The sequence below is a fragment of the Misgurnus anguillicaudatus genome, chromosome 21 (genome assembly GCF_027580225.2).
Source record: "Misgurnus anguillicaudatus chromosome 21, ASM2758022v2, whole genome shotgun sequence".
NCBI classification, from domain to species: domain Eukaryota; kingdom Metazoa; phylum Chordata; class Actinopteri; order Cypriniformes; family Cobitidae; genus Misgurnus; species Misgurnus anguillicaudatus.
In genome coordinates, this window is record NC_073357.2 from 36,092,540 (window position 1) to 36,380,897 (window position 288,358).

The window sequence follows — 288,358 nt, forward strand, 5'->3', positions numbered from 1 at the left end:
AAGGCATTGGGAGATGTTGCGATTGGCTTTATCAAAAGCACACTTCTTACAGAATCAGATAAAGCTGTGATAATGAGCAGGGAGAACAAACAGGACCTGCTTTACCCTTGAGATTGATCGGTGCATATGAAACAGTAATGGCATCCTAATATCCATCCTCTTAATTTTTCAGTGGACTTGATGAAGTGAATTTTTTGACTGATGTTTCCCGAAAGTGGCAACACATGTCCCCTATTTACACCCGCAGCACCCTGTGCCGCTCTGACTCGGGCAGATGTGTCGCTTGATGTTCCTGTCAAATGGCATCGAAGCACTTAATAAAATATCACTCCCCCTGCACAAGCCTGCTTTAATTGAGTCCCTTGTCAGTTTTATCAAACTGTGCGTTATCGTCATTTCAGATGGTTGGCTTTTTTCTCTTCCTCCGTTTCTTCTTCCTCTTTATCGTCTCTCTCTTACGGAATAGACTAGCAGACGGATCCTTAGTAACTTTGTTTAACGGAGCACGCGGAGTGATCCTCAAAGGCAGGCTTGTCATTGGATCCATAATTCAGACCCGTGATTTTCATTTCCCTCTGTTCTTTCAAAGCAAAGTTGGGTTTTGGAGGCAGGCTGATCATTAGCAAGCGAACAGCATGGCGGATTAGCAGAGGTGTAGCGCTAGGACGTTAAGCTACACAAGTAACGTGGAGATGTGCCAGAATGAAAGTGACAACATCAGCATGAGGAAAGGCGGCTCGCGCTCTCAAACGGGAGGCGAGGAAACAGATGCGCGTGTGCTTCTGAATGTTGTTTACAAATGGAGAAAGCAGAAATGCGTTTTCACGAGCTGCAAAACAGACTTGCAATGTGATGCTACATAATAGCTTGCAAAAAAAAATACTTTTTCTGTTCACTTGCTCTCTCCTGCGTGCCATAGCGCACAACTCGCATCCATGCACGTTCTTTATGAATAACTTATGTGTCATCGGAAGACAGAAGCATAAAACAGCGCGGTCAGATCAGATCCTTCTCCTTAAATCTCCGAGCTGGGGCTGATATTTCCCCACCCAACTTCGTCGATCTCAGTGTTAGTCATTTTGGTAGTAGTGCACCAGTATGACTAAAATTGTAAGGCAGCTTCAAACTCATACTGTCACCGTGGGTCCCCCGGTGAGGCCTTACTCTGATTGGCTGTGCAGATGAGAGTTCCTCAGCCTGTGTCACCGTCCCCATAGAGAAACTCAAGTCCCGCCTCTTCCTTTGAAGTCACAGGAAACTCCACTCACAGCAGTGGGATGTTTTGATGTTAGTCGTATTTCTTCTTTTCTTCTCTTGTTTTCTTTTTTCCCTCTCGCGCTCTGTAAAGCTGAGGGTCTAGCGGTTACAGGATTCTGCCGCACCACTGTACATTTCAACATTGCATTTGATCTTTAATTTATCACAAATCCAGCAGTTTGTTTGACAGGTGCAAGGGCTTTCATCTTGAAGCTACGCGGCTAGTGCATACTCTCTCTTTCTGTTTGTCTCTTTGCGACCTCTATGGGATCTATTGATTTATTTTTTTATAAACCGAAATGTACATTCAATAATATGTGGTTACATACTGAATGTTTGGTCTCAGAATGTTATTTTATTGAATATGATAGTTTAATAGATGAAGATTGGCATGACTGTTGTGGAATTCTGAATTGTTGTTGTCGTCTAGGTTTTATCAATACCTTGTGTCTGCTTCATCTTTTTTAAACCAGTCAGAATGTATCAATGCAGAGGAATCCATTATTTAAACTTATACCACTAATCCTTATGATACATCAATATATAATGATTTGATATGTGGTACTATGCCATCATTAGATTTGTTGTTTTCGTAATTTCATCACCATTTATAATTATTTCTCTGTATTTAGATTACAACCATTAAATACAGAACATTTTTAAGCGATTAAAAAAAACGAAATAAAATTATAAGCTAAAGTGTTATGTATTTAGTTTGAGCTGCCCTTACAGTTTAGCAATAGCAAGAACCTGCGGGCACACTTAAACCTATATCAGTAGTTCTCAAACTGGGGGCTGTGGCCCACTGGGGGACCCTGAGATGGTGCCAAGGGGACCCCGGTTTTATGTCATTTTATAAAATTAATACATTTTTCATAAATTCTGTGTAATTAAATCTCAGAAAAAGGCAGCTAACCAACAGCACTACATTGTATAAGTAAATATGTTTCGTTTCAATCAAATATTAAGTTTTGAAATGTTTTATGTCATATTTTCTTTGGGGGGGCACGTAGGGATGCACTGTGTACAAGGGGGGCTGCACGCCGAAAAAGCTTGAGATCCACTGACCTAAATGATACAAAACACTTATTTCTAAATGACTTTAGTCCCCTCAAAAAGATGGGAGGTCACACTAAATACTGACTTTTGCCTGAAGAAGCTTATTCTGATATTGTGTTTTTTATATTTTGTGCTAATATTGCCTATATTTTGCTAGAAAGCGTTAGCCTAACGTTGTCATACTCAATTCTAGTCAGAATTTGAGTCTGATACCGCTCCATTGGGCTATGATTATGAGGCGTATCTCAACCGAAAAATGCCCCTGCACTCAATTGGATAGACCTATGACCAATCAGAGCAACGGAGTGTGTGACGTATGTTGAAATGAAGTCTTTTGCAGCCTGACCGAACTGCTGGTTATTTCACTACATTGACACTAACATTGTGATTATACTAAGTCTGAGTTAGCGAACGTACATCAACACCTACAATGTATGTTTACAACATTTCATTTATATAACAACATTAAGTATTTACTAAGTCATACAGTCTATCTCTTATCATTTGTACATTAGTTGAACTTCATCCAGGACGATACCCATTACGTTTGCTTGAAAAATATCGGAGCCTAGCATGTCCCTCCACTTATTCAGCAGCCACAATTCCGGGGTTCCGAAAAGAAGCTGGCAATGACCGCTAATTATATCCATTTCATCGTGCACACCGAGTTGCATTGCCGTGATACCCATTTCAGTTACTTCTTTAACTTTGTCCTCCATAAGTGCAACCAACTTTCGCCGAATCCTGTAGAAAGGACGGCAAAAACATCTTTCCGATCAACAAATGCCTTGATCGCCTGTTTCTCTTTTAAAATCAATGCTCTGTCCATATCTTTTAGAACAGACTCAATATCAGAATCCACACATCTGAATTCTGCAGCGGCAGCCATTTCGTTGTGATTCAACACACACGCTCTTTGGTTTGATTACGTTACTGTTGATCATCTGTCCATCATCGTATAAAGCCCGCCCTGACAATTTGATTGGTCGACCAGCTTTGGGTCTTGCATAGTAGCTCCTCAACGGAGAAACCCCAGACCGATCTTCCCGTCTTTTAAAATGTTGTGGGTGGGGCTAATATCGGCTGGCACCCAGGCTAAGAAAGCGTGAAAAATTAATATGGGTGTTTATTCAAAACTTTGCTCAAAAAACAAAGCTGCTGGTGGCCTAAGACACACACTATTGTTTATAAAAAATTAACTGGACATTAGGCCCCAGCCTCTTCTGTTTCCTAAAATGTTTTCAGGAAAAAGAAAAACTAAGAGTAAACCACACGTACATAAAGTACTGTATTTACTGTATGTAATGAAATGCCACAAGTTTACACTTACTTAGCCTGTTCCACATTAGGCTGTGAACTAATACCAGTAATAGCACTCCATGAAACCTTTGTACTTTAAATTTAGTGGTCAACATAATTAATTTTGTATACAAAACTTTTCGTGTAAGAAGGCCCTCGTGTGCAGGTTTCAGTAAAGCTAAAAATTTCCTCTCTCTCCCTATACTTCTCTTTCTCTCTCAGGGATCAATGCTCACCAAGGTACCTCCTAAAACAGGAACTTCCAGGACTATTTTGGCATCAAAGCTTGGCACGAGGGGCTAACCCTCTGAAGCAAACTTGTGAGGAAAGAAGTCGGAGGAGGAGAGAAGACCTGCGTATGTGCTTTAGGTCTATAGGGGAGCATTTGAGAGTGAGCGAGGACTGGTCGGAGGGGAAAGAGCTTCTCTCTTGGCTCTTGGAATCAAATTCTCCCCTGATGCTACAGCCAGGATGGAAATATGCAGCATCAGATGCTTCGCTCCAGTTAGTAAAAAGATACAGTGCTACGTTTTCTTAAGCTTGAACTCTGAACAGAAGCTGATGCAAAGTGGATGTGTTTATCTATACTTGTTTATACTGCAGATTTGATTTAAAGGCTTAGTGGAGTGTTTCTCATGTTGGAACATCTGAACTTAATAATACATCTGTATACAAGGACAGGGAGCTTTAAGCCCGAGCTGGAGTGACTCATGAAAAGGGAGAGTAGGCAGGGCAGTGCACAAACATTTTGAGGGGCAGTGGCCCAAACCAAATGCACTAAGGGGGGTGGTACTATTAATATGGTTTTAATAAAATATGATTATTATAGATTACTAGTAGCAACTAAGAAAGTGATTACAAAAGTAATCAAGTAATTAGGAAAGTACTTTTGTACTTTTGTACTTTTACTCAAGAAAAGTAAAAGTACACAATTTTATGTAATTAGGTATCAAATCAATTTTAATATGCAATATAAAAGGAATACACAGTATGATTCTATGCTTTAGAATGTAGTGAACATTTTTTAGTAAAGTAAAGTAATTTTTTGTCCCAAGACAAACACTGATAAAGCACAGATGCTTGAAAATTTACTTAAAATACTCAAGTAGTGTCCGCCTCTGGTCCAAAGAAACACAACAGAACAAGATAGATTTTTGTGTTACACTTGTTTTTTGTAACTATAACTATAACTATGACTATGACCTTTTGATATGGAACTGCAAAATTTTGGTCGTTTATCTTTGCAAAAAAATAATGAAATTACATTTTAATTTAAAATTTCACTTTCATCAAATGTTTCAAAAGCAACCCTGGACAGTACAAACTTGAATTGTTGGTAATAAAACAGTATACAAAATGCAACAGTATTAGCAGCGGGACAGAAACTTCTGACATATAAACGCGATTTACTTTTAAAACCTAAAAGAAGGCAAACTTCAGGATGTGTTACAGCACTAAATAACCTATAAACTGGTCAGTACGGTAACACATAAAACTAGAAACACAACGCGTTATAAGAAAAAAATTACCGCTTTCGGAATTTACTTATCATGGTCGAAAACAGCTTTCTGGACCTACACGTGCAAAACGGTGACGAACTAGCGCGATATTTGTCAGCTCTGTCAAGGGTTGCATGCTAAAGATGCTGTCATAGTTTGGAATGTAAATGTAATCAGGGCTCAGAGAACATCGCTTTGTTACTTTCATCCCGCGTTACTTTTGCCCTGGTTCTCCCCTCACTAAGATTCTCTTCTTGCAAAAAACTATCTATGCTTTTATCAGTATGCTTTTTCCCTGGGAATCAAACCCAAATATAATGCTTTAAATACTACACTATTGAAATGGAAACCGCTGTGAGGCAGTGGGACTCACATCCCCAAAGACAATGGAACCATAACCCAGCTCCTTAAACCGCTCAGCCACTCAAATAGCTTTGAGTAGCTGTGAGACATCCCAGTCACAATGATTTACCTAATTATCCACAACTGTAAAAAAACAACAACAGCAACACAACCAATAGTCTATGAAAACAGTATTTTGAGTTGGCCTATACAACACTTATATCATCTATTTGTGTGTGTGTGTGTGTGTGTGTGTGTGTGTGTGTGTGTGTGTGTAGTCATAACAATACTAATTTCTCAACATGACTGATGTTGATTAAAGGTTGACATTTTAACACTTGGCAACCATGATGAAACAACCTTAGATCAAACATGTTCTATGATAATTGCCCATTGGCTTCTGTCTGCAAACACCCAAAAAGCACAGGAGCGTTTAACTGAGCAGGAGAGTGATATAGCCCACCACAAAATGTCGTCAACACAAAATGCAGCTGTTCATTTTATCTGCTGCCAACTCCTTTAAGTTATTCATCTGGAAAAATATGCATTCATCATTATATTTTTAATCACAGAGACAAGATAGAGAAAAAGAATGCCTTGGGGATTGGGGGGGTGCTATTCCCTGATTCGGTATTTTTACCCTGCATCACCAAACATTCCCCAAATTGACTTTGAATGAATTTATTTTTAATGCCATGCTGATGGTGCTGCTGTAAAAAGTGCATGGAGTGAGTGCATGGAGTGTATGTGTATAGGGAGAAATTGAATGAGACAGACCTAAATATAAAAAAATAATGTTCATAGTTTACAGTAGTTTGGTCTTTGTGTAAATATATGCACACGATACAGAGAAAATGTACACATAGTGTTTGTAAAATACTGTGCATGAAGTGTCCTCATATTCTTGCTTACCTCTGCATGTGTGTAAACAGTATTTTCCTGGACTTTGAAGTATGTTTGTCAAAGTGTGACTACAACCTCTCCTCTCCTATGTGATTTTGAAGAAGCCATCTTCTCTCTTTCTCGTTTCAACAGTTTCTTTGTTCTTCTCCTCTCTGTCATAGTCAATCTGCCCCATACAAAGCAGCTCTCTCATCACAACATCCTGCTCCAATTGTAATTATTAATAAATTAATTATCAGCCCTTCTCTTTTCCAGACTAATTGAGTCCCATTGCAGATCTTAAGTAGGACACACTCCTATCAGACAAATGGAATATCCAGGGCCAGTTCCTTGGGGTACAAGTCTTGGCTTCATCCTGGAGAACACACAAACTGCTTTGTTTTAGCAATGCAACTGCCATGGCGAGTATAGAAGAGTGATGCATAAACAGAACTAGTTAGTGAAATCATTCCAAACCAGACCTTACCAAAAGTGTGTGATATTCTTTCAGCTTTTCTAAACTTCTTTAGTGTGAAGGTATTGTCCTATGTAGTTATCCATTGAATATGGCCTTAAAAGCTGTGGCATTGCTGTAAAGAATCCTTTAAGCACCTTTATTTAAACTAAGAGTTTATGTCTTTGCCTGTAGGCAGACTATTGTGCACTTTGAGGTTGTTACATGTCTATTGAGCGTTACTTAATAAATGAAATGTTGTACTTATTGTAGGGGTCCACACCTCCATGGGGCCCACAGCAACTTCTAGGAAAATTGACAAAATGATTGTGACATTGTTGTGTAAACTACGGACTCCCCAACCAAAACCAGCTTTTACGTACCTTCTAAAGCAAATGCATCTAAATATCAAGTTGTACCAGAAAGTACTGGCAGCCCTAAACTGAATTTGGCAGCTGCTTTATGAAGTTCAAATCTACATACAAGAAACGTACCTCCATGAAGCTCCAGGGAAGAGGTAGATGATTTTGTTGGAGGAGGCCTGTTGGCACATGTCAAAACTCTGAAAGAACTTCTGGATGATCACAACCTGAAGAAGAACAGGTTTTTCTGTGAAAGAGAAAAAGATCTGATGTAACTTTTGTGGTTTATTATTTTCCAACATGCATTTTCCACTAAAGTGAGAAAACTGATACATACTCAAAATCTGTCTCTGACACTACCCTAGAGGAGGTTTATTGTTCACATTAAAAGGATAGTTCACCCCATTCACTTCCATAGTGTTCTTTTCCTACTATAGAAGTGAATGGGATGCATGATGACTGGTTTGGGTACAAATATTCCTCAAAATATCTTCCTTCGTGTCTATCAGAACAAAGAAATGTATACAGGTTTGGAACAAAAAAAATCCGTAGAAATGACAGTGTTACTTGCAGCTGGTTGCCAGTAACTTACTGTAGATTTAATGTTATTTACTGGCAACATTTTGTTCAAAGTTAAATGAACATTAAACATTAACAAGTTTTTGTCTTTACAGAGTAAAACTAAAATAACAGCATCAAGCAAAGCATTCTGTGAAACAAAATGTGAAGCAAAAAACGGAAAAAGGTTGATGATGTTTTCTGGTTCCCAGAATGCTTTGCATGAGGCTGTTATTGTATAGTTTTATTCTGTAAAGACAAGGGCTTGTTAATATTTAATATTTATTTAACTTTGAACAAACTCTTGCCAGTTAATAACATAAATTTAAATCTACAGTAAGTTACTGGCAACCAGGTACAAGTAACACTGTAATTTCTACTGATTTTTTTTTTTAGAGTGAACACGAGAGTGAAAAAACTATGACAGAATTATTTTTTGGGTGAACTATCCCTTTAATGAATGGTGCTGAAGAAATACATTTTCTGGCCTGGATCTTGGAATGTAATGAAATTGAGTCGGTATAAAATATAGTTATGAAAAAGAAAGTGAGTGGAGCTGGATTAAATTAAATGGAAAATAAAATGGGCCAGCTGATATGTCTTTTTATGTTAAGCAGCTATGGTTGATCAGCGAGAGGTGGAGGAGTGAAAGCTATAGCCTAATGCAAACAAATTAAATTGTAAAAAAATGTTTTACAATATCATAGAAAGTAGCACAATTCTAGCATTATGGATGTGACATTTTCCGTCAAATAATTAAACATAATTTCTTAGAGAATGTAGTTATATTGAATCATTATATTTTCCTAAATCCCTGATGACAGAGTCCAGACATCAAAAATATCGATAGCGAGTACGTCTGGTCCGAACTTCCGGTTTCAGTTTTTTAATGGTCTGACTAGTTGCTAAACTGAACTCTTGATCAAATACCTCGTTGAAAATAACAAATGTGATGGTTTCCTATGTAATCTACGTGTTGTTCACTTTGCTTGTTATATAAATAAACTATGTTTAATGTACTTAGGGGCGGTTTCCCGGACCAGGATTAGCTTAATCCAGGACTAGGCCTTAGTTTAATTAGGAAATATAACTAGCTTTAACAAACATGCCTTACTAAAAACATTACCTGTGTGCATTTTGAGGTAAAACAAAGGGCAATGATGTATTTTAAGATATGTAAGTGCAAGTTGTTTTCAGTTTGGACAGCTCTTAAAAGTGTTTAAGTCTAGGACTAGTCTAATCCCTGTCTGGGAAACCGCTCCTTAATGTTGTTATTTATTCTTACCGGAGTTTACCGGAAGTTACATGTTGACCACAAAAGCCGCTTGTTTATGTTGTTACTGCTGAGACCGTCTATACTCATGTTTTCTATTATAGATAAAGAAAATATACACTGTAAAAAATTTGTAATTATGCAGCTGGTTGCCAGTAACTTACTGTAGAAGATAAAGATTGAAAATGTTTCATGTTCATTTAACTTTGAACAAACTGTTGCAAGTAAATAACATAAATGTAAAATCTACAGTAAGTTACTGGCAGCTAGTTGCCAGTAATACCCAGCAATACTGTAATTTCTACAGAATTTTTTTACAGTGTACATGTGTAATAGATGTAACAAAAACACATAAAAATCCACACACCTGAAGCAGTAATACCCAACAAATGGAGACGGGATAACTCTTAAAAGAACAAATTATATTTATTTTAATTTATGTGTGTACATTTATGAGGAAGAAACAAAGTTATGGATGTGAGTCTTTTGTTATGGATGTGACTTGTTGCAATGAAATTGCGGGAACTTGCAAAAATTGCGGGAACTTGCAAAAACTGTGGAAACTTGCAAAAACTGTCAGCTTTTCAATGATGTTCACATTGCATAATTACGTCACTTCATAACGCTCCCATGGCAACAGGGGACATGGCTGCGCTTGTGTGAAGTTAATGCAACATTTTTCAACTTTCTGCTAAGATATTTATGAGTTTTTGCTACGAAAATGCAGAGATGATGAAATCATGCAAGCCCTGCATGTTTTGCGCATGGAAATCTGCAAATTATGCGGCGAAAGTGCTGCCTATTTGAAAAAATGCGGCCTAAATATGCGGACTTTGGCTGATTATGCATTAAATCGTGCGATCGCATAATCACGTTTTTCTGGAGGGACTGATCAATATATGGTTTAAAACATTTGGCAAAATTTTTTATAGTGAGGTTGACATTTGCATGAAATCATTCTCTTATTTGAGCATATCTGTGTGTGTGACTAATACTTGTGTCTAAACTTGGCAAAAATATACAAAAGGGAAAATGGGTTTCTTTGGAGTCTTTTATCCATTAAATTCAACCAGATGTGGATTCAACCAGTGTCATGATTAAAAACCTTAGAAGGCTTAGATGATATGACAGTCCTCTTTGGCATAAGTATGTGATATATGTAATAAACGTGTAAGGCCATGATAACCTTTCTTGAACCTTCTGCTTTGGAGGGAGTTTAATTCTGTGGCCATTTTCGGACAACATTTGATTCTTGCTTGTGGCAAAGTGTTAATAAAACGAGAAAGCTCCTACACTTATGAGCTTTTCAATTAATACTCTTCTTTCTTCCATAGCCTACAAGTGAGAGTATGTGCTGAGCAGGTTCCTTCAATTTTACCGTGGGCAAGACTCAGGCACTGAGTGCAAAGGTGACAACTTCCATATTTAGTTAGCGAAGAGGCCATCCATTATTGAGCAAACAGAGAGCTGTCTGTCTCACTGCTTTTGGCCAGCAATTAAATATATCAGGCACTGTGTGCTACTGGGGTGTGGATGGGTGGGGGGAGGCTCAGGAGAACAGGGCAGATGCAATATTGATGTCTTTAATTGAGGTTTTAAGTTGTGCATGGTCAATATTTCCGAGTGTGTCTTTAGGAGAGGAGAAGCTTTGTGTAAGATGGCTTGAAAGGGATGTTTAAATTGCATGTTTTACATTAGTAAATGTGTGTAATGACTTGTTTTGGATGGATTTACTAAGAGGCATAGCCTGGCACAAAAAAGATCAGTCAGTGATACAGAAGAATATATTGAATACATTATTGAAAACCCTAGGCCTGGATACAGTTCAGGTCTCTCCACTGTTCATAGCCTAGTAGAGAATTTTAAGATTTGGGTTTTAAAATTACAGTACTGCCTGGTGCTCTTCTGTGCTATATACTTCCTGTCTCCTTCCCTTGCATTCTGCAAATTTAACAACATTTGATTAATATAACGTATCTGTCATTATGAATGAACTGTGACACATTTATAATCTTCATAGGATAATCATAGATGTAGGCCTAAATATTATAAGGAAAGACCATATGGATAAACAGTATGTGTTACCCTCTTAAAAACATTTATACTGAATACCGTATTGAAGATATATGTTGTGTTTTGGTGTGGTAGGTGAGCACCATGCTTTTTACGTAGCTTACTGTAAATAAGACTTCTTGGTCAACCACAAAGACTATGCGCTTGTCGACCAGCCACACTAGATAAGTCTCTGGCAACATCTTGGCTACACTGTTTTCCCAGCTAGGCCAGAAGCAAGCCAGCATTATGGAAATTCATGCTCATCTTAGCTGGAATTTTAAGCTGAATAGTCTTAACACAAACAAAAATGGTTTATGAATGTATCATGATTGGCTTAACTGGTATTTATGATAATTGAATTGAAAATCATAAAAAGAAAAGATGGTTCTGCTTGTCGTCTTTAGTTTTATTCATAGCCGTTTAAGTACATTTGTTTAAACTCTCACTCTAAACCTCTGAATCTTTTTCTATTATAGACCTATTACAACTTTTTTATATTTTCATCCATAATTTTCATGGCTTTGCTTTCTGTTTTTTCATTGAGGAACAAGGTAACCACAGGTTGTGTGTATACATATCCCACAAATCTCTTGCTGCACCAGCTCTGATCTGTGGATTACGCTCGGAATACTCCTCACTGAGCGGATGGCACATGTAGAGTTGACACATACACAGTCTCTCTCTCTCTTTCTCTCTCTCTCTCTCTCTCTCTCTCTCTCTCTCTCTGTCAAATACAGAAGCACTTAAACACAGAGCTAGCATGTCCTCCCATCCCTGTTGCTTTAAGAAGACAAGTGTCTAATGCAGACATTACTAAACCCCTGCCATCGTACCCAGAGAATGACACCACAGGACGCTGAACGCTAACTCCTACAAAGCGCTTAAATATCTTAACATATTTAATGCATAATGGAGGAACTTTCTGCACTTTGAGTCAAGTATTCCCAAGCAGTTTGTAGGCACTAGCTATCTTGTGTGCAACTTCACTCTTGTGCACTTTATAAAACAATGCAATATTAGAGTCAAGGGTTCTGAGAGACAGATCTTTTTGATGTGCTCAAGATCTTTAATGTAATCTCTCTCTCTCTCTCTCTCTTTCTCTCTCTCTCTCTCTCTCTCTCTCTCTCTCTCTCTCTCTCTCTCTCTCTCTCTCTCTCTCAAGCTCACACACACACACACACACACACACATTCTGGTTTCCATGTTTTTTGATGACATTCCATAGACGTAATGCATTTTATACTGTACAAACTGTATCCTATTCCCTTCCCTTAACCCAAACCCAAACCCCAACCATCACAGAAAACTTTCTGTTACTTCAGATTTTCAAGAAACATCATTCTGTTTGATTAATAAGCTTGTTTCCTCATGGGGACCTCAAAATGTGCCATTACCAGGTACACACACACACACACAGATTAGTATCCATATATGTAATGGTTTTCATACTGTACAAATTGTATATCCTATACAACATGATCTCACGGAAATGTAGTGTTTTCTAATTTTTTTTTAATTTTTAAATCATTGTCGCTTGAGGTTGGGGTTAGATTTGGGTTTGGGGTTAGATTTGGGGTTTGGGTTAAGATGTCTAAAAATGTAACAGAAAGTGATTCTAACCCCAACCCCAAGCGACAATGGTAAGAAAATAAGAGAAAACAAAGAGAAAACAATACATAAAATGAGTGACACGACAAAGACATTTGTGCTCAAGACATGAAAAATTTCGTGCCATGAATTTCAAATATATTTATCAAATTTTTTATGACTATAACACAACTTTCCGTGAGATTCTGATTTTATTCTCTAACCCAAACCCTCACAAAAAAAGTTCTCCTACATCAGATTTTTTTAAGAAACATCATTCTGTTTGATTTATACAACCCAGTCTCGCCCCATGGCGTCATTTTCGCGTCGGTTTAGGGTTAGATTTACATAATGACATCCCTACCCAAACCTAACTCTAACCCCAACGCCAGGTGACAACTGTTTAATTTCGCGCCAGGTGACAACTGTTTAATTTCGCGTACACTGTTTAATTTTGCGTAATCTAACCCTAAACCGATGCGAAAATGGTAAGAAAATAGGAAAGAGAATGCAACGGACGTAATAGTATTGAAGTCCCCAGTTCGTCAAAAAATGACGCGAAAGGTATACCCTCCGCGTCAACATATTGACGCATGGTCAAGTGTCGTCAAATATTGACGCCATGGGGTGAGACTGTGTAGATTTATAAGCTTGTTTTCTCATAGGGACCTCAAAATGTCCCCACAAGGTCAAAATTTTACTGTTTTTCCTAATCTTTGTGGGGACATTTAGTCCTCACAACGTGATGATTACTAGGTACACACACACACAATATTAAATGAAATGTTCATAACAAATGAACTTCTGTAGTAGGCCTATGTAGTCGTTCATAAAATAGTATATATGAAATTGCATCCCTAGAGGCTTGGTGTGCAATTTTATCGAATAATTCAATGGCCCATTGTCAATTATTCCTTTCATATATATGTGTGTGTGTGTGTGTGTGTGTGTGTGTGAGGGTTGGTATATGTGGTTTATGGGGACATGAATAGTATATAATAATAACATGTTTATTATGCTATAAACATGGTTCAAACAGAATGGCTTAAAAATATACTACATTGTACTTTTTCATTGATTAAAGACTCCCAACAGGTTTTTGTGACGGTTGGGTTAGGGACTGGGGTAAGTTAGGAGAATAGAATCTACAGTTTGTTCAGTATAAAATGCATTGTGTCTATGGAATTGTCCCTGTAAACCACATATGCCAACATGTGTGTGTGCGTTTGAAAGGAAAGCACAGTAATACAGGGTTCATGATAAATGTAGCTAAAGCACCGACCTTTGCTCAGTTGTGAATGTTGATCCTTTGCTTTACTCCGAAACTCCACATCTAGCAGCTCAGAGTCTCTCCCAACCTCGCGATCCATCACATGTAATCCAGCAGATTGAGATATTTAAGTCTCTTTGGAGTTGTATTGGCTGTTATCCTCTGTGTTACAGGTCTGGACTGAGACAGTGGAGAGGATCAGGAGATGAGCGCCCAACAGGGACGAGAAGTTGCATTATCAACACACTTGTCAGTTTCACAGATCTTTTCATATATTGGAAAAAACTGAGGGGGAAGCATGAGATAATTCTGGGAAATATCGTGCAGGCAAACTTTTTGCTTTATTGCATCATTATTCAATCTTGCCACCTTTAATCAGTAGAATAGAGCTTAGAAATATAACTTAACAACACTTTGATGGCATCATCACATGGCATCATCTGCTTATTGTGTGCATGTTTACCTCTTGGAAATTCAGAATAAAATATTTTGCATGTGTTTGTAGTACCTGTGTTTATTTCCTCTGTTGTTCCATTCCTCACAGAAAGTGATTTTTCTTCAGTGGTATTAAAGTCAATGATAAGGCCGTGACGCCTGCTTATCGGTCCCCCTTTAATTTCTCCCGATGTTTAAATGTTTTTTAAAGGGGCCGCTGAGGGTGGTGATGAGCTGCCCCTAAATTGATTACCTGTTTCAGTAAATGTGTCATTGCCTGCAGATTCTATCTGCTCTGCTGTCAGGACCCTCGCTATTTCAATTTGATTGGATTTAACGAGGGGGATGGGAGGTGTGTCTACGTGTATTTACGCTTAAGTGTGTGTGTGTGCGCTAGTCGTCGCCTCGATACAATCGCATTTGTCAGCATGATCCTTTTTAAGTGCATTTCAATTAGAGAGCGATTCACTTGATTCTATTACTTGCTACTCTCGTCGCCCTAATGCGCACCGCTGCTGGAGCAAGCCACGTCTAATGTAAACTATTTAATTTCCTTAATTGAGCTAACGTGCTTTTCATATCCTAATTCCTCAAATAATCTTTGATTTTTGCACCGCACATGCTGAGATGTAATGAAAGGGGGCAGCAAAAAACATCTGTTAGAACTGTGATTGAATCAGCACAGTAACATCTGCAGTTATGAGGCTGTTAGCAGTCAGCCAGGCCCTTTTATCTATTTACGCCAATTATCCTTAACACCGGCTGAGACAACAGATATTATTAGATGTATTGAAGGATCCAGTTTTTAAGCTGCTGTTAAGCCTGGTATAACAAGTTGGATGTTCTTTACAAATGTTTTGATTAAGTTATTTATAAGACAGAGATGGCGACTGTAAATCCTTAACACGTATTAGTTATTTGATCACATAAACATACCCACACACTTATGTAAAATACTCTAATGCTGTTTCCTAGGTTGTATTCTTAAGGCCTGGAACAAATTGTTGTGGGTGCCATACCTTTCTCTAATGGCGTTTTTCCGGTTTGGTTTGGGTCAGGTCAGTTCAGCTCACCTCACTTTGGCTTGGTTAGCTTTTCCATTGAGTTTAGTAACACTTCGCAATGGGAAGGATTATAGGCGTGTCGTTATATTTGCGCTGCCTGCTGCTATATCATACAAGTGAAAGCGTTGTTGGAATGCTAAACATCCCCATACATTCATTTATTTCTCAGTCCATCACAAAATCAAAATTGACCACCACAAAGATGTTTGCACATCGTGTTTATCACTACCTCTGTACCACATGACAGTTTATGTACAAACACCGGTGGCGCCGTCAGTCGACGTGCTCTGCTTGAGCCTCATTTAAGTTGCATACACATATAATGCGCACGTGCGTTGCAAATGAGCCACTACAAACTGCAATCTGGAAAAAAGTGGTATGGTGTTCCTGGTTCTCAACCTGTGGATGTTTTTCATCGCTAAAAGGGAGTTTGGGAACTTAGCAGAGCACAGAAGACAACATGTTTGCTGGAGACAGCGCAAGCTAGCACTAAGGGTAAAGCTAATCTTGTACATTATAGCGATATGGCTGGTAGTGACGATTCTCTCAGACCAATCAGTGATCTACGGTGTTTTCACATCACGTTTGGTATCAGCTCGGATCCCCAACCGAGGTAGTACGAAAAAGGATTGGGTACTACATACTGCACTCAATGGAAAAGCTCCCGAAAGTAAGCTGACCCGACCCAAACTAAACCAAACCAAACCGTGGGGTACTATGCAATGGAAAAGCACCATAAAGGAGGTCATGCAGGTGTCTGGCCTATGTCCAGGACCAGAACAACAACCCATGAAAACCCTTTGTTGATGACCAAGGTTACCCACAAACAAACAAATAGCTATAATTCCATCAGCATACTTTTGTGTTTTTTAAACTGACTTGAGTTTTACATAGGAGGTCAAATACCTCTCATTATATGCTTATTTGGTGCTTTAGGGAAACATTTTTTTCTGTCACTTTTTAAGTTCAGCAACATCTTTTGTTTAGCATATGACCCATGACCTCTCTGTTACTGTAGGTTCTCCTCGAATATCATCCACTGGCATCACCCGCTGTCATCACTCATCATCTCCTATTCCCCAGATTAAGTAGCACAGTTTGGATGCTCTCAGTCATGAACCTGTGTCTGCTCTATCTGCTGTATGCATTGCTTCTGTTTACTCTACCGCCTCTATACTATACAATTTAAAGACTAAATACGATACAAATAAAAATCCCTTTAAACATCAGTATAACGACCCTAATCTGTTGGCAAAGCACTTTTGAACTCTAAGAAAAGTCACATCCAAAGAAAAAGTCTTTCCTCTCTTGTGGCATAGCTGTTCTGTTTGCATCCAAGTTCACAAGTTCACTTTGGAAATAGAAACGTAGAAACCGAGTACTCACAACCACTGTTTATTTTATTGTAACTCACAAATGTCATTCATTATCCTGGTGTGGCAAGCAGTCCGGGAGCTCCTCTACATGCACCCCAGCTTTGGCTAATCACTTCTCTGTTCCCATCATCTGTAAATGCACACTTGTGGGTGCGCTGCTAAGCAGCCGGAGAATAAAACTCAGATGCGTCTACATTGGCAGGGTGCTTCATGTGGCAAATGTAAGATTTGTCTCTCTTTAAGAGACATAATTGTGTTTTTGTCTTCGCTTCTTACGATTTCAGAGTGCTGAAGGGCTCGGATTTGGTTAGACAGAGCAAATTGTGCTGGTTTGTGACTAGGGTAAAATATTTGCAAGACACGCTAGTGAAGTATATGATTAAAATGTTCTGCTACCCAATTCCCTCTTAAAGCAAATTTATACTTGTTTGTTGGAAAAGTTTTACCTAAAAATGACATTTTTGGCTAATGGCTAATTTTATTATAAGTTTATTTTCTCTGATTTTGTCAGAGGACTGAGTTTGAAAAAGACAGGACTGCATATCATTAAACAGATATTTTCTGGTTGTTTTATTTTTTATCTAACATGATAAAACAAAAAGCAAAAAGAATTTTTTTTACTGTAAATAATTCAATTTTAGACAGATATTATCTTAATCTAATAATGCTGGGAAAATCCAAATATTTTCAAATACCCCCAAGACCTTATTAAATCCTCTTTGGGGTTCACATACCCTTGCTAGTGAATCACTGCTCGATTTAGTACAGACAAAATGCACAGTCTCTGTGTTACGTTTGCAGAGTCAGTTATTTTAACAGCAGTAGTGGAGGACTTGTATTATGGGCAGGAGGGCTGCAATGACAGCAGATGGTGATATTCGAGCAAGAACCTGAAGTCATGGCTCTTAATAGAGATGTTACTGATTGACTAAAGCATGTAGGAAATCATCATCATCATCATCAAACTATTATTTCTGGACTGGCTAAAGTGCAACACATATAAATAAGTTGAATTTAGCTCCCCCTTCTGTTTCATCCCCAACCAAACGTTTTTAACCACTCAGAAAGGGAATTCTTTTTTCTACATCTCTGTGTACATTCCTTCCAGAGAAAAGGAGAGATTTAATTCATTTACAGAGTCTCTAGAGAGGGCTTGTGAGAGCTGGTGTCTAGACAGCCCTTTACTTTAATGTGTAAAATGGTCTTTCTCTCTTTCTTTGTGACACCTGTGTAAAGTTCCCACCCCAACGCCCCCATTCTTAATTCTTGTCTTCCTCTTTCTTTCTTTTTCGTCTTGATACAGCTCTTTTTTCATTCAGTAAAGGGAGTGTAGGATAAATCCTTGACCCTTCATTGAGCTGTCCTTTTGGGCAATCTGGGCAGTGCTCTCCCTTGCCTGACATGTCCGAGTCCTTTCTGTTGTGCTATTATCAGCTGAGTGTTATTACCCCTCTTTGCACAGGAAAATCTGCCCTGATTTTCATTGACCCGTCCCGAATCAATGCTTTTAAAAATCTTAGACACCTTTTACTTAAGAGCAAAAGCATGCATTTTATGTTTTGACATGGTAGTATTGATCTGGCAAGGCAGCAGAGGAAAGAGGGTGGGGGCTGGGTTAGGATGACAGCGGTCTCCTGTCCTGTGCCTCACTGTCTCTTGGCTTCTTTTCAGCCCTCTCTGTTTGTATTTCCTGCACTTTTTTGCCGCCCCCCCTTCACACGCACACACATATACACACACAGTGTCTCGTAACACTGCCATCCTTAATGGCTTTCTCATGCTGGCTCTTCTGGTGTCCCCAGTGTTCCTCTAGACTTCTTAACTCTGATCAATACTTCCTTTCGCACCCCCCCCCCCACATATCTAATAAATTATGGATGCACCTCTCACATCACATATAAAATTTCTATTGTGTTTGTCAATGGCTAATCGATATTCCACCTCCACTCATCCTCAAAGTCCCCTTTCCCCCCTCTCTCCATCTTTCATCTGTGTTGCCAGCTAGGTTTGTTAGTGTGTGTATGTTTGTTTATGATTTCTGTCTTTTTTCTAAATCTAAGGCCTCCTGGGCTAAAGGCTGAGCTGCGATGTGTAGCAAACAACAGACACTGTAACGTTCAAATGAGAATATCCACCTTTTCACTCCCTTTGCGAATTCCTTCACCCTCCCTTCTTTCTTCCAGCCTTTCTTCTCTCTGAAACGTCGTTAACATGTGTAGACATCAGTTTCAGACAAAATACCTAGGTTTGAGAGGTGCGCAGCTTTTCTCTAGGTGTGTGGATGAGGGGTCCCATCTGACATGATCCACAGCTCTCTCTCATCCCTGCAGGCAACGCTCCGGCTCAGCCTACCACCAGGAGAGACTCCTGCCCCAAATAAACAGCTACAGGAGAGATGAAATAAAAGAGCGTATTACAGCGAGGGGAAAACAGGTATACTTGCTCAGAGCTGTCGTTTGTGGGTGATGCCACAGTTTGAGTCTCTTAGGTCTAACATCTTGTTGGTAAAGAGAACAGGAACCTAATTTTTTAATAAGCACATTTTTTATAAGTAATTTATAGTTAGTCTGTAATTTTTATTAGATTTATTTGCTAATAAACAGATGTTATATGTGGAGCCCCCATCTAGAAGTGGGTTGCTAACTGTGAGGGGTCAGTCCTGTTGAATGTGCTTAGCACCGTATCTCAGTTTTTCATTAGCACTTAACCTCTGACACATTTCAGAGAGGGGGATCAACCCTTTACACTCATTCTGATTCAGATTTATTCTTTATTGACCTCAGAAGAGGAATTTTTTTCCACAGACTACCCAGGCTGTAATACACAGAATAACCAATGCAGGTGATACAAGACCAATCAATTTAAATTTACATACAAAATCAATCAATTTACATAATGCACACTTCCTGGTACACTCCCTGATTTCTGTAAATTTAAGACACAGTCAACCTTTGCTCTATATTTTATACCTCAGATGCCCACAACATTTCTCCTAATACAGCGGGGAAAATAAGTATTTGACACTTCAACATTTTTATCAGTAAGGGGATTTCTAAGTGGGCTATTGGCACAAAATTTTCACCAGATGTAGCCATCAAGCCAAATATTGAATTCATACAAAGAAAGCAGAACATTTAAGTATACAAGTTGAGTCATAATAAATAGAGTGAAATGACACACGGAATAAGTATTGAACACATGAAGAGAACAAGGTGCAAAATGGCATAGAAAGCCAGGAGATCACCTGAAAACTGTCAGTATTGAGAGAGAAACCCTGCCCCCTATCAGTACTAATTGATATCAGCTGCTTCGGATGGCCTATAAAGGCTTCTCATTACCCAGGAGGCACACAGGAAAGACTTCATGATGGGTAAAAGCAAAAAACTCTCTCAAGATCTTCGTAATCTTGTCATTGAATGGGGAATGGTTATTGGCGCATTTCCAGAATGCTAAATGTTCCTGTGAGCACCGTGGGGGCCATTAACCAGAAATGGAAAGAGCATCACTTCACCATAAACCAGCCACGATCAGGTGCTCCACATAAGATTCCTGTCCGAGGAGTCCAAAGAATAATCAGGAGAGTTCTCCAAGAGCCAAGAACCACTCGGGCAGAACTTCAGGAAGACCTTGCATCAGCAGGTACTGTTGTTTCAAAAAAACTACAAGTAATGCACTGAACCGGCATGCACGCTCACCACGCAAGACTCCATTGCTGAACAAAAAGCATGTTGAGGCCCGGTTAAAGTTTGCGAAAGAGCATTTGGAGAAGCCTGTGGATTATTGGGAGACTATCGTATGGTCAGATGAAAGCAAAATTGAACTTTTTGGCAGTCATTCTACAAACCATGTTTGGAGAAGAAATGGCACTGCCCACCACCCCAAGAACACCATACCAACAGTTAAGTTTGGGGGTGGAAGCATCATGGTTTGGGGCTGCTTTTCAGCAAGGGGTACTGGCAGACTTCATATTATTGAATGGAGGAGGATGAATTGAGAAATGAACCGGGACATTCTGGATGAAAATCTGCCGCCATCTACCAGAAAGTTGAAAATGAAAAGAGGGTGGACATTTCAGCAAGACAATGATCCCTAACACAAGGTCAAGGAAACAATGAAGTGGTCAGTCAATCACCTGACCTAAATCCCATAGGAAACCTATGGAGAGAACTGAAGATTAAAGTTCATAAAAGAGGCCCAAGGAACCTTCAAGATTTAAAGACCATTTGTGTGGAGGAATAGGCCAGACTCACTCCTGAGCAATGCAGACGACTGGTCTCTCTATACCAGAGGTGTCTAGAAGCTGTAATCACCAACAAAGGCTTTTCTACAAAGTATTAAATAAAGTGTGTCCAATACTTATTCCCTGTGTCATTTCACTTTATTTATTATGACTCAACTTGTATACTTAAATGTTCTGCTTTCTTTGTATGAATTCAATATTTGGCTTGATGGCTACATCTGGTGGAAATTTTGTGTCGATAGCCCACTTAGAAATCCCGTTTCTGATAAAAATGCTGATGTGTCAAATACTTAATGACCCTGGTGTATGTATACATTGACATACATTCTCAGAAAAAAGGTTTAAGAAGGTACAGAAGTTGTCATTGGGATGGTAAAATTAAGATAAAATTACACTTTTGTACCTGAATGTTGCATATTGGTGGTACCTCAAAGGTACACATTAGTACCTTTCACACATACAGTCTTTACTGGTAATTTACTGGTAAATTGCAGTTAACAGGTCATGTGTGAACAGAACCTTTCCGGTAAATCAGTGCTGCCAATTTACCAGAAAGAGAGGTTGTAAGATTACCAGTAATTTACCGGCAAGCACTATCTGTGAACACAAAAATATAGAATACCGGCATTTAGAATGGACGACGTCAGACTGCGCTGACAGCTTCAGGCCAATCATAACGTTTTAATACAGATGATGCGTTTAGCCCCACACTGTTTACAGACGTGTCCACACACACGCTGCTTGAAAGTCGAGCACACCTGAAGTTTACATCCACATTTCTTCACCAAAGTTGTTTAAAACAGCTTACCATCTACTTGCTGAATTTCCGACGTCCTCAGCACGCCCTCTGTGAAGCCTAATATGCAAACAGTACTGTTGTTTAAGACGCATTTTTCGGTTTGACGTCGCCTAATGCAATGTTGTTTGGTCATGAGCAACTTCGCGACTGTCAGAGTTTACCACAGACGTGAAGACAACAAAATACGGGCCGTGGTTATGAACGACGTGGATTGTTTACAAATGGAACACTGAGCTCGCTGCGCACCACAGGTAACTTCCGCTTTCTCACAGATTTTACTGGTATTTTGATACTGATGTGTGAATGATGTCTTACTGGTAAAAAGATGGAACGTCACTGCGTGTGTGAACAACACATTTTTGTATTTACTGGTAAATTCATTCTGGTAAATTTATGGTAATTTACTGGAATTACTGTGTGAAAGAGGCTATTGATACAGTCCCAGTGACAACTCTTGTACCTTTTTTTCTGATAGTGCCTCTTAAACACTTTTGCTCATATTATGAGGGGCATACCATCTCATTGCTTAAAACAATATATATATATATATATATATATATATATATTGATTTTGAGAAAAACTGCAAACTATTGTGCAGTAAAACAAAATTATTGTGGTATGTTAAAATATCTTTTAAAATAGAAGTGGACATTTTAAGGTATTCTTTCTTATAAGGTTACAGATCTATTTCATACTCCCTGTCAACTCTATGAGATTAATTAAAACAATTATTATACCATTAAAGGGGACATATCATGAAAATCAGACTTTTTCCATGTTTAAGTGCTATAATTGGGTCCCCAGTGCTTCTTTCAACCTAGAGAATGTAAAAAGGTCAACCCAGTAACTTAGTTTCGGTAAACCATTCTCTGCAAACATGTGAAAAAATAGCTAATTGAAATGTTGAACCCTTATCTGCACTATCCAACCACGTCACTGCCATTTAAGGCAGACATCAGCTCATTTACATTTTAAAGGACACACCCAAAATGGCAGATATTTGCTCACACCAACATGTACAAAGTTAACCTGGCTAACACCAGGCCAGTCTCATAGAGAATGAGACGTGGTCTGGGAACCATAAGCTAATTTTCTCGTATTTGAGGCGTGGTTTACGAAAGCCCAGAGCCGTTTATTGAGCGCTACGAATGTCTATAAAATTTGTCTGTACGTAGCTCATAGCAAATCGTTTCAATTATACCAGATGACGTATGTAGAGCGACATCAATTCAAAGTAAACAACTTTTAATGGTTCGTGTGCACACAGCTGAAAGCTATGCAACTAAACCGGTAGCTGTATATTGATAATGAAAAGCAACACAACTTAGTGGCACTGTGACAACCACAGTACAGGCATATTGACAATATGATATTAATAAATACCACTTACCATTTATAAGTTAATTGTACTTCGTCGACGACGATGCCTAGCAGGTTGGTCCTATAAAACTTTGTGGTTATCACGTCTTGCCATATACAAACATCGTTCTTGGATATGAAAGTGTTTAATGCCAAAAGTTGCTCTTTTTTAAATAAACTTGCGTTCAAAACTACTTAGAACACTGTCCCTAACGAAAATTAACGATGGTTTTACTACAGTTAAAACCAAAAAACCATGGTTACTGTAGTAAAATCATAGTAACTACAAAATAACCATGGTTTTGACAATCATGGTTTTCAAAAACCATAGTTAAACCATAGTTAGTGTAGTAAAACCATGGTTTTGCTGATAGTAATCAATACACCAAAAAAACACGGTTACTACACTTTTACCACAATAAAACCATGGTTAATTTTCGTAGTGGGTAGGCTGCATTGAAAAGTTACATCATGTCTGTTGCCGTGCTATAACAAATAACAAAAGTGCTTCGGTGTGTTGCATAGACGTTGTCATCGTCTTTCGTCATGGAGCAAAAAAGGGACATAGTTTCCATGCTAGACTTGCAGCGTGAATAAGTGTGCATGCAAGGCAGCATGGGGAAACCTGTTGCAATTTTAACATTTTATAATAAATTATCTATGGAGTATTTGGTTTTTTGGTAACATTTATTCAGAATGATTTATAAACTGTTTTTCCTATAGACCCCTTCACGGTTCACGTCACAAGCTATTCCCACTGCGCATGTCGGGGTCAGAAAAGTCATTACAGCAGATTGAGTTGCGTATTATTCGGTATCGTCAAAAATGCCTAATTACATCGTGGGCTGTGAAAATCGCACCAGGTCTTTCGTTAAGTTTTCGCGATTCAAGCAGAATCTCAAAAAAACAAAACAACAACATCTGCGTCTGCAAGCAATTAACGTGCAGACTGGGACAATGCAAATATCAAAGAGGCTTGTGTTTGTAGTGCTCACTTCATTTGAGGTAAGTCATCGTTTTTTAGCCCTGTTAGATTAAATTATAAAGCCTAAATGGTATTAACAGTTCGACCCCGTGCTGCGCGCGCACCCGATAGTCATTCAATGTTTACAAACCTTGAAGGGGTCTATAGCCTCTAGTTTTGTCAGATGCATGAGAATCAACTTTTCTAAAGAGTTGCTGATGGTAGGACTTTATGATGGATGGGTGTGTGATTCATTTATCTATGTTGTAACTGTTTGTCTTTTTATATAGACGTGATCAGCTTCTTACTGGAAGAAGGTTGTAAATCTTTTCAGGTTTGAGGCAGAAGTCTTCGGATGTGTGCCGTGATGCTGGTTCAGAGTGTTCTGTACAGAGAGTTGTGATGAGCTAAAGTGACTGGCTGATACTCAGAGAGGATTTTCACTGTGCTCACCGAGTGCTGGAGAGGTTAAAGGTCACACTGACACTGATATGAACTACAGTGGAGAAGACAAACAAAGAGCAAACACGCACAAACTCAACACCTATTCCTTCACTGTTCTCTTTTATGATTCCATGGCAGTCCTTTGTAACGACATTTTTACAGAGGTTTTGTTATCAGTTAAAGTTTTATTGAATAATGAAAATTCAATGGAATCCACTGTGAGCGTTTGTGTGTCGTTCTCAGCATGTGTCTGTGACATGTTGTGTATGCGAGGGCCTAATTTCAGAGGGAAACATAAATGCAGTTAAATCCTTAGCGCTGCTCTGCCGTCCTGCCTCGTAGCCATGATGAATAATTCAGAGAGAGATCCTCTCCAGTGGAGGAGAGGGACAGTTACACACATTCCTGCTGGCAGAAAATCCATACGCTCTGACATCTTGCTTCAAACCGCAATTAATACAGGCTGAAGCCGGATCTGTTTGAGCCGGTAATTGTTTTTAAGGTGAAGTGTTAAATGTGTAATTGTGGTTGAAGGTTAATTTCTGGCAAAGTACTAAGAAAAATGGAATGCTGGGAAATGGATGAATGTGGGGTGATATAAAAAATCAAGGTGAGTCTTTTTTGGGACAAAGATCGAGGTTTGTGATGTTTTAGCTACCAAGCACACACCAGCTCAGATTTTTAGTAAGGTAGTAGCTGATAATGGACTGCTTTCACACATACTGCTTTGATATTTTGGATGTTGGTAAACTGCAGTGCATGTGAAAAATGCAATGGTCATTAAAGGCAAAAATAGAAATAAATGCTAAAAAATGTGTAAAAAAAGTCTCATATAGTCTCACATGAGAAATTTTTTAGGAAAAGGAAGCATTGTCTCTATGTTGATGCCCTGTGCCCTTCAGAAATCATATGTGCTGCACTATACTGTCATGCCAGCACATTAGCAAGCTGATCACCAAACTCTCACACAAACAAACACACACTGCTACCTCTACACACTAAAACCCAACACTGTCCCACTCTCTCACCTTTTAACCTCTGATAAATAAGAAGTGTCATAATAAAAATCATAATATTTAACCATGCAAGCTGTATCTCTTTTAGCCATTAATACAGCAGGCCAATGAGAATCTGTACAATTACAACACACTTATTTTTTGGAAACATCACGAATGATCCCTGTTAGGATTTGACCAGGGGATAGGAGGCAAAAGTGACACAGAAGCCGCTTGGATTCAGGAGAAGGATGATTTTATTAATGACACACGTGGTAACAATCCCCAACACACGGTGTAAACGTAGAAAATTAATCAAAAAGAAAATAAACTATACAAAATATACACTATATACAAAGCATTTACACACTAGTTCAGCTGAATCAACTGATGTGAACTGCATCAATCGTCAATAAACTTTGTACACAGCAAAAAACACAACTCCTACAACAACCCACACTAACTGACTGTGTGGGAGCCATTTTATATTCTTAACTCCGCCCCTGGACCAAACCATTTTGAAATTGGTGGGGGTTTCTCCTCTAACTATAAAAACATATATAGGCAACAAAATATACATTAATGAAAATACATAAGTACAAACACAAAATTCCACACACATATCAAACATTCATTAAGCCTTTAAACAGAAAAACAGAACACTTTTATACAGGCATGAACTGGTGACCCATATGATGTCACAACCAAAATGGCTGCTCAGCATGGGAAGTGTATAAAAGTCCCAGGTTGTATATTGCACAGGTTTGGTTCTGGAAATGGAAACTGGTGAGTGTTTGTAATCGTTGTATGCATGTTTATTGCCCAATAAATGATCGTAGATAGGCATGTGGTTATTTCAATGTTTTATGGCAGATGAAATGTAGTTTTGTTTGGAAAGTAACAAAAACAGTGATAAACAACATAAAACATTAACATTAAACAAAGATGCACAATGCTACACCACTACCAAGATCCGTGTATACATTAAATGCCGGCATTCGAATCGTGCTTTGTGTTAATGGTGGCTGTGAAATAATAATAGCTGTGTATGAGGCTAGTCACAGCCCTGCTGAAAAAACCAGCATCAAACCAGCATGGGTATTATGCTGGTTTAGCTGGTGGTCACCAGCATACATCACCAAAACACAACATATGCTGGTCTTGCTGGTATGACCAGCATGGGATGCTGGTGCTAATGCTGGTTTGGTGCTGGTTTAGCTGGTGCTAATGCTGGTTTGGTGCTGGTTTAGCTGGTGCTAATACTGGTGCTGATGCTGGTTTAGCTGGTGTTCACTAGCAAACCAGCACCAAAACACAACATATGCTGGTCTTGCTGGTGTGCTGTTTTTTCAGCAGGGAGTGCCTCAACCTCATACTACACAGTGACAATCCCACCACAATCTTATTTAGGTATACTGTGCCTGATAGCATGAAAATAGCAGTGATGACTTTGTTAGAATAAAAAGTTAGATTCATTTGTTTTGTGAAAGGCTATTTTGCATAATAGCTAATGTACATTCATACAGAAGTAATATTTTCTTTTTGTAAAATCAAATTCAAAATGACACAGAAAAACTACATAGATGATACCCTGTTTTTTCTTTGTTTTGCGATGGATATAAACTGTAAGTGCACTGACTTTTGATTAAACTTTATTAATACAATTATATGATTTTGCAAGGAAAAATAAAACATTTCAAATCATTAAAAAGTATCTGTAGTCTTACATATACAGTGTTGGGGGTAACACATTACAAGTAACGTGCATATAATAATATTACTTTTCTGAAGTAACAAGTAAAGTAAAGCATTTCTTTTTAAATGTACCCATTAATATTTAAGTTACTTTTAAAAAAAGTAATGCAATTCACTTTTTTAGTTCAATTAATTTGATTAAAAAAATTATGTACTGAATTAAACTAAACGTAGTCACATTATGCACTCAAATAGTTTGAGTCAGAAACTGAGATGGCAGGCCAGAGCTCAACATTTTTGTGATGAAATATGCAGTTTCTGAATGCTAAACTTTTCAGTCATAAAAAACACTTGCAATGCCTGAAAGAGATCAAGCCTCAGGCAAGAAAAAGTAACGCAAAAGTAACTAAAAAGTAAGGTAAGCATTACTTTCCATGAAAAGTAAGGCAATTGGGAGTAACTTAATATTGTAATGCATTACTTTTAAAAGTAACATTCATATACACTCACCTAAAGGATTATTAGGAACACCTTTTTAATTTCTCATTAATGCAATGGTGTAATGGTGTGGGGGATGTTTTCTTTGCACACTTCAGGCCCCTTGGTGCCAATTGAGCATTGTTTAAATGCCACAGCCTACCTGAGCATTGTTTTTGACCATGTCCATCCCTTTATGACCACCATGTACCCTTCCTCTGATGGCTACTTCCAGCAGGATAATGACCATGTCACAAAGCTCAAATCATTTTAAATTGGTTTTTTGAACATGACAATGAGTTCACTGTACTAAAATGGCCCATACAGTCACCTGATCTCAACCTAATAAAGCATCTTTGGGATGTGGTGGAACGGGAGCTTTGTGCCCTGGATGTGCATCCCACAAATCTCCATCAACTGCAAGATGCTATCCTATCAATATGGGCCAACATTTCTAAAGAATCCTTCCAGCATTTTGTTGAATAAATGCCACGTAGAATTAAGGCAGTTCTGAAGGCGAAAGGGGGTCAAACACAGTATGGTGTTCCTAATAATCCTTTAGGTGAGTGTAGAGACTTTTGCTTAGCCACATACCTCTTGTAAAGTTTCAGAAAATACCTTTCTAACTGTTGTCCAATGATTTGGGGTGACAAAAATAGTGCTGTCAGTTTCATGTGAAGGATGAGAGGGTCAAGTAAGCCCTGCTAAGCTGTGGGGCTCTAGGTTTGTTTGAGTCTGGATGGACTTGGGCTTAATGAGGTGTTTGGAAGTCCTGGGTCATACATGCACACACAGAGATATTTACAGGCATGTATTCACAAATACACCATAAAACTCAGCCACACTTACGTATGAACAGACATACTCAATATACTTTGACCCACACCTATACACACTGACACTGAAACTCCTGTCCTAAACACATATTCCCAAATAAAGTTAGTCCATGTCCTTAATTTTCAGACCCTCTCTGAGTGCCTAGTTGTCTCCTGTTGGCTTCTAAATGAGTGACAGAATTAGCAGTAAGATTTAGTTTTCTCTTTCACATTCCTCCCTTAACACACTATGGCTAATGATATGTCACCATTCTGAGTCGAACACATACACTTTCACATGCACGTACACAGAGAAACACACATGCAGATATGTGCATGTTCAATGTGTGTGAGGTTGCCCTCATTTCCTCTCTGCTATGGGAAGATCAGTTTACTTTCTGAATGGTTTATGTCAGCTTGAGCACTTGATGTATAATGAATTTTCACTTGTGTGTGTTTTCTTTTAAAAATATTTTATGGCTGTTTAATATTGAGCATTCAGAGTTCGTCTTTATGACAGAATGAAAGCGGTACAGCAATGATCAAACACTCGCTCTTGTTCCAGGTCAGAGTAGAGATTAGTCTGTGGTGGAGCGACTCCTGAGAGAGAACGAAAGAAAGAAATAGAGAGACAGAGATAAAGAGAGAGATCAGAACTACTGTCAGGCTGAGGGACTTGCATAAACAGTCTTGCCTTTTTTGTTTTTGTCACTAATTGTTCACAAAAACTTTATGCTTTCTAAATGTGGAATGACTCGCCTTTGAAGTCTGAAAGTGTCTCTAAAACAGTAAGACTAAATGTTCTTACTGTCATTAACTTCTTGATCATTTCACGAAAACGTTACACAATAGCAATATATATTCTTTCAAAAACTAGCTTTACATATGTAACTACATTGGTCCTACATTTGGTAGAGTATATAAGGTCGGGTGTTCAAATCTTAGAGAGCATATATAATGCATGCACTGTATAGTTTGAATGTACTATAAGGATAAAAGTGTCATGCATACATGTAAATATGAATCCTGTTGGCAAGCAAATTTTGCATTCAGTGTGGTTTTACCTTATTCAAGACGTCATGCAGAGGGTTTGTCTGAGAATTTGATAAACCGCACTACTCGGTGTCCTCTCTGAAAAGTGTCAAAACAGGAGAAACTTTTCTACTTTTCGGCTTTGTGTGACCAACCCAATTTTCTTGGCCGGGAAGTGCTGCTCACTTTTCCTGTTGGATTTCCATGGAGCTTTGATCTGCATGTGAGCTTCTGTTCTGATGTTCCAGTTCTGGGTGTGATATATAGACCTGTCGATCTACCGCTCAGGCTAAGACAAGCCCACTCCAGGGTTCCTATTTCAGTGTGCTTCCCTGAGCTGTACGACTTGATTCTTTTCCTCATACCCCCGGTGAGAAGCTCAGAGTGCAGGGCTATAAAAGTGACAACATCGGTACAACAGCTGTCTGCTTCACACCTGTAATAGGTGAGATAAAGAGTAGCGTAATAGTGTCAACGCAGTCGCCCACAGGATTCTCACACACACACACACACACACACACACACACACACACTCACTGAATTTTTACCCTTTACTGGACTTTCTGAGAAGCTTGTGGGTGAGATACGTCAGAGGTATGAATGTGATTGTCATCATGTGTTGAGTTAATCTCTGAAACTTCTTGTGTGGGTGTTTCACATTAACATTGTGACAGTCTCGGCTCGGGCTGACAGACACACTAAAATTACTTTACATGCACAGAGAAAAAAATCAACATGATAAACTACAAAATATGTGCAGAACAAGATTTTATTGATGTGCAAATATTCTACTTTAATGCTGAATTAAATTTTAAATGATATTTTGTTATCTATAAGCTTGAAATAAAATTTACTTTTACTTTGTAAATTGGCCATTATGGTGAATTAATTTAATAGTGTTGTATTGATATATTTATAATAAAAGGAAGATGTTTTAGAAGTGGAAAGGTTACAATTGAAAAATGGAAAAATTCTTAAGATGTGGGATTAATTTATGCTATGTTGTCTTTGAATAAATATAAAGATGTTGATGCTAATTCACAGGTAATTGCCCCTTATAGGCCTGATGCTTGGATCCTGAAAGTGTTGGAGGAGCCTAAGCCCAAGATCATGGCAAGTGCTAATCTTCTTATACTTAAGGTATCAGGTTCCCCTTTGATGTTTCAAAACATGTTGACTCCTATCTCGCCCAAAAAGGCAATCCAGGCACAGCCTCGAGGCAGATGGTTTCTTTCTTGCTTTACAAAAAAGTGTTTTTGCTTTACCTTTGCTAATGTAGCACAAAATACAAAAAAAAAAAACACCTGTTATTATCACAAATGTCATGTGCTGGGTCAGTTATTGTGTCATAGGAAAACTGAATTGAATTACATTTGGTATTGATGTTAAAACATTTCTCTTGACAGTTGATCTTCGTTTGGCTTTTACATGACTGAACATCATTGTAATAGTGACACCATGTGTTCTCAGGGATGGGCAAAAATCTTAACTAGCTCAACTGCAATTCATGAGATGGAATTTGAATTTGTTACACTTGAAAACAATTGCACTTGCCAGGAAGTGAAAGTTAATGAATTGGAGTTAGATCAATATTTGGGTATTAAACACCATATCTGGCCCCAACCATAAGTCAATACTGAAGTGATGTCAATTTATACAATAATATGAGAGAAACTATAATTACTCTCAATGATATACAATAATATGAGGAAAATACATAATTTTAAATTGAACAACAAACAAGCTTTTGGATGCTAGATTAAAAAAAGTTTATCTTACAAATACTACATCTAATGCAACTCGTATGCAATAAAAGAAAATCAAACATTGCGCAAATGTTACTACAGCAAGCAGGGGCGTCATGCACCAATATTTTGGATGACGTATTTTTGTAGGCCAACTCGAAGTAAGTTATAGAACACTGGTTCCCTCACAACAAAGGCCATTAATTTTTCCCATAGAGTTTTGGATTATCGCAAAAATAAGCTCTGTGTTGAAAAAAAGTTTATTACACACTTTTTGTCCAACAAGATAATCTTCACAGATTCACAGACATCAACATCATCACCACCGAGCTTCAGAAACCTCCTTCAATAAACGCATTTAAAAACAAGTTTCCTGATAAGTGGATGAATCTTGGGAATTGTTTCCATGTTGCATTGTTTTAAGATATTCATGCATTTAAAGTCGATGACAACGTCTCATGTTGCAACTTGTTAGCAATCACCCTTTTAAAGACACGTTAAAGCTTAATCACGAGTGGGGGGGTATTACTGGTATGTTGTATGTAGTAGAATAAAACATGAAAATATCTTGGGCTGATGCTAACCCAATATCTTATTTAAAGAGTTTAACCAAAACCCTATTGACTTTGGGAAGATGGAACTGGAAGTGCTAATGCTAACTTTCTTTCAGGCTTCCCTGCACTATGTTTCCATTCTGTTTAATGCTGCTCAATTGTGCCATGCATTTGCACAACTGCATTATGTTATAAAATTTATGTTATTTTAAAGCAATAACATAAACTACGAAAATGACCAAAACAGCAGTCATCGCAAAAACAATAATGCTGTAATCTACACATTTAATTTACTATTTAGATTTAATTTTAAAAACATGTAACATAATAAAAAAAACAATCAAAACCCCTAGCAAATTTCTCTGAAAAGTGACGAAGAGGCAGAACAGAATTTATAATATTATTAATTTATACAGATTAAAAGACAATAATTACATTAAAAATCTATTTTTTTTTTTAATTTATTTGTAGGTTGCATGACGCCTCTGAAACAGCACCAAGCCCGTTTCTTAATCCGAAGGCTGCAGCCTCCGAAGGTCGCAATTCTAGGCTGCATACATCATCAAGACGATCTTATTTTCAGAACGGAAAGTTGAATATTTTTCTTGGTTAATCCTAAATTGTTGTAATATGTTTATGACTTGCGAATGTGATGCTCAAACCCAGGCTTGATGTATGCACCCGGCATATGTGACCTCTGCAGGCTGCAGCCTTTAGATTGAGTAACACACAATTAACAGTCCTGCAAATATCGCAGGCAAATATCGCAGGCTCTGTGCAAACAGCTCTGCGTATGACGTCATTGTACCGCGAGGCAAAAACCGAAGCAGCGAGTCGGTGATGCCATGCGGGGATCCGTCAGGTCTCTCTCCTTCTCACCTCAGAAGAACTGCATGAACCAGCGCAGATCTTACCCGCTGTTTGATGCGTAATACTACCGATTAAAATAATTGAAGGATTCGGCAGTTTTTAATCATTATTTGTAGTGACAAAATGGTCTAAGGGCGTGGATTTGCTTTACCCTGGACCTCGCAGGTACGAGTACGACCACGCGACAAATGTTTCTGTTGTCATATAGTACCGTGCCAGCCTTTTTATAATATAAAGTCGGTTAATATCATTAAATTAAAACTGTCATAGGGAAAAAACGAAAAACACAAGTTCTTGAATATAGTTTAAGCAATTAAGTCTGCAAGCCAATAGTGCAGTCACAAAAGCTGACTTGGAGAAAACAACGCAGTGGTTTTGGTTTCCCGGACAGAGATTTTTTTTTGGACAGAGATTAGCTTAAGCCAGGACTAGGCCTTAGTTTAAAAAGGAAATATAACTAGTTTTATCAAACATGCCTTACTAAAAACATTACTTGTGTGTGCATATTGAGGCAAAACAAAGGGCACTGATGTATTTTAAGAAGTCAGTGCAAGTTGTTTTCAGTTTGGACAGCTCTTACATTTATTTTATTCTAAAACTAGTCTAATCCCTGTCCGGGAAACCGCCCATAAGAGTGTAATTGCAATTTAATTTAGTAATTAACCCAACACATTTGAATTTTGTGATTATGTAGTATATTGTAAGTTCTTTTATGGCCTGTAAAATACACACATATTATTAAATGTAATTTCATGTTTTGAATGCAAATTTCTATAGATATCATTTGAAACATGACTAAAAAAAAACCTTAAAAACTAAACGCATGTTATACTTATTTCAGTGTAATTAAATTTTATTTATAGGCCTATCTCTTGTCATTCAAAATTCTATGCACATAAGTTTGTACAGTATGTATAACTTCTGCATCCTGTTTTCTACCTTAATTAAAGAGAATTTTATTTTTAGTTCTGAATACTGCACAACCCTGGCTGTGACCTGAGAGAAGAGTAATGGTCAGCAGATGCTCCAGAGGCTATCGCCCACGGGTAAACGGGTAAGATTACCAATCAATCAATTTAAAAATTATAGTGTCATAGCTTTCTCCACAAGCTATCAAAAAAGGTCCAAGTGTCAGGTGTGAGTGGTAAGGGTGGGGAGGAATCTTGGGTGTTCAGTTAAGAGGCTGGGGAACCAGTTCTGATAAGTGACAAGCTCATGTTCTTTAAATCCCTCTTGAATATAAACACGCTCAGCACAGAATGCGAGTCTGCTTCCTGTATGTTTACTAGGTGGCTGACAAGTACACCTAAGTCCTCGCTCTTTCTTTCTCTTACTTTAACACGCTAGTCATATGTTCCACAGAACACAAAGACAAATGTGTACTGGTTGGCCCGGAGGGATTCCTTTAAAAAGCATCTTTTGAAAACATGCTTTATGTGTGAGGTTATGTCTTAATTGTTTGGATCTGTAAAAGGCTACAGACAGGTGTGGACTTAGTAAGGACATGTTTTATCAGTTTGTCTCGCTCTGCATTAAAGGCATTGTGTGGAAAAATATTCAAAGATTTAAGAAACCTAGAAAGAATTTGAACCGTTTTCGTCTTGCCTAGGGACATAAATGTTTCTCTGCTGTCTAAACAGCATGTTGTCAACACAAAGCACATAGCAAGTATATTACGTGAATATGTTTTGAAGTAATGTTGCATGTCTAGATTGACTTGGCGATGTAATTCTTAAGATTTGTGTAAAAATGTTTATGGTGTCAGCATTCAGTGTCAAAGGTCATGTCTTCCCAATCACATGCGCAGGTGTCCACTCTACATTTTAACCCATAAATAGTGATTTGTATTAGCAATAAAACTGATCAATACAGCATCAGTGTTAGTCCTGAGCCATAGTAATATTGCATTAATGGAAATTAATACAAACTAACAAAGGAACAACCCTGAAGTGAGTCCTTTCAAATCTTAATGTTTTTTTCCATTAGTATAGTACCATCTAGAGTTTTCATTTTTTTATTGCTATTAAAAAATGTTGGCAAATATTTATTTATATTCTTTAAATTAATGAGTCACTTAATCTTGTTATTTTACACTTTGTTGGCAGTTTCTCTCTGAGGGTTTAGAATAATCCAAGACTAGACCTTAGGCTACGTTCACACAGCAGGCGAAAGTGGCCCAAATCTGACTTTTTTGCCCAAATGTGACCCATATCTGATTTTCTCATGACAATCTGAGTTGATTTTTTCAATTCAGACCCATGACACTTTTTATATGTGGTCCTAAATTGGATACATATCTGATGTATTGCAATGCGAGTTCAGTCTGAATGGCCATGTTGCATCCGACTTTTACGAACAGCATCCATGTTTATTTCTGCCAAAACAGTACGCTGCTTTTGACTTCATGTCATCTTCTGCACATGCCAGCTACTTTAGGGCTGCACATGAGACTGATGGCAGTCACATTCAAATAATATTGTGAGGAACAGCGCAAAAAAATCAGATTTGTGCAAAAAAAAATCTGAACTGAACATTAAGACCTGCAGTGTAAACTAAGCCCTAGTTATATTGCGAAATTTAAGTAGTTTTACAAGCAAACTTTACAAAAAACATTGCAGGTATGCATCTTGAGACAAAACACCAGCAATGATATATGTTAAGATATGTAAATTCAAGGTGTTTTTAAATTAAGGCAACTCAAACATGTTTTTTAGTCTGGGACTATTAAGCCCTGTCCCTTTAATGCTGCATTTACACCAACTGCGTTTCAGGCATCAAAATCGTGTCTACCGTATTGAATGCATTCGTGCATCTAGAGCGAAGTAGACGTATGGAAAAAGCAAGCATGTAGGAGTGGCAAGTGCTATGCGGTTGTCTGTTTGCAGGATGGCTGATGTTGATTGTGCATTTATCGAGAGAGTTACCGGTTTGTATTCAGTCACCTTACTCAGGACTACTTTTTTTCACTAGGAGCACAGTGGCCCCCAACAGAAAATTTTAGGGGCGCAACCAGAAAACTTAGGGGCACATTCTGTAAATCAACATGCTATCCAAATATTCACATTTCTACTTATTTCCACTGTATTACTAATAAATACTTTAATGATAGATGCAGAAAGTACAATGTGCTGTTTTCCAATTCAGTGTCAAATCACAAAAAAAGGTAAAATTTACTGGTCGCACATGTGCAACTGGATGTAAAATTCAGTGGCACAATCTCAAATTTTGGTGGCAAAATGCCCCCCTTTGGTGGCAGTCTGGAGCCCTGTTACTATAGGGGGAAAATAAACGGCGTGGGTCGATAAACGTCACGTGACTCAAAAGTGAAATGTATTTACAACCACGTTGCCCAATGTCCTCACTGACACTCTTCCAAGCGAGGTCCTTTTTATTCCTGTCTCTATAGAAATAAGAACTTGTGTCGTATAGCTCTGGGTGACTGCTCACGGACAATATCAAGCCTTCATGCTGAATGAGGGATGAAAATCCGCCAAAGTTAAAATTTTTCAACTCTGGCATCAGCTGCAAATTCGCGTCAAACGCAAAATGCACAAGAAGCACCATCCGCGCGTACCGTGCCATGCGCTCAATTCGCCCCATTGCGGAATTGCGTCTACCGCGCTGCACCAAATGCCTCATCCGCGCCGCGAGACCTCCAGACGCGCGTTAACGCGTCTTCACATTGACTTATCATTGAAATCACTCGTGCTTGACACCTTTACCATGGCTGGTGTAAACGCAGCATAAGTCTTAAATATAGCATTTCACTTTGGAATGTTAGTAGTACTACAGTAGTGTTGTGTTCACACCCAGAAAATTTCCTTGCAATAGCAGTTTCGACTGCTGTTGTCTTGTTAGGGGCCTACTGGACAGACATTTAACATAGACAGGAAGAACAGTCTAAAGTGACAAACTACTATTTTGGTTCAGTTTTATATGCGTTATGCATGAGGCGGTCAGTAAACGGACTGTGTCGTTGAATTGTCTGAGTCTGAGATTAGGGGCCTACCATCTCTGCGTTGTTTTCCCCTAGGTCACGGCACGACTGGCAGAGTACGTCTTAAAAACCAGAAGCTTTGAGCACATTAACATAGCATTAGCTTGGTAATGACAGAATTACCAAGCTGAGTCACCATGTAGCTACATGATGCTGCTTCGGTGCAGAGAGCTAAAGCACTAGATTATCTTCAGAGAAAACAAATAGCTCTGAAGAGCAGCTGCCATTATGGAGAGAAAGAAAAAGTAGGGTAGAAGAACAGGATAGGAGAGTAATGCCCTGCAGAACAAACTTAAATGCTATAATGTAAACCATCAGAAAAGCCCAGTAATGGTTTGAGACAAGACTGAGTGCTTCAGGTTTGATGCTATCTTTAACTTTGTGAATAGCAGTGGGGGAAATTCGTGATGTATAAAAGAAAGCTCTGTGTGTGAGGTTTTACAGTCTAACTGCGGTCTGTGCGATATTGCGTTATGTTTCTCTATTTATATTGCTATCTTGCTTCTATGTGCACTGTGCTTTTTAGTGTGTTTTTGCATGCGTGTCTGTGCCTCTGTGTGTTTTGAGTGATCTTGCTGAGAGCCCTGTGCTGTTGTGGTGTGTGTGTAAACTCTGTGGTCTGGTCTGTTTTCTTACTCCGGTTTCAGAGCGCAGCCTGAAAATGTTCATATTTTTAATGGCAGCTAAGAGAGAACCATAAATTCACAGCGTGCGTTGGTATTTTTATCCACTTTACATAATGAAAGTTCCAGAGTATGTGTGTGTGAGGGAGAACTAGATGGAGAGAATGAGCTTTTGGATAGTGTGAAAGGGTGAATGTCACAAGGAAAACAAAACGAACTCTCGTAGCTTTTTAAAGGCTGTTACAGTATGAATGTGGCACTTAAATGAAACCTAATCAAGGCTTCGGCCTGAATTCCCTCCACCAAAAAAAAGAGACTTCAACTTCCAACCGCACATTACATGCCTTCTGACAACTCTTATTGTGTAGTGCTCTCTTGAAAACGATTGAGGTAAACCATATCTGCACCTTCACAAATCACTGGAGCCAGTCTGTCCAGACACTTCACTAGTGCCACCTGTTGTCACACTGTAACACACACCTGTTGTGCAGATAACACACCTGAAGCAGATACCTGAGAGTCTGGAGAGTCAGGGCAGCAGACCTGTATGACCACATGGTGGTGAGCAAGTTCAAGGATTCTTTCACACATGAGTTATATACAGTACACTAGCTATTGCGGATACACACTCTAAAAAACGTGCAGCATTTTTGTCAATAAACATATATTTTTTATGTTACTTTAACTTAAAAAAATGAGTTAAACATTTTTAACTTGATTTTAGAATTTATGTCAACTTTTTTTAAGCCAACATTTAAAATATTAGGTTGAATTGACTTGCAAAACCAAGTTGTTTTAATTTCATGCTGCAAATTTACACTGCAGTAGAGGAGAGCTTTAAGGGGATCCCGCTTGCCTCTGCAAAACTAAGCTTTGAGTACTTTAGTAACTGATACTAAAAAATTCACCTTTTATCTCCATACTTTAGTGCAAAATAAAAAGTAACCACGACATTATGTGTCTCAGCTAATGTGACTATCGATTCATACATCCATCCAATCTATATCTATACCGTTTTTCAATATTTTACTATGTTCTTACGTTAACTTAGACGAATTAATACATACCTATCTTTTTTCAATGCGTGCACTTTTAATCTTTGTACAGCACCTTGTGAATGTGTTAGCATTTAGCCTAGCCCCATTCATTCCTATGGCTCCAAACAGGGATAAATTTAGAAGCCACCAAACACATCCATGTTTTCACCAATTTAAAAACTGTTACATGAGTAGTTACACGAGTAAGTATGGTGACACAAAATAAAACTTTTGTTTGGAGCTATAGGAATGAATGGGGCTAGGCTAAATGCCAACAGATTCAAGAAGCGCTGTACAAAGATTAAAAAGTGCACGCATTGAAAAAAGATAGGTATGTATTACTATTAATTAATCTAGTTGAGGTCAGAACATAGTAAAATATTGAAAAAACAGTTGTGTTTTACTTTAATGTTTATGGTCGTAGACAATGGAAAAATTAGGGCTGGACAATAATATTTTTTTTCAATAATGGTGATATGGTTTTTAAACACATTTCTGATATTTTGATATACATTATGGTGTCTTGTCTTAAGACGCATGTTAAATGTGGGTCAAGGCACTTCTACCTTCCAAAGTGGGCTCCTGTGGCGTCTTTCGTAGCTAAGCAGCCATGAGTCGCGCTCTCTGGGACTGTGAGGAAAACAGAATGCCTGACCGAATTTGAATCGCTCATCTGTACCTTGCGTCAAATCATATCATTGTCACCATGCAATCAATTAATCTGGTTTGGACTTTGGAGTGTTTGCCCAGAGAAGAGCTGTCACTCAGAAGTAAGAGAAGGAGGTACTGGGTTAGTTCACATCAAGTCACAGGTTCCAATGGTAACACCATATAGGGAGGGAGAACAGGATATAATGCAACACAAACTGAATTACGGATGAGAAAAATCAGGTTAAAAATCAGGGGAAAGATGAGAAATATGCAAAAGTTAAAAGTATATGCAGCTATGACACTCATCTTGATATGAGTATTTTATATTTCTACCAGAAAGACTCGAAGATAGGTTAAGAATTGATATGAGTTTATTTAACAGTAGTTAGCAACCAAGGCTGGAATATAACAGTATAGTTCTTTGGCGTAGGCCCCGACCATAGTTCAAATCCGAGGGTCACGGATTCTTGCGGTTCCTGTCTGAAGATGAAGACAGGCCAGAATCTAATCCCCCTCGAGTATGGACGGAACCGACCTGGTGATGGTGGTAGGGAGGGTGGGTTGTAAATGCTGGCATCAGTATCTGCGAACGCAAAGACAAGTGAGTACGAGGCTTATATACAATAAGAATCAGGAGTGATTGATTGCGCCTTGTGAAATGAATGACGTAACATTCAAGTTTCCTGGTAGAACTTACGCTACGCTACGCTAAGCTAACATTTCTACCAGAAAGACTCGAAGATAGGTTAAGAATTGATATGAGTTTATTTAACAGTAGTTAGCAACCAAGGCTGGAATATAACACAGTATAGTTCTTTGGCGTAGGCCCCGACCATAGTTCAAATCCGGGGGTCACGGATTCTTGCGGTTCCTGTCTGAAGATGAAGACAGGCCAGAATCTAATCCCCAAAAATTGATCACGATGATCGGTACCCACCAGTGTTTCTTAGAGGTTCCTGAAACAGAGATAAGACAAATTGTTATCTACTGACATTGACGGATGCCGTAAGAGGCCAAGGGATTGCTGCTTAGGCCGTAGAAGGCAGCAATATGCCAGAGAGAGATAGGCTGGAGAGATAGGCTGAGAGATAGCCCGCGTAGGCTTTAGAAGGCAACAATATGCCTAGTGGGAAGAGCCGCGTAGGCTTTAGAAGGCAACAATATGCCAGACAGAGATAGGCCGCGTAGGCCATAGAAAGCAACGATATGCCTAGTGAGAAAAGGCCGCGTAGGCCTTTGGAAGGCAACGATATGCCAGAGAAATAGCCGCGTAGGCCATAGAAGGCAACGATATGCCATATATATAATATGCTAGTATCAATATATCATTACGTAGCTTGCTATGCAATAACAAATAAAGCTTTAATATCCATTTCTCTGTCCAACTATCTTATGTAACATTATAGCCTACTGCTAATCAAAAGTTTTAGGGTCCCTTAGGCTATTTATGAATATTTTTATACATATTACTATAAAAGCAAATTGATCAAAACTATGGATCTATGAAAGTTAATACTGTGACTGAAGAAATTACTTTGAGACCCCTGCATTACAGCATTTATCACTAACTGACTTTCAGGTTCACCTTATTAATATTAAAGGAATAGTCAATTTTCTTAAAAGAAAAATCCAGATGATTTACTCACCACCATGTCATCCAGAATGTTGATGTCTTTCTTTGTTCAGTCCAGAAGAAATTATGTTTTTTGAGGAAAACATTGCAGGATTTTTCTCATTTTAATGGACTTTAATGGACACCAACACTTAACACTAAACTCAACACTTAACAGTTTTTTTCAACAGAGTTTCAAAGGACTATAAACAATCCCAAACGAGGCATAAGGGTCTTATCCAGCGAAACGATTGTAATTTTTGACAATAAAAATAACAAATATACACTGTTAAACCACAACTTTTCGTCTAGGTCCGGTCCAGCGCGACCTAACGTAAATGCGTAGTGACGCAGGGAGGTCACGTGTTACATATATAAAACGCACATTTGCGGACCATTGTAAACAATAAACTGACACAAAGACATTAATTGGTATCATTCCACATACAACAACGTAGGAACGGTTCTCTTTTAACACACTTGTAAACACTGGGGCGGAGTTTCTTGTTCGTCCTCTGTGACCTCTTGACGTCATGACGTATTGCGTGAGGTCACGCTGACGCTTTCAGGACGGGATCTAGACAAGAAGTTGTGGTTTAAAAGTGTATATTTGTTATTTTTCTTGTCAAAAATGACAATCGTTTCGCTAAATAAGACCCTTATGCCTCGTTTGGGATCGTTTAGAGTCCTTTGAAACTCCGTTGAAAAAAACTGTTAAGTGTTGAGTTAAATGTTAAGTGGTGGTGTCCATTAAGTCCATTACAATGAGAAAAATCCTGCAATGTTTTCCTCAAAAAACATAATTTCTTCTGGACTGAACAAAGAAAGACATCAACATTTTGGATGACATGGTGGTGAGTAAATTATCTGGATTTTTCTTTTAAGAAAATGGAATATTCCTTTAAAGGTGTGCCTTAAAGGCTTATGTTAATTTGACAGTGAGTTTACATTTAATTTTGTATGAAGGCTGAATACAAATGAAGGATGAATATCAATTTATTTGTTTATATTATATTGTTTTGTAGTTGGAGGCTTAAATTAATTTGTCCAGAAGTTTGTAGGTACAGACATTTGTTGTGGGCATTCTTTGCAGTTTATCCAAAGGCTTTTTTAACAATCATACCGTTATCGGATTTACACCATATTGACCGAAAATTAGAAGTATACCAGCAATAGGAATTTTGGCCATATCGTCCAGCCATATGTAAAATATAAACATATTTCAAGTAGTAGTTTTGAAGTAACACATAATGTGAAGTGTTGGAATGAGGAAAACCCCCCATTATCTCACTGTAGATGGTTTCATTGGATGCATGCACGTTGCCACATTTACGTACCTGGCCTGAAGTTAACTAAGTGGCTAAACTGGAACAATTCCTTGTTGGAAATGAAACTGTTTTCCTAAAGACCAGAGACGACGAGCATGGATGTGCAAGGTGAAGTCTACCAGAAGTTACGTTTTGGACACAAAAGCCATCTGCTTATGTTGTTGCTGCTGAAATCGTCAATACCTTTTATAACTTTGTGAATTATAATTTTTTAAACCAATTTAATAGTGGTAGCAAAATGTTTCAAACAATTGCAAAAATGTTTTAAAAAAGAGCATCAACCACCAGAAATGCTAAACATCTATTCTTGCTTTGCCAAACTCTGGGTATTGGTTGAGCTAATGTTGTATGTCACTAAAACAAATAGGTTGAACTAGGAGTTGCTAGTTGTGCAGAATTACGAATTTAAATAAAAATTTAAATCTATTTGCATTGTCCGTTTCTTTAAGAAACATGTTCATGTTGTACGTGTCCTCAGCCAAGCTCTGAGAGAGAGAGAGAGAGGCAGAGAGGCTCCTCTATAGAATGACTTCCATGGTAGAGGAAAGTGGAACCAAGCCTCTTAAAACATGAAAACATTCCCCCTCAAACCACCATGACTTAAGCGATTAGGCTGCATCCATAGCAAAACACTCCTATTTCCTGAAGATATTTGGGGCGTTTAATTCCTAAACAATATTGCTTGGTGTGCGGTGTCTCTCTTTTTTTGGCAAGTGCTTTTTATTGCTGTTCTCAAAGTCATTTGAGTAAAGCAAATGAGTGGTGTAGTAAGGTCCCCGGCTGAATACATTTACAATAGTCTCTATTTAATTATTTCCACAGCTATTTCTTTTGAGTCAACACACATTAAAGGCAGTGTAGAGGGAAAGGGAGGAGGAAAGTGGATGTTACTCCGTGCAAGTGTGGCACACATGTGCAACGGTGGCAGACGGTGACATAGGATTGTATGCATATTTCATACGCTGCATGCATTTTTTACTGGGTGGATTCTATGAATGCTGTGGCTTTGTACTCTGTCTGTCACCGTAGCTTTGGGTGTGAACGAACCACTGTCGTGTACTATTTCACTGCAATGTATGTTTCTCTTTATAGAGCCTGGCCTTGGGAATCAGTAATAATGAGGTTGGAAATTCATCCTTTGTTTTCTTTTCAGTTTGCAACGAAAATGGAAAGCCACCACTTGACAAAGAGTAAATATTTTGTAAATAGATATTTTTGTGGGCTTCTGTTAGGTCAATGGATGAGAAATGGTACTTCATAAATACTAATATTGTTGATGGATTGGTACCACACAAATAGTAATACACACCCAATACCTTTGAAAGATTGTATTGATGTGTAATTCAACTGGTGTTAGGCCTCTTCAGGTTACATCCACATGGTTTAGACTCTTCTTTTCATTCCTAGGGTAGTGGCAATGTCCTGTGATAGTGTTTCTCATGCTGTTAGATGTCTGATTTGACAGTTCTTTTGTAATATTTACATACACCAATGACATCAGAACCAACACCAGTCAAACAGTGCAAATGTTAAAGAGGACTTTTTTAAGATGTCAAATAAATCTTCAATGTCCCCAGAGTACGTATGTGAAGTTTTAGCTCAAAATATCATATAGATATATTATTACAGCATGTTAAAATTGCCACTTTGTAGGTGTGCCATTTTTGGGTGTGTCCTTTAAAATGCAAATGAGTTGATCTCTGCAGTAAATGGCAGTGCTGTGGCTGGATAGTGCAGATTAAGAGGCTGTATTATCCCCTTCTGACATCACAAGGGGAGCCAAATTTTAATGACCTATTTTCTTGCAGAGAATGGTTTACCATCACTAAGTTACTGGATTGTTCTTTCACATTTTATAGACCCTTTTACTGTTTGTACACAATGATGACGTGGCAGCTTATGCGTGCGCATCTTGGCAACGGAAGTATGGCAAGAATCAGCAGGGAAGCAACACAGACAAAGTTATTTTAAAAAGTTGCCTTTATCAACTTTTTCAACACAGCTACCAAATCCGTGTATTATAGTGGAGTGGATAGCAGATGCCCAAATATAAAGTGGCCAGATACATATATACGTATATAAGTATATTATATTAGTGCAACCAAACGCAACATCCGGACATTTTGATACTGGGAAACCGTTTTGATAAACTTGAGTTGCTAACACGATAGAACCATGGGGAATAACACCACTTCCGTTGCCAAAATGCGCGCGCAGGCTATTTGATCACGTGCGTTGTAAAAGGGTCTATAGGATGATAGAACGACTGGGGACCCAATTATAGCACATAAACAAAAATATGAAAAAAGTCATATTTTCATGATATGTCCCCTTTAAGCAGTGTTTGGGTTAATGAGAGACAGAGAGAGGGAGAGATGCAGGGCACAAACCTAGAGAGAACCATACGTGCTATAATGATTGGCAGATCCCTTAAGTTGGAATCTGGGGGGAGCAGTGGGCACCAGCAGGGTATCCAGTGTTGCATCTTACAATTGCCCAGACTTAAAAGGTTACACTCACGCATTCTCTCTCTCCCTCTTTTCTCAATGGCAGACCTTCTTACCACAGACAGAGTCTGCGAGGCAGACCAAACTGTATCAGTCATCTATAATTGCCTGGTTTGTGTTGGAGCTGGTAAAGGCAGAGCGTTTCTGTGGTGTGAGGTGTCTCTGCCTTGTTTTCAGTCTTTGAAAAGTTTACACATAAACACCGCGACAGTGGAATTCACTCAAACTTTGACCCGCCCTGCAGACAGAAATCAGTCTGCCTAATGTTAGGGCTGGGTGGAACCTGAGACTGTTGACAAGTTGAAACACAGGTGATAGTGTGTGTTAGAGAGAGAGAGAGACAGAATTGCCTGTTAAAATGGTAAAGTCTGAGATTTTTGTAAAAAGTAATGATGCACTTGACAGATTTCAGCATGGTGATATGATGTAGCATTTTTGTTGAGATCATCAGCAAGACCAAAATCAAGGCTTTGAGTTAAATACATGCCTAGAGGTAAAGATTGTTCAGAAATAACAGAAATGTTTTTGGTTGTTAGCAAAAAAATAAACACATTAAGCTTCAATTGTACAAACGGTCTTAGCCGTACAGCACACAATAATGGAAAACGTTGTGAGTTGGATTTTAGTGACAGTGCTGACTTTTTTTTTACATGAAAGTGAAGCAAAACATGATCCAAGCAACAAAAGAGTTATTGGAATAACCAGCAGGTCATGACCTGAATGTGAGTTTACTAATTAAGCCAGTAAGCTGAAACTAATCTCTCTTTCTCTCTCTCTCTTTCTCTCTCTCTCTCTCTCTCTCTCTTTCTTTCTGATGTGTTCTTTATTGACCACACTGCATTGCCTACTAATAGGTCCCCCAGCAGCCATGTCTGACATAGGTACTTTGAGAGAGAGAGAGAGAGAAAGATGTCTTGCACCTCTGATAAAGTGTTAAATTAACCTTTTCATTCTTATTTTCATATGCTCACATGAATATGATAACATATTATAGTATGTTCTTTATTCCCCTGTAACTATTTCTAACGTAATAAGTTACCACTAACAAAAACTAACATAAAGTGTCATATAAGATTTAAAGACAGCTCACATGTCACAACTCTGTATTTCCAAAACACTTGGAGTAGTTTGCACCACATTCCCTCTGAGACATCTTTCTTATCTTATTCTTCATCTATAATACGCAATAGTCATATTGGGAGGGAACGTGGAGAAGTCATTTGTATTGTGTCTTCTTAAAAACTCACTGAATCAAACATGCAACAATATGTGTGTGTGTGTGTGTGTGTGTGTGTGTGTGTGTGTGTGTGTGTGTGTGTGTGTGTGTGTGTGTGTGTGTGAAGGAATTTTCTAGAGGGCTTCCCTGTTCAGGCTTATCTCCTTCAAAGCCACATCATCATAGTTGTAGACATACATACTGACTTCAATTAATAATTCTGACAGCCAAGCTTATTAATCATGCTCCAAGCAGCATAGCTTTATTTTTAAGCCACACATAATGTGCTTCATATCTTATATCTTATAATAAAGATTTAGGACATATACTGTATATACTGCATGTCATTGTATACATGATCATTTTTCAAAAGAAACTTATATGCAGTGTTAAAGATTGTGAATGTTCATCTCTGCACATGTTGTATCTTGAAGGATGCCTTTGGGGAGTCTGACAGAATTGAACATTGATGGCATAAAAACAAGCTGTCAGACATTATATGAGACATACTTGGATCAAGACATTCCCACTGTGTGGCTTTTGTAAACACTGGCCATGTATTAAAAAGTTTATTTGGAATATCAGTATTTATTTATTTTTAATTAGACAGTGTTTTTTTTAAATGTTTTACTTTTCAATGTTCTACATGTACAGACAGAATACAGAGACCTCATAAAGTGTTTGTAGACTTAACTTTCAATATTTTGGGTTTGTTTTTTATTTCAAAGAAGTAGAGTAGTACAAGCACAATGTTGAATTTCATAACACTTCAGGGTTTCCCGCAGAAAATTTGTTATTTAAGGTGGTAGGGTTGGGCGGGGGTGCGGGTCCGGGGGCCGTGGCAATCAAAGGGGCGTTATGATGAAAATTAAAATATTTTTATTTAAAACACCCAAAAAAACTTAATTTTGAAGAAACTATGACAGAAATGAACACTAGATTATTAATGAATTAAATGTTTTTATCTCTAACGTGAATAGCTGCGTGATGAAGTGAAACTAAAGGGTTAATAAACACAAACTAAAGCAGATGTTGTAGAACGTCTGGTGAACGATGATAGATAGTGCAAAAATTGTAAAAAACTGATTAGTTCCCACTATTAATTACATTAGTCGGTAGGGTTTCCCAGCTTAGGCGGGCCGCCCGAACTGAAAAGTGCTGCAGGAAACCTTGCAGTTAATGGCAAAATAAGGCATATTCAAGGTGGCGTAATTAAAATCCAAGTCTGTGAATACTTATACTTATTTTTTTTTAAATTGTTGGTCAAATGTTTTAAACGAAATGCTAATATCCTAGGTTTTAGTGGAGAACTGGCTTTCTGTCTCTTGCTCTATGTCCTTCTCTAATGTAGGTGACAGTACAAAAGCTCCTTCAGTGAAGGTCAACGACTTCTGTATCCGATCGATGACCAACGACATACAAATCATATGTATTGATCATCGTAATCATTGTTGAGAATATAAGGCAGACACTAAAATCACATGCACTTAGTCTTAATAGCCCACATCAGAGCAATTATGCACCCAAACTAAGACCGACTCACCGTATGCATATTACACAGCTTAATACATCTGTTCAGTGATTTACCCCTGGAATCCAGCTCATAAATCAGCTAAAACCTGTGTGGTATTGAGCTATGCAAGTGGATAGGGTTTGTGCATATGCATTAAAATCTTCACGGGCACCGGGCCCTCTGAGTGTATGACATCAAGCGCCTGTGGGTTTTATATGTGTGTGTGTCAATACTTGTGATATATAAACTAGTATCAGGGAGAAAGAGGTGAAACGCTAATGAATATGCTGCTTGGGAAGAGTGAGTCAACAGGTCAAGGACAGAGAGATGTCATCATTTCTAAAAGTAATGGATTGTGTGTATGCATTTGCAACAGAGCAGATATCGCTAACCATTGCTTTATTTACATCTACACCTTTTTCTATGGTAGCATATATGATTGCACACATAATTGTTTTTAAAATACCACTGGGATCATGTAGATGATACAATTTAGAGTAAGGGACTAATAACATTTACTGTAGTCTATTGAAGCTGACGTATCAGCGCAGCCGGCATCTTGGATGGGTCGCCAATGCGCCCCCTGCATTTATTTCTACTGAGGAAGGTGTATCCACAACTATCATAACTCACCGAATTTTTACCCGATTTTTACACGGTTTGGTTACGCGTAAGTAACATTAATTACGATGACATAATATAAATTGTAAAATAACCAAAAGTATTGTTCAGTCTTACTTGTGAAAGGTAATCCCATGCGATCTGGTATCAGTACTGTGTCAGTTATTGCAACCGTAAGCTACACAAAATACGGGCATAGTTGCTGGCTCTCCGTTCACTCCGATTCACTCTGGTGCTAGCGTAGAGTGAGGACACCCAACCAATATGGCTGCGATGCTAGATTACGTTCCAGCACGTCATGAGTCGTCTACATATATAATGTCTATGTCTCATACATCCTAAAAGGTGAAGCTGCTGGCTCTTTGATCGCCCCCTGGTGGCTGGATGCAGTAAAAGTCATAAACCCTGCGCTCTCTATGCAAACAAAGAGTATAGAAGCACAAGAGGGGAAACTCGCATTCGTTTTTGGCAACAGTCACTATGTGGCGCTTCAGTAGCGCGGCCGCCATTTTGGAATGAAAATTCTCACAGCCAATTCATTCTCAATTCATTCTCAGCGAATCTCACAGCCAAATCAGAAGCGCAAAGTTTCTTAAATTAAAATTTTGTTCACTTGCTACACCTACACGAAATGCTGTATTGTCTTGTATGTATGTGTTGTGTTGTTGTTGTTATCAGTTGTGGAATCCAATCATTAAATAGATACACATTTGAGGTAGTTTTTTCTTGCTTTATTAAGTTATTCTATTTTATGCTACTTTACTTTACAAGTGGCGACAAGCTGATGCAGTAATGTTTCCTTCATTAAATTGTTTGGTGGTTTAACACACAAACGTGACCAGTAGTGATTTGAAAATGAATGATTCTTTTAAACCGATTCATTGTAATGAACGGTTGAAACAATTCAGTCGCCAACGAATCAATCAGAGCTGACACGGTGAATGAACCGCATAACGGAGGACGTGAAAGAGCTTTTCTCAGCATTTAATATGATTTAATAAGTGCAAATAATGCAAATTATTAAAAAATTGTTGACAAGTTAATAGTTAGTTCGTTTTGACTGGCATGGGGCATGATGCATTCATGTAAAATCAAGATCAGGAGCCAGAGCAGCTAGTTTAACTCAATTTGTAGCAGTGCTGTGCAATTAATAGTTTTTGATTTTCAATAAAAAATTTTATTCAAACAATTACAAAAACAAGACAATCAAGGTAAAACAATTATTGTACAATTAAAATATACATTGTGTGCTGCTGGACCGATGTGTTTGTAAGGCCCCACTGCTTTGACACATGTAATCTATTGCAACACTTAATAAAAGTGTTAAATAAATGCATGTTTTTAAAGCCACTGAGTATTTGTGGTAAATAACTGTGATCATGTTTTCGGCTATAATCGAGCTGTCCTAATTTGTAGACTAAAATGTAAGAGATTCAAATACTTGTGTTATAATTAATAAATAATATTTAATAATTATTATTAGATCAAGCAAAGGATAAGGATCTTACCAGAATTTCGGTTTATTATATTAAGCATTGAAGGCAGTAGGCAGTTTTTTTGGTCGAGAGTGAAGGAAAGTATGACAAAGGGGAAATGATGTCTGTGAACTTGTACAAATCAACTATCAACAAGGACTGCAAAACATTGCAAAAGACCACAATGAAAAAAATTGTATGTTAAATTTCATTTGATTTTAAACAACTTTGCTGTTTGTTAACTCTAAATGAATAAATTAGCTGCTATGTTGTATTTAATTAATTTAATGTTTTATAAAATAAAATGTTAACAATTGTAATTCTTAACAATTAAGTTAATAACACTAAAAATACATTTCTCAGTTTGAATCTGACTAAGACAGAAATCTTAATTACTGGTCCACCATCTCTAACAAAAAACATAACCAAGACTCCCACTCTTGACCTTGAAGCTACATCCATTTTTCCAGCTGCTACTATTAAAAAACTTGGGTATCACCCTTGACTCTTCACTGACTTTCGACCCCTACATTAGTCAACTCTGTAAAGCTGCATTTTTTCAACTCCGCCGCATTGCCAAGATCCGTCCTTATGTTAGCCCAAATGACGCTGAATCTTTGGTACATGCGTTTATAACATCTTGTCTCGACTACTGTAATGCTCTTTTTTCCGGACTACCAGCACACTCTTTCACGTCTGACTCTGCAATATATTCAAAACTCTGCCGCTAGATTGCTAACTCACACTAAGCGATCCGCTCATCACTCCAATTCTCTTCGACCTCCACTGGCTACCTTTGTCCTCTCGTATTTCCTACAAAATTCTCCTGCTTACCTTTAAGTCACTAAATGGTCTTGCTCCTTCCTAGCTCTCCGACTTACTTTCCCCTTATATTCCCCCTCGAACCCTCCGATCTTCTGGCTGTGAACTCCTCTGTGAGTCGAGATTTCGCCTTTCATCTATGGGTGTTAGGTCTTTCTCGGTTATAGCCCCTAAGCTATGGAACTCTCTTCCCCTGTCTCTGAGGACAACAACAACACTGCATGAATTTAAGTCTAAACTCAAAACCCATTTGTTTAATAAATACTATCTGTCATGACAGGTTTTTCATAATCAGGTTCCTTACACTCAATTATTCTGTTGCTCAGATTTTTGACTTACCAACCGATTTCCATGTTGTCCTGATCTGATCCTGCTCGTTTTTGCTTCTGTTTTATGTTATTTTTGGTTTTTCTTTATTTCACTTGCAATGCGAAACGCAACTGCGATCGCTTGGACTGGGCAATTGTCCATTGTCTGCTGCTGTATGTATTTACTGTTTACTCCTAACTGTTATTGTGAAGCGTCCTTGAGCTATGGAAAGGCGCTATATAAATTAAACGTATTATTATTGTTATTATTATTATTATTATTATTATTATTATTATTATTATTATTATTATTATATCTTATAATGAGTTGTTGAGCCATGGGACACATGTATGTGTGCATCAGGATACCACCTCAACCTCATTAAGAGTCAGGAAAAACCCGTGTTTAGTAGTTGGTGAAGTCTTGCAGAAATATATATATTTTTTCTGTGTACAATTAGCAGACGTGCTCACAGTGGTTTGCTTATTTTCTCCCTTTTTGAAAAATTGAAATTCAATCTCTAATCATTTTTGCCAAAATGGTCTTTAACAATTCATTTTAAAAAATCTTTATTCTCACCTGATTACGTTTCTGTTCGTACGAAAACAAAAAAGAATGAAAGCAAAATCAGTTTTTGTTTAAGAAATCTAACCAGATTTCAAGAGACTTTTTCCTAACTTTGTCCTGCTCTGTCTCTTACTCTTATTTCTGACAAAGCATTTTATATCATCTATCACTTTGAATGAGGTTATCATTATCATAATCCTCTGCCTGTCTCACGCAAGAATAAAAAAACAAAATGTGGAGCAATTTATTGTAAAATGTACAATAAATGCAGCACTATGACTCAGTGTGGTTGTGTTTTAAAGAATAGTTTTTTTATTAATTCAGAACTGAGACCCTTTCAATCATTGTTGAGTAAAACCAACACATTCCTTGGATGTCACCGATTTTGCAAAGCATAGCACATGGCATAACCTATGCTTGACTTATTTCGGAGTACTCTCGTTAAACGTTTTGATACACATGCTATGCTACAGAATTTAGTGAAAAACAGGCTGTGAGGGATATGTCTTTTCAATGTGTTTTATTGTCTTGAGCTCCTGTGTCACATCTAGTTTATTGACAAAGAATGTTGTTGGAAAAACGTGTGTTCAGTGTTGCCCAGCTGAACGAACAAAAACAGGTACAGGATCTAAAAACTGAACGTTTATGCCTCACAGCCATTTGGTTTGACTAAGTTCCATAGTATCTTTTGATTTATCATTTATCTGTGTTTGTTGAATGCAGGAACAGAAAGAAAGGAGCACAATACAATGAAAGAAAAGACTGTGAAATGCGTATATATACAGTATGAGATGTGCAACAGTGCATTCTTCAGTTACACTGAAAAAAATGATTCATTGAATTTAATAAATTTTTTTAAGGTAAGTGGTTGCAATCAATTTATTTAAGCTACATTTAAACAAAAAATATTGGTAACGTAAAATAAAATATGAAACTTTTGTTTAAATGTAGCTTAAATAAATTGATTGCAACCACTTACCTTAAAAAAATTGATTAAATTCAATGAATCATTTTTTTCAGTGTACCATCAACGACGCTAAAGTACATACAGATAAAGGTGCACTTTAAATATTTATGTCACGGTCCTGTCGGACATCCGTGCTAGATAGGTCTTAGTGCATCTGACAGGACCGTGGCAGTATCATGTTCGGTGTGGGAACATGTGGGATCACATTCTGTGTGTGGCTTCCACATGTTCTCTGTGTCTTGTTGCTGTCGTGATCTTGCCAGACCTTAGTATAGGTTCAGGTCTGTGTTCTTTGGGCAAGGTCAGGGCAGCAGTGTGTGTACGTGGGAACACGTGTGTTCACATCATATCTGTGTGACACGTGTTCCCAGTGTTTTGTGGCTGTCATGGTCTTGCCTGACTTTGGTTATTATCCAGCGGGCAGGACCAGGGCAGCATTGTTTTATGTGGGAATACGTGTGTTTTCACATCATGTATGTGTAACACGTATTCCCAGTGTCTTGTCACTTTTACCCTACTCCCTTATGTAATCATGTCTTAAGTGATTAATTATGTTCACCTGTTCCCCATTGATGTGCTGTCTATATAATGCCCTTGTGTTCTCTGTGTGGTGTGCGTGCGTTGTTTGATGTTTGATGTTACTGTGTTCATGTCACCAGTTTTCATCCGAGTGTTTCCCGTGTTCTGTTTTATTTTGTGTTCCAACACAGTGTTTTTGTTCCTTTCTGCTTTTACCCCCTCGTGGGTGTTTTCAGTTTCAGTTAATAAATAGTTATATTTTTGTACATCTTGCATTTGGGTTCGTCTTCTATTATTTTCCACTATCCGGTTATACCAACCGTGACAATTTAAACATTTAAAGACATTCACAGTATTGATTAATATGATTGAAATAATGCTTTAATATTAAAAAATAACTATTCCTTTGACCCATAACAAATGGTTTTATTTTACATTGAGCATGTCACCCCTTCATAGATCATGTGATTAGCATGGACTTGCAATCAGGTAACAGATCTACTATTAGTAATAATAAAAAAATGCAGTTGATGTTATTGGTAATATTATCAACAGTAATCGTATTAAAATAAGTTACTAAATACAGTTTTTAGTCTTAAGCAAGTATGCAATCCACCAGTGCAAAAAGAATAAGCGGGAGTGGAAATAAATGTTTAGGCAGGACTTTAGGCGATGAGCATGAGCGCATATCTGCCACTCCGCAAAAAAAATTGGTGCTAAATAAAAAACTAAAACCTCGTAATCGTAGGGGAACCATTTTTAGTGCTATATAGCAGTGGTTTTCAAACTGGGGGCCGCGAGATGGTGCCAGGGGGGCCCCAGTTTTATGACATTTTATGAAATACATTAATTTATCATGAATTCTGTGTAATTAAACCTAAAAAAATAAGGCTATTAACCAAAAGCACTACTTTTTTGTATCATTTTAGAGTTTTAGAACAGTTTTTGTCACAAGTTTTCTTTGGGGGGCCTCGAAGGAATGCATCGTTTACAAGAGGGGCCGCACGCTGAAAAAGTTTGGGAACCACTGCTATATAGCACCTGTAAAGCACCTATGAAGAACCATCCGGGGGTGATATAGCACCACAATAGCACCAGATATGGTTCTATGTAGCACGGTATGGTTCTACATATGGCACTTAAAATGGTTCCCTTATGATTACAAGCCAGGGAACCACTTTTGGTGCTATTTAGCACCGTTTGTTTTTAGAGTGTAGCTGGCAGTTGTGGGGATGGTATAGTTTAAGTCTAAGAACACTGGAACAAAAAGGCTAACTAAATAAAAGAGGAAGTTTAGGAAAACTTAGGAAAATTTACTAAGTAAAAAAAATAAATTAGCCAAAAAAGAACAGAAAAATGAAGAAATAGGAACACATAATCATCATCCAATAAATGTAAACCAGTATATAGCAGGCTCTGATTTGTGAGGGAGGCAATAGAGGGTGAAAGGATGAACGGAGGGATTATTTAGCATATATACAGAACTGCTTTTGACCCCTTGGTGAACGCTTACAATACAACCCCCCATAGGTCATTAATCATTGTTGTGATTTAGAATGGCAACTCGATGAATGGCCTAATGGAATATTTCAGCCCCTCTCATTTCACAACATAATGTTTGTCTCTTCAATGTTCATGCTGATTTCTAATCAATGCAATTATGTTTTTGTGTAATTAGAACTCCAATTTTTTAGGGAGATAGTTGGCATAAAAAAGACAGAGAGAGAGAGAGAGAAGATACAAGAGAGGGAGAAGAAAGCGAGAGGTAGATATCTGATTACTTCTGTCTTTTCTCACGCACTGATCAGAGACTGAAAGTTGAGAGCAAGCATCCCTCAAAGCAATTCACTCCTCTTTCCAGTTTAACCTCCTATTAAACTGTCCTTTGTCTTGCTTCTCCACTGGCGCAGGCTCGGTTCCACGCACGCTGACCTGGGGTCAGGTGGGTTACGGGGGTAAAATGTCATCCCGTTGCCCATCTGAGATGACGACAGATCCATGTAACTTGTCACCAGAGAAGAAGTATATACTATACCACTATTTGATGTTCAGTGAAGCAATAAATTCATTTATCATGATTTTATGCCTCATCAAACAAGTTGCCATCTCCTCTTTGGGAGTAGGAGAAATTAGCTTGTGAAAAAAGTGTTCATTTTAGTTGGGGATAGGTAAGTGCTTTTTGATTGCCTTCTTCAACAATGCTTCCCTTGACAAGCTAATAAATCAGATCCATACAAAATCTGAAGTGTCGCTCTGAGGGTGAAGAGCAGCAGGAACTTAAGCTTGCCACCGCACAAAACACAAAGTCCCCCTGAGGTTGTAGGGACTTTTATTCAAATAACAACCGCTTGCGATCATATTACACTCTTTTTGTTTTTCGATTTTTTTTGTTCGATTCAAAAGTCAATTTCTCCGCATTATATATAATTTCCCCTTGTTAACAGGGACAGTGAATAAACGGTTAATGTGCTTTTAAGAGGACTGGTTTTATCTGTGACTGCCATTGCCAAGTATCACCTGAATGGTAATCAGACTGAAATTAGCTTGTGTTGAAATCTCTCCTGTGTTCTGTAGCACAATGTTTCACTGTGGGCTCTTTGCTCTGTGTTTGGCAGGCAGGTGAAAGTATGGCATGCTACAGCCATCTTGCCCAGATGGCTCTGGTATTCTCAGCCAGAGATTTACTTCTCAGACTGGAAGTGGCGCCTTTATTGAAAATGAGGTCAATCGATTATTTGAGCCTGGACTGAGGCTTGCTCCTGCGCTGCAGTGAAACAGGTATTAATGTGTTTGGCAGGTGCTGTCTGGGGGTTTGAAGAAAGGAGTCCCAGCCCGGTGGGTTGAAGAGGGCCACAGTTGGCATTTTATCAGTTGAAATTGCCTCAATTGATGAGATTACCAACAGTATTCTGCTTAGCTGTAAAGCACACTGCTAATCAAAGAGCTCTCTCAGCTAGCATGTAGCATGTAAAGTAAAAATTTGAAAGGTGCTTAAAATGAAAGAGGAAAGATACTCATTAGTTATTGGTAAGACAGAAAGCTGCTGATAGAAGATCTAATATGTAAGATCATGAGTTCATCAGACCTTTTTACTCATTCCTTATGAATGTTAACATAAATTTCAGGCTGACTTTAAAACTGTGTTGGCTTGCCTGAGCAATTTTATCCATTTCTTATTTTGTGGCATTTGTTAATTGCTGGTTGTACATCATCAGAAAGTGCCTTCTTTTAATTGGCGTATGTGGGAGTTCAACACCTGTGAAGTGACTGAAAAGAAAACAGTCACAGGGCACTTTTTCCTTATTTAGTGTGTGGCTTTGTAGGTCCAGGCACACAGTGTTGTGACTGAGTAAAGTGCGCCTCATTACAGTTTCCTAAACACACACACAAACACATGCATGCACACATACAGCTGAGAAACACTGCTGTCCTCACACAGCTTAAAATAACCCCAGTAAAGCAGCAGCCATTTATCTGTATCCGGGGAAATGATCCAATTACACAGCTCACATTTGCATCCATCAGCCGGAAAGAAATAAAATCCTTGAGAACAACTGGTCAGCTTTTTTTTCAAAAAATAATAATAATAATAAAATAGATGATTCCTACCCCCCAATCTCCTGCATAACTTCCATCATCAAGCTTGACTTTTTCCCCAGGTGGGTGGCAGATAATGGCCGCTTCTGCTATCTCACAAGGCAGCGCATCAGAGCGGCCATTAGGCTAAATATCAGTGTCATAATGTGGAACAGATGTCTAGAAGAAAGGCATCATTTAAAAAGGCCAAACGTAAATAAACATGCAGCTTGTAGACCTCCCTTCATCCCCTCTTTCCTCCGTCCCCCTCTCCTTGCCCCCCTATTTGGTAGACCTTGTGAAGTGCCCAAAAGAAAACAGTTCATCAATCTTAATCTGAACCATTAAGAATGTAATAATACTAGACGCTTATCTAGGCAAAGTGGTGCTGTGGGACTCTTAGGACTGGAGCCTAATGTGTTGAAAACTCTCTCTGTTTCTTTCCTTCCAATGAAGAAGCATTTATACATCTGCAGTGAAATGTTTCCATCCGTGTACAGCTTCCCCTTTAAAAAGGGCCGAGGTATCATACGCTTACAATTAATTGAAGTGACAGTAGTAAATACAGAAATGGCAATAAAATAATATGTATATTTGCAAAGTAGATATGTTATATGTACAAAGTTAAAGCAAAAAATGTTTTCATTTAATCTGAACTTTAAATACCATCTCACTGAAAATCAAATAAATGGATTTTCAAGACATTTTCTGAGTAGGTTAAAAATATATACTGTACAATAAGAATCTTATAGTTTAAGAAGCTCTTAATCTCTGCGTACCCTTGCAAGAGAGGGTTGGAAACGGCTACAAGTTGCTTACCTATTGAAGTTTGGGTTGTTTTATTAAAGACTAGTGTAATATAATAATAATAATAATAATAATAATAATAATAATAATAATAATAGTAATAGTAATAATAGTTTACATATAAATATTTTTAGCAGGACATGCTTATGTGAAATAGAAGGAAAGCAAAACAAACTTTGTAGGACAAAGCTAAATTAGAAAATTTCAAACAAATTACAAAAAAAAAAACATACTAAATCTATAATCATTTAGCCTAATTTAATATTGCAGGTTATAAATGCAGTTGTAAGATAACAGAAATGTTCGATTTATTCGATTTATATCAGTGTCTTACTGACTCTAAAATAAACATCTACTAAATTTGTTTTTAATCTTTTCATTATGTGTACAGGACAATATAGCTTAGTCAAAATGCCGTATCCTCAAAATTGCTCCCAGGTCATTACTTTACTTTAACGTTTTCCTCCTTTAGTAAAAATATTTTTATGTATGGAGGTTTCAGTTCAACCATCAGAAAGCTGAAAATGACACGTGTAATCCCTCCCCAGAGAGTCGCACGCCGGCAATAGGAAAACAGTGGGTGAAGTCCAGGCTAAAGTGGGAGTAAATAACAGTAAATCACAGCTTGTCACTTCATCTGGGTCGACTTACGACGTGCGTCTGCCTATCTAAAATGTTCCTTTAACGCGAACGATTTATACGCGTCGAATGGGCCGTGACTTTGCCGAAAGCGGCTACTCTTTATCTTGGATCCCCCCTCGTCAACGAGTATTCAGAGCCCGTGAAATGATGCACGTCACTGAAGCCCTGACAGCAGCTCGATTTTTGTGGGAGAAAATGGGCTAATTTGTGAAAATTACGCCCCATGGCCGCGTCACACTCCTCGCCCCGGCAGCACTGCGGAGTGAAGGGAGAGAAAGAGAGAAACAGCTGGTGTGAATTTTTAGCACCCATTATTAATTAAGAGCTTCCTCGGTGGGATTGGATGATTAAATAAAAGGGAGGAGGTATTCCCAGCATGCTCTGGTGAAGAGGCCACTCTTCTTCAGTTTCTTTATGGAGAGTTTGAGGGTAAAGATGATGTTTGTGGAACAATTACTCACTTACAAACAAATTTTACGATTTCTCTTCTCTTTCTTTTAAACCGCTTTCGCAACAGAGCGTTCTCATTTGTAGACAGACTCTCTTTTAAGCAACGCTCTCTTTTTTCTTAAACTAACCAGCAGGACAAATCAACCGTCTTTTGTTCGCTTCTAGAAAGAGAAACACACACACACACACACACACACTATTCTGAATTTGGCCACACTTGTTCAGCTGCATGTCCCAGGGCCAGCACATATTATAAGCAGGTCAAATAAAAGGGTGTCCTTTTACACATTCGTGCTGAATTTAATTCGGCTCAGCTGGAGTCGTGTCCGTGTGGAAGGATCAAGTAGTCTTTGGCTGTTATCAGGTGGACAGTTGGTATTACATAGATATCCGTTTGTGAACACTTGGTTCACTGCATTTTAACGGTGATTTAGCGCTTCTTTTTATCAGTAGGTTCTGATTACGCCATAGATGTTACCTGTGTTTCTTGAGAGACCCGTTGCTCCTGGATTACTTGGCAGGTGTAATTTTAATTTGTGAAAGATTGAGATCAGTAAAATTATCTAAATCGATAGATAAATCTGTTTTTAACTCGTATGTAACACGGCTCACAAAAAAAGGAAATGTGGTGCACGAATATTCTATTATTTGTTACCAGAATAAATGTATTTATATATTATTTTTTATTGATTAAATATTTTTTATTTTTTGCTATTTAGAAACTATTTTTGGCAACACTTTTGTTCCTTGAAAACGTCTGCTAAATGTAAAATGTACAATATCAACTTCCCCCTTTCCTGCTGCGTAAAAGCCGTGTTTCTAACAGAAACATAGTTTTCCAGGCGCTCTTAATTTAGTAATTTCGATAGGTTTCGTTAATACGCACACTTTATCTTAACATGACTAACGAAAAGTATAAATATTTTATTTCATTTAGGTAAATTCATTTAAATTGATAAGTTTTATTTCTATTGTACTTGCTTTTCATGCCTATCTATTAAATTTTTTTTTTCACACGTGGGAACTTGACACACACACACACACACACACACACACACACACACACACACACACACACACACACACACACACACACACACACACGCGCGCGCGCACGCACAGCACAGAGTTGAGTGTGGATCTTCTCCAACAGTGAGCCTAAAATCCAACGCGGGCAACAAAGTTAAATAAAGTCGCCCGACCTGATTTCGACAGCTTTCTGAATTAATAGATCGTTTCACTAGTGTCTGTGTCACACTGAAAATATTGACTATGTGTATTTTAGACAAACGCACAAATTATTTTCAGTCAAATATATAATCCTGCTTATACCAATTGAGCGAATATTGGTAAACTCTTAGAACGGATGTGTTAAAAACAACGCAATCAGTGTTAGTTTAGGGGCAACAAATTTTGTTACTTTTAACACAACTTGTGTTTTACTTTAAGATAGAATCAACAAATAATTCTTAAAATTTGTTAAATAGCATAACACAAAAATTGTAAAAAATTAACACCATAAAGGTGTCCTTCGTTTTTATTAAATAATACACTTAAAACCGATAAATATATAAGTAAACACGTATTTAAGGAATGCATGTGTGTAGAAAGATGTCTTTGAAAATATTTCTTGGCGTTAAACATGTATTGGTTTTTGCATTTATATGCCACTCAAAAGCAAAAATTAACTGAGATGGTTTTTACACCACTTTTAACAGAATAGGCTAGGCATATTCAGAAAACTCACTCTGTTGTGCCTATGGGCGTTGGAATAAGCTTGAACACATTCACCGTCTATCCGTTTACATGTCCAATTGATTTCTACCATGCGTAAAATGAGATTGTAAATTATTATCGATATTTTAATATTAAGGCCTAGCATGTCAGGATAAGAGAGAATATTTTTAATAATGTGACAATTTAATGTGAACAAATGTTTATTATAGCAATTCAATAGAAAAGAAACGAAATCATGGGCCTTCAATAATAAAAATTCCTGCATTTAAAAATTTCTAAAAGGGCTTATGGGGCACTGCATCGAATGCTTCAATTCCTAGAGGGATCAGCAAAGAAAAACATAATTATGCTATTTAGCCGGCTGATGTGGTGCAGCGGCAGCTCCATCCCACTCCGAGAGATTAAATATAGCCGCCCCCATCACCATCTCCACTGCAAGGGAAGGACATTAGAGCCGGGGGAATTAAATGAAACCCAGGGGACTTTTCAACTGGAGTGCGCAAAGTAAACTATAGAGATTAATGACACGACCCCAGACTGAATCAACTTGCTTGTCCTTCTCCTTTCTGCTCATTATTATTATTATTATTATTATTATTATTATTATTATTATTATTATTATTATTTCACGTATTATTAATTATTATTGTTATTAATAATGTAATTAAATAATATACAATGTTCACTTTTAGTAATTAAGTATAATTAAGAATGTTAGCTACAAAAATAAATAAACAAATCTGTATACTAATTTAAATAATCGAATTAAAAAAAAAAGAGTGTGCAGCAAATAGCTTAAATTGTGGTTACTCCTGAACAACAGTAAATAAAATATCAGGACCAAGATAAATAAACAATTTTTATTTTAAAATTAATGTGTGGAAAAAACAGATAAATAAATAGTTTAAATGTTGTAGCCGTAAATATATTGTTTTTCTTCTATTGAAATCAATCTTTTGAAGATTAAAATTGCGTATTTGTTCACAACATTGTGCAGTTATTTATTTTACAAAAACAATAACTAAAATATTTTTTTCCATGGTATCTGAGGTTTTTTTTATTTATTTTCTGTTTGAAACACTGTTTTATCCCAATGTTCGCCACTTGAGGAAGTTGCACTCCATGTCAGGCTTTGAAATTAAGAGCAAGTGTGACACCTACCTGCGGGTGAGGGTAAAGGTGCAGGACAGTACTACGGGCCAGGCCAGGGGACATTTACAGTCACGGCACCTTGGATACACTTTTGAAAACCATCAGCCTCTATAATCCAAACGCTATTAAGCCTATCCTACCATTTAATGATATAACAGAACAGTATGCTCCCAGGACCACTCCGCATCGCCGCGCGCCTCTAACCACTTTGCCACGCCTAGGAAATAGTAATGAGGTCTAAATTTGGCATAAAATCGAACTCATTACTAGAGTTCGCCACCTGATTGCTTTGCATATAACATGACGCGGTTGGAATGTAATTGGGTTAAATGACTGCTCGACACTTTTCCCGCTGTTGTCATATCAATATCCACCAGTTGAACCATCTCTTAGTTTGCAAATGACAGATGAGTGTTGTTCATATCCAATGCTGTCCTGAGAATCTTTCTAAAAAAAAAAAAAAAAAAAATCCTAAGTAGCTTCGAACCGACCGCGGAGCGTTTGCATATAAACGCTCCTCTTCATATGGCTTTTCCCCAGACCGCCTGAGTTTCAGGTTTGTTGCCTCTGCTTTTTTTTTTTTTTGAGGTGGAAAAACATTGACACACTGTCTGCCATGCACATTCTCGAATCAGTCGCTGCACACGTTTTCTTTACCATAATTTACTTCAAAGATAGTGTATTGTCCATTTTAAATACAAAATGCTACATTAAATATACATATTAGTCTTTAATACAAATAGACTCAGGCGGCTGCAGCGTTTAAGACAATTCTTAGAAGTTACATCCTCTTGATTACCATTCAGAAACTAAGATTTGAGGATAAGCATTTACTCAGAAAATAATTGTCCTCGATTTTTTAAAATCACAATGATCTTTTGAGTCTTCTTTTGCTTCTTCTTTTAAGCAACCACAAATAATAAATAAATGTCCGTGTGACTGGCGATGGATCCGCAATTAAATGTTTGACATACCTTTCTTTAGCTCATAAGGTGAGTCTTTACAAAGATCTACGTGCGTTTGGCTTCTTACTTTGCTCTCTCTGACAAGAGCCTCGGCTCTGTTTAAAACAGTCTGGCTTAATCCATTGAAATGTGCCGTAGAGCTAGTGTTGGTGCCGTGGCTGCTGTGGATATGTCCGAAAGTGCTATAGTTCGTGTAGCCTGGGTAAAAAGGGGATGTGTAGTAAATAGGCCTAGAGAGGACCGTGCTGTTGGGGAGAGGGCACTGAGGAGAAGACCGGGTCGGCGAGGGAGCGCTGGCTATTACTGTGCTTTGACCCAAGTCTGCGGCCTGCGGAGCCTCGCTGCTCCCCTTGCACCTGTCTGAAGACGTGGCGATCTCGGCCAGAGACCAAAGTTTGGGTTTGGGCGCCGAAGGGGGAGAGTGAATAACAGATGTTACATTGCTGTTCCCCGTGCTTGTGGCGTGGCCCGGTTCTGATGGCTTCTCTTGCGTAATGAGATCGTTCCCTCTTTGCAGAATGGGGGGCGAAGAAGTGGTGGGTTTTGCATGCTCGGCGAGCAAATCCGTCCGGTCCTCTGAGTCTTTTAATTCCGATTCTGTCAAAAGTGGATCAGGATCTTTAGAATGTGTCTCATCTTTAAACCTGTCGCTTGGTATCTCCCCTGGGTTGATGAGTTTATGATCTGCAGGAATAAATAATTTTATTAAACAAAACTGTTCAATTTAGGTAAGCCATGTTTTATTTAAATGTTTTAATTTGAAAAACAAATACTGTAAATGTTTTTATTTTATTTTATTTAGTTAGCCTACTTATTTAATTAATTGTATATTTTCTGTAAAAGTTATAAATGTTAAACAATAATAATAATACGAATAATAATCTGGTTATTTGAAACTGTAAATGAGATTCCGTGCGCCAGCTGTGTCCTTATTATGCAGCCCGAAATAAATCAAGTGCAAAACACTATACGTCACCAGCAATTCTCAGTCCATAAGAAGTCAAATTAGAAGAGTTCAAGGTGATTATTATTTAAAGCAATTCTCCCATTATAAATAATATACCACCATTAACCAGCAATCAATTTTGCGCCCGGAGTGGAAACGACGGCAATGAAAAATTGATGATTTTTCCACAGACCTGCCTCTGTGTCGGTGGAGTCTCCCTTGTCTGTGGGCTTGTTTGGCTCGTCGTCGTCGTTTTTTTCTAGATCAATATTTTCGTCCTCCTCCTCGTCCTCGCTCCGGTTCCGTGGGGTCCAGGTCATCTTGTTTTCCTTCTTTAGCCTTCTCCTAGCGTTGGCAAACCAGGTGGACACTTGAGTAAGAGTCATTTTAGTGATGATGGCCAGCATGATCTTCTCGCCTTTGGTTGGGTACGGGTTTTTCCGGTGCTCGTTTAGCCATGCTTTCAGTGTGGCAGTGGCGTCCCGGGTAGCATTCTTTCGATAAGCTGGGTCACCATACGGGTATGAACCCAAGGGAGCAGCATAAGGATGATACCCTATAGATCCGGCCATTCCTGTCGTGTGGTCGTACGGCGAGCTCTGCAAGGACCAATTGTTTTATTAGACAAATTTCACTAGTTTAACACGCACAGTATGTGATCAGCAACATATAACTTACGCAAACACACCATAAACAAACACACTCTTACACACACACACACATGCAAACACAAACACGTATATGCCACATGTACACATTTAAATCTAATTAACCAAACGAGTGCGAGGCCGCTGGGGCACGTACGCAGACTACATAATCGTCTCTATTTTGTTAGATGTCTATCACTAACAATTCTAAACTGCCATAACTTTAAAATCCCGTCTCTGTGCACGATCATCTCCAGCCAGGTGCGATACTAATTTGGACAATGTTTATTTTTATATGATCAGGCTAATTAGAAGTTGCAGCTTTATAGCCTACTGGGTCATCTGACAGTGTGTACACGAATTGGCCAACGGTGGCCTGCTCACATAATTCACATTTAAATAGCCGGCAGAACATGTTTTTTTTAAGTAGCTTGTTTGACTGAATACACGACTAAAGACAAACTAGGCAAGACCCATAATTTATTTGCTTTCATAGGCTATTACAAATTATCACATTAAAATTGCCCTTACCTCTCAAAAACTAGGGAAATCGAGTAGCCACAAACGAAAGCAAAAAAAATTGCTAGCCTTAAATAGGCTAGTTCTAATCGAATTAATATTAGCAATTATGTGTGGTTTGATTTGTTTTTCTTTTGTCTTTCTGGCATTTGTTTAAAAGGCATAGCTGGGAAATTTTGATGTATAAAGTCTGTTTGCACAATTTTTGTTTGTTTTGTAATTTTGTAATGTAGGCTAGGCTCCATTATTCAACGTAATATTAAACCCGATTAAATCCCCCGACTGTTGGCTTGTATAAACCGCGCTGCAGTAACAGATGCTTTATGTGTGCGTCATAGCTGCAACACATAATATTGTGATAGATTATCTGCTAAACTTTTCCAAAGTAACAAAAATAAAGCGCACTTACCACATACGAAGTAAAAGTGGCAGCGGCGGCTGCGTCAGCACTGTACGGAAGATGGGAATTGTAGCCTGGCGAGGCGCTGGTGAAAGCTGTAGATCCGGCATAGGGAGCGAAAGCAGAGCCAGAGGATGATCTCCCTAGTTCCTCAGTCCGGGGTCCAGATATCACACTTGTATTGTAGGCAGGACACGAATAGAGTGCTAAAGAGGCGGATGGCTGATACAAGTAGCCCTGAGGGTACGCCATGGTGAAGATCCAAGTATAAACTTATCACTTGTGTTCTTTGCCCTCAAACTCTCATGCGCTTTCCGCGCTCGCTCATGGAGTTCCGAATAAACAGACCTCCGTCCCGTCCTCCGTTCGGTGACAGCAGTGATGAGAATTAAACAGATCGACGAATGCATAGACTTCACAGTCGTTATTAAGTCGTTATCAGGGTGCAGTCGGGATGGTATTACTCATACGCGGATTTTCGAACCACTCTCTCTCCCTCTAAGCGCGCTGGGTCTCTCATGCCGAGCGCGCGGAACAAGTTTTTGCTCTCTGATAGGGCTTTGCATCGGAGAGTGTCCTGCCAGGATGCTAAGTTGGAAATTGAGGATTCTGACGCCTACTATGAGCCTCTCGCTCCTCCTCTCGGGGTGTAGACATCGAAGGAAAGGCAAACTGGAGCTGGGTTACGACTCTCTCTCTCTCTCTCTCTCTCTCTCTCTCTCTCTCTCTCACATACACATTCGTACCATGGCATTTACTAACAATCTCCCCCGCTGTCCCCCTATTTTTGTCTCTAACAAGCCTCATTGCCATTGTAGACTGAGCAGCTACAGCCCCTGGATGGCGGTTTCATGCGAACCGGTGCATCAACTTCAACTTTTCTCATTTTTTGAATACATGAAGCCTTCATTTTTAAACATGGTTAAATAACAAACGGACTGTTAGCTTCCCGGGACGTCTTGCCAAGTACGAGAGGAGACGCTACAAGTACAGTTTGCAGTTCTTTGTCCTCACTGGTTTTTGAGATCATTTTGAGCATTTAGAAATACTTTTGCGACAGTCGCTAAACCGTATCTTAAGACTGCCGAATATGGCGACTTGTTTTGTCCTTACTTAGACACGCGTTTGGAAATGATCGTGGAAAATTAAAATGTTTAGACCATGCTGTTTTGCGTCGTTTATTAAATTGATCGTTTGAAAATATTATTTTTTCACTCTAGCTTACAGCCATAAACAATTTATAGAACAAATTTAACATACGAGACTGGGAGAATGTATATGTGTTTTGTTCAATTTTTTTGCGGTAAGAAGGTAAAGAAGTAACTTGACAGGTGCTAACTGATTTGTCCACTAGACAGTTTTCGCTTTAGATCCTGTAACAAACCAGATCTTCTTCTCTTTTACACCAATGCCCCAAGCGCAGACAGATTAAGACCATATGAACCACAGCAAATCCGCCACGACCAGGGGTTTTAAGCCCCTTTAATTCAAACAGATACATTTTTTTTCGGCGACGGGTATTTGATATTGTTTTCTTGCAAACTACATTGTGTCTCATCATGGCAACTATTATAACAAAGATAATGTTTTTAATATTTAAAATATAGTTATGTATAATACATGTATAAAAATACAGCTTTTAAACATAATATTAAAATGTTTAAAAAAAACTATTACAGATCCAACTGGTAAAACAAAATATTTGTGTGAAACTGTGCCGTGCGGAAATAAATTCAAAAAAAATTAGTTAAGACGCAAATTAACTGCACATATTCCATCTAATAACTTACTATTTTTATTCCAGTACAACAAATGTTATTTAAATAAATATTCTGCATTATTGGTTTAACCAAAAATGAAACAAACAAAAATAAAAAAATGGTGTCGACATAACTTCATGCATGATTCAGAGAACCGACTTGTTAAAGTCTCTCTGAGCCGAAAGGGATCGCTGTAGGCGCTGCTACAGAATTGTAGTGCACGAGGTCACGTGTTACTGCACTCTGAAAGCCTCTCAAGAGTGAAGAATGATGACGCTTAAACTCAGCGGACCAAAGCTGAGTTCAAAGCACAACAAACGGTAGACATAAGAAGAAATTACTACGATGTCGACTGTGATAATAAAGACATTTTTGTTACCTATGCGCTTTACATCTGCACCACCACCTGGCTGTGTGTAAGTGAATTAAACTCATTTGGGACAATGACTAGCCCAGTGCTGATGTCATGCAAGCTGATGTAGCCTATATGAAAATAAAACATGCATTTGGATGTTGTCTATTCGTATGTTTAATTAATTGTTTACATACAACAGTGCCTAATTCATATTCATTAATTCACGAATAATTAGCGCCACCGAGTCCAGTGTTTTTTATGTTTACTGTTTTTGGCTAAAGCAAAGTAAAATCGGATAATGGGCAGTCACCTTTTAATATTATTTCTGTTTTTAAGTTTACCCGGTGTAACATTTGAATGACGTCAGTATTCATTAATAGACTATTATCGGCAGTATTGAGTTCCTCTTCACCAATGGGATTCGATAAGCAGCCTGTTTAGCGATGGTGGAGGGGTGACTGAAAGAAAGCATGGACAGAAAAATGCAGCAGGGAGTAGTCACATACACACGCTTGCAAAAGGTAGGAAACTGCTTGTTTAACTTAAATTTTATTTTCTATAAATAATATCCTTGCCAAAGCAGTCGGGTAAGTGGACGAATAATCTTAGAACAGCACTTTTAAGTATGCGATTTCGCAAAGTGTGACGTATTTTCCTTTTGATTTTATTTTCAAACGCTAGTTGACGTGAACTCCAAGACTGGACGGCAAGGGGAGGTGTAGGCTTAGGATATGCGCTCCTAGTCATTATACAAAGTTATTCACACAGACTGTCTACTCTCTAAAATGTGTTACAATCCTAGAAATTATACAGATTTATTTAATAATTGACTGTTATGTTCACAGCCATGCGCGTTTTAATGTAACTTGCTGTCCAGACAGACAAGTGTATGTATAGGCTAATGTAACATGTCAAACGATGTACAGCTGGGCCGACAAAAAAGGAGAAAGGGAAAGAAGTAGGGGGTGTTGTTTCAAGTGGTGCTTTTCCACCAATATGCCTCGGGGAAACGACGTAATTTAATTTGGATTTAGAAACTATTATTAGAAAGCATTATCTATTGTAGCAGACTAATTGCTTCTCGCGTTTGCGCGCAGATTGGTCTGGTTAAACAAAGTTAGTTAACGTGAAGCGCGTGACAGGTTTTTCTCAAGGCATAAGGTTAGGAGTGTCTCTCACGACAGCAGTGGGCAGCCGGTAACGTGCACCTCTCTCACTGTCCCCTCAAACGGATTTTAGCCTCTTCAAATCTGCCCTAAACCGATTAGTTGACGCCAAATATTCTTTGATGTATTAGCTAAGGGGTTTTGCCACTTGGAAGCCAATTGAAATTCTAAACAGTCCCCCGCTAATGCTTTGGGGAGATCCGTAGCGAATAATGGATGTGATTTATTTTTGACCTTGCCATTTTTATGAAATGATTAAACACATCTGCACAAGAAGGCTCCTATCCCTTAGGCAATGAAGTAACATTAATAATAATAATAATAATAATAATCATAACCATTTCAAATTATTACATTTAATGTTTAAAAAAATGTATATTATTATTTTAAATAACACAACAAGCAATGTGAGTGCTTTACATTAAAATTGTGCAAATTTTAAATAAAAGGTAAACTTTTTTATTTGTCTTGTGTTCCTCTGTTACATTTAAAAAATCTCTTCGTAAAAGTGCCTAGCAAATTAAAGTGTCACAATACTGGGAGGTTTTACAGATGTCTTCTAATGGATTTAGAGCAGTTACAAATCACCTTGTTCTTACATTTTGTCCAAGAGTTGTTTGTAATACTGTAAATATATAATTGAAGTGGACCACAGTCGATTTCTTGTCATCCTTTTGATGTTTATACTTTTTCTAATAACATTTTTAGTGCTATACTAAATTAATTCCATAAATATTCTTATAAAATATTACTATTCAACATAAGTCTTTTGTTATACGAGTATAAGCAGTTGTGTAGAATTATATGTTAATTGCATGCACATGGATGTTTTTAGTCATAACAATGCTGCTTGTAATAGAGCCATAGCTATGATCCAGATATCTTTGTACCACAAGATCAAAAGGGGCAATGTTTATCCTTTAAAAGGGGCAGTCTATATCTGTCAGTGCTCTAGTTTGTAGAGGTCCTCTTATTGAAACTACCAAGGCTGTTGATGGCGGAGTTCATTTATTTTAAACACGATTACTTGGTATTTTTTCTGACCCCCTGGAACAGGTGCAAAAACAGCATGAGGGAGTTCCAGCAGATTTAATCGACTTACTGATTTTTGTCATGATAGCCTTTTCCACCTCAGTCAATTTTAAAGTGTTTATATACTAGTCAGAGATAGACTGAGTCTCCGAGACCCCCAGATGAGGCTCCATATTCCCGGTAGTGTTCTTCAGAGGCCCCTGGTGACTGTTAGCCAGGCTAAATGATGTGATGATGAGCTTTTTATGAGAATGGATTTAGAATTGAGAGATTTCAGACAAAGATTGTGTGCATTTTTCTTTCTATTTTTTTCTCTCTCTGTCTTTCCTTCTGTCTTTCTCCCTTGCCAGTCGGCTAGATTATGATTGATTTGGTTGAAATGGATTGTAGGAAGCAGACATTGATTTTTCAATGCCTTTTACCAAAACATATACAGTATATATATTTAAAGTTGCATCCACTAGGATACATTTATTTATTTATTTATTTATTTATTTATTTATTTATTTATTTATTTATTTATTTATTTATTTATTTATTTATTTATTTAAAGTTGCATCCACTAGGTGGACATTCCAGCACCTGACATTTTCTTTCTCCTGCACCCTGCCTCTTTCTCTGCTCTGAGAGGCAGAAAGTACCATAATGCAGTCTAGTCAACGATGAGACAAATGACCTGTAATGTTATTTTGAAATGAGTCAGTAGGCCGAGGGACTAAAGGAGTATTGATTGAACCTAATGAGGATTGAGTGTTGGGAAAACAAGCCTTTTCAGTGTTTTGCTGAAGCATCTCTTATCAGCACAACAACCTAGTGCTCTCCCAACCACAGCATTGCTGCTGCTGATAACCGTCTTGTATGGCTCATTTGCAGTCTGTTTATATTGTGTGCGCAGATCAGTAACCGAGTTATGATGAAATGGCTTCAGGTCACATTTGTTAAGAAAACAGTGAATCTGACAGTGAATATTTCTAGCGCACACATAGTATTTTCGAGCATGCATCACTGTGATAGAGATGCATAGCTAATTTTCACATTATTATGTAGACAAAGAATTTCGGAGCAGCTGGTTTATGGAGTAATACAGCCCAGGCTTCATTATGTAGGACCATAATTATTATGAAGCTTTATTATGATTGGAACCATCTCAATGTACATTCTATCAGCAGTTGTAGAGTTTGTGAATTGATTTTATTTCTTTTTCTTTAAATAAGATTTTTTTTTTTTTGAATTCGTAAAGAATGAGTTAAGGCAGATTTACCAAACTTGTTTGGTTATTAAAAGTAATGCTCCTAAACATCCATGGTCAGTAGTTTGGTTGTCATCAGCTGATCTGGGGTCTGAATAATGATTTCAAGATTACCCATAATCCACAACATCATTGCAGTGGTGTCATTCTGCCGACTTGCTTCTGCTGACTGAAGGAACATTGTAGTTGTTAGCAATTTCTACATCATCATACTGTATGTACAGTACAGTATAAAGGGAAGCAGCCTCAATGGAAAGTCGGTTGTTTTAATGAACCACTGTCTACAAAAGCAACATATAAAGTAGTTTTGCTTGGAATAAATTCTCGTGTCACCAAAAATTGCATCTCCTGTAAGTACTGTAAGTAATTTAATTTTTACTTTGTTCAGGGCTGTTTAAAACAATAATGTATGTAGATAAAGCCTTCCTTAAATGTAAAAAAGGGTCATTTGTTTTTGTTTTTTTCATATGCATAATTCTAAAACAAAATATACATAAAATACCAGGCTTTTGCATGCATACAAACACTATCTCTCCAGCAAGTGCCTCAGTGAAACCCTTAGCAGTCCCTGATCTGTCAAAATGCCTTTAATTGGTGTGAGAAAACAAGCACCCACAGTTGTTTTATTTCTGACTGCAGTTGTCAGTGCACACAAGACATGCTAAAACGACCTCCTGAGAATTAGGCTAAATGCAATAAAAAAATATTTCTTTCTAACCCTCTTTGGCTTAAGTAATGATGATGTTGTAAACCACGTGACTTTAGTTTTATGTGGTTTCAATACCCAACCAAATAGACCACATCGTTTAAAAGTCACAGCTGTTGAAAGTTTGTAAGTTGAGGATAAAGAACGTTTACCTATTTATATATTGTCCCTAAGTGCTTCATTATGTATATACTATGTCACTGCAATAGTATCCTTGCTATTTTGCCATCATCACACCATTTGGTATATTCTTTCAGCAATGGATCTTTTTAAGTGAACCCTCCTGCCCTCCCGTTGGTCGGAACTGTGCCACGCCCACTCTAGATACAGTTCATTCCCAGGACTGAAGTTCGAGCAACTCATTTGGGACGCCTGTTACAGGTAATCAACTGAAGCTGCGGCATAATTCTTAGGAGGAGCTGTGTTCGCCTCTCCTCTTCCGTGAGCAGGAGCGTGTTGTTGTTTTGTTTTCTCTGAGCAGGTCTTTGATGCCGTATCCTCTTACATTCGCTCAATCCCAGCAGCCATGTTTCATAAACATCCAACGGAAAACATCCTCTGCATTTGAAATGTAGATGGCTTTTTCTGCCTCGCTCTCTGCATACCGTGCTTGCCCTCTCACATTCTCCTGCCATCGCTCTCTCGCAGAAGAGGTGTAGGGTTTCTCTCCACTGCCTTTGATACGTTCGAACAGCTACCCGATCAAGCCTCAACGTTTTGGGTGTCAGGTGTAATCTGTGGCAACAACAACGGGAGTGAGGCCTCATTCCCCATTTGCTCCTCATTAGGATGATATCACTGAGGTGCCGGATCCAAATTACTGTAGCTGTTTTGTTATGCTGCGATAGCACATGATACAGCTTCTCATAATACATCAGGGATACATGTGAGAACATCACTGTAAAATGCAGACCAATTGGAATACTATAAATAACTATGCTCTTATGTTTAGTTGTGGGTTGTTTAATGGTTAATGTTTTATTGTGAGTGCTATAATGACAATACTGCAAGCATGAGATAAAAGTATATGCCATGTAAATATAAAATTATTAAAGATGTTTTGAAATGTATTTTCATACCATTGACCACACCATTTTTCCAATTTTTTACTAAGTAAAATAGCATAAGACATTGTTAAGCTGGTCTGAATGTTTCAGCTGAGTCTTCTTCCAGCTGTTCCCCCACACCTGGCCAGGCTTTAAAGGGCATAATGCTTTAGGTATCTGTCAAGCCCTCTGTTCTTCAATGCCTCTAAGGTACTTCACTTGTTTGTGTGTGAGAAATATGTCCCAATCTCAGCCTTTAAGCATTTGACTTTTGTTGCTTGGGGCCCAGGCATTATTTACTGATGATATGTTTGCATAACCCTCTTCCTCGCCTCTGTTCTCCCTCAGGGAGGATGCATTTTAGTGTGACACACTGGTATCTGCAGGTGTGTTAGCTTTTCATGTCTCACAAGCATCTGTAACCCAGATACATTTGGTTCCACCTAGGGCTGCATGGGTATAACAAAACATTATCATTATCGTGATGACGGTGTATACGATATCAATACATTAATTTTACGTGTCTAACATTTGTGTGTTGCATGCTTAGATTGTCCAAATTAGACCAATCAGAAGAGGCCTTACTACAGTAAATACCTGACAAGTAGGTCTTATACTGTTATACTATTGGCAAGACCTAGGTGCAAAGGTGAACCTAGCGGCTCAATGCAGAGAGTGGAAAATAAATATGGCAGGAGTAGAGACGAGCGAGGAAAACGACAACGATGGACTTGTGCCTAAAAAGAATGGTATGTCTAAAATAGTTTTTTTTTTGCCTGAATTAGATTGAATTACATCAGAAGAATATGTATTACCTTAATTCAGTATGATTATTACATATATAAATGCTAAAAAATAGCTAATAAGAATAGCAGTTCTCTAGGGAAATGATATATCGCAAGAAAAATTGTTATCGCAATGCCACACAGTAGAAGTGTATATCGCATATTTTCTTAAAGGGGCCATGGCACAAGACTTTAAGATGTCAAATAATTCTTTGGTGTCCCCAGAGCACATATGTGAAGTTTTAGCTCAAAATATCATATAAATAATTTATTATAGTATGTTAAGATTGCCACTTTGTAGGTGTGTGCAAAAATTTGCCGTTTTGGGTGTGTCCTTTTAAATGCAAATGAGCGGTTGGTTGCAATTGTAACTCAATTGTGCTGTGAATTTTTTCTCTCTCTTATCTGTTTTTCTCTGCACTAAATGGCATTGCTGTGATTGGATAGTGGAGATTAAGGGGCGGTATTATTATAATAAGAGCTCCTTATGACATCATAAGGAAAGCCAAATTTCAACAACCTATTTTTTCATGTGCGTGTAGAGAATTTACCAAAACTAAGTTACTGGGTTGATCTTTTTCACATTTTCTAGGTTGATAGAAGCACTGGGGACCCAATCATAGCACTTAAGCATGGAAAAAGTTAGATTTTCATGCCATGGCCCCTTTAATATTGTGCAGTCGTAGTTCCACCATTACAATAATAAATGAACTAAGATCAAAGAGCATCTTGGCTCACCTGTGCATGCTGAGGCAAGAGTCACTTTTGGATCCAATCATAACATAACAATTATACACTGTTGTTATACTGTAATTAAATTATTAAAGTAAATGTTTTTTAATGTGTTTGAAGCAGTAATATTCATAATACCCTAAATATAACATTTTCACATTATGAAGTAAGTTTAGTTTAAAGAGCACCTATTGTCCGATTCACGTTTTTACATTTCTTTTGGTGCGTAGGTGTGTATTAGTATGTTAATGATATGCAAAAGGTACAAACCTCAAAGTAAACGATGATGCGAGTTATCGTCGCCAACGTAAATCTCTTTTTTTGGACTACAACAAACACACGGATTGTAGGCAACAGTTTGGATTGGTGATTATTATAATTCCTCCCGCTTGGACTTATAGCCTGTTAAGTTAACTCCTGTTAGCAATCGAATCTTTCAAACATGTTAAGGAGCGTCATGTTTCCGTCTGACGTCAGAGATATTCATGCCAACCACAACTACAGATTAGCTGGCCAATCAGAGACACGGAGCTCTGTGTGTAACAGGAAGAGAGTGAAATCTGGAGCTACAAAAATGTACGTTATGCGGAAAATAATGTGCTTTTTTAACCGAAACCACACAAACACATTGTATTATACCAAATACACAAAATAATGTTTTGGTTCATGCAATGAAATGGGCGTATTTTAGTTAAATTATGCTGACATATTTGTTTTTCTGCAGATGAGTGGCTCTTTAGACAACATCAGGAGTGTGTGAGCCACCCATTAATGTGTAACATAGCTGAAGTCTTGGTTCTTATAGCCTAACATTGCATCCTCAATCACGTACCTCCATGTGCCGTCGCTGGGAGGATCTACGAGGGTTCAGAAGCAGAGCCGGAGTCTGAATATTTTGAGTTGGGGGGAAGGAGGGAAAGTTAAGAGGGCCGTCCATGCGGGAGACAGTAGAGGTGTGCAGAGGTGAAGCCTGCGCTTCCGTCCTTGAGGGAGTCCATTTAAACAATGCTTTGAAAGTGAAGCTAGACAGCACCCGGAGTCATCTCTCTGACGAGAAAGAGAGAGATTGAGGTGGTTGGCAGGGATGCCTTTCCACATGAAACGTCTTGTGTTTTCATAGACTGAATTTCCTGTTGTAAATATTCACTGAATGCTCATTTTCCTTACCTTTCTTTCTCTGTGTTTCTTTTGTGTCTGTTTTCTTTATCTCACACAGGTCCTGATGGAGAGGGAGGAAGGGAAAAAAGATCTAGAGAAAGGACGAAGGAAAGCCCATAATGCTGTAATGCCCATTAGCGAGATTTCACGCACTCTCTCTGATCTGACTCACTGACAGCAGCCTCTAAGAGACTATAATGAGAATGTTTGGCAGGGTTCTGTGTGTGTGTGTCTTATGTCAGTGTCTAGGTAAGTGTAGTTTCTTTGTGCACCACTCATCAACTGTGACAGAAAATATTTGAAATGATGTATTCACGCCCACACTTATTCCCCACGCACATTATTATTCTTTTACAATGAGAGCTGCTCTATAAACAGGTCCTGTTATAGCAGAACTTTAGATTCGTGTACAGTATCTCAACATTTTTCATGTGTCTCATTTTAGTGAAACACATAACGGGTTGATTTACACTAATGTGCTCCTCAGACTAACTAAAGGGATCAAATTGCCTGTGGTAAGACCTAGACCAATCTAACATACTACTTAAAACTTTTAACATTCTGAAATGCTTTTTCCGAAAGTGGTGTGTCTGTCCTCATTACGAAATTTGAAGTCTCCTCATTTAATTCTTTAACGGTAGCAAAAATTGACTCAAAACACCCATCCGCTGCTTTCTTTTTCTCGCTCTTTCTCATGCTCTCGCATTTTATTTTACACAAATTAGCTTTGGTCCTGGAGGGCAAAATGACAAGAGGTTACTGGGAGACTATGTGTTTAATTAATTGAAAAATGCTCAGATTGCTTTTACAGTTGTTATTGGAGGTGAAAAAATGGAATCCGTGTTGCCAGTACTCAGGCGTAATTAGCTCCTGGGGGACTTGGATATTTAGCATTAGCAATGTTGCTGCACTTAGGACACAAATTTCTATTTTGATAATGAAGGGCCTGGGCTGTCGTTGGGGACAGCTGTAGTTGGGGGGGTTGAGGGTTTGGAGGTCCTGCGTGGAGGAGAGAGACACCCTGTCTGCTCTGTGTGTGTGTGTGTCTGTAAAGGATATGGCAGCCAGGGCTCCCAGGGGCCATGCATTACCCAAAGTATTTAAGTTTCCAATTAAACTGAGAACTTGCGCCCACTGTAGCAAGTCTGGAAACAACCAATGAGATTCTACACACAGCTTAAGGAACCCACGGGCCGTAGAAGACGAATAAAGAGGGCAGGGAAATGGACTAAGGAAAAAAACAAGAGAAAAGCCTTTGTTTATTCAAACGTTAACTTTATTTGGTCTTTATCTAATTTTTTCTGTACCGAAGTGCTTGGGAGCAATAGAAGGCAGTGTGAGAAAGAAAGAGAGAGGAAAGGGAAAATACAAGACTTTAATGATCTGCTGTGGAGAATCAGTGTGGAATCCTTGGAGACTGCTGGGCTTGTTTGAAGCAGCATGGTCTCATTTGGTTTGGACTGAGTGTGGCAGTCCAACCGAGCTCTTACACCATGCTGTCTAAATGCCTGCCTGCTACTTTACTGTGTGTGTGTGTGTGTGTGTGGACATATGCCATGTGGAGTGGATACAGGGCATGTGTGAAAGAGTAAATCTGGTCAACTGTGATTTCCACATTAGTCATGTCATTTAATTTTTATTCACCATTTGCTTTTGAATTTTTATCTCTATTTATTCCTTTGGTAATAGAGAAAGTGCTCACACTAGCTTTGTTAAATTCTTGAAAAGATTTTGAAAATGTTATAACTGAACAGGTAAAATATATTTTTGCTACAGCACATACATTTTTGCAAAGATGTGGTAATGTGGACCCCTATCTATTTAAGTCCCGGCTATTTTCTGTTTTTTTACGTGTACTCCTATGTACACGCACAGTCGAACACACAGCCTTGCAAAGTATAGTTTATTTGACTCCTACGTGTACACAGACGTTCGGCGCGTGTGCATTGCAACAAAATGCAATGCATTTCCAGGGCTACATACTACATTCTCATGTAGGCCCCTACACGACCTACGCTTACAATGTGTGCAGGGTTTAAAAAATCTGCCGATACACGCACTGTATGCAGTGCGGACTATACTTCTGCCTTTAATTTACGTGTATGATAAGAGTATACTTACTATCAAGAATCAAGGTCTGTCAGTAATGGGAATGTGTTTGACCCCTGCTCCCCCCCAAAAAAACTAGTGTCAATACTATAAAAGCTCCAGTCGTATCTGATAAACCGGGATGTTGAGGCATGATGGAGTCCAAGGAAGAGAACCATAACTCAAGATTCATGGCGACTTTAGCTAAGCCACATATATGTTGTCAGAAGCTGCAGTGCTCCCCAGACAGTTTTTTTCTACAGAGGAACAATGCAACATAAAGTGCAGTCTGATTACTTAAGATGATTTTGAACTTGGAGGACTTGACAGTGAGCATCTTACACCTAGCAGCTATCTGACAGTGCGAGTCCAGGAGTGTTCTTGCAAACATCTGCACTCGTATCACCTACGGTTCTAGATCTAGAACAAGTACAGGTCTCCTCAACACAGCCTAGATTCCAGACAGATCCCAAGATTCCTCCCATGCAGGAAGAGAAGGTTGTTTGTCTTAAGTCCAATTTATAGTCGTGCGTAAGGTCTACGCCATAGCTACTCCATAGCCTCTGCGTAGCCTGACATGCACCTCGTCAAATTTTTAACAGCGCGTCAGTTTTACGCGGACAGCAAGCGATGTGATTGGTCCACGAGAATCCCTCCCATCAGGTAAAAAACTGTTTCGGTTTGCTATGGGCCAAGTTGAGGAGTGATTTAACTCAAACTGCAACATAAGTCGCTGTTTATTTACTTCCATCTCTGCTGGTCTTATCAAAACATAAATTTGCTGTTTCGTCTTCGTTTGTGGGTTAAACTTGCCAAGCTGCTTCTTCATTGACGGTCGCGCTGCTACTGTGGTTACACGCGTGGATACTACCTACCAGCTGTCTGCATGTGTGTTTGCACATCGACAATGACGCAGAAGTATATATGAAAAACGACGCACTACCTACGCCATCGCGGCTACACCGTAGTACGTACACACATCTATAATGAGCCCTTTAAGGTACAGACAGGGTCTTTGAAAATGTGTCAGATCATCATTACTTTAACTTGAACATGGAGTCAGTTTACCAATATATAAAAAAATCACCCTCATGCCATTCCAGATGTATATGACTTTCTTTCTTTAGTTGAACACAAAAGCTGTGTCCCAATTCAAGGGCTGCGACCTTCTAAGGTTGCGACCTTCCCCTCAGAAGGAGAGCACTCGGTTTTTGAAGGTGGCAGCCTCCGAAGTCCATGAAGCGAACTGAAATGAGACGTCTAACCATAAGGATCCATAATTTGCATCACATACCGTATGCGCCCACCTCGCCTGTCAGCAGGACACAGCAGAGAAGTTTCTGACTTATATAAATTATGTATTTATAATAAATATGAAACCAGGAAATTATTCATTTATTTTAGAAAATATGACACATTGATGTATATTAAACTAACCAAAAGTATTTCTAATTAATCAACTTTAGAAAAATGCAACATACACAGTACTATAAATACAAAACGTAACTTATAATACTAAAACAGTGACAAGAAACCTTTTAAATAAAGGTTTTAAATGTTTATTTGAAAATATTCAGCCATTATATTCTGCCGTTACAGGCCTGCAATGAATCTTGGGATAGCGTAGGCTGTGAAGAATCCAATCCTTAGCAGCGTGGAGAAATAAGGACACATTTTGAGACCTAATTTTAAGCATCCTTTGAATTTGGATTACCTTACTTGCCTTAAGTGGTGCTGCTGTGATGCAATCACTCTCACAATACGTCCTTAAAAGGTCTCAGCCTTTGAATTGGGACACAGCTAAACAAGTCTGTTTACATTAAAATGCCCTCATGAAATCTTATACTGCGTGCAAAAAGGTGAAGCTCCAAAAAGCACATATATCCATCATTAAAGTAATCCAAACGACTGCAGTGGGTTAATAAGTGTGGTGACAACCACACAATCAATACGTTTTTGAAAGAAAGTGATTATTATGTTGAGCTTATTTAATAATTAAAACATTGTGCATTAAAGGTGCAGTGTGTAAATTTTAGCGGCATCTAGTGGTGAGGTTGTGAATTGCAACCAACGGCTCAGTCCACTGCTCATCCCTCGCTATTGAAACGCATAAAGAAGCTACAGTAGCCGCCACCGGACAATCATTTCATTGTTGGAGACAACTTAGTAAAAAAGTTTCTCTGTTAAGAGCTTCTGTAGAAACATGGCGGCACAAAATGGCGACTTCCATGTAAGGGGACCCCCAGTGTATGTAGATAAAACGTCTTATTCTAAGGTAATAAACACATAACGGTTCATTATGAAAGGTTTTTGTACACCCCTGATAATATAGTTTTGTATATTATTTTGCATTTCTGTCAAGAGATTCTACTAAAAATTACACACTACAACTTTAATGTAAACACACAGACAAGTGCTGCAAATTCAAATATGGGGTCACACAGATAACTGTGCATGTGACTAGTTGTCATATGCATTTCACCATGAGACAATCTACTGTGCTGATGTTTACATTAAAACACGACTCGGATATGATAGTAAGTTATGAGAGATTTTTTTCAATATTTACTACTTAACTACTACTTCAAATAATGAGCTAAAACATGTGACAACGGCAAACCTTTGGGCTTCAATGATTGTGGTTGTTTTGTGGTTTGGTGTTTAAAGGCTTACATGTAATTATTATTAGGTTTGTGATTAAACTTTAAGTACAAACATATGAACAAAAGTAATTTATACAGCTTTTGTAATATAGATACAACAGAATCGCCTACTTGTAAAGAGAGTTAACAGAGAAACTACAGTTAAATGACTGTCCTTTTATATCCCAGACACCATCACCCATTGTACAAAAAATATGCTAATTGTGGCACGGGAGAAACTGAGACATGGGGTTATTTAATTTCCCAGGGTGCATTGGGCCTAGCAAAGATGACAGGGAGGCTGAGGCAGTGTGTAACGGGAGCTTCGCCGCAGCAGCCCTGCTCTGGGCTTCCAACCGACAGAGGAGCACCGTGAGAAAGAGAGGCAGAGAGACAGAGAAAGAGAAGGAAAGTAGACCTCTGAGTTGTGACTCTTGTTCTGTAAAGCACACATCATTAAATGATATAATGTTACTGTTAGTTTGTCAAGGAATAGTGTTAAAAAACTTTACCATAAATTAAGAAAGAGATTGAGAGAGAGACAAACGGGACCTCGCCAACACAGAGCCTCTCATCGTCTCACTTCCTCTCTTCACAGACTTGCTCTTTTTGTGTGTTACCCAGAATTCCTCCTGACAGTTGTTGTGTGAAGATTACTCACTGGCCCGTAGCCTAGCGTAGCACAACAGCTATGGTTTTAAAGACACAGAGTTGGCACTATCCCAGCCCCGACGCCTCACCCACAAACGGTGCCCCCTGTCAACCCCCGTGGGCACCTTTTGTGGCAAATCAGTGACCGTACCATTCCTTATTTCTGCTGTTCACCAACAAACGATAAAAAGACGAAGAAAAGGGGAAGAAGAAAAGAGGATCCAGAGCATGTTGCCTTTTGACTGAAGTCATTGAGGACAATGCAAGTGCTAGACCATCATTTTCAACTGTGCCGAGCAGCGCGTAGACCGGAGTACTGACAGGATTTATCAAGCAAGTGTTTGATTGTATTGTATTGTATTGTATATCTGACAACACAAATTTAAAGTTTTGAAAGAAGAGTTTAAAAGCAACATGAGTGGTTTACAAAATGTACAGCCCCAATACATATTTTGTTTTGTTTTGGGGGCATTTTTGCTACTTTTAGGACAGTGGAGTGGAGACAGCAAAAGGCGAACAGGTTCTGCAAAGGATTCAAGGGGGTCACACACCGGACGCGCAGCTCAGTGCCGCGCCGTTCTAAAAAACTCAAACACATTGTTTTCTATGAGTATACGCACACAGGCGGCGCCTGGCGGGTCTGTCCGCTGTGACTCAGGACACTGCTCAAATTCCTGTCGTGCCACAAAGCGCCACTCACATGGTTTAACATTAAATAACATCGTATTTGTCCCAAATCTTTAGCGATTAAAGGTGCAATTTGCAAGATATTTGCAGTAAAATGTCCAAAAACCACTAGGCCAGTGTTATATATTTTGTCCAGCTGATTACTATCAATATCTGTAATGTTTTCAAGTAGAAATATGTGATTAGTTATCACAAAGGCGCTCTCTGTTTATATTTCAAACACGCTGCCTTTAATGTGCGTCCGAAAGCCTTTCTCTGAGCTGCCTTCATGCCTCCGAAGTCATTTCCTCATGAGGCAGCGAGGCAACAAGTCACTGCCTTGAGTTTTCGGACACAGCCAGTGTCGTGGACAAATGCGGAACTATGTGTAAGCGCCTGTCGGGCTACGCGCTTGCTTATGGACTTATGGATTACTCTTTACCGTCTGCCGCTGGTTGTGTCAGCAAAGAAAGCTCCCGTAAGCGTACGGGCCAACCAAACGACCCAAGAAGAGTTTGGAACAAAACGAGAGAAAGAATGAGGATTAAATTTGGTGTTGCATTATCTGGATGAAGAGAGCTTCGCGACAACATTTAACTAGACAGAGATTCTGATCCTGCTTGTGTTTTACGCGATGGGTAAGTTGTTTTGATTCGTAATCGTAACCCTTCAAAAAACGTATGCTATTATATTAATGACAACATTAGTGTGTAGATTGTAATCAGCGCGTCTTCCCGCGGACGATATGCACATCAAGAGGTATTGTACAGCAATATAAATGGTCATTTTAAGACACTTCACAATAAGATTTGGACTGTCAATACATTATGTGAAAAATCATTGTAGATTGTCAGTTGAAAACTTAATTCTGTGCTGTGTTAACCATCGAATTTGGACTAATACTGTTACATCTATGACTAACAATTTTGTTTTGAACATCACATATAAACGTACATAATGAAATAAACTATGTCATCAAACGCAACATTTATAAGACTTGATTACCTTATCCGTCAACATGATTTCTCGTTCGCGTCTGATTGATGGCCATCAGCGGTTGAGTTAAAGACTACAAATCCCATAATTCCATGCTGCTTCAGTGCGTCATTAAACAACGTCATTGTTACTGATTTGATCTGGCGCCATCTAGCGGCGCAGATAATACAAATTGCATCTTTAACATTGACCTCTAACACATATTTTGCATTTTAAGGTACATGCTATCTGACTAAGCTTGCACTGTTTAATGTGGGCTTCTGGTGTAAGTTACCTCCAAGTTGTCTTAGACGCAACACTACGCTGGGCTTCTCGTTCGGTGTGCGGCCCCCTTTAGAGTTGGACCGCATGCTGTCAAAACACTGCTCAAGACTATTGCTCTAACAAATAATGTATTTTATTAATTTAAATGTGTTCATTATTTAGCAGTTCTTTATTTGTGACCCTGCCTGTAAAAACTTTTAAATCAATCAAAATAATCATCTAATAATGTTAAGATCATTCTGTGAAAAATAATCCTGATTTATTTAATACTTACTTAATAAGATCATGTCAAAGATTGCAATCATAGTGAAATTAATGTCTGAAATCAATCTTTGATGCTTATCATCATTTGATTTTGAGACTTTAACCTGGTTTTCACAGTCAAGTTCACATTTAGTCCGAATAGAGAGAGCAGCAGTAAACAGAGTTTACTTTTCCTCATGTTTTCTAAATCTGGTCTAAACCTGTGGTTGGCTTGGGTGGTCTTGGTCGTTTACAGTAAAGTGAGGTTAGTTTGCGTATGCGTTTGCTGAATAAATGACCTGCCACAGCTGTTTTAGCACTTAGCTAATTTCGTTCAGGGCTAAGCGGTGCATGCGGTTGTGTTTGTTAACCCTGGACCTGCTCACGCTGATCGAACAGTTGGATGGAAATGTTGACTCTGTCACAGGCACACAGATTAGAGCCGAAGTCAGGCCCTCAATGAAAAGGTCATTAACCGTGAACAGATATGCACAGAAAACAAAGAAAATCCATTGATGGATAAAAAATGAGAGGTACCAAAGGCTGTCATAAGCATTATCTTGCACCAAATAAGGAAATTGAAGTCTTTGTAGTGTGAACACTTATCAACCTTTGGCAAGGGCACGGCCTGGCAGCCAGCGACTGTGTGTTTGAACGGCAGAGATTGTTTATGTGTGTGTCTGCATGAGACAGAGTAAAGGAATAAACTAAAAAGAAGTATATTTGTGTTGGGTAGTTACTTTGGGTTAAAGTAAAGCACTTCATGATAAAAAATTGTGATCTCACACACACGCGCACACACATACAGGGTAAGTGACAGACAATAGCTGTTGTAAAATTCTCTTACATCTCAGCTGCTCTGTATTCACGGCTCTCATCTGTTTTGTGACCCTCTTTCCTTTCTCTCTTTTCACATTCTCTTAACACATTCAGTCTCTTTCAACCTTTTCATCGCCTGACTTTCTTCTTTGAATATTTGCTGTATTTTTCCCTATGTCTCTGATCAGGTAGGTTAGATAGAGGCTCACTTGACAACACCCTCCTTTCTGCTCTTTATCCAGTCTAACGCTTATTTCTCAAATGTCATTCACCCTGTCAAAGTGCTCAGTCTTAGTCTATAACTAAGTCTTAGTCTATATAATTCTAATATGATGATTTTTGCAAGATAAAAATATGCTTTTTGTATAATCTTATTGTGTAGAATCAAGCATATCAGCACTCTTATCATAGCTTAATAAAGGAAAGGAAGTGCTGATACGTAACTTGTTTCAGTATGTAAATCGATATGTGCGATGTGTAAAAGCCTCATGCAGGTGTTGTTTGTCAGTGTTGGTTTGGTTCTGGCAGATTTTGGCTCTTATCTTTCAGAATCTGTGTCATCTAATTTCTCTGGGAATTGTTTTGACAAAACAGGTTAGCATAAGGTAGGGGATGTCAGACATAACAAAGACTCGTTCAATTTGTGTGTGCGTGTCTGTCTCCATGGGAAACACGTGTCAGTCATCAGCAAGGTTTCGCACTGGATATGACATCATGGCCCTCTAGGGCTTGTGCTGGGAAGACGAGTTGTTTGATTTTGTGTAAAAGAACAGAGTCTGGAGCTAACTGTGAAGATCTGCTTCTATCTCAGCTGTTGTAAATGTCTTGCTAACACAAATACAGCTCATAGGTGCATGTCAAAACAAATGTTCAACCTTTTTGTTCCTGTTTATACACTGCTGAGGTCATGAATAAAGGCTCAATGATGGCTATAAAAATTTGATCCGACTGTATGATTATGTGAATGTATACGTATTAAAGAAAATAACTCATAAATAGCACATTTACAATTTGCTGAATTGCCACGTTTTTCAGAAAGGTGCAATAATTTTTTTTATTAACACTGTCGATTCAACCAATAGGAGATCTGAAGTGATTCCTTTTACCTCCTGACTCTCTACTGATTGGGTAACTTCAACTGTTCTTGTTGGAATATGTGATGTGATTGGCTGGGTGGTGTCCTGTGGTCATGCAGTGTAGACAGGCAGATTGATATGGGTTGGGTAAAGGCTAAGGGAACGAGAATGCAGGCCTTTGAAGTCGTACAGGAGGGGAGTAAATTGATATATCAATTTAAGCTGCCTTGCCTATTAGAGGAGCTCCAGTCAGGTTAATGTGATAGCCCTAGCATTACCCCTCCAGCCCCTTTCAGCCCTGTCCCAGTGCCCTACTCACAACACGCACGCACACACACCATCAGTACCTGCCAACCTGTGGCCGTAACAGGGTGTAAATAAAATAGGGTAACAGTTGACCATCTTTCTTTCTGTCTGTCTCACTATGGGTGATTTAAATTCCCTCTTGCCCTTATAATAGCCAAGTTGAATCAAAGTTCTTTGAAAAAGTTAAAGAGTGTGTCAGAAGTTTAGAGGACCTTTAGCCTTGAGATTCGCCCCTGTACATTCCTTACACATGAACTTCTGAGACCCTCATATAAAATTGTGGCTGATTGAACACGCTAAGCCATAGTGCCCACACTCTTAACCCAGACATTGAAGTAAACATCACTTAATATTTTATGCTTAAAAAGTTTAGTTTATTCAACTTTAAAGAGTACAAAATTCATTAAACTAAACTAAAGTAAAATGAGCTTAAAGTTATTAGTACATGTTGTGAGGAATACCCATAATCGTTTGCACATGATTCGCGTCGGGTCCTGATCACACTGTCGGGGCTTACTTCCCAATAACTACCGGCTGCCTCTACATTATCCCGCTTATTACACGGCTACTTGCTACATAAGAAAAAAAACTGGACATGAATATGAATTTTAAACATTTTATTGGCATATTTGTTTTAAATTAACATTTTTATCCTTCCGCGAAACTTTGCACAGATGCATAAAATGATCGTAATACCTTATTAAGATCCGCTGCTTCATACTTGTCTGTCTCCATTTCTTCTCTTTTAGCCAGTCTTTGAGAAGTTTTAATCCCCATTCTGTATTTTTGTGTGTGTTGGCTTCGTAGCTGTCATGATCTATTTTGTCAGGTTCAGTCTCAAGCTGTCTGTGTCTTGTCGTGGTTGTCCAGTGTTTGTCACAAGATGGCGCCAAACAGACAGTAATGTTTATTGATCTTTATTGGCGCGGAGCGATTTCACTCGTGCAAGTAGTCCGGCTATGCGTTATTAATTTGGAGCAGTTATTATTTGAAAAGAACGAACCTGCAAATGTCTCAACTGACCAATCAGAATCAAGCATTCCAGAGAGCCGTGTAATAAAATAAAATAAGAACTTTAACTACTTAAATATTTGTTAATAAAATGTCATAAAGGTTTAAGCATATATTATTGATGTTGTTTTGTTGTAAATTATAATATTGGAAGTCACCGTTCAGGTGATAAATGTTTCCTTACATAAACCCCGTTCAGTACATTTTATTGTATCTCTCTTCACAGTACTGACAATGCATGTAAAAAATTCAGTTTTTGTATGCGTTTCTGTGAAGAATAAAGTTTATTCAACGATTAACTTATAGTAACTCAGGGATTTTGTGTTATAATACCAAAGTAAGTAATATAAATTAATTAAAAATACAAAGTCTTTGAATGTAATTAAAGGGACATTTCATCGGAAAGTGGGTCATATTTGTAGTCGAAATTTAACATAAATTTTGGAATTTTGTGCCAATTTGACCGAGAAAAGACAGAACGTGACTTTAGGGCACATTTGTATGGAAAACTACAACTCCCACAATGCACAGCTCTGCAAGCCACTCCCATTAATCGGAACACTGCTCAGATATGCTATTGTGTATATAAATTCCACGTAAGTGTAACAAAGGAAATAGAAACACTCACTTTATAGTCAGATGTCCGTTTATCCCTGCATGCTTTGGCTGTCGCTTCCAGTTTAGGGTTCTAAAATATGTATCCAGGACGCAGCTGTCCATATACGGTACGAAGCTTGTATAGGAGCAAGCTTCGTTCAAGTTTTTGATATATTTTTGAGTAGGGCTGGACAATATGGCCAAAATTTTTATCATGATATACTTATTAATTTCGGTCGATATGGTATAAATCCGATAACGGTAAGCATTTTAAAAAAGCCTCAGGAAATACTGCCGAGAATGCCTGCAATGGATGTCTGAACCAAAAACAAACCTCTGAAAAAATGTATTTGCCAATGAAACCTATAAAACTATATCATATTTAAAATGAAAAGGGATAAATATATTAATGTTCACCTTTAATACATGTTAAGTCTTCACATAAAAAAAAAGTGATATCACTTTCCCATAAACCAGACTTTCAGGCTCAGCACCCTGAATGTCAATGCTGTAATGCAGGGGTCTCAAACTTAAATAGGCTTGGGGCCATTTCTGAGATCGACATCTCATAGAAGGGACAAAGAAGAGCTATTTTAACATTAAAAACCACAACTATTTATTTTACATTTATAAACTATTATGCATTTTTTGCCACCAGGTTGTGTTTTGATATATTATGGATTTCTTCAGTCACACTTTCATAGTTCCATCTGTGTTAGTCTATAGTTTTGATAAATAAGTCAATGTGACCTTAAAACTTTTCAATGGTAGTATTTAATGTTACAAACTGTTAGAAAAATAAAAAATACTGATGTACTTGTTATTGCTTAGCAAGCTAGATAGTGATATATTTGATAGTAGACATTATATTATACATATTACTCATAACCAGGTGACACAGCAGCATACATAGCCTACTTATCTTTTCTCCTCATCTTTACCCTTTTCTAACCATGGCACTTTATGACTTAAGCCTATTTTTTTCTCACCAGTAATTAAGTTTGTGTGCATCACCTCTTGTTCTCTCTCTCCCTATATGGTGTCGTCATTGGAAGCTGTGACTTGACACAAACTTACCCCGCACCTCCTTCTCGTACTTCTGAGTGACAGCTCTTCTCTGAGCAAACACTCCAAAGTCCCGAATAGATTAATTGATCGCATGGTGTGACGATGATATGATTTGGTGCGAGGTACAGATGAGCGATTTAGTTTCGCATTCCGTTTTCTCGTTGTCCGGTAGATTGCGGCTCATGGTTGCTTAACTACAAAAGACGCCACGCGTTTTATAGGGAAGTAGTGCCTTGACCCACGTTTTTACGCGTGACATGTGAACGGCCACAGGACACCGTAATGTCTATCGAAATATCGGAAATGCGTTTAGAAACCATATCACCGTTACCGAAAAATATTATACCGCGAGATATATTGATATTGAATTATTGTCCAGCCCTACTTTTGAGAGTGCTTGGCCAAACATGTATATTCCCAAAGAAGAAAATGCCGCATCCAGCACACAAATGCGTCGACTGCACAATATGTATACTACACAGAAGTGCTGGCTAAGCGCTTGTGCTTGTAAACCGAAACAAGTTTGTGAAATAAACACGCGCAAAGTACCTCTCTTGCCCGGGAACATTCACCAAACAAGTGTTCATATCCTGATCTGATGCGGAAATGTAATACAGAAAGCACACAGCGAGAGTATAGCCACTACTAGTTTGTCCAAGCTCGAGCCAGTTCGGGCTTCTCTACGCAGCAGAGGCTGAGGGTTGCAGTGTCTTCCCCGGGCTCCTCTATGCAGCCGAAGCCCAGGCTCCGGCCTACTCCTCAGGCTTCTGTTCCTCCATCTGCCTCAGCTCTTTGCTGTATTGTGGCTCATAAAGGTGCCATGAACAGTGGATTAGAGCATCATGCTTGTGAAATCGACATCTTCCATATCATATCGATTACCTTCCACTATTATTGTAACATGAAGTCTGGCTCGGTCCACAATGTCTGTTAGCTTAGCTTAGCATAAAGATGGCGGCTGATCGTCTGTGTTCGTATATTTTCGTAAGTCCCACACACTGATCTGTAATAGGTCTGTAGCGTGAGTGGGTCCCACCCATAGCACCCACTTTGGAAAAATGAGGAATGAGTGTCTGTAGTCTTTCACCCTCGAAAAAGATACAGCAGTTCCTTCTTTCAATGACGCAAAATGACGATTTTTACATCATTGAAAGAAGGAAGTGCAACACTGAAATCTGTATTTCTCCCGTCTTACGGGAAACTGAGGGAATGATGCACGACCATTCAAAAACATGACTGGGGTTCTAACGATACAAAGCTTAATGCAAATCGGTGTCCCTTTAACTAAGTGGAGATGATGGACAGAGCGATTGTTATAAATTAAATAAACTTAAAATTAAGTTTACTGAACTAGAAATGTTAAGGTAAAGGGATAGTTCAACCACAACTGAAACTGTTACAGACCCATATGATTTCTTTGTTCTGGTGAACACAAAAGAAGGTATTTTGAGAAATGTTTGTAACCAAATCGTTTGTGAATCCCATGCATTTACTTCCATAGTAGGAAAAGAGAATACTATGGAAGTAAATGGGCTCCACGAACGGTTTGGTTACAAACATTTCTCATAATATCTTCCTTTGTGTTCACCAGAAAAAAGCAATTCATACAGGTTTGTAACATAATGAGAGTTCGTAAATGATGACAGAATTTTCATTTTTGGGTGAACTATCACTTTAAATGTTTTATTTTTTGTTCAACTTAATAGTTATTTTATAAAACATATCCTCAAAAAAAATCATAATGTGAACTAATGCTTTTTAGTAAAGAGTACTGATGCCAACTTAATTTGTCTACTTCACCAGCTAAAGTTTTTTTGTTAATATGACTTGTTAAGTTTCATCCTTTGCAAAAACTAAAATAATTTTGTGCAACGGGTCTCCACGAAAATTTCTAGTAAAGTCAACTAATTCGGGTTGAGAGTGCACACACGCGCAAACACAGACTATCACTCATTCCTCACAAATTCACCCTGAGGTGAGACGGAGATCATTCATATTTAACAGCACGCAGACGCACATTTACATTAAAAATGCAGAGTGGTGTCTTTTTAATCCAGACACGGCTATATTTATTATTAAACCTTTGTCTTTAGGGTCAGATCACAAGATTTTGGTTGTCCGTCAACATTACTGCTCACTCAATCAGACTGACACAACATCACACTGCTTTAGATTTACCTTCATTCACCGCTGCCCTTCAAAGTCATATAAATACATAGCTGAAGATTGGACTTCTCTGATATTCTTCGATTACTAGGTACTGTTTATGTAAATATTCGGCAAATGCTTGCTATATTTAGTGAGTGTATGTAAAAAAACTGGGGTTTATGTAAATCTGGCATTAAATTGTACGTCAACAGCAGCGAGTCAGCCATTTAAAAACTCTTGACCTGCCCCTCGACGCCATCTAGAAATCAAATTTGTGTATTTACGGGGTGAGTGGCGCATATCATCTGCTTCCTTTTATCATGCGTGTACAGACCTGGAATAGAGGGCTGTGTGAGGACATGGGTTTGATTTAAAAACTCCATGTGCAGACTCTTTTTGTCCCTGCCTCTGGTCAAAACATAGACTTCCTGTCCTTTTGTTTCTGTTTTTTAAATAATCTTTTCATTATAATCTATTTATTATTTTTTTGAGTCAAGCGCCAGTTGTATGTTGAAATGAATTACTGTTCTCAGGAAAGAGATCTGTTTGCATTGCTGTCGCATTTTGTAATGCACAACAGATATTTTGGGAATTGCAGCCCTCACATCCTTAAACTTTCAGTTTGATTTGTTTATCTTCAAAGAAAGTCTCAATGCACACCTCTTTAAGACTCATGTACTCTGAGACGTACACACACCTAACATGAATTATGTATTCATTTTGTAGCGGCCAAGCTAAAGCAGTCATGAATTCGGTTACTGTGACTTTCTTGTACTGTTTCCTTGTTTTTCCTTAAGGTTTCACTTAGACAGCATCATTTAAAATATAAGTAAATGTTATTGGTAACACTTTACAATGCAGTTGCATTTGTTAACATTAGTAAATGCATTAGCTTACATGATCTAACAATGAAAAATGTATTATTTATTGATGTTGTTAATGCTAGTTAATGCCAATGTAATTGTTAATGTTAATTTGCTGTGCATCAACTAATGTTAACAGTTTTTGATTTAAAAAATGTGTCAGTAAATGCTAAAATTATCTGGAACTATTATTAATAAATGCTGTAAAAGTATTGTGCAATGTTGGTTCATGTTAGCTAATACATTAACTAATGCTAACAAATCCAATCTTATTGTAAAGCGTTACTGTGTTATCTGTGCGCTTAATAACAGATTGCATAAATGTATTTCACCTGAGTACATTTACCATATGGATTTAAGAATTTTGCAGACACAAAGGTGCTTTTGAATCGGCTTTTTGGAGTGTTAGTGGTGGTAAGGGGCTCTTTGATCAGTCTGCCTCAGTGTTCACTGGAGCCTTTCGCATATATATGGAATTTTTGAATATCTAAACCATTATTTAGCATCTAAATCAGTTCTGCCTGTCTGACTGATGGACAATTTGAGCGTGACCCACGTCTCTCTGCATGTGACCTATACTGTCCACATTCTTGCGTATGGTTTTGGATGTTTGGTCTCTTTTTCCCGACACACTCACGATTTCAACATGTTTTTATTTTATTTTTGCATTCATGAAATATACATGCGTCAACAATGGCTTTTTACATGCCTCTGTGTACAATTACTGGAGTGGCCCTGCAATGCCTAGCTTTGTCATGAAGGCACTTAGTTCATTCAGGATTTGCATAATTAGTTTGTTTGTAAATAACAAATTAACAATTCGGCTTAATTTACTAACAATGCCATTTTAATGCATTAACAGTACTATATATATACTATATATATATTCACTAATGCACTGTTATACGCTGGACATTGAATATGAATGTAGAGACTACATGGAATATTCAACATTGTAAAACACATGTTTGGCTTTTTGTTAATTTTGCTAATTCTTTTTTTTAAATCTAGATGATTGACCCTTTTATACAGTTGCCCCTACTAAAATCTTTATATTATTAAACAAAAGAAAAAAATCCAGCTACCTATTAATTCTCAGCTGTCTGCTCACAACCACAGCAACAGTGTGTGATTGTCATTAATATGCACCTAAGGGTCAGTTGGCCAGCAGGATTCGATAGGCAGTCGCTTCTCTTTCCTCTGGAGCTCTGCATGTAAACACACAATGATTTTTTATTAGATGTATGAATTTTTATTACTGTGTAAATGGATTCATTTTCTCTCTCTTTCCATCACTTCCTTGCCTGTGGAGAACACACTGAGTCCCAGAGCTGTTTAAGACAGAGAGTCAGGATTTAAGCTTGTGGCAGTCCACTTGGGAGCCCTAGATGAGTATTTAATTCTCAGACTGTGTGTGTGAGAGCCTGGAGGAGAGTGAGTTTGATAGACTCCATTACCCAGTAACAGTCTGCATGTTTGTGTGTGTGCATGCATGAAGCTGTGTGTGTGTGTGTGTGTGTGTGTTTGTGTGTGTGTGTGTTTGTGTGTAAGACTCTATTACTGAGTGAATCTGCATGTTTACTCAACTGTACAGCACTTTCCTTCAGTTTCCATTACCTGCACCACCTGCTCAATAGTTCTGTGCAAACACACACACACACACACGCACACACACACACACGCACGCACACACACACACACACACACACACACACACACACACACACACACACACACACACACACACACACACACACACACTCATGCTTGCATATGTGAAATATCTGCAGCACACTGATTGATTGCACAGATGGAATGAGATATGATGTAACGCATGCACATAAGTACACAAAGGTGTGAACGACATATATGTAATATGTGACTTTGTCTGTGAAGTTAAAGGATTAGTCAATTTTCTTTAAAAAAGTCCAGGTGGTTTACTCACTACCATGTCGTCCGGGGTGTTGGTGTCTTTCTTTGTTCGGTCGAGAGGAGATTGTGTTTTTTGAGGAAAACATTCCAGGATTTTTCTCATTTTAATGGACTTTAATGGACCCCAATACTTAACCGTTTTAATGCAGTTAAAAATTGCAGTTTTAAAGGACTCTAAACAATCCCAAACAAGGCATAAGGGGTCTTGTCAAGTGAAACGATTGTCATTTTTGGCAAGAAAGATGAAGAGGATGCACTTTTGGGCCACGGCTTCTCGTCTTCCTCCGTTCGTGTGGCGCGGCAGAGCGGCCTCACGTAACACGTCAAGAGGTCACGGATGATGTATCGAAGTGTGGAGAAAGAGGACCGTTCTGACGTTGTTGTATGTGGAATGATACTAATTAATGTCTTTGTGTCAGTTTATTTTTTAAAATAGTCAGCAAATGTGCGTCTCATATATGTAACATGTGACCTTTCAACGTCATTGCGCAATTACGTGAGGTCACGCTGGTGCGTCACAGGACCGGAGAAAGAAGAGAAGTTGTGGTTTAAAAGTGCAAATTTTAAATTTTTCAAAAAATGACAATGGTTTCGCTAGATAAGACCCTTATGCCTCGTTTGGGATCGTTTAGAGTCCTTTGAAACTGCAATTTTAAACTGCATTACAACGGTTAAGTGTTGGGGTCCATTAAAGTCCATTAAAATGAGAAAAGTCCTGGAATGTTTTCCTCAAAAAACATAATTTCTTCTCGACTGAACAAAGAAAACATCAACATTTTGGATGACATGGTGGTGAGTAAAATATCTGGAATTTTTTTTATGAAAATGGACTAATCCTTTAAGGCTAAAGTCTAAATCAGGTCATAATCTAGTTATGAGATTAAATCAAAATTATGCATCAAAATCTAAGTTTTAGCAGTATTGTGGAGATTCATGTGCATAAAATAACCCACTTAAAAATATTTGACACGTTTCATGAAAGAGATGCATACTTCATACTGTTGCAGTCTCTTTAGGCAGTGTCAAGGGTCAGCGTTTGTGTTTTGTGTCCATAACCTCTGCTTGACTGCTGATACTCATAAATATCACCTGACGTCTGCGAGCAGTTTTTCTTGTCAAAATGAAAAAATAACAAGTTGGGCTCTGTTTCATACTCTGTGACTCATTACCCCAGTTAGAGAGGCTGGGTGTCAGTATATCACCCTGAGAGCTCCATCACCTGACCTCAAACTAGAACCCCCACATACCTCTCTATGTGAGAGTGTGTATGTGAGAGGGAGAAGGTGGTTTATGACCTCTGAGAGGGATCTAAAGACCTCTGAGGGTGTATGTGAGTTATGGTTGGACCCAGTGGTTACTTGTGGTGTGTGTGTGCGCGCGGGCGCACGTAAGAGTGCAGATGAGTTATGGCAGAGTCCAGTGGCCGCTCTGATGAAGGGGCATCCGAATTTATGGCCGTGCCAAGTTCACTACTTTGACTTGGATACAGAGCAGACCCTTAACTTGAGAGCGAGATGGGCACACCCCTCTATTAACACTCTTACGGAGTTGCGTGTGTTTTGTGTCATCTATGTCCTGGTATGACAGAATTGTGAGAAAATGAGATGCAAGAAAACTATTATTTATTTATTTGTTTGTTTACACATCAAGACTGCTTATTGTAATACAATGTATAATTTTACTAAAGTCAAATATTTATTAAAAATGTAATATAACAGTCTTTGGGAAATTGTTAATACCCAATAGAAATATTTATATTGTTGTTAGTTTTAATGGGATTGTCATGTTGCTCTCGTGTTTCAGCATTGCTGCCGAAGCCTGTAATAATGTTTTCTATTTCTGTTTCAGAGCCAATCTCACATAGACATGGACCACTAATGGGCATATCTATATTGGGAGATTTTGTATTGGACAACCAGAGTATGTATAGATGTGTGTGTGCTGTTTGTTTGGGCACTCTTGAGAATAGAGAGTGAGGGAATCAGTGAATAAATAGCACACACCGCTAGCTTCCCTCCTGTGTCTCATTGCTCAGATCTGATTGCAACATAAACATGGCGTCTCAATCCAGACTGCCCTTTCTAAACGATTTTTCACACAGCCAAACAAAGGGCCAGTGAAAGCATAATGACCTACACATCAAAACACTCGCATGCACAAACACCCAAGCTTAGCTGTCACAAAGCAGACCTCCGCGGACGAGCACTGACACGTTTTTACACTTGTGTTAAGATGCACACTAATGCACAAATTTTGATTTGTATTTGTGTCACTTTGGTCCCCTTCATACATGAATTTAAGTGAAGAATTTGATAATGGACCACTGATGAGAGGAAAATGTGTGTTTTTTTTGTATGCATGTGTCTAATTGATGATTGAAGTGATGCATCTGTGTGTGTTGTTTGTAAGTGGGTGTAGTGAACTCACTTACCCTAATCTCACCTGTCAGCTAGAGATTTTTGTCTCTGATCGCCCGTTGATACTCGGACTTCTTCAGCGCACATCCTTTATCGCTATGGAGACATCTGGCAACTCGATGGTTTTTAGACAGAGCACTGGCTGCTCTACATTAGAAGCTAATAATACACCCAGTCTTCTGAAGTTGTGCCACAGGAAGACAGTAAACCCTTTCATTCTTTCCACCCCCTTTATTTTAAACAGTCGACGAATCCGTCATATCTGGAGAACAGGTGGCACTTCCTCTGTGTCCCACAGTGCTGAAACTCAACTTAACATTTCTTAACATCACAGAGATGCTGCTAATGCTCCGTGTGCCCCGTGCTGTATTTTTAGTAAGGAGAGCTGTGCTTTTCTTGGAAAACCGACATACTGACATATCCATGCACTAGAACAAAAAGAGACAGGATGAAGAGATTAACCGTTTAAACAGTGATGATAATAATACAGAGCTTTTAATAGTGAAAAGCTGAGTGAGTTATTACATCTTTCATTTCTGATTATTTTCCTATTTGCTTTCTGTTCTAATTACAGGGTTCCCACAGGTCCTTGAAATCCTTAAAAGTTTGTGAATCTGGGGGAAAAAAATTCAAGGCCCTGGAAAGTTTTTGAACATATACATACATAGCTACAGATCATTGAAAGTGCTTGAATCTATTTCATGCAAGAAGTTTTCTGGAAAAAAATCCATATTATTCCCTGTGTAAAGTAGGATAATATCATTCAAATTCTAGACTTTTTAAGCACACGTGCTAAACTGTTCACTTTAAATGCTTATATTTTCTGTATGTGAATGTTGATTCATACCAAAATGCTTTTTTGCATAGTTGTATTTGACACATGAAAACGTCTCCGGTTATATATGTAACTGTTGTTCCCTAAGAAGGGAACAAGACGCTGCGTCTCCCTTGCCATACTTCCTGTAACAGTGTCCCCGTAACGCTGTCTTTGGCAATATTTCAGATAGCGACATACTTCCTGGCTCCCGCGTCACCCTGTCTTTGTCGTTAAGCCTCACCATTGGTTGAATTTGATATACACATTCAGACGCACTTACCCCTGGAGGCGCCCCCAAAGTGTCACCACAGTGACGCAGTGCGAGTTCCCCTTAGAAAGAGAACTGTAACAATGTATCTTTAAAGGTAACTCGATGAAACCTTGCTCTCACTTGAAATGTGTACACATTTAGTCCTTGAATTTGAGGTTATTGGACCTGGAAAGTCATTAAAAGGTCCTTGAATTTGAAGTTGACCAAGGTGTGGGAACCCTGTAATTGGTGTTTTCTCTTCTTTTGTAGTAAATATTTTCAATTTGAAAAAATGACTTGTCAATTAGTGCATTAATGTTTTAGTGAAAGGCTGGAACTTCTTAATTTTTCGAACTACTGTAGTATTCAGGAGGGAATAAATGTAAAGGGTAAGCTTCAATGACCTTTAGCCGTTTTAGTAATATGTTGGGGGAAGGTGTGTAAGCATGGTGTCCCTCTCTCTTGCGATTGCAGTAAAAATACCAATTAACCCAAACCAATTAGGAGTAGCTCTTTAGTACAGAATGTTACCCCCTCCCGCACTTCCAATCTGTCCAATCTTCTTTCTGTTTGCATGCGGATCTGTGCTTGGTTGCATGCAGTGATTTGGTCTATGTGTTTGTTTACAGTGTGTAAGATTGTAAGCTTAATTACCAGGCCGGGATAAAGCCGCAGGAGCCGTCTGAAACGCAGCCTACTGCGCATGTGGGTGCGCACACACATACGCCTGCCCTCTTCAGCCATTAGTTTCATGTATGTTTGGTTTTCTTCCCCCCCGGTGGTTAATGCATGGATGCCGTCGAGCGGCACTGTCTCATGTTTAAAGGTGTGATCAGGCCTGATCTCAGATCAGAGGTTTGTGGGAGGAAATGTCCTGCTGCTGTAGGGACCGGGTTGTATTGTCCTTGGCTGTGCTTTATCCTCCCTCCGGCCCAAACCATCACTTCTCTATACCAACCCATCTGAAGTACAGCGCTGCCACTCTCTAATGATGTTACTCGTAAAAAATATTGCTGTCAGTAAATTCTGGGTTACTAGTTGAGGATGGACTGTTGAAGTGGATTGTTATAGTTGATGAACATAACATATTATTAAATGAATTTGCAAATATTTAAAATATCTGGATTTCATAGATCTCACATTTATATATTTTTATTAAGGCAACTGTACATCTTTGGCCACCATTTCTTTTCCGTTTTTTACCATATTTAAAAGTTAATATTGACATCACACAGAATATGTTTTCGTCTGTCACATTACAAGCAGGATCAATGCTACCCTGATAATAAACACTAATATCTTGTTATTTTGATAGGTCTGTTTCTTATTTCATGTTTGCTCTGTTTTAGTTGCTTTTGCGCTCTGATAAAAGCCAATACACCTGCTTTTATATTGTTTAACTGTTTTATAATTCGATATGCTGTTATCATGTAAGCTTTATTCATTCCCAAATGACATTACTATTGTTCTTCCTAAGCCTCTCTTATAAGTAAAAAAAAAAGGCTTGACGTAGACCTATATTATGCAGGGCATAGTTGACGCAATATTTTAACATTAGCTTTACCTTTCTAGTATATATAATTTATTTTGTAATTGATGGGTGAACACACATTTCACCTGTTATGTAAATTAATGATGAATTTACATTCATTGTTTACATTTACAATTTACATTTACATTCAGAATTTGAATTCAGACAAGGCATTTGATATAAATTTGAATAGTCGAGTCATCTGTTGAGAACAGACAATGAGACCAGAGAAAAGGAAATGAGAGAAGAAAAGCACCATTGTGTTTCCATTCAACATGTAAAGAGTGCATTGTTGTAATAAAAAGCCTCAAAATGAAAAAGTCTATTCACTCAGTATATCAAAAACACTATACGGTTATTACAGGTTTATAAGAGGTTATTTTTCTTGCTGTTTGGTTCCAGCTACCTTCATTAGTTCTCTTGTAATCACCTCTCAAATATGGGTAGGTTTCTTCAAAAACGCAAAAAGCTGAGATAATTCCATTTTTATGAAGGACTTTTGATAGAGATCAGATTCAGCACTATTTTCAAAACATACACAGAGTTGTTACTCTTTCACGTGAGGCGTTTCTTCCGGGTTGCATAAGTTGTGGAAGAGCGTCATCTGGTGGATAATAGTGGTATTGCTGAAATCCGGAAATACTCGTCATTGGCATGGAAGCGTTTTCTCATAATTGACGAGTTAATAATTGACGTGCCCGGACATGGTTTAGTTAATCGCACCCTGGCCGGCTTGCATAGGTGGGCTCAAGTGCGGTTCACTTGGGCTCAGGTGCGGAACGCACTGTGTGATTGCAAATCGCGCCAGGGCGCGGTTCAAAAGGAGAGACGTCCGTCGGAGCCAATGGTGTAGTGGACAGTGCTCCGACATATGGTGCAAACGCACTTCCGGCGACCAGAGTCCGATTTTGAATCCCGGCTCGAGGTCCTTTGCCGATTCCATCTCCACCCTTTACTTTCCTGTTGTCTCTCAGTTACGTACTGTCTATCGATAAAGGCAAAATGGCCCAAAAAATAACTTTAAAAAAAAGGAAAGACGTCAATTGCGCCTCCACTAACCTTCATCTGCCTTCGTAAAAAAATCTTTTGATGCGTGCAGTAGTGTTACATGAATGTTTTGGCTGCACACGTAACAGATTATCTAAGCAATATGATGCCTGTAGGAGGGGCTGTGTGTCATCGCGCACCAAACAACTCAGAATAAAAAAAAAACACAGACTTAACGTTACGATGAACTCCAGTGTTAAGAGAGTGCTTTACTTCGTTTTCTTAAAAAAAATCGCATCCTAATGATGAAAGCATGCCCGGGCACGCATCGCTCAAGTACAGTGTTCACGCTAAAAACAAATGGTGCTAAATAGCACTAAAAGTGTTTCTTGGCTCGTAATAATTTTAAGTGCCATATAGCACCGATGAAGTGCCTGTGTAGCACCGGTGTAGAACCATATTGTGCTATGTAGAACCATATGTGGTGCTATATTGGTGCTATGCTTCATAGGTGCTATATAGCACTTAAAATGGTTCCTCTATGATTACGAGCCAAGAACCACTTTTAGTGCGATTTAGCACCGTTTGTTTTTAAAGTGTATATAAGTGGGGGAGTAGGGAGGGGGACAATCGTGTTGGGGCTAGGTTTGGTTGGGTTAGCCCTAATGTGAGTGCTCCCTAAAGGGGCTTATTTGACGATAACAACCGGCTGCCTGTACATTATCCCACTTATTACACAGGCTAATTACCTAAGTAAGGTACGGAACATTAAATATTGATTTGAAATCATTTATTTGCTCATTTTTAATGAATGCAGACCTTCCGCTAGGAAAACTCGTTTACTTTGGTTTCAACATAAGGCAAGACGTTCAAATGTCACAAACACACTATTTAGTTTAATAATTATATATGTTATAAAAAGACATGTTTATATTTGTGTAATATTAAACTGTACCTGTCAAAATGATTTGCAGCATCCAGTGTTATTCGTTTCAGGCAGTTGTTATCCTAAAATAACATACCATAACATAGTGAAGAAGACCATAAGAAATTCAAAAAATGTTTTTTTTTTTTTTTTTTAAGAAAAATGGTTCTTCAAAGAACTCTTTCATAACCTTTGTTTGTAATAGTTAACTGTATTAGTTTTTCCTTCACCTCCATCAACTATTCAGTATGTACACTGTTGTTTCTCTCTGTGTCGTGTCATAAATGTTGAAAAAGTCCAACACACCGGGAGAAAAGATAAAGAAAGAGAAAAAGTAACATGCTTTAATTGTTTGTGATTGATGCCTTGACTGTCTCACTCACTTTCTATCTCTATGACAAAATCAAAACATTTTGCGTTTGGAGCTCAGTATCAGGCAATATCAAGGAGCGATGTAAATTAGCATCTTTGCTTTTGAATGTTTGTTGGGTAAGTTCGCCTCACAGCCACGAGGCTTCAAAACAAAGTACAATTTCAGGGATGCTTGCTTGTTTGGCAGAGTGACACACAAGTAAATCGTAATGATTGCCTTGTTTTAGCATTTCTCTCTGTCTGTTTTTCACTCACTCGCTCTTTCGCTGACTGAGAGGCAGCTTAAACCAGCACTGCGCTTTCAGAACTTAAGGAGTTTTGAAAGTTGAAAGAGCTCTTTTTCTCAGGAGCCAGTGTGATGTTTCCTTTACGGCTTTGGTGTCGAGACTCCCAGACGTTGCTATTATGCCAGCGATGATAGTCTGCATCTGACAGCATTCTGTACTAGAACTGGCAGCTTGTGTGTGCGAGAAAAAGAAAGAGCGAGAGCGTCATGCTTCTCTTAAGAAATACACTTTTCTCTCGCACGGTCTTTAAAGAACCTTGTTAAACACCGAGCGCAGCAGCGAAAAGTAAAAAGGAAACTTTCAGAAAACGGTTGTAATCGTGCTTGGCAGGTTGGAGGATGTCAGGGTGAATTTAGAGATGTGTTTGCAAAGGTGTCGTTTAAATGTTTAAAGTCTGACCTTGAGACGTTTTTCAGTCGGAATTGTGTTAGCGCTTCTGCCTTCTGTCTCACAATGTGCTGTGGAATCACAACATTGTTTATTCACTTTGATTTGTGGAAGGTGCATGCAGGAGTATTGACAAAAGATATCCAACCCCCAAACCCAGATGTGCTCTTCCGAGGCATCGCCAATGATGCCTGTGTGTTTCGTATCTTAGCGCCTTATCAAAGAGCCTCGTGATGTTTTTGTGCTGCCCTGCTTCTGCTCGGTAAAACATTGATTAACTGTATGTTTGAGGGCAGCTGACATGTTTTTGAAACATAAACCGCTTTTTATTCATGTCACAGTGTTTTTATCTTTTCTTACCAAGTTAGTTTTTGTTCTTGGAGGATAAAACTCGTTCATATATATATATATTTTTAACTGATCATAAGAAATATCCATGTATGCACATGTGCACATCAAACACACATTGCACACTTCTTGAAGTTTATGGATGTAATGTGAAACAGATCACATCCACATGCATGGACACTTATTCTAAGACAAATAAGATGCATTGCTTAGCATATTTACATAAATACGGACACACATGTGTAGATAGTAGATACTTGTGTGTGGATGTCTATAATGCATAAACATCACAACACATTCGGCTAGCACTTAGCAATAACGTTTCAATAATTAAAATTAATAAAGAGAAAAATGAAAATTCTCTTGTTGAACCTTTATAAATTTCTTTGTTCTGATAAACACAAAGGAAGATATTTTCAGGAATGTTTGTTTACAAACATTCCTCCAAATATCTTCCTTCGTGTTTATCTGAACAAAGAAATGTATACCAGGGTTTCCCGCAGCACTTTGCAGTTCGGGCGGCCCGCCTAAGCTGGGAAACCTTACCGCCTTAACTAAGTCATCAAAAAAAAAAAAATGTTGCTGCACAAAATGCCATCAAGTGCATCTCGGAGAATAGCGTGGACGCGGTTCACAACGCAAGCGAGCACGCGCACCACACGGCCGAAATGAGAGTAAGTTAGCTGGTGATTTTGTTGTTTGAGCAACCTTCTACATAGGTTGCACATGCCTGTTGATTTGATATAATTGTTGAGCGCTCTTGCTCATGTTATTTATGTGCATTATTTACATGCTACAGTAGTTACACTCCTTTAGGATAATGTAATTAATAGTGGGAAATAATCAGTTTTTACAATCTTTGTGCTATCTATTCTGTTCGCCAGACGTTCTACAACATCTGCATCAGTTTGTGTTTATTAACCCTTTAGTTTCACTTCATCACACAGCTTTTCCAGTTAGATGTATTTGTTTAAAACATTTGAATCATTAATAATCTAGTATGTTTTGATTTTCTGTCATAGTTTCTTCAAAATTAAGTTATATTTGAGTGTTTTTAATAAAAATATTTTCATTTTCATCTTGACGTATACGCTAGGGCTGCACGATAATAAGAAAATATGCGATATGCGATAGTTCTGTTTGTGGGTGCGATGGCGATATGCCTTGCGATATGTCTTATTTAGAGAAATTATTTTTTATTTGCTTTAATTTTAGCATTTAGATATGCAATGAAATAAAGAGGTAATGCATATTCTAAAGATGTAATTAAACTATGCTATACATGTGACAAAAAACTAGTAATGTGTGACCATAACGCAGTACTTTGATTTATTGAAAATTTATATTAATTTCATAAATCCAACTACTCCAAACTCTATTTCCTTTCTCTTTGACATGAACAAAGCTGAATGAACTTGTGAATATGACCCCCTTTAAAGGGATCTTTTAACATTGTGAGAGGTGTAGAAAGACTAACTTTATACAATAAAATGTATAATATATTAATGATAGACAATGCAGTTCTATGGATTATAAATAGGTCTAAAGATTATAAAGTTGATAGGTTTGTGTAGAAGCAGTAAAATTGCCTCCCTTTCTATTCCTCTGTTGCAGATTAAAAGAGCTTAATCCGTCATTACTTTAGATTCAAAAGTATACTCTATATAAAGTATGTAGATTCAGCTTACATAATGACTGTTTGACAGTTTTACCTGCTCGTTCAGTACAATGGGCTTGGCATTAACATTGGTTATTTGCTACCATCTTTGTAGCAAACATATAAAAAGACGGTTCATTGATAATAATACTATAAACATGGGAGAAAGAAAGTGCAGCGCGTGGCCGTGACTTTATATAAACAAGAGTCAGTTTTCATTGCCATAGAAACCGGAGGCACGCTTGAGACTGCACATGCGCTATAGCACGTTAGCGCTGACTGACTATTCACGGCCGTCTCTGAACGACTTTGGTTTAAACAGACCCGGTACCTGAAGTAATTAAAATGGGACCGACTCGGACCCGACTGACCTTTCAAAATTTTGACTCGTGTCCTTCCGTGAAGACCTCTAATGGATACAACTGTGATCAAGTTCAGGAACATGGAAGGAAACAATGTGACACTGAGCTTTGCGTCGCACCTAATCCATCGAGAAACAGAAAGCACGCGAACGCACAGCGAACTCATCAGAAAAGACACGACCTGCTCGCACGCATAATGTCATTATCACGGACAGAAAAAAACAAAATTTGATGCTAAATATACGTGTACAGTTGTTAATATACTTGAGAGAGCCGCCCAAGTAAAGTAAGTGTGTGGGAACCACCTTCTGAGCGGTGTCATTTGGACGATCTAAGCATGCAACACTCAAATGATAGACACGTAAAATAAATGCAAGTTATCGCAGCTCCCTGCGATATGCATATCGCATACGCAGTTATCGCGATGGCGATACATTTTCAAAATATCGTGCAGCCCTAGTATACGCCCCGCCCCTTTGATTACCACGCCCCCGGCCCGCCCACCTTAACTAACACATTTTCTGTGGGAAACCCTGTATACAGGTTTGTAACAACATGAGAGTGAGTAAATGATGACAGATTATTTTTCATTTTTGAGTGAAATCCCTTTAATGCATTAGCTGATATAAACTCAAATTATGCAATATATTTTTACAGCATAATTGTTTTTTATCTTTTGTTCATTGTACATTAAGTAATGTTAACAGATACACAGTTTGATAATAAAAATCTAGTAGTAAATGTAATAAGTATGTACTAAGATGAATAAATGCTGTATTAAGTCATGCTAATTCATGTTAACAAATGGAATCCTTATTGTTATTTTCTTTTTCTGTTTATGTGACATGAACGTGTGCACGAATGTGAACGTGCATTAGGCTCCATATGTTAAGGTGCAGGGCTAGCACTCGATATAAAAGGTAACTGTGACATTTCTAATTTTCTGTGCAGCAGCCCAGTTCATTTTCTTCCCTGCTGCCTCTTCCATGCAACAGTAAGCCTCTAGGATTGACAATAATTACGCCAGCACGCAAAATGAAGAGCGTAATGTGAACACAGCTTTGCCATAATTGCCTTTTCATTATTTGCTAACAGTGAGCTATTCAGTCAGAAGAAAGAGATTGCACAGTAATTGGCTAACAATAGGAAACAGGGACACTGTTCAGCAGCACTGGTAATTTTTGTGTTGCTGCGATGCCGTTTTAAAAATCTAAGGCATTAAACTGTAATTTAAAACTACAATTTCCAGCCTCAATGAAACTGCTGGTATTACCATGAGCTCCTATTTAGAGTGGAACATCCTATTAGCTGTATTAGCAGCGAAGTTGGTCCGCTTCCATGTACGCTGCCTCCAAACCAAATGGGATTTAGGCGGCTTTGTTTTTGCCTCTGCCTCATTGAAACGCTCACAGACGGGAATGCCACAGAAACACAGAACGTGAAACCACGCTCTGGAGTATTACATTCTCTATGCCAGCATTTAATGAAATACATGTCTGTATTACATTTTTAAAATACTAAATGGCAGGAGGCAATATTAAGAGTGATATAAAGGGTGTGTGATGATTCTGTACAGGCTTTGCTTCAGACTACTAAGACAATAAATAAAAAAGTTAGGCTAAGTAGATCGTACACATTTTGTTCATTTATACCTTATGGACAAGTCATGTGTAAAATGTTCTGGACTAACAAATTTCTCTCTGTTATAGGTCAACAAGACTTTTTGTCATGCATAACATAAATGTAAATATACATTACATACTGTAAATGTCAATCAGTTGCAGCCAGCCAATCAGTTAGATTAAAGGGATAGTTCACCCAAAAATAATGTCATTAATGACTCACCCTTATGTCGTTCCAAACTCGCAAGACCTCCGTTTATTTTTGGAGTCACAGTTGTGATTTTTAGATATATTCCGAAAGCTTTCTTAGCCTCCATTGAAAGTCTATGTACGGTATACTGTCCATGTCCAGAAAGGTAATAAAAATATCATCAATGTAGTCCATGTGAAATCGGTGGGTCAGTTAGAATTTGTTGAAGCATCGAAAATACATTTTGGTCCAAAAAAAAAAAAATGAAGACTTTATTCAGCATTGTCTTCTCTTGCGCGTCTGTTGTGAATCGCATGCACGGGACTGCAGTGACGCTGCTGACGTATGACGCTGCTGACGTACACGCACATTCACAACAGACGCTGGAAAGAAGACGATGCCACATTATTTTTGGACCAAAATGTATTTTCGATACCTCAACAAATTCTAACTGACCCACTGATTTTACATGGACTACTTTGATGATGTTTTTATTACCTTTCTGGACATGGACAGTATACCGTACATAGATTTTCAATGGCGGGTCAGAAAGCTCTTGGACTTAATATAAAACATCTTAAACTGTGTTTCCAAAGATGAATGGAATGAGATGAGGGTGAGTTATTAATGATATTATTTTTATTTTTTGGGTGAACTATCCCTTTAAGTAAAATGTTCATTTTTTTATCAGTTATGGAATATAGGAGTGGTTTCCCGGACAGGTCTTATTCTAGTCCCAGACAAATGCATATTTGATCTGGCTTAATTTGAAAACGCCTTGCACTGACATATCTTAACATATATCAGTGCCATTGTTTTGTCCCAAGATGCACACCAGTATTGTTTGTTTTTGTAAGGTTATGTTTGTAAAAGCTACTTAAATGCTATATAACTTAGGCCTAGTCCTGGATTAATCTAAAGCCTGTCAGGGAAACTGCCCCTTAGAGATGAAGGCAGAGCTGCTGTTAAATATAGGAGAATATTATTTTGCCCCTCATGGTCTGAAAGTAATATAAATAACCTGTTATTTCTGGCCAAAACAAAACCCAGTATGCAGATATATTAACCCGTTATCCCTTTGTTGTGTCACAAAATAGCCATGCACATTTTAAAAAGGTGATTAATGAAGATAAAGGTAATAATTCCTGATGGAAAGCTGTAAATATTCATTGATAAATATTATTCAAAGGTCTCTGACTGCATCATAATATCCTGACTGCAACCCGCTAGATCTCGCTCTCGCTCTCGCTCTCGCTCTCGCTCTTGCTCTCTCTCTCTCTCTCTCTCTCTCTCTCTCTCTCTCTTTCTGTCTCTCTCTCTCTCTCTCGCTCTCTCTCTCTCTCTCTCTCTGTTTGAGGTGTGTGTCCATGTCATAATTATCTAATATGGTTGCTCTGCTGCTCTCTTATTTAGTAATTAGCTACATCAAACTGATTGGTTTGGCTTCCTGAATTCATCCCTTTCCATGTTTAAAGACTGACTTTGTGCTTGAAGGATTTGTTTGTATATATCCTGCGTGTGATGAGAGCTTTTCAAGTAATTGGCTCCTAGGGGACGGCACTTTCTAATAGTTAAAGCATAATTACAGCCTGTATGAAATGTTAAACTGCCCTCGCTGTCTCTCACGCCGGCTTAATTGCGCGCAACAAGTACGGCAGGCTTTTCATTTTGTACCATCATAAGGATAGACTGAACTCTCGTAGAAACACACTGAAATTTTGTCAGGGAGTAAATATCCTCTCATATGGTAATTTTTTGGGACACCCAAGCAAAAAGTCTTTGAACTTAAACCAGTACTCATCTCTGCCCCTCCCTGTGCGTGTCTTTGTGTCTGTGAGCTTTATGCAGTAATAGATGTTAGCTATTATAGACTCTGCTAAACTGAATTTAAAGGGAAAAGATGGTGTTGACCAAAGACGGACTGCTGTCTGTGGCTCAAGGGCTTGCAGGTTGGCAGTTGATGTAATATTATGCCTTTGTCTAACTGCCTAAATGGAGGTGTTGTTTAGATCTTGAATCTTGAGTCATTGTTATTAATTCATTGTGATTAGACGTCCGTGCAGAGCTCAAAGCGTTTAGGGTCTGTTTCTTTGAACTGACAATACTTTGTTCTCTATCCTGATTGGAGATTTAAATATTATATGCAAGAACAATTGAGAAATTTAATGTAATCCTTAAAAAAATATGTTGAATTAATAGGCCGAATTATAATTCTCTTGGCTATTCCATTAGACATTCATTATTCAAAAGAGAAAAAAGGCAAATGAACCTAATAGGAAAAATATCATTTCCTTCTTATTTATTCATAACGAAAGGAGAGTGAAATTCAAAGGGCTGTTTCTGCACGTATCTTTATATTTTTTAATTGTTAATATGCAATATCATTTATTTTTGGTCCTTTTCCTTAAAGATTTTTAAAGTAGCTTTTATCCATTTAAAATTCTGTTTAAGAGAAACATTAAAGAAACACAATTCTAAAGCCATTGTCTGTGTACAGGTTTAAAGGGGGAGTCCACGATGTTTGAAAAACGCGTTGGAAAAGGAGACGGGCCGACTACCAAAACACACTTATAGCCAATGAAATCAAATCACATGCCGGGTTGCGTATGTGTGGGGCGGGTCTATCAACAGAAGGTCCAGATTCTATTGAGGTAGGGGCGTGTTTGTTTGGGTGATTTCAAATATCAACATTGGCTTTCAAACATCATGGACTTCGCCTTTAAAGTTGAAGGCCAGATTTTTACAAACAATGGAAGCTGGTAAGATGTTTTCTCTACGCTATAGTGATCTGCGTGTTTTTTAATAATAAACTAAATGTTTAAGTACTTTTGTAATGATAAAATCACATATTTTAGGGTTTCCTGCAGAAAATGTGTTAGTAAAGGTGGTAGGGTTGGGCGAGTGGGCGTGGCCGGGGGCCTGGCAATCAAAGGGACGGGGGCGTATGTACTGATGCGTAATCAGTAATGATGTAAATGAAAATATTTTTATTTAAAACACTCAAATAAAACTTTATTTTGAACAATCTATGACAGATAAAGAACACATACTAGATTATTAATTAATTAAATGTTTTTAACGGATACCTCTAACGAAAATAGCTGCGTGATGAAGTGAAACTAAAGGGTTAAGATTGTAAAAACGGATTATTTCCCACTATTAATTATATTATCCTAAAGGAGTGTAACTAATGTAGCATGTAAATAATGCACATAAATAACGTGAGCAAGAGCGCTGAACAATTATATAGAATCAACAGGCACGTGCAACCTAGTTGCTCAAACAACAAAAATCACCAGCTAACTTACTTTAAATCTGCAAGAACTATAGACTAATACAATAACAGGCTTAAATAAACCCAAAACATAAGTACACTTACAGTTCCCACGGACACGCGTTTTATCAACTGACTATCCTTCAGACAGTTGACGGACCACGGCTCTCATTTCGGCCGTGTGAGAGCATGCATGTTAGTTAAGGCGGTAGTGTTTCCCAGCTTAGGTGGGCCGCCTGAACTGCAAAGTGCTGTGGGAAACCCTGCATTTTCTAAAAAACATTACATTACAAAGGCTACTTTAGTGGCTTTAATGTAGTAAAATCATGAATCTTGTGTCACTTATTGTTGCTTGTCAGATGATCAAGGAAACCAAATATAAAAAATCTGTGCTTTTTGGCAACATTTTGTAGTAGCTTTCAAAATGAAAATTAAGTAACTAATGAATTGTATGATGTTTAACAGATCATAAGTTATTATTTATCTAAATGTAAATGCCTTATAGATAACTTGTTAAAATCATGCCAGTTGGAAGAAACCCTTACATTCAGAAAACCCTTCGTGAGAATACAATACATAGTATTACTACTCGGACGATTTAATAAACTTAAAGGAATAATTCACCCAAAAATGAAATTAATGTCATTAATGACTCACCCTCATGTCGTAAGACCTCTGTTCATCTTCAGAACACAGTTTAAGATGTTTTAGATGTAGTCCGGCTGTGACGATTAATCGTGCAAATGCGCGTTTTCTCAATTAATACATTTGAATGAATAACGGTGAAATGCCGCCACATCCAAAAGCCAAAGGACGCTCTCATGTAGAAACGCCATTTGTGCCACAGAAGTAGCAGCATTACAAACACTATTCCAGGAAATGTCTAAAGGGATATTTATATCACTATTCTTTAGATTGTTTCAGGTATTTTTATGATAATAAAAATATTTTGAATGATTTTGTTTGACGAGTGATGCTTTTTTAAATTCACATTATAAACGACTCAAACTCATAGTGATTTTAGATTGATAAGGACTTCCTACTGATTACAGAGTTGTAGTACACGCACAAGCTGTGCATGAAACACAGAACCAGAGCCTTGCGATTCAGAATCGATTTCAGGCAGGTGTTTTTAATGGGGAACGCGATGTATTGTCACAGCCCTAGTCCAAGAGTTTGCTGACCCTTCATTGAAAATCTGTGTACTGTATACTGTCCATGTCCAGAAAGGTAATAAAAAACATAATCAAAGAAGTCCATGTGACAACACTGGGTAAGTTAGAATGTGTTGAAGCATCAAAAATACATTTTGGTCCAAAAATAACAAAAAATATGACTTTATTCAGCATTGTCTTCTCTTTCGGTTCCAAAGTTACTGAAGTAACGTGACTGCAGTGACGCGGCTGCAGTCAATCTGTCCTTTTTGTAACTAACTACTTCTTCCTAACCAGATCTGAACTGCTTAGTGCAGGTTCAGTGATGCTGTACCTTTCCCAGCTTAACCTCAGATATTTATCAGGGATAGAGAGAGACAGAAAAAAGAATGCAAAGAAGACTAGACCTTTGTTTAGCTGCTCAATTCAGCCGCTGTGATATATGATCTTGTATAAAACACACATTAAGTCTGAGTGGCTGGGAATTATATACATACAACATTTTGGGGTGATTTCCCAGACAGGGACTAAGCCTGGACTACAGTAGGCCTTAGTTTAATTAGAAAACATAACTAGTTTTAAACAAACATGCCTTATTAAAAACATCACTTCAAAACAAAGGGCACTGATGTATTTTAAGATTATGTCAATGCAAGATGTTTTCAGTTTGGACAGCTCTTACATTTATTTTAGTCTAGGACTAGTCTAATCCCTGTCTGGGAAAACGCCACTATATTTTTACATTACACATTAACATTATATTAACATATTAATGTGTGTGTTTGTGTGTATGTGTGTGTATACATTTGAAGTGGAACAAAACCTTTTCAAAATTTGATTTAAAACCAGTAGCCACATTTTGTCTTAGGGCAACTTTGATTAGCTTTTTTGATCCACTTCAAATATTGACTAGTGTATATATACTATATAATTCATACATATATAAATACATACACATAATAAGATTATGACATGTATACATTGCTAGAAGAAGTATCTTTTAGTCTATTGATAGACATATATGAACAATTCCATAGACTCACTCAATGCATTTTATCCTGTACAAACTGTATATTCTATTCCCCTAACCTACCCCAGTCCCTAACCCCAATCATCACAAAAACTTGTTGGATCTGTGAAAAAGTACAATTTAGTATATTTTTTAAGCTGTTTAGTTTACGGAGACACTTCCTGTTTCCCCCTAAACCATGTTTATAGCATAATAAATATGCCCCATTAACTACATATACCAACACACACACACACACTTATGCGCAAGCACACACACATTCCATAGACGTAATGGTTATTATACTGTATAAACTGTATATTCTATTCCCTTCCCCTAACCCCAACCATCACAGAAAACTTTCTTGTACCTTAAAATTTCAATAAATATCATTCTGTTTTATTTATAAGCTTATTTCCTCAGGGGGACCTCAAAATGTCCCCACAATGTCACAAAACTGGGGCCTCATTTATCAAGCGTGCGTACGCACAAAAGTGTGCGTAGGAACAGTTTTATGCAAAGTGTGGAATTTATCAAATTGCACTTATACGTAGAAATGTGTGTAAATATACGCACACCTCTGAGTATGCGTACGCAGAGCATCTAGTGGTAGAATAGCGATACTACACAGGATCATCCCCAGTGTGTAAAGAAGTGTGTATTTATTATCCACAATCAGGTGTTAATAATGATTTCTGTATAGTAACAGCAAACCAGTGTTGAAGTTAACGATTTATTTGTGATTGTCGTCAAATTGGTGTCTACCACTATAAATGAAGCTCTGACAATGCAGTGCAATGGCTTATCTTGCGTTATTAGAAGAACCACGTGCGCAAGTTTGATAAATCCGATTTTTTTGTACTTACCCACATACTAAATTTCATTCGTAGGTAAAAATATAGAACATTTTCTACGCAATGTTGATAAATGAGGCCCCTGGAATTCCTATCTTTGTGGGGACAATTGGTCCCAACAACGTGAAAATTACCAGGTACACACGCACACACATATCGACACTGGTTATTACGTCATAAGGTAAACATTTGTCTATTCAGTCTATTCAGTTTCTCAAAGTAAATATAATAAAATCAAGTGCAATTTTCATGAACTTCATGAATATCCACCCCGACAAACAGTAGGCGATTTCTGGAACATCTAACAATGTTATTATAACTAATTAATATTTATTAATATTACAGTCAATATTATTAATTGTTCTTATGCACCAAACCACATGCAGTAATGCATTATAGGATATATGTATGCTCAACAGATAAATATGGATATAATATTGCTCATTTATACAGTAAACCTGTCCAATTTCATTTAGATTAACAGACCAAAAATAAGTATAAATTAATGGACTAACTACAAATTGTACCCAACAGATATCAATGTCCCATGAAACCTTCACTTTGACTTTTACGGTAATAAGAATATGGCATTTATACATTGAACAAGTTCATCCTTCTAGTCTATTGATAGACATATATTTACATACATTACATTACGTTTTCCAAATTTGCTAAATGCAAACCTCACATCCACATAAATAGATAATTAATTGTACAGCTAAAAGCATTTGTTTTGCACTCTGATTCCTCTTAAAACTTTGGAAAAATTGCTTTCTTCTAAAGGTAAGGCTAGCAAAATTTGATTGAGAATGAAAGCCCATGTTAGATAAGACAGTTTGATTTTGATTTCTTTACATGAATGCATTCCGACTGCAATTATTTCCTTCGCCCTGTGCCCAGGGCATTATGGAAAAGCTGAATGTGATTTAAATGGGTGCTGCAGGAATCTTTCATTATATCAGGTGATAACCAGCTGCCACTGATGTATTCACTGTCTTGTGTTTATCTCTTTGTGTATTTTGGCTGGAGTGAGTGTTATAGTAACAGTGGTTTAGAGCATTGGTGGGTTTGCCAAAGCAGTTTGGGTAACTCTGCCGCCGCATGCCTAAAAGACTTACTCCTGAGGTCTGCCAGTGTCTGCATCCCCCAAACAAGAGCTGACACACACACTGAAATCCCATCTGCTTTGAATGATTGGAGAGGGCAGTTTTTTTAAAGGTGCTTTATTGCCCCCCAGTAGTCTGCCCCTAAAGGTGACACCTCAACACCTTTGTCTCCTAATCATCCATGGCCCTGTGACCTCAACACAGGCAGTGAAGGAGTAAGCGAAGGTGAAACATTCCTCTGAGTCCAAGCCTGGCCCTTGGGAGAAATGTTTGAAATTTTTATGAAATACAATGAAAGAAAATGTGGAATTTTGATATTTGTAAATCAGCATGCAAATCAGAATCATAATTGGCTTTATTGGCAGGTGTGCTCGCATGGAAGTTGTTTCCAAATGTTGGCTGTAAAATTGGTAAAAATGTGACCCTGCCAGTAAATACCCAGCTAATCATTTTTTGATTTACTGTTTTCAACATAAAAGGAACATATTCCTGTAATGTTAAGAAAATTCTGTAAATCTATAAAACCTTGATATCTTTAATATTGGGCAAGTAAGGCCATGGCACTAAGATTAAAGGGATAGTTCACCTTAAAATGAAAATTGTGTCATCATTTACTCATCCTCATGAAGAAGATATTTTGAGAAATGATGGTAAACATACAGCATATAGTGTCCATTGACTTTCATAGTAGGAAAAAATATTTTGGAAGTATTGTGATAAATGATGAAGAAAATATTTTGATAAATGATGGTAAGCACACAGTTGATGGTACCCATTAAATTCCATCATATTTTTTTATTCCTACTATGGAAGTCAATGGTCACTGTCTGCTGTGTGTTTACCATCATTTCTCAAAATATCTTCTTTTGTGTTCATCAGAAAAAAGAAATTTATACAAGTTTAGAACAACATGAGGATGAGTAAATGATGACACAATTTGCATTTTAAGGTTAACTATAATGTGTAATGCATGATTAAAATCAAACTTTGATGCTTTTAATTTCATAATAAAATTGAGATTTAAACCGTGATTTCACAAGACAAATGGGATTTTATTCTTTTATTAAAAGGACCAGCACAGAGACCAGATTTGATGTTAATATGTCTGTAGTTTAATAATGCCAACATCTTGTAATATTATGTCTATGGAAAGTTTTTTATAAAATGAATGTATTGTATTTATTGTTGTATTTTAATTATGCTAATTATGTAACTAGATTATTATAAGCACAAATTCAATTGTTATGAGGAGCTCATATGCAAAAGTCGCTATACAGTATATACCATTAAAAACGAGATGATGATATTAACCCAATGCTCTCGGCACGTATTATACATTCATCAAATACCCATCGCTTAAAATCTGCTTAATCCCAGCCTCAGGCCATTCAGAAATACCGGTTTGTTAGCAGAATCCATTAAGAGTCTGATAAAATAAAGGCTAATTTACAAGATAACTTGTCAGAAGCACTTAAAGGGTTTTGCATCTGAGTTCTTCATACGCATGTCAACGGCTACATAAGTATGTTACTGTACAGACATAAACCATCTCTTGGTCTGGAAACACATCTGTGCATTTAGGCCGATAAACTGTACATGGGGGAGGCTCAGCGCAAGAAGCTGTTAGAAAAAGACTGACTGCTATTAGACCCTGATGATGAAGTCCTGTTAGACCAGGTGCTATCACATTTCAGAACATGAGAAAAATAACATTTTAGCAAGGGGGTCAGGTGGAGAAATGGCACCTCTAAATGAGGGTTAAGGCCCCATCATTGTCTGTTATAACGCAGCCTCTCCTTCCTCAAATAATAGCAGTGACCTTCGACGGGCTCTGGGCCTGTTAGGGCTCCTGGCAGTGGAGAGAATCCATTCACAGGGGCCGATCGGTGCTGCTCCGCTCCAAATGGCTTTTTCTTCCTGCACACAATCAGCTGAACCAGCCGCTGAATGAAAACACTGATTACATAAGAAAGGTCTTCTACTGGAGATAAGACATCCACCTGAAGACAGAGGACATCATCCTTTATGTCCTCATCTCTGGTTTTTGTCCTCTCTCTCTCCTCTTTTATCTTCCCATTCAAAACCTTTTTTTAACTGCACGACTGAGAACTTGATTTTAAATATATGTCAAGTCTGAGACTAGATTAATATGTAAATGTCTGTACATTTTTTAATTATGTAAGATTAACAGAAATTCGAAATAATCCTGTGGGAACCAGCTTAGCGTTTCATGTGAAACACTTATTAGAGTTATTCAGTCTTATTACTTTTTTTCTAGTAACACATGCATAATGCTTTTCTTCCTTATTCTCCTTTTCTTATGCTTGAAATTCAGGAAAATATCCCTCCAACACACATGTTTGGACAAAGTACTAAATAAAAAATGACACCCATAATACATTTGAGAATGAAAAATAGAGCCTTATTTCCCTTGTGTGTGTGGAGCACATATGACAGTAAAGAACCGTTCTATTGATTCCGAGTTTCATTAGGTGAAAGCAGCTCCCAGTGAAACTGAAAGAACAACCAAACCTCTATCAGCATTACAGAGGGGAGACATTTGAAAAATATATATGCCATTTAAGTAATTATTTAAACACGCCACGCATAATGCAAATGAATTGGCTGCTGCAGATCACATCCTATTGCTTGATTGAGTTGCACATATTGCCTGTATTTCTGAAACATAAACGCACCCCAATAGACATACAGATCATGCACTAATAGTATTGACAGGGACAGAGTCTGTGCAATATTATAAGAGAGCACACAGCACAGTGCCACTTTGTGGTGTGGAGGAAAAATGCTGTATACATCTAAGCCTAAAATCCTGTTGTGATTTACTAAAGGCACTCAAAGACTGCAGTGTATTTAGGAACCTCTTTGTAATGCATTTTTTATTGTAGTGAATTCATTTATTTTACTCTACACACTGTAAAAAGTACTTTGCTGCTGCGGCCTTAAAATTTTTTGTTAAATCAATTTACAAGTCATGTCAACAGAGATGAGTTGTCACAACTTATAAAATATAGTTGAGAAAAGTCAACTTAATTTTATAAGTTATAACAACTCACCTGTAGTTATAACAACTCATCTCTAGTCAAGATAAATAATAGTAAGTTGAAATGCCTTGAAAAACATTTAAGGCAGCAAAGTATTTTTTACAGTGCAGAATTTAAACTGATTTATTATTATTTTCATATTAGCAGCATTTGATATCATGCACTGTCAATAAATAAAGGTAAAAAGCTTTCACTGGGGCAGTACCCTTTAAAAAAGGTCCCTAATATGTACTATTTAATATTGTATGTATCTTTGAACTGCCAATATGTACATTTGAAGTACTAATATGCACTTTTTGGGTACAAAGGTGTACATTTTTGAAAGGGTACTGTCCCAGTGACAATTATTGCTTATTTATTTCTGAGAGTGTGTAGAAATTTAGTTTAAATATTAGAATTTATTTTGTAAAATTCAGTTTGGATGTCAATATCATACAAACAACATAACATATTTAAAAATACATTTATACAGAGTAAACTCTCAGAAATAAAGATTCAAAAGTTGTCACTGGGACAGTACCCTTTCAAAAACCTTTGTACCCAAAAAGTGCATATTAGTACCTCAAAGGTACATGTTGGCAGTTCAAAGATACATATTTGTACCTAAAAGGACCTTTTTTAAAGGGTATTGCCCCAGTGACAGCTTTATCTTTGACAGAGTATTATATAATAATTCTTGGCCTATTTATGAATCCTGTATGATGCACGCTAAAGGAGTTTTCCTATTTAGGCACTTTGAGAGAGGGACAACCTCCTCCTGATATATAGTTTTCTGCAATAATTTTGCTTATGCGCATAAAGATTATTACTGGCAAAACGGGAAGTTGTTGAAGTTTTGGCAAACTGTGATTAAGCGGATGTATTACCGTCACAATCTTGCAAGACTTATTCAAGCAGCCTGTTCCTGCCACGAAGTGTCTCGCAGATAAGAGCAGGATTCCAGGTCTCATCAATGGAAGCACTTATCTGAAGAGGAAGAGGGAGTGAGATTGAGCTTCAATCCACACTACGATTGTGTATTATCTTAAATGCTTTGAGGTATTTTCTATAACAGCAACTCAACTGCTTAGGAATGCTTTTTATGTTTTGCCTGGGAGCTCCTTGGAGTTTGGGGGCGAAAACAAACGTGCGCAGATTAAAAAATTAAGTGATTTTACCGGTGACCTGATTTTCTAATCTACAAACAATGCTCCCTGCAGTTTTGTTTTTCCTTTTTTTGAAAATCATGTGACACGAGTATCTGATTTGTTACTAAATACAATAGCTAAAGTGAGCCATCTTATTGAGAAGTATATGATTATTCCAACAATAGTCTCTTTTCACACAAGCTTAACTTTTGCCCTCTTTTCTCTTGTTGTAAAATGATCTTGAGGTGTAATCTTAAGCAGTCCTACAGATTACGAAGCGAACCAGTTAGTGAAACTCTCTCGGAACTTATTCAGTCTGATTTGTTTATCTCGGAAGTGAAACAAAATTTTCCTGATAAATTTTCTCTGTCGGAATCCTGCTTAATTCATTGTAAATGCACAAAGGGATGAGGAGAGTTTTTTAATGCCAGGACAAACCGACTGCGGGCTGCGTATCACACACTACCTGAGCCGTAGAGATTACACTTTTGTGCAGTGGGAATGTTATCACACCCATTGCAAGCACATACTCCCCCGTGTAAAGGCAGCAGGCGAACAGGACTCGTTAAAACTCTTAACAAAAGTTTGGATGTTGGACTTTAATCTATGTCCTCTTAGACAGATATCAAAAGGTGATAATCATCAGCAATATTTGGATGTACCATGAGTGACGATCTCTTGTATCTGGTTATGCTTTGCACTGCACTGACCCACAACAGAGCAGTATCATATCATTCAACACATTGTACAAGATGAAAAGTGAGATGAATCAAAATTGTAAAGCCAATATCTGATCCATGTTGTAAAGTCACATGATCTATTGATTCCAAGCCAATGTGGCCAGAATTAAATCAACGCCAAGCAGTCCTCGCTTAAAGGTACACTTCATTTTTTTTGAAAATATGCTAATTTTCCAGCTCCCCTAGAGTTAACCATTTGATTTTTAAAGTTTTGGAATCCATTCAGCGATCTCCGGGTCTGGAGGTACCACTTTTAGCATAGCTTAGCATAATCCATTGAATCTGATTAGACCATTAGCATCACGCTAAAAAAACAAAAAAAACAAAAAACAACTCCCAAAGAGTTTCGATATTTTTCCTATTTAAAACTTGACTCTTCGTGTACTAAGATCGATGAAAAATTAAAAGTTGGGATTTTCTAGGCCGATATGGCTAGAAACTATACTCTCATTCTGGTGTAATAATCAAGGACTTTGCTGCTGTAACATGGTTGCAGGAGGTGCAATGATATTACGCAGCATCTGAAAATAGTTCCCTTGGTAACTTTCAATAGCAGGGGACTATTTTCAGGCACTGTGTAATATCATTGCGCCTCCTGCAGCCATGGTTTGGCAGCAAAGTTCTTGATTTTTATGCCGGAATGAGAGTATAGAGATCGGCTGAATGTATTCCAAAACGGTACAAATCAAATGTTTAACTCCAGGGGAGCTGGAAAATGAGCATATTTATAAAAAAAAGTGGAGTGTCCCTTTAAGCATCACATAAACTTTAGTAATCCTCTAAACCAAAGAACACAGGGTGTGGGAAACCACTATTGCATGCTAGGGATTTAGTTTGGGTTTAGCGGCATGAATGCTGGGAAGATGTCACTCTACTAATATTAGATCCCAAGAAGTTTATAGTTGGACTTACTGATAGATTTGGCGATACAATCTTCAGGTAAGTTTGCTAGAGCAGCAATTCATATTTTATTACATCTGTAAATGATATTTGTGTATATTGTAGTGTTTAAAACATCATTATCATTGTTGACATTTTAGTCTAAGGAACGGAGCGGAATGCTGTTTCCTGGCTAAGCTGCTGTGTCTGCACTCTGACTGCGTCCCTGCTATTACATAATTAAATTTGGACTTGGATGGTGCTTTTTAAGAGATTATGGCAGCATATGTTGCTTGAAAGGGTGCCAGCCTCTCAAATAGAGAAAGCTCTTTCATGAATCTTTCTGCCTCTATTTGCCATTGAGGGTTTATTGAAAATCGGAATACACTTTTGTGCCAATAGTTAATGAATTGGTGTTATGATCTTGGGCCAAAGGATGCTGGTGCACTATAAATTAGAATAAACGCCGGGTGGGAAAAAATAAATACATTTATCAAAGTGTCAGGGCCTTATGTTGTATATTCAATGGATTTATGTACCCTTGCCACAGGCAAATTCTGTGCCCACTTTATCTAAACAGTAAGTGAAAGTGCGTACCGCTGTTATTGTGTAAGAATGTATATTTATCGTTCAAGCTTTATCCCTTGCATGTTTCTCTGCTCCTTCTTTGTGCAGACATGCATTGATACATTGCCCCACGTCATTCCACAGGCCAAATATATCATTTCGCTCAAAGCCATGCGGGTCCGTTAAGGTTTAAACGGTTATTCCAGTCATTATTGGCTATTAAATCCAGCGTGGGTCATAAAGGCCCTGCCGGTTCGCTGTCTGCCGTAGAGGTCAGGTGCCCCGCGCTTCTTTACGAGCTCTTTTGTGCATCAGAGAGTCTCTGTGAAGTTGCGCACCTCACTGTCGTCCTAACAGATAGATGGGCTACAGCCTGCCATCCATTACCCCGCCCGTCAGTGGCTTCGTTCATCAGCTGTTATAGCTATCCAGCTCTCCTGCTCTCCACCCGACACTGATGACGCCCGGCCTGATTTAAACCTCACTACTGTGAGTCGGGTCCGTGTCGCTCTCCTCACACAGAATCTTGTCATGACGATGCAGATGGTTAGTGTCTCTTTCTTTCTCTCCGTCACGTTTACAGCTGCTTTTTACAATCCCATCATGCCCTGTGAGAAAGCGAATCGCTCGCTCTTATGATTTCAGAGGCCTCTGTTGTGCCCTTTGCTGACGCAGGGGGAAAATAATTGAGTTTATCTTCGGGTTTTAAGGGAGACTGACACACTGGGTTTTATTTGACTTTTTTAAAGAGATCTGTTCTTATGGGAGGTATTAAAGTCTCTGATTCTTGCCGTTAGACTCCGCCACAAGGGTGATTACTTAAAGCTGATAGGATCCAGATTATTACTTCACTTACACACTGATATACAGGCGTACATATAGGACAAATTCACATTTTATGAAGCTATAGCAAAAAAGTGTCTCCGGTGGAAATTGCTTTTGTCAAAGTATAAAAGAATGAAAGGATGAGATGGTCTGTGCGCAGTAATCCCCTTTCTTTGGATCTTTCCTACTTACAATCTGTTTTATTTCTTTCTCTCCTCTAAAACGAATAATTCATTTTCCACTTATTGAGATCTTATTTTATTCTTTATCCATGGACCTTGATAAGAAAATGATTAGATTGGGAGATTTCTCTTTTAGGAAATGGCAAATATTTCGGTGAATATTTAAAGGGATGCGTCAATAGTATTTCATGCATTCTGACTTATTAACACAGTTATAGAGTTGTTTCCTCATGCTTAACGTAGGCAAAGTGTCCAAAAAGCAGTTGGGCGTGTTACCGAGTATTTCTGTGCCGAATGCACTTCGCCAGGGTTCGTACAAGTTTCGGAAAGTTTTCTTCAATTACGGGTCCAGCTGACATTTCAGGGGTTTCTATACGTATCACTTCTTTTAATGGGCACTTCCCCCGGAAAACCCCGCCCACCCGTCAATCAGCGGGAGACGCTAGAACTTACAAACATCACATCATGCGACAGCTTTGTTTAATTTCAAAACTCAACAATGAAGAAATGTGTTTTTGGATGTAAGGAGAAGAAAGCCTGCCTTTTGGAAACAATGGGTATAGTTTATTGTCCGGGGTAGCAGCGGAGTTTTTTATGTTTGAAATAGGCGCGTGCATATTATATAAATGACATGAACATGTAGTGAATCATACTGTTGTAAAAAGTGTTGCATGACTCATACTCGCTCCTCCCGCGGTAGTAACTCCTCCTTCTTCATTTTATCGTAAGTTATCGGAAAGAATCGGTAAAGCTAATCTTTCTTTTATAAATCTGATTAAACTAAAGACTCTTTGGAGATATAAAGGATGTACTGTAATAGTACTCTATAGGTACTCCAGATTAACATCAGAAATGCAGAAACGGCGTGTGTTATGTGAGCTTTAATGTTATATTACATCTCTGATTTATTTTTTACATTATATTTTTTTAACCAAACGAAAAGGTGAATCATACATTTCACATTCGTCATACATTTTCACATGGTCTGAACTCTATAAACGAAAATCTTTGTTTATAAATGATGTTCCAGTAAGTAAAGTTAATACATAGTTAATTTCTTAGACACATACTGTTGAAGTAGCAGTACAGTTTAAGCCCAATAGCATAATATTAAAGCAAAGTATGTGTAAGTGATGTGTGTTTGTGCATGTGTGTGTGTGCTTACATATGACAGGAAACTGTCCTTGTATGCTTTAGCGTTGCCCTCTTCCCTTAATTTGCCTGCTGAGGAGCATCACGACTGCAGCGCAGTGATGACATCATGCTGCTGGCTGCGTTTGATGTGTCAGTCCTGAAGGAACCACTTATAGCAATTAGGATATCCTTGAACAAGCGTTTGTGAAACATTGGCTGGTTTTTGGCATTTGCCTCCTGTTTCTGCCTGCTAACTAGTGGGGTTTGATCTGTGATAATTACCCTCCCACCAGCCTCTTCACTCTGACAGTCCTCTTCCCCCGAGAGCCCCGCACGCCCAGGCTACTCACTGATTGCATCAAAGTGACAGAAATTGCAACATCAAAAACAATAACTGATATTTCTCTGGCTTTGCCAGGCTTTGAATATTTCCTTTTAAATGCTTTCTAATTTGTGTCTAACACACTGCAAGCATGCGTGTGCGTAGTGGTGAAAGCTTAAAGCAAATAAAAGCAGGCATAGGGCATTCATTATTGAACTGCTTTTTACATATGGCAAACTATTCTGTCTGAACTCACATGAAATTTTCTGAGCCATTTCTTCCTCTCAACTTCACTTCAACTTTGAGTTGTGCACTCTCTTTATCTCTCTCTCTCTCTGTCTGTCTTTGTAAAGTCTGTTTCCCTCCCTGTGTCGTGCATAGTTTCTAAGTGGAGACCTATGACTGGTAGCATTTGTGATACTGTATGATTGAAATATCCAACAGGGTTCCCACGGGTCCTTGTAGTCCTTGAAAGTTTGTGAATCTGGGGGAAAAAATTCAAGGCCCTGGGAAGTTTTTGAAAATATACCTACAGAGGTATACCTAATTGAAAGTGCTTGAATCTATTTAATGCAAGAAGTTTTCTGAAAAAAATCCATATTATTCCCTGTGTAGTGTAGGATAATATTATACAAATTCTAGACTTTTTAAGCACACATGCTAAACTGTTTACTTTAAATGCTTATATCTTCTGTCTGCTAATGTTGATTCATACCAAAATGCTTTTTTGCATAGTTGTGTTTGACACATGAAAACGTCTTGGGTTACGTATGTAACTGTTGTTCTCTGAGAAGGGAACGAGACGCTGCGTCTCCCTTGCCATACTTCCTGCATCCCTGTAACGGCGTATTTGCCAATATTTTAGATAGTGATATACTTCCTGGCTCCAGCGTCACCCTGTCTTTGTAGTTAAGCCTCTCGGACGCACTTACCAATGGAGGCGTCCCCAAAATGTGTCTACGCAGTGATGCAGCGCGAATTTCCTCGAAAGTGAACGGTAAAAATTTATCTTAAAAGGTAACACGATGTAATCTTGCTCTCACTTGAAATGTATCCCCACATTTAGTCCTTAAATTTGAGGGTTTTGGACCTGGATAGGTCCTTGAGTTTGAAGATAACTAAGGTGTGGGAACTAGGGCTGAAACGATTCATCGAGTTACTCGATTGAATTTTTTTTACAAAAATTCTGCCTCGAAGCCTCGTTAAATTCCTATGACGCGCACTACACGTGCCGAGATCTGATTCACACGGACTGTTGTTCATTCAATGTTCAGGAAGCACATCATAGCGCATGGTACATTTTGAACTTTGTTGGCACGATGGCAGAGCGACTATGTCCATAAATGGCAGAGAGAGAATGTCTAAAGTTTGAGATCATTACATTATCATTACATTCAGCATCTGAACCGAAAACACCCACTGCTGTTTCACCAAGCGTCGATGAAACAAGGTAACGTAGCTTCCGCTGATTTAAATCCCATACTGTATTTGTAGCGATGTCGTTATGCGGTTTCACTAGATATGATGTTTAGCTTTGATGTTTTTAAGTAGTAAACGTATTCATGTTCAATTGCAGGAGAGTATACACTGTAAAAAAATTCCTGTAATTTTGCAGCTGGTTGCCAGTAACTTACTGTAGAAGATAAAGACTGAAAATGTTTCAGGTTTATTTAACTTTAAACAAACTGTTGCCAGTAAATAACATAGATGTAAAATCTACAGTAAGTTACTGGCAGCTAGTTGCCAGTAATACCCAATAATACTGTAATTTCTACAGATTTTTTTTACAGTGTAGCTTAAAAAAGAACCCCTTCACACACACGCATGCACTTTACAGGTGTGTGTACCAAAAAACGGCACCACAGTGCAATCATATATGGGCAATTTGTAATCTGACATGATATTTTGTTCAATAATAATAATCTCTCCAAACGAGATGAAATTCATATGAGAAACATCAATTGATGAACTAAAGAAAACGAGACCGAATATATGAAGTATAACCTGCAGTACACATAGTAGCGCGTAATATCATCCAAAGGTGACCAAAAGATTGAAGCCATTAGCATTCACCTGGTATAACGTACACACATTCTCATCTTCCAACATCTTGTCCTGTGTTGACCTTGCGTGAGGACACATTAATAACATTTATAATATATAATATCTGTCTTGTTCACACCGTGTTCTCACTGGCAGGGAGTCGGTAAAGCTCTCGGCTGTAATTACCGGCCTTAGGAAGTATAATTTGCAATGTCTCACATGCATGGCTGTCTCAACACAGATCATTTGCATTAGACAGTGCACAACTGCAGGTAGGGTTCTGTGCGAACGGTCCGACTCTACAGTAGATTAAAAAGGACAAGCGTGTGTTCAGACAGCCAATTGAGAGAAAGTGTAAAATCATCAGCGGTGCCATGGGCGGCCGACGAGCCTCTTTGGTTAAATGAATTAAGAGTGTGTGTAAAACTAGAGTTGGTTTCAGCACTGACAAATGCTGATTTCCCTTGAGGTGCATGAAAAGATCTGACCTAGTCAGTATTTAAAACCATACAAAGAAGATGATAAATGTGGTACTAATGAGACTTCACAAATTCTCGTTCCGCTTGGCATTTTCTCATTTTGTTTTCTTTCCTCATTTTCATTTTCTCTTTCTTCTCACCGATCTTGTCTTTCTCTTGACTGTACACAGATTTGTGATAGGCTCTGAGAGAGAGAGAGCGAGAGAGAGAGAGAGAGAGAGAGAGAGAGAGAGAGAGCAAGCATCTCAGTTTCATGCTGAGTAGATTATAGGGAAATTAAAATCAAACACAAACTCATTGTTCTGCAAATTCTGCTTCTCTAAAATCCCTTTAATCTAAAATCCTGCATCCAAAATCCATCCTGTCAGCATTTATAGATATTATAGTGATCCTGATATCCTTCTTTTTTATTGCTTGTGTCTTTTGTGGCCTTACTTACAGTATAAGCATTTTCGATTCGCACAAATAAAGTGGAGAGTTTGGTAAGCTGTTTAACACTGATTGGATCCTTTCGGTCAATGGAATGAGAATACCTCCGCAGGTAAAGATGTTGAGCATCTCTGATACAGACTCCACCTCCTTCGTGGTAACAGGCTCTCCCCAGATCAATCAAGGTTGACAGAAAGGCCTTTGTATGATACTCAAAGGAACAGATGTCTGCCTGAGAGAGAAGTTCACCTGGAGCCTCGCTGGATTACCCGTGCCCTCGCTTTGATGGATTAGCATGGAAGTAAGAAAATTGCCTGATTATTGATAAGAAAATATTCGCAAACGAGGGAAAAGTCGTGATGTGGGGAGGGGTTGAGAAGGGCACGCTGCTAAGAGAGAGCTTATCGCCCTTTCTTCCAACATTGTTCCTCGTTTCCTGTAGAAAAGATGGGAAAAAAGAGGGGTAAAAAAGACAGATGAGGCCATGGGAAGGAGAAAAAGAGCTGGTGTGTGTCAGCGTAGCCTTATTCAGCTGCCCTTCATGAAATATTGTTCACCATTATATTAACAGAGCTGAGTGGAGAGAGATAAGAGCGCTTCGGAAATAGTAAGCAGAATGTCCCGAGGAGATATTTCAATCTTTATTCTCCGTCTCTCTCACCCCATCTTTTTCTTTCATTTAGAGCCACGAGTGAATGTGAAATGTGGCAAGACCTTTATAAATGAAGACAGGGCCAGAGAAATGATGACATCATCAGGTCCCACATAATTGCTTGATTTGTCAGTGTGTAAAAGGAGAGGATCGAGCTGTCTGTGCTTTGGGCAGGATGCATGTGGAGGGTTGGGGGGGTTACGCTGTATGTGTGTGGGGTTTCACACCAGCTACACAACCTCTCGTCGCTCCCATTTATCATATCTTATTCATAATTATACAGTGTGCGTCTAGGCGTAAGAAATTATATAACTGAAATGACACATTTGGGAGTGAGATCAACCAGAGAAGTGCTTTTTATCATTTGAGTCTGTTTGACCTTTTAGAGGAGAGAGAGAAAATAAATAAAAAGAATTTAAAGGGACACTCCACTTAAAAAAAAAATGCTCATTTTCCAGCTCCCCTATTTTTTTTATTCGTTATATTTATATTTTTACATAAATGTACACATTATACCCCTAAAGGTAAACATTTGATTTTTACCGTTTTGGAATCCATTCAGCTGATCTCCGGGTCTGGCGCTACCACTTTTAGCATAGCTTAGCACAATCTATTGAATCGGATTAGACCATTAGCATTACGCTCAAAAATAACCAAAAGGTTTTAATATTTTTCCTTTTTAAAACTTGACTCTTCTTTAGTTACATCGTTTACTAAGACCGACAGAAAATACAAAATTGCAATTTTTTAGGCAGATATTGCGCAATGATATTACGCAGCAGCTGAAAATAGTCCCATTTGCAACATTTAATAACAGGGGACTATTTTCGGGCACTGTGTAATATCATTGATATCGTAGCTATGCTAAAGTGGTAGCGCCAGACCTGGAGAACGGCTGAATGGATTCCAAAACGGTAAAAATCAAATGTTTAACTCTAGGGGAGCTGGAAAATGAGTATATTTTCAAAAAAAGTGGAGTACCCTTTAAAGCTCAAAAGAAGAGTATTTGTAGTTAAAACAACAAGTTAACTCTACCTACTATTTTAGGTTTTGACTTTTAATAAGTTGACATAACTTATAAAATCAGGTTGAAATTGTTTAACTGCTAAGGAATGTAAAACTGTATTTATCTAGGCATAGATAATAAGAGCTTTGTACATGGTAATGACATATCGTGAGCCTCAAACGCGATTGTTTTCTCCTTCTTATGTAAACCTCATGCATGCAAAAGACAGCTGGAAAACAGGCAAATGTCAACATAACACTGACTGTGACGTTACAGTCGCGATGTACGCCCCCAACATTGCAATACACATTAAATGAAGTACAATATTGTTACAATGCTAAAAACAAAGTTGTGACTGTTGAGTTAGCGCTATATGCTAATTAATGCTATATACTAGCGTTTAGATTGAAGTTCTACTATTGATAGTTGTGTTTTGCAGGTCCATACTGAAAAAACCCCCCACAAACTTAACACTAAGAAATGTCCATTAACAATCTCCAAACAATTGATTATTTCTCAAATTCTGTATCTTCATCTGAAACAGGCTCAAATATAAGATCTGTTTAAACACACAGAGCTACTGAAACAAGCTGCTCTGTGAAACAGCCAATCAGGGCAGAGCTCAACATCATTATTCATGACTCTTTCAAATAAGATAATAATAGACCATTTAATTCCAAAGGCAAATCCTATGCTTGTAAATGGAGCCATATAAAACCATATCTGGATAATTTTTAGTTAATAAAGCCACATACCTACTATGTATATATCACAGAACAATTTAAAGGGGCCATGGCATGAAAATCTGACTTTTTACATGTTGAAGTGCTATAATTGGGTCCCCAGTGCTTCTATCAACCTAGAAAATGTGAAAAAGATCAACCCAGTAACTTAATTTTGGTAAACCATTCCCTACAAGCACATGAAAAAATAGGTCGTTTAAATTTGGCTCTCCCTATGATGTCATATGGAGCTCTTTTTATAATAATACCACCCCTTAATCTGCACTATCCAACCAGAGCACTGCCATTTAGTGCAGAGAAAAACACAATTGAGTTTTAATTGCAACAAACCACCATCATTGTGATCAGTGTTTGCACTTCATCCCCTCATTTGCATTTTAAAGGACACACCCAAAACGGCACATTTTTGCACACACCTACAAAGTGGCAATTTTAACATTAAATTATCTATATGGTATTTTGAGCTAAAACTTCACATATGTGCTCTGGGGACAGCAAAGATTTATTTGACATCTTAAAAAAGTATTGTGCCATGGCCCCTTTAACATATTATTTTAATGCATTCTTTGGCACCTTTGAAGTAACATAAAAATATATGTTGATTTGACAAAAAGACTGTGTATTTACAATTTTTTTTTTACAAATAACGGCATAACTAATATGCTAATTCTAATTAAACAAATTAATCTAATACAATAAATACAATAAAACAAAAATAATAATCATAGTAGTTATGCTGTTTTTTTGTTAGCAGAGCAACTGAATTATTTCTAAAATTACTTCATATGGTTACTAAAAAAGTTAAAAATGACTACCTTGTGATGTCTGCACATCTAGACCTCTAGTTCTTCTGGAAGTGTACAGTAATATATAGCGCTGTCGTTTGTCAACCAACCAGATGCTGATTTCCAGATGAGTGACTGGACCTCTCTCCAGACTGGACCCTTACATACACACACAGACACATATCAGAGCCGTCCACAGGTTAATGAAAACAATCTGTGTGCAGCGTGAACTCCAGCGGCAGGGTGACAAACACTGGTAACGCAAAAAGCGTGTGTTTTACAATTTCCCCTCCCTCGTAAAGGTCTGCTCGTAAAACTGAGAATTTACGCCCTTCATTAGAGCTAATACAATGCACATAACTCTAATGCACAACAATTGGGATAGCTATAAAGTAACTGCTTTCTGCCTCCTCAAAACTCTGACTCCTCGGTGACCCTCGACTGGCCGCAGTCAGGGCAGATAGATTTACAGTGAGCCGCTATTCTGCCTGATAGACCACTGCCTTTTTAGGGAATTAGAAGTGCCAAAATGTAAAGTGATTTAGATATTTATTTTGTGTACTCTCGACAAAAATATAAGTCTCCTAAGCACTATTTACAATTTGCAACTCAAGACGTTTTGCTGCGCACATGAGTATGATTTACGGCTAAGCTCAGTTTTATAACCAGACATGAGGCTAAAAAGAAAGGCGGTTTTTATTTCGCCTGTAACTAGTCTGAAACTCCACTCGGGTTGAAATATTGAGTGCGAGTTACTTTAAGGTTCAAGTCACAAGTCAGATACTTCATCAGTTACTTCCCTTGCACCTTTCTCTCCTAATAATTATGGGTAACTTTAGTCCTAGACAGAGCTTAGACTTTTAAAACATTTCCTGGTGTCACTTCACCTCAGTCTAATTGATAAACCATATGAACTATCATAGATTCATGTTTTAGCCTTCTGTGTTCAAACCCTAACCCTGACGTTTGGCCTCTTCTGGTTTTTTCATGGTATGTCATTGTCCTGTTGAACATGTATACTTCTACACTTCTACCACTCATGACGAAACAACCTGAGTTGGTTGAGATGGTGAGAATAACTGTTTCCAGGTCTTTAAAGACTAGTTCAATTTTGATAATAAGAACTGCAAATGAGTTTGGTGAATTAAAGCAGGGAGCTACACTGCGACCAAAATGGTCGCATATGCGACCTTTTGAACTGCCGTTGCGACCCAAATTTTTAATGGGTCGCAAATGTGCTACCTTTTGTTTTAGACAATATGTTTTAGACAATATGCTATGATTTACTATGAGCATTTATTAAAACAGAAATGTGGATTTTAAGAATACGTTTTATAACGTGCTCTGAGCCATCAACACGTTGGCATTTTGCGTGAAAGCACGTTGTGTCTCTCCCTATCAGTGTGCGTTTGCGTGCTCTGCTGTTTCTCAATGAATTGGGTGCGACGCGACGCAAGCGCAGTGTCTTCCATGTTTCTGAACTTGAGCAGAGGTCTTTCTTCACTGAGGACGCGGGACCCGTATGGTTCCGGGTTTATATTTTAAATGGTCTGTCGGGTCCGGTTAGGTCCTAGTTTAATTACTTTGGGTCCCAACTCTGATTAATGTTGTGTTTATAACCCGAGTCGATCGGAAAACGGCCATGAAAAAGCTAAAGCTCGAGTGCAGTTTCAGCGTGCCTTCGGTTTCTATGGCGATGGTTCTTGTTACGACCACGCGCTGCATTTGCTTTCTCACATTTTTTTAATAATCTTATTATTAATAAACCATATCTTTTCTAAAACCATATCCATATTAAGTTTGGACAGAGATTGTAGCAAAGAGCAATGCTAATGTCAAGCCAATTGCACTGAACGAGCAAAGCAATGTAAAGTCTTGTCACCGGGAAAGCAAGTAGACTTTTAAATCTGAAAAAATGAGTGGATTAAGCTTTTTAAATCGGCAAGAGAGAAATAGAAAGATAGGCACTTTTACTGCTTCTGCTCTATCTAATAGTAATTATTACCATTTATAACATCAGTCATAACATCAGTCACATTTATAATCTATAGACCTGCACTGTCTATTAATATACTATACATCGTATTGTATTATATTGAGTTTGATAAAAGGGGTCTAATTGCTTCATATATCAGTGAAAAAACAGTAAGTGTTTTCGTGGTGCTTTGACAAACAGTGTCAGCTTTGTTAATGGCAAAGAACGTTTGGGGTGGTTAGATTAATGAAATATAATGTGAAATTAATATTAATTTTCAATAAATCAAAGTATTGTGTGTCACACATTATTAGTTCTTCGTCACATGTACAGTAGACCATTATTTGTCAGTGGGTAATAATTGCCCTTTTCACCACCAAGTAAATTTCAGATCTGTGGGAAACACGACTGCAACGTTTAAGAAAACAAGAAGGCATGTGGTTTAAAAGATGGCAAGTAAAATAAAAAGCATATCTGTATGCAATACAGTTTCATTATTGTTCATTATTATCCAGAGCACCTTAATATAACTTGAAAAAAATATGTGCGACCAAATCATATTTTGCGCCAGTAACTGAAAAAGTTGGTAGCGCAAGTGCCACCAGTGGAAAAGGTTAGTGTAGTTCCCTGAATTAAAGCCTTTGATAATGTTGATTGATGATCATGTGAGTCCACACAGCCTGATCTCACGAGAATTCATACATATTTTACGAGTTGGTTAATTTGTATTATTCCATACAAAGTTAATCGTGCAAAAATGTACGATTCTCATGAAAAAAACAACAACGAAACCTAACCCCGGCCGCACCTAACCCCAACATCACAGGGGTCTAAGGCAAATCGTATAAAAACTTACAAATGTGGTCGTATGAATTAATACGAATTAGCCAACTCGTAAAATATGAACGAATTCTCGTGAGATAGCGCTGGTCCACAAGGTGTGGATATACTTTGAGTTTAAGAGGAGAACAGAGCGAGAGAAAGAGAGCCGGAGGGCACGAAAGAGTAAGCTATCAATGTCAGGTTCAATGTGAAATTCAATGTAAGAGGAACTTTAGCCAGGAAAATTATTTGTTACAATGGCCGGGTGGAGAGGAAGACACAAAACTCTCACTTTGTATTTGTAGCTCGGTTTGACATCATCGTCACATTTATAGCGTCAGGATATAGGTGTGTGCTCTCGATCTCGGTCATCATCTTATGTTTCCCGTGATCTTTCACGCTGTACCAAAGTACATTTCACAGAGGGCACTGGAACATGTCACAGGTTTGCGTAGAAAAGTTATTCTCGATTTTAACATTTTTCCCTTTTGAAGTTTTCCAACCGTTTCCACGGATAAAAGGCCGCTTCATAGAGAGAATCTAACTTTAGCATTGTTTTTAAAAGGATACGTTCAATAAAGACACCTTTCCTTCAGCTTCTATCTTTATTCATGCTTGTTTCCATTTAAAACCGCGAGTATGTGTTCATCACAACATAAATGAATGATCCACCTGACTGAATAAGGGGAGTGTAGCTGGAGAGTCGGTCAGCCCGTTCCTCTTGAGCTCCAGATCTCCCACAGCTCCTCACAGAGGTAAAGAGTATTTGTGTTGTAAACGATAGCTTGTTTAAGCTAAGAATTAGTCTTTTTTTCTGTGAGCGAGTGTCTTGTAAATATGAGAAAGGTGAGAAAGTGACTGAGAGAGAGAGAGAGAGCGAGAATAATGAAAGACTGAAACATAATAAGGAGAGAAAAGGTCACAAAGCTCTAATTTAAACACATTTACGTTCACCCTTGTTGAATCAAACATTTCCGTAATATTCTATTAGCAGTTCATCAAAAACAGACACGCTAAGACTGTGTCAATTATAGGAAAGTGTATGGGTTTGAATATTTCTAACCCCGAAGTGAGCTAAAATGTATCATTTGAGGTCATGTTTTGTTATTTTTAAAGCGAAAATGTGCACTAAAAAAAATGATTTATTGAATTTAATCAATTTTTTTAAAGTAAGTGGTTGCAATCAATTTATTTAAGCTACATTTAAACAAAATTTTTTTGTTTTATTTTAAGTTACTAATCTTTTTTGTTTAAATGTAGCTTAAATAAATTGATTGCAACCACTTACCTTAAAAAAATTAATTAAATTCAATGAATCTTTTTTTTCAGTGTGTCTATAAAAGCAACAGCCCTGCTGAAATAAAAACAATAAAACCTTTACAGAAAATTCTAATGGTTTCCATTAAAATACCAATAGGAACCATTAGCTTTTACCATTTAAACCACTACACTGTAGTGTGTTTTGGGCCATATTCTATTAGAACCAATACATAGAACCAATACATACCATTAGAGACCAACAAAGACCCATACATTGTAGTGTGTTTTGGCCCATATTCCATTAGAACCAATAAAATTCCCAATAAAACCAATAGAATTTCTGTGATGGTGTCTATTGTTTATTTTTAGCAGGGAGAGGACTGTGGTATGCCCCCATTAAGATATTTGTATATTGGTGGGTGGTCATTCCTCATCATATGTGTGTATTTTTCATCATGTGCACACATATGTGTGTGTGTGGTTCACGGCTGGTTAAGCAGATACAGAAACAGAAGCATGTTTCCTAATTAAAGTGAAGTGATAAAGGCTGTAGCCCAGTACAGCATGCCAGGCAGTGCCAGTCTGCTGTGAGCCCACTGATAGCGCTTTAGAGATAAAAGCTCTGTTAAAGACTATTTAATGTCCCTCTCAAAGACCTGCTTTAGAGAATCCCCTTAGATCACACCACAGAGAACTTTTAATGGGTTCAGGATATTCAGTTCAGGGTCCCAGGAGAAGCAGAGGGAGTCTAAACTACCAGGCTTCATTAGTTTAGTAAAGGAGGACCTGATTTGCATAATGTGCTGTGTCTTTATGAAAAAAAAATCATATTTTTTAAATTCTGTCAGACTGGTGTCATGGATTCCTGTAGTTTTTGATTTTACATCTGCAATCATCGTTTACTCTCTATTGATGATTTATCAGCCCGATCTCACAAATTTCCGTGAAATAGTCACGCTTTATTTTGCTCAGTTTTTCGTGGCATTGCCACGTATTTCCACCATTTTACGTGCCGATGCAACGCATTTCTTTTCAGTGTCAGTTTCACGTATTGGTTCCTCAACTGTTTTTCCTATTTTCTTACAATTGTTGCTTCGGTTTGGGGTAAGAACAACTTTCTGTTACATAAAATGACATCCTTACCCAAATCCAACTCTAACCCTAACGTCAGGCGACAATGGTTTAAAAAGCATACAAAAATAGTGTAAACCAATACTTAAAGTGACATCCTAACGCAAAAAGCAAATCTAACCCCAAACCGAAGCGACAATTGTTTAAAAATAGAAAAAACAGTTGAGTAACCAACACGTGAACCTGACACGGAAAAGAAATACGTGACAATGCCACGAAAAACTGAGCAAAATAATGCGGTACTATTTCACGGAAATTTGTGAGATCAAGTTGTGATTTATGGAGACATCTTAGCTTATATGTGTCTAATTTTTATCTACCGTATGTTTAATATTGCAATACTGTACACTGTAAAAAAAATTCCGTAGAAATTGCAATGTTATTGCAGCTGGGTTGCCGGTAATTTACCGTAGATTTACATTTATGTTATGTACTGGCAAGAATTTGTTCAAAGTTAAATACATTTTAAATATTATCAAGTATTTATCAAGTATTTATCTTTACAGAATCTATACAATAACAGCCTCATGCAAAGCATTCTGGGAACCAGAAATCATCATCAACCTTTTTCTGTTTTTTGCATTAGATTTTGTTTCCCAGAATGTTTTGCTTGATGCTGTTTTTTTAGCTTTACTCTATAAAGACAAAGACTTGTAAATGTTTAATGTTCATTTAACTATTAACAAAATATTGTCAGTTAAAAACATACATTTAAATCTACGGTAAATTACCGGCAACCCAGCTGCAATTTCTACAGATTTTTTTTACAGTGTAAGCAATTAATCTAAAGTTATTATTGTAGAGTTATTCCGTTTTTTATTATTGTTTGTTTGTGTGTGTACATGCAGCGTTGGATCTCTTCAATAGCAATAACAAAATAAACCCCTTAAGGCCACACAGCCAGACCACAGCACCTGACATCACCACATGAGTATCAGAGCCATCTACTGCTCACGCAGCGCTCGTTTGAGGTCATGAAATGAGTTTTTAATATTACTGTCCTGCCAGAAAGGCTAATACGTGCCAGTAAAAAAAAAAAAATAATGACCCAACTAAACCAGTACTAAGTCATTATAAAAGTGACAGTAACAGCAGTGAAGTCAATAATAGTGTGGTGCAATACAGCCCGATTTCACACTCAGTGTGAGAGTGATTAATTCATGCTTTAAGGATGTCTTTACAGAACGGGAGTAATTCTTTACACTGTTCCTTCAATGAATCACGCGTGAGCTCCAGCCACAACTGAAATAATGATGGCATAATAGCAGCTAACGCAGAACGCCAGATTACCTCATATTTATAAATGTCTACCACGGTGCCGTAATCTGCTGTGACAGAGAAACACGCGAGGAGCGCAGCAGCGACTCCTTCCATGTAATGCAACAAATGCAAGATTCCCCTGTTGTGCGTGCACTGTGAATAACTGCGATAATCGCAAGACAATGGCTTCATTTATCAAGCTAACCCAGCAGCCTTGGATAGCGTGATTAAAGTTCTTTGCATTTTCAAGGCTTATTTTAAATTTCAGGACAGACGAGATGGATATTGAAAGATGGTCAACCAGAACATAATTAGAAGATAAGAATTTGATTTGATAGAATAGTCTTTACATTTCTTTGTTTTATTTTTAAAATGTAACACAATAACAAACTCTATCACGGGTACTGTAACTAATACTGTGAAATGCAAATTTACCGTATGATTTTTTTTTAAGAGAACTGTTGCCAGATGCTTGCTAAATCTGTATATTAATGTGTATTACTGTATTCTATCATCTGCCAACCTCCTGATAAACGACTTCCTCCCATTGTCATAGCGACAGAGTTACGCCATTCAGCTGAAGGATGATAGACTCATTCACCTTTCCAAACAATAGCCAGAGTCAATGTTAAATTTAGATGTGATGGCTAAAAATGATTTTTCCAATGGAAAACAGAAATGTGCATCTGACTTAAAAGTTGCCGTATTTGTGTGAGTGCATGTGTTTCTGCCATGTGATAATTAGCTGTTAATGTTGTAAATGAGGGGCAAGTAACGGATGGAAAGGGAGAAACGTAAAAATGAGATAGCTACAGCTTCCTGTCTGAGGGATGCATGGATGAAGGGATGGAAAGAAGGAGCGTCCCAGTCGGACTATAAGGGGTCTCTCTCTTTCTGATGTGGTTGAGGCATTTGTGAGTTGAGGAGTTGAGAGAGAGAGAGAGAGAGAGAGAGCGATTTCAGTAGTGAAGTGTTGATAATGGCTCGGATGAATGTGTGAGCCAGAGCTAATCACCCTTATCCCAAACTCCCGCTGTAGCAGATAGAGCTGTTCAACTGCCCTGACTGTGGCCTGCAAGATGGATGGCACACACGCTGCTGTCTGTGCAGACCAAACACAGAACTGTCATGACAGCCTGATGAAAAGAGATGTGCGTGAGAGAAAGTTACAGACATCTCTTTTAAATACACAACAGTACAGAACACTTTAACCAGACAAAACAAACACATACATTGAGACAATAGCCGAGATAATTCTTGCGTTCTCATTCGAATAAGATTTCTCTCTCTGTCTCTCTTCGCAGTCATCCTCTGTATTTGCTAATCTCTCTCATTCTCTGTCTGTCTGTTTCTTTGTTCTCTAAATTCTTGATGGTCTAGATTTTGACATGCGTGCAAATCAGAAAATTACAGGGTGGCAGATGAACAGTACAAGCAAAGAAAAGGAGAATAGAGACAGACAGAGAGAGAGAGAAAGAGAGACTTTAAAAATCAAACGAATGTTCACACATGATATTAGTAACGCATATGTAAACTGAACCCTTGCACACATTTTATTACGTATTCATATGCCAACCTATCAGACCCTGTTTACTGTCACTCTGTTTTTTTTATACTCACTCGCTCATTTGATTTGGAGATTTTGCATGACATCATACGGCAGAGGAGGTACAGTCTGGGTGTCCTGTGCTCTGAAGAATATCTGGAGTAGTTGGAGATTATTATAAGTGGACATGCACAGGAAGAGGGAAATGCATATAAGCAAACGCACACACGCACAGGCACCACAGACTGTAAAATGAGATTTCATAGGACTTTAAAACTGTTGATATGGCACAGGTGTCTCTATATGTTGTATGACTGACTTATCTTCATGAGAAGGAGAGAATATAATTCTTACTGGTTGTACAAGTATGAAAAATGGCTATGTCATGCTTAATGTGTGTTATACATGCCCAGCTTGTGAAACTAGTCCCCTGGTGTATAACAGAACCCTGTATCGGTCCACAGGCAGGCCCTGTATTTGAGTCTTAAGTAAAGTTACAGTGTATTTAAACCTTTTCCTGGTTTTGATCATTTTAAATTATTGACATTTAAAGGCATTAATAAAAATAATAATAATAAATAAATAAATACTATCAATAATAATATTATTATTAATAATAAAAATAATATTAATAATAATAATAAAACTTATTCACAATGAATTCACAAAATCCTGTGATTTTTTTCTTGGCCTAATTTTTCCTTGTCTTTTGATTTTTATAGACCGTTTCAGCAGTAACAACATATATACGGCTGCACGTAGCTTCCAGTAAACTCCGCTAAGAATAAATAACAACAAAGTTCTTTAAACGTAGTTTATTTATATAACAAGCAAAAAACAACACATAGATTACCTAGGAATGACCCAAAAATGTGTTATTTTCGACGAGGCATTTGTTCAAGAGATCAGTTTAGCAACTAATTAGACCATTAAAAAACGAAACCAGAAGTAAGGTTTGGATCCAGACGTGTATCACGTGCTTCCAATGAAACCGTCTATTAACTGAACATGTTGCAAATATTCTGAAATATACCGCCAATCTTTTCCCTATAGGGTAGTGGTGTGATAATTGCTTCTCTCTGTTTCATATGCTTGCATGCCTCATGTTTTAATTGGCCGGTATTAGCACTGTGACTTGTGCTGTTTAGCCGCTCTGTCCCAAGAGTTCAGCAGGCTGGGTTTTAATTAATGGAAGGTCAAGACCTCGGCACACACAGACACATTCATATGTACACACACACATATGAATACCTGTGAGACACTGAGGGAACAGATCACTGATTATTTAACAGACTCGCAAACAGGTTTTCCTACCAGTATTATTTTATTTTCTATTCCCAACCGCTAAACCTAACCCTTGCAAAAACTTGGTGACATAAATTGAAGTTTTTAACACATTCCACACATCTCTAAGGATATTTTAAGAACATTTTAACTAGGGGTGCACCGATAAATGTCGATATACAATAGATATACATGGCCGATAACTATTCTGAATCGCACAGCCGATATTATTCACAGCTATTTCATGTACTACTGCTTTTGATTAGGAAGTCCTTATCGATCTGAAATCACTGTTAGTTTGAGTCGTTTAAAACATTTATTTAAAAAAGCAGCATTTGTCAAACATAATCATTATACATATTCTTTATTATCATGAAAATACCTGAAAAGATTTGAAGAACAGCAATATAAATATATCCTTAAAGGTGCAGTGTGTAAATTTTAGCAGCATCTAGTGGTGAGGTTGCGAATTGCAAACAACAGCTCAGTCCACTGCTCACCCCTCGCTTTTGAAATGCATAGAGAAGCTATGGTTGCAGCCACCGGAAAAACATGTCATAGTCAGAGACAACTTATGTTTGTCCGTTAAGGGCTTCTATAGAAACATGGCGTCAAAAAATGGCAACTTCCAAGTAAAGGGGCCCTCTGTGTATGTAGATAAAAATGTCTCATTCTAAGGTAATAAAAACATAACGATTTATTATAAAAAGGTCTTTAAACACCCCTGATAATATAGTTTTGTATATTGCATTTCTGTCCAGAGATCCTTCTAAAAATTACACACTGCACCTTTAAACCATTTCCTGGAGCTGCGTGTCAGTAGCTGCATGTGATTTGTTCTTCGTCTACAGCGCATACTGAGTTTCTGCACGAGAGCGCCCTCTAGCTTTTGGATGTAGCAGCTTTTCACTGTAATTCATTAAGAAACATAGCAAGCATCATCGGCCGATATATAGGTGCACCCCTAATTTTAACTATTATTATTCTGAATCACAATGTCTTTATAATGAGCTCACCTTTGACATTTATCTCTAATCTACTGTTGGTAACACAAATGAACCACCCATTAACCACAGAAACAGAGTATACTCCATTTAACTTCTCACTGCACAAAAGGCTTATTCTCACTCTTTTACACTGTCCTAGACCCTTGTGGTCCATTTAGGTCTTTCTTTTACTCTGTTCTTTACACTTTTGGTTGTTTTGTTGTTTGGAAGTAACTGCTAAAAATGGCCACCACAGTTCCCTTTGTAGTGGAGAGCCAGCTGCCCGCTCTGGCAATGCCTGCCACCAACCGACCCACCTTCACCCCCCTTATAGTCTAGTGTCCCCTCTTTCCTGCTCTTTCATCAGCTCACAGGAAGAATTCCAGCTATGATGGTGACTTCACAAATGTCCCCGACTCTTCTTCTATCACTTCCACTAAAAATAGTCGGGGATCAAGAATTCCACACATACCTTTACTTGGCTTTTGAAGACTGATGGAACAAATCCTTTGTGTCATTCATCTCTTAGTGAACAAACCTGGCAAGGAATTTTACATCTGAGTTTTATGCCACCTGCGTTTCGCTCAGGTCAGACAGAAGCTTGTCAACTGAACTGTTAACACACCGTTCCTCGTGTCCAACACATAATTGGGCCCTAAAACACACACACACGCGCACCTTTGCATCTGACACCGCTCCAACCATGCCCCCCTTACTATTCTCCAAATAGAAACTGTTATGACTCTCATCTCACCGGACACTTTTTTGCACATTTGCACCATTTGATGTGGTTTTAAACATAGAGCATAGTAGGGCTGTATAAAAGTTTAACATTGAAGCTGGGTCTCCACTCTTTGGGCTTGCGTTGGGCTTTTTACAGTTCTCCCATTAGTCAGCTCAGCAAGGGAAAATTTCACTGCAGCTTTTCATTGATTTATGTCAATGACCATTAGGCGACTGGTGCAGGTTTTGGGTTTTAATAGGAACTTGCACCCGGCTGGTGTGGTGGTAAATGACCTGAGGTTATTAATTTGATGATTAATTAGGAAAGTTTGTTTCTTGTAAAGTGGCAGCGCTTCTTTAAGCTGCCCTGTAAAGTTTTATTGGCGCATGCAGGTGACCTCCGATTGGAAATTTGTGTTTGAGGCAGACTCCGTCTCAGCTCCTGACTGCTGTTAATTTTATATCTTTCTAATAAAAAGCAGCAGGGGTTGGGCAAGTATGTGTGTGTAAAAACTCACACACAGACACACACAATCACGTTTACCTAGCTATTTAAATGGAGACATACTATAGACTTCTGTGGTTTTTATTTACATCTAAGTGTACTAAAGTTTATACTTAAGTACTAAAGTTTATTAATTGGTAACACTTTACAATAAGGATTATTAGTAAACATTAGTGAATGCATTATCTTACATGAACTAACTATGAACAATATAGTTTTTCAGCATGTATTAAGTAAGGAATAATTGACGACGGGCCATTGAATTATAAGAAAATAATGCACACCAAGGTGGTAATGCGGCACGACGCGAAGCGGAGTGCCGTTACACCGCAGGTGTGCATTATTTTCAAATAATTCAAAGGACCGAAGTCAATTATTCTGCTTATACCACGGTTACCACAAACATTGCTCTGGTGCCTATTTTTAAGACATTTGAAAAGATAGGTGTGCGGTTTACAGAAAAATAATCAACACCCATAGAACATTTCTCAGCCAATCAGAATGCAGCATTCAACAGACCCGTGGTATAATTAATGGTAAGTTAGTTAAAGGAACAGTATGTAGGATTGTGGCCAAAACTGGTACTGCAATCTCACACTGGTGGCCAATATACAACATGACAACATAAAGATCAGTTGAGGGCTGCCAGTCCAATAAATGACAATATCCTGGCCGGACCACTGTTATCAAGTATTTGAAATGACATATCAGGGCCATTTTATGATTAATTGATATAAATTTCTTACAAACTGTTCCTTTTTAATGTCAACACAGTAACTTATTGTACATTAATTAATGTTAACAATTACAAGGCTTGGTTTTATAATTGTATTAGTAAATGCCAAAATTAACATAAGATTAATAAATGGTATAGAAGTTTTGTTCATTGTAAAATTTATCTATGATGTTATTGTTAGCTAATGCATTAATTAATTGTTAACAAATACAACCTTATTCTAAAGTGTCACCATTAAATCGAACCTACAATTTAACGGAAAACTTTTTAGCAAATATATTAAATGAAAAGAAATAATAAATAAAATAAATATCATATTTAGCTTACTTTTGCACTGCAAAATAATCTTAGTATTTTTGTCCATTTTGTCTCCAGTATCATTCATTCATTAATACATATACATACGTGTTTTTCTGTCTTCCTGGCAGTGTGTGTGTGTGTGTTTTTAAAGAAAAGGTAAACTGGACTTTAACACAAAAAGGCAGAAAAGGAAGGACTTTGTGCGTTGTCTTGATTACCCCCCCTTGGGAAGCCTCACTATGGAACCACTTGAAGATAAATACCCAAATGATGTTTTTAAACTGTGGTCGCCTCGGCGCGGAGTTGAAACAATATCAGTGAGGTAAGGGAAATGAGAGTTGAATGGCATTGTTTACAGTCGTTAGCTGTTCACACATAACCAGCAAATTCCAACATAAACATCCAGTCAGGGCATGTAAAAGCAGAAACTATTAATAAGCCCTTTTATCCTTTCTACGGGGCCCCTGAGAAAACCATCGACCGACTCGTGTTTTTTATTTAATTCTTATTCCTCATCTCTCCTCGTTCACGATTAATAGCTCTCATCGTTTTTCTCCTTTTTATCAGTAGACCAACAATCCATGACCTCAAAATGCCCTTAATGTGCGAGGGGATGATGTATTTGTGTGCACTGGCATCCATTGGATCTATACAATATGCACTATGGTGCATTATAGTTCACGGTACCTTTATACCATACTTTAAAAACATGCACGTGACAGGAAAATTAGCAAGTTCAAGAGCAGGTTGAGCCAGGCATGGTTTCTCTCTTACTGTTCCCGAGACTGTGTATTTGTATATGCACTTCAAGACAGGAGAAACCGCTTTCATGTCAAAGCCAAGAGCAGAGATTATTCAACTTCAGAATAGCCACCAATAATCATTCTCTTTAAGGATTGAAGTACTCAGCATGTGAGAGTGTGCATGTTGTTAGCTTTATATTATTTCTCCATGAAATAACATCTGAGGACATCCTTTACCCACTGATGTACAATAATATGACAGCATATGGCTATTGTTTACACAACCTAAGCAATAACTCAACCTTTGAACTTTAAATCAATGCTCTGTTTTCTCTTGTCCTCTTCACCCAGAGCTGATGTGAACTGACACAAGTCGTTTACCCCACACTTAGAATGATTTAGGGGGCGAGAAATAGAGAAATAGAAATCTCTCTATTTTTTGTCTTTTGTTCATACACGTCAATATTTTTGTTCATGTCTCATGGCTTTATTCTTCTGTATCTTTATTACCAACACCCTGTCCTCTTCAAAATCCAGGTCTAGATGCTTCTTCAGTCCTGTGGCATGTGGCAGATGGTTGCCCAGTTTGTGGTCTCCTCCTGACACTCCAGTTTCCCTATCAAAACATAGCACCCCATCACATGACCTCAACCAGTATCACGTGATCTGGAGTAGTATACCCCTGTCTCATTAAGAAAGATTTACTGACTTGGGTCTTTCTAGACAGTGTCCAGCGGTTTAACAACCAACTTACTTCCTGTACTCGCTTACTTTCTCATATTTTATTTACAAATCCCGTTTTCATCATAACTTTGTGTTTTCTGTTCTCCATTTTTGATATTATGATTATGTGATGTTTACATAAATTAATAGATACATAAAAATATAATGAATTCATGCAGTATGATTCTGCCATAGATTGATCATTAATCAAATTCCTCAGGATGTGAGCGAGTTTGCTTTTTGTTTAACAAATCCATATTTCGCGGTAAAAAATGTACCCATCCCATATATGGGATTACGTTTGATCAGAAACAGACCGGGACAAGCATACAAAAGTGGAGCAGACAGCAGGGCAGAGCGAAAGATCATATCCCCGCTAGAAGTCTGGGAGTGATGGAGAGAGAGAAATAGAGGGATCAGTAATATCCCTTTCACAGGGTGGAAGTCAGGATGGGAGGGAAATGGCAGCTCCCAGGGAAAGCCAACAACTGGCCATCATTCTGACCGCTTGTCCTCATCAATCACTCGCATTTGTTGACAAAGCAACATGATGTCACTATTCATTTCATGCATTCCTCTAATGTGGACCCAGGGGGGAGTCCACCATTCTCTGTGGGTATTTCCTGTCCCGTTGCATTCTGGGATACATCTGTTTCCTTCGAGAAGATCATTTAGCTTTAGAAAATTTGTGCTTTCTCTCCCTGTATGATTTGCGTTGTAGTCTCTTTTGTTTTCTTTTTTCTTAAATTGCAGGATTTACATCGAGCTGCTACTCGCTCTCTTGTCTTATAGTTGTAGGCTGTTTACAGCTCGGTTGAACGAGGGTTTCTGATGGTTGCTGCTTATTTGCGGAAGGATGCGAAATGGTCTTTTGATCAAATCTGGCTGTTCCTGAGCAGACAGAGCTGCTGTAGGCTGTGATCACTGCTCCTGTGTCTCATTTGAAAGAATGGTGTCAGTGTGTTGACAGGCTGCTGATAAGTCAGTAGCTTCTGAAGGAAAATGTTTAAAGGCAGATAAATGCCCCAGGACTAAAACTGTCTGTCTTTGCATACCGATTGTAGTTTATTTTTAGTGATTATGAAAACGTGGTTTAAAAAGGCTTAGGGGATGTTGATTTAGTAGTTGTACATAAAAGGGGCCCTTGTGCGTGATAACTGCACTCGAACAGTGCATGTTATCTCCCTTGACTTTTGTGAAGCCCTGTTTACTGTCCACATTCATTTGTATCACTTCCTGTGACTTTGATTATCTCAAGGTAACTGGGGGAGGAAGCACGGTGTTGTTCTCACTCGGCCACTTTTCAACTCCCTCCGGCATTAAGAAGCTTAAGGGGAGCTTAGCGCCCAGGTCAAGCTGCCTTTTGCCTTCTGCAGCTCTGTCCTTTGAAGCGGTGCCAGGTTGAACCCGAACACGTCCCTCTACTCTCAGGTGAGCTGCCTGTGCTTTTACCACCAGTCCAGGGTCAGCGCCAGGCAGGGCTGCTCACCCCCATCCTTACCTAACCTTCATCCCTACGTTATTATTTTATAGTTCGGTTCTGCATTCCTGCCGCTCAGCCTGTGGTAGACACAGACCCTTCGGTCTTATTGCTTACACATGTCTACTCCTCTTTGCCTCAGCGGGAACAGACAAAACAGAAAGGGGGCGAGGGAGGAGGCAGCCACCCGACCAAACTCCCCCCACCTTGAACTAATCGAGAAGAGGCCGGAGAGCCGCAGCCAGGCAGGCCTGTGCCAGTGGGGTTTCAATTTGTAGAGGCATAAACAGATACTAAAGACAAAGTAATGGAGGGGTGATTTATCAAGCCAGTTCACATCAAATTATCACAGCGCCCCCCTGCTGCCTGGCCCCGTAATGGCCCCGGTGAGAGGGGAAGGGCTGGCCTCACCAGAGAAAAAGAGGGAAATAAAGAGGGAGAGAGAGGGAGATGCAGCATGGTCACAGTTAGTTACAAAGTGCACAAACATGTGTCCTACTGTCTGCTTCTAATCCAACCATGACTCTCACTACTTACCCATCTACAGGAAAGAGAAAGTGTGTGTGTGTGTGTGCAAAAGGAAGAAAAAAGCAAGGAATATTTTTTCCTATAGAAAATAAACCTAATTGTTTGCTCTTTAGTCATTTACCTGGGAGAAGCGCTGCTGTATTTCCAAATGTGTTTGGATCAGACATGTAAGGCAATACATCTTCAAATAAACGTATTATTTGTCTGCCGAGAAGTCATGTTTCAATTTTCCCATTTCGCCAGAACACAGTTATGCCTTTGATCTTTTCCAGAATCAGCCAACACATGGATAACACATCACTTAAAAGATAAAGGTAAGAAATATGTGCTGTGATGATGTCATCCTGTTGCCATGGCTGTAGGCCCGGGAAAACTTTTCTCCTGTTCTGCATTAGCCGATGTGAAGATCAGTTGGCACGAGTTACAATGTAGACGCATGTCGGTGTGCACCCCGTGATTCTACTGATCTTTAAGTGAAATCAATTACACATTGTCCAAAGTTAGATCCTCTCTGTGGGAACTTAATCGCATCAGCTCCTGCTGTAGAATCATCTCAAATGAAGTTTAAGATTCGTTCCTTGTTCCTGGCATGTGCACCTCTTTCACAATGTCTCTCGCTCGATCTTGCGTTTTGATACATTTGTGCACTCCTTACAATTCAGCAGAGAGCCATTCATCATCATTTGACTATGTATCTGTCCTGTTTTGCTTGCTTTGATCAGGCGATGCTTGACATTGCACATCTGCTCCGTGTTTAAAGGCCAGCGATGTTGTAGCTCAAACGCTATTAGCTAGAATAACCCAAGAACAGCTTTACTGGACAGTTTGTTCCTCCTGTAATTCTTTGACCCGTTTGTTATGGCCTGACAAAGTTTTTTTTACTTTCTTCGCAGTGTGTCAATTTCACAAGTGGTTGTTTGTACAATATGTGTTCCCTTGTGATGTGGATAATGTTGTGCATCAGAATGTATTATTCAGTTTGTTTTTAGAGAATAAGAACAGAGTGCAATTCTTTATATTCCCATTCTCAAATGACATATAATGACATGTAGTTTTATTTTATAATGACAATGTATGTGACAGTAGTAGATGGTATATGCACCTTGACCGTGGGGCAATCTTCTGATCTATCTGATGAAGCCAATGCTGAAGTGACTTAGACTGCAATTCACCGACTGGCCACTAGAGGCTGGTTCCAAAATGGAGTCAATTCCCATAGACCCACATGTTAAAATGGCCAACTTTACAGCAGTTAATAATATGTTTGGTACAAAAATTGTTTTGGTCTGTATTGATCAATATCAGTCATGTGACCTTTTACGTCATTTCAGTTGCCTGCCGCCATCTTGAGTACCTACCGAGTACCAGTAGGTAACTGACAAGCATTGGCTAGCTTGCTACGATTTACGCTATTCTTACCTTTAACTGTCTATGATTCGTACGGATAAAGGAAATGGCTACGAAAGAGAACATTTCGCACCTCGACTGTCATGAAAAGAAACGCTACTTTAAAAAAATATCTTTGTCAGGGTGTGATGCCTACTCGATCGCCGCTGTCCGCTGCTAACGAACTATCAAAATTTTTTACAACACTAAGAAGGCGCGACACAACATGAAACTTTGCTCGAAGTATCACCTGGATCTCTACATATGAACACGAGAATTGAGAACATTGTTTGTGTACACAGAGTTTACTAAAAAGAAAGGTTTGAACAACTGACTTTGGCTGTTTTGTCTTGCCATCTTTGCCAGACATAAAGAATCTAATGCGAATGAACGAATCTCATATGAGGCTCCTTTTTCAACTAGAAGGTCAATATTGTTTTTCACTTGCGACAAAACAACAAATTATTTGTGCATTTATATGGAACTATACTTTAGGAGCTATCCATCTTTACTCTCCTCCCTCCTTACGTCCCATTCGGAGTTCGATACATATTGACTGGCAAGATGGCGGCGAGCGGACACCAAAACAACCAAAGTAAGTTGTTCAAAACCTTCTTTTTAGTAAACTCTGTGTACACAAACAATGTTCTCAATGCTCCAGTTCACATGTAGAGACACAGGTGATACTTCGAGCAAAGTATCATGTTGTGTCAAGCTTTCTTAGTGTTGTAAAAAAAGCGATTTTGATGCTCACAACATATTGAAGGCATAGCTTCTAGTTCTTTTGCGACCACTTCAGGTACTCAAAATGGCGGAAGAAAAGTTTGAGATATGACGTCAGCTGATTTTTTTTTTTTACTTAAAACAACCCTACATTTTTAGGGTGTATAAGTTAATTTTGGATGTATCTTTATATATACAAGATATTTCTATGTAATTTGATTTTACCTGTTATTCAGTATTCAAATACATAGAATAGAGAATGTGATCTAAAAAAATTTTTATTGCAGATGTCATGTACATTGTAGTTTGCACAACTGTGCAAATGTTGAAAAAATCAAGAGCCTTTCATGGATAAATTCAAAGTGAAATTTATATTAAAAAAGACACTTCACACACCTACCTCACACACATTACTGTGTGTTTGTGTGTGTATCTCCTCTATGTGTATGTGTGCTCTCTAACCCTGCTCAGCTCAGGGCTTTTCCTCCGCCCCTTCTCCTTCTAATCAGCCATAATCAAAAGTGAAATGCGTTTTTCTAAGGAAGTAGCTGGAAAATTTCACAATCTGCATTTTCTCAGACCAAACTGATTAGAGAAACATTATCCTGCTCGCGCAGTCACTTCCAATCTACCTTTCATCTGTCTCCACAATCGCCTAATTATTTAAGCAGTGACCTCACGATGCAGTTTTACTAAAGGATGAAACACAAGCCATGACATTTCTGCCTAGATTTCTGCATGATCACTTTGCTAATGCGCTGCACTCCTTTTCAGGGAAAAAGGTGGGGGGGTTTCTATCAGCTTTGTACATTTTTTGAACGATATAATCTGTCAGTACTGAAAAAAACCCGGTGTCTCTGTAAATGTGTAGTATCTATAAATCTCTTCGGTTTGTGTGAGCATTTGCGCACGTGTGTCTGTATGTGTGAAAGGTAATCGGTTACATTATATAACCTTTAGCGGTTTGTATCCCAGGGGAATATCTGAGAGGTTGAGTCTTGTTATTGAGGGGTCATGATTGCAGTAGGGCTTCAGTGGCTCTGTTTGACCTACACTATATACTTATACACCAGAGTCTGCTTCCTGCTTTAGGGCACCGAGCGGTATATTGAGTATTGACTATGTGTCAGGAATGTGCTCACTCTTGCCAAATATTCTCCCAATAAAGACGTGTGTGGTAAAGAGTTTGGACATGAGCTAAGAATGCCTTCAAAATCAATAACGTTCCACCTTGCGCTCAGGTGATTTTGACAAGTACAATTTTGACAGTAAATGTTTTGGCGGTTAATTAAATGTACAATATTATTATACTTGATTCTATTGTTTACAGTCTTCTTCACAGTGTGGTGCGCTACAAAGTCCAGAGGTGAAAGACGGTTCTGTGGTTAAAACCCCATCAACTCAAACATCAAAAGAAAACAAGCAATCAGCACTCTTTAGAAATGTGTCCATTTCTCAAAGGGTCCACTTGGGGCCAGGTTAAGAGATATCATTTTCACTCTAATAGTCGTCTGGATTGAGTGAGTTTTGACTGAATTATCGGCCCACTAGCAGCCTAAAGAAAGGAAGAAAGCGAGGTAGAGAGAAAGGGGGCAAGGGAGAGGTTTGCGGGAGGCTTTGAACCTGCCGCGGGGTCTGGACCTCTCAGCCACTCAGACGATAAGAATCCTTATAGCTTGACTGAGGGAGTGGTATTTCTTTCATCTCGCCCCCCCCCTCTCTCTCTCTCTCTCTCTCTTTCTCTCTCTCTATGCCCGGGGTGATTGTGTCGCTCGTTCTGTTATCGTAGGTGACTGTGTTGAATCATCATGCTTATTTGTACCTGACACCCGATCCGCAAATAAAGGAGCTTTGGAAATGGGCTTTAAAGCGAGAGGGACATTCCTGAGTATGGCCAGAGGGCAGTATCCCAAACCCAAAGGCTCAGTTGAGCCTAGCAAGCAATAAGGGTCACGACCTGTGTGTGTGAAAGAACACTTCCACTTTTGAAAATGTTTTTTTAAGGGGTGGGGTGGTGTATTACGTTGATACAGTATACCCACCCTTCCTAAAGATTTCTTCTTGCAAACATACAGTTTTTATATAATGCATGACTTGCATAAATTGATTGGTCTTATTTATTAATAATAATTAAATTAATTGTATGTAAGTTCTTTGAGATAAAACATGATATACATTACTTTACCTTCATTAGTTGTGATGTTTAATGCATGAAGCACATGAAGAGCTCAGATGCAAAAGCCGCTAAATGCCACCTCCGCCAAAAATGGGATAATTGATGGCAAATATATTATACGTTCATCAAATACTTTAGCTTCAAATCCAGCCTCAGATCATTTAGAAATACCGGTTTGTTGGCAAAATCCATTAAGAGCCTGATTCAAAACAAGAAAACATATCACTAAACTGTTTTCAGTCAATATATGAGCCACTGTTTTTTTGTTTTGTTTTTTGATTATCTGGAAGAGTTCTTCATATATTGCTTTTATCCAAAGCGACTACAGTGCATTTAAGGTATTAATTTTATCATTTTAAATTTTTATTCCCTGGGATCGAACCCTTAACTTTTGCCCTGCTAACTCAATCAATCATAATCATAACCATACTGATTTTACACAGCCATTACATTACATAAAGGACAAACACACAAATACATCACATAGTCATACATTTATTTTCTAGAACCGTACTCCAAAGCAGGTGTGGGGATAAACAGCAGGGGTTTAACTGCTTAAAGTAGTTAAAGTGAAATGCTGCAGAGGAGTATGTGATTAAAGTAATAATTACCAGTTAGCCACTGCTGGCCACTTAACATTTAAGCATGCAATAAATCTCTCTGTAGCGTTTCTCTATTGCTCTGTCTGTGTGGCGCTCTTTCTCTCCCACCTACACTGTAAAAAATAATTTGTTGACTTAACTCAATATATTTTGTTCATTTTTTGCACGGGCTTTTTTGAGTTTATTTTACTCATTTTAAACAGTGTAGCTGACAAATGATTAAGTAATATGAACCAATTTAATTTAGTCAAGTAAACTTCTGATTTAAGCTCAGCAAACTAAAGTGAAGTTGTTTAGTGAACTAAAGTCAAGTTTTCAAAACTATGTCCATTGAGTTCAGCAAACTAAAGCGAAGTCTGCAAAACTTTGTCCGTTACATTCAGCGAACTAAAGTGAAGTCTTCAAAAATGCTTCCATTGAGTTCAGTGAACAAAAGTGAAGTTTTCAAAACTATGTCTGCTACATTCAGCAAACTAAAGCGAAGTCCTTAAAACTGAGTCCGTTACATTTAGTGAACTAAAGAGAAGTCTTTAAAACTGCGTCCGTTACGTTCGGCGAACTAAAGCGAAGTCTTTAAAACTTTATCCGTTACATTCAGGGAACTAAACCGAACTCTTCAAAACTTTATCCGTTACATTCAGGGAACTAAAGCAAAGTCCTCAAAACTATATCCATAACATTCAGGGAACTAAAGTGAAGTCCTCGAAACTATATCCGTTACATTCAGGGAACTAAAGCAAAGTCCTTGAAACTACGTCCATCACATTCAGGGAACTAAAGCGAAGTCCTCAAAACTATATCAGTTACATTCAGGGAACTAAAGCAAAGTCCTTGAAACTACGTCCATCACATTCAGGGAACTAAAGCGAAGTCCTCAAAACTATATCAGTTACATTCAGGGAACTAAAGTGAAGTCCTCGAAACTATATCCGTTACATTCAGGGAACTAAAGCAAAGTCCTTGAAACTACGTCCGTCACATTCAGGGAACTAAAGCAAAGTCCTCAAAACTATATCCATAACATTCAGGGAACTAAAGCAAAGTCCTCGAAACTACGTCCGTCACATTCAGGAAACTAAAGCGAAGTCCTCGAAACTACGTCCGTCACATTCAGGAAACTAAAGCGAAGTCCTCGAAACTACATCCGTCACATTCAGGGAACTAAAGCAAAGTCCTCGAAACTATATCCGTTACATTCAGGGAACTAAAGCGAAGTCCTCAAAACTATATCCGTTACATTCAGGGAACTAAAGCGAAGTCCTTGAAACTATATCCGTTACATTCAGGGAACTAAAGCGAAGTCCTCAAAATGATATCCGTTACATTCAGGGAACTAAAGCGAAGTCCTCAAAACTATATCTGTTACATTCAGGGAACTAAAGCGAAGTCCTTGAAACTATATCCGTTACATTCAGGGAACTAAAGCGAAGTCCTTGAAACTATATCCGTTACATTCAGGGAACTAAAGCGAAGTCCTCAAAATGATATCCGTTACATTCAGGGAACTAAAGCAAAGTCCTCAAAACTATATCCGTTACATTCAGGGAACTAAAGCAAAATCCTCAAAACTATATCTGTTACATTCAGGGAACTAAAGCGAAGTCCTCGAAACTATATCCGTTACATTCAGGGAACTAAAGCGAAGTCCTCGAAACTATATCCGTTACATTCAGGAAACTGAAGCGAAGTCCTCAAAACGATATCCGTTACATTCAGGGAACTAAAGCTAAGTCCTCAAAACGATATCCGTTACATTCAGGGAACTAAAGCAAAGTCCTCAAAACTATATCCGTTACATTCAGGGAACTAAAGCAAAATCCTCAAAACTATATCCATAACATTCAGGGAACTAAAGCAAAGTCCTTGAAACTATATCCGTTACATTCAGGAAACTACAGCGAAGTCCTCGAAACTATATCCATTACATTCAGGGAACTAAAGTGAAGTCCTCAAAACCACGACCATTACATTCAGGAAACTAAAGCGAAGTCATCAAACTGTGTCCGTTGAGTTCAGCAAACTAGTGAAGTCTTTAAAACTGCATCTGTTACATTCAGCGAACTAAAGCAAAGTCCTCAAAACTATATCGTTACATTCAGCGAACTAAAGTGATTTTTTTGGAAAATGTAAATACTTCAAAACCTGCAGCAATACTGAATGTATAAACAATTTCTAAAATCACTTCTGATCTAAACAACAATGACATGAAATTAATTGTATGTCCACCTTTCGCATACATTTAATGGCAAAAATAAAAAACACCTAAAAACATCCAAAGAAAGGTGTTTCAAGTCACAATGTATACCTCTAGTACAAGCAACAAGAAAGTAATAACCTTCTAGTAATAACAAAGTTATTACAACATTACTCAACATTAAAAAAATCATATTCTGAACAAAGGATATATCCAAACAAAATCACTTTAATTAAAGCATTCAATTTAGAGAACCTGCTCTACATTAGAAGATCTAAACTGGTTTCATGCTATTTTTAATCTCACCTAAAACAAGTCTTAAACTTTTCTAAGCTCTCAAGCTTTACATTTTTTTTTCAATTACATTTGCAAACTTAAATTCATTAAAAATTCATCAAACTGATTGCATGTTTTGGCGATCTGGTCAATGCAGCGAGGTTGCAATGGTACATGCAATGCGAACAATATTGTCCTACAATTTACAAAATACGGGCTTCAAAGCATTTTAGAGGGATAGTTCACCCAAAATGAAAATTATGTCATCATTTACTCGCTGTCATGGTGTTACAAACCTGTATACATTATTTGTTCTGATGAACACAAAGATTTTTGATTTTTTTTGTAAACAAACCGTTCGTGGACCCACTGTCATAGTAGAAAAAAATAACATTTAAATGAATGGGGTCCACAAACGGTTTGGTTACAAACATTTCTTAAAAAAAAATCTTCCTTTGTGTTCATCAGAACAATGAAATGAATACAGGTTTGTAACAACATGAGAGTGAGTTATGATGACAATTTTCATTTTTGGGTGAACCATCTCTTTAATCTCAGCTAAAACAAGTTTTACTTACACGTTTCTAAGCTCTCAAGCTTCAGCAAATTGATCAAAAATACATATAACTGATTGCATGTACCAGTGCTACATCGCTGCATTGACCAGATCCCCAAAGCATGTAACTTGTAGGACAATGTTACTCGCATCACTTATGATCTCAGCTAAAACTTTTTTTACAACACTTTTCTAAGCTCGCTAGCTTTAACAAGTTTATCAATTACAGTCTCAACATTAACATTAACTCAATAAACAACATTGTTAAACATTACAGCTTGGCTTCATGACATTTCAATGTCATCTAACAATTCAGTTGCATTACCCATTGTTACCTCACTGCATCAATTTATTTTTTAGAGCATGAACCTTTGCTGAGCAGCTTTCTCCGTCTATCTTCATAAAAATGCGCTGGATCACCTCAAAGGTGTATCGTAACTCTTTGGGATAATCTATATTCAAAGTGTAAAGGAGTCCAAACAGTATTGCAAAAGCATTTGGAACATCCTGAAGATTCAAAACCACTAGCTCCTCCTCCAGTATCACAGCCACATCCACAACGTCATCTGGGAAGACACTATCTTTTTGGGTGTCCTCACTCACTGTCAGGATGGCCACCTTCACTTTGTGAACAACAAGTTTTTCATCATCAGTTGGCTGAAAAGAATGATAAACAGAAAAAGACAGAGTCAGTGATGGACTATAACTTTCATTACTGGATTAACTAAAAGAAACACAAAGTAATTGGATAAAAACCTAAACTTCAATTATATTTTTTACTTATAGCTGAATATAACTCAATCAAGGTATTCATGTGTAAAAGTGTACTTTAAAGGGGTCCTATTTTCCAAATTCAGTTTTCATAATGTACTAGACACCAATGTGTGTCCGCAGTGGGTGTAAAACAACCACCCTGTAATTGTAAATTTTTTTAAATGAATTCCATAATTCAAAACCCCTGTTGTGAAATAGATCAAGATTCTGCGGACAGGCAGCTAGCAGAAAGTGAGAACACACGTGAATTCGCTTAGAGTGCCTTTAAATGCCTGAATGGTTGACTGAAATATTTTGCGCTCTGTGGTGTAAACAGTAACACACCAGCAGCGCACATGATGCTAGTTTATACTAGGGATGGGCGATATGGCCTAAAAATGTTATCACTGTAATTTCAGTTGTTTGTTGCGGTGACGATAAATATGACGATTAATTATTCTCTTCCGTAAAATATCAGATTACGTTATGTTTAAGTTGTGTTCCACTGTGACTGTGGTGAAAAACATCACACAACAACAATTACACAATAATAATTCAAATCAATTACAAGTTTAAAATGTAAACACAGATTCTGTATTATTTATACTCTCATGGTGCAAAAATAGTGCAAACAGGAAAAGTAACAATGTATTTAGATGTGTTTCAACATTACAACAGAGTACAACTGCAAATAAACCCTGATAAAGTAACAAACATGTAAAAGTAACCTGATAAAGCAAAGAAGTTTAGTATGGAACAGTCAATAGTCCCTTTCAGTAATCCCAATTTACCAGTAAGCCAGGTTGTAAGATTACCAGTAATTTACCAGTAAGTGCTATTTGTGAACGAAAAATATAGGATTACCTGCATTCAGAACAGACGACGTCAGACCCTGCTGACAGCTTCGGGCCAATCAGAACGGGTTTTTTTTGTAGATGACGCGTTTACCCCCGCACTGTTTACATGTGCTACAATCGAGCACACCTGAAGTCAACAGTCACATTTCTTCAGCAAAGTGGTTTTAAACAGCTTGCCATATTGCCGACGTCCTTAGCACACCCTCTGTGATTTGCAGACGGCCCCTAAAGCAGCCTAGGGGCAATGTTTTTGGTCACAAGCAACTTTGCGACCGTCAGCGTTTGCCACAGATGTGTCAACAACAAAATACGGACCGTGGATATTAAGTCATAACCCGCCATTGTTTACAAATACGACACTGAGCTCACCGGCTGCTCGACACAGGTAAACGTCCGCTTTTTCTCCGAGTTTACTGGTATTTTGATATGTGTGACTGATGTCTTACTGGTAAAAAGACGGAACGTCAATGCATGTGTGAACAGCACGTTATTGTATTTACTGGTAAATGCATTCTGGTAAATTTATGGTAATAACAACAAGCACCTCCTCAGCCTCACGTCTGCCTTCCGCAGTGTTTGTTTTAACTCCGCACGTGAACAGTGAATTGGGCGCGCACAAACCTCATCAACTAGATTTATCATTGTTATCGTGAGGCGATATATTTTATATCTCGCTTTCCTGCCGCAGGGATAGTTTCTAGGGGAGCGCCTTTGCAAACATGTTCTATAGATCTGAGAATGCTACTGGTTGCGTTGTTACCTTTTCATTATCTGTAATGAGTTGACGCCCACAGGCGGTACCTGCTATTCATTTGGAAATGAATGGCGACCACTTGAAATCTCATAAACACCACCAGACAAAGTTTTATCAGATTTAAAGACTTTAGTGTGTGTTTGGATGATAAACATGCACACATGTGAGGAAGATCTTCAGTTATTTCTGGACTATGAGAAAGAGTAAAGAAGTGTTCATCTTTAACTCTTTGAGGGTGCCTCAAACTCTTTATTTTTCAATCTCTCAAACAAGAGAGTTAGATTACTCTAACGTTTTAAAAGTGTAAATCATATCTGTATGCCAAAAATCAGTAAAGTGTCTAGTTTTTTTTGTGTCCACTCCCAATAAAAACAAAATGTTGTGCTTTTCGCAAAACCAAGAAAATAAACATGGTGCGCGTTCAGTTCCTTTTAGAAACACGTCAAAAAAATTAACTAACTTAACAAATACTTGTCAGACAAATGAAGGACAAATGCCTACATAATGCTTGGAATGTCTAATTTAAATGATGTAAGTGTAATCGAAAACAAATATTGTCATTCGTTGTTAACCCCCAGGGGTCCAAAAACGTGGCACCGCGTTTTCTCCTTATCATTGGAGAATTAATAATCATACACTTGCGTGTTTGACATTTGAAACTGTGAAGGGTCTTGTTTAATTTGTGTACATTCACAATAACAACAGATCTTTGTGTTTTTGTCAAATAAAGAAAATAAACAGGGTGCGCATTCAGACATTTCTGTCCCCGCCAGCTGTCTCTCAAAACGCGTTACAAAAATCAATTGAAACTCTGCGAATACTCGTTACACAAACATGATATACGCATGTCCAAAGAAAGCCTGAAATGACTACTTTTAAACAAGCAAATTATAATCGAAAACAAATATTGGCTGTTTATACAATCTGGATTAGAGTAAAGACAATACTGTTTTTCCTGGCTGACTTCATCATCTTTAATGCGGTCACGCACACAGGCGGTACCCGCTGTTGACATGGTAATGAACAGATGAGCAGTTCAAACAATAACAAAGCATAAAGTTTTATCAGATTTAAAGACTTTACCACGTGTTTGAATGATAAACTTTATACACACACGTGAGGAAGATCTTCATTTATGTCTGGACATTGAGGAAGAGAAGCATTTATCTTAATGTTACCTAATAAGAACAACAATGGAAGACGCACTGGAGGAGGATATATTCCTGAAGAAAGTCTCGGCAGACTGCACACTTCGGATTGAAAAACTTTTGAATGTTTACAAAGGAGGACGCATGATCCACGTAATGGCGGATAACTGTTACATGCTGTACAGTGTTAGACACAGTAATTCATTTGCGGATCGTTCATGGCAACTTTCAGTAAGGCTGTACTGCAAGGTCTTTTAAGTGTGTGCTGTAATATTATTCCATATATTGTTTACATGCAACGCATTTTGATACATTGCGCTTTACAGGCAGCACAGTTTTTATGAGTGTCGCGTTGGACATATGCTATATGGTAACATGAGCCACATGTTTACAGCTCTGTTGTGTATCAGAGTCTTTTGTTGCTCAGCTGTCAATCAATCCTTCTCGCATACAGCCCTAAACAAAAAGTGTCTTACAATTTCGAAATTAATATATTGTTTTATGTGAATGAGTAGGCTGAATGATTTGCACATCATTTTAAAGAAAAATCTCTAGACTACTAGATCCTGTTTAGAAAAGTCTTGTTAAAACATGTTTCGCATGGGTTTTATGGACTTATATCTGTAAAATGACTTTAAAATGTTGCTTTTTTTAAACCATGCATAAACATTCTCTCAAAAATACAAACATGTACATACATGTTAAAGGTGTCACGATTTCAATTTTAAATCAAAATAGATCGAAATGAGGTCACAACCTTGAACTTCGAATTAAAAAATGGGATCCTCGATGCCCCCATGTCACGTTTGGTCGGCTTGCTACAACTCCTTGAAATGGATATAATAAACAGGATTACTACCTAGTGATCTGACTTCGGACAGAGCGCAGCTCTCTGCACGTGCACGAGAGTGAGAGAGGTGCCAAGATGCAACAGGTTATATTTAAAACAAAAGGGATAGTTTGCTTCAGCTCGCATGAAACTCAAAACTAAACAAGTACATAAGGATTACTACTTTAGTTTATGTTTAGACTTCAGACAGATGCAATAGCGTGTGCACGTGAGACAGAGAAAAGCGCAGCTGCTTATGACACGCTGGATTTATTTTAGATGCTAGGAGTTCAAGACTCCATGTGGGTGCAAGAAGGAATCTTCTCTCTACAAGCTCTCGCGCATAGTGAAGCCTACAAACCCCCATGCAAGGAAAAGTTAATGTGAAACTATTAAATAATAAATAATAATGGCATAGCATTTTTTTGTCTTAAAATTTGTTAAAATCGAGAATCGAATTGAATCGGATCGACCTTAGGATCGAAAATGTAATCGAATCGAGGATTTGAAGAATCGCAACACCCTTAATACATGTTGCTCATATAATATTAAAGCCCAGTTTGTGCTGAACGCAGTGTTACGAGAAACTTGCCATTAATATGTTTAAAGCAACTGAAAAAAGACCAAATGTAAGAGCATGTCAAAACCTCTGACAGTGTCCCAAAATGGACTCCAAAGGGTTAACTGTATTAGAAGAGGGAGACGTACTATAATGAGCCACGCCCCGCTCCATTGAAGAGCAGAGATCATCCATATTCATTAGTCAACCCCACAGTCAATGAAGACTCCATCTCTTCGTCGACAATGTAACGCAATCAACGTCCAAACGCACACACAAACACACAATGCCTAATTTTTGATGCGCTTTGTGGTATTCTTATAAAAGATGTGATTGCAAACATCACATCTACTTGTTTACTCGCGCCTGTAACTAAAGTTATCTCCAGACGCGAGTGTGTGTGCTTCGTCAAACAGTGTGACGCGATCGACGGCCAAACAAACACACAAACACACAATGACTCATATTTGAGGCGCGTTTCTTTTTGCCCTGCTAGTGCTACTTTGGTACACAAAGTGTGAAAATGTGAAAAGATGAACCGCAAGTATGAAGAGAATGTATGCCGACTAAACCCAATGTTACTACTGTTATTGATAACAACAATCTGATTCAAATGCAACTCCACCACTGGAAAAAAAAGGCTTAATGTTAAACCTTTCATGACCATTTAGCCAACTTAAACCCTCTGGGGTCTAAGGGGGTTTTAGGGCCCTGGGGAAGTTTTGACATGCACTGACATTTGTGCTTTTTTCAGTTGCTTAAAAACATATAAAATGGCAAAATTCTCATAACACTGCGTTCAGCACAAACTGGGCTACAATATTATATGATCAACATGTATGTACAAAGCTACATTTTTAAGTCACTGATACAAGTCCACAAAACTCATTCTAAACATGTTTTCCCAAGACTTTTTTAAAATATTATCTAGTAGTCTAGAGTTTTTTCTTCAAAATGATGTGAAAATCATCCGGCCTGCTCATTCACATAAAACAATACATTGATTTACAATTTATATATATATATATATATAGAAATATTTTCTATTAATTTCACAAGTATACCTTTAGAAACCATAGTAATCATAGTAAAGGTACTGTTTTGCCCATTGTAAAAATGAACACAGGGTAGTGTTTTGTTGGCCAGCGAGAGTTTTACTTTTGTGCAGTAAACAGCTCAAAATAAAAACTGCCTATCGTTGTCTGGATTCTTATTTGCGTTTTTGTAATCATTATAGTAAAAACACATCAATGTTTGTTTACATCCGCCGCCATTACCTCACGTGTTAATCATGAAAGCAGTATGTGTGCACATGCAAGTGATCCTGTGTTTAATAAACTTGCTGTGCGGAGATATGCGCTTAAACGCAACTAAATAAGGATTGTATTGTTTGCAATCGCGTATTATATAAGAATACAAAAAAGTGCGTTGAGTTTCCTGACTCGTGTGTTTGTGATGTGTGTTCCCATCGCGTGAAATGTTTGACGGAAGAACAAAGAAAACACTCGCTTCTGGAGATACTGACACACATACACAAGTAAATAAGGATTTAGATTGCTTGGTGCATTTGGATAAAACAACAAGGAATGGAGAGACTGGATTGTGAATTGCGTATCCATTGACTGCAGGAGGTACGAGTTATGCATGGATGTTTCTGCTCATTCACTTCAATGGCGCGGGGGTGTGGCGATCTCATCTCATTACAGATAATCAGGTAACAGGAGAGAGACGGTACTTCTCCTTTTCATACAGTTTACACCGAAAGACAATATATGTTTTCGATCTCACTTACATCATTTAAAAGCTGACATTCCAAGAATTATGTAGACATTTATCTTTTGTTTCTATGACAAGTATTCGTTAAGTTACAGTTTATTTTTCTGACGCGTTTGAGAAAGAACTTCACTGAGGGAGAGAGAACAAAACGTGCATCATGTTTATTATAAATAAATAAAGAGCTTGCGGCGCCCGCGCCGCAGTCGACCCCAGAGTGTTAACCATGGTAGAACGCCAATATTTTTTTTTAGAAAACTGTGTTGAACAATCAAGTTGCTTCATTGTGAAAAGGTCCTGATGCAAGTTAGCACCGTGTGGAGGACAGAAAAAACTTTACCTACATAATGCAGATGTGTGCAGCATAAATGAGGGATTATGGACACAGTAATACACTGCTGAGGAATGCTTTGTATCATTCAATTTTACACATTTACATGATTATCATATCACATTTAATGAATTACTGCATTTTTCAGCAATATTGTTTATCCCTACTTAAAGTTAACATTTAAACACAAAAAAAAATTACCTCACAAACTTTGAAGAAGTTCTTCGGATTTTCCCTCATGAAGTAAGGAAGCCCAAGTAGAACTGCAGCTCTCTTCTGCTGATTAGAACTCTGGGGAAAGATAAGTTATTTAGGGCTAGTTAAAACATTTTTTTAATTTGCCATCATATTCCTCATTCAGTTGAATAGTAAATAAGATTTTTTATCTAAAACCATGACCCTGTGTATGTTGTCATATAATGGGCGTCAACGGCTACAAAAAATATCCAACTTCAAAATCTTCTCCAAACAAAGATAATTAAGTAACTTGAACAAAGATTTTTTTGTTTTTTGTTGAAGGGGTCAATTTATTATTGTGTGTTTATTGAATGAAACAATCATCCTGCTAACAATATTATTTTGTTGACTAAACTTAGTTTGGCAAGTGGGTAAAAGATTTGGACAAACACTATATCTGAGTAATCGGAACAAACACTAAAAAAAACATTGTCTGAATGGTTCCCAGAATTAGAGAACGACCGATACAGATCTTTTAAAACCGATACCAATACCAAATATTTGGATTCTTATGTGCCCGATATAAACGATAAATGCCGAACTGATTTTTATTTACTATTATTCTACTGTTTTTGACACAAGTATTACAACACTGAACTGAACAAACCTTCATAACTATTACTCCCTCTTTTCATTCAATGTAGGGTCTGAAAGTGTGAAGAATAGTATTAATTTAATATAATTTTATTTATATTTTGCAATTGTTAATAGTTTCAAAGCAGCTTTACATTAATAGATGTAGGGAAAAACACAGAAAAATCAATAGACAACATGAAAAGCAGAATACAGCGGCTAAGAATAAACCAAACAAGCGAGCCTAGTAATAATGTAACGTATACGGGAAAGTGCTATAAAAATGAAACAAAAAAAAAAATGGAGAAAAAAACTTGTGTCAGGAAGGAAAAGTCCTAAGAGTGGAAAAACCCTCAAAATAGAGAGAGAGAGAGTGAGTGGCTGTTTACACTTGGCATTAACATGTGTTTTCGTTGATCGGATCACAAGTGGTTTTGAGCTCGTCCACTTTCGACCACTTTCAACCACATCCAGCGGTGGTCGAAACCACTTTCGATCGGATCGCTTGTCGAAAGTGGACAAGAGAGACGGATTTAAATACCAGGTGTAAACGTAATGTGTCTCTCTCGTCCACTTGTGATCCGATCGATGAAAACACATCTTAATACCAAGTGTAAACAGCCCCTGAGAGAGACAGACAGAGACATACACACACATATACACATTAGTGTTGTCACGATACCAAATTTATTGTTTTGATGCAGATACAAAGTCAAGAAATTCGATTCCGATACTTTTTCAATACTTTTCCTGAAAAGGGAGAAACAGTCTCAAATCTCATTGCTGTGCTTTATTTTAAAACCGGAAAAACATTCTAATCATATAACACACTAATAAATGAACATATGAACAGTAGATATATTAAACATTTGAACAAAATGTAAAATATCTAAAAATATAAAAAATAAATTAGAGCAATTGCATTCAAGGTGAAAAAGAATTTTAGCAGCATTATCTCCGTTTTTCTCCAGTGAGCAATAGCAAAAGAACAGTACAAAAAGATAAACAAGTAGTTAAACAAATGTATTCCTTTTTTTTGTTAATGTTAGTTAATACATTAACATTTATATGATAAACAGATTATAGTGCAAATGTGAAAATGAACCTTACTGAACGACGTGAGGCTTAATAAATTACTTGTTTCTGTAAACTTGCAGCACAACATTATCTGGGTTAATTTACTTTTCACCACAGAGTATTTTCTTGTGAGCTAAAATGCTGTCTGAATTTCCATTAGAAAGTCTGATAACTGTTAGGCGATAGGGCTGTCGTGGTGAAGGAATTTCCCTTGCAGTGATTTTGCGTGGCTCACCAGCGCGGTATGCGGTTTTACTGCTTTCATTTACTAAAATAAAAGTATTTTTTAAATCCGGAACAATGAGGTCAACTAATGTAGAAGAATAGTAGGCTATAGGGGTGGAACAATACATGTATTCGTTTAGAACCGAATCGGTACGGGGGTCACGGATCGGTGCATGAATTTAAACGGAGAATACACAGTATGAAAATAAAAAAAACTTGCATGCAAAATAATTAATGTAATGCGGAACTATTGTTAGATACGCGGGTTCTTTATGGACAGCTAATCTGTTGCCCCGCTTTAGCTCTGAAGCTCTGATTGGCGCCGATGCATCAGAGCTCCGCCTATGTATGCGCTTTATCAGAGCCCGTCTACATTCTCTGGCACTCTGCAGTTTTTTTGTCAGGTCGACGCCGCTCCAGTCAGTTAGTGAGCAGCGATAGCGAGGATGGCAAGTGGTGTTCCACAAGAGTTAGACGTTCCGCCAGCCTCTTTAAGAACGCAAGTTTGGCAAAACTTCAGTTTTCCAGTCAGTTACAGTAGTACAGGCGAGAGAGTGGTGGAAAAGACGAGGACAGTGCGTCGGCGTTGTTCAGCAGTTGTTAGGTATGTGAGTGGAAATACATCTAATCAGGGCTCTCAAGTTTCACGCATTCACCTTGACACACACGCATTTCAGTCAGTTCAAACGCCACACTTTGTATTTCTCACGCTGAGAAGTAGGAAATAAATTGTCCTGCTACAGTATATACAACAGGCATACGCACGGCAGTTCTGTCGAGTTTAGCTGCTTTCAGTTTTTTAAGCGTGCTCAACTTTACGCAGCGCCATCAGCGTCAGAGTACCGCGAGAAATCTTGCGGAGGAGGCTGATTTCAAATCGCTCTCGCGTTACTCTGACGTCATCCACTTGTCGTTTCTTGCAGCGCCTCGTGAAGTCGTACACACCTATTAATTCATCCTTCAAGCCTAGTTTTTTGTTCTTTAGTACCATTGATATGAAATAAAAATGTAATTTTAAAATGTATTTAGGTAACACTTGTAATACATTTGAACCCATATTTGTATGAAAGATGAGTACAAGATTACAAGTGGTATACATTTTTGAAATACGAGATTCAGTTCATATTCATGACATCTCAAAATAACACTGATAAGGACACCTATGTTTTTAAGATTAGCTTAAGTACTAAAAAAAAGCGCCTTCATTTTTGTTTTGCTTTTCCCTCCATTGTACCGAAAGTGAATCGAACCATGGCGCCTGAACCGAGGTACGAACCGAACCGGGACTTCTGTGTACCGTTCCACCCCTAGTAGGCTACATACATTTCCCCTTATTAAAAAAATTAACACAAGCTATACCTACTAGTGTTGGGCGATATGCCCTATTTTGAGATCGTCCTATCGTCAGCCTGTGAGATCTGCGATACACGATAGTATCAGGGGGCGGGGCAGTAGTTTACTAATTTTTTTATTTGTTAATTTTTTACTCATTTTAACAAGTCACTTGATGGGTGGACAAAAAAAGAACAAGAGCAACACCGTCATGACCGCAACCTTCTTAAAACTGATGCCATTAATGCGAGCGCTTCATTAAAACCCTAACAATGAAAAAAACATGCATCTCCGCGCGCGCACGCACATACAAAAAATTCAATGCATTTGCTTAGTGCTGTTGTAGAAGACTACACATGTCAAGCAGTGGTGCTCTCATGAGGTGCCTTTTTAAACGCATCGGTCCAGCGGAACGCGATCATATTTTAAACAGAATCATATTTTAAACACGAGGGACGTGTTGCTACAACTCATTGAACTGCATATCATAAACAGGATTAATACCTAGTGATCTGACTTCGGACAGAGCGCAGCTCTCTACACGTACGCAAGAGTGAGATAGGCGCCAATATGCAGCGGGTCATTTTTTAAACAAAAAGTAAAGTCTGCCTCAGCTCGCATGAAATGCATTAAACTGAACAAATACATAAGGATTACTACTTTAGTTTATGTTTAGACTTCGGACAGACGCGAGAGCGCGTGCACGTGAGACAGAGAGAAGCGCAGCTGCTCATGACGCGGCGCGCTGGATTTAGTGGGAGAATGAGACCAAGACGCGCGCATTAAGTGCAGGTACGTGCAAGAAGGAATTTTCTATTTACAAGCTCTCCGCGTAAAGTGAAGCCCACAAACCCTCATGTGAGGAAAATCATGCGTTGTGGGTGTTAATATAAAACTATGATGATAATAATAATATTATTAACCATTCACCAACTATCGTCATGACTATCGCCATGAAAGCCTGCCATTGGCGATATGTCTGAAGATCGTCGATACACGATACTATCGTCTATCGGCACAACCCTACTAGACATTAAGAAATCATTTTCATTTCAAATACTTATTTCACTGACAACAGTGGATTGGCCAGGATTGTCATTTAAAAAGTGGAGTTGCAGCCCTCAACTGATGTTTATGTTGTCATTTTGTGTATTGGCCACCAGTTGTGTGATTGCAGTACCAGTTTTAGCCACAAGTTTTGTGATTGCAATACCAGTTTTGGCCACAATCCTACATACTGTTCCTTTAAATCAAAACAAACCAACTGCAGTTGAATTGAAATTAATTGGAATGCACAACCAAAAAACAAGATTTCCGAACAATTAAAAAACGGTAGTTATCTCGTTTTGCATATATACATACATATACATATATACACATACACATATATATATATACACATATATATATACACACACACATACCAGGGCTTGACATTAACTTTTTGAGCAACTTGTCCTTCGGACAAGTAAATTTGCGTTGCACTTGTCCATGCACAAAAGTCACTTGTCCGGGTAAAGATTTATAATATAATGTATTTTTTGTGTTTGCTAATCAGTGGCAGAGCAAGGGATTTTTCATAGGGGTGGCCAGGTAGGGGCCAGCAGTTACTCTGATGGCACATAAAATCTCTATCATCCAACCTTAAAATACTTTTAAGTATTATAGGTGTGTTAATCAGAATAATGTATAACATACAACTTCTACAATACTTGAATTGTAATTGAAATGAATTGAGATTAACATACAATTTATAGTCATAATTCAACCTCATGTTTTTTTAAACTATTTAATCAAATAAAACTTTTGAAATTTACTTTGAAACCAGGATTTATATCTCCCATTGCTGTAAATACCATAAAGACCAGAAAATCATGTGAATTTAGGTCACTTTTTTAGTATTTTACTAAGATTCATTTGGCTGCTTCTTGCTACTCTTTCTGAAGAATGATGCTATATCTGCTGCCTTTCTCTTCATTTTTCCCACATTTCAATGATTGTATAAAAGTGTCACCTTTAATAAATGGACTAATCCGATCACCCCTGTTATTAAGTGCGAAATGGACTGTTCCAAAACTTTCCGCTAGAGAGTCTGCGCAGTGTCGGAGAATAGAGCAGGTGAATGATAACGGGAAAGGAGATCGGCTGAACAGTGTAAATAAATAGTTATAGTTTAAATAAGCAGGATTGATTCAAATCAAAGGAGGTTTTGTGGACTGTGCGTGTGTGTGCATTATACTAACCACACATCTACGCACATTTAATAAAGTCAACGATTTGAATACTTTGAGTGAGACATACTTGTTAGACAAACTGTAGCCTTCAACCAAACCCGGACTAGCAAAATAATAGATGTTTTTTAATGATTGTCTGACATTAAAACACTAAAGCAAAACATTAAAACATTACCATGTTTTAAAAACCGTATTAGAATAAATGTATCTAGATTATCTGTTTGTTATATATATATATATATATATATATATATATATATATATATATATATATATATATATATATATATATATATATATATATATATATATATATATATATATATATATATATATATATATATAATCAATCTTAAACCTAGCACTTACGCTGTAATGTTTGTGTGGGAATTTTAATGTACAGTGACGAACTCTGTCAGATTCAAATCAGATGTCGCGCAGCGCACACACACATGCGCGCTGAAAGAGAGATTCTCATTATAAAACAGATTCTTAAACAAGATTTTAAGCCCATTATGTGTTTTACCGAACATTAGAAGAGAATAATACGGACTTAAATCGGCTTTTTTGACACACAGTGAAGTCATTTATTCACGCCGGAACCTGAAAAAACATCACTATCCACTCCACGCGACTCCCGCCCCTCTGTGTTCGGCGATCAGGTTTAATGCGCGCACAGCTTGTTTAGTAACAATAACAGTAACATGTAAACGTGTGTGTCGGTGTGCCGCGCTCTCTGTTCAATGTTCCGCTCTGTGTTTGCGCTGCGGGTTCTGCTCTGTCGTTAACAGCACATAACGTGAAGTAACATTGATTGAAATTTAACTTGTCCAGTCGGACAACTAATTTTCTCTTACACTTGTCCTACAAAAAATCCACTTGTCCCGGACAAGCGGACAAGCCTTAATGTCGAGCCCTGCATACATACATACACACGTACACATACATACACACACGTACAAATACATATGAAGAGTTTAGTTGCAAAACGAGATAAATAAAAATTAACATGTTTTGACAAAAATTTTACATTTATGTTATCATGTTATTATTTTGTTTTATAAAACGGTTAGTTCCAATCCTTGATTCTGATTGGCGAATAGGTGTGCTTTATTCACGATAAAACACTGCTATGACCGCTTCACCCAACAGTTCTATTTAATATCACTGCGCCCTTAGCAACACCCTTAGCAACACATAAACATATAATGAGACAAAGTCTGAGAACAGTTTGTTGTTTTTATTTGAGCTTTCATGCTGTTGTTCGCAGTCAGGGACTATTTTTTCTAGCGGAAGGAATGCTTTTATTGATTTAACTTCATGAAAGTTGCACTAATATTTTTTTTGCTTTAATGTTGTGTGGTAACCGTTTTATAAAAGCAATAAGGTACTCGAGGCAAGTGCTGTATCGTGAATAAGTAACGGCTGAAGGGGTTGCAGGCACTCCGCTTCGCGTCGTGCCTAACAACGCCCTTCAGCCGTTACTTATACAGCACAGCCTCTCGTACCTTATTGCTTACTTATGATGCTACTTAGCTGTATTTTTTAAGTTATGAAGGTTTAAATCAAAACAAACCAACTGCAGTTGAATTGAAATTAATTGGAATGCACAACCAAAAAACGAGATTTCCGAACAATTAAAAAAACGGTGGTTATCTCGTTTTGCAACGAAACTCTTCATACACGCACACATACACGTATACACACGCACACATACAAGTATACACACGCACACATACACGTATACACACGCACACATACACGTATACACACGCACACATACACGTATACACACGCACACATACACGTATACACACGCACACATACACGTACACACATGCACACATACACGTACACACACGCACACATACACGTACACACACGCACACATACACACACGCACACATACACGTACACACACGCACACATACACGTACACACACGCACACATACACACACGCACACATACACGTATACACACACGCACACATACACGTATACACACGCACGTCTTTACAACATTTTTTACACTTGGTATTAAGACGCGTGTGGTCGATTAGATTATAAATGGACGAGAGAGAGAGACATATTCCCTTTACATTTGGTGTTTTTAATCAGCCTCGTCAACTTGCGAGTTGTTAAAAACGCAGAGAACGCGGAGAACTGACATGAGGCAGAGAACTGGCACATTTAAGCTATATGTATTTGTTAGAGGAAATGCTTAAATAAAATGTTGCCATTAGTAGCAGATGTAAAATGTATTATTTGTTGGTGAATTTATAAAAAAAAGTAGACTACTGGACTAATCAGAAAATAATCGATAGTTGCAGCACTAGAAAACATTTTTCACTAACAGATATCGTGATGCCTTTTTAACTCTTTCCCCGCCATTGACGAGATATCTCGTCAATTAAGAGAAAACGCTTCCCCGCCAATGACGAGATTCTCCGTCTTTCCGCAATACCGCTATTATCCACCAAGTGGCGCCCTTCCGCAACTTTTTAAACCCGGAAGTATTGCCCTATGGCAAGCTGCTGCATGTCCGTGTCTGTTTTAAAGATCGCTCTGAATGGGATCTCTATGAAAAGTCCGTCACAAACATGGAATTATCTCTGCTTTTTGCTCAAAATGTGGTGTTTTTGCAGAAACCTACCCATATTCAAAAGCTGATAACAAAAGAATTACTCAAGGTAGGATGAAACGTTTTTTGTTTTTTTTTTGAAAGCAGAGGGTCTGTTCTTTCATTTGGTATATTGTATGTTTATATATCTGAAGAAGAACATTTTCTGGAAGGCATTCAACTTTGGTGAAAATCATGAAAAACGCTGGGGCTGGCTGGCAACTTTTTTTAAAAATGCTGGCGGTGAAAGAGTTAAGTACTGGTATATGATACAACACTAGCAGTAACACGATTTTCCTGATTTCCATTGAAAGCCAATAACAAATGTTAAATCACATTTGACTTGCCTCTTCATCAAGACACTTCATCACATTTAGGAGGTCTGGAATTTCAGCGCCTCTCTTGGTGTATAGCTGCAGGAACTTTGGTAGGTGCTGATCCAGTCCATCAAAGAATGCCCTCTTTAAATCAACAGAGACAAGCCGACCGAATTCAAGAGCAACCTGTTTAAGAAAAAAAAATAGTTTAAAACTGCTATTAAAATAATCTATGTACATTACCATTTACTTCCTGATTACAATAAATGTTTAATAACGAAATATACTTTCTACACTTACTTGTCTTTTATTGAAGAGTGCAGGCCATCTACTTCTGATTTCTGAGACGGGGGGCTCCTGTTCCACAATCTCTTTTCTTCTGGCACAGAAGGTTTTCTCCATGGCTGCATCAATTACATGCCAGTCAGGGTGTTTTTTCTTCATCTCACTCAGCATATCTTTTCTTTCATTCTCCAAAGCAGCATAACTTGACCCAGCAGGTAAGTCTGGTAGAAAATTGGTCTCTGATCTTCGTGGTTTCTTGACTTTGTTTTTTTTCCCATCTGAGGCTTGGCGTTTTCCACTACCAGCAGTAAGCTCTACACAGCCAGCATCACGAAGTTTACTACGAAAGTTACCCATTTTGAATTTAAGGCTGATTTTCCATCCATACCAGCCTGTGGCTGAAGCCGGTTCTTTAAGACATGGATGAGTCTCAACGAGAGCCCTCGCAACACACTCAAACTCCTCATTGGATGGATAGGCCTTGTAAGAATAGATTTTTGTGGCAAGTTTGTCAAGAATCTCACATTTTATGTCCTTGGATATGTGGAGCAGTGAGCCATCAGTAGCATATTGTTCATTTCCACGTTTCAAACGTAATTCTACGTCGTACGAAAAGCTTGGAATGACGAAAGAAAGAGGCCATTGCTGTGAACGACTACTTGCTGTTACTGAATCAGGATTTCGATTGTTGGCAGCAGAGTCAGATGATGACAAAATCACAGTGTCTGATGTCTCATCTGACTGGCTGGAGTCAGAAGGTGGAGCTGTAAAAATAACTTTAAGTGTTGCTTTTTCAGGAGGAAGTTCAGCGATATCCGTGAGGTTGCACAAAGAATTGTCAAATTCTGGGTCCTCATACTGAAGTGCAAAATCTCTTCCTATGTTTAGCTTGCTTTTCAGTGTTGACAGAAGAGATTGAATGGATTGTGGCTGATCAATGTAAAGTTTTCTAATATCCTCAGCCGACAAAATCACACGAAGGATCATTTTTGTTGCACGTTTCTAAAAAAAGCAACAGTAAAGAAATTCAATTAACAAGGAATGTTTTCGGTGAAACCATCAGTTTTTTATCAAGCATTGTATAGGAGGACAATGGGTGATAGTCATTTAGCTCATCTAAATCCACAACTCTGAACTCACAGGTGGGATACCTCATTAGCTCAAAGCATCTGAAATGCTCACTGTACCATCCAAAGTACGGTTCAATAAGAAATGCAGCTTTGTTCATGACAATCAATACTTTAACAAGCTTGCCGAAGTCTGGAAGCCCACTGGTGTGCCCCACAGAAAGAAACATTCCTTCTGAGTATCTGGTGCCACATATACATGCACTTGATGCAACAGATAAAGATGTAACATTGGCATATTTAGACTTAACTGCCAACTTGAATGCAAGATCAAGGCACTCTGTGGACAAAACTGAAACATGCTCAACCTCCAAATCTGGCTTGAAAAGTGCTGGCATGTCAAGGTAGTATGCAAGTGTCAGTTGATGTTGCTGGGCTAATGTAAGAACTACATTTTTGAAATTTCTAGAGTCATGCACAACTTTTTTAAAAAAGCTGTGTTTTGCTTCAAATCGTATTGTCCAGAAATCAATCACAGGTCCAAAACATTTGATTAACTCTGCATAATGTTCAATAAAATGGTGTTTTGGGCGGAGTTTAAAGTCTGGGAACTGGTCTTGCAACAATTTCCTATGATCAGATACTTTAGACACAAGGTAATCCAAACTCTCTGTGGAAAACTTTGAGGAGGCTAAAATCTCAACAATGTCTTTCAGTTCAAGAATTAAATTCCATGTTGCATCATTTTCTGGAACTTTTGAACCGATGATCAAAGGTAATAACCTTAGAAGGGTCCAATTTTCATGTCCGTTGCCTCCAAGAGAACCTTTCATTTGGAATGATTTTGAGATCTGCTGGGGTCTGTTTGTTTTGTCAGAAAACCTGTATGGGAAGGACTGAATTGCAGCATTCAACTCATCAAATGTAAAATATTTCTTTTGGATCAATTTCTTTAAACAAAGACTTAGTTCCACAGGTACAACACCCTCCAATAGGTCATGGAGAAAGTCTGGGGGAAAGCCTCTGATGGTGGAGAAGTGCTCAAGTTTGTTAAGGACACAGTCACTTTTAACTCCATCGACTACCTGGGTACCTCTAGAATTTTGCAGCTCTGATAGTGTCTTTTCATGAGACTCCTTTGTTCTCTTTGGAAATCTCCCCTCTGAAACATCATGTGTCTGAATCTCTTCACGTCCTGCCAAACAAAATCGGCAGAATTTGTTTGTGGAAAAACTCTCTTGAAAACCACCAAGTGAGTGGGCACCTAAATTGTCTGCAGACACATAGAGTATTGTACCTCTTACACTTGCACCAAGTGTCTGAACAAACACACCATGTTGTTCAAGTACTTGGACATCAGAAAGAAGTGGTTCAAGAATTTTGTTGTATCCATACTCTTTGACATCCGTGGTCTTACACAATGTTGCAAGGTAGATTGATGATAAAGTGGACCTGTATCTTCCTGGAAGGTTTGCAATTACCCAGTAAATGGCACAAAGCTTGTGTTTTTTCCTTGAAGTGCCCAAAGGGTTGCACACTTCAAAATCATCAATGTAAAGACCAAGAGCTATGCGTAATTCTTCTGAAAAAAGGAGTTTGTTGTCCTTAAAATACAGCCCATCCCTAAATGTTTTTATTTGTTCAGAATGTTTCCATGAGTCTACTTGGCCTGTCTGTAAAACTTTGTCTAGGACATCACTTCGATTCAACAATGCAGTTAAAACTTTTAAAATTGGTACATAGACAAATGATTTCTTCCGAGAAGCATCAAGACTGTATTCAACAGGTTCGATTACAGTAAAGTTTTCTTTGTAAAATGATGTTCTCTTGTACACAGAGCTAAGAGGACCTCTCTTTGACAAAAACACAAGAGGATTTGTTTCCAGCACAGTTTCTGTAATGGCAGATATAACAGAGGAATCCAATGAACAGTTGTGTTTGTTTAAAATTCTTTTAACTGACATCTTAGCAAGCTCTCCCACATTACTACCAATGCTTCCAAGTTCTTCAACTATTTCTTGAATGGCTGTCTTAGAGACATGTAAAATAGATTCCATGCGCAGAAACAGTGAAGCCAACCTATGTTTAATCAAGTCCTCCACAGTAAGATCTGGGCTGGAATTCAATGGACTGGACTGTATTGGTTGCCAAAGATCTTCTGATGGAAGTCTGTCTTCAGATTGATCATCTGTGTCTTCAATCCTTTGCTCAACTTCCTCAATTTGACATGCAATTAACTCTGCTTTAAAATGTTCACAATTTTGGGAACGATGACATCTGCTTCTGTGTGCCACAAATGTAGAGTACACACGAGTTTGAAAACTGCAGTTTTTAAATGGGCAGTGGACAGCTTCATTATTTTTCAAGTGAGTCCCCAGGTGAGAAAAGTACTGCTTTACATTGCAGGCCTCCGAAAAACTGCAGAGGTTACATTTCACCCGGGTATTAACATAATCTACAGATGACTTTCTATGACATCTGGACAAATGTCTTTTCAGTGCTACCCGAGTTCTAAAGGAGCACACACATTTTTGGTAGATACATGGTAAAGGACAGGTCCTCCCATGATGTCCATGTTTTAATTGGTAATGTTGAATAATAATTTCTTTTTTAGTACTGTCAAAAATGCAGTACTTACAAGTCCACCTCATCTTCAAGTCAACAACATACCTACCAAAAACAAATACAAGAAGTTTTAGTAAAAAAAACTAACCTAAGTGTCATAGTAGATTATGTCATAGTAATAGGTCTCTTTTTGTAGCTCCAGATTCACTCTTTTACTGAAACGCACTGATTTGAAACAAAACTGATCGATTTGAAAAGCGCCATGTCCCTGATTGGCAAGCTATTCTGTAAATTGTGATTGGCCTAAATACCTTCGATGTCAGCTGGAAATGTGACCCTCTTACCATGTTTGTAAGATTTGGTCACAATGCAATGCTAGCAAGAGTTAAAGCGGGAGGAATTATGATAATGTCGGTCTTCTCTACATCATCAATCTCAGGAAGTAAACGGTTGCCTAAAATCTGTGTGTTGGTTGTTATCCAAGAAAAAAGATTTACGTTGGAAGCGATAACTTGCATCATTGTTTACTTTGGGGTTTGTATTTTTTACATATGTTTAACATGTACTAAAACACACTTACACACCAAAGAAAAATGTAAAATCATGAACCGAATAATAGGTGCCCATTTTAAAAGGTGTAAAAATCTTGTCTTGTCTCGTGAACCAAATCTAGTGTCTGGTCTCGTGAGACCCCCACTATTCGAATAATCTACAAAAAAAAAATCCACAGTTGCAGCCGTAGTCTGAGCATCATCTGTATTCACTACAGGTGTTCACTATGTGCATATTTTTATAGAAGTATGTTCATGTTCTTATATCTAAACAGTCAGTGACAGCTTTTGAGAAACACTATATGCACTAATTTATTCACAAATGTATTTATTTATTGAATTCCGATGCTGTACAGTTACTTAATAGCGCAGTTTCTGAATGCCACTCACTGAAAAAAGAAAAGGGAGAAAAGAAATAATTCTTTTTCACTATTTTTAGGAACATTCCAAAATATTTTTTTCATCATTACTTTAGAATTAGTCAAACAGGGCTAGATGTATTTGGGTTTTTCTTTTCTCTACTGCTTATGTAAGCTGCAATGTAGATGGGTGTATGGTGTGAGCTGTCCATGTTCGCATCGCAATGTTTGTAACGCCTGTTTCACACATACTCCGTATGCAGTGCGTTTGCGGTGCGTAATTTTTTACGTAGCCATGTTAACAGGGCTGGTCCGTTGCAGATGCGGTGCAGGGCATTTCACCCTTAATGGATGTAAATAAAGTTTTCAGTAGTTTTTTTGTAATCTAATTTGTTTAATCCCCGTATGAAGCAATTAAATAAAAAACTTACAAGTTGAAAATGATATGTATAACATCTTGTTAAATATTCTACCGTGTTTATATACATGCATATACATAAAGTATGCTATTCATTTTACCATTGTTTAATTAATAATAATTGTTTAATTTTAGTTTTTATTTGTAGTAAAACAACAGTAGCCTAACCAAATTTACTATTGTCTCACCATAACCATATGGAATTGTTAGTTAAACTAAGGGAATACAAACCGTAATCAATCTGATAAAAAAACGTTTTCCTTATAATAAAATTATGGTTAATTTTTCTAAGGAGAACTATACAAAATGATCTGTTTGTAAGACGGGAAAGCGCACCTGTCAATCTGCTCTATTATAACAGAGCGGGGCCAGAGACGAACGTGCTCAGTAACGGGAGTAATATGAAATAATGTGTGGATCTTGAATGATTGTAAGAATGCAAATATTTCTTGCCATATGAGACGATCATTGCCGTTATATAAATACTCTCGTCTATGCAAATATATAAATAAGTTAGTAGGAAATGTATAATGTAACCATATGACTGTCTTATATTTTCACTTCAAAAGTTATAATGCTAATTTATATTTATGATATATGTGGAGATAAATGGACCTTTGATCCATTCATGTGTCCTGACCACGTCCACTACACTGGAGATTTTAAACATCCTAACTAGTATATCACATAATATCTAAAGTATATTGTTTTGTGAAAAAAACACAACATGCTATTATATTGTTTATTGGGGATGCGCTTTTCAACAGAAAGTGTCAATCACATGATCATTTGATACGCAGCAGCAGCGGTTAGCAACGCACTGCAAACGGAGTATGTGTGAAAGCACAGCGGATGCTTGACGGATCCCACCGCATACGTACTGCAATACGCACCGCAAACGCACTGCATACGGAGTGTAAAACAGGCGTAAGAATCTATTTTCCCCACCCCTATGCACAACTGCCCTGATAAAAATTACAATCCATGTTTTTATCCACATATTTTTCTGTGCATTGTGATATCACAAAAGATGCTTCATGAAAACAAGAGGTGCATAATTGGACTAACCATTAATCCGACTAACTGATATTGTACTCCAGCATCTCAAATGTTTTGTGGTTCTGAATAGGGTTCTTCTTAAAGAACCGGTGCCCAGTGAATCGATTCCTTTGAATCGTTAGCATGCCTGCTTAACGATTCCGCTTATCGATTCCGCTTGTTGCAAATGTTTCATGACGTCACACACACGCTGTGTTGTTTTGGTTTAGAACGCAGCAAACATTGCATCGAGGCAGAACGATCCAAAGTTTGGTTATATTTAGTGGTGGGCAGAGCGAGGCTTTGTGAAAGACTGAAACAGCTGAATCAATAACATATACTTCACGCGAAAATATGACAATACGGTCGTGTTGCAGGACTGTTGCGTGTTTGATACACTATTTCACAACAACACCAGCGAGTCAAGCACCAGCGGAGCTAACGGGACGTCATCTGTTATTAATGCCGAAGGTAATGTGTTAATGTTAATGTGAGCGCCATTTCATTATATAAACTTTTACTATACAGATCTCCGTTGTCATTGTCCATCAAATTGATGACGGCTAGAGTTTGGCTGGCTCTCACACACGGGCTCAGAGGCTGCAGAAATATCTCTCGTGCACCTCTAGCTACTCCGTTTACAGAGGCAGGGAGGAATAAAATGACAGAGGCGAGGATAAACAACTTTAACCGACCAGTAGAGGCAGACACTACTTAAGTATTTCTACTTAAAAGTACATTTTCAAGTATTCTTATTTATCAGTGTTTTTTTATTTTTTTGAAAACATACATTCCAAAGCATATTATCATAATTTTAAATCCAAGTTTTTGGTTAATATTTAATATTTCAGTACATTTAACATCTAGTAATGTTTTTACTTTTACTACTTTTAAGTTTGTTCATGAGGTTGCTACACATAATGGGTGTATACTCTGATCTGTGTCTTCTGAACAGATATTAAAGTGAGTTAATACAAACATACAAATTTGTGTTTATTCCCTCATCCAATGAGAATCGATAAGAGAATCGTTAAGGAATCGGACCGATAAGCAGCATCGATAATGGAATCGGAATCGTTAAATTCTTATCAATTCCCATCCCTAGTTCTGAAATGCCTGAGCATTTTTATATCCTCAAAGTTGTTTGGATTTTGATCTTTGCATCTTTGGATAGTAACATAGCGACTAGGGGTGTAACGGTTCGTGTATTCGAACCGGACCGTTTCGGTTCAGGGCTTTCGGCACGGTGCGCACGCGCACCGAAAGCATTTTGTGTGCGCCTGTGCGGAACATAATACGTGCGTTTCCGCACGAACATATTAAGTGGCGGAAGTCTCCGCGTTCAGCGCAAGTCTTCTGTCAAACATATAACATAATTCGGCCCGCAGAAAGATTTTTATTTACTTAGTTGTATATCCGTTTGATTATTGATGTAAACGTTTACGTGTCGTATCTAAAAGCGCATGTTAAACGCGTGTCAACGCGCTGCTTTGTTCTTTCAAAAGTGCGTGAGAGGATGCACGTCTTTCGTTGCTACGCATTCATGAGACGCGCTTTCTGTGACAGCAAGAATAAGGAATGCGTGATCAGATTTTTCATCTGCATATCACGTCAATCATATCATTGTCACAATGCGATCAGCTGGTCGGGACAGAGAAGAGCTGTAACCCGGGCTTACTCAGCTGCGGAGGGGTTCGTAAGTAAAGTCACAGCTTACATTGATGACACAAACAAAGATTAGGAGAAACGTGCAAAAGATCAAAGATGGCTATGTATGCAACTCACTAATCTCAAAATGAGTGTATAATAAGTATATCATCATGTTGCTTGCTATGCAGTTACACATAGAGCAGTAATATTATTTTTATACAGAGATGGTACATAGCCAATTCAATTCTGTGAGTTACCTTCTGTTATAAAATAATGTAAAAAATAACTTTGCAGTAGTATTTTATTTATTATTTTTTCATTTTATATATATTTTATCTGTTATACTTTAATAAAGTGTTTAAAAAAGTGTAAACAAATTGTAAAAAAAAGTTTAAAGTAATAAACAACCTGCAGTTTAATGTTTGCATTTCTCCCTTACTGTACCGAAAATGAACCGAACCGTGGCTTCAAAACCGGGGTTCCCACCGAACCGTGATTTTTGCGTACCGTTACACCCCTAATAGCGACAGACATGTTAATAGTTTTTTTTTCATTTACCATATTAATTCAAACTGACTGTTAATTTTAACACTCTGGGGTCGACGGTGGCGCGGGCGCCGCAAACTCTTTATTTTTCAATCACTCCGCAAAGAGAGTTAGATAACTCTGCTGATTTTGGTCATACAGATATGATTTATACATCATTTAAAACGTTAAAGTGTCTAGTTTTTTTCTGTCCACTCCCAATAAAAAACAGAATGTTGTGCTTTTCGCAAAATTAAGAAAATAAACATGATGCGTGTTTTGTTCTCTCTCCCTCAGTGAAGTCCTTTCAGAAACACGTCAGAAAAATTAACTGTAACTTAAGGAATATTTGTCATATAAACAAAAGATACATATCTACATAATGCTTGGAATGTCTGCTTTTGGAAGATGTAAGTGAAATCGAAATCAAATATTGTAATTCGTTGTTAACTGTGTTAGAAGAGGGAGATGTACCGTCTTTCTCGTGTTCCTGCATTATCTATAATGAGCCACGCCCCGCTCCATTGAAGAGAAGAGCAGAGATCATCCATATTCATTAGTCAACCCCAGTCAATGGAGACTCCTCTGCAGCCATTCAGTGCTGTGTTGAGTTTTAATCCAAGTGTTGGTTACATGACATCTACTTGTTTACTCGGACTGTAACTTAAGTTATCTCCAGACGCGAGTGTGTGTGCTTCATCAAACAGACGCGATCGACGTCCAAACGCACACACAAATACCTCATATTTGACGCGCTTTGTGGTATCATTATAAGATATGCGATTGTAAACATCACATCTACTTGTTTACTCGCGCCTAAAGTTATTTCCAAACAGACGCGAGTGTGTGTGCTTCGTCAGTGACGCGATGTCCAAACGCACACACAAACACGATGCCTCATATTTGACGCGCTTTGTGGTATTCTTATAAAAGGTGCCATTGCAAACATCACATCTACTTGTTTACTCGCGCATAAAGTTATCTCCAAAAAGACGCGAGTGTGTGCTTCGTCAGTGTGATGGGATCGAGGTCCAAACGCACACAAAAACACAAGATGCCTCATATTTGACGCGCTTTGTGGTAAAATTATAAAGTATGCTCTCTCGCCTGTAAATACAAGTCATCTCCAGGCACTTATGTTTTCTTTGTGCTTCCGTCAGACGCGGTTGACGGCCAAACGCACACACAAACACACAATGCCTCATATTTGACGCACTTTAGTATTAAGACGGATCTAAACACATCTAAAACCCTGTTTGTTCGCGTATATCTCTGCACGGTAAGTTTATTTAACGCAGGATCACGCATGGGAAGGCATTTCTTTTGTGTTGCTTTCACAAACAAACACGTAACAAGGCGTCGCCTTACTGCCTAAAGGCTCATTAGCCTATGCAGCTCATTATGCAAGTGTTTTGTTCTTCAGCTGTCAATCACAGACTATTCAAGAGCTTCCAGCCTCCTTGCATATTGCCTTCCTAACCAAAAAGTGACTTTGAAATTGTAAATCAATATTATTGTCTTATGTAAATGAGTAAGCAGAATGATTTTTACATCATTTTAAAGAAAAAACTCTAGACTACTAGACCCTGTTTTGAAAAGTCTTGGGAAAGCATGTTTAGTATGAGTTTTTTTGACTTATATCAGTCACTTAAACATTTAGCTTTTTCAAAAACCACGCATAAACATTTTTCTCTCAAAAATACAAACATGTACATACATGTTGATCATATAATATAGTAGCCCAGTTTGTGCTGAACACAGTGTTATAAGACTTTTGCCATTATTATGTTTTTAAGCAACTGAAAAAAGCACAAATGTCAGTGCATGTCAAAACTTCTCCAGGGCCCTAAAAACCCCTTAGACCCCAGAGGGTTAAGAACTAACTTGAGAACTTTCAGATATGCTTACCTGTTATTGGCACTCCGCAGCTTAACTTGACCTGCGAGTCAACACAAGGAAGAACAATCAGCTAAAGCTTTTGTGTGCAAAACACTCAAATAATTGCTTAACCTTAAGGTCGGGAGATCCAAAGTCTGAATAGTAATTAACAAAGACATTTAAAAATTAAACATGTAAATAGATATTTGGTTCACGATTCAACTGGATGACAAATTTTATCACATTCCAACAACGGTCATGAAAACTTGTCTGCTGGGCCAGCCTGTGACTTTAGCAAGATAGGCAGTAGCCTAGGGCGAAAAATGACCAAAGGTTGCCTTACAAAAGGTTTTTTTTTGTCAAAAGTGCACCCTCTTGTGAATATTGTATACTGTATATTGGAAATCATTAGCACCAATCCCTGACTTGATGTGTTTACTTATGCAGTGTTACTCTTCGAAGTTCCGTGAGAGCACTTAGGCATAAAAAAAAAAAGTTTGGTTCCGGTTGGTTGTCAGTTTAGGTCATGGGTCGGTAGGGAATTTATTTTATTTTTATTTTTTTTACAGTGGCAGCAAGGGATAGGTAGGAAATTGTTAAATATTTAAATTGAATAGCGGATATATTTGAGGTGACTTTGGCCATATTGCGTGTTTGTCTCACGCAGCGCAGAGCCACAGATCTCCACGGATTATCTCTTTTTAATTGTGTGTGTGTGTGTGAGTGAGAGAGAGAGAGAGAGAGAGAGAGAGAGAGAGCAGTAAATGCAGCTGAACGAATACACTGCGTGTTTTAACCCCCTGGGGTCCAAAAACGCGGGGCCGCGTTTTGACGCATTTTTTCCTGTTTCCTGTGACATCCACTTAAAATACTCCGTCATTCATAATCATACACATACATGCAATACATCATTCGAAACTGTGAAGTCTCTACTTTAATGTGAGTGCCTTCATAATAACAACAAAACTGTGTGCTTTTGGCAAATAAAGAAAATAAACAGGGAGTGCATTTCGACATCTCTGTCTCCTTGACCATTTTCCTCAAACACGTTTCAAACATGAACTGATAACTCCGCCAATACTTGTCACACGATCATGATACATGTGTCTAAAGAAAGCCTGAAATGTCTACTTTTACATGATGTAATTAAAATCTGAAGAACTCATTGTCTGTTTGTGTAATCGACATGTAAGTAAAGAGAGGTACAGTTTTTCTGGCTCGACCTCATTAGCGCTAATGTAATCCCACCTTCCCTTGTGCGCGCCATTCATATGGAAATTACCTGATGCGGGCTATGCAAACAAGATCAACGCCCACAAACAATGCTTTAAGAAGCAGCGAGTTTTGACAGTTTCATCCACTTATCAACGCGTTCGGAAGATGACACGCTTTACAGGTGAGGAAGCTCTATGCTCCTGGACAGCGAGGAAGAAGAGTTCACTGTTTCTTCAGACGAAGAGCAGGACTCCGACGATGAACGTTTGTATTTTGAAGAGCGACTTGATCCAGCTGAGGATATAATTCTTAAGAGTAAGTTTTACCTACATTTGTTTAAATGTTGTGTAACTTTTATATACTGTATACTGACTGTTTGCAAGCAGATATTCATAATGACTTTATAAAAAACGTCTCGTAATTGGCAATTTGTATTAACATTAAAATTATAGTTCTTACATTAAACCGTATGCTGATAAGTGTAATGTGAATGTTATAAAGCAATATCACTACTATAACAATAGTGTCCATGCCGACTTATCAATAAGCCTTCTTTATTTGCTCGGGTGTATTGTGCTGTAAATGAGCCCGAAGATATGTCATGCGTTAAACAGTATGATTGTATGGTGTAAATATTCAATATGTCATAAAACAATATCACTATTTAGAATATATTTTGACTAGTGTGTTTATGCCTCAACAAGTCTTGTTTACGCGACTATCTGTTCGGGTGTAAATGTATCGATGTAGTATCGATGTGCTGTAAATGTATCCGGAGATATGTAATGTGTTAATGTTTAGCCATAAATATGTCCGGTAATGGCCCGTTAACAAAGATATACCGCATCTATGTACCCAATTATCTTATCTCAACTATGCTTTACCGCCTTAGTATTGCTTTATAAGTTTGTTACTGTGGAGAATACATTATATTAATTATTAAAAACTTTTGTAGGAATGTGGCAGCATCACTCTCCTCTTCAGCGGGCATTTGCAGAAATGCGACGGACATTCATACAGGGTAAGTCACATTTGCGGGCTTTTCTGTTTTATTAGTAGACTTTTACTGATGTTTTGCGTAGTAATTTGGAAAATACAAGATGTATATATATAAACATATCTGTATTTTCCGAAAATACATGATACAAATAATGTTTTTAATTTTTTTTTAGTAACGTGGCTTCATCATCATTTACTCGCACGGGGGCATGCAGAAACGAACCCGAAATAAATAAAGTGATACAATTTATATATATATTTTTTAAGGTAAAATGTAAGGCAAAATTTGTTTAATTATTCCTCATAACATTTTTATGCCACGATCTACAGAACATCACACAAAAAAACATTTTGAGAACTAAACCTAAAAAATAACAAAGGTGATCCTACCTTGGAAACCGGCTACAATTTAGTATTTTTATTTATTTTTATTTAATTCGGAAATTAAGCGCGTCAAAGCCATGACCAAAAAAAGACAAATGACAAATAATTTGTGATTGTTACTGTAAATGATAAAAACTATAAGCTATAATGTATACAATTCATTAAACGTTAATTTATAACAAGAAAAACACTGAAATTAATGATTTTATAGACACTCCGCGTTATTGTTTAGCACAGAAATACCTGCTTGCTTGCTTTGACTTTGATCATCTCTGTATTCACTTTAGATACAGAAAGACCTGATGATATTATTTATTTCAGGAATCTCTTTGCTATCATTTGAAAGTGAACACCGACCATAATAGATAACCACTCGGTTTTAAATACATTTTAAAACTTATGCCCGCCCCAAAACATCCGTTTTGTAATGTTTAGTTTGATGAAATTCTAAATATGAGACGCAGAGCACCTATAGCACGTTCGGCAAAATTGCATGCGCAAACATGGCCAGAACGAAATAGCGCAACATCGATAGAACGAAAAACAATCCAAAATGTACAGACTTAAATTATATCAGAATTTACGTTTATAATAAATAAATTTTTTAAATCAAATAAGGTCAGAAGTAACAACGTGCAGAACAAATGTGCAAAATGCCTCAAGTGCACGGAAACAAAACACAAGCCAAATAGATAAATCAGATAAACCAGAGTGATTTATAAATAAAATTAAGAAATTAATAAAAAAACGAAAGTATTGCCAGAATTGCCAGCTTCGTCTTTTAAATGTAGAAACAAAGAGGCAATGGTTTATTAACATAGGAACCTCTTTTTGGACGTGTAGCCCTGTCACAGGGATTGTTGGATTTATTAACGCATTTTAAAAATATTTATTGAAAGCTGCTACATCACATATTATTGGCAGCATTATAATATTATGCTGTATATCAATATATTGGGAGAAAGCTGTTATGTGCGAAATCAGATAATGTGTGCACCCATATACGGCCAAAATTGAATGATCCTCATCTCATAACACATCTGCAACGATTCGACTGTGAGATTGGTAGTCGAATCCGGCTTCTCCGATGCATCGAATCTTCAACTATTCGGGGTCACCCCTATTATTATTAAAAAAAGTTCTCAATATTAGTAATACTGATGTGTTGCTTTGTACTTTGAAAATACATGATATTAATTAAGATATGTTTTCAGGAATGTGTCTGCAACACCAACTTCGTCTGGTACTCGCACGTTTTGAACAATGGCACGACAACATTTAACTTCATTCCCAAAGAGTTACAGTGTGTGATGGTTTACAAATGTATACCTTATTTTTTATATTTGGAAGTATTTTTAGATGCACACCAAACTTTCACAGCTGACATTTAGAATCATTTTCTTTTAATTAGAGCCATATTGTACTGGTCATATAGAATATTGTTACATGTATACATATTGTTACTTTATTATTTATAATTACAATTAAGCTTCTTTGTTTATAATTACAATAAAGCTTCTTAAATCTATTGTATTGTTCATGTTGTTAGCATTTTTTGCAACCCTGTAAGACTTTTATTTTACTAAAAAGGCCTTTTGTACTTTATTTTAACCTTTTTTTTTTTAACTACAAGCAAAAGTTTTTCTCTTTAAGTCTCAAGCAAAAGTTTTTCTCTTCAAGTCTCCCCACAGTCACAGTTCTTTTGTCCCAACATTCCTCACTGAGCCATTAGGGGGTTGGGTCTCCTCAGGTGTAAAACACATCAATATTCATGACCATTGACCCTCCCATGCATATTGCCTTTACACAGCAAAAAGTGTCTTACAAAAGTTAAATCAATGTATTTTTTCACGTGAATGAGTGGGTTAAATGGTTTTTACATCTTTTTGTAGCAAATTCTCTACTCTACAAGAGTAGATAACTTTTTTGCTTGTTAACAAATGTTTAGGATGTGTTACTTGGCCTTATTTCAGCAACTTTTTGTTTTCTTTTTTTTACTAACCACGCATAAACATCATTTACTTAAAAATACAAACATGTACATACATTTATCTTAAATATTATTATAGCACAGTTTGTGCTGAATACAGTGTTATGTGATATTAGCCATTAATGTGTTTTAAAGCAACTGAAAAAAGACCAAATGTGAGAGCATCTCAGAACCTCTGACTGTGTCCAAAAAGGGTCCGACCCCAGAGGGTTAAAGTAAAAAAATAAATAAATAACGAAACGCAATATGTGGAGGCCGGTGTTGAATCTGTCTGTATGATATGAAAAATATCTTACGTGAGCCTGTGGCTAAAGTATAAAAGTGGAACTCTTTGTAGCATAATCAGGGCTTGACATTAACTTTTTTGCTCACCAGCCAAAGTGGCTATTTGTTTTTCAAAGGTACTAGCCAAAGTTAAATTGTATATGATTAAATGTGACTTTGGCATCCTAAAATTACTTTAATTCGAGCAAATTTACTTGCTAAATTAGATGCAGACTGAATTTCAAATGCAGTCTGACTACCCGAATTAAGACAACATTTAGCTGGTATAGCTGGAATATCAGTATAGATCATATTAGATGCATGAAAAACATGCTAGTAATTAAGGCATAAATAGATTAACTTTGAATGAATATATTAAAAGTAGAACAGGGGTGTAGAAGAAACACTAATTCTAATCTGAAAAGATAAACACAAAACCCATCGATAACCACTTTAAATATTTATTAACAACAGCAGTAAATACTGTCAAGATATGTACATTAATTTTACTGGCATGCAGATGTATTTTATAAGCTAAATGGTTTCTGATAAAAGTGATTTAAGACTTTTAATGACAAATGTCGGGAGGGCATTATTGTTACATTAAAATGATGCGCGAACCTCTCGATGGCGGGTTTCTTTTGATTTCGTGTGCATTCAGATGCGCTGAATTTCTCTTCGCTCTTGCCCTGAGAGTTTGCACGCAATTTATATCTAATCAATCACTTCCATGCAATTATTTTATCTTTCCCGAAGTGTGTATGCGCTCAGACTGCGTCCTCTTGTGCATTCGCAAGTCCATCAGCTCTCGCGCGCTCTCTGGAATGTGACGCTTTGGTCCGCAACGCCCCACTGATCGCGTGCGCGTCTCTCAACCAATGCTTCTGTAAGTGGCGATAACGATCTGTGAACTATTGTGTTAACGACTGTGTAGCTGCTTTGTTTGTTGCTGGAGGACGCATGCTTTACAAAAACGGTGCTGTACTAAAAGGTAAATTATAGTTCGCCTCAATTTTTTTTTATTTGTGTATTTATTTAATGTGTATTATTTCTTCCCCAAGCTCATAAAATAAATTTGGGTCGCACATAAATTGGCAGGGTCGGTCGGAAACCGGAACCAAAAAAAAAATTTTTTTTAGGCCTTATTATATTAAAGTTTCAAATCCAAAGAGATCTTTTTAAAAGTGAAGCCTCATCCACGCCCACCTAAAACGGATCGTTTAACACTCCTATATAGCTAGACGTCATACTGGTTTGAAACATTTTCATAACACTGCCCTCATGTATACGCAAAGATAGAGGGTGTAACTTTCAATCACGCTGTAGAATTGATGTTTCCGCCATGTTGAGCAGACGCTGTGTTTCGTTGCTAAACTACTTTGGTTGGCATTTCAACTGAGTTTATCGACAGTGTACTTCTAAATTTCGGTCGATACGGTATAGATCCGATAACTGTATGGATGTTAAAAAAGCCTTGTGATAAACTGCATAGAATGCCCAAAACACAAACTTGGAAACAAATTAATTTACCAAGTCTATGAAGCCTCCTCCTATAACACTATATAGACTAAGACTATAAGACTAAATAAATTGATTTTCATTTTTTATTTGTATTTAGCATTCATACAAAATTAAACGTAAACTCACTGTCAAATAATCAGACTTTAGGGCTCACCTTTAATATTAATAAGGTTCATATCTGAATGTCAGTCAATGATAAATGCTGTAGGCTAATGCAGGGGTCTAAAACGAATGGATCACTTTAATAACAAATTCTTCAGTCACGGTATTAACTTTCATAGTTCCATAATTTTTATCAATTTACTATTGTAGTAATATGTGGAAAGATACTATTAAATAACCTTAGTCAAGGTGCCCCTAAAACATTTGAATAGTAGTAGGCTTATAAAACTAAAGTGGCTGATCTGCGTGTCTTTCGTTTCATTTTACAAGCGTGTGAAAGTCGCGTGATCTTTTTTCACCAATATCAGAGAAAGCTCTTACATATACACGGACAAAACATTGTGTAACATGTTTACTAAAAACACAAGCATTGGACTCTGAAATAATATTAGTTCGCGTCCATTTAAACTCATCATTACTCTCGCTCATGTTTAAATGTCAGGAGAGGGACTCGTCCACAGAGCATCCCCTCAGTAATCTGGAGAGAACCAGTCGAAAATGAACAAAAAGAGACGGACTTAAATACCAAGGGTAAACGTGATGTGTCTCTCTCGTCCACTTATGATCCAATCGACGAAAACACATCTTATTACAGGGATTAACCTCTTAATCTGAGGTTCTTTGTCCTGTGGAAATTTGTCAAGTTATGTATTTTCTGTGTTTTGATGGCTAAATGACCCGCATCCCGGTACAAAAGAATAGGTTTAAAGTGCACGCTCTGGCCGTTTATCCCTCACAGCCTCGTTCTGGAATCAACATGGCTGGAGGCTGAATAAGGCGTATGTGTCAATAACGTTAAGAGTTTGAGGTGGCAACTGGTTATGCCCGATTCTGTGACACTTCTTAGTCTCAGACACGGATTAACGCACGGGCCTACTGGGCACTTGCCCAGGGCACTGGCCACCAGGGGACCCTGTCAAATTTACTGTGCAGTGTTTCCGCTATATACATTCAACCGTGGCGGGCCGCCACGCCTAAAACATCCCCGCCACGTCTGCGGTTGAGGATAGAAGGGATACAGCAAACGAAATCTCGCCGGATGAGCACTGTTTTATCCTAATCCTTCACCCAAACCCAACTCTAAACACAAAATTTCACAGGATTGTAGAATGTATTTGTCTCTCATTTAGCCAGAGCCGCTGTTTTCACCCTAAAAATCCTACCTCCAAATCTAATCCTAAACTTTTCGGCATTTTCTGTATTCCTTCTAGACAAAACCCACGGCGGCAGCTCGCAAAATAAATAAAGTTACCGTCCTGCCAGACTGGCTGTTTTAAAGAAATAAATTCCTTTCTGGATTCGCGTTGTTCACTCATTTATAATAAATAAATCTCCTAAAATATCATCATTTCCCCCATGGGTTTAGTTTCATGCACAAATAGATTTAAATCAACAGATGATGATTAGGCTACGTCTCTGTTTTGAGAAATAATAATAAAATAAATAAGCCTACACGAAATATGTTATAATTATCAGATTGACAAAACGAATAAAAAAGTATTTGAGTTGCTGTTCTTTTTTTTGTGACGCGCTGTTAAACCAAAGCAGCAGAAAGCACGTCGTGTTTTTAATGATTTTAAATAAGCACAAGGTTTTCTCCTTTTTGTGAGTTTACACAAATAAAAAAAAACAATTTTCAGTTTCGAATGTTATTTTACTTTTATCTGTATGGCAATAAATTAAGGGTAATTTAAGTTGCAAGGTCATCACGCGTATGCTTTTCACATGCGCATACACGGACGCAGCGCTGGGCTGCGAGAAAAGACATGATTAAACTTTCGATTTAACATATTACAAGTTTTTTGGACATTAATTTGTAATCACTGTACTCATATTATCAACTTATCAGGCCATTAGTTATTCAGAATATAGACTATAAGCGCAGAGCGCTGCTGACCGCTCAGCTGTCAGTCAATCTTATGTGCTTCAGATCGACCCTCACAAAGTTTCACATTAAATGATAAGATGTTTGTCCAAAAACAAAAGGCTAAAACCTGAATACTACTTATATGGGACTGCAAGACATTAATAGTCAAATCTGTTTGGAAGGAAACTTACATTATTCCCGTGAAAGAGACGGATGTTGGTAATTAAAACTTGAGGCAGACGCTGAGAGACGGTTTCATCTGTTTTCAGACAGCAGGATCGGGGTACCCGCGGGTGAACCGCATAATATTTGATGTAACGGGTGTAATAATATTAAAGTGTCATTTGCGTTGTAGATGCAGGTCGGGACTCAATAAAGAGTAGGCTAAACTGCAGGTCCAAGACCAAAATTCGACTCGATTCCGATAGCAGTTTTTAAATGGCTTATTTGTGTTTAAGCTCTGTCTGAAGAACGTTAAAGGTTTATATTTAGCTGCGCGATTTGCGGTGTGACCGGGTCGGGCTCTTTATGTCAAACAGGCCGAGTGTGGAATGCTGGAATAAATTGCTGCTGATGTCGGATAACTGGTCAGGTGTTCTGTCAAATCACAGCGGTGCGGATTATCAAACAGGACTGTGCGTGACTTTGCAACAGCTCTGTAACGCTAAACATGAGCACGAACTTGCACACTACATTAAAACTACAATGAAAGATCCGTATGAAGCTATAAAATATAAAACTTACGTATTTTTTAAGAAAATACAGTTTAGATTAAACATGGAAAAGCAATATGCTATAAATATAAGGAAAAGTAAATGACAGCATGAAAATGATAAAAAAATACATGTTAGTTTACTGTAGCCTATATTCTACATAAAAAAAATGTACATTTATAATCATCATGGGCGCCCCCTGCCGCCACAGCTGGAAAAAATCCTAGAGGAAACACTGCTGTGTCTATTCTTTTCAAATAAATATTTTTATTTTAATTTTATTTTCAGTAAAATTGTGTTAAATATTGAGGAATAATGTGTTTTTTGCAGTTGCAAAGTATTAACTAGTAAATAAATCAAATAAATAATTTTTATGTATTTCTGCGCTGTTGAGAGGGACATCTAGAGGCGAGTGAAAAGCATTGCGTAATATAAAGTCACGCGTAGAAGACGGTTACTCAAAAACCAAAACAAAAATGAGTTTAAAACCACAACCAAGTGGATGAGTGATAAGAAAGCACAAAAAGGACAGCTTTTCATCACCTTGCCAGTCAGCAACTGTGAAGTAGAACGTTCATTTTCTCTAATGGCAAGAGTAAAAAACGAACTAAGAAGCAAAATGTGTCAAGGACGTCTAAATTCACTGTCTTTAATGGCCATTGAATGCGATCTTGTGAGGGAACTGGATTTTGATGATGATGTGGAAGCTAAGGTAAATTTAAACCAACTTTTTATTCTAAGATTTAAAGCAACACTATGTAGTTTCCATGTAAAAATGACTTACAGCTCCCCCATGTGGTTGAAAAGCGCAACAGTGCCTGCTATCAGACACTCTTCTGCAGGCAGGGGGAGGGGCGGGGCTGCGTGCTCTACCCTCCACCGCCACTTTCAGAAAGTGCTTGTAGCAGCTAGGAGGCTGCTCAGGTTGCAGCAACAGTACAATTTGTCCAGTTAAAAGTTGTTCTATCACTGAAATAATTTTAGAGACATTATTTAAAGGTAAAAAAACTACATAGTGTTGCTTTAAGGGGCTGGACACACAAAGCTTTTACACTCGCGGCCAGCGCATGTTTTCAATTGATTCCAATGGAAACTCTGCGTTTTTCAAATAAGAATTTTCTCCTGAGATATGATTTGGAGAGGTGTGCCTGCCCGGTTGCATGAAACTCCTTAAGTGAGGGTTTCCCTGAGGGAGAAAAAAATCTCTAAGGATTTATTTAAGAGCGTTGCAACAAAGGTCTTAACTGTCACCCTTACCTAAGTGTCTATTCTAAGTATTTTACAATAGTCTCTGCCAAAAGACAGCAGAGGAGGAGCGGTTGCTATAATTACAAAATCTCACAGCATAAACAAATTAACACACGCAGCTCAACAGACGGCAGATTTGTGTACAATGAAACATCGCAAATAACAGACTGTAAAGTGCTGCATGTTTAAAACCTGAAAGTAATTCAAACTGGAAACTGTTTAGATTGACGGACGATCAAACCGCTAATAAATGCGCATCACTTTTCTCTAAGGGATTATTTCAAACGTTAGAAATGCGCGTTGGTACTTCATTTTCTTAAATAACCATAAAATCAGCCATCGCGTGTGAGGTTAAGGGACCTGTTATAGTCCCTTAAGTTTTAAGGGAAAAATGGTACTTAAGGACTTTGTAGCAATGCATAACAGAACTTAAGGTAATACTTTAGCATTTAAGGGTAAATACTTATTGACAGCACTAAGGTTCACTTAAGGTTTTTTCTTGCAACCCATTTTTTATTAAGAACACCCTTAACCTTATATTTAAGGGATTTCTTATCTTAAGGACTTTCATGCAACCGGGCTTTTTGATTGAGTATGTTGTACAGTATGTTGTCAGATACTGGTGAGATATAAATAAACCAATTTGTGGTGTTAAAGTACAGAATATTGTGTGCATTCTCTCCCGCGTATTAGTGCCATTGTTAATCCTGTAAAATGGGGCATACAGGCAGAGGCGAACCAACACTTGAGCCCAGGGCACATCATCGCCATAATCCATCCCTGCTTAGTCTACTTTATTAAACTTAAAAGTCAATATGACTAAGCACAATAAACAAACCTATAGTGGTAGACATTACAAATCAGAGGCTAATTAATACTTATTAACATTTCGGTTCAGATTAGTTAATTTGTAATAACGTTTAAGAACAGGAATAAAAACTTACCTGCACTCTGCGCCTAATACAAATAACGTTAGTTACGGTAACGTTAAACACAATGCAGTGACTGAGGCGACGTCCGGGCTTTTTCAAATTATGTTGATTTAACCTGCAAGTCAACACGAGAAAGCACAAATCAACACATTTTCCATGTACAAACAGTCTAAAACTATAAAATAAATCGGTTATGATAAAACCATAGTTTCTTAAAACAATTTGAACAAACACTGTGGTGAAATAGCGCCAGGACGGCCCAAATTCCGAATAGTGACGTTACTTAAAAGGGAGACATTAAAAATTACAGACAAAGTAACTTAATAGCTGTTTTTACCCACTTCCTTTCAAATAAATAGTTAATTTTTATTAACTAGCATAAAAACTTACTAGGACCATGCGGCTTGCACTCCGTTAACTAACATATAAGTTAACGTTACATTACATGCGGTGACTGATCCGGTTTTGTCCGGTTTGGTAATGATAAAATCAAGTTTTGGGAATCAACTTAATTGAACCTGCTTGTCAACACAATAACCAAATCTTCCATGTACAGTCTAAAATTCTACTCAAAAATATTCTGTGATAAAACCATGGGTAATTTACCAGAAAATCAAGGTTTCTTAAAACAATAAACAAAACACTGTGGTGAAATGGCGCGAAGTCAGTCAGGAAGGTTCAAATTCCGAATTGTAATTAAACGGGAGACATTAAAAATCACAGACATTGTTGTTTCTTTACCCATTTCGTGTCAAACTGACATTTACTTTTTTATTAACTTTTAATAACCGGCATAAAAACTTACCTAGACGATGCGGCTTGCAGTGATGCACTCTATTAGCTAACCACACTTGTTACATGCGGTGACTGACGTGGCATCCGGTTTTGTCCGGTTTGGTAATGAATCAATCCGAAAGCTGCAGCCTCCGGAGGTCGCATTTGCAGGCTGCATACGTCATCAACACTGTCTTATTTCAGAATATAAACAATTATAAAGGTGACAATTATTTTAAGTTAATTGTAAATTGTTGTAATATTCTTGTCTTGCAAATGTAATGCTCAGTTGACTTAAATAAACCAGGGTTGATGACATATGCAGCCTGCATATGCGACCTCCGGAGGCTGCAGCATTCGGATTGAGAAACGGCCAATAAAACCTACGAGTCAACACGAGCTAACACAATCAGCGAATATTCTATTTACAAGAATATTATTACGGGTGGGCATAGATTCATCTAGATTAATCTCAACAATAAATTTTTTTTTGCATAATATATGAGTTTGTGCTGCGTGTAAATATTATGTATATTTAAACGCACATACATACATACTTACATACATATATATATATATATATATATATATATATATATATATATATATATATATATATATATATATATATATATATATATATATATATATATATATAAATTTAAGAAATGTATTACTTATATATAATTTTTTATTTATATATAATATAGAATATATAAAAATATAAATAAAAATGTATACACATGTAAATGTTTCTTAAATACATGAATGTGTGTGTATTTATTATACATAATAATTACACACAGCACAAACTCATATGTAATGCAAAAAATTACTTTTATTTTGTATGAGATTAATATAGATTAATCTATGCCCGGCACTAAATATAATCCCAAAATATGCTTATTAATCAAATAAATCTAATTACCATGAAATTACAGATTTGTGAACAAAATACGCAACATACACTATATACACTATACACACACACACACACACACACACACACACACACACATATACACTAGTCAACATTCGAAGTGGATCAAAACCATTCAAAAAAGTTTACATAAAACCAATCCCTAATACCCATTCTTGTCTTAGGACAACTTTGATAAACTTTTTTGATCCACTTCAAATGTTGACTAGTATATATATATATATATATATATATATATATATATATATATATATATATATATATATATATATATATATATATATATATATATATATATATATATAGTGTATATTGCGTATTATATAAACATATACATATACACAAACACATATGTGTGTGAGTGTGTGTGTAAATTCACTTTCCCATATAAAATGTTACATTTACTCTGTATTTACCTTATTTTCCGCGACAACCAGGGCAGCGTCATTACGTCCATTTTGTCATCTTCCGGCTGTAAAGGACTTCTTCTTCCGGCCGCATAAAGCGCTCACCCAAGCGGCCTTATGTTTGTTCTTATCAATTGTAATGAATGGGAAGCCGACTGACCCTTTTCCCAAGAAATGGTTCGACTAACATTATGATGTTCCGGTAAAGAAGCCACACCAGATTGGAAAGGTTGATAGTTTCAGACTAGGCCACAATAAGCTAAATATTAGGTCTTCACTTATAATTAATTAAAAACTTGGAATAACATGATTTTGTGTCAATAGTTTTTCAATTTTTTACTATGTTCTTACCTCAATTTAGACAAATTAATACATTTCTATTTTTTTCAATCCGTGCACTTCATCTTTGCAGAGCGTGTTCTGAATGTGTTAGCATATAGGAACATTAATTCCTTAGGATCCAAACAGGGATGAATTTATAAGCCACCAAACACTTTTCCCTATTTAAAGACTGTTACATCAGTAGTTACACCAGTAAGTATGGTGACAAAAAATAAAATGTGATGATTTTTGTAAGCGGATAAAGTATTAATCAATGTGGTTTTGAAAACATCACTTTAGTTTGCTGAACTTAATTAATGTAATTTTGAACACTTCACTTTAATTTGCTGAACTTAATTGATGTTCTTTTCAAAACTTCACTTTAGTTAACTTTACTTAATAAATGTAGTTTTGAAAACTTCACTTTAGTTAACTTTACTTAATAAATGTAGTTTTGAAAACTTCACTTTAGTTAACTTTACTTAATCAATATAATTTTGAACACTTCACTTTAGTTTGCTGAACTTATTCAATGTAATTTTGAAAACTTCAATTTAGTTAACTTCATTTAATCAATGTAGTTTGTAAAACTTTACTTTAGTTTGCTGAACTTAATCATTGTTGTTTTGAAAACTTCATATTAACTTAACTTTATTTAATTAATGTAGTTTGTAAAACTTCACTTTAATAAACTTAACTTAATCAATGTAGTTTTGAAAACTTCACTTTAGTTAACTTTACTTAATCAATGTAGTTTTGAAAACTATACTTTAGTTTGCTGAACTTAATTTATGTAATTTTAAAACTTCACTTCAGTTTGCTGAACTTAAATCAGCAGTTTACCCAACTAACTGAAATTAGTTCATATTACTTAATAATTTGTCAGCTACACTTTTCAAAGTTAGTAAAATAAACAAAAAAACTGTAGTTGTTAGAACTTGCAATTTTCAGTTAAAACAACAGTTATACTTGTTTATTTGTCCTGAAAGTTGAATGAACTTAAAATTTATTGTCAAGTGAACAATTGAAGCAATTTAGTTATGTCCACCTAAAAAAATAAGTTGAGAAAACTAAATCACAAAAATATTTTTTACAGTGTAGATTGTTCCATTGCTAGAGGAAAAGAGAAATCACATTTCCATCAGGTTAAATTGGGCTGGGCAGTGTTATCAGTAGGGGAGGGGTCAGCTCTGACAGGAGTCTCTCTGGAGTGATTAATAGCTGCTGGGCTGAGGCCAGACTTTTTCTGCCTGCAATGAGGAGCTGGCTGGAGGGCAGGCCGATAAGCGCTGCTCTTATTACCTCACTGAAGTCTGGAGAGGGCTACTTTAACTGTGTGTGTTTGGGAGGGGGGGGGTTATTGTGACACAATAGCTCACTGTATGACTACTTGTAACATTCCATATTTACCTCATGAATGGTCAGATCTGTTCATTTAATGGAGACATTTATGTGCCCTCGTGGAGGATTGCTATTTTGTACAGCTGCTGCATAGACATGTCAGTAGCTGTTTGTTCAGTGCTGTCTATAGGGTTGCCACCTTCAATGTGAAAAACTGTCAAAAGTAACTCTAATCAGTCATTCAAAATCAGCTTGGGGCAGATTTTGATATTCTGTTATGGATTGTTTTTAACTCTTAGAGGTAATTCCTGGTATTGCTGGGAGCATCTGCCTCCTTTCCTAGTGAAAAAGTAGTACACTTCCATAATGTACTTAAAGTGCTCTTTTTTCACGCACTAATTTTGTACTTATATTTAAAAAATCTTCTTTAGTACTTTTTAAGATGTTCTTAAGTTTATCTTTGTACAGTGTGTTGTGAATGTGTTAGCCATACAATATAGTTCTCATTTTTTATCAGCTTATAAAATTACTATTTTATTTTGTGCCACTATACTTACTCGTGTAACCACTCATGTAACAGTCTTTAAATAGGGAAAACATGAAAGTGTTTGGTGGCTTTTAAATTCCTTCCTGTTTGGATCGTAAGGAATGAATGGGGTTAGACTAAATGCTTACACATTCACGACATGCTGTACAAAGATTAAGTGCATGCATTGAAAAAAGATGGGTATGTATTAATTTGTCTAAGTTGAGGTAAGTACTTACAGCAGTGAAATATTGAAAATCGGTGGTGTTTTCCTTTAAGTACACTATGGAAGTTTACTTCTTTAAACCTGGATTGGTCAGTTTGTTGTTTCATTTGTGCATGCGGATTGTTTTTTAAGACAATGAACCATACAGTGGTTTTAAGGACCTTCTGTTCTCTTGCATTGGGCAACTGCTACTGTTTACACGTTATCTGAAGCAGGAGTTATGGGTGGGGCTAAAGTTTACATTTACTCAATTATAAGACATTTTTATCCAAAGTGCCTTACAAATGAGACAGCATTTACCATTTGTCTAAGGAGCTAACAATGAGAGTAGTCTACTTAGTTAAAGCTAGGGCTTTTTGTAGCAATGATAAACTGTGGGCAGTGAAAAGTTATGTGGTATGGACTCCACAGATTTAGTTTTTGAGAATAATTTTATGCAATAATATTAGCAAAAATAGCTACAAATGTCTGAATAACTAAATATACAAAAATATAAACGGTAGCATTTAGACCAATAAAAAATCTTAAAACCTAAATAATATATAAGTAATGGCACTATAATTTATGTTTCTGGGTTGTTAAGTCCCTCTTTCACTCTCTCTCTCTCTCTCTCTCTCTCTCTCTCTCTCTCTCTCTCTCTCTCTCTCTCTCTCTCTCCTTTTTTATGTTAAAACAGTACCCGGAGCATCAAAACAGAAGAAAATGGCCATATCATGGTATTTGAAGTCAATATGTATTATAAAATCAATCTAGATGTGGATACAGCCATCCTTCTAATTAGAGGAGGTGACTGGAGATTGATTTTTAATTGCAAAAGTAATTACATGGGGCAGATAGCCAGTGACGTTTGATTATCTCTGTGATTGATTAAAAGGCCTTGCAAAGGGAGTGGACTGGCAGGCTGTGGGATCCAGACAAAAGAGAAAATTAAAAAAAGTTGTCCCGTTTGTAATCACACATTTCAAGGGTGAAATTACAAAGCCAAACATCCCCCACGAGATCAGAACCTGTTACAATGCGTGCAGACACGCGTCCACGCGGCAACAAAACATACTGTCTCTCTGCTCACAAATCGTGCAATGTTTTTCTCTCACAATGGGCACAGAATAAAAATTGCACGTTTAAAAATGAATAGATTATTCTTATACACACACACACACACACACACAGTCAGATTCATCCAGCTGAATGCCTCATCAGAGTACGCGAGAGAGACAGAGATGGAGAGAGATGTTGAAAGATTCGTCTTATCTCTCTTTCTCTGTGATTTCAGCTTCCCTCAGTTCCATCTTTACTGTCATCACTGAGCAATAGGTGTCTTCACCTGCCAATTGTAGTGCTCTGTGTGATAAGCAACCCCAGCAAATAAACATTTGAGTGAACATCTTATCATTCAAACTGTCAGGAAACCCTTGCAGAATAGGCTACTCATCTTTATTTATCTGATTTGTCACTCTTCAGAGAGCCTGACTAAGGCAGTGAGCTGTTGACTAGTCAAACTCATAAAGCGATGTTTAACCGCCAGGGATCTTGTGTTATATTAGTGTTATCAGGCTGTGGGCTCGCTCTAATTTAAGGCTCCGCCCCCACTTAAAATAAGATCACGTTGAGGAAAAAACCTGTATGTTTACATGCTTCAATCTCTCCATTTCCCTTTCTTCTGTAATCACCTCCTTTTAATTTTAAACCACTCAGCCTCACCTGTCCTCAATAGGCGCTTTAGTCGCCGCTGTCAAACACACACACATACACACGCGCGCTTTTCTATTCACGGTTCCAGGCCTCCTAATGTGCCGATACATTTATTTCCCACCTGTAAGACATGCCTATAAATTACACCTTGTTGAGGTGTGGTTTAATGTGGACTGTGGAACTGGCTCTGTCACTTGAGTGAAAGGTTTGAGTCTTTAAGCTCCGAGTCAGGGCACCGGTTATGGGTTTAATTTACAAGAACTTGCCTAGGGGATACCTCCATCCTTTATGAAGTGGTATTAGGGGGGCTATTTAGTTGTCATGGCAGAGATGTGCACGGTATGGTGCAGAAGAGCAGAAACTGGCAGGAAAGATGAAAGCGATGGAGAGAGGGAAAGTGTAAAGGAGGGACTAGGGAAAAGAGATTTCAAATGAATATGACTGTCCTTTTAACTGAATGCCTTCTGTGGGCACGGCGTTTGAAGTATAGAAAGGAAGAGAGAGCGGGTGAGAAAAAGATAGACCCCCCTAATATCATGCCCTCTCTGAATGTGCTTAGTCTGTATTGGCTTAAACAGAAGTAACCTGGGGGTCAATGCTGCCTCTATGACTTCTATAGCTAAGCTAAGAGGGTCCTCCCTATCACTCCAAGAACTCAAAAAGAAAGCGAAAGAGGAAAAGACGGTGGGGAGTACAAGGAGGAGCGGGAGAGGGGAAATCATCACAAACATGCCTCTCAGCGTTGGGCACGGCAGCAAGCTCACCAGGCAAACACAAAGCAGCAGCACTTATTAAATTTCCATGAAGTTTACCGAATTTATAGAGCAGCGGGGTTAACCAGGCGAGGAGGCCGTGACCGATGCTACAGGAGTACACACACAGACTTCACAGTGTCCTGAAACCTATTCATTCCCGCAAGGGCCCCGGAGGCCCTTCATAGCACACAGAGACATGAAAATAAGATAACACAGAACAGAAGCAACAGCCACACAAATAGGCATGTATCCTATAAAAGACATGTTTATTAATACATAAATGCGCTGGCAGAGTTTGAAATGTCTTCAACAGCCTGATAAAATATTAGATATAGACAACAGTAACTATTGTGATGGAGCCCACAGAAAATCTGTGCAAACAGAACTGCAGAGTCAAATATTAGTGTTGGGCGATATGCCCCATTTTGAGATCGTCCTATCATCAGCCGATAGCCGATACATAATAGTATCGGGGGGCAGGGCAGTAGTTTTTCTCATTTATTTATTTGTTTATTTTTACTCATTTATGACAAGTCACTTGATTGGTGGACAAAAAGAAGCAAAAGCAACACTGTCATGACCGCAACCTTTTTAATACTAATGCCATTAATCCATCCACTTCATTAAGTCCAGGCTCTCTACAATTTCGTGCGTGCCAGGGAGTGGCAACAACAAACTCGCTGGTTTTAACCCTCTGCGTGCCTAGCAATCTCTCTGGTGCAAGGAAATGTCAGTGCCATGCGTATTAGAAGTTCAGGTGCTAGAAGGAGTCCATGCCACGCACGTTCAGGTCCGAGCAAGAGTAATTCAGGTCCTTAATGGGGAATCTGCACTCATTTGAAAAGCTCACTTGTGAAAAGTGAAGCCCACAAACCCCCTTAAGCGAGGAAAAGCCCTCAATGCGCATGTTAATTTGAAACTATGATGATAATAATAACTATCACCAACTATCGTCATAAAAGCCTGCTATTGGCGATATGTCTGATGATCGTCGATACACGATACTATTGTTTATCGGCACAACCCTAAAATATATTAAAGATTGATATTTTTTATACTTTGGCTAAAGTAAAGCTAAAGTTATTTTTTATACTTTGGCAGAGAAATGTATAGTACTCTCTCCTCAGGGTCACACGTTGTTCCAAATCCCTTCAGCGCAGATTTTGCAGGATACGCAAAATAGTCACAGCCTAAACAACTAACTGGATTAACGCAATATGGTTTACGTATAAACTAAATGTCTTATAAAGTAAGATCAGAGCTCATAACACTCTTCTAAGCTGTGATTTATCTGAAGTCATGTGTCTTCAGTCAGTACTACATGAACAATGTATTCATATCAAGCTCAGTGTGAAATATACTCTTCCCAGTCTGCAGCTATAGAGCATGTCAGCTCATTTACACAGAACACACTGGATCGCTCTCTGTCCACGGCATATGAAAAGCAGGATTAATTGCGTAATTCTGGGCTGACTGTCGCAGATAGCTGATAATGATGTGTGTGGGGCGTCCAGTTGAATCACTGCGGCACAGCTCCTGCCAGCAGCCTGTTGGATTGGACTCAGTCGTTGTTCATCTGCGTAATGAGAAATTTCGGGGAGAAGACGAAGCGACCTCTAGATACCCAATCGGTCACCACTGGTGAATTCCAGCCGGTGACGGAACGTTAAAAGAATTGTCATTTTCACTAAGTTCCCTGCCATGGTCTCCCAGCTGACCAAACCGCTAAGATGCTTCATTTGTCAGCATTGCATTTGGCCACTATCATGCGAACTGAGAGGCTGGCTGAGATACATTGTTGTCTTGAGTTTCCGGTATGGCAGGATCGGTGTCCGGGACAGACGCCACCGGCCGCTGACCCCGCAGGGCACATGCTGATGAGGCCTGTTATCTCCTCTTCACCTCTATGTCCAGCAGATCAGCACACTCATCATACAATGCTGCTTGTCTGCTTCTTGGCACATCTAAAAGCACAGAAAGCGCCCCCTACCTTACCGTGCCAGCGACCAGCATGGTTGTACGCTTGCTTATGCCCAGATTTTCTGCCAGTAGGTCCATTTTATCGCCCATCAGAGAGGCTGATTGTGACAAAGAGGGGGGCTTTAAAGTGTAAACCACATGAAAAAAACAAAGGGCTTAAGCAAATCAGATAGTTTCAACAACAACAAACACACAGCCACTAATCTGCTTAGGGAAATTAATGAACAGGGGACAAGAAACCCCAACATTCGCATCTCTCGCTCCTCAAACCAGTTGAGAGGAAGAGATGGATAACGATCCCGCGACTGCCGGGAGGAGTTAGCGCGGTGGATCAGGCAGAAGGTGAGAACGTTGATGTTTGTGTACGCGCGCTTGAGTGTGGAGGGTGGGATTAGTGGCAAGCTCCCACCAGAATCAAACAGGACTCTGCCAAAGGCATCTCTTCCCTCCCAGCCCAAACTTCAAAAACTCCACCCTAAGCTGGAAGTAGGTGTCTGTAATCCACTCTGTGGAGGAAAATCTATGCGGCAGGCGCGCCGCTCATCCTTTCATCCTCGTGCTCGTACGGGTCTTGCTCACTTTTCCTGCTTGTCCTGGGAACATAAACTTTTGCACTGTGCCCTGACTGGGAACACATAGCTGTGATGGTTTCATTAGGAATAGCTTGACACGGTACATTATATTGCTTGAAAAATTACAAGAACTAATTAATTACTATATCATAATGATTTGCATTGTCATTTCCGAGTCTGTTCTTTTTTATGTTAAGTGCCCTCTTTGTGGTAAAAAAAATGACAGTGTGTGGACGTCCTCATGAAATAACCTTTAACTGTCGCTACACTCCAGCTTTCACTGGGCAGTACCCATTAAAATGTACCTGTTGAGGTACCGATATGTACCTCTGAGGTACTAATATGAACTCTATAGGTCCGAGCCTGTACTTTTTAAAAAGGTAACAGTTTTTTTTAACCTTTTTTTTGACAGTCAGTAAAAATATGTGTTCGTTTATAGATAGTTTCAGCATTAACAACATAAAAAATGGCTTTCGTGGAACAAACGTAACTTCTGGTAAACTCCGCAAAGAATCAATACCAATAGAGTCCTTTAATGCTGCGTTTACACCAGCCACGGTAGAGGCGTCAAGTCCGAGTGATTTCAATGTTAAGTCAATGTGAAGACGCGTTGACGCATATGAGGCATTTAGCGCGGGACGGTAGACGAGATTCCACCTCATTCGCGGGTCTAGTTTGCGCGAATGCCGCGAATTTATGGTACAATGTGTACCATAATGTATACAGTTTTAACTGCAAACCGGCTTCCAAACCTCGCTTCACAAAGCAGTGATCCACGATTTCCGTCTCCCCTCGTCTTTAGGTAATTGAATTTTTTTATTTTCAACGAGGTATTTGTTCCAGAGTTCAGTTTAGACATAGTCAGACCATTAAATAAAATTCCGACCAGACGCATAATTGCGACAATGAACTTGCGTCCGATGAAATGTATATATGTAATGTGGGAACTTTTTACACGGTCCCTTACCAGTTTTCCAATTTTCTATTCACAACATTTGCCAGACACTTTACATAAGCAACCTATTTAAGGTATATTTTTATCACTATTTTTGTTCCCCAGAATTTAACCCATAATCTTTATGCTGCTAACGCAGTACTGTACCAGTTGGGCTACAGGAAATATACTCTTGTCTCATGTGGGTTTAGGGATATGTGATGCTTCCATGTGCAATACAGTATGGTTTTACTCAAACTAACATAAGGACAATGAGTATACCCAATAACCATTAAAGCAAAAGAACAAACACATTAAAGGACAAGTTCGGTATTTTACACTTAAAGCCCTGTTTTCAGATTGTTTATGATGAAATAGAACGGTTTTGACTGGGATTTCGACAAATGCGGCCGCCCCGAGAATTTTCGCGTGTTTGTGTTTCACCTCCCACCACCACAACGGGTCCAATGGTGCACCGGAACAATCCTTCCCAAAATGCACCAAACCCTCGTCTACAAAGACGCGAAACTCACCGAGTGGCCAGGGGTGTTCACTGGTGTGCCCACACAAAAATCGCTGCAAAATACGCACTCCAACAGGTTTTATCGTAGTTTTTGCCAACTCCATTGACTTGTATTAGATGTGCTGTGAGGTACGGTATTACTCCGCGCCGGGAACTTTGTTTCTATTCTTGAAATTGGCAATGGCGGATTAGCGCCAGCACCTGGGGTGGAGTGTCTATTATTCAAGCTCTAAGCGGAAGAATGTACGGGTGTGAGGCGTTTGGAAAAATAGGTCCACAAGTTTACAACGAATGCTAAAACAGCTGTTGGAAAGCATCGTTTGCAGCGATTTCTGTGTGAGCACACCAGTGAACACCCCCGACCACTCGGTGAATTTCACGTCTTTGTAAACGAAAGTTTAATGCATTTTAGGAAGGATTGTTCCAGTGCACCACCAAACCCACTGCAGAGGTGTGAGGCGAAACGCAAACAAGCGAAAACCCTCAGGGCAGCCGCACATGTCGAAAACCCAGTCAAAACCGCTCTATCTCACCACAAACAATCCGAAAACAGGACTTTAAGTGTAAAATACCGAACTTGTCCTTTAACAGACAGTATGGATGACTATGACAATACGGAGGTTAATGGATGAAATCATTTATGTCATAAATAATAATGTATGCTATGTTTTGGTGTTAATAATGCATATAATGCAAAATCCATTATAAAATATAGGACAGCAAAACACAATTACACTTAAGCATCTTTAAATTCTTATCTTTTCACACAGGTCCATCTCCAGTCTTCTCACGCCTCTCATCATTGAGACTAAGGTGGATCGATGGCTTTTTAAATGGCTCAATGGTTGAACAGGACGAAGGCTTACCGTCAGAACGTAGTACAATCGTTCTTTTCTCCTTCATTTCACGATTCCTATTCCACTTGATGGAATTTATTTTCACGTATGCTCCCATTTCATTTTAAGTTGAAACGTATACAATAGGATGTGGATTTTAAAGGCTACAAAAGCTGCGTTTTTCATCATGCACCAAATCGCTTCCTCAGTGCCATCCCATGAGTTATTCACAGTCATGTTTCATATTTATGTTGCGTAGCTAGAGGATATTTATCCACAGGAGCACGGGGACTGGCAAATGCTTGCACTTAAAGCTTTTAACAGAGGCTACTTACTAATTGCAGGGTCCCATAGAAGAGCAGGCAAAACCTAAAGCGCTAATGTGTGTAATTATTCTGTAATCGCCTGGTAATTATAGTTCTAAAGCTAGCACACCTCTCACCAGCCTGCGGGCAGGTATATCCCATGCTTTCCCCAACCCTAGATAAGGACCTAGATAGGCCTTGCATGGAGTAAAGGGATTAGTTTTCCACAGCGGTATTTATGAGGAGTGTCTACTACACGGTTGTCAGATTTGTTGTGCTTTTTGTTACATTTTAGATACAATTTCACACATCGAAAGCATAAAGATGTAAAAAAGAGAAAAACTTAGAAATTAGTTTGGGAATGGGAAAGCTGAATATAGGTTAGCTGAACTGCAAAATAAATGTGCTTAACATCGTGTTTTACATTTACATGTATTTGGCACAGACATTTATCCAAAGCAACTTAAAGTGCATTAAAATATACTTATTTCAGTATGTGTGCTCCCTTGGGGTCAAACCCATGACCTTATGCGCTGCTAACTGAATGCTCTTCCAATTCAGTAGGGACATTATTCAAGTCGAAAACTGCATATTACCACTCTTTACAGTGTTTAATCGCAATGAGTCTCAGCCTAAAAGTATTTTTGTGGCTATTTGTGTCACTTCTCTCTGAGTGTGTGTGTCCATATGATAGGTCTTTGTGTGTGTGTCCTCTGGTGTTTGGGAGCTAAACTGCCGTGCTGTGCCGGTCTCATTAGTGAGCCCCCACTGGGGTCCTTCATGAAGACATATGGGCAGGGAGAGAGCCCTCTGCCAGCCTGCATCTTCAGTGCCTGTCAGCTAGTATCTCGGCCCAGCCTAATCCCTGCTTTAATTTACTCCAGTCCACCAGGCAAGCAGCAACCAACACCAGCCTCTAGGGTGCCTTCACTTCAGCCGCTGGTGACAAGGAATATGTAAAGGCCCAATTTCTCATCCGGCAGGGTGACACGACGCAGTTCCGCCTGGGAACGCACCCCCGGAATCATGCCATCTCTTACCGTCAGTCATCCGGTCGCCGGGCCCTCGCCGAGCGCTCTACAGAGGACTTTTTATTAACATGTTGATCGCAGGGGCCATTAAAGTGGAAATAGTGGAGCTGGGAGGATGTGCTTATTGATTTGCAGAGTAACAAAGCCAGAGGAGACTCAGACAGGATTTTCTCTCTTTTTTTCTCCCTCTGTAACTTTCCCTCTCTCAATTCTGTTAAAGAGCAACTTTGATATACTTATATGGAGTGAATCAAAAGTAGTTTTTTTCCCCTCCCAAATCCAATTCATTCCTTATTTTCCTCAGTCTACTAATTTTCAGCAGGAATGTGCCGATAGGGAGCCACTGTTGACGGACTAAAGTAATTGCTATCAGCCTGTCATTAGACTCCGGAGGCTCTCTCTGGTTCTCTATCTCTCTCGCTCTTTCTCTCTCTCACCCTACAGGGTTGAGCTCGGTCTTGCTTACAAATAAGACACTTAGGAGAGGAGAGGAATGCGTTCCGTGATGGATTGGATTTTTTACGGTCAGAGAAGCTCTCCGCTGCCTTTTCACTTGCTTTTTCATCCTCACCACCATTCTCAGTCCATCTCTCTCTCGCTCTCTCTTTCTCCACGCCTTTCAGAGTATCATTTGCAATTTAATGCTCACCTGGGGTGAGCCCTGACAATAGCCTCCACCGTGAAATGCTCTCGGTCTTGGCCGCATGGCTAATGAAGTTGATGTTGAGCTTTTTAGGTCATTGTCCCTCTACAATAACTACTTAATGCAGCTCAGAGGGAGTGGATTGTTGAAGCGGGTAAAGATTCTATTAAGTCCTTTCATAGGCCTCCCCGTTCCTCTGTCCCAGGCATACTGGACCGACTATTTCTAGGGTTGAATTTCACTTTGAGAAAGGTCTGTTGGTAAAGAAATGTAATAATAAGATGCAGCACTGTTTAAAAAGGTCAGAGTAATACAATTAATATATATTTTACATTTTAATATTATGCATTTGGTAGACACCCTAAAGCAACTAACAGAGCATTCAATCTATACATGTTGCTATTGCAATTCTCTACCAATTCTCTGATATAAATTTTAAAACAATATCACTTTAAAAAAGAAATACATTTAGGTCAAAAATGCTTTCTAACTAATTAACATACTGAATTTGCAAGTGTGTGTGTGCGCGCGTGCGTGCATGTCGGACGGGGGAAGTTTCCATTGGACAGCAAGAGTTATGAATACTGTGTTGTTGTGCTTGTGTTTAGCAAGCTGCTGGAGTTTTTAAACAAGCCCATATGGTGAAAGCTACTGAGAGAGGCAGAGAAAGAGAGACAGGGCTTGTGGGGTTAAGGGGGGCAAGCAGGACTGGGATAGCACCCAGGCAGTATAGAGAGGGATTGAGGAAGGGAGCTCTTAAGCCTCCTTTCAGAAGCAGAGAAAGCCCTCCATCTGGCCGTGTCTTTACCCGGCCCAGCCTCAGCTCCTCTCCCTGCAGGCTCACTGGCTCCTCTCAAGCAGAAGTAACTGCATCAATAGTGTAGAGCCTTTGCCACTCAAGAGTATTACATTTCTTTTCATGCTTGACTTAATCAAAAGTGGGGAAGTGAAATTTACACCTTTTTGATGTTCTTTTTCTCCCAACAGAGTGAGAGGGACCATCTTAACCCGCTTGATCTTCACAAGCACCCCACTAAACGGCCCAATATGCCCAGCAGACGGAAGCAGGCCGGTTGCCAGTAGCCCGGCTTAGAACGCGGGTCAGCCTGGGAGTGACCTGCGCTGAGGAGCAGTCACCCCAAAGAAAGCTCCAAAAGGTTTACGAGACCATGTTAAAGTGCGCCAAGCTTCAGGCTGACGATACAACGTCCTTCAGTAAGGCCACATTTTCTAATCACCAGAAAATACACATTGGGGCGGTTTCCCGGAAAGGGTTTAGTTTAATCCAGGACTGGGCCTTTATTATATTAGGGCATTTAATTAGTTTAAAAAAACAATACTGAGAGACAAAACAATTGCACTGATATATGTTAAAGGACAAGTTCGGTATTTTACACTTAAAGCCCTGTTTTCAGATTGTTTATGATGAAATAGAACAGTTTTGACTGAGATTTCGACATATGCGGCTGCCCTGAGAATTTTCGGGTGTTTCTTGTATAACCTCCCACCTCTACAATGGGTGTATAGGTGCACAGGAACAATTCTTCCTAAAATGCATTAAACTTTCGTTTACAAAGACGCGAAACTCACCGAGTGGTCAGGGGTGTTCACTGATATGCTCACACAAAAATCACTGCAAAAGATGCTTTCCAACAGGTGTTTTAGCATTCGTTGTAAACTTGTGGACCTATTTTTCCAAACGCCTCACATCCGTATATTCTTCCGCTGAGAGCTTGAATAATAGACACTCCAGCCCAGTTGGTGGCGATAATCTGCCTTTGCCAATTGCAAGAATACAAACAATTTTCTCGGCGGAGAGAAATAGTTGGACAAAACTACGATAAAACCTGTTGGAATGCGTCTTTTGCAGCGATTTTTATGTGAGCATATGAGTGAACACCCCTGACCCCGCGGTGAGTTTCACGTCTTTGTAAATGAAAGTTTAATGCATTTTAGGAAGGATTGTTCCAGTGCACCTATAGAGCCATTATAGAGGTGGGAGGTGATACAAGAAACAACCGAAAATTCTCGGGCCAGCATCATATGTCCAAATTTCAGTCAAAACCGTTCTATTTCATCATAAACAATCTGTAAACAGGACTTTAAGTGTAAAATACCGAACTTGTCCTTTAAGATAGATCAGTAAAAAGTGTTTTTAAATTAAGGCAGCTCAAACATGCATTTTAGTATGGGACTAAAATAAGCCCTGTCCAGGAAACCACCCCATTGTGCAAAGTCAATGTAAACGTTTTAAAAGACTTTCTTTGTGTATTTATTTCTTTGTAAACGTCACATACCATATGATGTTCCAGGTAAGAATAGGTCAAATTGCTGTTTTGTTGTGTTGGGCCATTCGAGTCAGAGAGTCTGTGCGTGCACACGCTGTTATGCTCCTGGTATGGAAGACAATGCATGCAGTTACAAGTGGCACGACAGTTGCTCCAGGATCTCAGTTTTAATGAGTTGCCACTGCTTGGAGCCTTTATCTTACACAAGGCTTACTGAGAAGCCAGACTCTACCATTAGGCCCTGCCCACAGTGTCTGTGTTAGGGAGAGCGTATGACTTATGTGGGTATGAGAATCAGTGGCCTTTGCCATGTTAGTGTGTATATGTAAACATATGTGTGTGTGGGTGACACCAGGCCCTGCCGAGATCTGTTTACACCTCTTAATGAAGTCTGAGCCAGCAGAGTAGCTTGGCCCTTTCCCCATCCTCTCCCATCGCTGCAAGATACATACGCACACATGCTCCTTCTCTGAAAAACACATCGTTTAATGCAGGTTTTATTTCCCCAGTCTCCTCACACAGACCACGGGTCATCCGCCCAACAGCTTTTTTTAGCCCCTCCTCGGTTAGCATCTCAGCACAGTTTTTGCTCTCACAGATGTGGGCGAGATACAAGCGTAAACAAGCCAAAAAATGTTGGCCAGCGATAATTAAATGCTTGCGCCTCTGCGGAAAACAACTTTTTTCCATGCATTTCTGCCGAATTTAAATTACCATTAGGAGCGCGTCCGTTGTGGAGCTGGGGTGAAGAGGGGGTGTCACTTTGTGTCACTTGAAAAGAAGGGGCCCCTGTCAAGGGTGCCAAAGCCCCGCAGAGGAACTTGTCTGGAATCGTGATGTCCCGACAGCTCCTCTCTGACAAGATACATAGTTTCCATTCACGGACATACGGCTTATTGGTTACTATAGTTTCACTAATGCTCAACTGAAGGCAGTGCCTAATCTCCTCAGAATGGGTTAAAAGGGGCCGATGTTTCGAGCCTTCAAAACCACATGTTGTGAGTCAAGGGAGCAGTAAGCACAAAGAGTGTCTTCCCCGGCTTTGATGTGCCGTATCTGGGCTAAAAAGAGAAAGAGAGGAGAAAAGGGTAAGGAGCAGAGTTGGCCCCTACACACACGGGTTGGACAGAGGTTTACAATGGCTGCGGCTGAAGCAGGGGGTCACAGGGACAAAAGAGGGAGCGAGAGAGAATAGAAGTGAGAGAAAGAGAGAGAGATTGCACACTAATACTACTCACACGCGAAGGGCTTAAAGCTCTCAGTAGAGCAGAGGTACATTAAACAAGATTACATCTGACTGAGCGTGTTTTCTTGCCCAACATGACACACACTTTCGCTCTCTCTCTCTCTCTTTCTCTCTTTCACACACATGCACACACACACATTTTTTCTTTCCTACTACAAGCACATATTTTTATATTTCTGACATCATTTCAATGCCAGAACCATTCAAAAAAACAAAATTTTCCCATATAATAAAAATTTAATGTACTTCTGTATTTCACTGTCAATTGAATACACTGTTGTGACCGCAATGTTAATGTTCAGTCTATATAAAACAACCACTTTACCAAGCAGTCTTTGATTATTTAAACACACACTTTGTTTATTATCATTATCCTATTATTACAGAAAAAAGAAAAATGAGCAAGTGAGTTTATACTTATATTTATTGTTGCAAATAAGTATTTTGTATGCTGTTGTATAGATACATACTGTGAATGTATGTTATGTTTCAACCTTTGCCTGTCTATTGCAGTCACACACATATCAAATGTCTGCGTACTACATTGTTTTCATTCACAGAAAGCGCCGGTCAAAAGACGTTCCCCTCTCTCTACATTTCTCAGCAGCCAATGGCATGGCTTCCCCGCTGATTGTGTGGTTTATGGCAGATTTTAAATCAATTAAGTATGTAATTTGTAACAACTGCTGGAGCTGGTTTAGACCCTAAACAATGGTGCTCGGATAACTGGCCTTTAGTACGCTCTCAATGGGCTTACATTGGACTGAATTAGCTCGCATATTAATGAGCAGACACAGAGCTTCAGCCATTCACTCGGCCCAAATCTGCTTATGCAAATAGGCCATGAATCCAGTTCAAAGCAGCGTCTTTAGAAGACACGCCCCTCCCCTCCATCTCTCCGCACAAGGGTTCCCCCGAAGAGAAACTGACATGAGAAAAGTTAGAACACTTGTCTTCTCTCTCTCTCTTTCTCTGTGTGTCTGTGCGTGATCCAGCTATCTGTGGTCTGTGTGGGTATTGTTGAATTGCTCTATATGTGAATGTGAGGTCCTTGTGACAGGGGGTGAGATTATTCAGCCAATTGTGACAGTGTGTTTCAAATGCGGTATTCAGCGAGGGGGGTAAGTCGAGCCCAACCAAGTTCATGCCCCTGCTTGAGAGAGAGAGAGAAAGAGAGAATGAAAATAGGCAAAATAAAGAAAGAAATAGAGGCATGAGGGTTTGGCATCCCCCATACATTTGTTAAGGATCTGAAGTCTTTGTTCTCTTCAGGATGGGTTTAAAGGGCCCTGTCATATTGATGCGATTGAAACGATATCTTTGACCACAATAGCAGCTGTCTAGTTCTAAAGACAACTCAAAGCTCTTTTGTTCCTTTTATTAGAAATGTTGTTTGCATACATGCACATATGCCGAATTAGAACAAGTCGTTGTAAGACATTCAGTTGTAAAATATTCAACATGATACTAAGCTATTAAATACCAAAGAGTTATGACACCATTATTCTTATGGAAAATCATTTTCCTCTTGTGCTAAGAACACCATAGACATTCATATTTAGTTATTAATTATTTAAACACATTCACTTGTACAATTGCTGTCTTTAATAATAATTCAACAGTGTGTCGCAAACATTTTTGTGTGACGTGTCGTTTTGCGTTACATTTATATTCAATGCATAATTTAAAAGAACTTATTAGATTTGCATATACGCATGTATTGTAAATATCTGAAAAAAAAAACATGAACATACATTATGTCCTTATTAATTGTCTTATTCACAACTGACCTACAGTACAATGTAATCAGTAAGAAGTCATTGAGGACGGACCGTTGAATTATTTGAAAATAATGCACACCCACGGTGATAATGCGGCACGACGTGAAGCAAAGCTTATACCACAGTTACCACAAACATTGCTCTGGTGTTTATTTTAAGACATTTGACAGGTCAGGTGTGCGGTTTACAGAAAAATAATCAACACCTGTGGAACATTTCTTAACCAATCAGAATAAAGCATTCAACAGCCTGTGGTATAATAATAAATATTTTTTTAAATAATACTTTTTTACCATACTTATTTTACAGTCAGACATGTAGACCCACGCTACTTGGCAATAAAGGAAATTCTGGATTTGTGGTCTGTGCAAACTTTTCAGTAGTTATAAATGTGAGAGATTTTAGGGGTAGAGGATTTTATATTTATTAAATGCTTTGCAAGCTCATTATACTGTTTTCTTTTGTGGGTCGTCACATCATGTATGTGTTGTGGCTTACCTGTCTCATGGCTGGTGTACTTCTGTATCTACACAACTGTGACTACAGCCTTGAAGACACAATGCGTTTCCTTTCTTCTCTCTTGTGTTCTCAACAACTATCTTTTTAAGTAACTATCGAGCAAGATATACACAGAGCGAGAGAGAGAGAGAAAAAGAGAGAGAATGCTTTAGTGGATGACAGGTCTTCCTTGGCCGTGAAATTCCCCCTGCGATAATTTGTCTTTGTGTTGACGGCCTGGTAGCTCCACGCGACGTGGCTACAAAAGAAGGGGGGACGACCTGTACTCATCAGCCACCATTTCACTGGCCCTCTTGACACGCTAAAGCCCCCAAACCCCCCTCCCGCGGAACCCCGTCTCCACGTCACCTCTTCACAGCAGGAGCTGTCGCTTCCTCGCAAGCATAACCAAATAATGGGGCTTGTCACTGGCCTTGTCCTTTGTGGTATTTTTTTTCAGCAGAAAGAAAAATGCATAGACTCCATTGTAGTCATTAAATTTCCCATCCTTTTCCTCTAGTTCTCTGCAGTTTGCCTTACTGGCAAAGTGACAAGAGCATGAAGCTTTTATCTAGACAACTGAATTTCTGATTACAAAAGTTGTAGCACACTTTTTGTGTATGTACGTGTTTATTATAAAGAGAGAGAGAGAGAGAGAGAGCACACAAGCTAATCATCTTAAGTCACTACTGAGTACACTTTAAGATAGTTTAAACCAAGTGAAGTGAATAATTTATGAACATTATTTCAAAGCAGTATGTTTGCAGTGTATGTGGGAGGTCATTTTAAGCAGTTAGATCTATTTTAAGTCATCCATCAAGTCCATAGACAGCCATCTTGAGAGTGTGTCATTGTTTCTATGCCATGTTGTCAGGTTAATTATTTGTTGTGTAATTAGGATGTGTCAAACTATGTGGCCGGCACAGCTCCATTTGATGGAGGGCTACAGGAAGTTGTCAAATAAATGAGCAGAGACAGGAGTGACAAAGAGAGCTTAATGCCTGTGATATAAGAGCAATAACTTGGAATTTTGGTGGTTTTACTGGGGGTCCTCCAAATATTGTTCAAATATTGTTAAATTAGACATTAAACAAAAATGCATTTATAGACTAATAATAAAAAAATAAAACTTGATTAAAATAAAGACATTTAAGATCTGTTTAGTAAAATTAAAATGTAATTTACTATGCCAAAAAATTATCATCTTGATTTAATATCTGTAATGTTACCATCATAGCAAAGTATGTAAATCCAGACCTAATTTGATACATGCATTGGGGTCCCTGTTTATTAGTCCTTGTGATCTTATTTATTGGATTAAGGATAACACAATAAAGTAAAAAAAAAACTTATTTCCATTATGGTCCTTGAAGTAAGCATCAAAACAACTACTTTATCTAAAAACTTTTCCAGAATACAAAAAAATACAATTCCAAAAAAACATCCCCACATTATACAAATAACAGACCATCTCTAGTCTAAAACAACCTATTTAATATCCAGCTTTTAACTTTCATGCTAAAACCAACAGTGTCTGTAATACTGTTTTAGTGCTGGGCAAAGATTAATCACGATTAATCGCATACAAAATACAAGTTATTTTGTGCATAATATATCTTTACTGTGTGTAATTATTATGTATATTTAACCACAAACAAATATTCATTTTAGTTTTTTTTATTTATATATCCGTATTTTATTAATTTATATATAATATAGAATATATAAAAATATAAATAAATATATATACACATGTAAATGTTTCTTAAATACATACATGAATGTGTGTGTGTGTGTGTGTGTGTGTGTGTGTGTATGTATTTATATATACATAATAATTAAACACATCACACACTCATATATTATGCCAAAAATCACTTTTATTTTGTATGCGATTAATCACGATTAATCTTTGCCCAGCACTACTTTTAATAATAAGAGGCAACTTTTAAGACCTCGAAAAGACCTACACTCATACATATTTTGAAAATGTGTAACATTCATTAGACTTTGCCTGGTATTATAAGTATGTTTCTCATTAACCCTTGATAAATAGTTATTAAGATATAAACAAGCTCTTTTAGGTTTCCAGCAGTTATAAATACAGAATACATTAAAGTGTGATTCTGAAATAACATATAAAAAATCCTTTGCTTATTGTTAGTTCATGCAAGCTAATGCATTTACTGATGCGTTTGCGAATGTTAACAAATTCATGTTAACAAATACAACCTAATTGTGAAGTGTTACCATTTATATACTATATATGTGCGTGTGTGTGCGTGCGTGTGAATACGTGTTTCAAACATCTCCTCGCGGTTTAAATATATACTGTATGTCATGATATAAAACACACACACATAGATACATTCTCTGCCTTGATGATTCCACTAACCTAATAAATTTGTCAATTAATCAGCCTCGACCTTCCCCTGCTCTAAAGTACTTGTTAATATAAGACTGTGACACTCTGACCTCTCTCAAGGGCCATTAGCACCATCTTCAGCCTGTTACATTAAATAAATATTCTCCTCTGACCGTATTAAAAACCTGAGATAAATCATAACACATGCACCCAGGCCTTTAAATTTCACTGTTTTGAATGGCCAGTTAATGTGTTTGCATGTATGCCTTCTGTCTGGACAAATGTGTGTGCGCCGGTAAACAAAAGCGTTTGGCGACAGAGCTCTACCTCCAGTGTTTTAATTCTAAAACTTCTATACATAGTGTTTCTTATCTCAATCGCTAGAGGGGACAAAAATCATTTTCGGCGCGTGCAGAATGGGCACGCATGCAGAAAAAAACATCACAGCGATCTGGATGAATCTCCAAGGCTCTGTGTTTATTCAGCTTCCTCTCTCAGGGCAAGTCATATCAGAGACGGAGCATCTCTGCCGCCCGCCCGCCGTTTAACGTTTCCTCTTTACTTCATTTCACCCACTGCAACTTTTCATTCTCTGACAGATTGCAGGACCCCATTTAACCATTTTATTCATCTGTGCCTGCAGGCGGGGGGGAGCCGTTACAGTCAATAAAAACTGAAAAAGCTTGGCAGCAGCCATCTCTGTCTCTCTCTCTCTCTTTCTCTCGGTGCGTGTTGAGTCTAAAATGAGGGAATGTTATGATTGGTTAATGGTTTCCCAGGCTGTCGTGGTTCAGGGAGAATTAAATACTGCATCTGCTTTCCAAGGCGTTAATCTCTGAGTCTCACATACCGTCTGTTCCGATGTGCACACAGGAGATAATGTTTAAAAGGACCTGGGAAGAGCCAAGCAGGCCGCCCCGATATTGCCTCTATAATTACATAATTAACTTTTTGTCTCTAATCGTTATGGAGGTAATGGTGCTGCTAAAACAGGGCTCCTGCCACGCACAGAAAACCAAATCAAAAATCAATAATCCATAGAATGCCATTAGAAGTCTGGGAGAAATCACAAGAGAGCACTGTTTGCTTTTCTTTACTCTCTTTCTCAATTCTCATCCATTTATTTTTTTTTCATTTGGGGTAAATTAAGCTCATTTGAGCACGTACTCTTATCTCTAGAGGAAAACATCAACATCTGGGACTGAAAGACAGAGAAGTGGCAACCAGGTGCGGAGAGAAATCGAGAGGAAGGCAGCGAGAGAGAAAGAGTGTGTGGGTAAACGGAGGCCACAAACGGCGCAATAAATTACCTCTGGCCTCTCTCACCGCCCATTGTCGGCCGATTGACCTGCTGCAAATGAATTCCATTTCTCCTCTGGTCCCTCCTTACTTCTAATTTACATTGTGATCATATATGTCTGAAAAATGATATCGTAAAAAAGATGAATGTATTAATTACCTCCTCTCTTATCTCCCCTTCCCCCCTCCTTTTGTTCCCCTCCTCCTAGAGGCCGAACAGTGTGTAAGTATGTCACTTATTTCATCGTGACAGCTGTAATGTATTCACAAAAGTGCATCATAAATACAGAGGGCTCAGTTTGGTCACCCCACGCCTGCTTCACACTCCTCGAACCCGCTCTCTGGCGCACACAGTCTACAAACATTTCCTCAAGTCAAATGACCTCTTTTAGAGTCAAATGGAAATTAGGTTCTTGACCTGGTCAGTGAAGCATAGATATATTTCAATTCTGTTTTCATGCATGGGAGAGGTGTTAAGGGTGATGTGGCTTTAAGAGAGACCAGGAGAGTTTAGCTTTAATGCAAGCTCGCAGCGAGACTGAACCTGTCGTGTGAGAGTGATGATCTCAGAGGTTTAGATTCAGATGAAGGGTATACAGATTTTAAAGGGAGATGTACATCACTGTACACAATCGTGGAGACTGATTGGCAATTGTTCAGTAAATGCAAGCTTGCTAAAATGCTTTGGCTGTGTGTGTAAAGCTATTTGGCATTATGATACAAAAAGCTACATAAATGTTATCCTATGCTAGTTTATGATAACTTTGGCAAGGCAGGTTTATTTATATTGCATATTTTATATACAGTGGCAACTCAAAATGGTTAACATAGATATAATAAAACAACCCTGTATCACGAAATTCTGTACTTATAGTCACGTAAATTTGTGAGTCTTTTCCGTGACACTGACACATATTTCCGCCTTTTTGTGTTAACATGTCACGTATTTCTGTTTACGTGTCACTGTCATGTATTTGTTACTCAACTGTTTTGTCTTATTTTCAAACTATTGTCGCTTCGGTTTAGGGTTAGATTTGGTGTTTGCGTTAGGAAGTCACTTTAAATATTGGTTTATACCTTTTTTCATAATTTATTTTTTTTATATTTTATATTTTTTAAACCATTGTCGCCTGGCATTAGGGTTAGAGTTGGGTTTGGGTAAGGATGTCATTTTATGTAAATCTAACCCTAAACCGAAGCGATAATGGTAAGAAAATAAGACAAAACAGTTGAGTAACAAATACAAGACAATGACACGTAAACAGAAATACGTGACATGTTCACGCAAAAAGGCGGACAAAACGTGTCAGGGTCATGGAAAAGACTCACAAATTTACATAGGTAAAGACTGTAGGTATACTGGGTTGAATGAAGAGAAAGAGCCACTTTCTAAAAATTTGCATTGTTATAAGCATCTGTACGGTAAATACATGGTATCGTATTTTCCGGACTATAACCGTACCGGAGTATAAGCCACATCATTCAAAAATGCGTCATTAAGACGAAATAACATATATAAGTCACAGTGGACTATACGTCGCGTTTATTTAGAAAATTATTTCACAAAATCCAAGCCGAAGAACAGACATTTAATCTGACAAGGCGAGTTATTCAACTAAATAATAGCAGACAGAACATGTCTGTACGTTAAAGTAATATTATCAGTTATTTAAACGATAAACCATAGCATACAGAACTTGCCTGGAAGGTTGAATAGTCTAAATTAGCCGAACAAGCCAACTAGCGTGAAGTACGCAGACTCGTCATTCCGCATCACTGAATCCATTAAATCACATAAATACAGGAGCAGCATATAGCGGACTCTTGCGGCTGTAGACGGTAATGTTGTCTCTTGCCTCATAAATGTCAAAATTAATTCATACTGACTTACAAGGCGCACCTGACTATAAGACGCAGCACCAACCAAAAAATACGGTAGTAAAGTCACAAAAATATTTCAAACAGAACAAAAGAAAAAAAAGTAGCGAAGAAATTTGAAGATGCAGTATAGCAATGAAGAAAATTACATTTGAAAAGAATTAGAAAAGGAAATGTTTACATAAAATTAGATAAACTAAGATAAAATACCATAGTGCAATATATAATATGACGTTAATGCTTAGATGATTATTATTTGTAGTAATAAACAGATATAGACATAATTATAGATGATTAAGCTAAATTAAAGTTGCCTGTTATCCCACCTAACCTTAACCCAACTATTCACAACGTTCTATTCAAGTGTCATGTGCCTTCTGCATTAGGACTAAGTACAGATACCAAAAGCTTATTTGTGTCTGTTTGAAACTGACACCAGTTCAGTAAGTAACGAATAAGATAACCATACTATCATTCCAAGTGGCTAACAGATGTTTGTCTTTAGCAGTTTGTTTCTGGTGGTTTATGGTATAGATATGTTGAATAAAACATGTTGGTTAGCCTTGTGACTTTTCTGAAATCTTTTCAGTCAGCTTGTCCTCCTTATAGTCTTGTTGTATCCCAGATCAATAAAGTCAGTTCCCAGAAGCTCAATACTCTCATCTGGAAACCTCAACACCCACCAAGGACACCTAGGTGTGTGTATTAATGGATATTAGGGTGAAGAGTTTGTACTTCCAAGTGACTTATTTAAAAGTTGAGGGAGAAAATATACTGTTAGTGTCTAGTGTGGTAGTATTTTAATCTGCAACTCCTTTCCACATGCCTGACACTATAGTTTGGGGCCTTCGACCCCAACACCTCTCTGATTTTCTCTCCTTTTGAGACTTCGCTGATACCGAACCCTGTCCTCATCCATCCTCTGAGGGACTGAACCTGTCCTATCTCCCTAGGCGAGGACACCTGGCCTGGGCATAGAAGGGTGTGGATTGAGGGATGTGTGGTGATTAATGCAGGCTGTTTAGGGCACTGTCAGGGAGGGGGTAAAGGGTGCAGAGCTGGGTTGATGGATGGAGGCTGAAGCACAAGCTGATAAGACATGGCCCATGAATCTGTTCCACATCAACACTCACTTTGATCACTGACAAAATCCCAGAGATGGGTCTATACATCTGTCCAAACACACATACATATGGGAATTCCTCTAAACTTCTTGAGAATCTTACGCCTGAAACTTTTTTTATGACTGCAAACATATTTAGTATCAAAAATGAAAGAGATGTAGAGCATGAAAGTAAGAGAGGTTGTGTGAACCATGGACGTGCGCTTTGGTCAGTGCCAGATACAGCAGATAAGAGATGATCCATGAAAACTGATAGGCTCACTGACAGCAGGGCAGGGGCCTTGGCCTCTACCAAAAGGAGGCATTACAAGGGCCCACGCAGCTGTCAGGACCAAATCATCTTACACATTCATAAACACGTACACACGTCTAATATCTGCCATGCAGTTAGTCTTGAGTCTCCAAACAGTCTGAAGGTCCCCCCTCTTTTTTTTTTTGTTTCACTCACTCAGTCACCGAACACCACACACTTGCGTGTTATAGACGCTTTCTCGGCTAAAATATAAAATAGTGTGTCTTGTTTGTTTCGCTTCCACTTATGTTCCAGTATATAGTACATACATGTGAAAACCCAGCTTAAGTATTTTTTATGATTTACTGTTTTCTACATAAAATCATCTTACATAATGATCCTACCTTGATATTTTTATTGATTTTAACTGAGTAAGGACATGTCAAAGATTAAAATTAATGTGAAATGCTCTAAACTCATAATTATATTATGGGACTTGGACAGAGTCACAAATACAGACCATATAAAACATAATTTAATAAACTGCAATGCCTGCAGTTGTTACTTTGTCATATGGCAGTTGCTACATAAAAAGTAATTGTAAAATTTGTTTTACAACATTAAAAATACTAAAAAGGGTTTAGTAGAGTAAGTGATGGTCAGGATGTTTTATGTGGAAAAACTTAAAGGATTAGTCTATTTTCTTAAAGAAATCCAGATAATTTACTCACCACCATGTCATCCAAAATGTTGATGTCTTTCTTTGTTCAGTCGAGAAGAAATTATGTTTTTTGAGGAATACATTCCAGGATTTCTCTCATTTTAATGGACTTTAATGGAACCCAACACTTAACAGTTTTAATGCAGTTTAAAATTGCAGTTTCAAAGGACTCTAAACGATCTCAAATGAGGCATAAGGGTCTTATCTAGTGAAACGATTGTCACTTTTGGCAAGAAAAATATGCACTTTTAAACCACAACTTCTCGTCTTCCTCTGGTCCTGTGACGCACCAACGCGATCTCACGTAATTGCGCAATGACGTCGAAAGGTCACGTGTTACATATATGAAACACACATTTGCGGACAATTTTAAACAATAAACTGACACAAAGACATTAATTAGTATCATTCGACATACAACAACGTCAGAGGGGTCCTCCATCTTCAAACTTGTAAACACTGGGGCGTAGTTTCGCATACATCATCCGTGACCTCTTGACGTGATGACGCATTACATGAGGTCGTGCTGCCGCGTCACATGACCGGAGGAAGACAAGAAGTTGTGGTTTAAAAGTGCATATTTTTTATTTTTCTTGTTAAAAATGACAATTGTTTCACTAGATAAGACCTTATGCATCGTTTGGGATCGTTTAGAGTCCTTTGAAACTTAAATTTTAAACTGCATTAAAACTGTAAAAAGTGTTGGGGTCCATTAAAGTCCATTAAAATGATAAAAATCCTGGAATGTTTTCCCCAAAAAAAACACAATTTCCTATAAACTAAACAAAGAAAGACATAAAACATTTTGGATGACATGGTGGTGAGCAAACTATCTGGAATTTTTTAAGAAAATAGAGTAATCCTTTAATTGGTTTTTCATTAATTAATTATTTCACTTTTAATTTTACAGTATATATAATGACTGATTTATCAAAACATTTCAAATGAATAATCCACATTGAGAATAACAATTTTAATAAGGAGGGAAGACAAGTTGCTTTTTAATTCTCTAAGTGGACTGATTGAAGAATGCAAAATGAGACTCAAGCTGTTTAACAGAGATCCCTATATGGACAACAAAATGTTATTTTCTAATTTCATAACCTCTAAAGAAATTACTGCTCGTACTAAAAAGAACAAGAAAAAAGTTGAGAGCGAAAAAAGTCCCTGAGGGAAAAGGAGAAAGGAATAATAAGCTATTTAATTTACACTTTAAAATATTTCATGCTGAACAGATACACTGTGGGTCCTTACTGGTATTTAAATGATTACCAAATTATATTAATCCTTTTTCAGAGAACATTTTCCAGCTGCTGATTTGCGGCTCTAAATGAGGACATCTTTAAAGTCAAATTACAGAGGCGTAGCACACTGAATTTCATTTACTCCACAATTAAGGCTTTGCTATGATTAATCAAAAGCTGCATGTTTAAAACAGTCTGCACTTAAAAATAGATGCCCTTGTTGGGGTAATATTCATAAAACTGGGTGTCAGTCAAGACTGAGATGAGATCATTTACTCAAGTCTTAAACTTTGCATGAGACCTTGTGTTTATGTGCAGTAAGCTGCACAGATAGATGTGTTGAAGCAGGTTGTCATTCATTCCTTGATCTCATTAGATCTTTCTAGCTGCTCAGTCCCTGTCAAGTTCACACTATGATCTGACTTTAAAATAAAAAGGTATCAGTTGGAGAGCTGTGACCTTTTAATGAAAATGTCAGAGTTCCTGTGAAAGTCTGGGCTGTGTATTTCACTAGCTTAGCATTAGTGGGTGCTCAATGGATGGATGAATGAAGACCACAACCAGAGGTTTTATTTTTTGCAAAGTTGATATTTTTACTTACTGTTACATTGAAACTTTAAACAAATAAACTTTTTGAAGATTTTAGTCCGATAAAGCTACACCAATGTGCCAAAGTATGTGATGTAACATGTGCCAAAGGGTGTGTGTGTCTAACTAAGATAAATAAACTATATTTATTTACACCTTTATAAATCTTGATTCATAACCTCTATAAGATACTTTAACCTCTGTGACTATAAATGTCATCAAGAACAGACTCATAAGTGCCTGTTTTGCAAAATAACTGTTTGCTATAACTTCGTATTCAGATTTAATTGACTGTGTCAAGCGTCTGTGATAAGGTTTGCTTTGGAAGACTGACAGTGTGGCCTGTGTTGATAGCTCGAAGATCAAAGCGTGTCCCAGCGTCTCTAATATGCAGTTCCGTTGACGGCATTTTACAGTACCCCAACAGCACATTACCACTCACATTAATCAAATCACACCATTCAGATTATTCAAATGCGCTTGGACTTCTGTTTCCTTCACTTCAAACATGCCAGGCCAAAACCGCAGCCTGTTTAGAGGCTGACACTTTAAAGACATGCAAGAGACAGGAAGACAAACGCTTGAGACAGGAAGAGGGAACCGAATTAGCGTGTGCATGAAAACCGGTGTTAATGCCCGCAAATGACTAATGTGTCTCGCAGCAGATGCCTCTGTCAGACATAAATGTGATAAAGACTCTCGCTGCGTCCGAAACCGCTTACTTCCATACTATATAGTAGGCAAAAAGCAGTAGGCTTTACACAATGCAGTGCCCTAGGGTGACCCCATTTGAAGTGGCCCCCCAAATATTTTAAAAGTCTTGTCATTTGGTGAGTATTTTGTCAGCCTGCAATGCAATTATACGTTTTTCCCCAAAAATAACTGCATTACTGAAAGATACTTTAATAATAAAAAGACTTAATTCTCTATGCACAATTGATCAAATGTTCAGAATAGGAAGTTATGAATCAAAGAATCATTGAAACTCCTTGACTAATTAGGCATATGATATCCCAAAAGACTCAATTTCTATCAAAAGTTACAACATATTTGCAAAATATAGATCTCTTTTAAATTAGCTACAGAGATTCCCAATGCTGATCTTAGGCCAGCAGTTAGTAAATTCAATCACTATAGTTAGATTGTAACAAATTTGTTGCTGGTAACATGCATTATTTCATTACCTATATATTTATTTTATTTAACTATATATTCAGTTATCTAGTGTTATCCATTTAGCATATTGCAATGTGATGAGTGGCATGGCTACATACTTTCATCATTTACATGTTACTCATCTTCCTTCCAGTATTCCTGACCTGGGGGACCTGATTAGACCTTTATTCTGGTCTGGTATTTGGTCGCAGTCTGGAACCTTTGGTGCCCCACTATTGCCTGGTGCCCCAGGGCACTCATCCAATCCTGTCTAGGGATAATCCGAATTCATAGTCTGCGAAAAGTACCTGGATGATTCAATAGACACTTTGCTATCCGTGATCCCACATGAGTTATTCAACAAATATTTTTTTTTATTCAAAAATGCCTGTAAGTGGTAACGTGGCTCTATTCAATTGCAAATACATATATTAAACAGTTGTACCTTGTGTGAATTGTGCTTGTTTGTATTGTAACTTTTTTGTTTTGTAACCTTGTGTGAATTGTAACTTGTTGTTATGACAAAGTATGTCACGTGATGTATCAACATGGCAGGTGTAGTACTGTATGTCCGAATTCATTCATATTATGCATAATTATACTATAAAGTACCTACTGTTTTAACGGTCAATGAATAGACCCCTTCAAGGTTTGTAAACATTGAATGACTATCGGATGCGCGCGCAGCATGGGGTCAAACAGTTCATACCATCCAGGCTTTATAATTTAATCTAACAGAGCTGAAAAATGATGACTTACCTCAAATGAAGTGAGCACTACAAACACAAGCCTCTTTGATATTTGCATTGTTCCAGTCTGCACGTTAATTGCTTGCAGCCGCAGATGTTGTATTTTTTTGTTTTTGAGATTCTGCAGGAATCCCGAAAAACTTAACGGCAGACCTGGTGCGATTTTCACAGCCCACGACGCAAGTAGGCATTTTTGACGATACCGAATAATACGCAACTCAATCTATTGTAATGGCTTTTCTGACCCCGACATGCGCAGTGGGAACCGCCTGTGACGTGAACCGTGAAGGGGTCTATTGGTTCTTCAACTAATTCAGTACACACTGTCATTTCGGATAGAGCTGCAACGATTCTGTATAAAATGAGAATTACGATTCTTTTGCTTAAAATAAAGATCACGATTATCTCTTTCAATTATCTAAAGATGTACAACCCCTGAACATTAGGTTAACATTAGTTTTTACAGGTGCAAAAATTCTGCCTCTGAAAGTTTCAGATAAGTGTAGATAATCTTTAAGTTCAGCAAATTTTAATTTCAGAGTGATTATGTGTTAATTGTATGATTTAACAAGAAAAACTACAAATATATAATTTTAAGTAGCCTAAATAGAAACGAATACGTTTTGGTGAAAATTGCTGCCACTACTGTACCTGGATTGACATTTTACACTTGCTAAGTGTGTCCCATCAGGTGAATAATTCGACTCTTGGGATCTTCACACCCACTAGAACACTTGGGCAAAATACAGAAAAACGTCATGCAAGTTGTCAAGTGCAAAGACCGCATTTGGACGCAGACAATGTTTCCCCCTCTGCTAAAAACCCTTTCGGAAGGGATAAGATCCGGAATAAGATACTTTTTTTGGTACTAAAACAACATCAGGGTTCTTGTCAGATGTACCTGTGCATTGCTCTGCCTCACTCTTTTTCTTTAATTGCTGTTTCTTTCTGTCTAACTTCTCAGCGAAAGCATCAGCTGTACTGGTGGAACGAACACAAGGACATCTGGCTAGGGTGGCCATTCGTGCCAGTTCCGCCGGACACGTCCCGAACATGTTTTCGGGTTCGTTTTCCGGAAGTCGCGTTGGTTGACTGCATACGTCATCGAGGTTCTCACATTTCAGTTAAAATACATTAGAAAATTAAGATTAATTTCTTTTAAGACATACAATCATTGTAGTTTCATTCTTACCTTGAAATGTAACGATTGCTTTTCTGAAATTAAACCCGAAATATTAAACCTTGATGACGTATGCGGTCGACCAACGCGACTTTTGGAGAACGAACCCGAAAACATGTTTGGGACGTGTCCGGCGGAAATGGCACGAATGGCCACCCTACATCTGGCTTGCACAATACCCGATGTGATGTCAAGATGCCAGACTGAAGCAAGTCAGCCTTATCTGCTCAATGTCTTATAATGCAAATAGAAATATGGGTAATGAAGGCTGATCAATGGACTACAGTCTGTCATGTTTGTAGTATACATGGGGATTGAGTGACACAAATGTATGTAGATTTGTTGACGTGTTGCTGTTATGTTCTGTGACATTGAATGACTCACCTTTTGGAGATCATAGACATACAATTAATCACACCAATGGTTACAACAATGTCATGTTACTCTTCCAGCCTCTAAGTTGTACATTTATCCATCACATTTAAAGCCCTCTGCCATCACTGTGTCACATTGACAGGCCCAGGCAGTTCTCACTAACCACTAAAGGTCAAAAGGTCATAGACTCTATTCATTTTTAATTGGCCTGCAATCGTTTCATATTCATATTGTGACAGAATGAAGATGGGATGATGTCAGTAAATTTGATGGGATGTCAAAGTGCAACACAAGTACAATAGTAAAGGGTCAGCCCCCATCCCCCGACTCTTTTTGACACACACATTCAGTATGTATAACGTTAATATGTTAAAAAAATATTATATTACAAAAATTAGCTCTTGACAAAGAAAATAATGGCTCATATTTACATTGAGCATTACTTCCCCTAATACTAATGTTATTCTCTGCATGGACCAGTGCGTGCTCATAGTATACTGTATGTACTGGTGTGAAGGGCTGACAGTGTATAATTTACCATTTGTCCAGGTCAGCGTGTAAAGTCAGAGACATGGGCTTTGACAGGCTGGAGGCCCCTGTGGAGCCCCTGCTGAAACCGTTGTAAACGCTCGCTCTTGCACACATATGTGCCGTGTAGCACATAACCATTGTTACCTGTATGTTTACAACCAATCGCATTAATTATGCTATAACTTTTTTATTATTAGGTTTATTAAGGTTTTTTAAGGTATGAAGACTCATAGGGAGCTACACATGTCTAACTTAAATAAATATCATGCTATAGAAGTGCATGTGAATGGAGCACACAATAAGAAACCTTAATGTCGAGGTCAGGAACGTGCAGCAAAAATATGCCGTGATCACTTGCCTTTTTAAATGTGATGCTTTTTGAAATTTTAAAATCTTTCCTCTTCACATACCGTATTTTCCAGACTATAAGTCACTCCGGAGTGTAAGTCACATCTGTTAAAAATGCGTTTTGAAGAAACAATATAAGTCACACTGGACTATACATAATGTTTATTTAGAAAATGATTTCACAAAATCCAAGCTGAAGAACAGACATTTAACCTGGAAAGGCAAGTTATTCAACTAAAGAATAGCACAGAACAGCAGGCTGAATAGGTGTCCGTACATGTTAAAGTAACATAAACAGTTATTTGCATGATACACAATAGCATACAGAACATACCTGGGAGGCTGAATAGACTAAATTAACAGGACAAGCCAAATCAAGTTCAAAAAAGTCATTCCACATCACTGAATCCATTGAATTACATAAATAGAGGAGCAACATAGAGCCGACTCTCGCGGCTGTAGACGGTAATGGTTTCTCTTGGTTCATATAAACATAATTTTGAGGTATATGTCGCACCTGACTATAAGTTCCAGGACCCGCCAAACTATGAAAAAAGTGCGACTTATAGTCCGGAAAATATGGTACTGCTCTGTCTTTTTTTGTAATTAGATTTTGGTACTGTATATGAGGCAGAATGTGAACAGCAGCAAAGGCATTCATGACAAGGTACAAGAAGATACAAAAGTTACTTTAAAAAAAAGTACACATTTATACCTAAAAGGTACATATTAGGACGTTTTTAAAAGGTGCCGTCCCAGTGACAACTTTTATACTTTTTTTCTGACAGTGTACAAAGTATATAAAAAAGACATGCCCACAATACCATAATACGTACAGTAAAAACTAAAAGGATGCTGAATAAAAGGGGAAAACAGTGCTATTACTGTAACAACTGACGTCAAAGGTTGATTCAATTTTTTTCCTTTTCTATAAATAGCACTAAACATTAATGTTTTACAGTTAACTTATCTTTATCATTATCTTGCCCATCCCAAAAGTATAATGCTTGTCAGTGCTTTAGATAAAAATATAAAGTTTTCCAAAATAACTTTCAAAAAAATAAAGGTAAAATGAATCATATTGAAATCATCTAAATATTGTACAGTACTGTATGTCTCTGGCTAATTTTAGAAGCACTACTGTACAGTTCCTCTCATTTATGGCTCCGCAGGGAGCAGGCCGACCAGCAGGGGAACCCCACCCGGTGTTGCAGAGGTCTGGGGGAATGAGACTTGCGTCATGCCCCGTGTGTCCAGGGCTGGAGCCCAGGGGAGAGACACATATCCTCTATTCAGACAATAGAGCTGGAACACTGTCAGGAGGACTCACAGCGGGACTGTACCAGACTCTGTCTGTGTGTATGTGAATTTTATTTGTTTCACTGTATATTAGTGCAACTGGTGTGCATGTGTGTGTGCTTAGCAGAACTAGTGGGCAGGAAACCCAAACGGTGAGCCCAGTTACCCCATGCTGACACTGACAGGATACACAATCTGCCAAGCCTGCACAGTAGGTGAGCCGCCATTATGCTAAAACTAGAAAGTACATAAACACACACACAGTCTGAAAAGTGACCACCCTTCAGAAAGTTTATGCTGAAGCATGTGCTACAGTAATGAATGAACACAAGCTGGGCCACTTAAAGCACCAAAGCCTATGTATGGGTACAGAGACTGAAAAATGTGAGTTAGTGTATGTGTCATATTTCCTAGTTTGTCTTTGTAGTAAGGGTGTGTGTGTTCGACACTGACTGTTGCCCCTGTGGCTTTTGCAAAGGCAACTTAAGATAAGAGCTCCCTGACTGTCTCAGACACAATGCCCACTGTGGCAGAGGAAGAGAAAAGAGTCTTTTAAACACACCATGTCTGCTGTTGTCAGCACAAGTTCAACATGATTAGATAAAAGACTGTTTTCACTCTTTTTGTGTACCAGTCTGGATACACACAAAGATATGACTGCTAAAGCAGAGGAAACTTACACTAGGAAACTGACTGTGGGGCTGTCCAGGCGAATTAGTTTTTTGTATGTGGTCAGGTCTTTATAAACTAAAACTGAACTGCCCTTGTGTTATTTTAAGCCCGTTTTTGTACTGAGAAACACACACAGAGGTCATGTTCATGTTGCTTTTCCATAGAGTTAAAGTGAATAGGGACATGAGCAATGAAGCTCCAAATAAGCACAATACAGTGGTATCAATATTCATTTTATTCACAGATTTCTATTTAATTTCATTTCGTAGTTAGCCTGCCTTGCGCGCGAATTTATTCATGCTTCAAGTCTAGCATGGAAACTATGGTCCAATTTTGCCCCTGAAATAGGGAACCAATCACAGAACGGGGAGGGGGCAGCGAGACGATGACGACGTCTATGTGACACACTGAAGCAGTTTTGTTTATCCAACACTGCAGTAGACGCGAAGTTCCTTTTCAATGCAGCCTTAGATAGTCTTCTAAGTAGTTTTGAATGCAAGTTTATTTTAAAAAACAATTTCTTATCCAAGAAGGATATGATAAGACATGATAGCCAAAGAGTTTTATAGGACGAACCTGCTATGCATCTTATAAATGACTTATAACTTATAAATGTTAAGTGGTATTTATTAATATCATATTGTCATTATGCCTGTACTGTGGTTGTCACAGTGCCACTAAATTGTGTTGCTTTTCAATACAATATACAGCTAACGATTCAGTTGCATAGCTTTCAGCTGTGTGCACACGTACCGATAAAAGTTGCTTACGTTTGAATTTATGTCGCTCTACATACATCATCTGATATAATTGAAACGATTGGCTATGAGCTACGTACAGACGCATCTGATAGACATTCGTAGCGCCCAATAAACGGCTCTGGGCATTCGTAAACCACGCCTCAAATATGAGAAAATGAGCATGTGTTATTTTGTAGAAGAAAAAACAAATCCTATAGAATTCAATGTGAACCATTTTATCAAAATAACTTCATCATCATTTATCACAATACTATCCTACTATGGAAGTCAGTGGTTTCCACCAGCTGTGTGCTTATTTATTTATTTATTTTTTGATAAATGATGATAATTCATACAGGCCCTAAACAACTGGGTGAGTAAATGATGACAGAATTTTCATTTTTGGGTGATCTATATATTTAATTACAAAGACAAAACACATCTATAAGTAATGGAGAAAGTATTGAAAGAAAAGTTCCTCAGTTTGTGGTTATAAGGTTTGAATGTTCCTCATAAAGTTTCCAATTGAATGCAATTATTAGTATTTTAGTAAGTTGCCGTTTTGAAAGCTGTGAAGCATTGTGTGTACAGTGTGTGTGTGAGAGAGAGACAGAGAGAATAAGAGAGAAAGAGAGACAGAGGGTATGTGGTGACCCGCAATAGAACAGCTGCTGCTGGCTGTTGACAGACAGTGTGTCCCTCAGACAGAAGAGCTTGTACTTGTTGTGTTAAAACTAACCCTACACAATAATCTGGCCCTTGTAAAGCAGGTATCGCCCGCACAATAACATCATTGTCAAACATGCTAATGAACATGGGGAGTGGCCCTGAATAAATTTAGATGGGAGAGAAAGCGAGAGAGAGAGAGAGAGAGAGAGAGAGAGAGAGAGAGAGGCGGGAGGGGAATGAGGTAGCAAAGGAGGGAGGAACGGAGTGTGAGAGAGGGAGCGAGGGTGGGGGAGTTGAAGGGCATTGTGGGTTGTTGTTTCGCATCAATGAACACTGGAGAGTTGTCTTATATCCTCACAATACAAATTAGCTTCAGCCAAAGAGAGCGAGAGACTAAAGCAGGCGACAAATGTGAAGTTTTAAATCGCTTGCACAATAGTTCGCTCTGTGCAAGCCGTTCTCTGCTCACACACACACTTCAACACTAAAACAGGGCAGGAGAGAAAGTGGCAGTGTTGGTCTTTCTCTAATGAAGCAAGCCAAGATTCAAGTCAATAGAGCAATTCATTAACAAATCAAAGTCCCAGGGGTACGAGTGTGTTTGAAGGAGTCCTCCTCCAGATCGGCCGTCCATATGCCCGGGTCAGAGTGCCCTCCCGCTTCACACACACACCATTCAATATACACATACAAAACCGTTAGGGTTGCCCGTTATCTGTCGACTTTAACACAAACACAACAGAATTTCCATATGGTCCATGAAAATAGATACGCTGCGGTTTGCTTTTACTTCCCACGACCCTTAACTAAACACACACACATAAATGCCCCTGACGCCATGTAGAGAGCTGTTAGTTATAAGTGAGAGGGAGGGATATTTGCTGATGTGTCACCTCTAACGCTTTAGCCGTCGCCTTAAATAGCAACAATTCACATTTTTATTTTCCACAACAAAATGTCATTTATGTTTACCATTTTACCCAATATCTGAAAAAAATAACATATTTCTTTAGAGTTTTATTTTCTTAACATCTCCACTACATGTCATTGTTTCATAGATGGGCAGCATTACTGTCAGGCCATAAGAACGTGAGGGTGGTACTGATGTGCATGTGTGTTTGTGTGTGCGTGTTTGTGTGTTAAAGGCACATTGAGGCAAGATGAGTTGCTGAAGAGGATTTAGAGTGGAGGGTCCTTCACACTACTCTTTCAAATCCTCACAAATAAAGCTCTTTACAGCCTGAAAGTGGCCCCTCGGCCCTCTCCAGATTCAGCCCACTCAAAGGCCCAACATGATTGTCATGGATATTCCACCACGCAGGCAACAACAGAACGCGGAGACAAGTGTCGATCGAGAGACAAAACCCGAGCAGACTTTTCCGCCAGGCAGGCCAGGGAATGTTGACGGGCCGGTGAAAAGGTTGTTTAACCTTTTGAAAGTGAATGGAGAGACCCTGAAACAAATGCAGTGTGATAGACCCTATACCCACTGGGACACTACAGAAACACTAAACCCTGTAAGAGAGACAGGCCAAAAGAGATGGATGAAAACAGGATTGGATAGCAGACAGTGTGTGTGCCAGCACCTATCAGCTGAAAGTCTCTGCGTTTAGTAACTTTAGTTTGAGGAACAGGCACAGATGGATTTAAATGTTCATCGATCCGAAGGCACAACCCAGGTTTTGAGTTGGCGAAAAGGGTTACTACAGCTCATGCGAAAATATAGGTTGTTTGTCACTTCCCACAAATATGACCCATAGAAGCGTATTAGTATATTGGCGAAAGAAATGCACGGTAGTCTGGGATACCTGTAGCTTTGTTTAGCAGTGCAAAGATTGTGTAACCGATCCACGTGAACACATACTGATCAAAACCAGCTTGATTTCACGAGAATTCCTACATATTTTACGAGTTGGCTAATTTAGATGAATTTGTACGAAGTTAATTGTACTGGTGTGTTAATTCTGTGTAACTGGAACCTGTTGTACACAAACATGGACAATTACATTGCTTCATGTTCAAAGAAAAAATATTTTGTTATTATATTTATTGGTTCTACCTAACCCCAAATAGCTGGAAAAAAATGCCAGCCAAACCAAAGCTCAGGTCTTAGGATGTTGATGTTAATGTGGTGGGTAAGGTGCCGTCTAAATGAACGACCTAACGTCATATCATAACAACACATGCAACACAAAACTGTAGTTTTTACACCAACCACACTGTAAGAAATATTTCAAATCAACATATATTTTTATGTTACTTAAACTTAAAAAAATAAGTAAAACAATTCAACTTGTTTTTATAAGTTATGTCAACTTATCACATATCAAAACTTAAAGGAAAACAACACCGTCGTTCAATATTTTACTATGTTCTTACCTCAACTTAGACAAATTAATACATCCCTGTCTTTTTTCAATGCTTGCACGTCATCTTATTACAGAGTGTCCTAAATGTGTTAGCATTTAGCCTAGCCCCATTTATTCATGTATGGCGTAAGAGCACTAGTTTGCAGTACTTCGGTTTTTACAGTAACATCATCACTCCTAACCACTTCCCCTTCTTGCTTAAACTTCTGTCAATATTACTGCGCCCAAGATCAAAATAATGCAAACTAAGCGCTCTTCCACCATACAATATAGTTCTCATTTTTAATCCGCTTAAAAATTGTCCACGTTTTATTTTGTGCCACCATACTTACTTGTGTAACTGCTCATGTAACAATCTTTAAATAGGGAAGACATGGAAGTGTTTGGTGGCTTCTAAATTCATACCTGATGGATCCTAAGGAATGAATGGGGCTAGGCTAAATGCTAACACATTCAGGATGCACTGTACAAAGATGACGTGCATGTATTGAAAAAAGACAGGGATGTATTAATTCGTCTAAGTTGAGGTAAGAACATAGTAAAATATTGAACAACGATGTTGCTTTTCTTTAAAATAGTAGGTTGAATTGACTTAAAAAACCAAGTTGTTTTAACTTTATGCTTCCTTTTTTAACAGTGTAGACGGCACCTAACTTTAAAACATAACAGGTCATAATAAGCTAAAAAATTATCTTGAACGGGCTCCAGGTTTGTTACAGAAAATACAGATTTCAAAGACATTCAATACATAAGAAAATACTCTTATGGAAATTAACCATGTTTGTTTTTTTGCCATATTAACTAAAACCATGGTTTTATTACAGTATTAACCATGGTTATTTTGTGATAATTGTGGTTTAACTATAGTAACCGTGTTTTTTTTGTATTACCGTCCTGTAGTAATTTTCGGAAGGATATGCATGCAGAAACATCCTGGGAAACCTTTAATAGCTCCAGCATAATTAGCAGACTAAAAACAAACCTTGCGACATCAAGTTTGAGAAACTTTTCCCGCAACTCTCCTCTTCACTCTTTCTGATGCAACAATGGTAAAAAGTAATTTAAAATGGTAATGATGGAGAATGCAAATGCTTTCACTTTGTAATTAAACTTTGCTGTAAAACAGATATTGCTGCGGTTGATTTGGAAAGTGGGGCATGTGACAATTACCGAGCGGTTAATTGCGAAGCTGCTCAGCATTGCTAATTGTTCCGTGAGGATGGGTGGAATGAGTTTTTGGCAGAAGCACTCTATCAACGTGACCAGGGCTGTGCAGAACCTCTCCAGCTCAGACGATACACCTGAGGACTGCTGCCTACCCCCCACCTACCTGACCAATGGGCCAGAACCAAGCAGTCTGCTTTTGCACAGTACTTAACTGACTATGGGTTACAGCCTATAATGAGGAAAAGTGCAAATAATAGGGTAAATAAAGAAAGGTCAAAGGTCAATTATAAGGTTAAAAATGGAAGATTCTTCTATGGTTATTTGCAGCATTTTATGGCCTGCGCTTAATATCAGCATATTGATTCGTTTTTTTAACCACCATAATATTTTGCCACGTTGAAGAGTGCAGTGGGGAATAGGAAAGAAGTGGAGGACAGCAAACATTAGAACTGATGCAAATGTATTTTTACGCAATGGGCAGACACTTTTACTAAAAGAGACACAGTGCACTAAGAATACATATTTACCAGTTATCATGCACTCTCTGGGAATTGAACCTTGCCGTTGCTAGTGCAGTGCCCTGCCAGCTTAGTTACAGGAGCACATTGCTCCCAAGTAAATGTACATTGCTTCCAAAAAGGGTAATTTCATGTGGCGCTCAGAGAGACAGAATCTTCCCATTAGTTTAGATGCCCTGTTGAAGATAACGTCTGCAGGAGTTTGAGGCGAACTCGACTGTTTTTGGAATGTGCTGCGCTCAGCTTGTCCTTTCTACTCGGGCGCTGTGAGGTAGTGGAGACACAAATGTCTTTTAATGTCACCGGGAGTTTCAGAAATGTGTTTGTGAGATGTGCATTGAGATGTTACTGTCTAAGAGAAAACTACTCCAGCCACAGCAACTGCCAATTACACCTGCAGCTAAAAAGACACCGTGCGATCGGAATAGTAATGCACTTGTGTGTCATTAATGGGGTGGCTGCTGTCATCTGAAAATGTAATTGGTCAGGTTTCTGTAGCTCTATGGAGTCATTATCGCACTGTTGGATGTCATGTGTCTGTATGTGACATAATTTGGGAGAAATGTCAGTTTTAACTACTTTCAGTTTTCTGGAAATCCATATGCCTAATCAAGCCATTTTTAAGAAATCCTGTCATTATATCATTCCATATATGCTATATACCGTACACATGTGCTGAGCGATGAAAGGTAATGAGGAACAAAAGATTAAGGATACAGAGAACCGAGCTGATTGGTCAATGTACGTGGCAGGCCTGCGTAATGATGTTGAGTAGTAATTATGCACGGCGTAATAACAATGCTTTTTCCCCTGTGGTCGACAGAGCAGATGACAAAGGCCAATGTGGCATTCTAATCAAAAAACAAAACTCATGCAAGGGTATGTGGGCCTGACAGGTGTATCATTAACAGCATTTCTCTACAGGCACAATGCACTCGTGCATGTGCACAATGATTTGTGTGCAGATATGTACAAACACACCGAGCTTGTCATAAACATACCCGCCGCACATGCATAATAGCTTCCGTGAGGTACACGACCTCTGAACGTTCACAGACGAAAACACCGGCAATTGGTCCTTTCGTATACCAAAATAATACAGGATGGATACCGCTTTAGAGCTTTGCTGAGAGAGAAATGAAAGAAAATGACAGTATTGTGGCCCGCTGTGCCTGCCGTCCGACTGGGCTTAACAAGCAACCTGACAGCCTGCAGCTGGGGCCTGCTTAACAACGCTGAGAGAGTGTGTGTGTGTATATGTGTGTAAGACATTAGAGTGCTCTGCTTTATCTGTCTCATTAGAATGCGTTGGCCCACCTCGATTTCCCCTTTCTAGACAGGCCAACATTGCACGGGCCAATCAAGGGTCCCGAAATCAAACGCGCAAGCATGGGATTGGTGTGCGTGGCCCCTGTGGATAGAAGAGGTGTCACATTAAGGGCTATGATGAGACAGAGGTCAAATGTAATAGTGACCTCAGGAGCAGGAGCAGTGATGGTCTTGTTATGAGCTCATGACAATGAAGCACAATCCTGCCATCAGGGCTTTAATAAGACATGTCATTTATACTGTGGACAAGAGGCTAACAACCAAACGCCCTCAGGCTATTAACACAAAGCCTTAAATTAAAGCAATACCTGTCTGCACTGCACACAGCTGCAATGCTAATGCAATACAAGTGGAGGTTTTGCGTATTGCATAAATATCCCGTATAGAATTTTTAGCTACAATCTAGTTAAGTAATAGACTGAAAAAAAGCAGAAGTAAAGGTATATCACTGAATTATTCATTAAAATATTAGAATAAATAATTTTCTGGTTAACACCGTATTTATAATGGCATGTGTGAAACATTAATGTGATCATACAGTCTTTCCAAGAAGCTTAGATGATGTCAGCAGTGAAGAAGAAACAGTGTGCACTATTTAGGAATCTTGTGAACATTTGGACAGCTCCTGTGTAAGCAACACTATTCACTATGCTGTCATCACTTGTAGGTTACATACAAGGCCACAAAATCAAATACAGTTTTGAAGTTTTAATTACATATCTTGGATGTTTATTTAAGTGTTTAGAAACAGTCACAATGAATCTAAGCAAATCTTTTGTTAGTACCTCTTTTATAATGTAAATGTTTTTTGTTCAAAATAGCACGCACAGACACACAGCAACACACATATAAACCGATGCATACCCACACAATCTGAATCCATTATGTATTAGGCCCCGTCCCATTTCTATCCCCTTAAAACTTCCACTTGGTTTTGAGTGACCTCGACAGTTAAGTCCCCTCAACGAGGAAAGTAGGGGTTCAAATCTTTCCCTATGAAATGGGACACCACTATATGGAAAGTAGTGTAGCGAACGTGCTCACCTACATAACGCGCAGCATGATTATTATTAATATGAAAACTTCACAAACACAAAAGTCGTGTTCAAACTAAGATATTCCAACAATTTCCAGAATTTTAACATGCTTATTTGTAAATATATAGTTGTTCTTTTCCAGCGTCATCCGCCATCTTGGTCGAAAAGCTTGACCAGCTTGCTGGGCTCACAAGGTATCCTGGGTAATTTCATCTCCCACTTCGTTTTAAGCCTGCATCGGTCCTGATTACATTTCGAGGGTTGATTCTAAGGGGACAATAGCACTCCGTATTGCTCCCTAAAATAATGGGAAACCCTACTCCTACACACGCAAAAGCGAGGGTTAGGGCAAAAATGTAGGGGAAGGGGAGGTATTGGGCCAGGTCCTTAATGTTTCAGGAGCAACCATAAAATAAAAAAACATATAAAAAATGGATTCCAAAATTAAAACTAAGCAATTTAGTTATTTATTAGTGTATTGGAAAAGACTAACAACTTTATTTACCATTTCAATTTCATTTGAAAACATCATCGCGGTCCACAGAGTAAACGGATTCGAAACAGAGATGTTCTGAGCTGAGAAATGATTGTGATGAGTGAGAGAAAACAACATAGAGCCAAACTGTCCACCTTTTAATCACACACACATACACAGACACGCAGAGAATGACCTCTAAGCCAAGGTCAAGGGGAGTTATCAGACTGTGCTTGTGCACACATGTCAGCCTGACTGATGTTATCAATGTGAATGATATTAGTGCAGCATTTGGCAAAATCTAATTGACAGGAATTATCAGATAATCCCATCTACAGCAAACACTGCAGTACTAAACACAAAGAGCACCAGATAGTTACCACGTAAAATATGTAATGAAACATCTTACTTGGTCACACTAATGTGAATTATTATAGCCATACATCCAATAGAGTTAAAACTTCCAGAAAGCCACATTCCTTCACTCTAAAAAATATTGGGTTGTTTGTGTGTAAGAAATTATGGGTTTTACCCAACTGCTGGGCCGTTTCAACATGGTTAATTATCAACAACCCAGCAGTTGGGTTAAAACAACCCATTATTTGGGTCATTTTAACCCAGAAATGTGTTATGTCCTATAGTTACCCAGCCCTGGGTTAAATATTTTTTAAATTTTTTTGTTCTAGTATCCATAGTCCATCAGCTGTATTCTTAGACAGTTATATAACGTCGCTGTCTGATGAAAACCACGTATGTCTATTTTGCCGATTTTGAGATTTTTCGACGGATTGAATGTCCATGGCATGTTCGTTTCCGTATACAGTATGCTTCACATACCTAAATGGCCAATGAAAAGTTGTGAAATCATCATCTGATTTTCACGTATATCCATTTGGTGTCAATGCTGTCAATGCGCCATGTATCTCCCGCCCTGTGGAAGCATTTGCCGATCTCGTGAAGTTTCATCGAAGCTCAGCACTGGATATAGCCGAATAAACATAGCCTGGTGAGACAATGACTTTCCTTCATCGAGGTAAACGTTTCCCCCTGACGCCAGACGTATGTCTAGGAGTGACAAAATTACGGTAGGACTGTGCAAACAAAGCATCTGTCTAGCATAGGTTTTATTTACACTGGGGACATCCCACCACTTTTTGAAAGCATTTGGTTAAAATGTTCTGAAAAATCAAGCGAGGCTTAAGACTGGTTTTTGGTCCAGGGTCACATATGTTGCGTTGTATGCTTATAGTGTGTTTTCTTTTACATATGTAATGAAATTCATTGTAATCATTTATTAAACGCGCTGCTGTTTTCTACAGTATGGTGCTTTTGCACTGTTCGGTTGAGCTGGTGTTGCAGGGACTATTACATGTGTGCAGTCGACATTGTTGAGGGTTTTATGCTGAGTATTTTCTTGTTGTTGATTGGCCTACGCTATGCCCATTTTTGATGCGCCGTTATTCAATATTTTTCCCGTCCTGCAGTGATGTTTTTTATTTGATCTTTTGTCCCCACCACTTTTCAACACAAACTGATGCCCCTGCTGTCTAGCAATACCATGTCAGTGTATTGATTCATTGTCCCTTCATAGTTTGCAAGAGACATTTAATAAATTTAATTAATATTAAATAAAGTAAGCGTATTTAACTAAGATGTAGGCTATTTAATAAACTAAGCGTATTCATCTGTCAATATAAACGCGACTTGGCCATTCTAATTAATGATCAGAAGAACGTGTATCGACCACAGTTACTGTAAAATATGCACGTATGTCCATTTAAACTCAATTTTGGTCAAATGTGGATTATATCATTACACTGGCAAGAATATGGTTACATGTAAAGATGCCGTACCAAGTATGACAACGCTACATTCAACTGCTTTTGATATACAGTGTTTTTGCCACTTCCTGAAAAGTAACCATTTTGGACATACGTGAGTTTCATCGGGCAGCGACGATAAGTTAAGTAATAGTCTAACTTTCAGCAAAACCATGCATAAAAAACAGATAGATATAAGATATGCAGATGAACTCACCTCAACAAAATATAATTCACAATTCTGTGCAGATTTCAAATGATTTTTAAACATGGCATGATAAAAACCTCCAAATGCATATCCTGCCATTCTGCATGGCATTTTATTGAACGATTACAAACCTATTGTTGCCCTAATCTAAATAGAAGCGTCTCCTTTACTCTTCCTTTAGGGAGAGATGCACTGGAGGAAAATAGTGTCAGTCAAAGTGAAGGTTTCCTCCTGACAACCAAGAATAGTTTATTCAAATGAAGCAGGTGGATGGGGGCAGGGGAAAGAGAGAGAATTATTGTTTTGAATACCAAACTAGATATTTCTTTAAACAGAGAAAGACTGCTTCCATTTTAAAAAAGACATTAGTTCAAACAGTCCTCATGCATTCATACCTGTGTTTTAAACTCAGGAAGTGCAGCTCTGCCTTGTGAAGTCTGATATATAACTCAGTTTTATAGATAGACTAATAGACCTAAAACAACAGTCTTCCAACTCTTAAATTAGTTTTAATTATAAAAAACTTTCTTTATTACAAAAATATTACTGATTACCTTCATATTATGTATCGGTTTCATTGAACACACGCGCGTTGATGCGTTTATGCGTCTGGCCCCTAGTTAACTTCTAGTCTGTGCTTTTTTATCGTTCTGGCCATAGACTGTAAAAAAAGATGGACGACGCCTTTTCGCTATCTTCCATTGTTGAAAAGTGAAGCCGCCAGTGTCCCCATATGGCGCTGACATCTTGGGTCTTGAGTCTGCGCAGTAGCGATTTCGGGACCAGTCATGCGCAGTAGTGAGCAGGAAGTGAAGCCGCGAAATCAAAACCCCGCCCTCGCTCTCGTAGAATGCGCATATCACAAGATATCACAGCTGTCAATCATGACGTGACACCACTGTTTTTATATCCTTAAATAACTAACTAAACACAAACCTATTTTAAAAACAAACATTTGAATGTACATCAGCATGATAAAAACTACAGTAAATGAAAGAAACCAGCTTCGGAAAAAAGATAATTGAAGTGTAATTAATTTTTTTAGTTGGTCTCAAGTCCCTTTGAATAACATGGGGAGGCGGGGTTTATGACCTATACTGGGACCAGTCACTGGGGGGCGATCGAGTCATTTTGGCTTCACTTTTCAGGGCTTGTGCGGCACGCTTGGTTCTGGCTAGTGACTAAACTGAACTCTGGAACCAACTAAATCAAAATAAAATAAAAAAAAGTTTGGTCATTACCGCACATTTTAGCTTAAAAGCTATTTAAAAAGTGGCCTGCTTAGCCTGCTAGGATCACAGATACTTTGGATAGAGTTTACTTCACACTGTATTTAACTGAATATTCCTTGAAAGGGGACATTTTAAAAGACTTTTTTAAGATGTAACATAAATCGTTGGTGCCCACACTGTACGTATTTGAAGTTTTAACTCAAAATACCCCATTGATCATTTATTATAACATGTTAAAATCACCACTTTGTAGGTGTTAGCAAAAATGTGGCGTTTTTAGGTGTGTCCTTTTAAATGCAAATGAGCTGATCGCTGCTGTAAATGGCAGTGCCGTGGTTGGATAGTGCAGATTAAGGGGCGGTATTATTAGTGTTGTAGTCAAGACCACCTAAACCGAGACCAAGTCATGACCAAGACCAAGAGAGTCCGAGACCGAGACAAGACCAAGACTTTAAAGGGTCGAGACCCAGTCAAGACCAAGACAGGCTGAGACCAAGTCAAGACCAAGACCAGTGCAAGTCACTGCATTAAAACACTTATGATAAAATGTGGAATATGCATTAGGCACTTCTTGTCTGTGTGTGTGTGTGCGTGCGTGCGTGCGCGCGTGTGCGTGTGTGTGTGCCATAAAATAATCAAAGGCATTGCAGATATGTGGGAATTAATCTTTGTCTATAAGCAAATAAAAGTGAACAAACACTAAAGAGCTGAAATCAACTTAACCATTTATTCTGAACACAATGCTGGTGTTGTTAGTAATAAAATTCGAAAAATTGTCATTGGAAGAAACATAAACAATGCCAGAATCATATGCCAAACCTGAATAAACCGCATAAAATTAATGATAAAAAATAAGTTTGTGATGTGCCATCAGTTGTGGTCTTGACCAGTCTTGAAATAAAATTCTGAGTCTTTGTCTGAGACCGAGACAAGACAGAGTAAAAATGCGGTCGCTTCCAAGACGAGACCAAGACCTTTAAAAAGTGGTCTTGAGACCAGTCGTGAGATCGAGACCGGTCTCGAGAACTACAACACTAGGTATTATCCCCTTCTGACATCACAAGAGGAGCCAAATTTCAATTATGACCTATTTTTTCACATGCTTGCAGAGAATGGTTTACCAAAACTAAGTTACTTGGTTGTTCTTTTTTTTTATTTTTTTCTATAGGGTTATAGAAGCACCGGGGACCCAATTTAAGCACTTAAACATATTTTCATGATATGTCTCCTTTAATAAGAGGTTGCTTGAATTCTCTGCGTTGTACTTGTCGCATAGCAGATGCTTTTCTTCAGTTTATTAATTGTATGTATCCATGGTGGAATTTAGGCTTAAGCAGTAAGCTCCATAAGCATCAGATTTAGAAGATTGTAGTGAAGATCCAAATGATCTTGACATCAGGCAATACAATATGTTGATGGATTAAAGGTGAGTACAGATGATGTCTTGATGATCCATGACAGTTTACCCCTGCCGTGGGCAGATGCTGCCTCAGACATGCAGTTACGAATGAAGTGAGAATACACTTAAAGGGGTGGTTTCCCGGACAGGGATTAGACTAGCCCTTGACTAAAATAAATGTAAGAGCTCTCCAAACTGAAAACAACTTGCACTGACATATCTTAAAATAAATCAGTGCTCTTTGATTTGCCTCAAAATGCACAGAAGTAATGTTTTTTTCTTTAGTAGCTATAGTTTAGTTATGCATTATAAAGCTGGCATAATGCCTTATAAACAACCTTATACTATTTTGTATCATCTAATAAATATTTGTAACAACAGTTATAAAACATTATAATGGTTACCTTTTAGTAGTTATATCTTTCAAGAGTTAGATGATTTATTGTACATTTATAAAACGGTTAGTTCCATTCCTTGATTCTGATTGGTCAATAGGTGTGCTTTATTTATGATAAAACACTGCTATGACCGCTTCACCCAACGGTTCTATTTAATATCACTGCGCCCTTAGCAACACCCTTAGCAACACATAAACATATAATGAGGCAAAGTCTGAGAACAGTTTGTTGTTTTTATTTGAGATTTCATGTTGTTGTTCGCAGTCAGGGACTATTTTTTCTAGCGGAAGGAACGCTTTTATTGATTTAACTTCATGAAAGTTGCACTAATATTTGTTTTACTTTAATATTGTGTGGTAACCGTTTTATAAGTAAGCAATAAGGTACGAGAGGCTGTGCTGTATCGTGAATAAGTAACGGCTGAAGGGCGTTGTTAGGCACGACGCGAAGCGGAGTGCCTGCAACCCCTTCAGCCGCTACTTATTAAAAGCATTCCTTCCGCTAGAAAAAATAGTCCCTGACTGCGAACAACAACATGAAATCTCAAATAAAAACAACAAACTGTTCTCAGACTTTGCCTCATTATATGTTTATGTGTTGCTAAGGGTGTTGCTAAGGGCGCAGTGATATTAAATAGAACCGTTGGGTGAAGCGGTCATAGCAGTGTTTTATCATAAATAAAGCACACCTATTGACCAATCAGAATCAAGGATTGGAACTAACCGTTTTATAAATGTACAATAAATCATCTAACTCTTGAAAGATATCTTGAAAGATAGTTCCAATCCTTGATTCTGATTGGTCAATAGGTGTGCTTTATTCATGATAAAACACTGCTATGACCGCTTCACCCAACAGTTCTATTTAATATCACTGCGCCCTTAGCAACACATAAACATATAATGAGACAAAGTTTGAGAAAAGTTTGTTGGGTTTATTTGAGCTTTCATGTTATTGTTCGCAGTCAGGGACTATTTTTTCTAGCAGAAGGAATGCTTTTATTGATTTAACTTCATGAAAGTTGCACTAATATTTTTTTTTACTTTAATATTGTGTAGTAACCGTTTTATAAAAGCAATAAGGTACTCGAGGCAAGTGCTGTATCGTGAATAAGTAACGGCTGAAGGGGTTACTTATTCACGATACAGCACAGCCTCTCGTACCTTATTGCTTACATATGCACATATATTTTTAGCGAAATATAAATAAATAAATTTACATTAAAGTGTATGATAAGTTTCATATTTGGACATTGCATAATAAGATATAATATAAACATCCAAAATGCTTTATAATGTGGTTGTAAGTGGCATTTGTCCGCATTACATTAAGTAACAAATATATAAATACAAGCTTCATAGAAAGTGTTACCGATAACGTACGAAAAAATGAAGAGGGAGGAGTTACTACGCGGGAGGAGCTATACAACACTGTTTAACTTATGATTCACTACATGTTCGTGTCATTTATATAATATGCACACGCCTTTCCCAACATAAGACAAAAGTCTTACTTACCGCATGCAACTCATGACCCGGTTGGGACTTTTCAATGAAATCCAGCGCATCAAACACACACGCACAACTCTTCTGCTACCCCAGATAATAAACGATATCCATTGTTTCCATAAACCTGGCTTTCTTCTCCTTAAATCCAAAAACCAACACAGTCTCACACCCATGGCGTCAATATTTGACGACACTTGACCATGCGTCAATATGTTGACGCGGAGGGTACCCCTTTCGCGTCACTTTTTGACGAACTAGGGACTTCAATACTATGAGGTACGCGAAATTAAACAGTTGTCACCTGACATTGGGGTTAGGGATAGGTTTGGGTAAGGATGTCATTATGTAAATCTAACCCTAAACTGACGCGAAAATGGTAGAAAATGGTAAGAAAATAGGAAAGAGAATTTCGCGTACCTCATAGTATTGAAGTCCCTAGTTCGTCAAAAAGTGACGCGAAAGGGGTACCCTCCGCGTCAACATATTGACGCATGGTCAAGTGTCGTCAAATATTGACGCCATGGGTGTGAGACTGCGTTGCAAAAACACACTTCTACTTTCATGCCATTGTTGAGTTTTGAAATAAAACAAAGGTGTGTCATGTGATATGATGTTTGCAAGTTCTAGCATCTCCCGCTGATTGACGGTGGGCGGGGTTTTCCAGGGGAAGTGCCCATAAAAAGATGTGATTCGTATAGAAACCCCTGAAACGTCAGCTGGACCCGTAATTGAAAAAAAAAACTTTCCGAAACTTGTACGAACCCTGGCGAAGTGCATTCGGCACAGAAATACTCTGTAACACGCCCAACTGCTTTTTTGACACTTTGCCTACGTTTAGCATAAGGAAACAACTCTATAGCTGTGTTAATAAGTCAGAATGCATTAAATACCATTGAACCACCCCTTTAACAGAAAGTTGCTATGAATGTTAAAGTTTCTTTATGAAAAATTACACAGCCAGATAAAGAAGCATTTATGAAAAATGTTTATGTGTTATGTATTGTTAAGTATCGCTTTGTATTTTTTCATATTTTATTTTTCTGTAAGTATTCAATGTTACTTTTGGTAGGAGGCAGTGTATGAGCCAGTCAGTCTGTAGTATCCTTGGTAACCCCTAATTAACCACCCTGCTATTCCAAGTGGACCATCATGAGAGCCAACCTCGTAGCCTCTACAACACCACAACAACAATCAGCAGAGAAAAGATTGCACAAAACAAATCAGACTGTCACAAACCCTAATGTTACATTTACCACTGTCGTTTCCTTCCTACTCACTGTCATCCTGAGACATGAAGAAACCTATGTCTTTTCCCCCTCTCTGTCTTTCTCTTCCAGACGTTTTCCAATATGAGCTCCTTATACCTCTCATTCTGTTATTTTTATCTCCGTACTTGTATCAGGATGTTGTGTACCAGCATTCAGAACTCACACATTTCCATGTGCTGGAGGGAGTGTTTTTTAGGAAGTTGATGTGGTCAGAATGACCCCACAGCGGTTGGTTAATGAGCACACTGGAGTCAAACCAACATTCTCCAAATATATACACCTTCCTACTGCTGTCCTCACACACACATACGCAGGTCATGCACAAAACAACACATACACACTTTAATACACATTTACCTCCTCTGCACCCACACAGGTCACGTACGCCACAGGTCCCGACACACACACACACATTTATACACTCCATGAATGATCACGGAAGTCAGCACATTGCCTTAGAAAACAGTACCATGCGAGGAATCTTTGAAGCGGGGTTACATTGAGGATATGTGGTCTCTTAGGATATAAGGCTAATTGCCAACATCCCAGAAAAACAGTAAGGAACTGCCATCACGTGATTTGCAGGAATCACAGGAAGAATACAGGTTATTTCTAGTAGTTATTCGCTGCTTTGTGATAATTGCCAATACACACAGTACAGTACCTGGCTAAAATTAGCTCTTTAATAGGTCTATGATTGGCCATTAGTGTATGAGTATAATGCATTACTGTATGTGTGAAGTGAATATGTATGATATATCAGGATGGTGGCATACTTTTATTTCATATGACTATAGAGTTGATTCGTGAAAATATCATGGATGCTTGTGATATCAGATTTGAAACCTTAGCAAAGATGCACTAGCATGATATATCTCACATCGGCTTTCCACTCTTGGATGTTTGTGGAATTTCAAAATGCCATAATGTGATTTGTAATGCAGGCTTAATTCTTTGTATTGACATGTTTGTAATTCAGACCACCAAATATAAGTGTTGTCATCCAAGGAAACTTTGAGGTGTTAATGGAGACACAAACACACACACAACTTGTTCTCATACAACACGCAAACACACACAAACCAGTCTCTAGAGGTCTCTCTAGCTCTCACACACAGAACCATAGGGGGGTCAGGTCAGTTGAGGTCGTCCCTGTCCAAACAAATAAGAGCTATTCTTCCACCACACCAAGCCTCTGAGCTTTCCACTAGCAGTGCGATTCCCACAGGGACACATGGAAAGACTGACAGAGAGAGAGAGAAAGAGAGAGATAGCTGAAGAGAACTTGAAAACTGAAGAGGAGCAACAGGAAGATAGAAAAAAGAAAAGACGCAGTATGTATAGAAAGAGAGGGATGTATAAAAAAGAAAGACATACTAATCTTGTGGATCTATGGTTTGTGTAAATGGTAAGGCTTCTGTTTGTGTCTCGTGCTACAATAACCATTAAATGTGGTGTCTCCTCCCTACATAAAGTTAGACCGAACGCAGCAGTTCTGTGGTTCTCCGATGCATTGTTCTCCACAGACCCTCCTGGAGCCTCGCTGACTGACAGCAGAAAATGCATGTGTTTTAAAAACCAGGTCTAAGATGACACACAACTCACTAGACAATAGCATGGAGACTTATGGGAATGCGCAATTATACAAATTATACCCATAAAGACAAAATAGGATAGTAAAAGAAAAATTGTTAACTTTTTCATTTATTTGAGTTGTGTCATGGTTTTCCGTAGTGTACAAATAGGTTCAGTGTGATCAGAGTATAGGCTGAGTCCAAATACCCACTCTTGCGGTCTTTGCACTTGAACACTTGACTACTTACATGACGTTTTTCCTGTATTTTGCTTAAGTGTTCTAGTCGGTGTGAAGATCCCAAGTGTGCATGTTGAATTGTTAACCCGATGGGACACACTTAGCAAGTGTAAAAATGTCAATCCAGGTAGTGGCAGCAATTTGCACCAAAACGTATTCATTTTTTTATTTAGGCTAATACTAAATATATATTTATGAGGTGGATTCCCGGACAGGGATTAGACATATCTTAAAATACATCAGTGCCCTTTGTTTTGCCTCAAAATGCACACAAGTTATATTTTTAGTAAGGCACGTTTGCTAAAACTAGTTATATTTTCTAATTAAACTAAGGCCTAGTCCTGGCTTAAGCTAATCCCTGTCTGGGAAACCACCCATTTAGTTTTTCTTTTAAATAAAATGAACACATAAACACACTGAAATGAACATTTGCTGAATTTAAAGATTATTATCTACACTTATCTGAAACTTTCAGAAGCAAAATTCTTTGCACCTTTAAAAAATCTTTTCAAATTGTTCATTCAGCTTTATTAAAGTTTATTGTTTATTCAGTAATCCCTCGATAAATGACACAATTGTTGTTTCTCATTATGTGATAAAAGCAGTTGCAGATGTTTTACAAAATACTTAAAGGAACAGTATGTAAGAAATGTATATCAATTAATCATAACATGACCCTGATATGTCACTAGACATTAAGAAATCATTTTCATTTCAAATACTTATATCACTGACAACAGTGGTCCGGCCAGGATATTGTCATTTAAAAAGTGGAGTTGCAGCCCTCAACTGATGTTTATGTTGTCATTTGTGTACTGGCCACCAGTTGTGTGATTGCAGTACCAGTTTTAGCCACAAGTTTTGTGAATGCAGTACCAGTTTTGGCCACAATCCTACATACTGTTCCTTTAATGTTTGCATCAATGAAATGTGCAACACTTTTCGTTTTACTACCAAAATATGTAATATCCATTTAATAACGTACAATTAAAAGTTTCTGCGACATCGATGTTTGGGCAAAAATCTCACGATTTACATCCAGAACATGATGCATGATGGGATACGTTTGTTCTTAAAATACTTCTTAGAAGTGAGGGTTTAGTTTGGGTTAAGGGCACTGCATTTTCCAAGTTTTAAGGCATTAAAAGTCTTGTGCACCTACTTTCGCGTGCACACGCTCTCAAGTGGGGTATTTGGACGCAGCCGTAAAACGGCTAAATATTGTAGTCAGCTGGGCATATTGTAGTCTTGCTGGTGACGAACAAAGAAAGTAATGTCTAAACCAGGGGTCTCCAACATGATGCCCGCAGGCAAAACTAAAAAGTTTTGAGTGGACTATATAGCCCTCCAGATTGTTTTATCCATTGTGGTAGCCCTTGCTCACAAAAAGGTTGGAGACCCCTGGTATAAACTATAAAACAAATTCTATAATAAATCTATACAAACTCGATATGGACTGAAAACTTTAAGGATGTCTGATGGTTAAAGGTTAGTTAATACCTTCAGATGGACTTGATGTAATTAAAGGCTTGTGTAAACAACACAATTATGGCTAGCTGCGAATGTTTCACACATTCAGCATGTTTGTATATCCTGAAACCGCAAGATTAAAATACTTTATCGTTTTCCAAATGCGCATGTCTGCACATAAGTATCTTACATATCCATCACCACAAGTCAGACTGAGATCTTTACAAGTCTTTTGGCCTAATTAAGAAATCTGAAGCATGTTTTGAAGCTGAAAAGAGCAGACTTCTGACCTTCACATAAGCAAAAGCTAAGCTGCACCGGACCTGTCTGTCATTCAGATAAGATGAAAAATACAGGAAGTGCTAGTACAATTTTGACACAACCCAGAAAAGACATCAGATCCTTCTCATAATTGGTTTCATTTAAAAAGGCCATTCCCTGTTTCTACCTGAGATTTGCTCCTGCTATCATGCTAATTTAGCGGTGATAATGAAGCCAGTAGTGCCAAATATTTCTGCAAAAGGCAAAACATTTCAAAGGCTGTATCGTTTTATGATACGTTTTGGTAAATTAAAACATTAAGTAACATAAATTCTTAGAATATTCAGAAGTTGATCCGGAAAGGCTGAGATGTAATGGCGATAGTAAAAAAATAAAACAAGCTCAAAGCTAACAGAGCTGAAAAACTCCCCTCTGTAAATTCAGGCCTCTAATAAGAAAATGTTTAAATGTCCACAAACCAAGAATTTGGGAAAAAATAATAACCCCTAATGTCCTCACTCTGACATGTGGGGTTTAAGCACATTACACAGAGCTTGCATCACAGTTAGCCTTTTCTCTTCTGCGCTGATCATACTCATGTCACTTTAGGTAGAATAATCCTTAATGCTAATCTTAAATGACAGATCTGAACAGTGCTTTAGACTCCATAATTTCAATACTGGGGTAATTGTGGCTCCTCAACTCGCTCCGCCAAAGGTCAAGATTGCCCAAACAAGGGGCAAACATGTCAGTCATAAGGGCAAAATAGATGACTTTGCCAGAGTTTGCTGCTTTGCCAAACCACCATCATTCCCAGCCAACTCATCAGAGTCTCCTACTAGTCAAGTGTTCACCCTCCCTGTTTTCCACATTATCGTCCAGAGCACTTTATAGCAGAGCTGCCTCAACCTGTATTTTAAATGTGATAACTGCCAATAAAACATTTATGTATTTTTGTCCACCTTAGGGTTGTTATTAAAATATATATAATAAAAAAGTTCAAACTGTCACAAAAAAAATAAATGTATATTTACCAACTCTAATACTGTTTTCAGAAGTTTTACATTTTGACACGTTCATACTCGAAAGAGACTTATGGTCAAATAAATGGTGCGATATATATCATGAATATTTGATATATAACTTCAGCTCTACTCATGACTGAGCAACTGATCTTTCTTGTTCCATAGCTCCACAATCTTCCTACCTTAACAAAAATCTTGGTATATGGCTCATCTCCTACTGTCTACAATGAGCAGCTGCAGCTGGTGCGTGCTTCATATGTTTGTCAAACACATCCTGCCCCTGAACGACATCTCTGTGACTGCCACTTCACTCAAAAGTAAAGGCTGTATAGCGCCTCCTGGAGCCCACCTGCCCAGTTTAGCTTTCTTTCTATTCAGAGACAACCTACAGTATGCTTTCTCTTTTCAGCCATCAAATACCACAGCCCCTCTGTGAGGGTTACAGCTTGCACGGGTCACTGACTGATGTCCTGGGACTGGCAGTGTATTACAGTTTTTCTCAGTTGCTTTGGAGCATTTCTCAAATTATTCTTAAAATAATAAGTGCATTTTTCAGAACAAATCAGTGCACAACATCATGGATTTCCTGCAAAAGCTTGTAACTTCAAAATTCTTAGTTCACCTCTGAAAAGTAAATTTTTATGTCATTGAAGATCAAAAGTCTTTGTGTCAAAGTTAACGTATTTTTTATGTGAACTTTATGGCTAGAGTTTTGATAATGATGATTGTAAATGACCATGGCTGTACTTTATCAGTTTAAACAGTATGAAGTTACTTGTGTATGTGAAATATTGATTGGAAGAGAATTTAAACCTTTACTTTCTTCTGTAAAAAAGTTACACACATTGTGGTATTGAATAAATCATATTTTACAGTGCAAATACAAATAACAAAACTGGAAAAGTTTACTGTATAATGTAAAAATATTCAAATCTCAACTCAAAAATTTTCTTCTGATGCACATCCTGATGGCAGATTCTCATCCACATCACAGCAGATATATTTCCTCACAACGTAGCAAATAATCACTCAGAATGTCTTATACAGTGATCTAACACTTCACACATTCATTCCCCTTCAGCAATTTATCAATTCACTTTAAATTTCAAGTCTGCATAAGTCTACAAAAAAAATTATATATGACAAAAAGGTCAATCATTCATGGCTTCTGCAATTAACTAATTTCTAAACATTTTGAGGTGTAAGACTATTCAACATCCAGTATAATGTATTTTGAAAATTACAAACAATCTCAAATGCCACAGAAAAATAACAAAACATCACGCTAATATACACTCGTATCATAATGCAAAACTACCAAACACAGATCCTAATTTTTATTAAGACTAGACACGGACTCATAGACATGAATTTTTTATGAATAAAAACAGTGATTCCGTGAGCCTGGAGACTGCTATGTAAACTTTCCCCTTAAATATGTAACATGAATAAATAGTGCTCATAAGCGACTGTTAAAATTATATTCTGTATTTAAATGAGTGGAGGCTTGGACCCGAAAACAGTATTCCTTACGTCATGACTTAAAGAGCACCTATTTTCAGATTCATGTTTTACATTTTCTTTGATGTGTTAGTATGTACATGTTAACGATATGCAATAGGTACAAACCCCATAGTAAACAATGACGCGAGTTATCGTCTCCAACATAAATCTCTTTTCTTGGACTACAACAAACACACAGATAGGCAACGGTTTACTTCCTGTGATTGGTGATGTAGAAAAAAACACATTATCATAATTCAGACTTCAGACTCACAGCCTGTAAGTTAACTCCTGTTAGCAACCGAATCTTTTAAACATGGTAAACATGGTCACATTTCCAGCTGACATGAGAGGTATTTCAGGCCAATCACAACATACAGATTAGCTGGCCAATCAGAGACACCAAGCTTTTCGAATCCCTGCGTTTCAGAAAGTCAAAATATACGGTATGTGGAAAATAATGTGTTTTTTTGTTGTTGCCATAAACCACGCAAACACAATGTATTATACCAAATACACAAAATAACATAGTTTTTTTAGCAATGAAATAGGTGCTCTTTAACAAGCGGATTCAGGGATCTGAGATCTAGCTCTATTGTTGTGTGCATCTTTAATAATAATGTCTCGATACGAAGACATTACACATTATTTTCTTTTTTGAATAATAAATAAACAGACATGACTGTTGCTTCTTTAGCCAGCAGACATGAATCTTTTCATTCCTCTGTACTGCTCAAAGTGATAAAAATTAGTCTCTCTTAAAAGTATTATGTTTGGTATTCATTAGGCAGTTATTAGAATAAATGCATCATAGTCCCAGTGTGATTTATCTGCATGTTAAATGCTATGGCACACAGCAGAGAATGACAAATTTATTGTGGCTCAGGGCAAATCTCTCTAAAATAAAAACATTTTATTCCAAACGGAAATGAAATAGGTGCTGCGTTTGCATGAAGACATTTTATTTATTTCAAAGCAGTAATTCTCTCACTCTATCAATACACCCCTTACAACCCCTATCTTTATTTAAAGGTATTGCGGAGGATTTTCTTTTTCCGGGTGGATCATCATGACTATTGGTCCTCCTAGTTGTCAACCAGGAGTGTTGCGCAATTGCATTTTTTAAAAAGGTGGAGAAGGCGGTTCTTTTCTAAAATTCGAGAAAATCCTCCGCTACACCTTAAATTATAAGAAGAAAATAAATTCAAGTTAACTGCCTGATATGAAGGAAATTGTTTATACGGATGTTCCATGCTGTCTAGTAACCTGTGTGTATTTGTGTTTGTGTGCATGTGTGTGTACATGGCAGTTTACAGTATATGTACTCCAGGGACAGATTTGTCTCCAAGCCAGTCATCTGACATAGGGGGTAAATCATTAGCAGTATTATTATCAGTACGCATTACAATTAGTAGTACAAAAACAAATCTGAGTCTATGACACATCCATATTTAGGTAAGTAAATATCTGAGAGCAGTGAAGGAGGAGTTGGGGAGGAGGTGGGATGCCTGGAAAATTGCAGTAGGACACGGAGACTTGAAGACACCTTATATACGCCCATTATGATGACTGACAGGCCTGAATGTTTAGTCGCTTTCTATACCTACGTTTAGAACTACAATTCATCTTAATTTATCAAACACGGTCATCTTCTGCTGATGCATATACCAGCATATGCATACTAGCGAATGACCTTAGTTCTGATATTTCTTTTTAACCATTTTCCTACATAATGAAAAGGTAAACTGCCCTGAACTCACTGTTATCGTCTGTCATGACAACACAGCTTTCAGACACATGAGGCTCATCTTTTTTATGAAATACTTTATAACCTTGATCAAGGTCAGATGTCTTGTGCACTTTGATTAGTATTCAAAGGTTTAAAGTTCACAATGCTGCATTGAGGTCATCATGTTCACCCAACTCTAAAAGAAAGCATTAAAAGAGAGAGAGAGAGAGACCCCGCTTTGTTAATCTAAACGACTGTTACGCTGGCGCTCCTGCCCCCTCAAACTGCAGTTGAAGATTTATCCCTTTACTTTATAATCAAGTATTTGTTTATAGTTCAGACATAAAAACAATCATAATAATAATGCTTGATGAATAGCCTCGCACGCTGATATTTATTTGGCCATAAAAACTCGGAGGAAAGTCATCGGGCGTCGCTGGCGGCATTGCGCGGAAGGTCATCGACACAGGGTAAGAAACGGGCGTCTCAGATTCGATCACTTGGGCTGCTTTGAATAGCTGATGAACCTGTCAAGCTCAAAGTCTTGTTAAAATTTTAATAAACATCTCAGAGGCCTTTCAAATGGGGGTGAGTTATGCAGGCACCTCCCAGGCCATCTGCAGTGGAATGGCACAATTGTGTTTGACAGCGTGCACTGAAAACCTCTTCATCTACGTAAAGGATTATAGCCATTCACGTTAACTACAGGATCTATCCCGCACGCGTCAGCCACAATTTATTAAACAGTGAATATTACTAGCAGGATTTTAATACCAAACCTCCCCTAGCATACTACATATAACTACACATAAATATATCTGCATTACATGCATAGAGAAATTGTGAGGCTCACCAGCCCCTTCATATTCACAGCACACAATGAAATAATAGATCTCTCACCATACGTACACATAAACAAATTCACAAATAAACAAATATTTTGCAATGCACTTACAAATATAGCGCACGAGTTAGATTAGATTGATCACGACTGTCATTGGAACAAAGCCGCATGAGCTCAGATATAATGTGATTGCCTGTTTTGTGTTATGGTGGGAGATCTGAAGTAGTCTGTTAAAATGACAACCTCCATCTTTTCGCTTCTTTATCTCTGCCATTCGAATGAAATAAATAAATATGACTCTGAAGACTTTTATATTCATCAGATCCATGAACACGGCGGTATTTGTCAAATACAACAGCACAGACTCAATCAAAACAGGAAAAAAATTGGATTTTTGACAAGTAAATTTCAACTCCAAACAAAACAGGCATGAAAGCAGAAAGATTGGGAGACTTTGGTGGTGTTTCATCTTTGTTAAGCTAAGCAAAGTTGGAGCACAATTTAAGTTTCTCTCTCTATTCCAGACAGTCGATGACTCCGGGCCGGATCCGCACCTAATCCCCTCTAAAGTCAGTAGCTCTGGTGCGGAGTCATCAGCTGCGTTTCTATACCTTGAAATTGAAATAGCAACTTGAATAGTGAATTGAAAGGTTTTTATGCTCAGGTGAGTTTTTTTTTCAGGCAATTCAAAAAGGAATATATCCCAAAACTGCACTTGAAACATTGTTTTGGAGCAGTACATTTGGTTAGAGGACAAGACATGAAAAGTGTTCAACTTCATGTGGCGTCACAAAAACCGTCAAGCGCATCAAAGTACCGTGAGAGGGATTCGGGAGTTGACTACTCTGTATCAGTGGCAGCTCATGACTGCTCTTCCGAGGGGCGAAAATTCAAAATAAGTGTTCGGAGTGTCATGTGTTGCTCGTGTTTTCAAAATATGTGTTTGTTGCGTAATGTGAACCATGTGCGTCACATGTTTTGTCAAGATGGGTGCCTGCTGTACACGCGTCGAGACCGTTTATGATAAAAGAGTCACAGGCCGCCACTGCTCTGTATACTTTCGAGTCACTTTTGCTTTATTTTATGTCATTAGAGGACAAGACATGAAGAGTGTTCAACTTCTTGTGGAGTCACAAAAACCGTCAAGCGCATCAAAATACCGTGAGAGGGATTCTGGAGTTGACTACCCTGTATCAGTGGCGGCTCGTGACTGCTTAACCGAGGGACGCTAATTCAAAATATGTGTTCGGAGTGTCATGTGTGTTGCTTGCGTTTTCAAAATATGTGTTTGTTGTGTCATGTGAACCATGTGCATCACGTGTTTTGTCAAAATAAGTACCTGCTGCACACGCGTCAAAACTGTTTATGATAAAAGAGACGCTTCACGTTCACAAAATGCATGCGTGACACTCCCTTAACAGTAAACTCTAATTACGCATGAGATTATGCAAATGCGACTGTCTCTTTTATCATAAACCCTTTAGACACATCTGCAGCAGGCACTTATTTTGACAAGACATGTGATGCAATAGGATCACTTGACGCGCCGAACACATATTTTGAAAAAAGGAACCACATACATGATGGGCTACATACATGTTGTGAAGAACTTCGCATGGAGCGCCCTCGAAAAAAGACGTCACCGGCCGCCACTGCGCATGTTGGTCTATGCAGCACAGTATGAAGTCTTGCAATTAATGTTTTGCGCAAATCTTTAATGGAAACGCAGCTTCTCTCTCTCTTTCTCTCTTTCTGTTTCTTGTTTTGGTGATGACTCGCTTGTTGTCAATGGCCCAAAATGATATTCAGTCATTTATGTTCACTTTCTCTCCCTATTTACATCTTGTGCACTAACATGACTTTGCTTGTCACAGATCTAGAAGACACTATAAAACTGTGGAAAGTCCATGTTGCTAAAGAATCCATGCCTGCCTGGACACTCACATGCGCATTCGATATTTTAAGGCAGATATTTTCAGTGCGCTCTGCTCGGGTCAAGCCGTCTCGGTCTCCTAAGTAATTTATAATGTACTTTACTCCAAGGTATTGCACATCTCATTATCATTAGAATTTTGCATATTTAACAACAGTTTTTAATTAGATGGTATTGTATTATTCATGCTCATAATTTGAAGCTGCAGAATCTCTTAAAAAGAAACAGCTGATGAAAAGAACGAGGGCATAAAAATGGAGCAGTGCTTGTTGGTGTGGTTTTTTTTTTCAAAATTGGAAGAGTGATGTTTAGTGACTGGTACCCATTCTTTTCAACTTGCTAAATGATATTGTATTTCGTATCTTTCTGCTAAATTTATAAAACTGGGATTTAATATTTGCATTTGTGTGCGTGTGTTTGTACATTCGCTTGGCTCATGTGTTTGTGTGTACTGGGGCTATGGCTCCTTGATGTATTATTAAAACTGGAAATGCACTCTTGGGAAAGCATCTAGTTATGTGCTTTCATTTAGTGAATAAACCAAGCGTTGTTTTCATCTTTCCTGGTGATTGTTAATGGCTTGTCTGATGAGAGGTGTGTGTGTGTATGTGTTTCCATCTAGGTCTCTTATTAAGGGGGCCAAACAGCCAGGCTGCTGATTTTGTTTTGGGTTTTCAATTAGTCATTTTAGTGAGCACATCTGTCGCTGGCACAGTACCAGTCAGTGAGCATGCTCACTTTAGAGCCGAGAGGTAACAGAGAGAAAGAGAGAGAGAAACTCACTATAGAGATGGGCAGACACGGAAAAACATGGCTGCCAAAAGAGGAGATGTTGTGTCCACACTGTGACCAAAACCAAATCGAGACAGAGCTGCACTTTCTAACAGAATGCACAAAGTACGTGGATATTAAGGCATTTTCTACCAAAAATAAACTGCATAAACAAGACAAACAAGGAAATCTATCAAGCAATAAGAAACTATTTTTTTCTGTTGGGAGAACACAAGGATTGCTGTGTTTTAGCAGCAAAACCGGTCATATTGGTAATTTTTTATACATGAATGTTGAATAAATAAGCTTTTAATTGATGGTTTGTTATGATAGGACAATACTTGGCTGAGATACAACTACTTGAAAATGTGAAATCAGAGGAAAAAATGATATTGAGAATATCGCCGTTAAAGTCCTTTGCAACACATGTTACTAATGATAAATACAGTTTTCATATATTTACGGTAGGAAATATACAAAATATCTTCATGAAACATGATCTTTACTTAATATTCTAATGATTTTTGACTCATACAATGTACAAATACATCTGTGTGACTTGACTGGTTTTGTGGTCCAGTGTCACATACTGTATGCATGTACTGTATGTCATAATATAGAAGAAAACCAATCTGACCTGACTTAATGTCTCCATTATATGTAGATACTTACTATATTTCTTTTTATTTCTTTATTCTATAATTTAACTTTGTGTTTGGCTTTTTTATTTCTGTAACTTACTGTTTTACTTTTAATTATGCACTGTATACTTTTTTTTAACCTTTGCAGTATTTGAACGAAAATGCTTTGGCAATGCAAATGTACAGTTTTCACTCTCTGGAAAAAATATACAAAAGCTGGCACTGGGGTGATAACTTTTTAAATTGTAGATATTTGTACCTATTGTGACCATTTGAAAGGGTATCATGCCAGTAACAGCTTTTGTACATTTATTTCTAAAAGTGTATTGCCTTAAACCAAGAATATTATTGCATCTATAACTGCAATAATATGTAGTAAAAGATTATGAGAAAGCAGGGGCGAAATTAAAATTTTTCAGAAAAACTATATTGAAATAATTATATTATATTATGAAATAATATAAATTTTCAACATAATGCAACAGTGTTAGCAATGAGACAAAAGTAACAAATGGTACTTTCGTCTCAACAGGAACTCCTGACATTTAAATCCGATTTAAGTTTATATTAAACAACTCTGAGAAGTCAAACTTCAGGATGTGTTAAAGCACTAAATAACTTGTAGATTGATCAGTACTGTAACACATGAGAGGAAAAACACAGCGTGTTATAAGAAAAAATACCGCTTTAGGAATTTACTTATCATGGTTGAAAACAGCTTTTTGCACCTATACACGCAAAACGGTGATGAAATAATGCGATGTTTGTCAGCTATGTCAATGGTTGCATGCTAAAGATGCTGTCATAGTTTGGAATGCAAAAGTAGTCAGGGTTCGTGGAAAATTGCTTTGTTAATTTCTTCCAGCGTTACTTTTCGCCCCGGTTCTCCTCTACATTTGTAAACAGCAAATGTGCTTCAAGTGGGTCCAGCAAAGCCTTTTCTAGTTTTTCTATAGGAATTCGTTCAACGTACAAAGCATGCAAAACTGTTGACCTTTGTGTCGTAATCTGTTACTGTAAGCATGTTTTCCATAGGTGTTTTGTCTTTTGTAAAGGTGAACTGAATTGATAAATTGCTGTCAAGTGAATCTTAAAATTTTGAGTTATGGAAAATTTCACTTTTATTTTTTTCAAAATCACAATGTGTGTAATTTGTTCACAGAAAAAAAAGGTGAAAATGTGTTCACAATTTACATTAGAAAATACTGACACATAATTGTGTACACTTGGGCTATATCCACACGAAGCCGCTGCATTCCCTATCCGATCATTTTTTTTCCTTGCTCTAAAAAAATAATCCGTAAACACGAAACCACTGAAACCGACTGAAAGCGGTGTAGTATATATGCCGGACCAGTATGGGGCGCTGTAATTCTGCCACAGATATACACTATACACGGAGAAGAAGACTTTGAGCATGCGCATAACCAACGTATGGTGTTGTCCATTATCGCTTATTGGTCACCACAATTGCATAGAAGCAATAGATTTTGCTGTAATAAAGCTAGTAGGCTTTAGCACGAACACAATCACGTAGTCCGCCGTTATTTTTGTTGCTGTTACGTGTAACGCTTCCGACACGTGATGTGATGACGTTTTCGCCTCACAAAATTGGCTGTACAGACGAAACCGCAAGGGTGTCGGTTTCAGATTTATCCACTTTAGGACCCGCTTTCAAAAAATAGCGGATTCAGTCTCCCAAAACGCCGGATCCGTGTGGATGAAACGCCAATACGATAACAAATTTATACGTATGCAGTGATACGCGTCTCCGTGTGGACAGCCCCTTGGTATATTGACAACATGGCTAGACATTTTGACATTGCTATTAAATGACTTGCCATTTTAATGGGACTGACATGTTGACTGACATAAAAATTTACTTTTGAGAGATGAACTAAGGGTTTGGAACAAGTTACAGGCTATTGCAGGACATCCATGATGAAGTGTAGTTTGTACGGATTGTTTTGATAAATGCACTTATTATTTAAATTATTTATTATTTTTTTGAAAATGATTCAAACAATGCTCCAAAGCGACTGAGGAAAACTGTAATACCTCAACCCTACATCCTCCAGTTACTATCATAAGAAAAACAATAGAGCGGAGTATTATATTTACCTAAGCAGAAAAAACAGGAGGCACGACACCACTTTTGCAGCAACTGCTACTTTAACATAGTCAGCAGTTTTCTGACAGAGGTTTTGCACTGTACGATAGCTCAATCCCACAAACAGGGTGTTGTGATATGGGGAGAAAGGCAAGCTGAACGCTGTCCAAACAACAGCTGAGCTTTGATTATGGAAGTTCAGGGGAGGTTCAATAAGCAGCAACGTTTCTGTCTGATCCAAAGGAAGTGTCCCAAGGGATGTTAATAAAACATTTTGCTCATTGTGGAAAGTAATGACCAACAATGTAAACTTGTGACTCGACAACAGATGTTGGCGTGCTCGGTGGAAACAAGGTGCTGTAAAATTAATTTGGTCTAAATAATTTACTGCATGCATTACGTGCTCAAGGAAGTAGACAAGGAGGATTTGTGAGCAACAATGACAGAGAGAGAGAGAGAGAGAGAGAGAGAGAGAGAGAGAGAGAGAGAGAGAGAGAGAGAGAGACTATTCAATTAAAGCAGATGAGGTCTATTAGGGAACCAGGCAAAGAATGATCAAATATGCTCTAAAAACATCACACAATCACACAAATGCAGACAGAGGGCCGACTGTGATTTATATTTAATTGGGCTTTATTATTTAATATTGTCACTTCAAAGCGATAAGCGGGAACTTGCTGAAGATGTTTTCCAATCTAAATGAAATCAAATAAAAAACTGACAAACATGCAAGTAATTTGGGTGAAAAACATGCAAGTGTTTGTTGTGTTCTATCTCTGGCAAATAAAAAAAATTATTTAAAACAAGCATGTCTGCAAATTTCCAGCTCTGGGGCCTCATTTATAAAGCATGCATACGCACAGATTTGATCGTAAAGTGTGCGTAGGCAAAAATCCACGGCAAAGTCCATATATATAAAAACTGTCTTTGACGTGTGAATGCGCCGTTAGCGTCACGTCAGGGTCTGAGCAGACGTACAAACTTTTGCTTGTCTGATTGCTGCAGGTTTTTGGAAATATAAGCCATTCTTTCTGTTTGAAATTGGGTTTAAACATTGACAAGCGCTCTTTTATATGTCTGACATTAATTACGCATCATTTAAAGGCGGAGATCTGAAACAGCTCGGCTGCGCGCACAAGTTCAAGTTCATTTGCGATTTATAGATTTGAAAGGGGTACGCGCGGTTTCTGCGCGTACGTTTGGTTTATAAACCACACGTACCCATTTTTGTTAAATGATCGTAAGATCAAATGTAGGATGGTTTTTACGCAGCATTTTATAAATGAGGCCCCTGGAGTTTGATAGGATTGGGTCAAAAAGTGCAACTTGTCTAAGAACATAAAATCAGTCCTTCCAGAAAAACGCGGAGTTTTTTTGTGATTGTTGCGGGCAAAAATCCTTGATTTTGCGGCAGGTTTTCTTAAAAAATGCGATGGAATATGCGGGATATTTATGCAATTTATGCGATGGAATTCGCGAAAATTGCAAAAAAAAGCGGAAACTTGCAAAAGCTGCAATGATGTTCACGTCACATAATCACGTCACTTCATAACGTTCCCATGGCAACAGAGGACACGGCTGCGCTTGTGTGAAGTAAATTAAATTTTTTTCAACTTTCTGCTAATATATATGTGAGTTTTTGCTACGAAAAAGCGGGGATTATGAAATCATGCAAGCCCCGCATATTTTGTACGCGGAAATCTGTAATAAATGCGTCGAAAGTGCGTCGTATTTGGAAAAAATTCAGCCCCACATAAATATGCGGACTTTGGCTGATTATGCAATAAATCAATAAATCGCGTTTTTTTAGTGCAAAAAAAGAGAGATCTTTTATATTTGTATTGTATCCTTTGCATTTCATAACATGCCATCAGCACAAGCTGTTTTGACTAAAAATCCATTTTTGTTTACCCTCACAGGTTATATTTAGAATCCATTACACAACACAAATCTCCAACAAGACAAATTACACCTGACCTTTATTCTGATGCTTTACAAACCGACATGGCCCTCTGCCGTGTTGTTCTTGTTTGGTGACAATGTTTCCCTGTGTGTCTGACGTCAGCAGCGAGCCTGTGAACGGCATCGCTGCTGCCAGGTCAGTTACCTCAGCAGGGGCACAGTAGCACTTCAAATGTGAACCAGCGTTTGGCCTGGAAATCCTTTCTTGTTCCTCTCACCTCTCTCCACTAAATATCCCAAAACAGCACGTAGCGACAGCACCGCATGCTCGAAAAATAACACCATCAAACATGAGATATAAATATATTTCCTGTCTCTGGCCCCCTCTCACGATGTGTGTGTGTGTGTTGGAAAGAGAGAGAGACACAGCGTTGATGATGTTAGTATAAACTGTTAGTAGAAAGGTTACCAGTGTATTGTGTACTGACCTGGAGAAAAGCTCAGGCAAGTGTGAAGTGTGTGCTTGCAGGAAGGGGAATCACTCTTTAACCCAAACACATGATGGATTGTGACACTTAACATCAGGGCATCCTGACAGCAGCTGCGTGTGCGTATTTGTCCTGAGACATCTTACAGCTACAATTAATACTTCTAGATAGATAGATAGATAGATAGATAGATAGATAGATAGATAGATAGATAGATAGATAGATAGATAGATAGATAGATAGATAGATAGATAGATAGATAGATAGATAGATAGATAGATAGATAGATAGATAGGGGAAATGTGGCATCAAATCGCACACTGGTGACTAATGTAAATGCTTTCATTTGCTTGTTACAACCACTCTCCAAAGTTTGTTTGTGTGCTAAACATTAACATTTTAAATAAATTTGAAGCTCCTATTTTCACAGCGCAAACACAAACATCTGACACAGGATTTGTCTTTCTACACAAAGTCACTGTCCTCTGATTACACTCGTAACCAAGTCAAACGTCAGTCCATATGTTTTGAATTATGCTGGGTGCCATCCTCTCCCCACTTCGACTCATTCTGAGGGACACTAAAGTTCAAAATTTGCTAACTCAATTGCGGTTCACCACGACCATTAAGCGTACGCTTCAGCACCCGCTCCTCACATACAAACGCATTTACGTCAGCGCTGCTTTTCCGACGGCTGGATCTCCGCTGACAGTTCTGTAAGTGTCCCAAATTAAAGGATCCGATTCTGTGCCTGCGCTGCGGGACCAGATGAGGGATTGAGAAACGTCTGACTCACGAAATGCAGTGGTGATAAAAAAGGGTTACAAATTATGTCAGTGGAAAACTACATCTGATGATTGGCTCAAGTCAAATTGCTTCAACATGTTTGATAACAAATAATGCCACTGAGTTAGAGTTAGCAAATACTTTTTTTGATTTTTTAAATATTGAACAATACAACCCTGTAACAACCCTTACGTAAATCAACCATGGTTAATTTTTATAGGGGAAGTGCAATAACACTGTAAGAGATCTGAAGAGGCAGGAAACATCTTTGACTGACAGACTCTGGGCTACAGCGAAGCAGCGCTACGTAAAAACCCTTAGACATACAGTGACAGATCCGACCACAACTAACCTCACTCAAAACACCTCACTTCTTACTCATATTCACCAAGATGAATGAGTTTCTTTCTGCGTCACTCCCAAAGGAATAAGGGTAAAGGATTGTTTATGTTTCAGCCGAAACCCTTCCTTACTTGTGTCTCTGTTTTGGTCTGCTCCTGCCCTCATGTTCAACACGGCTGTGATTACAGGTCTGGCTCTGGAGGTGGATACCAGACCGCTGCCTGTTAAGCAGCCATCAATGATGTAGCCCACTTGTTTTCTTGTACTTAGCAGCTCGTCACAGCTGTACTCCCTCCGAATGTAACAGGAGAACTCCTCATCCATCATAAAAAAGCATTTCTTTCTTCTTCTCTCTTGTTTCACTCTCTTTTTTGTTCAAGTGCCTTCATGAGAGAGAGAGTGTCAACAAACAGTCATGGGGTCGTGGCAGAGGTCGTTCTTTCTTCACCTTCTTTGTGCCATTTATCTCTTTTAGTTTTTTACATCAATGCATAATGTTATAAAAAATCCTTTTAATAAATAAATGCGTGTATGAAAGAGCATAGGTTTGACTTTACTTGAGGGCCATGGTTTTTTTTAATGGCCTTACGCATATAAAGAAGTTCTATTTAAATATCTTAAAAACTGACTAAAACTATAAATCTCTCTCAACAGGTTTGATTTTGGTAAGGGACTGGTTTTAGTAAATACTACCTTGTTGAATACTTAAAATTTTTGTGGGCTAAACGTTTCAAGTGTACAACCCAGGGTTTCAGTATGTTGGAGCCCCGCCCACATCATCATTGAACACAGGCACAGAGGTTAACAACTGCACACTATCAAACAATCTCTATACACATCATCTGGCCATTACTCGAAAGATATACATTATATGCTTTATGCCTTAGATTAACCTTTGATCTCTACAAAAGGGAAGGAAAAACGGAGAGACATAAGGAAATTTAAGCTCCGCCATTTTCCACTTCCTCTATTTTTTCTTTTCCTACACTCGCAGCAGAAGCTATAAAACTTTGATTTTGATTATGAATATAATGCATTGTATGTCATAGTATGTTGTTGGTGTATTGTGTCCTGAGTGACTAGTCAAATCTATAATGAATTAGCAATAGTCATGTCATTTAAAGGGGCCATGACACAAGACTTTTTTAAGATGTCAAATAAATCGCTGGTGTCCCCAGAGCACATATGTGAAGTTTTAGCTCAAAAAACCATAGAAATCATTTATTATAGCTAATTTAAATTGCTACTTTGTAGGTGTGTGCAAAAATGTGTCGTTTTGGGAAAATCAAACACTGATCAAAATGATGGTGGTTTGTTGCAATTAAAACTCAATTGTGCTTTTCTCTGCACTAAATAGCAGTGCTGTGGTTGGATAGTGCAGATTAAGGGGTGGTATTATTATAATAAGAGCTCCTTATGACATCATAAGAAGAGCCAAATTTCAACGACCTATTTTTCATGTGCTTGTAGAGAATGGTTTACCAAAACTAAGTTACTGGGTTGATCTTTTTCACATTTTCTATGTTGATAGAAGCACTGGGGACCCAATCATAGCACTTAAACATGGAAAAAGTCGGATTTTCCCCTTTAAAGTTGGTGGCAAGTATTTATATTCAGATCTGAGGTTATTTGCTTTTAAATAGAGGTTGTTTGTTTTTTATTAAAGACTCTCTGTTCCACATACTTTGTGTAGTGGAGTTGTTTTTTGAAAGGACTCAAAATTAGCTGACAACTGATGTGTAATATGTCACATAGCATGTCTATGCCAGACAACAAATTAATTGCTTACTGTAGTCATGAAAAAAGCGCACATAGCTTACGCTGAGCCTCAAGCTTTTATAGTTTTCAGATTTTTGCCTGTGGAGACAAAAGTGCAAACACAGTGTGAAAATAATTCATTCTCTTGAGAATCCAGTCAAATCAGTGTCAGGCAAACCAAATCCTTCTGCAATTCAAGACTGTATTTGTGTAATACTAGATATCTGTCTAGTATAGTGTGGAGAATCATAGTGATACTGTAAAATGGCATGTGATAATCTTCTTAAAGATAAAGCCATTTGAATTATATTTATTGTTTTATTGATTAAGACTTAAAGTAAATGGACTTCAAATAGTTTTATATTGATGCCGTCATCAGAAAACCATGTGGGGCTTAAAGTTTCATTGGGATGTTGGAAGTTTAGTTTGTATGTGAATGGCACGATGGCTTAGTGATGTGGAGAGGCGTATGCTCAGGCACACATGCAATCTTAACGTACCACATCATTTACAAATAAACATTCCCACATCTGTAACAAACAAACGTTTATCTGTCTGCCGTAAAAAAAAAAACTTGTACTTCTGTGAAGAACAACCTCTTGGAGAGAACTTTTAATGTAAAAAGCCTGTTTTAGACCACAGCCAAAGTTCATCACACACACACAAACATGTGTGATGCCTAGTGGTCTCTCAATAACATGAAGCAATATGCATTCCTTTAACTTTATTCATTGTGTTATAAGATAGCATCGCAGAACAGATCACAGAAACAAAAAGAGACAGATAGAAAAAAAATAAGAGAGAGAGAAGGAAAGAGAAAACTACACAGTTTTGTGGGTGACAGCACTCGAGTTTTCGGCTTTGTGAGTGTCAGCCTATTAAAGATGTGAGGCTGGCATCCGTCTTTATTGGAAACATCTGTGCAATGGAATGTTCTTCTCTGGTAAAACATTCCCAATACTGTCCCAGAGCCAGAGACTTTGGTGTTAGTCTAATTTAAGCAGCATGTTGGGTAGAGCTCTTCAGGCTTTGATCACATAAGGATCGCTTGCTACAAATTGAACAAACCCCAAGCTCCAGTCCTGAAGGATCACAACTGTGGATTTGTTGAATTTAATGCTTGGTTGAACACAGTGCGCACATGAAAAGAAAAGTTGCTGTGACCAATCAGATTGTGGGATTTTCACCTAGCCAACAGGTCCATTCTTTATTATTACTTTTAAACTTAATCCATGCCTGGGCGAGAGCAAGCGAATGAAGGATTGTGTGCTAAAGAAAGACATGCAAAAATCACCTGTCCATCTAACGCCAAACATATTTGGCCTTGAGCAAAGAGCGTTTTCTTCACTCTCAGTATAACTTTGCTGCGTTCAATAGCCCAAGTTTTCCTCTCCGGCTAGAATCTGATTACATTTGTACACCCAATTGCATATTTCAAATATAAAGCTGTTTAATCTCAATTTCTGTTTAGGCTCAGCATGCATCCCTCACCGTTCCAAACCGCAATGTGCCGCTACACAAAGAGCAGGTTTCCGTTCTCTCAGGTGCACAGCTCACTTCACATTTGGCACCATGCGTGATATTTTTGGCCTTCTCATTGTGCCACAGGTTCCAGCTCCCATCTGTTAAATCAAAACATGTTGGACAGAATGGAGTGCTAAATATTTTTCGTTACAGATATATTTTTCGAAAGCTTTATTTATGTGTTTGTCTCTATTTTTATTCCATTCAAACATCATGCATTAATAAATTGTAATGTATTACCTCAAGTATATCTACGAATAAAGGTGTTTAAAATGTGAATAAAAATAATCAAAATAATTTTTAAAAACATACATATTTTTATATTTAAGTGTAAGACACACTGAAAAAAATTATTCATTCAATTTACTCAAATTTTTAAGGTAAGTGGTCGCAATCAATTTATTTAAACAACAACAAAAAATTAGAAAAACATTGAATAAATCATTCATGTTTCAGTGCACATTTCAACATTCAAACAAATCATTCAGTTTGTTGTCCTTGGTTTCATTTTAAAATTTTAATACAATCTCAAAGGCTTTTTGTCCCATCTCATCATTCTTTAAAATGTAGGACATATTCCAGAATATAATCAATTCATGTCAAACATTCCAGCTACACATATTGGTCATGAACAGGGTGAAAGCACTTGGTCCCCCTCCAGTTCAACTGAACTTGGCTTGGTGCTTTTATACGGTAACAGATTTGCAATATTCTGCTTTTCAGAATGTGCCAAACAGATCACAGCAAGCTTGACATTTTCCATCATATTTAGCTGCCAGTTTGGTGCAGACTGTACCACCTTGCCAACTCCTAACAAATGGCCATTATTGATGATCCCGAGCATGTCGATGCCAAAGGAAGACTAAGAAAAAACAAAAATCTATGGTTCTGTATTAGCAACCACACACAAACACACAGAGCGCTTCAGAGAAGGCTGTCGGAGGCCCACCACACGACTTTATGACCACGCCAGCAGCAATAAACACAGTACAAATGTGAACTGTCAGCTAGGCATTTGCAAATGCTATGTCTTTACTTTCATTACGCCTCGGTCATGGTCATACAAACTCTCGCTGGAAGCCGGTTTAATTGAAGGCTTGGACGTGTGCGCTGTTGTTTACCGAGCATAAAACGTCTCTCGAAGACACGTCGGGCGAGTGTTAGTGTTTAAACGAGACATTGCTGTCAGCCACACTGAGAAACACTGAGTGGGACGATAATTAAAGGGACATAAAGTTAAGCAAAGACAAAGAGATGAGAGAGTAGGGTTTACGACCTGGATAAACAATTGCTGGCCTCATTGTAAACACAGACCATCTGCAAAAACCACTGAGGACAGTTGCCACTATTGAAATGTCCACGCGATAAGGCCTGCGGGTTTGCTGAGGGACAACGCCCGAGACTACACATTTGGTCTAGGGTGGCTGTTAAAATGGACACCGATCCAAAGGCGTCATTTAAACAGCTTTTCTTATTTCAGTCTTTCATGGTTTTACTGGATTGGCTTTGACAGTGGTGATTCAAAATCATCCTAAAATTCTCCACGCAACCAATGCTAACTTTTGATATCCATATTTGCATATCTTATGAAAAGAACTGATACAACTGCTTGTTTCATGTAAATCTATGAATATAATTGGTCCGATTGCAAACCTACAGATGGTACTGCTAATGTATTATTGAATAATATCATGTATATTTCATATGCCTCTTTTTGTATAAATCTATACCGCCTTGTATGCAATATGCATTTACTGTACTTCGCAACAATGCAACTATAGACATAAATCTGAACTGAACTTAACTCAATTGAGATAGACTTATATCTTGCATGTTCATGGCAATAAAGATCATTTTGGCAGAAAAAAATCCCCTCGCATTATTATTCTGCAGTGGCACATTTGGAGTCATTAATTAGCTTGTTTGACAGGCACAGAATTGTTGTCTTGTCCTACAATGCCTAACAGCAAAATCAATCATTTTCTCTGTCTTTGCCTTGAGGCACTAATGAGTAATTGACATTTCTCTAAAGTTGAGAAACACTCAATCCTCAAATGTTCTCATCCTTTGCCCTACCTCTCTCTCTCTCTCCCTCTAACCCCTATCTATCATCAGTTGGGCTTATTGCAAATGCACGCTGTGCTCTGATTGGTTGGGAGTGCCGGTAGATGAGCACCATGGTAGGTATCGTGATACGCGGCTCTCATGTCTCAAGTCAAATGTCGACATAGACCTTGAACTTTCGAAGAAAGAGCAATGTACTTCTCGTAGCATTTCGGATTGCATCAATGATAATTATATAGAGGTAAGTATAAGACCGAACTGTTTGTACTTGTTGTACCTGCCCTAAGCAACAGCAAACACATGCAGGAACTCCCACTTTACCCGAAGATTTAAATACAGGCAAAACATCAAATCTGCCTCTGCCTTAATCTACGGTCTGTTGTAAAGCCAGGACTTTGAGTCCTGGCCACTAATAGGTTTGTGTTGATGTATAAGTGGAATTCGTGCTACGAGGCTAGTGCGCTGAGATCAGGCATTGGATTGTTATCGGTGTGCCTATCAGGGCCAGACTACAGGGTCCAGTTTCAACATGAGATTCTCATGTGGGCTGAGCTCGGCCGGGAGGGGATTAGTCAGAGGCCACGCTGAGCGATGCAGAACATTTGAGAACGCTGAAGGGTGAGAGGGGGTGCAAGACAGAGAGAGGACATGTGACCTTGGGGAATAGATGAGGGTGGAAAACTAGACAGGTCATTACATTAATCTGTGACCACATGACATTGGAAGCATTTGTTTAAGTAATAACAATTACAATAAAGAAATACGATCACAGAGGTGCTGGAAAAACGGAAAGGGTTACAATTGTCACTTTATGTAGTGAATAAAGTGGTAAACCGATATGACTTACCACATTAAACATATGGCTATTGTGACCTCCCTCTCTTTGATGTAGTACAGATCAAGTTCACTACCTGACGTCTATTTTTGGCAAGAGTTTATCCTGTAACCACCAACACGTTGGGATGCCAAATTTTTACTATGCCAAGCAAAAAAATGCGTAAAATAACTTGTGGTAATTACGTCAGCACACACGCATATGCACTCACTTCTACATGATTTCAAGCCTCCACCCAGTCAGAACAAGCTGTCACTTCAATCAGCCTGAGGTCAAAGGTCAGCAGGGTCAAATACCTGACCCGCTCTGTCAGAGTGATGGGCTATGGTCAGTGTCTTATGCCTCACCCTGATTCTCACACAAACCATACAAATATATTTTATTTAATAAACCAACAGATGATTATTTACTACCACAGTATTTAAATGTTTCGTTAGTCTTTTGGAAAAAAAATATAGGCATTAACTTGACTCTTGATTTATTCCACACTGAAAAAAATATTTATTCAATTTACTCAGATATTTTAAGGTAAGTGGTCACAATTAATTTATTTAAGCTACATTTAAAAAAATAGAAAAACAAAACAAAACAAAAAACTTTTATTTAAATGTAGCTTTAATAAATTGATTGCAATTACCTTAAAAAAAAAAAAGAGTAAATTGAAAGATTAATTTTTTCAGTGCAATAAACTTTCCCATCAGCATGTTAAGAAGCTAATGATTATTATATCTAAAATAAAATGGGGATCCCTTCTGGAACAACCCTAAACAAATGCAAAATACAAATGCAAACGCAAAGCTACACCGTGAACTTCACATACACGCACCTACGCATGCAGACATACAAAGGCACAGCATCACACTGTATGAAAAACAGCACGGCCAGTTTGTTTACTCATGTTAACAAGATAATCTGCGAGACTGTAGCAATTTTAACAGCTCTGTTTTCATAGCCTCGGCGGCAGTAAAGCGCTCAGGTAAAAGGCAAAGTGATTTGTTTTTAATGAAGAACAGAGACGAGGGACAGCATCCTGGAGATCTCTAATGAAAGGCTACACCGCACTTTGAAGAGTTTTATGGCTTGCACAGCTTTGAGTAAATCCAAACTAAATACTTATTATTTGAAAAGGTATTAGAAAGGGCAGTCTCAGTAATGTGAAGGGGCCTGGTGGTGATTAGCGAACAGGACGGGAATCACGCTTAGGAATTTTCATTTGAAACCCACGGCTCTTTTGGAATTCCCTCACCTGTTGGGTTCAATCCAGAAGCAGTGCTTAAACCTCACGATACAACCAAATGTAATGCATCACAGGAACACATAATCACTGAGTGATTTGTTACTGCCGAACAGAAGGCGTAGAGGGTTTAGGTTATATCTCCATTTATATACTTTAATCTACAAAGTATTTAAAACGAGATTTGTTCAAAGAGTTATAATGAATGAAAGTTCCTGGAAGTCCATCAAACCAAATTCTTCCCTGTCAGCCATGGGTTTGGTCTAGAAGGATCATCTCTGACTGAGAGCTGTTGACCTCTCTGTCTTTGCAGATAGAGGCCAGAAATGCCATTCTCCTTCAGGTCAGGAAGATCTTAACATGGACAGGAAGAAGATTGACATGTCCTGGATGACTGCTGATACAAATTCTGGGATTAATGGGAGGTTTCATATGTCATGTCAAAATAGCATAATGTAGAATTTATATAAGGGGGTACATTGGACATTAAAATATTAAACAGATATCCATGAAGTTTTGTAGAAAAATGTATTGATTTATGTACTTCTCCATGTAAACCATCAACATCAGAAGCTAAACTGAAGACAGTTGGAAGAACGCTGAACATTCTTTCAGAGAAAGAGAGAGAGAGAGAGAGAGAGAGAGAGAGAGAGATGAGATTTTGTAAAGTCATTTGTAGGTTTGTGCATGAGTGAAAGGTTTTCGTCCAGCCATGAAACCCTCAGCATACTTGTCACCTGATCAAAGACCAGCGACTCAGCCTGCAAACACATACTAATCTCTCTGTTTATGTTGTAAAAACTGCATGAGTGTGTAAGTGTAGGGATGAAAAGAGAGATAGGAAGAATAAAGGAGACAAGAAAGACTCAAAGCTGCATTTCTTGACTTTAAAGTCCCACATGGAAACATGTTATGTCTTTGCATGTCACCATTTGATGAACAGAGAGCTATGTCTTTGAATTAACATAAATGGTTCAGTCTTATATTGTATTGCTACTTTTGTTTTTACTTTAGTTTTAATTTATTATAAAAAAAATTTATTTAAATCTGTACTATAAGTTTTGGTAATACATATTCCCTACAACTGAAAAACGTATTTTTTTATATTTCACAAGACTTTTTTTTAAGATGTCAAAGAAATTTTTGGTGCCCCCAGATACATGTGATTTGTTAGCTCAAAATATCATATAGATAATTCATTATAGCACGATAAAATTGTACTTTGTAGGTATGTGCAAAAATTTGCCATTTTGGGTGTGTCCTTTACCATGCAAATGATCTGATCTCTGACTTAAATGGCAGTGGCGTGGTTGGATAGTGCAGATTAAGGGGTGGTATTATCCCCATCTGACATCACAAGGGGAGCCAAATTTCAATTACTTATTTTTTCACATGCTTGTGGAGAATGGTTTACCAAAACAAGTTACTGGGAATATGTGGATCTTATTCACATATTCTAAGTTGATAAAAGCACTGGGGACCCAATTATAGCACTTAAATATGGAAAAAGTCAAATTTTCATGGTATGTCCCCTTTAAGGAATGGCATTAACTTAACAAACACCTGAAATATTTCTGTATTCAAAGTTTCCCCCTCCACCTTTACGATTTCTTCAAAAACTTCTCAGTCAAGTGAAATTGCTGATTTATTTATTCTTCACGTATTTGTTTTCGTCTGTGTCTGTTTTCTTCTCTGCACCTCGCCTGTTCCGGTTAACTCTGAGTGCTGAATGTTCTCATTGCCGTTCTTTGATTTAGAATGGAGCTTCACAAGCCCTGTCAGGTTCAAATCAAAATGCAGAGTGAATAGTGAAGTACTGAACACATGCTACGTGTGTGTGTCTGTGAGTAGAGGCCTGTGTGACGAGGAGGCACCGCTCTTTTCCCGCTTTCTCTTTGTAAGCTCCAGGGGTTTCCCTCTGTTGTCACAGAGATGCGTGGGTGATGTCAGCATGTTCTGTACTGCCATTTGGTTCAAATGCAGCCCATAATGATTGTGTTTTGTTCTCTTCATGTGCAGATTTTCTGTAGGCTCTTCTGCATAAAATAACCCCATTTCACCCCTTATCAGTACGATGCCAGATAAAAACTCTGAACTCAGCAAACACATGCAAATAGTTCAACACATGGAAAGGATAATTTAAAGGTCATGTTCTTTCTGATCCCATTTTTTAAATCCTAGTTAGTGTGTAATATTGCTATAATAGCGTAAATAATACCTGTAAAATGATAAAGCTCAAAGTTCACTGCCAGGCGATATATTTTCTTAAACAGATTTCGCCTTTCAAAGCCTACAGCAAACGGCCGGTTTGGACTACAGCCCTCTACTTCCTGCTTTAATGACGTCAGTAGAAAAGCAGGACTAAACTCCGCCCATATGAATATGTCAGTCGCCTAATGGCAAGCTAAGCTGCTATCGAATTAAAACACAATAAACAAACTACACAATCAAAACTCGATACGTATTTCTGAAGGAGGGACTTCATAGAACAATGAAGACATCAGCCTGTTTTTAGTGAAAACAACGCTATACAGATAAGTAAATTGTGTGAAAAATACAGCGTTTTTACCCATGAAACATGAACACATGTTATATTGCACACTGTAAACACAATCAAAGCTGAAAAACACAGAAAGAACGGGACCTTTAATTAAAATTAAAATGAAAATTAAATTATTTCATGTTCAATTTTGGCACATATTTTGTGTACAGTTTTCTATGATGAAATGGTAAATCTGGTTTAAATTTAAATTTGTATCATTTTATTTATTTATTTAAACTTGGCAGAAAAACAAATTTAGAGTATTTAAGTGTGAATTTGCTATTTAATTACATCTAATATCAAACATTTGTGAAAATAGTATTATAGTATTACTTCAGTCTTATTGATTGGCAGTAATCACATAAGAATATTTTCCACCGAGAACTGCAATCAATATCTTTGTCGATATTTATAGTCTTTCCTCATTCTCACTCACACAAAAACACACTGAATATAAAACAACACACCCTTGCTATTTTAACACTTTATTTTAACACAATATCCTAACCAATGACGCATTTCCCAGCATGCATTTTCCTTCATGTACTTAAAGAGCAAACACCTAATTTTTCGCACACAGTGTCTCTCAATAACATGAAAAGTAATGCGCTGCAAATGAATACTGCTCTATTTATCGTTCATTAATTCACTTTCTATTTGTGTAATCTGTTTAAAGTTGCCAGTTGGTGTGTAGCTATTTCTTCATGAGTTAGCAGATTAGCAGTGGCTATCGCTAAGCGGTCAGCATTGAAGAATATCCCATGTCACATGTTCTAACCAATCAACAGAGGCCTTTGAGCCCATTATGACATTCAGTCCTGTGGATTATAATTTCAAATAAGTGTTTACAGCATTCTCTAATGATCAAGAGTGAAGGGAATCAATAAGAATAGACTGGAGATAATCCATAGGAAAGAGAGACATGCTCGAGTGGGTATGCGTGTGTGGAGTGGATCAATAGCTTGTGTTAAGTAGTGAAGAGGAGGTCTCATTGATGAACTAATGCCTGTCCAGACTATGTCTCTCTCTCTTACTCTCTATGGATCTCTCGCTTCATTGGGTCAAACTGAAAGGCCAGGTGGTGCCGTAGAGACACATAAACATACACAGATGGCCTCAGACTTTACCACCCTCCAACCAGCCTTTCCATCATCCTCTTTGAGCCCCAGTATGATATTATTGGAGGTTAAATACTGCCACGCCCTCCTTTAACCTCCTCCGCACCTGATTGGACACACACATGTTCATCACTATCACAGAGGTGGAAGGTTTTTTTACATAACAAAACGTAGATTTTGTAACACGGTGCAGGTGAAAAGCCGTCTTTGGCATCACACTATTTACTTCCTCACCCAGTCTAGTCTAATGTAGGATGCCGCATCATGTCCCCGCCCCTTCCTTTCCCTACTTCCCTCTTTCTCACCTGTGCACTTTCACTGTCTCCCCCTCTATTCTTTCGTTCTGTGAACCACAGCGAAACACAAACAACAACTGCTGGATCCATCAACCCTCCTCAAAAGATTGCAGGATACCTTCAGCTAGCGTGGCTGCCAAGGAAACAAACCCTGTTTTGCCTAAACAAACTAAAAGCATTGTGAAGCGTCTTCACAGTCAACTCAGACAACAAAACACATCATCCTGGAAACATTTCCCTCAGGAATGTTATTCCCTTTGCTGCTTGGGATGGCAAAGACTGCGATCGCAGAGACAGAACGAGAGTGAGAGCTAGAGAGACTATTAAGAGAGTATCTAATGTAAAGGCACACATGCCGACTTACATGCAGACAGGCGTGTGCGAGTATGTATATGCGAGTGTGTGTCTCTGCGTAAGACTTCATCTTTTTGCCGAGTCGTCACCTTTCCTTCTCAGTTCGGCGCCTTGTTACTTCTGCCACTTGACGCCTCCTCGTGCAGCACTGCCTATGAATAATATACGAGCGTGCCACACTACAGAAGATAAAAGAGCACGCTATGTACCCAGGGTCAGAGAGAAAGAGCGAAAGAAACAGAGAAAAGGAGGTGTTGGAGATAAGGAAGAGTAGGGTGTCTTTGCTGGGATCTCAGCCCTGGTCTCGTCTCCCCGCTCTTTCATACCAGCATCCATCTTCAGCAAAGGTGACAAGACACATCACTGTCAGAAGCAGCCGGCAGCCACAGTTCTACACATGAACACACACACACACACCTGCACACATCAGCTCTCTCTCTCTAGAGATATAATAAGTAAGAGGGTTTTGGCCCTTTGTGTGTAGATGTGTGTCGGAGTGTGTATGAGCTCTACTGGGACGAGGGCTGCTGTGCCCCCAGACTTCTTCTGAGGTCGGCGGTGTGAAAACAAACAACGCTTTTGATCATGAGATTCCACGTCTCACCTGGAAATGTTCATAGGAAAGACATCCCTTATTGACACAGGGTGTGAGAGTGCAGACGTTCAAGAAATTTCACATAGACTCGGTCTCTGTCTGCTATCTTCTTTCTTTTATACGCACATGCATTCAGGCACACGCACATACTCTCGAATACAACTGAAATGAAAATGATGTCGTACAGCATAATGAAAACTTCAACATTTTCACACACTTCAAACCTGCAGGCTTTACGTCACACCGCCAGCTGTTTAGTCATCTGAAGTTTCACTTAATTTTTTATAGTCGTCCACCCCATCACGCGTTTGGCATGCAACACTCTGGCGTGTAGTGTTGGGTTCCCTTTGTGAATTTTGAGTATTGTCTCACGGAGACAAAAAAGAAAAACACCATTCAAAGCACAAATCCCCTTTGGAGCCAGAGAGAAAGACAATGTCACTCCACCAGCTAGTGTCTGCAATGCTATGTAATACTTACACACACACACAATACAGCGTGCATGTGTGTGTACAGTGCTGTGTTTTCATAGCTCAAACCGGTTACCTCCTGCTCACCTCTGGAATACAAGGTTAAGACGGATGGACCTAATTAAAAAAAGCCCCTGTCTTTAGCTGAAAGGCAGCAGGTTTCTTTTACCGACTCTATTGTGTCTGTAATTATGGGGTGAAGTGATTAGTTCCCCCTGAAGGCAGAGAGGTGACAGACAGGCGAGCCTGCGTAACCCAAGTAACCTTTCAATATTACAGCCCTGGCCCATTGTGACGCCAGCGGAGAACTAATTTCACCCCACATAATGTTGGATCTGCATCTCTATTCTTGCCCTTTATGCTGTATTATATATATATCTTTCTTTCTTAATACCTTTTCTCTCCATCATGCACTTTAAAATATGTGACATGAATCCCTGGTTTAAAGCTAAAGGTTAATAAGGAGGTTCCTTGTTTTTCTGGATGCTCCGAAACATCGCTTTTGGCAGAAGATGGAAGTAGGATGTCCAAAAACACGGAACGTCCAGCCAAACACATCCATGGGCCAGACTGAAGAGTCTGAGCAGATGGCATGCTACTCAAGTCATTTAGCATGCCAGGCATTGCCAGTCTTTATGTAAAATGTACGTATATGCAAAGTGCAAATATATTTACAGAACATGCATGGGCGCGTATGCCTGCGTTTGGCATGCCAATCGGGCCGATTAGCATGCCGTCCGATGCCATTGATGGGCAGGGCCCTGGCGAGACATTACGATGGAGATACGTGCCACACGCTTTGAAGAATAGCACTAATCTGTGTTTATTAAGTGTGGGGTAACTCGAGTCCAGGAGATTAAATTGAGATTTGAGGTCGAAGCTTTAGTGTGTAGAAGCACAACGTCAAATGCGCTTTCTCCCCGTCTGACCACACAGGAGCATATGGAGAGAGAGGAGGTGCGAAAGACTCATGCTGTCGTGAGGAGAGCAGCTGCCAATCACAGTCCTGTTTCAGGCATGAGAGACACTAATGAGGGTTTTCTTTTCCTGGAGTTTTTCAATGACCAGGGCACAAGATCAACGACATCTTGCCCGCAAACAGACACACTTGCTTTAGACTCAGACTGAAATATTATACCAATTTGTTATAGTAATGCTGACTATATGAAGTTCCTTTGGTTCGTGACTCAAAAATATAGATGTTTGTATTTTGCCTTGTAAAAAATATAAGAAATGAGTGAGGAAGAGGAATGAAGGAAGGAAGAAAGAAAGAAAGAGGAAAGAAAGAAAGGAGTGAGGAAGAGGAAAGACTAAAAACATCTTCGTGACACAAATTATTAATAGAAACGTTGCTAAGCTGCTTCCAGTAGAAACTGTTAATGTTTTTTGACGATTTTATCATACAGTCATATAGCAAAAACAATTAAACAAATTTTTGTTTGATTGACACCCAAAGCATTCCTCTTGGTGTATATTCTGTTATGCCACCGTGCTTAACTAAGCACCCACAACAAAACGATTGTGCACAAACACGCATCTAAAACAATTTGTCTTGAAGTGGCATGGCTTTATGGTAGTTTCTTGACAGCCACTTCATTGTGGTTTAACTCATTCTTGATAGTTTGTTTGATCTTGGTTATTAACCTGGCTGATAAGATAAGCATGACGGAGCTCCGTAAAGTAGGTCGACCTGAACGAGGCCTTTCCCAATGCCAACACCACTGACCAAATACACCTTCACAAGCACCCTGTCCAGGTCAACACACCTGAGCATTCGAGAGACGTCTCACACACAGACACTGAAATGCACAAAATGAAAGCAGCAGGTGAAGCCGGAGTGTGGCACGGGCCCGGTGCGAGTGATACCTGAGGTGGTATAGATGGTGAAGAGGGTGTAATTATAAGTGTGTTATGCATTAGTATGTTTGCTTTGAAGTGCTTCTGCTGTTCAGGTACACACCTTAATTAGCACTGGCCTAATTTCTTACTTGGAAAAAACATTTCTTGATAGGGGCTGGCACAGAGTTGTACAGTATGTGCAAGTGCTTAAAAAGAAAGAAAGAAGGGGGGAAGAAAGGAAGAGGGAGGGAGAGAGAGAGAGAGAGAGAAAGGAAGGAAGAAAGGAAAAAAGAAAGAGGAAATGAAGAAGGAAGGGAGGGACGGAAGAAGGGGAAGCAAGAAAGAAAGAAGGAATGAAGGAAGAGGGAGGGAGGGATGAAGAGTAAGGAAGAAAGAAAGAAAAATGAAGGAAGGTGGAGGAAGGGATGAATAGTAAGGAAGGTAGAAAAAAGAAAGAAATGAAGGAAGGAAAAAAAGAGGAAATGAAGAGTAAATGGAGGACAGAGGAAAAGGAATAAAGAAGGAAGAGGGAGGTAGGGATGAAGAGTATGGAAGGAAGAAAGAAAGAAAGAATGAGGGAGGGAGGGAGGGAGGGATGAAGAGTGAGAGAGGAAGAAAGAAAGACAAAATTAAAGGAAGAGGGAGGAAGGGATGAAGAGTAAGTAAGGTAGAAAAATGAAAGAAAGAAAGAAAGAAAGAGGGAGGGACAGAGAGAGAGAGAGAGAGAGAGAGAGAGAGAGAGAGAGAAAGGAAGGAAGGAAGAAAGAAAGAGCAAATGAAGAAAGAAGGGAGGGACTGAGGAAGAAAAAAGAAAGAAGGAAGGAAGGAAGGAAGAGGAAGAGGGAGGGAGGGATGAAGAGTAATGAAGAAAGAAAGAAAAAAATGAAAAAAAAACTGAAGGAAGAGGGAGGAAGGGATGAAGAGTAAGGAAGGTAGAAAAAAGAAAGAAAGGAAGATGGAGGGACAGAGAGAGAGAGAGAAAGAGAGGAAGGAGGGAAGAAAGAAAGAAGGGAGGGATGGAGGAAGAGGAAGAAATAATAAATAAGGAAGGAAGAGGGAGGGAGGGATGAAGAGTAAGTAAGAAAGCAAGAAAGAAGGAAATGAAGGAAAAGGGAGGAAGGGATGAAGAGTAAGGAAGGTAGAAAAAAGAAAGAAAGGAAGATGGAGGGACAGAGAGAGAGAGAGAGAGGAAGGAGGGAAGAAAGAAAGAAGGGAGGGATGGAGGATGAGGAAAAAAATAAGGAAGGAAGGAAGAGGAAAGGAGGGATGATGAGTAAGTAAGAAAGCAAGAAAGAAAGAAATGAAGGAAGAGGGAGGAAGGAAGGGATGAAGAGTAAGGAAGGTTAAAAAAGAAAGAAAGGAAGGAAGGAAGATGGAGGGACAGAAAGAGAGAGAGAGAGAGAGAGAGAGAGAGAGAGAGAGAGAGAGAGAGAGAGAGAGAGAGAGAGAGGAAGGAAGGACGAATGAAAGAGAAAAAAAGAAAGAAGGGGGGACGGAGGAAGAGGAAGAAAAAGAAAGAAGGGAGGAAGAGGGAGGGATGAAGAGTAAGGAAGAAAGAAAGAATGATGGAGGGAGGGATAAAGAGTAAGGAAGAAAGAAGGAATGATGGAGGGAGGGATGAAGAGTAAGGAAGAAAGAAAGAAAGAAAGAAAGAAAGAAAGAAAGAAAGAAAGAAAATAAAGGGAGAGGGATGAAGGGATGAAGAGAAAGGAAGGTAGAAAAAAGAAAGAAAGGGATGAAGGAAGATGGAGGAACAGAGAGAGAGATAAAGGAAGGAAGAAAGAAGGGAGGGATGAAGGAAGAGGAAGAGATAAAGAAAAAAGGAAGTGGAGGAAAGAAGAGTAAAGAGTAAAGAGTAAAAATGGAAGAAAGAGGTAAGAAAGAAATATGGGAGGAAGAGGAAAGAAGAAAGAAATAAAGACAAAGAGAAAAAAAGAAAGATGGATGGATGAAGGGATAAATGTAAGGATGGATGGATTGATGAAAGGACCTGAGGACTGATGTAAATCATTAATACCGTCATCGTCGTCATCCATTTTTGTCTCTCACTCCTACCTGCCTCAGGTATCTCTGTGCAGACAAACACACACCCACACTGTTCTCCTCCCGAGTACCTCTGTGCTATCAGCACCTTCTGAATGAAACAATGGACTAATACTGACTCTATCTGATAGAGGTGAGCGGGAGAGAATGGAGGGTTAGACAGAGACCCTTTATCAGTGAGGGATCACATTTCAATATTCAGCAGTCCTCCCAGATAAAACCAGTGCTGATGAGAGCAAACTGATGGCCTGATACCAGCACAGGGAAAAATGAAAGAGAAGGATGGATGGTCTACAGAAAAAGGCAGAAGATGGACAGTAGTTTTCAGCACCACCGCTAAAAGCCCTCGCAATGGGTGGTGATTAATGTGAAAGAGTGGCCGAAGGTCACAGACTGGTCTGTGCTGCTGACCGCACTTAGGAGAGGTCGTCCATCGAACCATCCGTCACACACGCACTATGGTTTTAATGAGCTACAAACACACAAACGTGTGTATTTCATATTAAGTATCCCTAGTACTACACTCGGAAATGTTAGGATGTTTCAACTCATGGATATGTCAGATATGGACATTATGGACAATATATTTAAAAAGATCTGGGACTTTGGCCTTGTGGATTTGTATAAATCCCTCTCCAATAAATTATAAGCCTGGTTCGGTACAAGTATTAAACAATAATAAATATTAGGGAGGCACTGTTATAAAATTTCTGTGCACATACCGATATTTGATCAATTAAAATGACATATAATAGATTCTGAATTCTTTCTCTTGTCAGGAATATGCCCTGATCATCATCGGCTGTTTTAAAACAATCGATCGATATCGGATGGTTTTATCTTCCAATACTGAATATAGGCCAATATGTCGGTGCATTCCTATCACTTATATATTTTAACATGGGTCTATTGAATGCTTGATTCTGATTGGCTGAGAAATGTTCCATGGGAGTTGATTATTTTTCTGAAAAACGCACACCTAACTTGTCAAATGTTTTAAGCACCAGAGCAATGTTTGCTAAGCTTTGCTTCGTGCCGCATTACCACCTTGGGTGTGCATTGTTTTCTTATAATTCAATGGCCTGTCGTCAATTATTCCTTACTTAAAGGATTACTCCACTTTCTTAAAAAATCCCAATAATTAACTTACCCCCATGTTTTCTACAATGTTGAAGTCTTTATTTGTTCAGTCGAGAAGAAATTAAGTTTTTTAAGAAGAATTCTCTCAATTTAATAGTTATTGGACCCCAACAAGTTACAGTTTAAATGCCGATTAATATTACAGTTTCAACGCAGCTTCAAAGGGCTATAAATGATCTCAAAGGAGGCATAAGGGTCTTATCTAGTGAAACGATTATTATTTTCGGCAAGAAAAATAAAAATTATGCACTTTTAAACCCCACAACTTCTCGTCTCGCACTATCCATGTGATGCGGCAGCGCGACCTCACATAATGCGTCATGGCGTCAAAAGGTCAAGCATGACGTATGCAAACTACCGCCCCAGTGTTTGCAAGTGTGGAGAAGAGGACCGTTCTGACGTTGTTGTATGTGTAATGATATAAATTGATGTCTTTATGTTAGTTTATTGTTTAAAATGGTCTGCAAATGTGCATTTACATATGTAACCCGTGACCTTTCGACGTCATGAGGCATTATGTGAGGATGAGCTGACGCGTCACACGGATAGTGCAAAACGAAAAGTTCTGGTTTAAAAGTACACATTTTTTTGTTTTCTTGTCAAATATGATAATCATTTCGCTAGATAAGACCCTTATGCCTCGGTTGGGATCGTTTAGAGACCTTTGAAGCTGTGTTAAAACGGCATTTAAACTGTAACGTGTTGGGGTCCAATAAAGTCTATTTAATTGAGAGAAAAACTTAAATTCTTCTTAACTGAAAAAATGAAGACATCAACATTTTGGATGACATAGGTGTAAGTTAATTATCTAGATTTTATTAAGAATAATCCTTTAAATCTGCTAAAAGTAAAAATTATTAAGTGAATTTGTTAAGGGAGCAATATGCATTGGATCTATCTCATATTCATACTTTTCACAGATAATATAATAAGATAATATTTCACAACAAAAGGACATACTGACCATGTACAAACACTTTTTAACCTTGTGCAACTGTCATTTAAACACTGGTAAACCTTATAAAACGTGGTGAAACCTTCCTCCGATACACATATAGCGAGGGACGTAGAGGGACACATACAAACACTTATAGATAAGACACATAAAGCATCCAGTATGAAGACAGGAGGAGGATGAGGACTGAGTGTGTGGCACAATGATCAGTCAGGAGACTTCACCCGACCCCAATCACTCAAACACACACAAACCCATCCACCAATTTGTACACAAACCCTTGTCTTCATAGACACATGCACACAATGCCTCAACACAGGGACACATACACAACACTGCTGTTGGACTGTCCACACAATCAGACCCAGGTTGATTAATCATTGGGCTCAACCCTCATTGTGTCTGTTATCACTGATCTCAGTACACTGTCTGTTTGTCTCTCTGAGCTCTGGAATAGCCATTAGCTGTCATTAAACATATTGCTCATTCAGACCACACTGACAAAATGAGGAAGGACGCCTTGTGACTTTTGGCATTTGGAAATTGCCTTGAGGTAACACACTGAACATTCTCCAGTTACAGTCTTTCGTTTAACATATTTATTCAACATGTTCAGATACAATAGGCAAATTCATGCTAAATACACTAAATGAAAATGTGTCCTAATAAATTATAACATATTTGTTTTCTGAAAAATATTTGTACAGTACACTGTAAAAAATTTACTGTAATTATGCAGCTGGTTGCCAATAGAAGATAAAGACTGAAAATGTTTCATGTTCATTTAACTTTGAACAAACTGTTGCCAGTAAATAACATAATCTACAGTAAGTTACTGGCTACCAGCTGCCAGTAATACTGTAATTTCGACACATTTATTTTACAGTGTACATTTGTCATTGTAGTATGCTGTTGTTCATCCAGCAATTAGTTGAATATTTCATATTGGATGTCTAGACCAGTAATTCTCAAAGTGTGGTCCGCGGACCACTAGTGGTCCGCCAAACCCCCCCAGTGGTCCGCCAAAAGATGACCTAAACTAGGCAAGTGTTTATACAATCGTCACTTATTTAAGTAGATTTTTAATGCACTTGCGAAACTGTGATATCAGTTCTTGCCAACATTTTTATGTTTTTAATAACATAAAAATGTATCGGTGGCTAAACCAAAGAGGAGTCAAAATAAACGATCAAGCGTCAACTGAAAGCATCTAAAATCCACAGATCTTTTAGTTTTGTAATGTACTAGTTTTTGTTTCATGTGTAAAATCCCTGTAATTTCAGTGATTTTGGACATTAAGGGGAATTTTTTTTTTCTGTATTTTATTGTTACAATAGTTACAACCATAAACTTCATATACCCACCACATCAGTTTTAAACTAATGGCTCTTTGAAATGACATTAAGTTGGACCCAGGCTGTTATAATATGTTTAATTGCATTTTTTTTCACATGTGCAGTTTGTTGTTCACATTAAGCTGCAACTCATTTCACATTTACTTTTTCAAATGAAATAAAATTCATATAATAATTTCTGAACATAGCATTGCATTTGTTTAAAAAAAAATAGTTTTTGACTTGAAACAGTTGCATATTAAACTTAAACTTAGCTTATTCTTCCTATTTTGTTGTTTTTTGCGGGGAGTGTTAGAGTGGGATTCTGTTAGGTGGTCCTCAGAAAAAAATTGGAAGATAAAGTGGTACTTGGGCTGAAAAAGTTTGAGAAACACTGGTCTAGACATACACAACTCTACCAAGGAGGATTAGGGCCAAGCTAAAATAAAAAAATAAAAACATCTTGAGATTAAAGTCATTATAATGCGAGATTTAAATAGTAGTTTTTCGAGAAAAAAAAAGTCAAAATAGTTTTTTCAGAATAAAGTCAATATATAATAGAATAAAGTCATAAAACCTTTATTCTTGATATTTTAATTATTTTAGTTATATCCTAGTTAAATCCTTTAAGTATCAGTTAAGAATCATATCTCAGTTGACATTAAAAATACTGTAGTATACATTACTACAGTATACTTTTATACATTTTAGGATACAGAACTATATAAAAAATTATTACTATACTTTGCATATTAATTTCAATATTAAAATCAGCCTGTTGCATGACAATGCCTAAATCACAGTCAACAGATGTTTTGACTGATATTTTATTAAAGCTTAGTTTTAATTTGTTTCATTTTTCCTTTCTCTTTTTACATACTTTTCATTTAATAAAAGCAACTGCAAAAACACAACTGCCATTTCAGTACACAGAAAGATCTGTAGTGTCTTTTAAATATAATATAATACGACCTCATTCCCTCCTCACTTTCCTGTCTGCTCTACACTACAAATTGAATCAGATAAATTTCATAAGCTAAGGTGACACCTGTAACATTGCACCTGGCGTTCCTGTAGCTCAGTTGAGTATGATGCTAGCAAAGCCACAATCAATAGTTTGATTCTTGGGTAACACACAAACTAATAAAAATGAATGCACTCCATGTCACTTTGGATAAGAGTGTCTAAAAATGTATACATGCAATCGCAACCACTTAGTAGACCATGCATTGCTACTTGAAATTGTCAGAATGAATTTAGGCACATTTAACTACACTATCTGTCAAAAGTTTAGGATCTCTTACTTATTCGCTATCGTCTCAAAAAAGTTTGTGAGAAACATTTCAGTCGAGTGTTCCAAAACTTTTTTTTGAGAATTTGACAATAATACATCAGACATTAGCACTCCTGAACAATTATGCAAAAATACAGTCGTTAGGTTTAGATTTGTATACTGAACTTGAAGTTTTCCTCGAGCACTAAATCATCTGTAAAATGAAATGCATGGTGTTTGTGTAAACAGGTTATCAGGCTTCTGTAGACAGCTGTTCACAGGATTGTCTGAATGACTGTAAAACAATAAGGGAAGTGTACAAATTACCATGTGTGTAAGTGGAGCGCACCTACGCACACACAGATCTCTAGTGGCGTGTGGAGAATGCGGACTGCATTTCACCAAGCGGCAGATCCGAAATGCCAAGATGGCACTGAACCCAGGGGGAACACAGTTCTTTATTAACACTGCAATCTGAAACCCAGGACGAAGACATAACCATGGACATTTATTGGAACGCCACAATGGTTAGTCAGCAGCAATCCAATCTGTGCGAGAGTGCATGCGTGCGTGTGTTTTAGAAGCAGGTCTTATTTCCAGCACTACAGGAATGAAGATGGGACAAAACTTATTTAGTGACAAAGGCTAGTGCTGTTTGAAGCAGAAACCAATAGACGAGCAATCGCATGGAACGAATTCGGTCATATCTGTGAAAGTAGATCAAGTGTTAGGAGAGAGGTAAATAAGATCTTTGGAAACCCAATTTGGAAAAAAATCTATATTGTCTACCAATTAAAGGACAGGGTGTGCGAAAAAGTTGAACGAGTGTGTGTTTGTGAACGTATGAAATACAAAACGAGCCCGTCCGAGCGTGTGTATGTGCGTAAGAAATGCTCTTGTGGACAGGCCGCTCCTATTCTCGGGTTCTGGAAGCTGTCTGTCTCCAGGACTCATTACAGACCACTTTTACCCCACACGCATCGACTAAGCGGCCGCCATGCCGCGAGCGTCACAAAACGGCTAAATTTATTCCTGTCCCTCCACCTGGTCAGCGATATCACTCACTGCCCCAGACAGCTTTAGGAGACAATTACCAGCTAACGGAGCAGCAAAGATCTTTTAAGAACCATGTTTTGCTCAGTTTATCAATGCCAATAGCATTATCGTAGCGATTAGCAGGATGAAAATGTGCTCTTTTAGTAATTCAACACATTGAGGCGAAACCCGATCAGATGAGCAACCCACTCTCTCTTCCCATGTGCCTCTCTGGCTGAGGTGTTGGAAACACTGTGGCTTCCTGTGGCTTCCTGTACCATAGCTGAGTGTAGTGTTTCTGGTGTGTGTGTGTTTTACCATCAGCAGGAGGAGCTTGGAATGATAATGTTGTTTCGCTAAATAGCAGACCTAAAGGTCAGCTGCCAGGGGTCTCTTGAGCAACACGGCCCAGTCTCGGAAATAGATTTACTATTTATTGAGTGTGGGCAAAGCAGGGGAATACTCTGGCATCTTATGCTGGACCGGAATTCCCTGTTTCTCATTCCCTCTGTGAGTGGAAAGAGAGATTTGTGCATTCACACAGTCATTAACAGACCAAAGACACTTACACTTATCCTTCTATGAATATCAGTGGTACATCGATGTAGCTCAAGGAGTTACTCTTAGGAAAACAGACAGACCATATGACATCTCATGACTGACCAACTAGTGAGGTACCATAACATATACTGTAATGCTAACAATACCATCTATGCGCCTTTGACTCATTGATCCCCACCACTGGCAGCAACCTATTTCCATTTAAGTAGAATTAAAACACAATTCAGAAAAATCCAGTGCTATTGGTGTAGTTACTAATACATGTTAGTTCCTGTATGAATTACCAATAATCATATCATCATACACAAAATATGGGGTATCTCCTGAATTATTACTTGAAATTAATCAGCTGTTTTTTATGCATTCTGACTTATTAACACAGTTATGGAGTTGTTTCCTCGTGCTAAACAAATGCAAAGTGTCAAATAAAAGCAGTTGGACATGTTACAGAGTGCACGAATGCACTTGGCCAGGGTTCGTACAAGTTTCGGAACTTTTTTTCGATTACGGGTCCAGCTGACGTTTCAGGGGTAAGCTGTGTGTATCACTTGTTTTTATGGGCACTAAATTCCAGGCATCACTTCATGCGTCAGATTTGTTTAATATCAAACTCAACAATGGCACGAAAGAAGAAGTGTGTTTTTGGATGTAAGGAGAAGAAAGCCAGCATTATGGAAACAATGGACATAGTTTGTTTTTCAAGGGTAGCAGTGGAGTTTTGCGTGTGTGTTTGTTTAATGCAGTCTCAACTGGGTCATGAGTTGCATGCGGTAAGTAAGACTTCTGTCTTATGTTGGAAATAGACGCGTAAGTGCATATTATATAAACGACACGAACATGCAGTGAATCAAAAGTTATCCATTCAGTGTTGTATAAAGTGTTAACTCAAACTCGCTCCTCCCGCAGTTCGTAACTCCTCCTTTCAATTTTTTTGTATGTTATCAGAAAAATCTTTAAAGCTAATCTGTCTTTTATAAATCTGATAAAACTAAAGACTCTTCAAAGATATGAAGGATGGAATACTCTACTCTATAGGTCTACTCTACTCTATACTACTCTACAGGTACTACAGATTAACATCAGATATACTCAGAAACAGTGTGTGTTATGGACGCTTTAATAATTGAAATGGCATCTATAGAAATTAGCATTTAGTCTTAATAAAATTCATGAATGTTCTATTAATGCTAGACACGCAGTGATTCAATTTAAAATTATCCACAGACTTCATTATTCAAGGACCAAACTACATAAGATTTACCCAAATGTATCCCCTATTTGTAACAAATGTAAAATTGCAGAAGGTACGTTGTCTCATGCTTTCTGGTCATGTCATAAACTTTGGCCTTTCTGGCAGCATATATTTGAATTCCTCTCAGAAGCATATACAATTGACTTGTACCTGAACCCAAATTGGGCATTTTTGGGGAAACTTCAAATATAGGAAATAAATATTTATCACAGGCCATTTCATTATGCATGATATTGGCCAAAAAAGCAATTTTACAGAAGTGGAAGTCTGAGTCTGTGCCCATATTTGCGAGTTGGCTCAGAGACATAAGTAGTGTGTTACCTCTCGAGGAGCTGAGATACAAGTTAGCAAATAGATCCAAGACATTTGTAAAAATTTGGAATCCAATAAAATCCTTACTTAATCTTAATTTATATCTTCTTAAGGGTTGAGTGATCAAAGAAAGACATGCGCTCTGTGTGCTCCCAATAGTCTGAGATATTGCTTATCTTGTCAAGAGACTGTACTTCCGACTATCAGGTGATATAGACTGTTACCACCTTTTGTTTTAGTTATTGTTAGTATTAAAGTTACAGGGAACAAGTATCGTCCTTAGAGATAGTAGTTAACTGTAATTTGTATTTTTAAGTTTTTTTTTCATATTCATTTATTCTTATTACCCACTGTTAACCTTTCTATTGACGCGCATGAGCATAATGTATGTTGGTTGTTATGAATAGGTTGCATATGGTATGAATATGCATGGTCATGCAGGTGTATAAGTATAAATGTGTTTGTATGAATATATGGGGTGTGTAATGGTATGTAAGGCGCATACATGTATGATTATGTAGGTATATGCAGTGTTTTTTAAATGTAGAAGTATATTCAGGTATGATATATACATAGGTATAACATTTGTATACACTATCAAAGTCATTTATATCTATATCTCTTTCCTCCTATGTTTAAATATTCATGTGATAACGCAGACAATCATACACTCATTTTTTTATTATTATTTTTTAATATTATATATTTTCTATTTAAATATGTATGTATAATATGTATATATATTTTTTTTTTATTTCATTTATTTATTATTTCTGACACTTATAATTGAACAGGTTGTGTTTGTTAATGTTTCCCTGTTTATGAAAAGCCAAAAAAAAGAAAAAAAAAATTAGCATTTAATTTATCTATATATAATTTGTTTTTTACACTTTAACTTCCACTTTTGACTATTAGCAGATAAAAATTCACAGAATAATCACCTAAAGGATCTGTTCTGCCCATTTTGTTGTTGTGCTGGGCTAAAGAAATTCCTCTGTTGTGTGACTGCTATATTGAATATCAATACATTAATTGACTTTTCCTGTCAATCCAGTTTGATAACCAGTGGAGTTGTGGCCAATTCAATTCAAATTCCAACTCTTGAACTTAAAGGGAGAGCTTTTTGAATTTTGAATCACCCTGATATTCAGCTCAAACTCAAATGTTGCCATTACAGAGGTAACTAGGCCACTAATCCCTAGAAAAATACTAATCAACCTCCCGAATAAAGTCCTATTAATGTTTAACAATAATTAAGAATATGTACACATGCAATATCAATTATTTATATCTGAACTGATGCATTGACCTCGCAGGGGACAGGCTGGGATATGATCAATCAGATACAGACAGAGAGAGAAAGACAGAAAGATAAAGAGAATGAGAGTCATGCATCTCTCTCTCTCTCTCTCTCTCTCTAGCTTCGGGCCACTGGGACTTCCTTTAAAGATGATTCAACATTAATAACAATATCTTTAATGCTCAGACATTAGCGTTTGCAATAATTAATGAATGAATAATCACTACTGTAAAAGGCATTATCAATAATTGTATGAATAATGCACATTTATTATGTATGAGACTGGCCTCAGGGCTGAACTGGGCATTTTTGTTCTCGTCCAGAACACGTCCATAGAGAGATGCACCATTCTAGTCTTTGATCTAAACACTGGCTTATATAGCACATGTGGTGTTGACATTACAGTGTTGAGATGTTGCCCACCAGCAGGACGCATGTAGACCACACTAACGTGCACAAGCCACGTTTAGCATGCTTAGCAGGGCAGGCAGAGCTGGCAAAGGTTAAGCAGAGTGAAGTGTGCTGATGAGAAGATTAGTATTCCATCCCTTCTCACTGCTTTAATGCTTCTAACAGCACAGGCCTGTTACTGCGAGCTTCATCGCGATTATAGCTTATCACAGACTGCCTTCATATTGCACACAGCATTCCTTATGCAGAAATCAGAGGAGTCTCGGCTAATGCAGACACAGCACTGCACTGCCTATATTGATACCCTTGACCTTACTTTCTCTGATGGAAGCGCCGGTGTACATTGTTGTTTTGATCCTGTTTCCTAATCATGAAGTGTAATTGTGTTGGTTACAGGTATTTTAATATTTATATTTAAGTCTTTGACTGTGTAGTTTAAACAGTTTAATATTTAAAAAAATTCCAATCACAATTGGTTGCCATTTAGGGGCGGGGTTATCGGATATACATTATCACTAGACTGCCATGAATAAATGAATTAGAGGTAGATTGTTTTTGAGTGACCAATCATAATGTGAAAACATTACATCACAAATTTTTTTTCAAATTGAATATTTACCTGAACTTCTCAATACTTCTTTAAAGCAATTACTTATAGATTTTAGTGCACATGGTTGCGGTATGTGCATCTGCGGAAAGGTTTAAAAATTGGTGGCCCACTTCGCCTCCTCAGATTGGACCACAGTGAGAGATCAAATTTGCAGGAAGGACATTATCTTTTGCTGACAGTGAGGGATGGAGGGACCAAAGAGCGGTGGACACCATAATGAGGATGGCGACTGCTTTTAGTGTAGCACCTCTGGCTTGCCTGGGCCTCCCAGGGTAGTGCAATCTCTCAGTGTCAACATTCTCTGAAAGCCTGATTCAATTAAGATTAAAGGAGTGCAGAGAGAGCAGAGAGTGGCAGGGGTCAGTTTGATCAGGGCGATTGGCGCCTCTTTTGTTTTTACTCATCTTCTAATATTTTCCCTCTCTCTCCCTCTTTAGGGTAAAGCTATTTTATTATCAGAATGACGTGATGCATATAAGCTGTATGAGTGTGTGTATCATAGATATATAAATACATAGATATCTAATTATATATAGGCCACGATACACAAGTTTGGAATGGTCCAAGGTGGTATGTTAACCAATGTTGCCAAGTCTGTGGTAATCACTTTAATACTGGTAATGCGGATTGCGTTTCCTGTGGGTTACATGTTAAATGATTTTGTTTATCAGCTATAAATATTAAGGTAAGATTATTTTGATTATGAAAATAAAGTGTTGGTATATGGGCTGGTCATTAGGCTAGATTTAATTGGTCATTGAGTTTTCTTGTGCAATATTTGGCATCTGTGAGCACTCGACAGCAAGCAGACTGTGTGTCCGCAACTATAGTTATACCCATGTGTGATCAAAATGTAGATCCAAACATTGTAATTGTTAAACTAACATAATATACCAAGACAAAAGTGAAGGGTCAGCACTGTTTTTTTTCAGGAGTATAAATACATTTGGCAAAATAAATCTCTGCAGGGTTTACGAACCATAGGCTGCACAATGTGGTGGTATCCTGGAAAACTGTGAGTGTCTGCCGGGTGTGCCTCATACATTTTGAAAAGTGAAGCCGCTGGCTTTTTGATCGCCCCCTGGTGGCTGGCTGCAGTACACAAGTCACAAACCCGCCCTCTCCATGCAAACGAACGGCACTCGGCTCTAAATAAAAAAAATTATTTACAATTCCAATCAAATTTTCAGAAAGATGGTTTTGGTCTTTTAAGGTAGTTGTTATCACGCTGATATATGTTCAAGTGTTCATTTTTGTAATAAGTTTCAAATTAGCTAGTAATTTGATGCTATAGAAACGCGGCGTGTCGTGATGATTGGCGTGGTTGAATTGGGTGTTTGGGCGGATATTTGATACCGCGGCTCCATCTCTCGCTCCACGGACGATTCCTTCTGCGCATGCCCTGGCTCCAAACTGACGTTTTTACGTAACATGGCAGGGCCAATGGTCGGACATTTTTGGCTTCAATTCATTACAATGAATGAATACGTTGCGTCGTCCATCTTTTTTTACAGTCTGTGGTGTCTGCGGACGCGTGACGTATGTTGAGCGGTTGAATTACGTATCTATGTACAGAGGTGGGTAGTAACGAAGTACATTTACTTCGTTACATTTACTTGAGTAAATTTTTTGGGTAACTAGTACTTTTAGAGTAAATTTAAGGATGGGTACTTTTTACTATTACTTAAGTACATTTCTAGTGAAAAAAAACTGTACTTTTACTTCGCTACATTCGGCGGCATTACTGAGCTACTTTCAAATGGTAATAATTAATTAATTTTTTTTTAAGTTTATAGGGCATGTTCGAAAGTTTCGCAAGACAGGCTGCGTCACCCTTTAGCGCGGGATGAGAAGCAGATGAGGGCGCGTGTGCGTTGTGCGAGATATCGGAAGCAGATCATGCGTGGCTTCAAGTTCGGTCTATGTTTTCACTCCAAGAGGTCAAAAAGAATAGTTTCATAATGCGATGCATGCTTTGTTCAATAAACGAGCTGACATCTCAGCGTACAGGAATTCAAGATCCAACCTGAAGTGGTACAGTAAGTGTCACAGTAATGTCTATTTGAACACTATTAATGGTCATTTCACACACTGTCCGAGTTTTTTTTTCCATATGCAGTCTTGTGCAAGCGATGACAAAACCTAGTATAAGTTAAACCATACAAACAGCACGTTCACATTTCCATATCATTTCCCCACAACTAAACAAACTACAAAGCATAATGTAAGGACGTCTTGCATTTATACACAAATCCGGTCACCTCACTAATGTGTAGAAAATACATTCAAATAAAAACGGGATTGTATTTTATTTAAATCCTTCCTAAAAAAAATGAATGAATAAAAATAAACGAATAAAGTATGTTTTTAAAGAAACATGTATTATATATTATAATAAATGTAGAGTTGATTTGCACAAACAGATAAGTTCCATATGAAATTCTAAAATTATCATTTTATTAAGCTCCTGTTTATGTTTAGTAATTGCACTTTAATGACAATGAAAATAACCTATTCATATAAAAACATGATAACAAACAGACACACACGTTTTTTTTTTGTTTACTGTTTGCATGTTTAAAGGCAGATGCTGAAAAGTTTGTGTTGTGAACATGAAAATAAATACAGAGTTAATGTCAGAAAAACATCTGTGTGTGTGTGTTTGAGATTTTTTCTCAAAAAAACGCAAACCTTCGATTATTGGTTTCAAAGTGCACGCTTTTTGAAATGACGTAAAGTACGTAACCGCAAATCTGTGATAACAGTGATGTCACACTTTTTAAAAAAAGGTCAAATAAATTGGTTTTGCAAGTCAATTCAACCTACTATTTTAAGTTTTGACTTGTAATAAGTTGACATAACTTATAGAAACAAGTTGAAGGGGTTTAACTTAATTTGTTAAGTTAAACTAACATAAAAATGTACGTTGATATGAAATGATTTTTTTTACAGTGCATGCAAGAATATAATCAAAATAGCAAAGACGGCTTAGGACTGTGTTTGTGCTGAGATAACTTAGTAATGCTTCTCCAACAAAGTTTACAAAAATTTGACGTTTTATAGCCCAGGGAAACTTGTAGTAATAAACCTACCTTATCATCATTTAATCATCTTTGCAGTTTCGTGTAAACGCAAATCTTTTTGTCAGCTTTGTTTCGTATGTAAAATTTTTCAAAAACAGAAAGGGGAAACTGCATCTTCTAAATGGAGCCTGACAAAAAACTCCCAGTCTGTACTTCACTGAACTCCCTCAGTAGAATACATAACTTAAATTGCATTCTCATTTGTACGAATAAAAGCATACACCAAATGAAAGAAAATGTTCTGTTAATTTTAAAGTGCAATACACATATTCCAATATTCTTATCAATAGTGTATTATCATACAGACACACTTGCAGAGGTCTGGCTAAGCCCTACATATTCACTGGCCCTATGACAGACACCGCATTAGCGTGTGTCTGTGTGCCTGCATGCAAGTATGCATTTGTTGAGCATGCTGTTCTGTCCTACACCGCACACCATCTGAAGTATTTATCTCCATCAGAAACTTTTCACCCCTCTGCAAGACTTTACCAGCCATTAACAGCCTCCAATTACACACGCTTCAGCAATTAAGGCCATTTCATTACCAAATATAGGCAAAACCTATTTCTATGTTGGGGGGGTAATTTACTACCTTAAACCTAAACTCAGCAGGGGATTAGTGGGGAAATCTGAGCATAACAAACAATCTTTACTGACTCTAATATACACCCACCCTGCCATGGCACAATGCTGTGAACTCTGACCTCTGCAGTGACTCTTGCTATGCCCGGGTTAACGTTACACCCTGTTTTACCCCGCAGCTGCGCCTCGTTATTACACCCCATAAAATGTGGGCAGACATCGAAGGGGAGCTAGGCAGCTTTTAAAGTAGTGAAAAAAGAGAGAGAAAGCACACGGGGGGAGCGAGCGAGAGAGAAAATGACTAAATGCAGACAGAGGCGTTAAGCCATTAAGGACTATTGTTGGACTCAAATGGTCGTCTTATAAGATCTCTGTCAATGGGAAATGGAGCCTAATGACCTGAACAGACTTCAAAGACACACAGACGCACTCAATCACGGCCTTTCTCTCTCTCACACACACACACATACATAAAATGAAGAGCAAATGGAGCGTCTTTGGTGTGTGTCCACATTTTCCTTATACTGGAGGAATGCGTGCATTGTAGTAAAGGAAAAAGCCACTATGTGTACTTGTTATGTCGTCTGTTAATTACACAAAGATTTTCTGTCAGATATGAGAAGCCACTTATTGTCTTAGAGTGACACATACATCTGTATGATTGCAGAAATGTGGAAGTGAGTAGATTAAGTGTGTGTTCTGGATATGGTGCAACTTAGATTCATGTAAATTCATAGATGACAACAATAACTGTTCACACCCTGAACCTGTCAGACGTATGTTTATATGTGCACACATGCCACATGAGTTCCAAATCGTTTCATTTTTCCTTTTAACTTCTGCCAAGTAATATGCATGTTCATTCCTTTATCTGGATTAATTTAGCTACTGAAAAGATAGTACACCCAAAAATATAAACTATGTCATCATTTACTTACCCTCATATCATTTCAAAGCCCGATCATACTTTTATTTTTCTTATTGTATGGTTTTAAATATGAGTAAATTTTGACAGATTTTTATTTGTTTGGGAGGGATGCTATAAACAATTACTGTTTAAATGCACTATTTAATAAAGCACTTGTTAAAAATTACAAGCATTTTTTTTAATCATTTGAGAGTAATATGAGAGAGAGTGCTGTGTTTGTGTGTGAGTGTGCTTTTTCCTTGTTGTGGGCAATTTTTGGCAAGGTTAACTGATCCGCCTCCCTGGCACGGGTGAAACCAAAACCCACCATAGGTATGCAACATTTGAAAAAAAGCCCTTTGATTAAAATAAAGTAAAGC

The 288,358-nt window shown here is 38.2% G+C and overlaps 2 protein-coding genes and 3 long non-coding RNA genes across 9 annotated transcripts; 2 read left to right on the forward strand and 3 right to left on the reverse strand.

Annotated features, from left to right (window-relative positions):
* Positions 1–5,719: 5,719 nt before the first annotated feature.
* On the reverse strand, positions 5,720–19,152 carry LOC129447000 (uncharacterized). Its single transcript, XR_008645354.2, has 3 exons — positions 19,014–19,152; positions 13,910–14,077; positions 5,720–7,401 (listed from the first exon to the last, which is right to left on the reverse strand). It is a non-coding gene; the product is annotated as an uncharacterized lncRNA (long non-coding RNA).
* Positions 19,153–30,633: 11,481 nt separating this feature from the next.
* On the forward strand, positions 30,634–218,758 carry LOC129444675 (uncharacterized). 4 transcript variants are annotated; one of them, XR_012359971.1, is made up of 6 exons: positions 32,700–32,927; positions 33,729–33,816; positions 55,142–55,304; positions 74,415–74,605; positions 202,209–202,436; positions 217,794–218,758. It is a non-coding gene; the product is annotated as an uncharacterized lncRNA (long non-coding RNA). The 4 variants fall into 4 exon arrangements; XR_008644563.2 differs by lacking the exons at positions 32,700–32,927; positions 202,209–202,436; positions 217,794–218,758 and adding exons at positions 30,634–30,733; positions 93,575–93,734; XR_012359970.1 differs by lacking the exons at positions 202,209–202,436; positions 217,794–218,758 and adding an exon at positions 93,575–93,734 and having other exon boundaries at positions 33,715–33,816.
* Positions 61,538–65,019, reverse strand: irx5a (iroquois homeobox 5a). The gene is made up of 3 exons (XM_055205467.2): positions 64,377–65,019; positions 62,995–63,400; positions 61,538–62,539 (listed from the first exon to the last, which is right to left on the reverse strand). Exons 1-3 carry the CDS (start codon positions 64,617–64,619, stop codon positions 61,848–61,850), a joined length of 1,341 nt encoding a protein of 446 aa, XP_055061442.1. The 5' UTR covers positions 64,620–65,019; the 3' UTR covers positions 61,538–61,847.
* On the reverse strand, positions 149,354–188,692 carry LOC141352908 (sterile alpha motif domain-containing protein 3-like). Of its 2 annotated transcripts, XM_073859036.1 has the most exons (7): positions 188,221–188,692; positions 187,428–187,530; positions 176,151–176,181; positions 166,085–167,071; positions 165,815–165,970; positions 157,371–157,460; positions 149,354–150,822 (listed from the first exon to the last, which is right to left on the reverse strand). In XM_073859036.1, the coding sequence occupies exons 4-7, from the start codon at positions 167,054–167,056 to the stop codon at positions 150,502–150,504; spliced, it is 1,539 nt and encodes a 512-aa protein (XP_073715137.1). In that variant the 5' UTR covers positions 167,057–167,071; positions 176,151–176,181; positions 187,428–187,530; positions 188,221–188,692; the 3' UTR covers positions 149,354–150,501. The 2 variants fall into 2 exon arrangements, with proteins under 2 accessions (XP_073715137.1, XP_073715138.1); XM_073859037.1 differs by lacking the exons at positions 176,151–176,181; positions 187,428–187,530; positions 188,221–188,692 and having other exon boundaries at positions 166,085–167,197.
* LOC141352909 (uncharacterized) lies at positions 178,128–178,668 on the forward strand. Its single transcript, XR_012359965.1, has 2 exons — positions 178,128–178,356; positions 178,508–178,668. It is a non-coding gene; the product is annotated as an uncharacterized lncRNA (long non-coding RNA).
* Positions 218,759–288,358: the final 69,600 nt, after the last annotated feature.

Bases quoted from the DNA above. Each gene is read 5' to 3' on its own strand.
- LOC141352908 (XM_073859036.1), bottom strand. From the start codon at position 167,056: ATGATCCTTCGTGTGATTTTGTCGGCTGAGGATATTAGAAAACTTTAC. The intron at 157,461-165,814 runs GCAAGTCAAATG...ATCTTTCCCCAG, and splicing joins TGAAGTGTCTTGATGAAGAG to AGTTCTAATCAGCAGAAGAG. The intron at 150,823-157,370 runs GTAATTTTTTTT...CATTCTTTTCAG, and splicing joins ACTTCTTCAAAGTTTGTGAG to CCAACTGATGATGAAAAACT.
- irx5a (XM_055205467.2), bottom strand. From the start codon at position 64,619: ATGGCGTACCCTCAGGGCTACTTGTATCAGCCATCCGCCTCTTTAGCA. The intron at 63,401-64,376 runs GTAAGTGCGCTT...TGGTCCTTGCAG, and splicing joins CCACTTTTACTTCGTATGTG to AGCTCGCCGTACGACCACAC. The intron at 62,540-62,994 runs GTCTGTGGAAAA...TTATTCCTGCAG, and splicing joins CTCCACCGACACAGAGGCAG to ATCATAAACTCATCAACCCA.